Source organism: Salmo salar, chromosome ssa11 (assembly GCF_905237065.1).
Source record: "Salmo salar chromosome ssa11, Ssal_v3.1, whole genome shotgun sequence".
Classification (NCBI taxonomy): Eukaryota; Metazoa; Chordata; class Actinopteri; order Salmoniformes; family Salmonidae; genus Salmo; species Salmo salar.
In genome coordinates this window covers 93,591,396-93,818,362 of record NC_059452.1, presented here as the reverse complement: position 1 = coordinate 93,818,362, position 226,967 = coordinate 93,591,396, and the positions used below count along the sequence as shown (strand labels likewise).

Sequence of the window (226,967 nt, the reverse complement as noted above, 5' to 3'; positions counted from 1 at the left end):
ATGTTCACAAGTGTTATTATTAAAATACAGATATGTATGTCTGTTATCTCTCTGTATCATATTTTGAAGCAGGAAGACTTTAACCTTTCACCTTTTAATGTCTAAAGTATATTTCTGATATTGTTCAGTAGAATCCTCCAGATATACTACACCTGTCTGTCCGTATGTTAGTGGACATTACAAATTACCCAGGAACAGGAAAGGAGGTGAAGGTCCAAGGCTTTCTCTCTCCCCTCGCTGCACCATCATTTCTCATTTGAAGACGCTGGCGTACCTGGCTGTGCGGCTGTGCTGTTAAAAGCGCTGGCCCAATTATAGCATAACACCTAGCCTTACGGTTACCATGGCTGCACGATGCATCTGTCCCGCGGGACGCACCGTGGAGGAACGAGCGCCTTATCAACCATCACCCTGGTAATAACACTTCCCCTGAGCCTCAGCCGCCTGCGTCAGGCCTTAACGAGAACCCTGGGTGAAATTCGAGCCACAGCCTGATTTGGGATTAATCTGTTTCTGTGTCCTTGCATGTGTGTGTGTGTGTGTGTGTACATGTGTGTGTGTGTGTGTGTGTGTGTGTGTGTGTGTGTGTGTGTGTGTGTGTGTGTGTGCGGAACAAGTGTGGATGAGCTTGGATTCTCTCTCTCTCTTTCTCTCTCTCACTGTGTGTGTGTGTGTGTGTGTGTGTGTGTGTGTGTGTGTGTGTGTGTGTGTGTGTGTGTGTGTGTGTGTGTGTGTGTGTGTGTGTGTGTGTGTGTGTGTGTGTGTGTGTGTCCATGTTAATTTGGGCCCATTCTGCATTGTTTTCACATTTCTATATGTACCTAATTGTGATTTCCCATCGTGCAAACCTCCACTGTTATCTATGTTGAAAAAATATAACATCCACAAGCTCCTTATGTTTGGAATACAGTGTTTGTATCTGCTTAGGTTGTTGTTGCTTACCAATATTGACTATATACATTTATTTAAAAAAAGATTTGACATCAATACTGGAGTCTCTTGCCAACATATCATGAAATACTCATTGTGAACTAATATGTTATTGTCTTTCCTTTTATATTTTTTATTTGATTTGATTTTTAAGATTTTCTGTACAATACAAAACATCCATACACAAACTACAATATACAGACGCTCATCAACATCCACAACATCACCCCTGCCCAGACCCACCTGTTCACACCCCCATCTCCAGCATCACTCTCCGCCACATGGCTTCAAACTGCACCATTTTGTTTCTCTCTATCACCCACGCACTTTCAACATTCAGATAAAGAATTTGACCTTTCCATTGTGTTAACAATAGAGGATTGGTTGATTTCCAGTTTTTATGTGAAAGTATTTTCAAGATGATTGACGAGGAAAGTATTGTCCAACCCATCTGGTATCTCATTGCACTCTCATATGCCATGTCTTGAAATATGCACAGAGGGATTAAAAGTACATTTACATTGTAATACATTGTAATACAGCCAACACTCTAACTCCGCCCATAATTTTGGATTTTATAGCATTGTCTTTAGAAGAGGTCCTCAAATAACAACAACAAGATGAACTGTAGCTGTGACACAACTACAGACCTAAGTAATGTAGTGATTGTCTTTTGGATGACCGATGTATTCATCAGGTAGGCTGCCTTTTGTCTCATCTATCATCGATGATCTATGGGGGATGTCTATGTCTATATTTATGTCTATGCATTGTCTATGTCTATATCTATGTCTATGTCTATGTATTGTCTATGTCTATGGCTAGATCTATGTCTATGTCTATGTATTGTCTATGTTTATGGCTATATCTATGTCTGTCTGTGTATTGTCTATGTCTATGTCTATGTATTGTCTATGTCTATGTATTGTCTATGTCTATATCTATGTCTATGTCTGTGTATTGTCTATGTCTATGTCTATATCTATGTCTATATCTATGTCTATGTCTGTGTATTGTCTATGTCTATGTCTATATCTATGTCTATATCTATGTCTATGTCTGTGTATTGTCTATGTCTATGTCTTGTCTGTCTATGTCTATGCTTATGTATTGTCTATGTCTATATCTATGTCTATGGGGGGCGGCAGGTAGCCTAGTGGTTAGCATGCTGTACTTGTAATCAAAAGATTGCAGATCAAATCACTGAACTGACAAGGTAAAAATCTGTTGTTGTGCCCCTGAACAAGGCAGTTAACCCACTGTTCCTAGGCCGTCACTGAAAATCAGAATTTGTTCTTAACTGACTTGCCTAGTTAAAAGAAGGAAGAAAAAAAATGTCTATGTATTGTCTTCCGACAGGTGGCGTCGCTCCTACATGGCACTTGTCCCTCAGTGCAGGTGGAATCATTGTGTTATCTGACGTGAGACAGAACAAGTAGTGAAGATAGTGTTGTGTCTTTTCTACAATCAATTCCCAAACCCTGTGACTGATATTATTGTTTATATAGTATTGTTTGATTCCTGCCCTATGGATGTCATCTTGTTACATGAGTCAGGCTTGTCAATATGATTTTTGCTGTGGTCTAACTAACAGGTCACAGGAATAGCCTGAGTATGTCACTGAGGCATTATGCCTTAGTACCATCCTACCATCCTGCAGCAGTTTCAACACTGCTGGCCCTCACAACTCATACACATAAACACATAAACACAGTACCCCTGGGTAGTGGTAGTGGGGGAGGTGTGTATGACCACCACCAGAGATGAGGCATACCCTTCAGCTCCCAGACCCACACACAGTGTGAATAATTGGTCAAAGTCAGCTGCTGGAAGCTAGTCAGCATAACGGATACATTCTGAGCCTGTAGACGGACGCTGTTAGCACATGAAAATAAAAGGGACCAGTGCTACTGGTCAAAAGCATGAACCTCAAAGCCACAGCAGAAACAAAGATACAAGAGTGCTAAGGAAACGGTCGTCACTGTTAATCAATCAGCATGTGACTGAGTTCACACTGCCTGCATTACCTAACCTAAGCCAGATGGAGGTACTCCTCAAGCATCTCCAATACTGAGCAGTCACATTGAAATCAGCTTTTAGATTGATGCATAGTAGCTCTCCAACCAGACAGCTATATTCATAGTGGTCAGTCATTTCATTCCATCAAATGGTCATTGTAAATTCCTAAATGTGTCTTCATACCCATTCTAGAAACATACATCCTCCTCTTTCTTTTTAGTGCAAGATCCCAAACAGGGTCAGTAAAAAATTATGTTTTTTTATCAAATTGGATGATATTTGGATGAAACCAGTTCAAAGTAGGGTGACCCAAGTATGAAAAATGACATAAAGTTACTGGTCCCCTCCCTTGTGTCAAACACTTGGATTCAGGAGACAGGCATTACCAAGGATTTACTTCTTGCTTTCTGCAACGTCACATAAAGACGGCAATGTAATACATACATCAGGGGCGGCAGCGTAGCGTTGGACCAGTAACCGAAAGGTTGCAAGATCGAATCCCCGAGCTGACAAGGTACAAATCTGTCGTTCTGCCCCTGAACAAGGCAGTTAACCCACTGTTCCTAGGCTGTCATTGAAAATAAGAATTTGTTCTTAACTGACTTGCCTAGTTAAATAAAGGTAAAAAAATTGTAGTGTCTTATCAACTTAACTCATTTAAATACATCAAAGGTAGTGTCTTATCATCTTAACTCATTTAAATACATCAATGATAGTGTCTTGTCATCTTAACTCATTTAAATACATCAATGATAGTGTCTTATCATCTTAAATCATTTATATTCAATAAGGACATCTGCTCTTTCCATGACATAGACTGACCAGGTGAATCCAGGTGAAAGATATGATCCCTTATTGATGTCACTTGTTAAATCCACTTCAATCAGCGTAGATGAAGGGGAGACAGGTTAAAGAAAGATTTTTAAGCCTTGAGATAACTGAGACATAGTGATGTGTATTCATGGATGCCAAGGGAAGCCAGGCTTCCCCAAAGATTACAATTATGCAATAATTTATCTTTCGCCTCTCTCTGTGTTTTCAGAATTTTCTGTCAATTCGCAAGTGACTGAATCTCACCGGAGAAATCATCAGAGCGAGAGAAACAGCGCCCCTCTGTCTCATTATTTTTTTTTTATGAGCACGACCTTACTTCTATTACAGCATATTGGATGACTGTCATTCATATTCTATTCACCCTGTTCAATGTAACATCGATAGGTTTAGGCTACTACATGATACTAGAATTTTCCCTATACCCGTCATGAGGTTGCTACAACCTGGTATATGAACGAAAGTTTACAACGCACAGCTAGGTGCACAGGTCGAGAGAAATTAGAGTAATCAAGGTGACAGTGACACATTCAATTCCGCCTTGCACACTCTTGTCTGCATCTAGCTGATCTAGGTTGTAACCATTAGTCCAACAGTTGCAAACGAGAGTTTCTATTGGACAAATCCAGGTATGTTTATACCCGTTTTGTTCCATTTGCTTCTGTTTAAGAAACGTTTTTCAAGAATCTGCGAAAATAAATACTCTCCTGATCACACGCAAACACAGTTCACTTTCATAGCAGCCACATAAAAACAGCAAGTTCATTTTGCTCGTTGTATATGTAATTCCTTCTCGCAACGAACTCTGCGCTCTCCTCTCACCTTTTCTCTTCACTTGTGGACTTTCGGTGCACAAAACATCAGCTGTCTGTGACAAGGCAAAACAATATTTACAAGCCAAACCTTTATATCATACCCGGTAACCGCTTTACACAACCTACATCGTTGTCACCTTATTATAACGTCCTAGTCAACATAGCTACTAGAACTAACGTATTAGAAAACCTGCTACAATCATGCAGTACGGTGTACAGTCAGAGAGCAGTTCAGCAGTTACACTGGCAGGCTCGGGCAGTAATAAATTAATAAAACCAAAAGCTTACCTTGACTTGGAAGAGTTCCAGTGTTGGATAGCCATAGCCAGCTAGCTAACATAGCATCCCTCTCTGTTTGAGCCGGGTGTTTGAGTAGGCTAAACTAGCTAGCTGCATTTGCAATGGCGCCGGAAGAAATGGCAGCAGTTTTACGGGCGCACAACCAATTGTGCTATTATGTGGGGGTTTTTTGCGTTATTTGAAACTTATTTTGTACATAATGTTTCTGCAACCATATATTACGGCAAAATAGAGCTTCTGGATATCAGGACAGCGATCACTCACCTCGGATTAGACAAAGATTTTTTCTATAACAAAGACGACGCACAAGACATTCTCCAAACACCCCATAGGACCGACATCCCCGTTATTTGCAAGAGGGAGCGACGCAGGTACAGAGGACAAAGAGCCGGATGCCTGGTCAGGACCCGGCGAAGGAGACTGGGAAAGCTGCCGTTACCATCAATACTACTCGCCAACGTGCAATCATTGGACAATAAATTAGACGAGGTACGATCACGAATATCCTACCAATGGGACATCAAAAACTGTAATATCTTATGTTTCATGGAATCGTGGCTGAATGACGACATGGATATTCAGCAAGCGGGATATACGCTGCACCGGCAAGATAGAACAGCACACTCCGGTAAGACGAGGGGGGCGGTCTGTGCATATTTGTAAACAACAGCAGGTGCACGAAATCTAAGGACGTTTCTAGATTTTGCTCGCCTGAAGTAGAGTATATTGTGATAAATTGCAGGCCACACTACTTGCCTAGAGAGTTTTCAGCTATACTTTTCGTGGCTGTTTATTTACCACCACAGACAGATGCTGGCACTAAAACCACACTCAGTCAGCTGTATAAGGAAATAAGCAAACAGGAAACCACTCACCCAGAGCCGGCGCTCCTAGTGGCTGGAGACTTTAATGCAGGGAAACTTAAATCACTTCTACCAAATTTCTATCAACATGTTAAATGTGCAACCAGAAGGAAAAAAATTCTAGATCATCTGTACTCCACACACAGAGATGCGTACAAAGCTCTCCCTCGCCCTCCATTTGGTAAATCTGACCATTACTCTATCCTCCTGATTCCTGCTTACAAGCAAAAATTAAAGCAGGAAGCACCAGTGACTCGGCCTATAAAAAAGTGGTCAGACGAAGCAGATGCTAAACTACAGGACTGTTTTGCTATCACAGACTGGAACATGTTCCGGGATTCTTCCGATGGCATTGAGGAGTGCACCATATCAGTCACTGGCTTTATCAATAAGTGCATCAAGGACGTCGTCCCCACAGTGACTGTATGTACATACCCCAACAGGAAGCCATGGATTACAGGCAACATCCGCACTGAGCTAAAGGGTAGAGCTGCCGCTTTCAAGGTGCGGGACCCTAATCTGGAAGTTTACAAGAAATCCTGCTATGTCCTGCGATGAACCATCAAACAGGCAAAGCGTCAATACAGGGCTAAGATTGAATCATACTACACCGGCTCCGACACTCGTCAGATGTGGCAGGGCTTGCAAACTATTACAGACTACAAAGGGAAGCACAGCTGAGAGCTGCCCAGTGACACAAGCCTACCAGATGAGCTAAATCACTTCTATGCTCGCTTCGAGGCAAGCAACACTGAGGAATGCATGAGAGCATCAGCTATTCCGGACGACTGTGTGATCATGCTCTCCGTAGCCGACATGTGTAAGACCTTTAAACAGGTCAACATACACAAGGCTGCGGGCCAGACAGATTACCAGGACGTGTGCTCCGGGCATGTGCTGACCAACTGGCAGGTGTCTTCACTGACATTTTCAACATGTCCCTGATTGAGTCTGTGCCCAAGATGTCCCTGATTGAATCTGTGCCTGATTGAGTCTGTGCCCTGTGCCCAAGAACACAAAGGCAACCTGCCTAAATGACTACAGACCCGTAGCACTCACGTCCGTAGCCATGAAGTGCTTTGAAAGGTTGGTAATGGCTCACATCAACACCATTATCCAAGAAACCCTAGACCCAGTCCAATTTGCATTCCGCCCAACAGATCCACAGATGATGCAATCTCTATTGCACTCCACACTGCCCTTTCCCACCTGGACAAAAGGAACACCTATGTGAGAATGCTATTCATTGACTACAGCTCAGTGTTCAACACCATAGCCTGGTTCCTCTCTCGGTTTCTTCCTAGGTTTTGGCCTTTCTAGGGAGTTTTTCTTAGCCACCGTGCTTCTACACCTGCATTGCTTGCTGTTTGGGGTTTTAGGCTGGGTTTCTGTACAGCACGTTGTGATATCAGCTGATGTAAGAAGGGCTATATAAAAATAAATTTGATTTGATTTGATTTGATAGTACCCTCAAAGCACATCACTAAGCTAAGGATCCTGGGACTAAACACCTCCCTCTGCAACTGGATCCTGGACCTCCTGACAGGCCGCCCCCATTTGGTGAGGGTAGGTAGCAACACATCTGCCAAGCTGATCCTCAACACTGGAGCTCCACAGGGGTGCGTGCACAGTCCCCTCCTGTACTCCCTGTTCACCCACAACTACATGGCCAGGCACGACTCCAACACCGTCATTAAGTTTGCAGACGACACAATAGTGGTAGGCCTGATCACAGACAACGACGAGACAGCCTATAGGGAGGAGGTCAGAGACCTGGCCGTGTGGTGCCAGAATAACAACCTATCCCTCAACGTAGCCAAGACTAAGGAGATGATTGTGGACTACAGGAAAAGGAGGACCGAGCACGCCCCCATTCTCATCGACGGGACTGTAGTGGAGCAGGTTGAGAGCTTCAAGTTTGTTCAAGTGTCCACATCAACAACAAACTAGAATGGTCCAAACACACCAAGACAGTCATGAAGAGGGCACGACGAAGCCTATTCCCCCTCAGGAAACTAAAAAGATTTGGCATAGGTCCTGAGATCCTCAAAAGGTTCTACAGCTGCAACATCGAGAGTATCCTGACTGATTGCATCACTGCCTGGTATGGCAATTGCTCAGCCTCTGACCGCATGGCACTACAGAGGGTAGTGCGTATGGCCCAGTACATCACTGGGGCTAAGCTGCCTGCCATCCAGGACCTCTACACCAGGCGGTGTCAGAGGAAGGCCCTAAAAATTGTTAAAGACCCCAGCCACCCCAGTCATAGACTGTTCTCTCTACTACCGCATGGCAAGCTGTACCGGAGTGCCAAGTCTAGGACAAAAAGGCTTCTCAACAGTTTTTACCCCCAAGCCATAAGACTCCTGAACATGTAATCAATGGCTACCCGGACTATTTGCATTGTGTGCCCCCCTCCAAACCCTCTTTTTACGCTGCTGCTACTCTCTGTTTATCATATATGCATAGTCACTTTAACTATACATTCATGTACATACTACCTCAATTGGGCCACCAACCAGTGCTCCCGCACATTGGCTAACCGGGCTATATGCATTGTGTCCCGTCACCCACCACCCACCACCCGCCAACCCCTCTTTTACGCTATTGCTACTCTCTGTTCATCATATATGCATAGTCACTTTAACCATATCTACATGTACATACTACCTCAATCAGCCTGACCTACCGGTGTCTGTATGTAGCCTTGCTACTTTTATAGCCTCGCTACTGTATATAGCCTGTCTTTTTACTGTTGTTTTATTTCTTTACTTACCTATTGTTCACCTAACACCTTTTTTGCACTATTGGTTAAAGCCTGTAAGTAAGCATTTCACTGTAATGTCTACACCTGTTGTATTCGGCGCACATGACAAATAAACTTTGATTTGATTTGTTAGCTTAGTAATGAAAGTGAAAACAAATGAAATATAGCTATCTCTCTCTGTCTCTCTCTCTGTTGGACAGTTTCCGTTGGACAGTTTGTTCCAAACTGTCCAACTATTGTCTTTCTCTCTCTTTGAGTCAACTACTCACCACAGTTTATGCACTGCAGTGCTAGCTAACTGTTGTTTAGGCTTTCAGTACTAGATTCATTCTCTGACCCTTTTATTGGCTGGACAACATGTCAGTTCATGCTCTAAAAGCTCAGATAGGTTAGAGGACGTCCTCCGGAAGTTGTCATAATTACTGTGTAAGGGGGTGAGAACCATGAGCCTCCTAGGTTTTATATTGAAGTCAACGTACCCAGAGGACTGAAGCTAGCTCTCCTCCGGCTACACCATGGTGCTACCCTACAGAGTGCTGTTGAGGCTACTGTAGACCTACATTGCAAAACCATGTGTTTTCATCAATTATTTGGTGACATGAATAGTTGTATGTAAAAAGGAAAACTTTTTTTATATTTCACTATATACTTTTTTCAGAAATTTACTGAGGAGGATGGTCCTCCCCTGAGGAGCCTCCACTGATGTGTAGCCCATGTATCTGATGCTGTCTGGAACAAAAGAGTATAACTTATTGCCACTGTAGCATTTGATTGATTGATGCCATCAAGCATTTAGCCTCCTTTTAGCCTCCTCAATATTTGGACGGTAAAGAGACATTTTAGAAAATTCAAAACCTACTCTGTCTGCACAGCTTCCCAGGCAACCACCACAGCAGGAATGCTGTGATACAAAATCAGCTTTCTCAAGGCAAAGAAGGGGGGGTAAGCTGATATCACATTACTTTGTATTGTTTTTTTTCAAGCATTCGGACAGGTGAAATGTGTTACAAATTGTATGAATCAATGGCTCCTGCACAATGTAAAGCGGCCGGGTGCCTATATTAGGCTTATGGGACCCATTGTGTTCCTGCTATGGCATGCAGCTTATAAACGCTTCAGCCTTTATAAAGCCTTCATATACACTACATAAATGTGTTACAAATAATCTATAACCGTGTCATGCTTTATAAAGGGTTCATAAATGTAGCATAATTGTTTGACATAACCACCAATGTGAATTGTGACATAACCCAATATGTAAAATATAACATAAACCTGTGCCAAGGGTGGCATGAGCACTGCTTAATAAAGGCCTAATAAGTCATTACATTTAGGCTTTAAAAAGCATTTATAACCCTGTCATGCATCTTGGTAGAGCATTGCATCGCTAGGATGGACCTAGACTTGGAGCTCCTGTACCACTTGCCGCTTGCCAATATGTATTTTTTGCCTAACTAGTTTTTTTCCCAAATTACATTTTATTGGTTTAGTTTTTCCAGGTTTCGGATTTCCCAATTTCTTTCTGGTTTCCCCCATTTTTTCACACTTTTTAAATAGAAAAAGAGCAAACGTGGATTTTCTGTGTTCACAACAATGCTTAAACCGCACCAGGGAATGACTATTGAGGTCTGGGAAAAATCTAAGAAACATAGACTTTTTTGTTAAGTTGCCTTTTAATTCAGTGAGCATGCCCTGTGCTGTTGTTTGGTTAGCAGGTTTTCAGTAGAGCAGTAAGCACATGTGATGTGACTCGGCCGCAAATGGAATAGCTGGAGTAAAAGGCCAGCAATACCCCGTATTATTCAAAGCTCCATGAAATGACACCATATATACATTCTAGAGACCCTACTGAGTATCCCCTACAATACTTTTACTGCAGCACCCAGAATAGTTCTTGCTCTAAGCCAATATGTATTTCATATATAGTGATTCGCATTGGGAGCATTTATATTAAAACCAAAATGTAAAGCAAATGTCACTTAAATATGAACAAATATGTAACATTGTTAATGTTTAGACAATTATTTTTCATATCATTAACGGTTATTGACACTTTTGTACTATTATGTGGGGGACTTTTATGTAGAACATTTCCAAAATTCTGTGACCCGGAAGTACTTTTTTAGTGTTGCTGACGAGATGTTGATCATGTGATGAGTTCGCAAACCAAATGCCCCACTTTTGCTGCCACTGGACAGCGAAAACAAGTAAGTTAACCGTTATTTATTGTAATTTCAATTAGTTTGTAGTAGTTAAATGTTGAGTTAGATTACATACAGTAGCTACCGCAATTGTTATTAAAAATCATTTCGGTGACTTCACAGCAATTGCTAACAAGCCAACATTTAGCTAGCTAGCAGGCTCAGCTAAATACAAATCCCCCTAGATACAGCCTTGTCTCATAGTCACGTCATGAGATTTGTAAATTAAAGACTAATATAATAATACGAATTGAATGGAGTTTCCCATCTTCCCATTTAGAGTTTCTGGCACAGCACAGAAAGTCCCTTATCCAGATGGTGTGAGAAAACCATTTCCTAACAGACTTGCTAACTTTCTTTGTTGTTACTTTTAAGGTTGGAACCAACCTTACATCAGCAGATATCTCAAAGTGCTGTACAGAAACCCAGCCTAAAACCCCAAACAGCAAGCAATGCAGGTGTAGAAGCAAGGAAGAGAGGCAAGAACTATTTGTCTGCCAGCTCAGGGACAAGCTACACTATTCACAGCCCTGTGTAATGTTCAATGTAATTGCATTATTGGACTTTTTAAACTCCATGTATTTGTATTGTTTTAAAAATGCACAAATTAAAAAAAAAATGTATGGTTCAAACATATCTTTAATGTTTATTTGTTTTAGCTGGTAGCGATAATTCCCTAAGTGTTAATACATTTGTGTTCACATAATTACGCCATAATGTATGTGTTATGACTGACCAAAGGTGTCTGACTTCATAGTAAGTACAGCATCATATGATATAAGGCATTTATGTATGTGTTATGAATGACCAAAGGGGTCTGACTTTAAATTAAGTAATGCGTCATGCAATATAGTCTTTATGGCTGTGTTATGAATGACCAAAGGTGTCTCACTTCAAATACGAATTACAGGACACTACATAAAGTGTCAATAAATAGGTTATTAAAGTTCTGCTGATTTATGAAGGTTCTCTCATGATCCACAGGTTACTGTAGGGTGTGAGAGGTATTTAAATGGGTTGATGGACCTGCAAAGCTCGCATTTGTGTGTGCGTGTGTGAGAGTGTGTGTGTGTGTATGTGTGTCAAATCCAAGATGATTTGGAGTAGTCCAACCTGAGACTACCACACCAGGTATTCCTCTTCTGTTCCCATGCTGGAGACCAGGGCTTGATTACAACCTGTTACAATGGTGCCAACATTTTTGTGGCTGATCTGTCAGCAGGGGACTGGGTGAATGTGTCAAAGACCTGACTGGGTCCAGCACCACACTGTATGGTTCGTGTTTGTTTTGTGCGTGTTTGTGTACTGAGGAACATGTAACTTGGTTCCAGAAGAAAGACACTTCAATGTCTTTAGGTTGGGGGCTTTCGTCAAGGTAAGTGTTTCTTGGTGTAACATCATCACCAGGCGAACTACATTTTTTTAATTTCACCTTTATTTAACCAGGTAGGCCAGTTGAGAACAAGTTCTCATTTACAACTGCGACCTGGCCAAGATAAAGCAAAGCAGTGCGACAACAACAACAACAACACATAGTTACACAAGGGATAAACAAAAGTACAGTCAATAACAATAGAAAAATCTATATACAGTGTGTGCAAATGGAGTAAGGAGGTAAGGCAATAAATAGGCCATAGTACCGAAGTAATTACAATTTAGCAAATGAACACTGGAGTGATAGATGTTCAGATGATGATGTGCAAGTAGATATACTGGTGTGCAAAAGAGCAAAAAAAAGTAAATAAAAACAATATGGGGATGAGGTAGGTAGTTGGATGGGCTATTTAGAGATGGGCTGTGTACAGCTGCAGAGATCGGTGAGCTGCTCAGATAGCTGATGCTTAAAGTTAGTGAGGGAGATATAAGTCTCCAACTTCAGCGTTTTTTGCAAAACGTTCCAGTCAATTGGCAGCAGAGAACTGGAAGGAAAGGCAGCCAAAGGAGGTGTTAGCTTTGGGGATGACCAGTGAGATATACCTGCTGGAGCGCGTGTTACGGGTGGGTGTTGTTATGGTGACCAGTGAGCTGAGATAAGGTGGAGCTTTACCTAGCAAAGACTGTAGTTCGCCTGATACTCTCAAAGATCGGCTATGAAAAAGCCAACTGACACTTACTCTTGAGTTGCTGACATGTTGCACCCTCGACAACTACTATGATTATTATTATTTGACCATGCTGGTCATTTATGAACATTTTAACATCTTGACCATGTTCTGTTATATTATCCACCCGGCACAGCCAGAAGAGGACTGGCCACCCCTTAGCCTGGTTCCTCTCTAGGTTTCTTCCTAGGTTTTGGCCTTTCTAGGGAGTTTTTCCTAGGGAGTTTTTCCTAGACACCGTGCTTCTTTCACATGCATTGCTTGCTGTTTGGGGTTTTAGGCTGGGTTTCTGTACAGCACTTTGAGATATCAGCTGATGTACGAAGGGCTATATAAATACATTTGATTTGATTTTGATTTGACTTAAAGATGACCTGGAGCCAGTGGGTCTGGCAACGAATATGTAGCGAGGGCCAACCGACGAGAGCATACAGGTCGCAGTGGTGGGTAGTATATGGGGCTTTGGTGACAAAACGGATGGCACTTTGATAGACTTTATCCAGTTTGCTGAGTAGAGTGTTGGAGGCTATTTTGAAAATGACACTGACGAAGTCGAGGATCGGTAAGATAATCAGTTTTACGAGGGTATGTTTGGCAGCGTGAGTGAAAGAGGCTTTGTTGCGAAATAGGAAGCCGATTCTAGATTTAATTTTGGATTGGAGATGCTTAATATGAGTCTGGAACAAGAGTTTAGCCAGTCAGTCTAGCCAGACACCTAGGTATTTGTAGTTGTCCACATATTCTAAGTCAGAACCGTCCAGAGTAGTGATGTTAGTCGGGCAGGCGGGTGTGGGCAGCGGTCAGTTGAAGAGCATGCATTTAGTTTTACTAGCGTTTAAGAGCAGTTGGAGGCCACGGAAGGAGTGTTGTATGGCATTGAAGCTCGTTTGGAGGTTAGTTAACACAGTGTCTAAAGAAGGGCCAGATGTATACAGAATGGTGTCGTCTGCTTAGAGGTGGATCAAGGAATCACCCGCAGCAAGTGTGACATCATTGATATATACAGAGAAAAGGGTCAGCCCGAGAATTGAACCCTGTGGTACCCCCATAGAGACTGCCAGGGGTCCGGACAACAAGGGTCCGGACAACTGCTATCTCTGCAGTAGACTGCAACTCCACCACCTTTAGCAGTTCCATCTTGACGGAAAATGTTGTAGTTGGGGATGGAAATCTCTGAATTTTTGGTTGCCTCCCTAAGCCAGGATTCAGAGACGGCAAGGACATCAGGGTTGGCGGAGTGTGCTAAAGCAGTGAGTAAAACAAACTTAGGGAGGAGGCTTCTGATGTTAACATGCATGAAACCAAGGCTTTTACAGCTACAGAAGTCAACAAATGAGAGCGCCTGGGGTCATACAGGGCCGTGGTTAACCTCTACATCACCCGAGGAACAGAGGAGGAGTAGGATGAGGATACGGCTAAAGGCTATCAAAACTGGTCGTCTAGTGCGTTGGGGACAGAGAATAAAAGGAGCAGATTTCTGGGCGTGATAGAATAGATTCAGGGCATAATGTACAGACAGGGGTATGGTAGGGTGCGGGTACAGTGGAGGTAAACCCAGACATTGAGTGACGATGAGAGAGGTTGCATCTCTGGAGGCACTAGTTATGCTAGGTGAGGTCACCGCATGTGTGGGAGGTGGGACAAAAGAGGTATCTGAGGCATGTTGAGTGGGGCTAGGGGCTCCGCAGTAAAATAAAACAATGATAACTATCCTAAACAACAGTATACAAGGCATATTGACATTAGAGAGATAAGGGCATATTGACATTAGAGGCATATTGACATTAGAGAAATACTTATTTCCCTCATTAAAATGCAAATCATTTTATAACATTTTTGACATTGATTTTTTTGTTGTTATTCTGTCTCTCACTGTTCAAATAAACCTACTATTAAAATTATAGACTGATAATTTCTTTGTAAGTGGGAAAACGTACAAAATCAGCAGGGGATCAAATACTTTTTTCCCCCACTGTATATACAAAAAAAAGACGAGAAAGAAAAACATTTACACAGGACAATGACAAACACGTGTACACTGCTACGCCATCTTGGCGCACACACAGCACATATGAACCTGGGATATCAACCATTCAAAGTTGGCTTTAGTGGGAGTGACCATAGAATTCTATAGGAGGGACCTTACTGAGTAAAGTAATTGTCATTGTCACTGCTAAACCCTGCCCATTTCCAAAATGGAAATTCTTAAAATGTTATTTTAAACCTATCCCTAACTAATGAAGGACAAGTTTGATGCATTGGTCTGCCAAAACTTCCACGCATTTGGGCGAAAGTGTCTGGGAACGAGATTAGGTGCAATGTGACTAGCATGACATCACTTTAGAGCATATGCCATCCTTCAGCACAATATGTCACTCTTTATAAAGCACACATATATATATATATATATTTATATACTATATTTGACATAATGGTTATGTCACATTTGACATTGGTGATTATGTCACAGTTATGCCACATTTATGAACCCTTTTTAAAGCATGACATATGGTTATAGATACTTTATGACACATTTATGTAGTACTTATTACGGCATTATGAAGGCTTTATGAAGCCTTTATAAGCTGAATGTCATTTAAAGCGAGATCCTAATGATTTTTTATTTATTTTTATATCAAATGATGTCGCACCATTATTTCTCACCTTTATTCATCATGAGTGTTCATGTTGATCAATATTTTGGCTATGCTGGCCTATTGTAAATGATTCAATAAATGTCTGATCAATACATACAATTCTGAACATATTGTCATTTATAATGCTAATGCAGAGGCATCAATAAATTGTCCAGTACACTTTTTGTATGGGAAATATAACCTGTAAGAAGAGCCCTGTGGCTTCAGGCTATTCTGTGTGGGAGAGTGGGAAATGTGTGGAGACGGTGCCCAAGTATGCTACACGTAGCTTTGTGTGGAAAACATTTCATCACAGGTAAGACAGGTAGCCCTTTCCTACAGTTAAATTCCCAAATCACACTCTAGTGCCCTAATGGTTGGAATGTTATTCATATATTCCATAATTTCATAATTCATTAACATTACTTTTTTTTTAAAGCTGAAGATTCTGTGTTTCTATGTCTATTGTGATGCAACCTCAAAATGTCATACATTTAAACTCTATATCTGACATGGTACAGGTGTCTTCTTTTTTTAAGCCCATAACCATGTGTGTGAGACTAATACTTTTGTTTCCAAATAGATTTGTTTAAGACTACCAAGAAACACTATATGTGACCCTGATTTAGCCAACTGCAGTAAAAGGTTAACTTGTTTAGTACAGTCCATTTGAAACTTCACTCACTACTTGTAGCTACAGTATATAGTCCGTTTGTTTGTGTTGTTGGTCTTGCTAGCTTAATGTTCTGGTATGTAGCTAGCTAGCACTCACTCATTCGCTCAAGTGGCTACTAGCATTGTCATGAAAAGGGATATGAGGGAAGACCTACAATACTAGGTTTTTCTAAGTGGTGAGAACGCTAGGGAGCAGGCAATGTTGAAAAGTCATCTTTAGATTAAATCTAGTTTTGTAATTGCCTAAATCAAGTAGACAACAAGAAAATTAAAAATAAATAATAATAATAAATAAAAATAAATAAAAAAGACAAGAAAATTGTGTTTATAAAAGGTTACGTTTTCCCCACACACGGACAGGGTCGCAACGTTCATAAGGGATAATCAACAAAGGTGTATTCCACGACGTGCTAGTGGAGTGGAACTAACCTTCCACAAAGTTGCATTATTTTCCAGAGAACGCATAGAGCCCCAAGTTGATTATCCTTTTACACCATGGCTATAATTGCACACCTTTGCCGCTAGCAGTGTGTTCATTTGCAGATAGAAATGTGTTCAACATCCACTGCAAGTTTACTAGATAGCGACAGTAGTTGCCGTGGTAACCAAACAAACAGACTTGCAAGTTTAGCTAACCAAACAATGAGTCCTAGCTTGCTATTATGAAAATCGAATTCAACAAAGCCAATAATGTTTTCAATTCGACTTTTGCTTTCAAAAGCAGCTCAATTGAACATGTAAGAATGAACTATAGCCATTGAATTCTACCTTGCTGATATACAGTGCATTATAGGGAAATAATGCATGCTCTAGAATGCCCTTTAGCTAATCAGAAATGAGTATTGACCAATGCCATGGTATAATTAAGTAATAAGGTCCGAGGGGGTGTGGTATATGGCCAATATACCATGGCTAAGGGCTTTTCTTATCCACGACACCATGCGGAGTGCCTGGATACAGCCCTTAGCCGTGGTATATTGGCCATATACCACAAACCCCCGAGGTGCCTTATTACTATTATAAACTACTTACCAATGTAATTAGAGCAGTAAACATACATGTTTGTCATACCCGTGGTATACGATCTGATATACCACTGCTGTCAGCCAATCAGCATTCAGGGCTCAAACCACCCAGTTTATAATATCTAATACCGACTGGGACTATTTAGACTCAGGATGACGTGGCCCATTGTTTACCTTGTCATCAAAGACATGTGACACATTGTCTACTTTGTTACCTGGCAATGACCACAAGGGCGTTTCAAAGAGCTGTCAGTCAAGTTGAGCTCATGAATATAAGCTCCACACCTACTCAGCCTGTTCTTTCAGGCTTCCTGGTAATTAGAGATGAGAGAAAAGGTACAATGTATTCATTTCTGAGCATTTAAATAGCTTAAAAATATTATGGGTGATGTTTTGGTCATTCAAAGGCTTTATTTTGACATGGGAAATAAGATGACTGTGCGGGACGTTTAAGAAATAAAGGACTGCATCAGGTCCTACCATCCTTTCTGTACGAGGAAGGAGGCGACCGGAGTGGAGAGAGAAGGGAAGGGGTCTGCCTGTGCAGGGGCATTTGGATGGGGGAAGGGCATACCGGCCAAGAGGGTGAGCAGATCAGTGCAGCTCAGTGTCTGCGAGGCGGTGATAAGATTCCAGGATTCTCCCACTGTGACAGGCCTGCTTACCCACCATAACTCTGTAGAAACACACCGCACCGCCACCACCATCACCTGACCCTCAACTACAACTACACCACCTCACTATCATCACCAACCTCATTCAACTCTCACCACACCTAGTGGTTTTGGAAACCACAGGAGGTTGGTGGCACCTTAATTGGAGAGGACGGGCTCGTGGTAATGGCTGGAGCGATATCAGTGGAACGGTATCAAATACATCAAACATATGGTTTGATGTCATTCCATTCGCTCCGTTCCAGCCATTATTATTAGCCGTCCTCCCCACAGCAGCCTCCACTGTTGGATACTCTATTTGTTTTGGGAAGGGGACTAATATCTGACCATTGGTGGTTTATATTCCTACCCTGATTTAAACCTAGAAAAATTGTGTTTTTGCTCAGCAGCAAGCATCAAATAGAAGTATAATAATTAAACAGTGAGTCCACTCTAGCTCTGATCCTCCTACACATGGCAGGTTGGGCAGTGAGCTGTGCTATGCTGAATGGAGCAGTGCGGGCGGTGAGGAGCAGAGGAGGCGCGGAGGACGCCGCGGCGCACATTAATAATGCAGGGCCTCAGCTACCCCCCCAGCGCCATGGCGATGGCACCAGCCCAGCACTGTCACCAGGGGGGAGCTGGGAATACGCACTCTCCAACCCTCGCACAGCCAAGCTGCTCACCAGCTCTCTCAAACACACGCACACACACATACACCAGCCCACCACTCTGGGCCTCCGCCGTGGATACACACTAATTAAAAAAACTCACCATTATAATCATGGTAGAAACCTGTATCTACATCCACACTGCTAACTGTATGTAGCCAGGGTTTGGAACTATCTGACATTTTCATTATTTCAGAGGAATTGGAAATTCACCTTCATGCCGTTTGGACCTGAGAACTGTTCTGAAAAAGCCTCATAGTCCTACTAAGATAAAGAAAGAGAGGACAATGACATTCTCAGTGCAACCGAAGTCATATCTTACCTGTTATAGTCACTACCTCCAATTTAATAATAATATTTATAAATACAATTTTTTTAAAGATGGCGCCGGAGGGGATGGCTACTGTTTTATGGGCTCTTAACCAACTGTGCTATTTAAAAAAAAAAATTTGCAACTTATTTTGTACATAATGTTGCTGCTACCGTCTCTTATGAACAAAAATAGCTTCTGGATATCAGAACAGCCATTACTCACCTTGAATTGGACGAAGAATTACTCCAGACACCCGAACAGACCCTAATTCCTGTAATTCGCACGGGAAAGAGACGGAGGTTTCGCGGAAGGAGATCGGGGTGCCATGTGAGGATCAGACGACGAGTGAATAATTTGCCTTTGCCATCGGTGCTATAGGCCAACGTACAATAGATGGATAATAAAATGGACGAAATAAAAGCACGTATATCCTACCAACGGGACATTAAAAACTGTAATATCTTATGTTTCACCGAGGCATGGCTGAACGACGACATGAATAACATACAACTGGCAGGATAGAACAGCAGCCTCTGGTAAGACAGGGGGTGATGGGCAATGTATATTTGTAAACAACAGCTGGTGCACGATATCTAAGAAAGTCTTGAGGTTTTGCTCGCCTGAGGTAGAGTATCTCATGATAAGCTGTAGACCACACTATCTACCTAGAGAGTTTTCATCACAATTCTTCGTAGCTGTCTATTTACCACCAAAAACTGATGCTAGCACTAAGACTGCACTCAATGAGCTGTATACGGCCATAAGCAAACAGGAAAACGCTCATCCAGAGGCGGCGCTCCTACATTTACATTTTACATTTACGTCATTTAGCAGACGCTCTTATCCAGAGCGACTTACAAATTGGTGCATTCACCTTATGATATCCAGTGGAACAATGTAACGGCCGTCGTCAGAATTAGACCAAGGTGCAGCGGAGGATGTGTTCATCTTTGGTATTTAATGAAAAAGAGAACACTTTACAAAAATAAACAAAAACGACAGCAAAACAGTCCTTTCAGGAAAACACACTAACAGAAGACAATTACCCACAAAACCCAAAGGAAAAACATGCTCCTTATGTGTGACTCCCAATCAGCAACAACGAACTTCAGCTGTGCCTGATTGGGAGCCACACACGGCCCAAAACAAAGAAATACAAAAACATAGAAAAAGGAACATAGAACGCCCACCCAATGTAACACCCTGGCCTAACCAAAATAAAGAACAAAAACCCCTCTCTATGGCCAGGGCGTTACAAACAACCACTTCACAATAGTACATCTATATCTTTTTTTTTTGGGGGGGGGGGTTAGAAGGATTACTTTATCCTATCCCAGGTATTCCTTAAAGAGGTGGGGTTTCAGGTGTCTCCGGAAGGTGGTGATTGACTCCGCTGTCCTGGCGTCGTGAGGGAGCTTGTTCCACCATTGGGGTGCCAGAGCAGCGAACAGTTTTGACTGGCTTGAGCGGGAACTGTGCTTCCACAGAGGTAGGGAGGCGAGCAGGCCAGAGGTGGATGAATGCAGTGCCCTTGTTTGGGTGTAGGGACTGATCAGAGCCTGAAGGTACGGAGGTGCCGTTCCCCTCACAGCTCCGTAGGCAAGCACCATGGTCTTGTAGCAGATGCGAGCTTCAACTGGAAGCCAGTGGAGTGTGCGGAGGAGCGGGGTGACGTGAGAGAACTTGGGAAGGTTGAACACCAGACGGGCTGCGGCGTTCTGGATGAGTTGTAAGGGTTTAATGTCACAGGCAGGGAGCCCCGCCAGCAGCGAGTTGCAGTAATCCAGACGGGAGATGACAAGTGCCTGGATTAGGACATGCGCCGCTTCCTGTGTCAGGAAGGCAGGGTTGTACTCTGCGTATGTTGTAGAGCATGAACCTACAGGATCGGGTCACCGCCTTGATGTTAGCGGAGAACGACAGGGAGTTGTCCAGGGTCACGCCAAGGCTAACTGTATAGCTTAGCATTGAAGGCTAAGTTCTGTACTCAGAATATTGAACAATGTGCTTTTTCCGTAAAGTTATTTTGAAATCTGACAAAGTGGTTGCATAAAGGAGTAGATTATCTCTAATTCTTTAACCTCTCTGGGCTAGGCGGGACGAATTCGTCCCACCAACGCAACAGCCAGTTGAATCCCGTGGCGCGATTTTCAAATACCTTAGAAATGCTATTACTTCAATTTCTCAAACATATGACTATTTTACAGCATTTTAAAGACAAGACTCTCGTTAATCTAACCACACTGTCCGATTTCAAAAAAGGCTTTACAACGAAAGCAAAACATTAGATTATGTCAGCAGAGTACCCAGCCAGAAATAATCAGACACCCATTTTTCAAGCTAGCATATAATGTCACAAAAACCCAGAAGACAGCTAAATGCAGCACTAACCTTTGATGATCTTCATCAGATGACACACCTAGGACATTATGTTATACAATACATGCATGTTTTGTTCAATCAAGTTCATATTTCTATCAAAAACCAGCTTTTTACATTAGCATGTGATGTTCAGAACTAGCATACCCCCCCGCAAACTTCCGGGGAATTTACTAACAATTTACTAAATTACTCACGATAAACATTCACAAAAAACATAACAATTATTTTAAGAATTATTGATACAGAACTCCTTTGTGCAATCGAGGTGTCCGATTTTAAAATAGCTTTTCGGTGAAAGCACATTTTGCAATATTCTCAGTAGATAGCCCAGCCATCACGGCTAGCCATTTAGACACCCACCAAGTTTAGCCCTGACCAAAGTCAGATTTACTATTACAAAAGTTTGATTACCTTTGTTGTCTTCGTCAGAATGCACTCCCAGGACTTCTACTTCAATAACAAATGTTGGTTTGGTCCAAAATAATCCATCGTTATATCCAAATAGCGGCGTTTTGTTCGTGCGTTCCAGACACTATCCGAAATGGTAAATCAGGGTCACGAGCATGGCGCAATTCGTGACAAAAAAATTCTAAATATTCCATTACCGTACTTCGAAGCATGTCAACCGCTGTTTAAAATCCATTTTTATGCCATTTTTCTCGTAAAAAAGCGATAATATTCCGACCGGGAATCTCTGTTTAGGTAAACAGAGGAAAGAAAACAAAGCATTCGGTCAACACGGGCACGCGCCTGAGTCTCACAGTACTGTAACCAGCCACTACCCAAACGCGCTACTTTTTTTCAGCCAGAGCCTGCAATGCCACGATTCAGCTTTTTGCCGCCTTCTGAGAGCCCATGTGAGCCGTAGGAAGTGTCACGTAACAGCAGAGATCCTTTGTAATGGATAGAGATGGCAAAGAAGGCCAAGAAATGGTCAGACAGGGTACTTCCTGTACAGAATCTTCTAAGGTTTGACCTGCCATTTGAGTTCTGTTATACTCACAGACACCATTCAAACAGTTTTAGAAACTTTGGAGTGTTTTCTATCCAAAGCCAATAATTATATGCATATTCTAGTTACTGGGCAGGAGTAGTAACCAGATTAAATCGGGTACGTTTTTTATCCAGCCGTGTCAATACTGCCCCCTAGCCCTAACAGGTTAAATAATTGTTATACATTTTGTCAACGTTTATGAGTTCTTCTGTAAATTAAATGTGCCTATTCACCGGGGGTTATGGGGAGAAAACATTTTCTGAACGTCACGCGCCAATGTAAAAATTGGGTTTTTGGATATAAATATAAGCTTGATCGAACAAAAAAATGCATGTATTGTCTAACATGATGTCCTAGGAGTGTCATCTGATGAAGATTGTCAAAGGTTAGTGCTTAATTTTAGCTGTATATCTGGTTTTGTGATGGCTATCCGTGCTTGGAAAATGGCTTTTTTTTGTGGTGCTATGCTAAAATAATCGAATGTTTTGCTTTCACCGTAAAGCCTTTTTGAAATCGGATAATGTGATTGGATTAACGAGTAGAGTATCTTTAAAATGCCGTATAATACTTGAATTTTAATTTTGAGATTATTTTGTTTTGAATTTCGCGCCGTGCTATCTCACTGGTTGTTGTCCAACCAATCCCTTTAGCGGGATTGTATCCTCTAGAGGTTAAAGTCACCCAGAACTGTGAGGGGTGAGCCATCCTCAGGAAAGGAACTTAACAAGGCGTCAAGCTCATTGATGAACTCTCCAAGGGAACCTGGAGGGCGATAAATGATAAGGATGTTAAGCTTGAATGGGCTAGTGACTGTGACAGCATGGAATTCAAAGGAGGAGATAGACAGATGGGTCAGGGGAGAAAGAGAGAATGTCCACTTGGGAGAGATGAGGAATCCAGTGCCACCACCCCGCTGACCAGATGCTCTCGGGGTATGCGAGAACACGTGGTCAGACGAGGAGAGAGCAGTAGGAGTAGCAGTGTTTTCTGTGGTAATCCATGTTTCCGTCAGCGCCAAGAAGTCGAGGGACTGGAGGGTAGCATAGGCTGAGATGAACTCTGCCTTGTTGGCCGCAGACCGGCAGTTCCAGAGGCTGCCGGAGACCTGGAACTCCACGTGGGACGTGCGCACTGGGACCACCACGTTAGAGTGGCAGCGGCCACGCGGTGTGAAGCATTTGTGTGGCCTGTGCAGAGAGGAGAGAACAGGGATAGAGAGACACATAGTTGACAGGCTACAGGAGAGGCTACGCTAATACAAAGGCGATTGGAATGAAAGTTAACTAAACAACTGGGGAAGCGAGAGAGCAGGGCCTCCCTCACTAACCATTCACTGAAACACTCAAATATAACTTTTCCAACTTCCACTTTAGAAATTCTAATTGATGTAAACTACAGTGGTTCAATGTTTCCAGGAATAGGCTCAAATTTAGTTTATTCAGCTAGATAACTTGGTACAGTATTCTTCCGTGAAACCCACCCAGTGCACCGTATCCTATGACGCCGTAGCTAACTAGCATGCTAGCATCCAATAACACACGGTTAGCACCAATACTTGGTTACAACAAACTACCAATGGATCATTCGTGTCCGTGTCTAGTTCCTTTCATAACGCAGAAGTAATTAAACGTTGGCTAGCTAACACAAAGTCAGTCCTGCTAGCTACACAAGTGGACTACACATCTCCAAAGTTTAGAAAGTTAAGCTTACGTTGCAAAAATGTTATTGACAAAAAAATAATACAGTACTGCTAGCTGGTAGAGTTGGCTAGCTAGCAATGGCTGCGTTTACCTTTATCTTTGATACAAAGACAACTATGTAGCTAGCTAACATTACACTAATCAAAACGTTCCGTTGTAATGTATTTAGTTTCTACAGTACTGCTAGTAGGTAAGTTGGCTAGCTAGCAGTGGCTGTGGTGTTGTGGTGTTGACGCCGTTTGGAAAACGCCGTTTGGAAAACGCTGCGAACGAATACAGCTGGCTAGCTAACCTTGTTAGATTCTCAAAGCTACACCCTTATCCTTGATACAAAGACAACAAAGACAACTATGTAGCTAGCTAGCTAGCTAATCAAATCAAATCGTTTCCATTGTAATGTAATGAAATGTAATATTACCCGCGGAGCGAAGTACAGCACGACTACTCACTCCAGCATCCGGTATAACAGACTGGTGGCCGGGGACTTTAATGCAGGGAAACTTAAATCCGTCTTACCTCATTTCTACCAGCCTGTTAAATGTGCAACCAGAGGGAAAAAACTCTAGACCACCTTTACTCCACGCACAGAGACGCGTACAAAGCTCTCCCACGCCCTCCATTTGGCAAATCTGACCATAATTCTATCCTCCTGATTCCTGCTCATAAGTAAAAATGAAAGCAGGAAGCACCAGTGACTCGGGTCAATAAAAAAGTGGTTAGATGAAGCAGATGCTAAGCTACATCACTGTTTTGCTAGCACAGACTGAAATATGTTCCAGGATTCTTACGATGGCATTGAGGAGTACACCACATCAGTCACTGGCTTCATCAAGTCACTGGCTTCATTGATGACGTCGTCCCCACAGTGACTGTACGAACATACCCCAAAAAGAAGCCATGAATTACAGGCAACATCTGCACTGAGCTAAAGGGTAGAGCTACCGCTTTCAAGGAGCAGGACTCTAACCCGGAAGCTTATAAGAAATCCCGCTATGCCCTCCGATGAACCATCAAACTGGCAAAGCATCAATACAGGACTAAGTTTGAATCGTACTACTGGCTCCGACGCTCGTCAGATGTGGCAGGGATTGCAAACTGTTACAGACTCTAAAGGGAAGCACAGCTGAGAGCTGCCCAGAGACTCAAGCCTACCAGATGAGCTAAATTACTCGCTTTGAGCCAAGTAATACTGAAACATGCATGAGAGCATCAGCTGTTCTGGACGACTGTGTGATCATGCTCTCTGCAGCCGGTGTGAGTAAGACCTTTAAACAGGTCAACATTCACAAGGCCGCAGGGCTAGACGGATTACCAGGACGTGTACTCCGAGCGTGCTCTGACCAACTGGCAAGTGACTTCACTGACATTTTAAACCTCTCCCTGTCTGAGTCTGTAATACCAACATGTTTCAAGCAGACCACCATAGTCCCTGTGCCCATAAGGTAACCTACCTAAATGACTACCGACCCGTAGCACTCACATCTGTAGCCATGAAGTGCTTTGAAAGGCTGGTCATGGCTCACATCAACACCATTATTTTTTAACATTTTAGTCATTTAGCAGACGCTCTTATCCAGAGCGACTTACAGTAGTGAATGCATACATTTCATTTTTTTTCGTACAAACCCACAACCCTGGCGTTGCAAACACCATGCTCTACCAACTGAGCCACACGGGACTATCCCAGAAACCCTACACCCACTCCAATTTACATACCGCCCAAACAGATCCACAGATGATGCAATCTCTATTTCACTCCACACTGCCCTTTCACACTTGGACAAAAGGAACACCTATGTGAGAATACTATTCCCTGACTACAGTTCAGCATTCAACACCATAGTGCCCTCAAAGCTCATCACTAAGCTAAGGACCCTGGGACTAAACACCTCCCTCTGCAACTGGATCCTGGACTTCCTGACGGGCCACCCCCAGGTGGTAAGGGTAGGTAACAACACATCCGCCACGCTGATTCTCAACGCGGGGGCCCCTCAGGGGTGCGTGTTCAGTCCTCTCCTGTACTCCCTGTTCACTCATGACTGCACGGCCAGGTACGACTCCAACACCATCATTAAGTTTGCCAATGACACAACAATGACAGCCTATAGGGAGGAGGTCAGAGACCTGACCGTGTGGTGCAAGGACAACAACCTCTCCCTCAACGGGACCAAGACAAAGGAGATGATTGTTGGACTACAGGAAAAGGAGCACCCCATTCTCATCGACAGAGCTGTAGTGGAGCAGGTTGAGAGCTTCAAGTTCCTTGGCATCCACATCACCAACAAACTAACATAGTCCTTCCTAGCACACCAAGACAGACGTGAAGAGGGCACGACAAAACCTATTCCCCCTCGGGTGACTGAAAAGATTTGGCATGGGTCCTCAGATCCTCAAAAGGTTCTACAGCTGTACCATCGAGAGCATCCTGACGGGTTGCATCACTGCCTGGTATGGCAACTGCTCAGCCCTGACAGCAAGGCACTACAGAGGGTTGTGCATACGGCCCAGTACATCACTGGGGCCAAGCTTCCTGCCGTCCAGGACCTCTATACCAGGCGGTGTCAGAGGAAGGCCCTGAAAATTGTCAAAGACTCCAGCCTCCCAAGTCATAGTCTGTTCTCTCTGCTACCGCACGGCAAGCGCTACCGGAGCGCCAAGTCTAGGTCCAAGAGGCTTCTAAACAGATTCTACACCCAAGCCATAAGACTCCCAAACATGTAATCAAATGGCTATCCAGACTATTTGCATTAACCCCCCCCCCCCCCTTACGCTGCTGCTACTCTCTGTTATTATCACTTTAATAACTCTACCTACATGTACATATTACTTCAATTACTTCGACTAACCGGTGCCCCCACACATTGACTCTATACCGATACCCCCTGTATATAGTCTTGCTATTGTTATTTTACTGCTGCTCTTTAATTATTTACTTTTATTTCTTATTTTTTAGGTATTTTTCTTAAAACTGTATTGTTGGTTATGGGCTTGTAAGTAAGCATTTCACTTTAAGGTCTACACCTGTTGTATTTGGCACGTGAAAAATACAAATGTATTTTATTTTCATTTTGACCAGTTCTTTTAGAGGACAAGGTCTCATAAAGAGCTTGCGTTAGATAAATGTCACAGGACCATGTGTGTCACCAGAGTGGGGGCCTGAGTCCTGACATCCAAAAAGCTTCCCTTTACTCTTAAACAGCCCTCTCCTTTGTGGCTTTGAGGACAACACTGTAATTCAGCAATATTGAGGAAATATTCATTATTCATAGCTTTCTAATTGTGTTTTGTTTTTACATGGGGAGCAGGACATTTGAGGAGGGTGGAGGAAGTGACTCCATAGATTTGGAGGATATACAACACATTCCAGATAGATTCCTTTCCTATATTCTCCATTTTGATGTTGGTTTGGTTTCACTTTAACATTACAATGCCACAGGTATCTGCCAAAATAATGGAAATACTTGAGTAAATGAGGAATACAAAGTTTATTGAAAGCAGGTGATTCCACACAGGTATGGTTCCCGAGTTAATTAAGCAATTAACATCCCATCATGCTTAGGGTCATGTAAACAAATTCTGGGCAGGCCATTATTTTGTCTACCATGGCTATAGGATGACAATGCCCCCATCCACAGGGCACGAGTGTATCAGTCACCAGATCTCAACCCAATTGAACACTAATGGGAGATTCTGGAGCAGCACCTGAAACAGTGTTTTCCACCACCATCAACAAAAAAACAAATTATGGAATTTCTCGTGGAAGAATGGTGTTGCATCCCTCCAACAGAGTTCCAGACACTTGTAGACTCTACTATGCCAAGGTGCACTGAAGCTGTTCTGGCCCAACGCCCAATTAAGACACTTTATGTTGATGTATCCTTTATTTTGGCAGTTACCTGTACATCAATCTACCCATTGCAACAACTCCACACTATCTCTACATAGAACCTTCAAGTACAACACTCTTTCATGAGGAACACTAATTAGGGCCCCCTGGGAAACACTGGGAAACACTCACCAAAACTTTGGTTCCTACCCTGTCACTACCAGTGTTGTTTGTATTGGGTATCTATGCTAGAGCAACAGGAAACATCTGAATGAAACACACCATTTCCTCCTTCTGCTTTAATGATTTGTATTTCTCGCCCAATATTTTTTTTTTAAATTATAGCATCCAATGATATGAAAAGGGAACAAATTTGAAAGATTTACCGGACATTTTCATACTTCACCCGCTGTTTTAGGGGAAAAAAACATGCAAAGACAAGTAGACAAACATCAGAACTGTAAATTTTTACACAAATACATGCATTCGTTTTTATTCACAAAACCAGTCCAATTTTCTAAATGAATACAAACATCGCTGTTGTTTTTAAAAGATGTAGCTACCAGCAACATAATTTAAAAAAATTAACAAATAAAAAATACAAATAAATTCATGTTTCAGTGCGTTCAAATGGGTAGACTCAGAACAAGTGCCTCCTAGTGATGTCGCCCTCTGTCCTCCTCATGCCAGACACAGTCGCTAGGGCCATAGGAACGTAAGGCTGCCAGTTTCACTAAATAAAAAGCTTGGAAATACAGGCGAGGAAAACACGGTTGGTTGGTTGGTTGGTTGGTTGGTTGGTTGGGGAGATTCCAGTGAGTTCTCTGGAGGTTAGGATCATCCTGCTAAAGAGTCCCCTAGACTTCTGCCCCATAGGATGAGAGTTGCTTTTTCATTTGAATCAGAAATCTGGATTTTTACATTTTGAAACATTTCCTTTTTCTTTTAAAAGACAACCATTGATCCGTTTCAAACTATATTCTTGCAACAATATAAATCATAAAATAGACAAGGGTTTAGATAAGAACAATGGTGCTAAATTACAATAGTGCCTGCCATTAGCCACTAGTTTTAAAATATAGCCATAAATGTACATTCTCTACACAAGTACTGTATCTTTCCACATGTGAACAACATTAACACCAAACACAGACATGTGTTGATTGTCCACACTCAGTCAGTCATTTCTGTTTAGCAATGAACAGTTCCATGTCTGAGCGACAGAAAAGACCTGCTGGAAACAGGACAAAATGTACCAAAATGGGAACATAGAAAAGGGAATGAATGAAAGTTGCCATAGATTATTTTCTTTATATTTAATTTTTGGTTCAAGGAATAATTAGGTGCATCCATTACTCAGTTGATTATTTTGTATCATTCCTGTTTCGTAATTTTTTTTTATATCTTTTTATTTGTTGTAAGTTTTCTTGTCAGCCAGTGTCCATGCCCGATACAATCGAAGCGAGAGTTGGCATTGCACTTGATCGCAGAGCTTTGGGTTTGTGTAGGTAAGGGTTAGAGTGGAGGGTCAGAGTCTTACTGGAACCACCGAAATGCTGCTCCTGTAGGAAGCATCACCTTCTTAGAGAAAAAAAAAGACAAAGGGAGAGAAGAGAGAAGGAGCGGGTTAGTGGACGCAGCTTGGAGAAGATAACACATCCCTAGACCCATCCTAAACTGCTACATCTGCAGTTTCTCTCTCTCTCTCTCTCCCTCTCTCTCCCTCTCTCTCCCTCTCTCTCCCTGGACATTTTTTTCCGCCAGTCTAATTATTGAATAGATTCAGACAACAACATGCTCATCAAATCTCCACATCAAACACATTAACAGACACCATCACCCTCCCTCCCTGCCCACTCTCTCTCTCTCTCTCTCTCTCTCTCTCTCTCTCTCTCTCTCTCTCTCTCTCTCATGGAAATCACTGCATCCCACACAGACATATCCCCCGCCATCCCGTACCCTCCCCTCCTCCCTCACCTCGCTCTGGCCGTCAACAGCCATGGCCATGGCCCTGGCTCCACGCGAAACCTGATATGGCACATTTATTATTTAGTCACCACGCAGTCACGTCCATCTCCCATGACACCACAGCGCTCTCACTGGTGACACTGCTCTCTCTGTTCCTCCCTCACTCTTCTCTCAGAGTGGGATCTCTAGCTCTGATTGCATTGCACTAGGCAGGGCAGGCACCAAAGCAATGCAGCTGCAGGGGTTGAGTGGTCGCCTGCCAGTCATAAGATAGAGGACCGCTGGGGCTCAAGCTCGGCTCAGACCTCGGAGCTGCAGCACGGCTGGCGTTCTGAGAAGCACAACTCTACTGCAGCACAAAATCTCACATGTTAGCTAGCACTGCCTGGAGCCAGTCAGAGGCAGCTCGAAAAACACTCATACACCCACGCAAACACACTCACTTCCTCACACACACTTACACACACACCTACATACACGGAAATACATAAAATAGCACAAGAACAATATACTTATCACACTGATAAACCACAAAGCTGATGCTACAGCTAGCTTTGTGGTTTATTAGTCGATGTCAATGTAGTAACTTAAAATAAATCACAGACTACACAAAACAATTCAGAATACGGGGAAAATAGTATTGGAAAAATAAAAGGAGAGTCGCACACTCTAAGACCTCAGATACAATCATTTTATAACCTACATTTCGACACTCAAGCTGTCTTCATCAGGGTATAGAAAGAGAGAGGGCGAGGAGGAAGACAGAAAGAGAAAGGGGGAGGAGAGAAAGAGAGAGGCGAGAAAGAGAGAGGGGGAGGAGAGAAAGGAGGAGGACAGAAAGAGAGAAGGGGAGGACAAGGAGAGAAATAAAATAGTATTTAACATAATCAACTTTTCTCTTCTGTCATATCATTTTCACTTTGGAATATTCACAACACTAAAAAAGCAAGGAGGTCAAGCTGGTGCAAGGGCCATAAGCACCTCACTAATGACCTTTCACCTATGACACTCAGGCACCTAGACGCTAAGCTCAATACCCTTTTCATTGTGAACTCACCAATGACTTATTAAAGGAAAAACAATCTGAGCCAACACCTGTGACCTCCATTCTGCATAAACATGATTGTTTGTCATGTCTGGCTAAGGGGGAAGGGGCTCCCAAGGTCACGATCCTTTCCAGGCGTCCATTTCAATGTCCAGCATCTCAATCTCTGTTTATTGATTTTACTATGAACATGTTGCTGTTACGTTCCTCAATGGACACTGCATTTAGCCTACACTTCCCCAACCCAGGGGCCTGCTAGCCTTGCTCTAGCACGGTTAGCAGAACATTTCATACTCCGAAATGTGGCTCCAGTATCTAATTTGCTATCTTATTTGTTCTGACATAGTGTGACTCTGTTAGGGACAGCTGATCCAGGACCAGCCCATAGGGGAACATTCTCTTTAGAGCAGAGCATTAGGCTAAATACTCCCATCAATCACTTCCCATTGGACAGCCCCAGGTCCACTGGTAACAAGAACCCTTTCACCTGTGACTGTGATGTCAACTCGCCCCTCCCATCTCATAGGTTGGCTAAGAGAGTTAATAACTCCACTGCTGCTGTCTGTCTGTCTGTCTGTCTGTATGTCTGTGTCTGTATTTCTGTATGTCTGTCTGACTGTACTTGTCTGTCCTACTCCTACTAGTTTCTGTGTCGGCCTGGCAACATGCCTACTGATCAGTGTGTCTCTGTGTCAGTCTGCATGACAGTGTGTCTCTGTGTCAGTCTGCATGCCTGTGTGTGTCTGTGTCAGTCTGCATGCCTGTGTGTCTCTGTCAGTCTGCATGCCTGTGTGTCTCTGTGTCAGTCTGCATGCCTGTGTGACTCTGTGTCAGTCTGCATGCCTGTGTGTGTCTGTGTCAGTCTGCATGCCTGTGTGACTCTGTGTCAGTCTACATGTCTGTGTGTCTCTGTGTCAGTCTGCATGTCTGTGTGAGGGGGTAACAACACTCAGTGAAAGCTCTTTGGCTCAGTGTCTGCATGCCTCAAACTGGCCATGTCATGTCACCACACATTTAATACCTGTAGTGGGTCGGCTGGATCTGTCCTCTGACCATGATGCATCAACACAGACGGAACAGACAGACAGACGGAACAGACAGACGGACAGAACGGACAGAACAGACAGACAGACAGACGGACAGACGGACAGACGGACAGACGGACAGACGGACAGAACAGACGGACAGACGGACAGACGGACAGACGGACAGACAGACAGAAAGGACAGACAGACAGACAGACAGACAGACAGACAGACAGACAGACAGACAGACAGACAGACAGACAGACAGACAGACAGACAGAACAGGTTTTAACAAATAAACTAACACATATCCAGCAGACCAATCAGCAGACCAGAGTACAGAAACACACTAGCATTAAAAGAAACACATAACCAAACAAATATAAACTCATGTTGACATAAAACCAAAACTTCTCTCTCTCACCGACAAAGCAAACACCAACCGTGAGACTGAGACTAGTGGTGAAAACTCAGACATGCAGCAGAAAGGAAGTGTATCTCGTGGGCTTTATTTATTTCCATTCAAACGTAGCATTCCAAAAATAAATCCAGACATCTTGGGCCAGCGAGGTGTGAAGAGGCAAAAGCCCCGGCACGCTAAGGCCCCGGCACGCTAAGGCCCCGTCACGCTAAGGCCCCGGCACGCTAAGGCCCCGGCACGCTAAGGCCCCGGCACGCTAAGGCCCCGGCACGCTAAGGCCTCGTCACGCTAAGGCCCCGGCACGCTAAGGCCTCGGCACGCTAAGGCCCCGGCACGCTAAGGCCCCGTCACGCTAAGGCCCCGTCACGCTAAGGCCTCCGCATGCTAAGACCTCGCCAGGCTATTGCTTGGCACTTCAACACCTCGACACTCTTAACGCCTCGGCACACTAAGGCCTTGGCACGTTAAAGCCTCGGCACACTAAGGCCTCTGCACGCTAAGGCCTCGGCACGCTAACGCTTGGCACTAAACGGCTCGGCACGTTAAAGCCTCGGCACACTAAGGCCTCAGCACGCTAAGGCCTCAGCACGCTAAGGCCCCGGCAGGCTAACGTTTGGCACTCTAACTCCTCGGCACTCTTACGCCTCGGCACGCTAAGGCCTCGGCATGCTAAGGCCTTGGCACGCTAAGGCCCCGGCACGCTAAGGCCCCGGCACGCTAAGGCCTCGGCACGCTAAGGCCTCGGCACGCTAAGGCCTCGGCACGCTAAGGCCCCGGCAGTCTAAGGCCTTGGCACGCTAAGGCCCCGGCACGCTAAGGCCTCGGCACGCTAAGGCCCCGGCAGTCTAAGGCCTTGGCACGCTAAGGCCCCGGCACGCTAAGGCCTCGGCACGCTAACGTTTGGCACTCTAACGCCTCGACACTCTAACGCCTCGGCACTCTAAGGCCCCGGCACGCTAAGGCCTCGGCACGCTAACGTTTGGCACTCTAACGCCTCGACACTCTAACGCCTCGGCACTCTAAGGCCCCGGCACGCTAAGGCCCCGTCACGCTAAGGCCTCCGCATGCTAAGACCTCACCAGGCTATTGCTTGGCACTTCAACACCTCGGCACTCTTAACGCCTCGGCACACTAAGGCCTTGGCACGTTAAAGCCTCGGCACACTAAGGCCTCTGCACGCTAAGGCCTCGGCACGCTAACGCTTGGCACTAAACGGCTCGGCACGTTAAAGCCTCGGCACACTAAGGCCTCAGCACGCTAAGGCCTCAGCACGCTAAGGCCCCGGCAGGCTAACATTTGGCACTCTAACTCCTCGGCACTCTTACGCCTCGGCACGCTAAGGCCCCGGCAGGCTAACGTTTGGCACTCTAACGCCTCGACACTCTAAGGCCCCGGCACTCTAAGGCCCCGGCACGCTAAGGCCCCGGCACGCTAAGGCCTCGACACGCCACCTCCCCTTACTCTGTTTTTATGGCCATCTTTAGGCTGCCATGAGGTTTCCATGGAAACCATCATCAAAGCACAGAGCCGCCGGCCTCTCTCCCTATTCTCACATAAACACACCACATCGGACCGCATCAACTTCAAATAATGTACGCTAACAATATACACTAACAATAAAAAGACTAACAATTACAAATGTGTCATAAAGGAATCATAAATATGTTATCAAAAGGATTGATTAAAAACAACAATTTTTTTCCCTGATTTTGGGCGTCTGAAGAGGTTAAAACAAACCAAGCATCAAAATACTGAATCACATGACACATCTTTACAACACACACGCACACACTATAAGCACTATGGCTAAGTGATCTCCATCCATTAGCATCCCTGTTAGACAGTGGACTGCGTGCACGTGAGATGTGACTCTCTGGGGCTGTTTCTAGACCCCAGCTCAAGCTAACAGCAGATGACAGACTGTGGTATGCTGCTTACGAGCCGGATCGGATGACCATGGTCCTCCATTTTGTCCCAGGTGCTGCCCAGGTGCCCCTGAACATGTCCTAACCTCAGTGACCAGGAGGGTTGAGGGGGGATGGGCAATATGTTTAACCATTTCATAATGCCCCAGTTAACAGAACATAAAACAGAGTAACTTAGATAATGCTATCTGTACTGTTTACAGTGTGGTAATACTTGATAGGGAAATATGGATTCATAGTACAAGCAATGTTATTTTCTGTAGAGCCTGAAAGAACACCCTCCATCGGCAATATGAATGGCAGTCCTCTCAGACAAGCGCCAATAAATGATCAACGTGAACACATAAATCTGTAAGATCAATGTAGGATACATGGGCATATATCAGATGTGTTATTGTACACAATATGTCTTCTGTCATTATTCTCACCTTTGACCTGGTGTTATGACATCACTCTGACTGACTGACTGCAAGACTATTCTCTGACCTCTTGGCCTGTTGCTCAAGGCTGACCCTGACACAGAACAGTTCCAGCCAGGATTGGTCTGCTAGTGCAGATGAGGCACACCATTGACTCAATCTGAAGAAGTCAACAGTTCATTTGAAGATAAACTATTCCAAAACGTAAATGCTAAACAGATTATTATTACATCAAGTCCCGCGCTATGGCCATAATGTTGGTGTGTGACAAAACATAACAACGACAAACAATCTGATTCCATTAGCTGCGTACAATTCTAAAAACTATGTGACATCGATCAATTAGAAACTGAGATTAGTTTGTGTGATTCTTTCTTTTGGTTTGGGAGAACAAATGCAGACATTAACTTCATAGTAAAGGCTGCAGTCATTGTTGTTGATCTGATGCCGTGAACGACTGACTGGTGGTCACTGCTACCATGTGAACAACAGCAGCATACTGTCAATCAATAACATACAATAAGTCCTATTACCAACACACATTCACAAGCATCTGAGTACATCAGCGAACCCTTTCAGAGTAAGGTAGGAATGTTGACAGTGAAATCATAAGAGTTGACATTTAAAAATGGAATCCTGTCTTGATTACAAAAGTCACAACTAGCTAACATGCGGGTCAAGCCTTGATTAATCTGTTGTTGCACGTCTGCTTGGAGCGCAACTCTTTACGACCAGATTACACAAACTGATCACCCTCTGTCTCATGAACGTGAGTGTTGTAGCATTGCATAGTACATACAGCCATAGGGGATATTCCGGATGTATTCTACAGACTGTATTTTGGCCAAAATAGTCATTATCACAAGAAAGAATTTAAAATGTGTGATAATTAATTTGTGAACATGCGGACATTGTTAGAAAGCACACTTGTCATGATCTGGACAGCATTGTCTACTAGCATAGCTCATATAATATATGTCTGCATCCTTACAGGAAGAACAGGATGCTAAAAGACAGAAGACGGCAGAGCCTAATCATATCAACCTTGTATTTACATCTTAAAAAGCAACAATAAATGAATCTGACCATTTTTTATGTGACGGTCGCGTCCTCTGTATAATTAATGGAGATCAGTTGCTTTACTCATCTTATTAACGGTAATTCATCATTGCATAAAGTCATCATGACAATTGAGGGTCATATAAATCACCTGATAACATGCCATGGCAATATACCAAAATATTGTCATGGATGTTATGTCATTTTGTCATTGCGTGTTTATGACATCTTTATACAGTACTGGCTTTAATTGTCAAATTAAGTGGTTTAAAAACAGAATGTAATATGCCACATGAACTTTACAGAGGAAAAGAGTCCTGTGCTACTGAGGTGACCCAAAAGACAAGTTTGGAGGCCATTTAGCCAAACGGGCGTGCCACAGGAGAAAGGGAGAGGGAGAGAGGGGGGCGCCTGTACCACAATGACACCTGGTGCTGCAGATGACAGCCCCATGGCCAGATGGACCATGTCACACACATACACACACACATTCTGCCACAGCCATCAAATACCCACAAGCACACACAATTACACTATATATACAAATGTATGTGGACACCCCTTCAAATTAGTGGATTCGGCTATTTCAGCCACACCCGTTGCTGACCGGTGTATAAAATCGAGCACACAGCCATGCAATCTCTATAGACAAACATTAGCAGTAGAATGCCCATACTGAAGAGCTCAGATGCCACCTTTCCAACAAGTCAGTTCATCAGATTTCTGCCCTGCTAGAGCTGCCCCGGTCAACTGTAAGTGTTGTTATTGTGAAATGGAAACGTCTAGGAGCAACAACGGCTCAGCCGTGAAGTGGTAGGCCACACAAGCTCACAGAACGGGACCGCAAAGTGCTGAAGAGCGTAGTGCGTAAAAATCGCCTGTCCTCAGTTCCATTACTCACTAGGAGTTCCAAACTGCCTCTGGAAGTAACGTCAGCACAAGAACTGTTTCCATGGCCAAGCAGCCGCACAGAAGCCTAAGATCACCATGCGCAATGCCAAGCATCGGCTAGAGTGGTGTAAAGCTCACCGCTATTGGACTCTGGAGCAGTGGAAACCTATTCTCTGGAGTGATAAATCACGCTTCACCATCTGGCACTCAGACAGACAAATCTGGGTTTGGCGGATGCCAGGAGAACACTACCTGCCCCAATGCATAATGCCAACTGTAAAGTTTGGGGGAGGAGGAATAATGGTCTGAGGCAGTTTTTCATGGTTTGGGCTAGACCCCTTAGTTCCAGTGAAGCCTCCAGTATTTATGCTGCAGTAGTTTATGTGTCGGGGGGCTAGGGTCAGTCTGTTACATCTGGAGTATTTCTCTTGTCTTATCCGGTGTCCTGTGTGAATTTAAATATGCTCTCTCTAATTCTCTCTTTCTGTCTTTCTCTCGGAGGACCTGAGCCCTAGGACCATGCCTCAGGACTACCTGGCATGATGACTCCTTGCTGTCCCCAGTCCACCTGGCCGTGCTGCTGCTCCAGTTTCAACTGTTCTGCCTGCGGCTATGGAACCCTGACCTGTTCACCGGACGTGCTTGTTGCACCCTCGACAACTACTATGATTATTATTATTTGACCATGCTGGTCATTTATGAACATTTTAACATCTTGACCATGTTCTGTTATAATATCCACCCGGCACAGCCAGAAGAGGACTGGCCACCCCTCATAGCCTGGTTCCTCTCTAGGTTTCTTACTAGGTTTTGCCTTTCTAGGGAGTTTTTCCTAGGGAATTTTTCCTAGCCACCGTGCTTCTTTCACCTGCATTGCTTGCTGTTTGGGGTTTTAGGCTGGGTTTCTGTACAGCACTTTGAGATATCAGCTGATGTACAAAGGGCTATATAAATAGATTTGATTTGATTTGAAGGGAAATCTTAACGCTACAGAATACAATGACATTATAGACGATTCAGTGCTTTCAACTTCGTGGAAACAGTTTCAGCATGACAATGCCCCAGTGCACAAAGTGAGGTCCATACAGAAATGGTTTGTTGAGATCGGTGTGGAAGAACTTGATTGGCTTGCACAGAGCCCTCACCTCAACCCATCAAACATCTTTGGGATGAATTGGAACGCCAACTGCGAGTCAGGCCTAATCGCCCAACATCAGTGCCCGATCTCTATAATGCTCTTGTGGCTGAATAGAAGAAAGTCCCCGCAGCAATGTTCCAACATCTAGTGGAAACCTTCCCAGAAGAGTTGAGGCTGTTATAGCAGCAAAGGGGGGACAAACTGTATATTAATGCTCATGATTTTAGAAGGAGATGTTCGACGAGCAGGTGTCCACATACTTTTGGTCATGTAGTGTATGTTCTACCACACACATAATACCCATGAAAAACATATACACACAAACAGTATCACGCACTGCCACACTCAAACACACACTGTCAAACACACACCTACAAATACACAAACTCTCAAAATCCTAAATAGCCCATCGACATTCTCTGTCACATCTCTCTCTATTTCTATCTCCTCGTTCCTACTCGTGCATACCCACAAGGCAATACTCATTTTGCAACATATGCACACAATCTCACACACACACACATTTGTGTGAACTGCTAAACACGCAATGACCCCCAATTAAGAAAGTCTTTCCATCTGTTTTGTGAGGGGGTAAAATGAGAGCTGTGTATCATGGGTATGGACAAGGGGATGTTCATTCAGGGCGTGCGCTGCACTGCGGAGGACAGACTAAAGAGACCCCATGGTGCATTTCTACTCCTCCCCCTCCCCACCACCTGTCATTCCCTTGCCCAGCCAAAGCACTGCCCTACCAAAAAGCCCCTCCACACCCCTCTACTTAACCCTTCACTTTGGAGCTATATCCACACTGTGCAAAGAAATCAGAAAAGTGCCACACTCCATACATACACGTATAAAGTTTAATGGTTAATGTACATTCCAAACACTCTTTCCAACCCTATGCCCCATCCTGCCTGACCCCTCTGTATCCCTCTGTGACCCTATGTGTCCCTCTGTGATCTTCTGTCCTTCTTTGTCCCTCTGTGACACTCTGAATCCCTCTGTGACCCTATGTGTCCCTCTGTGAGCTTCTGTCCTTCTTTGTCCCTCTGTGACACTCTGAATCCCTCTGTGACCCTATGTGTCCCTCTGTGACCTTCTGTCCTTCTTTGTCCCTCTGTGACACTCTGAATCCCTCTGTGACCCTATGTGTCCCTCTGTGACCCTATGTGTACCTCTGTGACCCTACGTGTCCCTCTGTGACCCTATGTGTCCCTCTGTGACCCTCTGTGACCCTCTGTATCCCTCTGTGACCTTCTGTGTCCCTCTTTGTCCCTCTGTGACCCTCTCTCTATGACATCTCCAGCTCTGTCTCCTCACTGAACTCTTACCTCCAGAGTGGCAGATGGTTTCTTTTTCAGCTCATCACATTTGCGGAACTTGCAGATCTGGTGGCCCGTTTTGCGGTTCCGGCAGCTGCTGCACGTCTCGCAGTTAATTCGCCGACGGCAGGGCTGGCACATGCCGCAGCGTTTCCGCTTCTTTTTGCCGGAGTTGATGGCGGAGGCCAGCTCGCTCTGCGCCGGGTACTCAGCCAGGCCGGCCATGTGCAGAGCGCTGTCGGCCAGGAACACGCCGGCCGGTGTCATGATAAACAGTCCCGGATTGAACGGGAAGCCGCCTCCCACACCGTACGGGAAGTCTGCAATACCGCCAATGGAGTCCGCAGCAGACGCACCATCCAAGTCGTTTGCCCCTGAGATTGAATCGCTACCCCCCATCCCCATCCCCATGCCCCCCGGCAGCAGCATGTGCTCCATCCCAGCCCTCTTTAACAGCACCGCCGCCTGGGCAAAGTGCAGCAGGCCGTTCTGTCCTTCCAGGACCTGCTCCAGGGTCCGGTCCAGCTTGGCTGCCGCCAGCGCTGAGACAGTGGGCTGGGGCTGTGGGGGTGGCTGGGGCTTGGCCGGGTGGCTCTTGGCCTCTCCATTGTGGTGTGCGTGTCCATTAGTGTTGGTGGGGCAGGCGGCTGTGTACTGGGAGAGGGTGCGAGACCTCTTAAGGCTCTTACTCAGGGGCTCACTGATGATGCCACTGCGGTTCCTGCGCTCGATGACAGGGACATCCTCACTGCAGCTGCTTCGCTCTAGGGCCTCGGCTGTCCGGTCTCGGCTTCCCTCCGACCGTCCGCTAGACATGTTCCAGTACGTGCAGGGCTGGGGGGGCGGGCGGGAGGGGGAGCCGAGAGGTTCTCACAGTCTGTTCTGAGCCCAGGTGAGGTGGCGCCTCCCCACTGTGGACGAATCGGACAGGCAGGCCTTAGAGCCCTTGTGCTCTGTCTAAACTTCAGCCCTCATCCACATCCTTCCACTGTCAACCTACAAACTGGCACAGGGAGAGAGAAGGGTCCTTCAATAACAGGCTCAGTGTTGGACCTAGACAGCATCTTAGTAAACAACAGACTCCGTTACATAAGACAGCTACTCTGCCATTCCTTTATGTTACCTGTTTATTAGATTGAACACAGCTAAAAAGCCAATGAGGCAGCTCCGTTTGATAGTATGTATCCCAAACATCTCATAACCACTAATAGCCAGGAAAGATGAGTCCACTTACACAACTTAAAGTTCATCAAGCCCCCCAGCTACAATACACAATAAGACAAATAAGAATATTCAGAACATAGCAAAACATGAAAATACTAAATGACAGTGACAGGAGAGAAAAGGCACTTCTATGTATTCTACTCCCAATTTGACCGATGTACAATACTAAATCCCACCCTTTAGGGATAGGTTGAATGTAGCTATTGTATTTCCCAGAAGAAAACCAAGAGAAGCTGGCCTGTGGATGGTCACACTTTCCATCAAAGGGATTTGAAACAATCATTCCCACACGCTACACACAGACAAAATTAAAATCCATTTCACATGAATTAAGACTTCAGACCATGAACAATCCCCATTTTGACATCACTATCTCCTAATAACAGAAACTTAGTCTTAGTGGTGGTGAATCTGCTGGTAAGGGCCACACCTCTTGGTTTTAAAGGATATACGGAAATCAAATCAAATCATAATAATTAAGCAGATGTTATTGAGGGTGTAGTCGGAATGCTTGTGTTCCTAGCTCCAACAGTGCAATAGTACAGAACAATTCACAACAATACACACATATCTAAAAATATATGTTAAACATTTATTTAACTTATTAGGCGTTGACCTATTTTGCATAATATATTCACTTGTATATTCAGATATTTGAAGAAAAAACACAAAAACAGCCATACACAAAGATATATATATTTTTTAAACACACAGGTTGACCACTTACAACACAGTAAGTACATTGGTTATTATTCTTGATTACATCATCAACCCTCCAACCACAAAACATATAGAAGATTGTAATGTAGTATTTATATAACTCATCATCATTATGACTTGTGGATGCCCTACATTTCTGTCCGATTAGCTATATTCACATGTAATGGCATAGCCTATGATAATCAATAATGTTGTACTCAAAAAGAAAATATGCACAGATACACTACATGGCCAAAAGTATATGGACACCTGCTCGTCGAACATCTCATTCCAAAATCATGAGCTATAACAGCCTCCACTCTTCTAGGAAGCCAATTCATCCTAAAGGCATTTGATGGGGTTGAGGTCAGGGCTCTGTGCAGGCCAATCAAGTTCTTCCACACCGATCTCGACAAATCATTGAATCGTCTAGAATGTAATTCTATGGTGTAGCATTAAGATTTCCCTTCACTGGAGCTAAGGGACTTAGATCGAACCATGAAAAACAACCCCAGACCATTATTCCTTTACAATTGGCACTATGCATTCGGGCAGGTAGCATTCTCCTGGCATCTGCCAAATCCAGATATGTCCGTCGGACTGCCAGATGGTGAAGCGTGATTCATCCCTCCAAAGAACGTTTCCACTGCTCCAGAGTCAAATGTCAAGGTTTACAACACTCCAGCCAAAGCTTGGCATTTTGCATGGTGATCTTAAGCTTGTGTGCAGCTGCTCCGCCATCGAAACCCATTTCATGATGTTCCCGACGAAAAGTTATTGTGCTGAAGTTGTTTCCAGAGGCAGTTTGGAACTCACTGAGCTCTTCAGTATGGGCCATTCTACTGCCAATATTTGTCTATGGAGATGGCATGGCTATGTGCTCGATTTTATACACCTGTCAGGAACGGGTGTGGCTAAAATAACCGAATCTACAAATTTGAATGTAGTGCAGTGTCATAGAAGGTATGATTGGTTGATATTTCATCTCCTAAGTGAAAAGTGTGCCCCCTTTCTGATTTTCTCTGTTTTTGCATATATTTTTTTTGTGAATGTTATCAGATCTTCAACCAAAACCTAATATTAGATAAAGGGAACCTGAGTTTTCAAATAATAAAAAAATATACAGCTGAAGTCGAAGGTTTACATACACCTTAGCCAACTACATTTAAACTCAGTTTTTCACAAAAATTCCCTGTCTTATGTCAGTTAGGATCACCACTTTATTTTAAGAATGTGAAATGTCAGAATAATAGTAGAGAGAATAATTTATTTCAGCTTTTATTTATTTCATCACATTCCCAGTGGATCAGAAGTTTACATACACTCAATTAGTATTTGGTAACATTGCCTTTAAATTGTTTAACTTGGGTCAAATGTTTCGGGTAGCCTTCCACAAGCTTCCCACAATAAGTTGGGTGAATTTTGGCCCATTCCCCCTGACAGAGCTGGTGAAACTGAGTCAGGTTTGTAGGCATCCTTGCTCGCACATGATTATTCAGTTCTGCTCACAAATTTTCTAAAGGATTGAGGTCAGGGCTTTGTGATGGCCACTCCAGTACCTTGACTTTGTTGTCCTTAAGCCATTTTGCCACAACTTCGGAAGTATGCTTGAGGTCATTGTCCATTTGGAAGACTTTGCAACCAAGCTTAAACTTCCTGACTGATGTCTTGAGATGTTGCTTCAATGTATTTACATCATTTCCCTCCCTCATGATGCCATCTATTTTGTGAAGTGCACCAGTCGCTCCTGCAGCAAAGCACCCCCACAACATGATGCTGCCACCCCCGTGCTTCACGGTTGGGATGGTGTTCTTCGGCTTGCAAGCCTCCCCTTTTTCCTCCAAACATAACGATGGTCATTATGGTCTAACAGTTCTATTTTTGTTTCATCAGACCAGAGGATATTTCTCCAAAAACTACAATCTTTGTTCCCATGTGTAACAGTGTAGGTTCCGTCCCTCTCTTCGCCCCAACCCGGGCTCGAACCAGGGACCCTTGCACACATCAACAACTGACACCCCATGAAGCATCGTTACCCATCGCGCCACAAAAGCCACGGCCCTTGCAACGCAAGGGGAAACCCTACTTCAAGTCTCAGAGCGAGTGACGTCACTGATTGAAATGCTATTAGCGTGCACCACCGCTAACTAACTAGCCATTTCACATCGGTTACACTCACCCCCCCTTTGACCTCCTCCTTTTTCCGCAGCAACCAATGATCCGGGTCAACAGCATCAATGTAACAGTGTAGGTTCCGTCCCTCTCTTCGCCCCAACCCGGGCTCGAACCAGGGACCCTTGCACACATCAACAACTGACACCCACCGAAGCATCGTTACCCATCGCAAGGGGAAACCCTACTTCAAGTCTCAGAGCGAGTGACGTCACTGATTGAAATGCTATTAGCGCGCACCACCGCTAACTAACTAGCCATTTCACATCGGTTACACATGTGCAGTTGCAAACCGTAGTCTGGCTTTTTTATTGCAGTTTTGGATCAGTGGCTTCTTCCTTGCTGAGCGGCCTTTCAGGTTATGTCGATATAGGACTCATTTTACTGTGGATATAGATAATTTTGTACCTGTTTCCTCCAGCACCTTCACAAGGTCCTTTGCTGTTATTCTGGGATTGATTTGCACTTTTCGCACCAAAGTACGTTCATCTCTAGGAGACAGAACACGTCTCCTTCCTGAGCGGTATGACGGCTGCGTGGTCCCATGGTGTTTATACTTGCGTACTATTGTTTGTACAGATGAATGTGGTACCTTCAGGCGTTTGGAAATTGCTCCCAAGGATGAACCAGACTTGTGGCGGTCTACAACTTTTTTCTGAGGTCTTGGCTGATTTCTTTAGATTTTCCCATGATGTCAAGCAAAGAGGCACTGAGTTTGAAGCTAGGCCTTGAAATACATCCACAGGTACACCTCCAATTGACTCAAATGATGTCAATTAGCCTATCAGAAGCTTCTAAAGCCATGACATCATTTTCTGGAATTTTCCAAGCTGTTTAAAGGCACAGTCAACTTAGTGTATGTAAACTTCTGACCCATTGAAATTGTGATACAGTGAATTATAAGTGAAATAATTTGTCTGTAAACAATTGTTGGAAAAATTACTTGTGTCATGCACAAAGTAGATGTCCTAACTGACTTGCCTAAACTATAGTTTGTTAACAAGAAATTTGTGGAGTGGTTGAAAAACAAGTTTTAATGACTCCAACCTATGTGTATGTAAACTTCCCACTTCAAGTGTATTCTTATTTTATGTATTTAATTAACAAAGATATGCAACATGCAGTTCACCTGTGTGAAAAAGTAATTGCCCCCTTACACTCAATAACTGGTTGTGCCACATTTAGCTGCAATTACTCCAACCAAACGATCCTGCTTGTTTCAGGGGCATTGGGTGTTCCGTAACTTTATTTATGAAATAAATGAAATAAGTATGTAATTGTTGTATTATTTGTTCACTTAGGTTCCCTTTATCTCATATTAGGTTTTGGTTGAAGATCTCATAACATTCAGTATCAAAAATGTGACTCTTTTCAGGAATCTAGACATGTCGCGCGTCACTACTTCACAGGAGCGGAATTTGAACGTAACATTTATTTCTTTATCAAAATGTGTTTTTTGGCAAAAATGCCTTCTGGAACATGTGAACTTTCATGTGCCTTAATATCAAACTTGTATGCCATCTGTAAATACGAATAAAATTGTTAAATTACGAGCCTAGTTTGTTTAGCCATGGAAAAGGGCAGGAACCTCCCCGCTAGCCATGATTGGCTGAGATAATGGATGGGCTGGACATGCAGAGAGGTGAGTTCGATTGGTCTGCCATGTAGCACGCTTCTGTCTATAACATGAGCTGCTCAGTATGTGTATGTAATCCTTTCTAACATGGCTTTTTTGAAAGATATTACGAAGAACTGCAAAGTGTTGCTAATGCTCTCCACGTTCTGGAGGACCGAGTTTTGAAATCAGTGGAATGCCCGGTGGAAGCAAAATATGATAACTAAGGAGATGGAGAAAATTCTGGCATTTGATTGCAAATATGCGGAGGGAGTCGAAAAGAGATCACACTGAAGGCTGTTGTATAAAACACTGTTCTCCGGATTAAATCTTCAGGCTAAGGGCAACCATGGCATCCGTGAACAAGAGGAAGAAGCGTTCATCCATGTATACGGGTAAGAGAGTCTAGCTAGCTACATTTTCAGATATTATAGGTTTCTCATTTTGTCAGAAAGTGGTTTTTATTGCAAGTTAAAGTGTACTGTTAGCTAGCTAGCTAATGTTAGCTGGCTGGCTGGCTGGCTCGCTAGCTAACGTTACGTGTATGATCTGTGTCAAAATATTATTCGTTTCTCAGATCCATTTGTATTGCTAGTTATAGCCTAATGTTAGCTAGCTAACTAACACTGAACCTAGTTGGTTAGCTTTAGCTACCTGTATATTCATGAAGGGTGGTAACGTTATGAGTTGTGATTATGGTTCATTGTTAGCTAGCTTTCTAGCTACATGTATAAACAAAAGACCTACTGTATCCTGTGCATGTGACAAAAAAAACGTGGATTTTATTTGATATAGTGTGTATTTACCAGAGACGGTAATGTGAAGGGCAACATGACCTGCACCAAAGTCAAATTACGATATAACGTTAGGCCAATGAGACAGTGTCCAAGTTCCAAAATTCTCCGGTAGAATGCCCTGCTTTTATTTCGTCACACTCACAACCGTAACCTACTTTCTGTAATTAGCTCGCCATTAACTTGTATATAATGATCTTCTTGTGAGTTTATTTTCCTGTAATAATGAAAACAAATTAGCTAAAGTGAAGACATTGTCAGCTATATGATATGGTCATTACTTGAACTGGCTAGCCAGCTAACTTAACGTTAGCTAGCTAGCTAACAATCTAGAAACAAACCAAAACATTGTTTAGAAAGTTGCTTTTAGTTGCCTGGTTTGCTAGATTGACATATACTAAATTCCTTTTTAAACGGATGGGTTTGTTGGTGTTAAAATACACCAGTTCTGCTATTTTGGACCACCATGCTGCTGATGTCATGCAGCCTGTCGTTTTTGTGTCTATACTTTTAAATAACCACAATGACAACTTTGATGTCAGACCACAATAGAATGTTCAAGATATCACTGCGACAATTGTATACGACATGTCGATAGACGTAGTATAAACCAGCCTTTAGTCTTGAAATCTTTGGTTGTTTAGTATCCTACCGTACCCACTCTGTTTAGCACATGGCCTCAAATGTGATTCCTTAACCTGTTAGGGCTAGGGGGCAGTATTTGCACGGCTGGATAAAAAAAATGTACCCGATTTAATCTGGTTACTAATCCTACCCAGTAACTAGAATATGCATATACTTATTATATATGGATAGAAAACACTCTAAAGTTTCTAAAACTGTTTGAATGGTGTCTGTGAGTATAACAGAACTCATTTGGCAGGCAAAACCCTGAGACATTTTCTGACAGGAAGTGGATACCTGATGTGTTGTATTACCTTTAAACCTATGCCATTGAAAAACACAGGGGCTGAGGAATATTTTGGCACTTCCTATTGCTTCCACTAGATGTCACCAGCCTTTACAAAGTGTTTTGAGTCTTCTGGAGGGAGATCTGACCGAACAAGAGCCATGGAACGATGATGGCCCATTAGACACCTGGCGCGAGTTCATGTTGGGTACCCTCGTTCCAATACGTTATAAAAGAGTATGCATTCGTCCACCTTGAATATTATTCATGTTCTGGTTAAAAAAGGCCCTAATGATTTATGCTATACAACGTTTGACATGTTTGAACGAACGTAAAGATATATTTTTCCCCTCGTTCATGAAGTGAAGTCCGGCGGGTTTAGATCATGTGCTAACAAGACGGAGATTTTTGGACATAAATGATGAGCTTTTTTGAACAAAACTACATTCGTTATGGACCTGTGATACCTGGAAGTGACATCTGATGAAGAGAATCAAAGGTAATGCATTATTTACATAGTATTTTCGATTTTAGATCTCCCCAACATGACGACTAGTCTGTATCGCAACGCGTATTTTTCTGGGCGCAGTGCTCAGATTATTGCAAAGTGTGATTTCCCAGTAAGGTTATTTTTAAATCTGGCAAGTTGATTGCGTTCAAGAGATGTAAATCTATAATTCTTTAAATGACAATATAATATTTTACCAATGTTTTCTCATTTTAATTATTTAATTTGTGATGCTGATTTCACTGCCGGTTATTGGAGGGAAACGATTTCCTCAACATCAATGCCATAGTAAAACGCTGTTTTTGGATATAAATATGAACTTGATAGAACTAAAAATGCATGCATTGTCTAACATAATGTCCTAGGAGTGTCATCTGATGGAGATTGTAAAAGGTTAGTGCATCATTTTAGCTGGTTTTATGGTTTTGGTGACCCTGTCTTTGAATTGACAAAACATTACACACAACTCTTGTAAATGTACTGTCCTAACATACTCTAAATTTATGCTTTCGCCGTAAAACCTTTTTGAAATCGTAAAACGTGGTTAGATTAAGGAGATGTTTATCTTTCAAAGGGTGTAAAATAGTTGTATGTTTGAAAAATTTGAATTTTGACATTTATTTGGATTCAAATTTGCCGCTCTTGAAATGCACCTGCTGTTGATGGAGTGCACCACGGGGGGGACGCCTGCGTCCCACCTAGCCCATAGAGGTTAACCTGTTAGGGCTAGGGGGCAGTATTGACACGGCCGGATAAAAAACGTACCGGATTTAATCTGGTTACTACTCCTGCCCAGTAACTAGAATATGCATATAATTATTGGCTTTGGATAGAAAACACCCTAAAGTTTCTAAAACTGTTTGAATGGTGTCTGTGAGTATAACAGAACTCAAATGGCAGGCCAAAACCTGAGAAGATTCCATGCAGGAAGTGGCCTGTCTGACAAGTTGTGTTTCATCTTGGCTCTTTTTATTGAAGACTGAGGATCTTTGCTCTAACGTGACACTTCCTACGGCTCCCATAGGCTCTCAGAGCCCGGGAAAAAGCTGAACGATATCGAGGCAGCCTCTGCCTGAAACACATTATCGCTTTTGGCAAGTGGCCGATCAGAGTACTATGGGCTTAGGCGCGTGCCCGAGTCGACCGAATGCTTTATTTTCTTTCGTCTGTTTACCTAAACGCAGATTCCCGGTCGGAATATTATCGCTTTTTATGAGAAAAATGGCATAAAAATTGATTTTAAACAGCGGTTGACATGCTTCGAAGTACGGTAATGGAATATTTAGAATTTTTTGGTCACGAATTGCGCCATGCTCGTCACCCTTATTTACCCTTTCGGATAGTGTCTTGAACGCATACGAACAAAACGCCGCTGTTTGGATATAACTATGGATTATTTTGAACCAAACCAACATTTGTTATTGAAGTAGAAGTCCTGGGAGTGCATTCTGACGAAGACAGCAAAGGTAATAACATTTTTCTTATAGTAAATCTGACTTTGGTGAGTGCTAAATTTGCTGGGTGTCTAAATAGCTAGCCCTGTGATGCCGGGCTATCTACTGAGAATATTGCAAAATGTGCTTTCACCGAAAAGCTATTTTAAAATCGGACATATCGAGTGCATAGAGGAGTTCTGTATCGATAATTCTTAAAATAATTGTTATGCTTTTTGTGAACGTTTATCGTGAGTAATTTAGTAAATTCACCGGCAGTGTTCGGTGGGAATGCTAGTCACATGCTAATGTAAAAAGCTGGTTTTTGATATAAATATGAACTTGATTGAACAAAACATGCATGTATTGTATAACATAATGTCCTAGGGTTGTCATCTGATGAAAATCAAAGGTTAGTGCTGCATTTAGCTGTGGTTTGGGTTTATGTGACATTATATGCTAGCTTGAAAAATGGGTGTCTGATTATTTCTGGCTGGGTACTCTGCTGACATAATCTAATGTTTTGCTTTCGTTGTAAAGCCTTTTTGAAATCGGACAGTGTGGTTAGATTAACGAGAGTCTTGTCTTTAAAATGGTGTAAAATAGTCATATGTTTGAAAAATTGAAGTTTTTGCATTTTTTAGGTTTTTGAATAACGCGCCACGGGATTACACTGGCTGTTACGTAGGTGGGACGATTTGGTGCCACCTACCCTAGAGAGGTTAAAGAGATGGGTGGGGCTAAGGCTGAAGAGGGTGTGAACCATGCTGAATGGGTGTAGCCAAAAAAGAGCTCTCCAGTAGGTACACCAAAAAATTCAAGGGCCATTTTTTTCAAAAGTGGTGTTACAAGTTTATCAACTTTCAAAACAGAATTACTTTCCCAACTTCCTCAACTGTAGTGTATGATATACCATTTTCTAGCTCTAAGTTTCTATTTTTATCCAATGTGAAAAACACTTTCAAATGTTGCTACATAAGACCGAATCGAGCAGGTCGGTCACAAATATGCAAAAGTAGAGAAAATTAGAAAGGGGGCAAATACTTTTTCACAGCACTATATGTTTATGTCTCCTTCCTTGAAGATTTTTTGCCAGAAGTTCACTGTTCTAGACTCTGCCTATTATACATTTCCCTGACAGTGTGGTGCGTCTCAATTGGTAGAGCATGGAGCTTGCAACACACCGGTTGTGGGTTCATTTCCTATTGGGGACCAGTATAGAAAAAAAGTATGAAAAATGTATGCACTCACTACTGTAAGCCACTCTAGATAAGAGCATCTGCTAAATGACTAAAATGTAAATGTGACTAAACATAATTGATCACGTCTATAAATACAACTAGATATCAGCACTTACTGTAGTGTTGGTTGGCTCTTTTAAATGTTCCTTGACAGTCCCTCTGCGGAAATATGCTGTTATTCACTATGAGCCCATTTAATGTCCACAATCCAATTGAAAAATTACACACTTATTGGGTGGGTATTTTTTCCATTCATAAATTAAAATGGACTGAGATGAATTTGACTCCAATGCTTTATTCAGAGTGTGTACTGAATAAACTGAAACATCCCAATGGCCAGCCTCCTATGAAGACACTATCCTACTATTCCACTGACCTGTCCCCACTCACAAACAAGCACCTCCCTGAGAAAAGCTGAAGAAATGGCCGGGCCAGTCCTTATATGGGAAACAAAGGGAAGGGGTGGGAGAGAGCATTGGGGGGGGTGCAGCATGTGGAAATTGGAAGGCCAGAATTAGTGGGAGGTAAAGCTTCAAAGGCAGGAGCACAGCCCCCGCATTCTCACCAGCTCAGGGGTCCGTGGCGCCAACGGACCCCTGAGCCAGCCCCTCAGCCCCTCAGCTCCTCACTCTCCTGCTTCGAGTCTGAACAGGGCTCTGCTCTATCTCGCTCACACTGCTGCAGGGCCACCCGCCTGCTACACTGACATATACAGTATGTCTGTGTGTCTCTTTCTTCCTGGTGTCCTAGTCTCACTCCATCAAACTCAGAGTGTCTCTCTGTCTGACCCATATCCCTCACACTCTCTCCATCTCCATCAGACATGAACATGTCATTCATAGTCTATCTTTTCCCACCATCTCAGTCCCTCTTTCACAGTCTACCATTCCTCTTCCAATGTCAATGACTCTATAACAGCCTACATCCCTCCTCCATGTCATTCACAGTCTCTCCCTTCATGTTTTCACCCTCTCTTAATATCACTCTCACTCTGTTCCTCCTCCATGTCATTTACATGCTCCCTATGCATTTAAATGCCAGCGGTCTAACGCACTGCATCTCAGTGTTAGAGGCGTCACTACAGACCCTGGTTCGATCCCGGGCTGTATCCCAACCGGCTGTGATCGGGAGTCCCATAGGGCCCGGGAGTCCCAATTGGCCAAGCATTGTCCGGGTTAGGGGAGGGTTTAGCCGTCATTGTAAAATAAGAATTTGTTCTTAACTGACTTTCCTAGTTAAATAAAGGTTCAATAAAATGTTTAAAATAATATCTTCCAAGCCCCTAGACTGAACTTCACAGTCTCTCTTCTATGTCACTCAACAGTCCCCCCAGTTTCTGTAACCAATCACTGTATTCTCTCTGAATAGAATTATCCCAAATTCTGCTACTGCTAAGATGATGATGATAATGATGATGATAATGATGATGATTAGAAAAATAAAGAATGATTGCATAATGAGGAACAGGCTGGTTATATTACTGGGAAAAGGTTATGTGTATCCATTGTTATATGATAAAAAGAAATGCACCAATGTCTTACATATTAAAGAAATACAGTGTTGTTTGTGTAGACATTGTTGTTGTTTACATCTTCCTCAATGACGTCATTAGCATCATGCCAGTAGCAGCCTAAGGATCTATAAAGGCTATCTATACTTTCTGCAGTTATGACTTCTACCACAGCTCCTTTTGTATCACCCAACTAGTCTACTTCTCCTGGTAGCATCACAAATAGGACTGCCACTATCAAACATAATAACACTTTCCCACTATGCTTTCACCGAAGCACCTACTCTCCCCCCTTATATAGGTCTACTCTACATTGATTACGTCAGTGGGAGCTGCTGGAGACATGGCTCGTGCTTCCTCCCTGGAGCTCAGCGCGCGGCGGTAATTGGCCCCTCTCGGCTGAATAACCATCCCGAACAGTCTGACCATACAGACTCCCCAAGGCCAACGAGAAGGGGTACTGTATGGAATCTATAAGCATAATGGACATACCCACTAAAATAATTCAAACATCTTTGGAATATTCAAGTTAAAAAAAAGTCACACTCAAGTTATGATATAGGCCTATGACTAATTTAGATGTTTAGAACATATCATAATATTCTTCCAAATATTTTTGTATTCATAAATTATTAATTAGGCCTATAAAAAAATGCCTGACTGTAAATATATGCGAGTTTCAAAAGTAGGCTAGATAATACTGTCAATATGGCACTTTTCAAATACTGTATGTATTCATAAATAAATAGACCCAGTCATGTCTGTCATCAATCGTGAAACCAAAACATCTGACAACAAGCCAAAAAGTTTAATATTTTATGGGACGTTGCCAGATAGCTCGGCTATAGGCTACTTATTAGTTCAGGTAATGCAGAGCCAAATGCAACACTTCGCTCCAGACCGCGGTCACGCAGACACTCACACATATCTTCCTAGCCCCCTCTCTCAACCACCCCCTCCCTGCTCTGACTCACACACGAGCAGTCACGCACTCACGTCACACTCACTCACTCACAGACACACACACAGTCACATTTGTGCACGAGACCCATTGAAGTTTATAAGGAACAGAATTAAATATCCCACAACCTGCTGCGCCGTTCTGTTTCTTTTCCATTCCCGAGTTAAAATAGTCAAAATTGTATGCATGCCACTGTGTGTTAAATCGTGACTAATTTACAAGAACATGAAGCCCATACGAGCGCCACTGCCGGTGGCGGATTGCGGCAGTACCAGGGGGTCGCGATAAATCCCGGCTTGCAACTGCTATGTCACGGGGACATCGCGCGCAGGAGACTGGCTGGTCGTCGCATGCGGAACAATGAAGAACAAACATGTTCCTCTACAATAAAATCACTCTGAGAACAACTGGCATACTGTTCTTAGGATAAGTATAGGCTATGCACGAACTAAATCATAAACAAATTAAACAATATTGCTCTTTTTCATCCATTAGGCATTTTCACAAAAACATTTGTTGATGATTAAAGAGAACACTGCAGAAAACAAAGTTCAGTTTCGATTTATCTCCAGGTAAAGAGATGCCTCATCACCACCTGTCATTAAAAGCATAACATTCATAAACATAATCAAGATCCAATGCAAAGTGCCATAATTTCAATGGAAAACATTTAAGTGGAGCGTCAAGTTTCTTGGAGCGCACGTCATTAACAGATGATTCACACTTTCAATTTTCACCCCTAAAAATCTTTGAATGAAAGAACCGCTCTCCACAATATCTACAAACATTTTCTGCATTGACAACATTATCCGAGGAAAATTAGCAAATGAGAATGGCAGAGCAGAATGACCATTATGGACATTCTAACCCAAAAACAGCGTGTGCATCATTTCACATGCGTCTGAGAGCCGAGAATCCTAATTGTATCTAATATTAAAGCACAAAAATACCTTTTGTCTAGACTCAATGATCTGAAACCACGGTCTCTGCGGTGCCAGCGTATGGTCTGCACCAGCACGTTTGAGGGTATAGATAGAAGAACCATTCTCCCATTCCCCTAGTTAACTTGATCGTTAGGAAGATGACATCCCAACTTTCAGCAGACTTCGACAAAGTATGATCCCCCCTCCCTCCCTCTTATGTAGCCTATCTGCATATTTGCAAACACGGGCCCTTTTTTATTCGCACCTACCAAACCAGAACGAAGAGGAGGGGAGGGCTCCCACTGTCCAAGCGGACCGTCTCCAAGCCTACCGTAGAGATTGATGTAAAAAAAAAAAAAGAAAGACAACCTTACACTAAACCAACTGAATTAATATACTCCTAGCCTGTATAGAACAAGAGAGAAATAGAATAATACATTATTGTAAAACGTACTTTCTCGGAAGCTGAGCGTGCGGGCTCTCCAACCTTTCGATTCTCGCAATCCCACCTCTACATCCCCGCTCGCGGAGAAGAACATGCAAACACATTTCATAGATTTTTGGAGCTTCGCGGAAAAACCGAACTGGATTTTTCAGCGTAGAGACAGCTAGGCTAATAATATATCGCCAAAACCTTTTAAAATATAGAGATGTATTTCCCTCCTCGACGCTTTTAGGTTCTCGACTTTGAATATTCAAGGGTCGCGTGATGAAGAACATGTTTGTTATTAAAGCTTTACATGAGTATGCCTCTGAGATGCATTTTACTAGCTGTTGTGTAATCAGTGCATATGCACAATATGATTTTCTCTCTGTATGAGCGCAAGTTGATATTTCGTCATACCACTTTAAGACTAAACTTTCCTTCAACACATTCATGTTTACAGATAACTTTAACAGTGCAATCCAAAAATATGGAAACATACCCAAATGTGAATATTGAACATGTTGAAAGCTAATATTTTTCGTGGGCTACAGTAGGCCAATTATTTGATTTTCATTGATGAACATAGACTAAGCCTACATTGGTGTGACTAACATACACTACATTTACATTTTTACATTTATGTCATTTAGCAGACGCTCTTATCCAGAGCGACTTACAAATTGGTGCATTCACCTTATGATATCCAGTGGACAACCACTTTACAATAGTACATCTATATCTTTTTTTGGGGGGGGGGATTACTTTATCCTATCCCAGGTATTCCTTAAAGAGGTGGGGTTTCAGGTGTCTCCGGAAGGTGGTGATTGACTCCGCTGTCCTAGCGTCGTGAGGGAGCTTGTTCCACCATTGGGGTGCCAGAGCAGCGAACAGTTTTGACTGGGCTGAGCGGGAACTGTGCTTCCTCAGAGGTAGGGGGGCCAGCAGGCCAGAGGTGGATGAACGCAGTGCCCTTGTTTGGGTGTAGGGACTGATCAGAGCCTGAAGGTACGGAGGTGCCATTCCCCTCACAGCTCCGTAGGCAAGCACCATGGTCTTGTAGCAGATGCGAGCTTCAACTGGAAGCCAGTAGAGTGTGCGGAGGAGCGGGGTGACGTGAGAGAACTTGGGAAGGTTGAACACCAGACGGGCTGCAGCGTTCTGGATGAGTTGTAGGGGTTTAATGGCACAGGCAGGGAGCCCCGCCAACAGCGAGTTGCAGTAATCCAGACGGGAGATGACAAGTGCCTGGATTAGGACCTGCGCCGCTTCCTGTGTAAGGCAGGGTCGTACTACATGACCAAAAGTATGTGGACACTTGTTTGTTGAACATCTAAATTACTTCTATGCTCGCTTCGAGGCAAGTAACACTGAAACATGCATGAGAGCATCAGCTGTCACGGATGGGCCAGACGGATTACCAGGACGTGTACTCTGAGCATGCGCTGACCAACTGGCAAGTGTCTTCACTGACATTTTAAACCTCTCCCTGTCGGGGTCTGCAATACCAACATGTTTTAAGCAGACCACCATAATGCCTGTGCCCAAGAACACTAAGGTAACGTGCCTAAATGACTACTGACCCGTAGCACTCACGTCTGTAGCCAAGAAATGCTTTGAAAGGCTGGTCATGGGTCACATCAACACCATTTTCCCAAAAACCCTAGACCCGCTCCAATTTGCATACCGCCCCAACAGATCCACAGATGATACAATCTCTATTGCACTCAACACTGCCCTTTCCCACTTGGACAAAAGGAACACCTATGTGAGAATTCTATTAATTGACTACAGCTCAGCGTTCAACACCGTAGTGCCCTCAAAGCTCATCACTAAGCTACGGACCCTGGGACTCAACACCTCCCTCTGCAACTGGATCCTGAACTTCCTGACGGGCCGCCCCCAGGTGGTGAGGGTAGGTAACAACACATCCGCCACGCTGATCCTCACCACGGGGGCCCCTTAGGGGTGCGTGCTGAGTCCCCTCCTGTACTCCCTGTTCACTCATGACTGCACAGCCAGGCATGACTCCAACACCATCATTAAGTTAGCTGATTACGCAATAGTGATCACCAACAACGACGAGACAGCCTATAGGGAGGAGGTCAGAGACCTGGCCGTGTGGTGCCAGGACAACAACCTCTCCCTCAACGGGATCAAGACAAAGGAGATGATTGTGGACTACAGGAAAAGGAGGACCGGGCACTCCCCCATTCTCATCGAATGGGGCTGTAGTGGAGCAGGTTGAGAGCTTCAAGTTCCTTGGTGTCCACATCACCAACAAACTAACATGGTCCAAGCACAGTAAGATAGTTTTGAAGGGGGCACGACAACACCTATTCCCCCTCAGGAGACTGAAAAGATTTGGCATGGGTCCTCAGATCCTCAGCTGCACCATTGAGAGCATCCTGCCTGGTATGGCAACTGCTCTGCCTCTGACCACGAGGCACTACAGAGGGTAGTGCGTACAGCCCAGTACATCACTGGGGCCAAGCTTCCTGTTATCCAGGACCTCTATAACAGGCGGTGTCAGAGGAAAGCCCTAAAAATTGTCAAAGACTCCAGCCACCCAAGTCATTGACTGTTCTTTCTGCTACTGCATGGCAAGCGGTACCAGAGTGCCAAGTCTAGGTCCAAGAGGCTTCTAAACAGCTTCTACCCCCAAGCCATAAGACTCCTGAACATCTAATCAAATGGCTACCCAGACTATTTGCATTCCCTGCCCCCCACCCCCCTCTTTTACACTGCTGCTACTCTCTGTTATTATCACTTTAATAACTCTACCTACATGTACATATTACCTCAAGTACCTCGACTAACCAGTGCCCCCGCACATTGACTCTGTACCGGCATCCCCTGTAAATAGCCTCGCTATTGTTATTTTACTGTTGCTCTTTAATTATTTGTTACTTTTATTTTTTTTATTTTTTTTTGTATTTTTCTTAAAACTGCATTGTTGGTTAAGGGCTTGTAAGTAAGCATTTCACTGTAAGTTCTACATTTGTTGTATTTGCTTTATGTGACAAATAACATTTGATTTGATTTGATCTCATTCCAAAATCATGGACATTAATATGGAGTTGGTCCTTCCTTTGCTGCTATAACAGCCTCCACTCTTCTGGGAAGGCTTTCCACTAGATACTGGAACATTGCTGCGGGTACTTGCTTCCATTCAGCCACAAGACCATTAGTGCGGTTGGGCACTGATGTTGGGCGATTAGGCTTGGCTCACAGTCGGCATTCCATTTTGGCCTTCCTGAAACTGTTGCCACAAAGTTGGAAGCACAGAATCGTCCAGAATGACATTGTATGCTGTAGCGTTAAGATTTACATTCACTGCAACTAAGGGGCCTAGCCCGAACCATGAAAAACAGCCCAAGACCATTATTCTTTCTCCACCAAACTTTACAGTTGGCACTATGCATTGGGGCAGGTAGTGTTCTCCTGGCATCCGCCAAATCCAGATTTGTCCATTGGACTGCCAGATGGTAAAGCGTGATTCAGCACTTCAGAGAACGTGTTTCCTCTACTCTAGAGTCCAAAGGCGGGCAGCTTTACACCACTAGACATTTCCACTTCACAATAACAGCACTTTCACCAGGGGAGCTAAAGCAGGGCAAATAATTGATGAACTGACATGTTGGAAAGGTGGCATCCTATGACGGTGCCACGTTGAAATTCACTGAGCTCTTCAGTAAGGCCATTCTACTGCCAATGTTTGTCTATGGAGATTGCATGGCTGTGTGCTTGATTGTATACACCTGTCAGCAACAGTATGGCTGAAATAGCAGAATCCAATCATTTAAAGGGTTGTCCACATACTTTTGTATATATAGAGTAGCTGTAGCCTATTTATGCAAATGGTCAATTTTGGGGGGCTCCCAAGTTGCGCAGCGGTCTAAGGCACTGCATCTCAGTGCAAGAGACGTCACTACACACCCTCGTTCAATTCCAGGATGTATCACAACCGGCCGTGATTGGGAGTCCCATAGGGCGGTGCACAAATCTGCATCGTCTGGGTTGGGGTTTGGATGGGGTAGGAAGTCATTGTAAATAAGAATTTGTTCTTTATTTACTTGCCTAGTTAAATAAAGGTTAAATAAAATGAAATAAAAAATCCAGGCCTGGGCTGGGCTATCACCTAATTCAGAAATGTGTTCAATGGCACCAAAATATGGCAACATGCGCTATTGCAATTGCCCTTCAGGAGCAAGGAGTCTGATTTGCAAGAAAAAAAAACATAACTCATGGTCTTAATGGCAGAACATATTATAAATTATATTATAAATTGACATCTTGTCTTTCATTAATAACATGTTAATGTTCTAATTTATGACAATAACAAGTCAATTTTACATGTGACATGTCACTGATGGTTTCTACTGGTTTACATTACGCAGTGGTCAATGTAGCGTAATTAAGTGATGGGTTGTTTTTCACACTCGTTGCTGTGCGTGCGCGTAGGAGTGGCCACGCGGTGCTCAGTTGCAACTCGCTATGTTTTCGCCCATGACCGGTGCGCTCGGCTCCTCTTCTCGCTCAAACCAAGAGTCCACTCCACCTCTTTCGAATGTCCTGTCTGCTGGCAGGCGCCCAACCGAAGTGTGTGGAAATGACACCGCCAGGGCGGCAGAGATTTTCCTTCATTTCTCTCCTTCCCGATCGCAGACGGGCTGACATTGGCTAGAAAGTGGAGCAGCTCGTCAGGGACAATCAATGCGAATCGATCGAGCTGTGCGGTGGAGGCTCCGAGCTGGAAAATAACGCGGAAGCTCGAGAGAGGGAGAGAGAGGGGAGGGGTTGTTCTAACACTGGTACTCGCCAGCCAACCCTTCTTCCGTACACAAAACACCCGCTTACAAATATACACACACAGTGAATAGTAAACCTTTATCTGTCACCAAATGCAGCAAGGCTGCGTTTACTATGAAGTGTAAGCAGAGAAACTTCATGCGTAATGAGCAATGCATTTATGTGAATTGTGTTCACATCCTCAAAAAGAAATAACAAATAATGTAATTGGTCAATGCTAATTGTAATTAACATCCCCATGACATGACCTATTAAAATGACAAACTTTGTCATCAATGTTGAAGCATTGCATAATGTTTAAACATTGGAATTATTCGGACACCCAAGAGCCATCTGTTGACGCACCAAACATAGACTTAAGTAATGTGTTTGAAACCAAAGTGGAATTGTTACTCATGTTTAATGGCTAAATCACAAATGAAGAGCATGCGACAGGTAGGCCTTAGCATTGGGATGAGCACCTCATGTAGCCCTGTGAATCGCTTAGTTTTGGTTTCTCGTGACTACTTATCTCCCTGTTTGTTTAACTCAACGTGCCATTTGTTGTCACCCAGCCAAGCGCGTATTCTCTCCATATAGGTTGGTGTTTTGAGTGGGCTGTTGGTAGCAGTAGCACCTTTATAATTTATTTAAATACCATAGCAAAATGTGATAAAAAGTCATCTGCATTCCATTGCTTTTGTTTGTTTGGATGATTATCTCTTATAACGACTTTTATTTTTTTGGTTTTAAGATGATTATTACATTTTTTATCTCTAGGATTCTGTTTATTGAGTGGCCGTGCAGCCAAGGGTTCCGTTCTAGGTAATTGCACAATGGTCGCATCCATTCCCCCACGACGTGCATAAATTGGACACGCATTGCTTCGTAATCCCTGGTGTCTAGCATGGCTCTGGCAATATGCCTGGTCTCACCCTATCTCATATTAAGCAGATGCCAAACCCCTCGTCATCATTTGCGCCTTTGGAAATTACTTTAATAATGCCAACCACACCGACTCCAAGCTCTGAGGCATGTGCATAGTGGTGTGGACCTAATGTGGGACCATCAACTCGATTCTGGATGATTCTTTTCTGGAGCAGATGGTGGGGGGACGATGACACATAATTACAAATCATTTGTAGACTGAAAATTGACTGCAAGAAGCCCAAACAGATATGTTTGACTAAAACAAAATCATTTCGAACCTTGCTTACATTTGTATATGATCAAGGGTCTCTCTATTATGCGTGGGAATACCTGGGAACAGATTTCTTGAATTAAAATCATTTGGAGCTGATTTCCTGATGTTATTACAGTCATTTATGTTCAACAATGAAAATTCTACACAAAAGTATTAGACTTTTTTTGCTCAGAAAACTTGGGGGCCAAATAAAACCACACGGGCAGCCAGTTGGGGAAGCCTGATGTAGGGTGTGCATGTAAAATAACAGCGCGTTGGCGTTTGCACTGCAAGTGTTCCATATTTACCACGTTACCAAAAGGTGGTGTTGTGACACTATTTTAACTCAACTCTTGCAATTGGTCACATAGGCCTACTCATTTCAAATTGATTGAAAGCACGCAGACTACAGTCCTCGCTTGAATTTGGTATCCTGAAGAGCACGGGGCTTTTCCATGTACAATGCCCAGACTGACCACATTCCTGTCCGCTCTAGGCTTGTCTACATTCCTGCTCTTGACCCTCAGAAGTCAATCTTTCGCGCTCTCTCACACACACATTAGGCATCAAAGTTTTAAAAATGACATTTTTTCACGTGGTGGGTGGTGAGTCAGTCAGAGAGAGAGGGGGGACATAAAGTGAGTGAGTGAGTGAGAGAGAGTCCATGGGTAGGAGGGAGCAGCAAGCTGTGACAGGAGAAGTTCTGGTGGGCGCACTGAGCCCTGGGGCTGCAGCCACACTCAGCTCTTTGTTGTTTTCTCTCTGTGCGAAGCGAGGCAGAGTACTTTCCTGAGCCGGCCAGGGGATTAGTGTTACACGGCCTCCTCCAGCTGCACACATGACCAGCGCCACAGGAGAGCCCCTAAAAACAACCTAAAAGTGGAGTGAGTGTAGGGAGAAAGAGAGAGATGAACGTCCGGTTTCTCAGACACTGAGGAATGTTGCAAGCTATGCAAGCTCTCCAAACAGTGCAGTCCCCCTTTCCCACTCCCCCTCTGACCTGCCTAACCCCACATCACTACCTCACCTCTATTGTTTTCCCCATTTTACACCTGTCTTAGTCGAGGCTCATCCCAATCATCTGGCTGGCCCGTCTCTGTGGCTGCCCCTGATCCACACCTCCTCCTCCTGGCTCATCAGTCCCCTCAGCATTGCCAAATTCAAGGACACAGACATTGGAGAAGGGTATTGGGCCCTGGAGTGAAAAAAAAAACATTTTTGTAGGTGATATGGGTACATTTTTTCACCAGAAAGTATAGGATGTAAACATGCTGTGGAGTAGACTATACCTGAGCCTCATCGCTCCAAGCTGCTGGTGGTCAACACTGGTGGGATGTTAAACAAGGATTTGCTGTTCAGGCAGCAACCAATCACATGCTCATTCTCTGCACTTGGAAGGTAATAGGCCACAAACTACCCATAATATGTTCATATAGGTTATAGGTCATATCTATATAATGACTGTTTGTGGTATCTAATAACATTTAACTTAATTTATACTTCCACAAATCCTATAAATTCCATAGTGACTAGCTGATTGTGGCCCTCATGAATGGCACAAGCAGTTAGGTACATTATGAAAAATCAAACTAACATGTTTGCCAAACCCAATGATAGAGCCCCATCTAGTGGCACAAAAATATTGAAAAATCGAATTTAGGGTCATGGTGAGACAGGTGAACAGGTCCATGTATATTATGCTGATCGTGGCCCAGCTTTGTTGTTGTAGTCTTGCTAACAAGTCAGGACAGTTGTTTCTGAAATATGACATAATGCCAACTATCAGAGCAGCGTAGCACTAATATATACGACTGGAAATCATAGTCCCTGGTTCGAATTCAGGCTGCATCACATTTGGCAGTGATTGTGAGTCCCATAGGGTGGCTCACAGTTGGCCCAGCATTGTCCAGGCTAGGCCATCATTGTAAATAAGAATGTGTTGTTAATTAACTGACTTGCCTAGTTAAATAAAAGGTGTAAAAAAAATAGAGGATAGTGTAGTTGCAGGTTCTGTAACTTTGCTTCAAATAATGTAATAATGAATGAAATGAGTTGGCAGAAATAAGAGCAGCCAGGTGAAGTCCTAAGCCTCAATGTAGAGTTTGCTGTAAAAGGGACATAGCTGAGACAAAGTGATAGTATTATTATTCCAGTTGATTCATACCAAGTGTCCTTGTTGCTATCAAAACCTCAGCAATATATCTCTAACATAAATAGGACACATGCAAAACTAACAAATTGTACAAAATACTAATGTCTTCTCAAAATGACAAAGCTTTCATATAAATTCCAAAAGCACGCATATTTGCGCATCAATGCCAAATAAAAACAGTGATAACCCATAACTTTAATAATCATGTTTATTACAGTTTAATTAAGACACAAGCTCAATGAGCTCTCAGGTAATTAAATATACAGAAGTTTGTTTGTCTGGAACTCAAGTCCAGGGTTCTGATCCAGACAGGGAGTTGTTGGAGCTTCAATGTCAACGATGGCAGCTCAAATATACAAAGTGTGATTACAGAATGAGGTCACTGTTCTATTTTATGAAAATCCACCCCAATCAGACTGATTTCCTTCCATTTAGCCCACTTGAGGTAAGACTTTAAGTCCATCATATTTGTCTAGTGCTAAAGTCGCTTTTAGATTTAGATTTTAGAGCTTGTCATTCGGCGTTGCCTTCGAACAACATGCTTTATTACTAATGCCAAATCTTCGTCCTTTCAGGCTGGACTTGAAACCAGAGAAAGAATGTAAATAAAAATAGATGATCAAGCAAGATTAATACCATTTCAGTGTACTAGTACCACCCAATTTAGCTGCCAAACTTGGATCCAAACTAACTTTGGCCATTTTAAAAATCAGACCATCACCCAGAAGACAAAGACTTGCCACAATTGAGAGAACTAAAATAATTTGATGAAGGCGCAAAGGGCGATCTAAAAGGGTACTATCTTTTTCCTTTAGCAAAATCAACATCACAAGAGTATTTCATTTGACTAGGGTGAGGGAAAAGTTATTTTGGATGTAATATTCAGTAAATATATATAGATAGTCTCATTACTTTATTGTCCCACGTCATACAGTGTGGAGGGTTCCATGGGTAACTACGATCTTAAATGAGAGTGATTCACATTGTGGAGGGGCTATGAGGCAGGATCCTGTGCATCCTATTGCCAAACAGAGAAAGTCCCCTAGAGGTTTCCAGAACGATTGAAGGCTATTTCTTATTATAGCCAAATAGAAGACAAAAACATTTTCCAAGCCCCTTCTCTTCCCACCCCTCCCATCAGCTCACAGGACAGCTGGAAGCACAGAGGGAGAAAAACAACCAGAGAAACAGAGCACAGACATAAAATTCCTCAATCTTGGGAAAGCAAACCTTGGGTTCATAAAAATGATAAGGAATGCTTCCTGGAATCAAATAAGAGTGGTCCTACATGGGTCCTGGTGGACATCGTGGAGTATACAATTTGCTGTCTCAAATATGTACATCATGGCAGCTGGACAGGTTGAAGGGGGTGAGGCAGGGGGAAGGAGGTCAAGTGCGTAGGGAGAGGAAGGGTGTGGCTCAAAGAAATCACTCCAAAGGAAACCAACAATACTTTTTTCCTCTTTTCATTCAAAGCTCCCCAAGCCTTTGAATATAAAAGGCAGATTTTCCACTGTAATGCCTTGAGACTACATAGCATATTTCTGGGTCCATTCCCGGGCTATTCTGTTGTATCTGGAATGAAAGGAGGATAAATAAATTATTAAATAAATAAATCACTATCCTTGTAGTAGACAGGTTGTACAAAAAAAATGGAATGTTGAAACTGTAAGACCTACTTTTCCCTGTCTGTCTTGTAGATGCGTGCGATCTCAGGCACTAGTGGGTCGTCTGGGTTTGGGTCACAGAGAAGTGAGCAGATGGACAAGAGGACTGTAGGATGACCGACAACAACAGAGTCAACACAGTTCTGACAAATTACTGTGACAATCAATGTAAATCTCTGACCTGTTAATGAGCATAGTTTGGGACATACACTTTATATACAAAAGTATGTGGACACCCCTTCAAATTAATAGAATCGGCTCTTTCAGCCACACCTGTTGCTAACAGGTGTATAAAATTGAGAACAGACATGCCAATCTCCAAAGACAAATATTGGCACTAATTAAATTTGACAAACTGACTTGTTGGAAAGGTGGCATCCTATGACTCCGACACGTTGAAAGTCACAGCTCTTCCACTGCAGTTTGGAGTGTTGCAACCGAGGACAGGCGATTTTTACGCGCTTCAGCACTAGGCGGTCCTGTTCTGTGAGCTTGTGTGGCCTACCACTTTGCGGCTGAGCCGTTGTTGCTCTTAGAAGCTTCCATTTCACAATAACAGCACTTACAGTTGACAGAGGCAACTCTAGCAGGGCAAACATGTCCTTCATTACAACACTCACTACCTACAGGGTTTCAAACTGCTTCTGGAAGCAACGTCAGCACAAGAACTGTTCGTCGGGAGCTTCATGACATTGCCGAGCAGCTGCACACATGCCTAAGACCACCATGCACAATGCAAAGCGTTGGCTGGAGTGATGTAAAGCTCGCCACCATTGGACTCTGGAGCAGTGGAAACGCATTCTCTGGAGTGATGAATCATGCTTCATCTGGCAGTCTGACGGACGAATCTGGGTACCTGCATCAATCATAGTGCTTCCAACTTTGTGGCAACAGTTTGGGGAAGACCCTTTCCTGTTTCAGCATGACAATACCCCTGTGCACAAAGCGAGGTCCATACAGAAATGATTTGTCGAGATCAGTGTGAAAGAACTTGACTGGCCTGCAGAGCCCTGACCTCCATCAAACACCTTGGGGATGAATTGGAACGCCGATTGCGAGCCAGGCCTAATCGCTCAACATTGGTGACCGACCTCACTAACGCTCATGGCTGAATGGAAGCAAGTCCCCAGAAGCAACGTTCCAACATCTAGTGTAAAGCCTTCCCAGAAGGGTGGAGGCTGTTATAGCAGTAAAGGGGGGACCAACTCCATATTAATGCCCATGATTTTGGAATGAGATGTTCAACGAGCAGGTGTCCACATACTTTTGGTTATGTAGTGTACTTACCAGAATCTGCAGTTAAAAATTCAAAACCATACTGGTTTAAAACTAACCATAAGTGATCTAGACCCACATACAAAACATCAACCAAGAGCCCCATTCCGGGATTACCTTTGGAGATGGTGAGTGCTGGCGACCACTGCGACCTCAGGATGTCCAAGCAGATGCTGCCATTGCTGTTGATGTTTGGGTGATAGATTCTTGTGGTGAATGCAACCTTTAGAGGACACAAATGTATTGCATTTACAGCATCTCCTTTACAACACTGACGGGCCAGAAATGATTGTCGGTTACATCTCATGTACTGAAAACAAACCGTTGTGAATTATTATTTCCCATCAACGTAGGTCTAATTCACAGCTCCATTTAAAAAAATCTGTCAACACTTTTCTAACATATAGCTGAGTTCCAGGACACATCCCTTACCTTTGGTGGTTTGAAGGGATAGTCAGTGGGGAAGTGAATGGTCAAGAAGAACACACCACCCTGATACGGACTGTCATTCTGTAGAAAGCAAAATAGATGGTTACTATTACATGACCCAGAGCAAAAGCTGTGAACCACCAAACTACAGGACAGGAGGATATACTTACTGGTCCCATTATGGTAGCCTGCCAGTGAAACACTAGGTAAGAGAGGAGAAAACACTTAATACACTATAAGCACCTTTATAAAGTACATTGTTTGAATTAGATTTCCGTGCCATGATGCAGAAGACCACTGGTCATTCATCTTTATTGGCTTGTATCTACAGGCTACATTTCATTGCAACAGGTTTCTTTTGGAGTCAAATCCTGTATTCTATGATAAACAAAGATATAATCCATCAAGAATATTGAATGAAATGGGTGGAAAGTGATGTGCTTTGGATGGTGAACGTGAACTGCGTGTGGTTGAGGAGACTTACTGTCATCTCCAACAGGTCCTGCGGAGCACTGTGCTGGAGGGTCACGAGCCAAATCATTTAACTCCTAGGGACAAAGAAAAGAGCTTTCATTTCCTCAGAAAAGTATAATACTTTAACAATATGTATTGTTTCAATATGTATGGTTTCAGTAGTTCAGCCAAACTGCATACCATGTCTCTAATGCTGAATGTGGGCTGGAAGTAGTAGGCCTGAGCTTGTAGGCCTAGACTATCCCAATATTAGTTTATTATTTCATGAATGAATAAGATGAGGCATCTTTGGCCATTCCATAGCGACTACATTGAAGATAACTCATGGTCCAATGACTGTACCTGCTAGCAGCATGTTTCCCGTGTCTGAAGATACACCCATAAAAATCGGTTCTGATTGGAGAATCGCCGTTTGCGTCACCCGGCAGTGAAAAGAAAATGAAATCCCATTTAGATACCCTAAAATCAAAATCTAATATGGATCTCAATGTTTTGTTCTAGCTTCACACGCTAAGTAGTCGATTTGGTGGTGTATGGGGGGGTATCATCTAAACTAGATTTAAAAGTTTCTTGTTTACGATGCAAAAAGCCAATAATGGATGTCGCTTCAGACATGGGACAGATGCTGCTCAACCTGGACTCGTATTATTCCATACGTAAATCCGATACACTTCATTTAGTATGATATGTTACGTTTTGTATGGTATATATTAATTTGTGGATGTCCATCACCGATTTCAATAAGATATGTTACAAATTACAATTCATAAAATATGTTACGAATTTGCTAAACGTATGGTATGTTACGAATTCTAGCTAGCTGGCTAACTTTAGCTAGCTGGCTAACTTTAGCTAGGCTAGGGGTTAGGAGTTTGGTGGAAGGGTTAGCTAAAAGGGTTAGGGGAAGGTTTAGCTAACACGCTAAGTAGTTGCAAAGTAACAAAAAAAAGCAGTAAGCCGCAAAAAAAATTCTAAATAGCAAAAATGCTAAAGTTGTTCATGTTTAGATTTGAACTCGCAACCTTTGGGTTGCTAGATGTTCACGTTACACGCCCACCCATGCATCCGACTAACCACCCTACAACCATCTGTCTTATGTAACCATACCAAACAAAACTTACACTACATGACCAAAAGTATGTGAACACCTGCTTGTCGAACATCTCATTCCAAAATCATGGACATTAATATGCAGTTGGTCCCCCCTTGCTGCTATTACAGCCGCCACTCTTCTGGGAAGATTTACACTAGATGTTGGAACATTGCTGGGTGGACTTGCTTCCATTCAGCCACAAGAGGATAAGTGAGGTCGAGCACTGATGCTGGGAGATTAGGCCTGGATCGCAGTTGGAGTTTCAATTCATCCCAAAGGTATTTGATGGGGTTGAGGTCAGGGCTCTGTGCAGGCCAGTCAAGTTCTTCCACACCGATTTCATCAAACCATTTCTGTATGGACCTTGATTTGTGCACAGGGGCATTGTCATGCTGAAACAGGAAAGGGCCTTCCCCAAACTGTTGCAACAAAGTTGAATGCACAGAATCGTCTATAATGTCATTGTATGCTGTAGCATTAAGATTTCCCTTCACTGGAACTAAGGGGCCTAGCCCAAACCATGAAAAACAGCCCCAGACCATTATTCCTCCTCCACCAAACTTTACAGTTGGCATTATGCATTGGGGCAGGTAGCGTTCTCCTGGCATCCGCCAAACCCAGATTAGTCCGTCGGACTGCTAGATGGTGAAGCGTGATTCATCACTCCAGAGGACGTGTTTCTACTGCTCAAGAGTTCAATGGCGGCGAGCTTTACACCACTCTAGCCAACACTTGGCATTGCGCATGGTGATCTTATGCTTGTGTGCGGCTGCTCAGCCATGGAAACCCATTTCATGAAGCTCCCGACAAACAGTTATTGTGCTGACTCGGTAGCGAGTGTTGCAACCGAGGACAGACTATTTTTACGCTCTTCATGCACTCGGTGGTCCTGTTCTGTGAGCTTGTGTGGCCTATCACTTCGTGGCTGAGCCGTTGTTGCTCATAGACATTTCCACTTCACAATAACAGCACTTACAGTTTACCGGAGCAGCTCGACTTGTTGGAAAGGTGGCATCCTATGATGGTGCCACGTTAAAAGTCACTGAGCTCTTCAGTAAGGCCATTCTACTGCCAATGTTTGTCTATTGAGATTGCATGTCTGTGTGCTCAATTTTATACACCTGTCATCAATGGGTGTGGCTGAAATAGCCAAATCCACTCATTTGAAGGGGTGTCCACATACTATATATACAAAAGTATCATACCAATTTGAGTGTCTCTGATTTACTTTTACTATGTTACATCTAGTCTATGAGACCAGGCTGTGCTGTTAGCAGGTACAGTCATTGGACCATGACTTCTCGAATGTTGACGCTATGGAATGCCCTTAGACAAAGTCTTATTTATTAATTCAATAATTAATCAGAGGTCTAATAGTGGGCTACGGCCTACATCATCTGACAACAAATCTCTCAAGATTAAACTAATGTCACTCAAGGTCCACCAACAACAGTGGTCAGACCTGAGCGAAGCATCGTTTCTGCAGCAAGTCAGTGAATTATCCTAATTGAAACAGAGGAATTGTACTGGATTCAGAATGACATTGATGGATATTTATTATATTTTCAGTTCAAATAAATATACTTTAGCAATCCGTCAACATCAATCATTTTCATGGATCATTAATCAGCCAGTGTCAGATGAAAGCAGCAGAGCATAATTGACTTTTGATACTGAAGACAATGGTAGAACAAAGTTTGCGCTTGCCGATTTGTAACTAACTTAGCTAACATTATGCCAAACGTGATTTGTCTTGGACTAAAGTGAACGATGCCAGCTAATGTGCATCTGTTTACTACTACTACAGTAGGAAGTAGTACAGTAACGATACTAGCAAGGAACGCGGAATAACAGGCCTATGACGGACTGAGGACTTCCCCGAAACTAACGTCAGCTAACATTAAACTTGTCAAATTATGATTAAAACTAGTTAGCCAAACTAGCGAGCTAACGTTAGTTAGTATATTGCCTACCTAACGTTAGCTACATACAGTATCAGTAACTAGCTAGTTAGGTAGCTAACGTTACCGTTAATTGCTTTTAAAAAATCTAACTAGCGTGTTAATCTAGCTAACTGTTATCTAGCTACCAAGTTAACAAGTAGACAATAATTTATACTGAACTAGCTTGTTAGCAAGCTACCTTCACTAGTTATCGATGTTGTCATATGCCGCTAAACTGTGTGAGCTAACTTTACATGGGCTACTAGCCAGTTAGCTAGCATTCAAAAGCAAATTAATCCGTGATCACAAGTAGCCATCACCAGCCATATTTATTTTAGCTAATATATGGCTTTGGTAGCCACTGACCAGGCGGCAGACAACGAAAGTGGTATCAAATAGCTAAGCAATTTGGGCTAGCAAGCTTTCTTACTGTAGCCTGCCAGTAGCTCGAAAGCGTGCCGAAAAAGAGAAGGCCAAAAGCGGCTAACGATTAACGTTAGATAGCCTGCTAGCTAGGTAGGTAGAAGCAAGCTAACGTTACTTCCTTACCTTATGAATTCTTTTCAGGGCCATTGCTGTGCTTGTTATGCTGTCAATGTGACCTCGGTTTACTTATGTGAAATGACGATTTTACCGCTAGCTACGTTTTTAAATTGTTATCCTACAAAACACTGCAACGACTGAGTAGCGGAGTAGTCTAGCGAAACTGAAATACACTACGGCTCATCCTAGCAGCTGAGAGAACTGGGCACCGCATCACTTCTCGGAAGAGCTGTGATGCATTGCAAACGTCCGCCCACGCTACATCCGCTGGATGCCGTGAGACAGGTTAGAGCTATGCAACTGGCATCATTTCTGACTCACATGGGAATGAAGAAGGCATCCAAATTGAGGCAAATCATAAAAATTCGTAGTTTCAGAGCAACCTATACTGTGTGGCCACAGTTTAGACTCCACTGTGGTCTACCATAGCTGTAATGTAAAGCGTGTTCGTAAATTCCCTCTGGCTATCTATTCCGATTTCAGAGCGTTCTCGTCTGAGTGTTCCAGACCGCAAAATAACTGATGCATTTACGAACGCTCAACACCTGTTAAATATGACCCGTGTCAGTAAACGTCGGCAAAAAAAAAGCGTAATTACATTTTTGCCCGCAGCACAGTTACAGTCACGCTCTGGGTACCATGAAAACAGTCTAACCAGCTCTGCTAGGGCGAGAAAAATGGTCAGTGAGGTGTTCTCCCATTGGTGTCTAGCAAGCTAGCCACCATTAGCCAGTTAGCTTGGGCGCTTGACTGCCGTTGTGAGGTCAGAACGCTCGGACCAACCTTACTCCCTGGCCAGAGCGTCCAGTGTGCACTCTGAACGCCCCGAGAACGAAACGCCCAGAGCACACTCTGAGCATTCTCTGGCACTCCAGAGTGAATTTACGAACGCACCCATAGTCAATTGTAACGTGTGTATGCAATAGACAGATAGGTAAGACACGTGTAGACCTCATGATCGCATTTACATTTGAGTCATTTAGCAGACGCTCTTATCCAGAGCGACTTACAGTTCGTGCATTCATCTTAAGATAGCTAGTTGGGACAACCACATATCACAGGCATAGAAAGTACATTTTTCCTCAATAAAGTAGCTATCAGTAGAGTCAGAACTAGAATTGGTCAAGTCCTGGTTCAGAGTGGGGGGGGGGCGAGGTGAGGAGGCAGATTATTTAAGATACTGTTTGAAAAGGTAGGGTTTCAGTTGTTTTCGGGAAGATGGGCAGGGACTCTGCTATCCTAGCTTCATGGGGAAGCTGGTCCCACGCATCATAGGGTACCTGGCCGGCTAAAAAAGATTGATGGGAAATAGGAAAATAGTCTTGTGACACCACAACCCCCTGTGTCTTTGAGTTGGCAGAACAAGTTGTTTGTCTTTTGTAACTGAAATTATAGAAGTCACAGTGAATCTAATTAGCCTCAGGGAATGTGCAAACATTCAGCACCATGGACAGCGCTGCGATGTCCATAAACTGACTGGTCACTGGTTTCAGAACCACAGTGCTGAGCTCTGGCAGCTCATATAATGAGAAGATTCATTCAATGCACCTGTTGTGGGGCTGCAGTGGATAGCTTCCGTCTTACTGGCTCCTGACCCATTCTGCTATTTTGTGGGGTTTTTTAAGCTGATCTTAACTTTTTTTGTGCAGAATATTTCTGCCAGCATTTCCTGTGAGCGAAAACAGCTTCTGGATATCAGAACAGCGATCACTAACCTCGTGTCGTCAGCTGTGAATGGACTGGTCATTCCGGACCAGACCCTATTCCCCGGGACTCGAAAGAGGAAGAGACGGCGCAAGAGAGGCAAACAAGTGGGCTCCCTGACGAGACTTTGTCGGAGAGTAAATAAACCGCCTCTACCCTCTGTTCTACTGGCAAACGTACAATAATTAGAGAACAAAATGGACGAGGTCCGTTTGAGACTGTCTTATCAAAGGGAACTGAAGAACACTAATCCAGACACTTACAAGAAATGGGGCAAAGGTACACCTTCCAACAGGACAACGACCCTAAGCACACAGCCAAGACATCTCAGAAGTGGTTTCGGGAAGAGTCTCTAAATGTCCTTGAGTGGCCCAGCCAGAGCCAGGACTTGAACCCAGTCGGTCATCTCTGGATAGACCTGAAAATAGCTGTGCAGCGACACTCCCCATCCAACCTGACAGAGCTTGAGAGGATCTGCAGAGAAGAATGGGAGACATTCCCCAAATACAGGTGTGCCAAGCTTGTAGCGTCATATCCAAGAATACTCGAGGCTGTAATCACTGCCAAAGGTGCTTAAAGAAAGTACTGTGTAAAGGGTCTGAATAAGCCTGTAAATGTAATTTTTCCGTTTTTTATTTTTAATACATTTGCTAAAATTTTCCAAAACCTGTTTTTGCTTTGTCATTATGGGGGATTGTATGTAGATTGATGAGGGGGGAAAACGATTTAATCCATTTTAGAATAAGGCTGTAAGGTGACAAAATGTCGAGAAAGTCAAAGGGTCTGAATAGTTTCCGAATGCACTGTACATGTTTTAAACAGAACACCATAGTCCCTGTGCCCGCCCATGAACGCCAAGGTAACCTGTCTAAATGACTATCGCCCCGTAGCACTCACATCTGTAGCCAAGAAATGCTTTGAAAGGCTGGTCATGGCTGACACCAACAGCATCATCCCAGGCACCCTGGACCCACCCAAAGTCACATACTGCCCCAACAGAGCCACAGATGACGCAATCTCTATTGCACTCCACACAGCCCTCTCCCACCTGGACAAGAGGAACACCTATGTGAGAATGCTGTTTATTGGCTATAGCTCAGCGTTCAACACCGTAGTGCCCTCCAAGCTCATCACTAAGCTCAGGACCCTGGGACTGAACACCTCCCTCTGCAACTGGATCCTGGACTTCCTGATGGACCGCCCCCAGGTAGTTATGGTAGGCAACAACACATCCGTCACGCTGACCCAACACCCCTCAGGGGTGCTTGCTTGATCCCTTTCAGTATTCCCTGTTCACACACGACTGTGTGGCAGCGCACGACTCCAATCCCATCATTAAGCTTGCTGACAACACAACAGAGGTTGGCCTGATCACCGATGACAATGAGACAGCCTATAGGGAGGAGGTCATTGACCTGGCAGTGTGGTGCCTGGACAACAACCTCTCCCTCAACATCAGCAAGACAAAGGAGCTGATCGTGGACTACAGGAAACGGAGGGCCGAACACGCCCCCATCCACATCGACGGAGCTGTAGTGGAGCGGGTCGAGAGCTTCAAGTTCCTCTGTGTCCACGTAACTAAGGAATTATCATGGTCCACACACATCAACACAGTCATGAAGAGGGCACGACAATGCCTCTTCCTCCTCAGGAGGCTGAAAAGATTAGGTATGGGCCCTCAGATCCTCATAAAGTTATACAGTTGCACCATTGAGAGCATCTTGACTGGCTGCATCCCCGCTTGGTATGACAACTGCTTGGAATCCGCCCGCAAGGCGTTACAGAGGGTAGTGCGTACGGCCCAGTACATCACTGGGGCCGAGCTCCCTGCCATCCAGAACCTCTATACCATGCAGTGTCAGAGGAAGGCCCTAAAAATTGTCAAAGACTCCAGCCATCCAAGTCAGACTGTTCTCTCTGCTACCGCATGGCAAGCGGTACTGATGCACCAAGTTCGTAACCAACAGGACCCTGAACAGCTTCTATCCCCAAGCCATAAGACTCCTAAATAGTTAGTCCGGATAGCTATTAGTTAACTATTTAACTATCTGCATTGACCCTTTTAGCACTTACTATTTTTGACTCATCATATAGGCTGCTGCTACTGTATATTATCTATCATGTTGCCTAGTCACTTTATCCCTACCTATATGTACATATCTACCTCAATTACTTCGTACTGCTGCACATGGACTCTGTACTGGTACCCCGTGTATATAGCCAAGTTATCGTTACTCATTGTGTATTTATTCTCTTTTTTTCTCCCTGCATTGTTGGGAAGGGCCTTTGTTGTTTATGAAGCATGTGAAACATAACATTTGATGTGATTTGTCGCTGTAAGAAAGTCTTCTTCTGTTAGACTGACATTTGTGTGATTGTTCACATCCCCATTTCCCCTGATAGGCATACTGCTCCCAGATTCTTTGGTATCCAGCTACAAAGTTGTTGAGGCAGAACTGTTTGCCCCTGGCGCATGCATACACACACACACACACACACACACACACACACACACACACACACACACACACACACACACACACACACACACACACACACACACACACACACACACACACACAAGCCATTTTGACTTGTCATCTGATTATTTGAAAATATTGGAGAAATAACATCTCACACAAAAGCAATGACACAATGTTTAAGCTTCACTGATATGACCATAATTAATACAGTGCAGACCTATGCGTCTCAGGCCGCACCCCATCAGCAAGTGCATCGAATATAAAATCATGGCGCGCGCGTGTTGTTGGGAAACCCCGGCTCTGCCTCCACCTGATGGCAGCATCAGGCAGCCCCGTGAAACATTAGCGTGGGAGTTCCCTTCAATGCCAATGTCGGGGTGGTGCAGCGTGCAGTGAGGATCTCCTGAGCAGAGCCCCCATCCACCCTCTTTCGCTCTCTCTCTCTCTCTCTCTCTCTCTCTCTCTCACTCACTCTCACTACTGCCCCCTCCCAATTCGTTCCCTCCATCCTCCCCCACACGACTGCTTAGCACAGCGCAGCAGCCTCCTCAGCAGCATCCACCTTAACTGTGTAGCAGTAGTCATCCCCAGACCCCAGCGCAGGCAGTGATAAACTAAGGGACGCATCCAAGTGATGCCACTGCACCAACCGCATCTCGCAACCGCGAAAACACACCGAGAATAAAACAGTCACTTCTACAAGGAGGAATACAAACGCATTTGCCTCGAGACCGCAACTGCCCATGAAGATGTCTAACGTAGACACAGTCTTAAATGCCACCGATCGGGTAGTAAAAAGTGAGTGCATTTTCATTATTTTTTAATTTATTTTATATAGGTTACAAAGGTATATGATATCAATTATTTACTGTATAAGATCTCGTAGGCTACAGAGTTGGGTATTGCGTCCTGTGGATGTCCGATGTGTTAAATTATATAAAGAATGTTCTTTGCTCTAGACCTGTGATGTTGATAAACAGTGAAAGGCAGTGACTGTGTTTATGGCTATAGGCCTACTGTCTGTGTGGGGGATGGGATATTTAGTTAATAATCGTGTTCCGAGCAATATATTTTTCACTGTCCCAATGTGATTGAATTTAGTCACGGATAGGCAGAAGAGGAGACTAAATGAGGCAGAGTTGCCGATGAAGTCTTTGCGGTTAAGGCAGTGATGCAGCAGGATTTCGCTGGCACTGTGATAGAGGGCGCCTGGCGAATCCCTGGATCTGCTCATTTGGGGGAGGGGGTGGGTTGCAATCTATATTGGCATGTATGTAACAGTTTTCACTGTCAATGAGTAAAACATAGGCTGGCTATAGTGTTGCTTGGGTCTTGAGTTTGAAACCACGCACTCATTTCGATTAGGCCTATATTCATATTTGTTTGGCACGCGTGCCAATACCGTCTATCATTAATAGGCTATTAGTCGAGATTTCATAAAAATATAGCCTACCACCAGTACATGTTATTACAGTGTAACTATGTGTTATTACAATTAACTACAATACTTGTTACAGTGTAATTACATATTTAATTAGGCTAAGCTGTAATAAGGATCCCTTAAAATTGAAGTGTTACCAAAATATAATATAATGTAGGCCTGTAGTATTTTCTTTCAATAGGTCTAATGTCTCTACAATAACCTTTTCTTCCGTCAAAAGTGTTGTGGTCTGCAATGAAGTGAATGGAGGCTGTGCCACAAGTACATGAGTGTTGCCTGAGCTTCAGGAATACATAACTGTCTTTGCAGTCTCATTCATGTTAAATGGTGTTTCATTATAAATGTTACCGCTTTACAATATTGGAGTTCTTTATTTCTGATGCATTTTATTTACTATTCGAGGCCCAATTGCACACCAAACGCTATTGCAGTTGTCTGCAATCGCAGGCGAGGTTTAATTCAATGTAAACCCGAGTTCGACGCTGCACCTATCCAGGCTCGGACAGCAGCGCTGTGATATAAGATGCATTGTTAAAAAATATATACTTTAGCACCTGATTGAAAATAGGCCGACAGGTTTACCTATCGGTTTATCATAATGTGATCGGGTAGGAACCATATATTTGGTCCGTGTTTCATAGGGGACTGTAATTAATGCAGAACACGTCAAAATTATAAAAATATCACTGCCTGGTATACCTACCAAGCCCTTGACGACTGTCACATATACGCTTGATAGGCCTACAACACCGGAATAATGGCCAGTCTTGGATGTTGCCTCGGTTTGCGCTCCTCACGCAGGATTGGTAGTACTTCGACATGTTCCAGAACTAGCGGGTTCTTCAGAGCGTCTACAGTCGTATTTAGTATTTTATTTGGATCCACATTAGCTGCTTTCAATAGCCGCTACTCTTCCTTGGGTCCAAACAAGAACAAAATGACATCACAAAAAAAAAAAAACGGTCTACATCATTATTACAACAATACATCACACAAGACATTGTGCACTATACACATTTTGCCTGCTCCACCATTATGAATGTACACTGCTCCACCATTATGAATGTACAATATATAATGCCCAACTATGATGGGCAACATGATCTGATGATGATGGGACTATCCCCACCCACACCTCCAATAGGGCCAAAGCTACAAGACACATCAAATGTAGCCTATGATAATTTTTCACATACCGTAGCAGGCTCAGGCCTAGTTCTATACTGTTTAATTTTGCCTACAGGTACAGTATATGAAAATCAATGGCCCATAAGACTGGTACAGGATACATCTACTTATGGGGTGAATATGCATAGGCTGTCATCTACTTATGAGGTGAATATTCATAGGCTATGTCTTCTCATAATGTATTCCTGCATATTATCTCACGTATTGTTGCTAAGTAACCATTGACCTTAAATACATCAATCATAATTTATTTGTTATTTATAGTCATTCTGGGGCTTTGCCAATGGGGGAATTGAATAAACTCTTTAGAAGCATAGCATATTTAAGTCATAGTGAATTAGCAAATGAATGTGCTACAGGATAGTAAAAGCTCTATTCAATCCACATCGTGGAAGTTCAGCTTTACAGTGTGATTGTAATCTAAAGCCAATGTTCTCGCATTACCGAAGACTGTGTTTTACGGTAAACGCTGTGTTTATACCTCGATCAGAAATCACCTTTACATTTCCATCTCATAATCTGTAATGCTTCAGCGACACAGATTTAATAGAGCCCTGAGTTAGCAAGGATTGCAAATATGGATCCCTTATTTCTCAATTCCATTCTGATGGCATAGCTACATATTTACGAACAGGTGACAGTACAGAGACAGCTTTACATGTGTGGCTTTGTTGCATCCCAAAGAGGGAGTGTTTGCAGAGAGGAGGAGGAGGTTAACAGTGGAATGGGTTCACTCAAAGTTGACTCTAGTTGTTTGTAATACAGAACACAATTCTCTCAAAGGAACATTCCATCTTATGTGGGCCAGTCTCATCATAAGGGAAGAGGGATTCAATGGATGAACCACGACGACTGTGTGTTTAATTTGAAGGGATTTCTACATAGAGAATCTATTCATGGCCACAGCAAGATCAATGGGAGGAGGAGGCTGTGTCGTCTCTGGTGTGACTGGTAAATGCAGCAATCGCGTTGCACTAGAAATTGATTAATCAATTGCAGCAATTCCTTCATGCTGCTCACAAAAACATCTCATTTGAGGTGGCTGAAGATTGCTGCATTGTGGCACTACTTAGTACTTGCTCAGAGATCCCAGTACCTTATACAGCTGTGGCAAATATGTAAAGGGTGCCATCACAAACGTGTCCATCTAAACATATACCCTGGCAGCTGGAGGGCGGGGCGCCACTATGTGCCTACTGTACTTTGATCTGTATTGTTGTGTTCTACAGGGCTCATCTGAAAAAGACACCATCGTCTCAGCTTTGACTCCTTGTCAAGATAAAGGTTAAATAAATAGAAACATTTGGATATTTACACTGGTCATTCTTTTGGGTTTGAAGTGCATCACTATTGGCTTCTCTATACCAACATACTATAGATTCTTAAAATAATCCAGATCAAAGCTGTGAGAGGGATGCCACTGTGGCAGGTGCATGTGCTCCTATTTCTCATTGAGTTAGACTGTAACAGTGTGGATGCATGGTGGATGCATGGCACACGCAATGGGGACCTGCTGGAGCAGCAGTGGTGGCAGAGTGGCTCCTCCACACCACAATAGGATTCTGCTCAACTCCTAAACCTCTTTCATTCCTGCTGAGAAACTGCTCACAAATAGGGTTGGACCCCTCCCAGTTGATGTATAATTGACGAATTGTATTGTGTACAAAGATAGCTACATCAATAAATAACTGCATATCCAATCCCAGTGATGTTGCAAGCGGAAATTGCATCATCGGATCCAATTTAACACACTCCTTTACTGCAGCACAGCTCAGCACATAGCTACACACACTGCCCTGTAAATGACTCATCTGTTTGTAAGTGTTTGTTTTCCTGTTTGATGTTACTCAGCGCTTATTTTTGCAATGTCACACTTACTTGTATGTTCTCTTACAGAATGAGGTGGTAAGATGTTAACCTTTTCACGCTTTACAGATGTCATCACATAATTTTCCTCCCCAATTTTCCTCCCCAGCGATAGATTCTGTCATATGTCAACTTGCTACACTCTTAGGTTATAGATAGCACCTTTTTTTATAAGAGTGTACAATTCCAAGACAAGTATGGTCTCAGAATTGTAGTGTGTCTTGACCTCACTCTTCAGCACTGTGATATCTCCCACACAGGAAATGGAACGGAGGGGAAGAGGGTTCTTTGATAAAGCTATCCTAGGGGCTGTTCCTCTCTGGCACAAAGCTGGACCACTGTACCTACTCTGTGTTGGAAGGTGGGATCATGTGATTTGGAGTCTTGGTAGAGGAATGCTGATGTTAGTGATGTCTAGGAGTAGGGTTGTTGTGACATGCAGGCAAGGGACTGGTTATTGGAGGAGACAGTGTCAGCCACTTGGCCTGGTCCCATATTTGGGCCTCTCTGGGGAATGTGAACAGGCTCCAAGAGGCCTACTTTCTCTTAGAGTGATTCTAGGACATTATCCGTGTTAGGTCTGGTGGGGCTTGGTGAATCACTGTGGATCCTGTGGATCAAATGGCTTTTGTCTGACAGAGGGGAACCTCACAATACCAGATTTCTTTTCAGAACAAAACCGAGACAATCATGGAAAGGGCTGACCGATCAGTAAAGGCACTGGTGGATTTAGAGAGTCAGTCAGTCAGCACACGGCGAATCTCTTCCGAAATATGAATATGAAATATAGCTCTGTTTTTGTCTCCCAAAGATAATGCTGGAGAGAGATAATTCTGGAATGGTGACCATCCTTTGTACCTCCATATTTACAGTAAACATTCAGCCATTTCTGATCCATTTCTCGACACCCACAATTAGATTTCTGACATTCACTGTGAAATGCAGCCTCGTTGTGTGGTTGTGTTCTCACTGGTTGTGAAAGTAGTGGATAGGTCTCTATGTTGACTCTTTGTTTATCTTTTGCTGTAGAAGTGTTGATGACCAGGCAGTGGCTCGGGTGGTTGATGTCCTCTGATCTTTTTCGCCTTCCTATGGCACCGGGTGCTGTAGGTGTCCAGGAGGGTGGGAAGTTTGCATTGGGCAGACCGCACCACCCTCTGGAGAGCTTTGCGGTTGTGGGCGGTGCAGTTGCCGTACCAGGCTATGATACAGCCCGACAGGATGCTCTTGATTGTGCATCTGTAAAAGTTTGTGAGGGTTTTAGGTGTTAAGCCAAATTTCTTTAGCCTCCTGAGGTTGAAGAGGCGCCGTTGCACCTTCACCACTCTGTCTCATTGGCCAGAGAGCGTAGAGCCCACCTCCCTAAGATGTGTGTGAGTAGACGTTGTGGATCTTGATGGTGTGATAGCCTTCAGAGGAAGAGAGGGGGCGAGCTAGGCGCAAGGTATCTGCATGCATGATATGTACAGGCTTTATTTAGCAGTGTGGGTGAATTATTTAAGCATTGGTTTTTCAGCAGTGTTTTACTGCACACAGGCCACTTACATAATGAAACTTCCCTGAGGTCTAGTGATGAGAGGGTGTAGAGAAGGGAGACGGAGAGATGGAGAGGCAGAGGAACTGAAGGGAGGGATAGAGACAGAAGGGAAGAAAAGAGAAACGATTGGAAGAGCATGGATATAGGAAAGGAGGGAGAAGGAAAGAGGATATAGGAAAGGAGGGAGAAGGAAGGAGGATATAAGAAAGGAGGGAGAAGGAAGGAGGATATAGGAAAAGAGAGAGAAGGAAGGAGGATATACGAAAGGAGGGAGAAGGAAGGAGGATATAGGAAAGGAGGGAGAATGAAGGAGGATATAGGTTAGGAGGGAGAAGGAAGGAGGATATAGGAAAGGAGGGAGAAGGAAGGAGGTAAAGGAAATGGAGACAGAGAAAAGGAAAATAAGAGATGTATTGAAGAGAAAGCAACCCTCATACTACCCCCCACACACACACAGCCTCACCCTCTACCCTGAAGCGACTTTCCTCCCCTCATCCCACGCACAACCTCAGCCCCTACCCTCATACTACCTTCCCCCCACCCTATCACAGCCTAATCCCCTACCCTCATACTACCTTCATCCCCCCCACAGCCTAACTCCCTACCCTCATACTACCTTCCCCCCACACACACACAGCCTAATCCCCTACCCTCATACTACCTTCCCCCCACACACACACAGTCTAACCCTCTACCCTCATACTACCTTCCCCCCCCCACAGCCTAACCCCCTACCCTCATACTACCTTCCCCCCACACACACACACACAGCCTAACCCCCTACCCTCATACTACCTTCCCAACCCACACACACAGCCTTATCCCCTACCCTCATACTACCTTCCCCCACCCTACACACAGCCTTATCCCCTACCCTCATACTATTTACCCCCCACCCTACACACAGCCTTATCCCCTACCCTCATACTACCTTCCTCCCCCACAGCCTTATCCCCTACCCTTATATTACCTTCCCCCCCACCCTACACACAGTCTAAATCCCTACCCTTATATTACCTTCCCCCCCACCCTACACACAGTCTAAATCCCTACCCTTATACTACCTTCCCCCCCACCCTACACACAGCCTAAACCCCTACCCTCATACTACCTTCCCCCGAATAATGAGTTCTGTTCTGTAATTTTGTGAATATTCAAATGAATGCTCTATGCATAATTGAAGAGCCATGTGCATGTGACCTGTTATGGTTGTTGGCCATCATCAGTAATGTAGACTGGTCAACACACACTGCCTAGTGCCTGCCCTGTCCTGGCTTCTCTGTTCAGATCCCTGCTTCCTCATTGGCTCCTTCTCCTCCCAGTCTCTAGCATATTGGGGTTTCATGCATGGGCTGATCTGAAGGCTGCAAGCTGCCATTCTGCCAGGCAGACTGTGCAAGCAGGCAGGAAGGATGCACTCACTTTAGGGGCCCTGCGCATTTGGTGCTTTGCACAGGAAAGAAATGGGGTCCGTGTAGGTCCAATCGGTGAACACACACATTTAGCCATTTCAAACATGTGCATCTCAGCCTGTTGAGTGCTATGATAACAAACCCTTCAGTTAGCCCAACAGCTACACTATCCAAATGAAATGAAGGAACCAGTTCATCATGACAATACTAACAGACTGAACAAAATAGATGGGACATCAAAATTGGTATTGTCTGGATAGTTAAAGGTCAGAGTGATTCACAGTGCAGTACTCACAGTACTCTGGAGACGGAACCACAGCAAAACATCTTGTCACCCAAATGAATATGCAACATTGTTTGCCAAGTTATTTATAATATCTCCAATGTTTGTCTGTTCAGTAAAATAAATGCTGGCAGCACTGCATATGGCTTAGGGCATCTGTAGCCAAGTAGTGTGATTCAGCAACTTGGAATAGTAGACATATGGTATATTCCCTCAATTGTGTGCAGAGTGCATTGAGATTTTGAATTCTACTCCTAGTTATTATGCACATTACAAAGTTAGGATGACATAAACCACAAGAGCTGTAGTCCTGGACCAACATCCCTCCCTGCTACATTATTGGTTGGTAGTGAAGATGTTACAGGCTCAGACAGAGGGGGTCAGCAGGTGTGGTAGAGGCAGGACTGAGACAAGGTAGAGGTGCAGCTAGCTAACACTGGGCCAGAGACCTGTCAGACACACCGACAGAAAGACCTGAGAGACAGAAAGACAGACCTGACACACCTGACTGACAGACAGACAGACCTGACAGACAGAAAGACAGACAGACCAGACCAGACCAGACCAGACCAGACAGACAGACAGACAGACAGACAGACAGACAGACAGACAGACAGACAGACAGACAGACAGACAGACAGACAGACAGACAGACAGGTGCATCTAGAGGGGGCGTAGTGTTCTGTACATGTAAACATATTTGACTGGATGCCAGGGCTGGATGGAGAGTATTAATGTACTCCAGTGTCACTACTGCCATGTGTTCTATAAGTTATAGTTGAAACCTGGAAGTGTTCAACCTACAGTCCTCTCTCTCTCTGCTAGATATCTCTCTGTCAGTCTGCAGCATCCAGCCTGGTAATGTTTCATGACAGCTATAGAGAGGTAGAGAGAAAAGTAGCTAGTGGTGTATTCTGGTGTGTTGTAGTATGTGGAGGATTTAGGTACAAGGAACATCTTTCTGCTGTAGCAAAGGAAAATGCATATATTACCATGAATTACTGAAGGTTGTTTCTTAGAAGTCTATCTGGTGGTAACGTTAATTAGCGTAGGCTACACAATGATGATAAGACGTCGGAATAACAGAATGGGTCAAAAGCTATATTTGTTTTGTTGGTCTCCAGTGTTGTTGAAATCCTTTTTCAATTTATTGTAATGTCGCTTCCCTTTCTGCCAAGAGCAGCGACTCTCAACTGGTGGGTCGCAACCCAAATTTGGGTCGCAGGTGGTTTTGAATGAGTCACGAGTGTCTGAGTAAAATGTTTTATTATATACAGTACCAGTCAAAAGTTTGGACACCTAGTCATTCCAGGGTTTTTCTTTATTTTTACTATTTTCTACATTTGAGAATAATAGTGAAGACAAAACTATGAAATACCACATATGGAATCATGTAGTAACCAAAAAAGTGTTAAACAAATGACAGCTTTGCACTCTATTGGCATTCTCTCAACCAGCTTCACCTGGAATACTTTTCCAACAGTCTTGAAGGAGGTTCCACATATGCTGAGCACTTGTTGGCTGCTTTTCCTTCACTGCGGTCCAATTCATCCCAAACCATCTCTGTTGGGTTGAGGTCGGGTGATTGTAGAGGCCAGGTCATCTGATGCAACACTCCATCACTCTCCTTCTTGGTCAAATATGATTATTTATAAATTTTTATGAAAAATACTCCAGTCTGAACTTAAATGACTAAAACCAGGTAGGTGTGTAGAAATTATAATGAACCTATATTTTTTATAATTTAACCTCAGAACAAAAATAGTTAAATCATAGTATTTCCAATATAGAGTTATTAGCAGTGCTATTTACCGTATTTGGTTGATTTTGTGGTCTCAAACCAGTGAGCTTAACATTCTTTATCAAGAATATGGGCAAAATGGAATTACTACAATGAAAAAGGTGGGACTGTTCCCTTGTCATATAATTGGTATATTTACCATCAATGTAGTATTAAAAATAGTTTTCCAGATTGCATATAGGCAACAACAAAAATAGCAAAGCGAATATTGGATCGCAACTGAGACAACCTGGTTCAATTTGTGTCCCAATGCAAAACCAGTTGAGAACCAGTGGCCTAGAGCATTTTTGGGGGTAATGTGTGCTTCAGATAAGGAGAAAAATAAGGACTATATAGATCTGCATCTATGTGAGCCTCCCATGCAAATCACAGTATACAGCACTGGCTCTCCTCCAATAGTCAGCTGCTGTTGCCCGGCAACATGCACCACAGCTCAGCTCAGCCTGGGCTCCCAGTCGAAGTGAGCTGTCTCACATCTCACCTCTTTCTCTTTCTGTCCTCTGTCTCTCTCTCTGTCTGTCTGTCTGTCTGTCTGTCTGTCTGTCTGTCTGTCTGTGTGTCTCTCTCTCTTTCTGCTTCTGCCTTTCTCTCGTTCTCTCTCTAACTCTCAATGTACTAGTGTGTTTTCACCAGGCCTCGTGTTCTCTTCCTCATTACTGCCTTCCATGTGATTCAGAGGAGTTGGGTTAAATGCGGAAGACACATTTCAGTTGAATCCATTCAGTTGTACAACTGACTAGGTATCCCCTTTTCCCTTTCCTTTCCATTTCTCTCCATCTAAATCCTCCCTATTTCTCTCGGTTTCTTCAAAGGTGTCTTTATCTCTTGCTCTCCGTTCTACGCTCTCATCTCTCTCCCTCTTGCCCTCTGTTTCTCCCCGTCTCTAATTAACCTCCTGTATCTTTTAGAGTTGGAGAGTATCAGAAGGACAGTACGGTCTATTGAGTTAATACATACACTAAGTCAATGATGCACACTCACATACTCAAACACACGTCAACAATTATACAGGACATGTCGCTGATGAGGAGGAGGATGAGGAGGAGGAGGAGGATGACGAGTAGACCGACCGCGTTCTGTTTTGTGTGTTGTGTTATTATGATGAAGTATCTCTAGTCTCTTTATTTGGTCTCTACTATTACAGTTCTATCATTCTGGCTCTTTAGGTCCATTAGAATGTGACACGTTCTCTTGATCAAAGAGATCTGCCTCGTCCCGTTTCTGCTAACGATGAGAACACGATCTGCTTCATAACGTTGAGGGGGAACACTTTGGAGCCTCCAGATTCACTAGAATGTACAGCGTGTCCTGACACAGGCACATTTATTCGCTCCAAGTAGTTGCACAAACTTGTTGATATGCCTATATGTGGAAACACAATACAGTCAGGCATACACACCTACAGTCTATGTAAGCTCAGAAACAATCACATTAACATTTACTGTTCAGGCAAATACAGAAGCCCAAAACACATACAGTATTAAGGCACAAGGCGAGACCCAGATGCAGACACAGGAGGGAGATGGTTGGAGTCTTACAATGTTTAATAATCCAAAGGGGTAGGCAAGAGAATGGTCGTGGACAGGCAAAAAGGTCAAAACCAGATCAGAGTCCAGGAGGTACAGAGTGGCAGACGGGCTCGTGGTCAAGGCAGGCAAATGGTCAGGCAGGCGGGTAGAGAGTCCAGAAACAGGCAAGGGTCAAAACCAGAGGACTAGAAAAAGGAGAATAGCAAAAGGAGTACAGGAAAAACACGCTGGTTGACTTGACTAAACATACAAGACGAACTGACACAGACAGACAGAAAACACAGGGATAAATACACTGGGGAAAATAAGCGACACCTGGAGGGAGTGGAGACAATAACAGGAACAGGTGAAACAGATCAGGGCGTGACATACAGTGCCTTTAGAAAGTTTTCACACCTATTGACTTTTTCCACATTTTGTTGTGTTAAAGCCTGAATTTAAAATTGATTAAATCGCAATTTTTTGGTCACTGGCCTACACACAATACTCCATAATGTCAAAGTGGAATTATGTTTTTAGATTTTTTTTAACAAATTAATAAAAAATGAAAAGCTGGAATGTCTTGAGCCAATAAGTATTCAACCCCTTTGTTATGGCAAGCCTAATTAAGTTTAGGAGTAAAAATGTGCTTAACAAGTCACGTAATAAGTTGTATGGACTCTCTTTGTGCAATAATAGGGTTTAACATGATTTTTGAATGACCACCTCATCTCTGTACCCCACACATACAATTATCTGTAAGATCCCTCAGTCAAGCAGTGAATTTCAAACACAGATTCAACCACAAAGACCAGGGAGGTTTTCCAATGCCTCACAAATAAGGACACCTATTGGTAGATGGGTAAAAAAAAAAATAGGACATTGAATATCACTTTGAGCATGGTGAAGTTATTAATTACGCTTTGGATGGTGTGTCTATACACCCAGTCACTACCAAGATACAAGCGTCCTTCCTAATACACATGCCGGAGAGGAAGGAAACCGCTTTGGGATTCCAACATTAGGCCAAGGGGACCTTAAAACAGTTACAGAGTGTAATGGCTGTGATAGCAGAACTGAGGATGTGTGGTATTTACTCCATAATATTAACCTAATTGACAGAATGGAAAGAATTAAGAATAACATGCATCCTGTTTGCAACAAGGCACTAAAGTAAAACTGCAAAAGATGTGGCAAAGCAATTAGCTTTTTGTCCTGAATAAAAAAGTGTTCTGTTTGGGGAAAGTCCAATAAACCACATTACTGAGTACCACTCTCCATATTTTCAAGCCTAGTGGTGGCTGCATCATGTTATGGGTACGCTTGTAATCGTTAAGGACTGGGGAGTTTTTCAGGATACAAAATTAACATAATGGAGTTAAGCACAGGTAAAATCCTGGAGGAAAACCTGGTTCACCAGACACTGGGAGATTAATTTACCTTCCAGTCGAACAATAACCTAAAACACAAGGCCAAATATACACTGGAGTTGCTTACTAAGAATACAGTGAATGTTTCTGAGTGGCCGAGTTACAGTTTTGACTTAAATTTAATTTAAAATCTATGGCAAGACTTGAAAATGGTTGTCTAGCAATGATCAACAACCAACTTGACAGAGCTTGAAGAATTGTAAAAATAATAATGGTCAAATATTGTACAATCCAGGTGTGCAAAGTTCTTAGAGACTTACACAGAAATACTCACAGCTGTAATCACTGCCAAAGGTGATTCTAACATGCATTGACTCAGGAATGTGAATACTTATGTAAATGAGTTATTTTTGTATTTAATTTTCAATTCAAATTTCTAAAAACATGTTTTCACGTAGTCATTATGGGGTATTGTGTGTAGATGGGTGAGAAAAAAACATTTATTCATTTCAGGCTGTATCACAACAATGTGGAATAAGTCAAGGGGTATGAATAGTTTCTGAAGGCCCTGTAGGCACACACACGAACAAACCTACTTTCTCACACACACACACACACACACACACACACACACACACACACACACACACACACACACACACACACACACACACACACACACACTCTTGACTGGGATGTCTTTTCCCCAAAATTCCATGCCAGGCCAGGCTCATTATCCCAGCAGCAGCAACATGAGATTTCTCTTTTTCCCCCTCTAGTCAAACATCCATTATTTAGCAGCATTTTGATCACGTTGAGCCTCAAGTCACAGATCTCTCTCCTCTCTCTGTTCCATTCCATTCCCCAAGTGCTCAGCTCAGCAGCTCCCCTTAGCCACATGCACAGAGCAACACAAATCACTAGCCGAAAAACTTGGCCACATTGCTATATATACACTACAAGACCAAAAGTATGTGGACACCTGTTTGTCAAACATTTCATTCCAGAATCATGGGCATTAATATGGAGTAGGTCCTGTATTTGCTGCTGTAACAGCTTCCACTCTTCTAGGAAGGCTTTCCACTAGATGTTGGAACATTGCTGCGAGGACTTGCTTCCAAGTCATTAATGAGGTCGGGCACTGATGTTGGACAATTAGGCCTGACTCGCGGTCTGTTTTTCAATTCATCCCAAAGGTGTTTGATGGGGTTGAGGTCAGGGCTCTGTGCAGGCCATTCAAGTTCTTCCACACTGATCTCGACAGAATCGTCTAGAATGTCATTGCATGCTGTAGCGTTAAGATTTCCCTTCACTGGAACTAAGGGGCATAGCCCGAACCATGAAAAACAGTTCCAGACCATTATTCCTCTTTAACCAATCTTTAAAGTTGGCACTATGCATTCGGGCAGGTAGCGTTCTCCTGGCTTCCGCCAAACCGTGATTTGTCCATTAGACTGCCAGATGGTGAAGCGTGATTCATCACTCCACAGAATATTCCACTGCTCAAGAGTCCAATGGCGGCGAGCTTTACACCACTCCAGCCAATGCTTGGCATTGCGCATGCTGATCTTAGGCTTGTGTGCGGCTGCTCGGCCATGGAAACCCATTTCATGAAACTCCTGACGAACAGTTCTGGTGCTGACGTTGCTTCCAGAGGCAGTTTGGAACTCGGTAGTGAGAGTTGCAACCGAGGACAGACGATTTTTACTCGCTACGTGCTTCAGCACTCGGCGGTCCCATTCTGTGAGCTTGTGTGGGCTACCACTTTGCGGCTGAGCCGTTGTAGCTCCTAGATGTTTCCACTTCAAAATAACAGCACGTACAATTAACCGGGGCAGCTCTAGCAGGACAGAAATTTGACGAACTTACTTGTTGGAAAGGTGACATCCTATGACGGTGCCACGTTGAAAGTCGGTCCCTCTCCTTGTTTGGGCGGTGTTTGGCGGTCGACGTTACCGACCTTCTAGCCATCACTGATCCATTTTTCATTTTCCATTGGTTTTGTCTTGTCTTCCTTCACACCTGGTTCCAATCCCATCAATTACATGTTGTGTATTTAACACTCTGTTTCCCCTCATGTCCTTGTCGGAGATTGTTTATTGTAAGTGTATGTGTATGTCTATGTCTATACTGGTGTCCGTCGGGTTATGTTACCCATTGATTTCTTTTATTATGTTTTCCGGTGGGGTTTTTTTGTAAATAAACCGCGCCGTTGGAAACACAGTTATTTATTTTTGGCATGGGTCCCCAGATCCTCAAAAAGTTCTACAGCTGCACCATCGAGAGCATCCTGACAGGTTGCATCACCGCCTGGTATGGCAACTGCTCGGCATCTGACCGTGAGGCACTACAGAGGGTAGTGCGTGCAGTCCAGTACATCACTGTGGCCAAGCTTCCTGCCATCCAGGACATATATACTAGACGGTGTCAGAGGAAGGCCCAAAAAATTGTCAAAGACTCCAGTCACCCAAGTCATAAACTGTTCTCTCTGCTACCGAACATCAAGCGGTACCAGAGCACCAAGTCTAGGTCCAAAAGGCTCTTTAACCTGTTTAGGATAGGGGGCAGTATTTTCACTGCCGGATAAAAAACGTACCGATTTAATCTGGATATTACTCCTGCCCAGAAACTAGAATATGCATATAATTGTTTGATTTGGAGAGAAAACACCCTAAAGTTTCTAAAACTGTTTGAATGGTGTCTGTGAGTATAACAGAACTCATATGGCAGGCCAAAACCTGAGAAGATTGCATACAGGAAGTGACCTCTCTGACCATTTCTTGGCCTTCTAGGGCATCTTTATCGAAAACAGAGGATCTCTGCTGTAACGTGACATTTTCTAAGGCTCCCATAGGCTCTCAGAAGGCGCCAGAACGGGGAATGATGACTCTGCAGTCCCTGGCTGAAAAACAGTAGCGCATTTGGATAGTGGTCGATCTGAGAACAATGAAACGGGTGGGCGCGTGCACGTGAAGAGTCCATTTGACATTTTCAGTCTTTGAACGAAAACGACGTCTCCCGGTCAGAATATTATCGCTATTTTACGAGAAAAATCGCATAAAAATTGATTTTAAACAGTGTTTGACATGCTTTGAACTACGGTAATGGAATATTTTAAAAAATGTTGTCACGATACGGGCCGGCGCATCACCATTATTTCTGGCTGGGTACTCTCCTGACATAATCTAATGTTTTGCTTTCGTTGTAAAGCCTTTTTGAAATCGGACATTGTGGTTAGATAAAGGAGAGTCTTGTCTTTAAAATGGTGTAAAATAGTCATATGTTTGAAAAATTGAAGTTTTGGGATTTTTGAGGAATTTGTAATTCGCGCCACGCCCTATCATTGGATATTGGAGCGATGTTCCGCTAGCGGAACATCTAGATGTAAGAGGTTAACCTCCCTGGGCAAGGTGGGACGTTTGCGTCAACAGCCAGTGGAATCGTGTGGCGCAAAATACAAATACCTCATAAATGCTATAACTTCAATTTCTCAAACATATGACTATGCCATTTTCAAAGCATGCATATATGTCACAAAAACCAAAACCACAGCTAAATGCAGCACGAACCTTTGATGATCTTAATCAGATGACACTCCTAGGACATTATGTAATACAATACATGCATGTTTTGTTCAATCAAGTTCATATTTATATCAAAAACCAGCTTTTTACATTAGCATGTGATGTTCAGAACTAGCATACCCACCGCAAACTTCCGGTGAATTTACTTAATTACTCACGATTAACGTTCACAAAATACATAACAATTATTTTAAGAATTATAGATACAGAACTCCTTTATGCAATCGCTGTGTCAGATTTTAAAATAGCTTTTCGGCGAAAGCACATTTTGCAATATTCTGAGTAGATAGCCCGGCCATCACGGCTAGCTAATTTGACACCCACCAAGTTTGGCCCTCACCAAACTCAGATTTACTATTCGAAAAATTTGATTACCTTTGCTGTTCTTCGTCAGAATGCACTCCCAGGACTTCTACTTCAACAACAAATGTTGTTATGGTTCGAAAAAATCCATAGTTATATCCAAATAGCTCCGTTTTGTTCGTGCATTCAAGTCACTATCCGAAGGGTGACGTATCGTGACGTATCGTGACAAAAAAATTCAAAATATTCCATTACCGTACTTCGAAGCATGTCAAACGCTGTCAAACGCTGTTTAAAATACATTTTTATGCAATTTTTCTCGTAAAATAGCGATAATATTCCAACTGGGCGACGTTGTATTCGTTCAAAGAGAGAAAGAAAAAAATGGAGTCCTCTCGTGCACGCGCGCTCCAGTGTCAGTGTTCCCTGCCTGACCACTCACAAACACTCCTGCTGTTTTTCACCCAGAGACTGCAGAGCTCTCATTCCACTTTCTGGCGCCTTCTTAGAGCCAATGGAAGCCTTAGAAAATGTCACGTTACAGCTGTATTTTTGATAGAGATGCTCTAGAAGGACAACAAATTGTCAGACAGGGCACTTCCTGCATGGAATCTTCTCAGGTTTTGGCCTGCCATATGAGTTATGTTATACTCACAGACACCATTCAAACAGTTTTAGAAACTTTAGAGTGTTTTCTCCCTCCAAATCTACTAATTATATGCATATTCTCGTTTCTGGGTAAGAGTAGTAACCAGTTTAAATCGGGTACGTTTTTTATCCGGCCGTGAAAATACTGCCCCCTAGCCCCAACAGGTTAACAGCTTCTACACCCAAGCCATAAGACTGCTGAATAATTAATCAAATGGCCACCCGGACTATTTGCATTGACCCCCCCCCCCCTGTCTTTACACGGCTGCTACTCGCTGTTTATTATCTATGCATAGTCACTTTACCCCTACCTATATGTACAAATTACCTCAACTAACCTGTACCCCATACATTGACTCTGTACCGGTATCTCCTGTATATAGCCTCATTATTGTTATTTTATTGTCACTATATTTTCAAAGCAGATTCCCCAATACTGATGAAGGCCCTCAGCTCTATATAACTGGGAGTTCACAGGTATATTGTGCTGTAGGTCAGAAAGGACCTGCCTGATGTTTTCTGCTGTTTATTCTAACTGGTCTCTGAGACATACAGAGACCAGTTAGAATATATATATACACACACACACACACACAGGGGGTACCAGTACCGAGCTGAAGAGCATGGGTACGAGGTAATTGAGGTAGATACAGTGCCTTCGGAAAGGATTCAGACCCCTTGACTTTTGCCACATTTTGTTACGTTACAGCCTTATTCTAAAACTGATAAATTATTTTTATCCCTCATCAATCTACACACAATACCCCCTAATGATAAAGCAAAGAACTGTTTTTAGAAAAGAAAAAAAACGGAAATTAAACATTTACATAACTTTTCAGACCCTTTACTCAGTACTTTGTTGAAGCACCTTTGGCAGCGATTACAGCCTTGAGTCTTCTTGGGTATGACGCTACAATCTTGGCACACCTGTATTTGGGGAGTTTTTCCCATTCTTCTCTGCAGATCCTCTCTGTCAGGTTGGATGGGGATTGTCGCTGCACAGCTATTTTCAGGTCTCTCCAGAGATGTTAGATTGGGTTCAAGTCCGGGCTCTGGCTGGGTCACTCAAGAACATTCAGAGACTTGTCCCGAAGCCACTCCTACGATGTCTTGGCAGTGTGCTTAGGGTCGTTGCCCTGTTGGAAGGTGAACCTTCGCCCCAGTCTGAGGTCCTGAGAGCTCTGGAGCAGGTTTTCATCAAGGATCTCTCTGTACTTTGCTCCGTTCATATTTCCCTCACACCTGACTAGTCTCCCAGTCCCTGCCACTGAAAAACTTTCCCATAGCATGATGCTGCCACCACCATGCTTCACCATAGGGATGGTGCCAGGTTTCCTCCAGACGTGACGCTTGGCTTCATCAGACCAGAGAATCTTGTTTCTCATTTTTTGAGAGTCCTTTATGTGCCTTTGGGCACTCTACCATAAATGCCTAATTGGTGGAGTGCTGCAGATATGGTTTTCCTTCTGGAAGGTTCTCCTATCTCCGCAGAGGAACTCTGGAGCTCTATCAGAGTGACCATCGGGTTCTTGGTCACCTTCCTGACCAAGGCCCTTCTCCTCCAACTGCTCAGTTTGGCCAGGCGCCCATCTCTAGGAAGAGCCTTGGTGGATCCAAATGTCTTGCATTTAAGAATGATGAAGGCCACTGTGTTCTTGGGGTCCATCAATGCTGCAGAAATGTTTTGGTACCCTTACCCAAATCTGTGCCTCGACACAATCCTGTCTTGGAGCTCTACGGACAATTCCTTCGACCTCATGTCTTTGTTGTTGCTCTGTCATGCACTGTCAACTGTGGGACCTTACATAGACAGGTGTGTGCCTTTCCAAATCATGTCCAATCAATTGAATTTATCACAGGTGGACTCCAATCTGTCACACTGGTATAAAGGATTTGGAGACAGGCGCCTGGAATACAGAATAAGGGTTTTTAATACACCCAAAACAAACACGTATACAAAAACACTGGGCTTTACCTAAACAAAAGAGCGAGGGTAAACCTCACTGAACGACACAGGACGATACCTGTAATACACAATATATATAGCACGCAGCATATCAGCTGCAGCAACGCATAGGTACTCACACCACCAACGGACATGGGCACAATGACAGAGGGAACAGAGGGCACATATACAGTATAACATCCTAATCAGGGGAAATGGGAACCAGGTGTGTGTAATCAGACAAGACAGTTCGGAGTTGATGATAATGATTCCCGTTCAGTGAAGCCTAGAAAGCCGGTGACGTAGACCTCCGGAACTGGTGAACAGAATGAGCATCAGTACCGAGGGGATCTGTGACACAATCAAGTTGTAGAAACGTCTCAAGTATGATCAGTGGAAACAGAATGCACCTGAGCTCAATTTTGAGTCTCATAGCAAAGGGTCTGAATACCTATGTAAATAATGTATTTCTGTTTTGTTAAATTTGCAAACATTTCTAAAAAACTGTTTTCGCTTTGTCATTATGGGGTACTGTGTGAAGATTGCTGAGGATGTTTTTTTATTTAATCCATTTTATAATAAGGCTGTTATGTAACAAAATGTGGAAAAAGTGAAGGGGTCTGAATACTTTATGAATGCACTGTACTTAAGAGCACAATGGTGTCAGATTTATTTTAGTATCCAATCTGAATGAAACATAATTGTATATGATTGATTGGAATTCAAACCTGAGTTCATAGTTCATAGTAAGGCCTCAGGTCCAGCAATGAGAAAGGCTGCTGCATCAGCAAGCGTGGCTACTTTATGATTTTATATTATGCAGCACACAAAAGCCAACCAGTGTCTTCGACCACTGACACACACAGATCAGCTTCAGTGCAGAACATTACCTTTGTTGCTCCCAAAGCAATGAATTTGGGTTTGATGTGATGTTTTCAGAGGATCCCTGGTAGCTAGCCACTGCCTTATTTGTGGACTGAGATTTCATTAACAACCCAGTGAAGTGATTTCTTAAAATTCAAGTATCGTTTCCTGTGGTATTACAGTATTATTAGCTTTGCATCAGAAGACACTGCATCCCATGTTTGGATACAATACAATAATTTCCCTCATATTAGGGTTTAGAAATATATACATTAACTACTCATTTGGATAGTGGTGGTAAATTAAGGGCTTTTTACTCTCTGCTGATCAGACATTATTAAACTGCTCATACATATTTCAGAATATGGATTGTTGAGTCTCGCATAAAAAGAGTCAATTTTTATTCCACACGTCACATTGTCAATTTACAGCGATGAATAAATGATAATAGACTCTGGAAGCATCCATAATTAAAGTAGGCCACATTTTGTGAGGACTGACGGTAGACCTCACGCACTCTGTTTACAGTCATGCAATCTGAGAAAGAACTTTTCACCCTCTGCAATTTATAAGACACTTTTAGGTGTCTCTAAGGGCAGGGTTAGCTTTATGCATACAAACACCGTAATTGAAAAGCGGGTTGAGCAGTTTCATCTACAGTATTGGAGGATAGAGTCTATATAGGCCTTGTTGTGTCCTTATAGCGCCGCACAAACCTTCAGCACCGCAGACAGCAATACGATCTGAACAGACTTAAACAAGGGACTGGTAAACCGGTTCAGCACCATGGCTGTTGAACAGCGACACGCCGCAGCTCTTAACTAGCATTTGTATTTTTCCTCGCCACACTAGCTCTGCCCAGAATTTGGTTGCTAGCAAGCCGACAGCATGCTAAGTAGTGCTAGGTATCAACAGCCTATCCAGTAGGGGCTGGAAGCTGTAGTGAGCTTCGATTGGTCAATCGTGGCACAATCGCCTAGTATTTGTATAAAGTTCAGCTTTCCCCAACTTAAGTCCCGCCCTGTTCACACTCCGTCACCCATGCTCACATCACCCACTTCACTTCTCTTCCATTGAAAATGAATGGCTTTCCGTAGTTTCACTGTGTTCTCTGTCCCATTGAGTTGTGTTGTCTCTGTTCTCTCCACAGCCGTGCCCTTCCCCCTGAGTCATCGCCTCACATTGAAGGAGGTGTTTGACTGTGAAGGGAAGCCCAGGGTGGACCTGCTCAAAGCCCACCTCACCAAGGAGGGACGCGTGGAGGAGGCCGTGGCACAACGCATCGTCAACGAGGGTGCCGCCATCCTGCGCCAGGAGAAAACCATACTGGACATAGAAGCACCAGTCACAGGTTAGGAGGAGGGATCACCTTTAACTTACACTCTGGTGAAACACACTTTGACTGACATTCCCAGCATTCACGTAATGGTCCAACAGAGAAAAGGAAGGGTGGAAGTAGCATCAAAATGTGGAAGATACAACTGTCAGAATGGGTATGATTTATGCTGGTTATTTTGTCCAGTGGCGAGTGAGATAGAGTATTATGCCTTGGTAACTGTGAAAGTGGGTCAGTGTGCTTAAAGTGCTTCAAATTGAGGGACTCTTTTATGAGCAGGTTAGTCTGAGAGTCTGAGCTCTGGAGTAAACTCTGGGAGAATGTACTTTTGTTTGGTGTATAAATATATGTCTGTGTATGAAGGTGTATGACTGTAAGAAAATACTAGTAGGAAGACAAGAGAGACTGGGAGTGAATTCAATACCTGAGTTACAAAAATAAACTCCAAAGCACCTGACAGGAGTTAAAATGAAGATGAAGAGTACAGACATCAAAGCAGGACTGTATATGCAGCATCCCATAGCAGGTAGCTGTCACTTTCAGTATCATCTGCATTATGGTCATGTAACAATAATACATTTCTTAAGCACATCAGCACATCAAAAGCTCTGCATCTCTCTTTGTCTTTTCAAGAATCAGATGAATGTTGAATGTTGTTCTGCCTCTCAGACAGACATGGATGGACAGGCACTACAGTGTCGTGTCTTTGGGGTACCATTAAACTGAAGACATGTTTATCAATTAACTCCCTGTAATTATTATCACGCGATCAAACTGATTAATCGTTTAATTGTAATTAACTAGGAGATTGGGGCACCAAGGAAAATATTCGGATTACAAAGTTATAATTTTCCTAATATAACTTTCCTATATTATAACATTATATATTATATTCTATTATAGTATAGGCCGATTATCTTCTGGTTTAAATGGTGTATTTTACCTCGCGTCCAGTCTCATTCCAAACGTCGTAAATTGTTGTATCTGCACGAACCCAGTCTTTACTAAGAGTCATCCATACATCAATTGTCTTAAAATAATTTATTTACTAAACTAAGTAATTCACAGAAAGTATACAAACAGTAATTATCATCACAAATAATTGGTAGAGTAATGTGCCCTAGTGGTCTAAACAGGCATGGCTGGTCTGTTAGACAATGGGTCATAAAAGTTTCAGCTGAGGAGGCCACACAGAGTTCATTAATATGAACAATTGACATGCTAATTCTTTGCACATGAACGCTCACTCATTCGGGAACAATTGCAATCAATATATATTTACGCTCAGTGTGTCGTCGGGCTCCTTGTTGGAGCGTCGTTCTGTTGGAGAGTTTTGTCTGCGTTCTCTCTCTCTCTCTCTCTCTCTCTCTCTCTCTCTCTCTCGGTTAGAATGGATCTTTCAAAGCGACATTCATTAATGTCGTCATAGAATGGATGTTTCGTCGGTCTTCGCGTTCAATGATATAATTTCTAGCTGCAGACTATTAATTAATATCAAAGACTTGTTCTTATTCTGTCGATATCGATAGTCTAAAAGTTAACCACGTGGTATAGTTCACTTTCAGTAGAGGAATTGGATGGTAAAACCTATTGGCCAACTCGCAATGGAGTGGAGGCCTGGTCTGAAGAAAGTAAATCAGGGTGGGGTGGTTTTATAGTGAACATAGAACACGCTTGTCACATGACGCCTGGTCCTGTCTGTGTCCCTGGGGGCGTGCCGATGACTGATTTAATCTTTGAACATAACTACATTCTATCACATTAACATCAGTACACAGCATCTCAATGTATTACAAAATAGCTTTATCCTTATTAATACATTCTATACAACCATTTGGATGCAAGTCCCATCGCTGAGGCTATTATATAAACAGTTTTATGGTAATATGGCTATATTGTCTCTTCTGAGTATCACAAAATTGTACCAAGCGGACCAGTTCGTAGCTGGATTCTTCACCAGTCTTCCATACCTTCTCCAGAACACAAATGTCGCTTGGCTCCCCAATTCTGTGAGTTGGAAGAATTTCCTGTGTCTCTCTATGGGCCATGTGGCAAGAGATTCTTCTCTGGAATTTTACCACCCCTTCACACAGGGCCTGGGTGGGGGGAGGTAGGTTGGGGGATGGTGCAAGGGGAGGGGGTCAACTGTCCTCCCTGTACTCAAAGAGGCCAACGTCATGACAACAGTACGTGATGAGGAACACAGTACATTGAGGCTTGTTCAACCAATCAATGCAGCAGTTTATCCTATGAGCCGTAGTGTAAGATAGTCACCTCACCTGCATATGACCTCACCATCATGTTGGGATAACTCACCTCAATATATATGAGTACAGATGTATGATCTTAATTTGATCGCACTGTAATCCTGAAATGCAGGACATTTTATACTTTTAGTGTATTTTAGGTTTAAAAAGGCCGTGGGAATTATATTTGCTTGTTTGTTTACTCTAGCACCATTTGACTTTTTTACTATTGTGACAAGGTCACACAATACCCCTCTGGATTCCCCTAGTTCAGTCTGCCTGTACACTGACTCTACCAGGAGCACAGTGGCCACTTTTGTCCCTGGGCTGACAGCCATCTAGCCCACAGTGATAGTAGTGTTGAACAACCCCTCAGTCCTGACTCATCCACACCACAGAGCATGATCACATCCCAGCCACAGCTGCCTGCCTGCCTGCCTGCCTGCCTGCCTGCCTGCCTGCCTGCCTGCCTGCTGTAGCACCACCCAGGTGGTCCAAATGGACTGATATACCATTTCAAATATCTTATGCTCCTTTTGAATATTTTAAATGTGAGAAGCCATTTAGATGCAATTGCGAGAGAGGGAGAGAGTTTACGTGTGGGTGCATGCATGTTTGTTGTAGATAGACATATGGTATAGCTACACTGCTTTCTGATGGTACTGGGAAACAGTAGCATGAGTAATTATATTTGCCATAACGTCCAATCAGATAGGAGGTAGACCTATTTACTATGACAGCTACTAAGCATGCACATAGCTTCTTGCATATTTGATACAGTCTTGACATTAATAATACATGTTTTCAAGGTTTAATTCATCCTAGTTTTGACTAATCTGAGCAAGCCATTATGAACAAAGGGGTCAGACTAACTCACAACACGTGCACACAAACAACCCTCACACAAAGGCGCTTACTGTAAAAACACGCATGTACACACATAAACCTGAAAACACACAACAGCGCAGCAAAAGCACACTGACTCGCGCATCTCTTGATGCTGGATCACATACACATCCTCGTTGTTATCGGATTTAGTCGTTCCTCTGTCATTAAGCCCCGTAGTCATTGGATCCTAGATGCAGACAAACTTACATAATACTGCCTCCAGAAATGAAGACATTGAAGAATGGTGTTAGAGAATGACAGAGAAGGGAATGACATAGAGGGAAACAGAGAAATAGTGGGTATGGGGGAAATGTGGACGAGTGAAAAACAGAATGGTAGTAGAGAGAAAAAGATAGAGAGATCATGGTAGAGGGAATAACAGGGAGGGGGTGGTAGTGGTGGTTCAGTTCTGTGCACATCAGCCTTTTCTCCCCTCCCCCAAGTCTGAAAACCTTCCCATACTGAGGCCATGCAGGGACAGGATGGCTGGAATAAGGTATTAGAAATGGAGGAGAGAACGGCTGGAGTAAAATATTAAAGATGGAGGGCTGGAATAAGACAATAGAGATGGAGGGAGAGGATGGCTGGAGTAAAATATTAAAGATGGAGGGCTGGAGTAAGACAATAGAGATGGAGGGAGAGGACGGCTGGAGTAAAATATTAAAGATGGAGGGCTGGAGTAAGACAATAGAGATGGAGGGAGAGGATGGCTGGAGTAAAATATTAAAGATGGAGGGCTGGAGTAAGACAATAGAGATGGAGGGAGAGGATGGCTGGAGTAAAATATTAAAGATGGAGGGCTGGAGTAAGACAATAGAGATGGAGGGAGAGGATGGCTGGAGTCAAATATTAAAGATGGAGGGCTGGAGTAAGACAATAGAGATGGAGGGAGAGGATGGCTGGAGTAAAATATTAAAGATGGAGGGCTGGAGTAAGACAATAGAGATGGAGGGAGAGGATGGCTGGAGTAAAATATTAAAGATGGAGTACAGGAGGGCTTGAGTAAGACAGTACAGATGGAGGAGAGGGGGGAGAGGAGGACTGGAGTAAGGTATTAGAGATGGAGGGAGAGGAGGACTGGAGTAAGGTATTATAGATGGGGAGAGGAGGGAGAGGAGGTATGGAGTAAGGTATTAGAGATGGAGGGAGAGGAGGACTGGAGTAAGGTATTAGAGATGGAGGGAGAGGAGGACTGGAGTAAGGTATTAGAGATGGAGGACTGGAGTAAGGTATTAGAGATGGAGGGAGAGGAGGTCTGGAGTAAGGTATTAGAGATGGAGGGAGAGGAGGACTGGAGTAAGGTATTATAGATGGGGAGAGGAGGGAGAGGAGGTATGGAGTAAGGTATTAGAGATGGAGGGAGAGGAGGACTGGAGTAAGGTATTAGAGATGGAGGGAGAGGAGGACTGGAGTAAGGTATTAGAGATGGAGGGAGAGGAGGACTGGAGTAAGGTATTAGAGATGGAGGGAGAGGAGGACTGGAGTAAGGTATTAGAGATGGAGGACTGGAGTAAGGTATTAGAGATGGAGGGAGAGGAGGTCTGGAGTAAGGTATTAGAGATGGAGGGAGAGGAGGACTGGAGTAAGGTATTATAGATGGGGAGAGGAGGGAGAGGAGGTATGGAGTAAGGTATTAGAGATGGAGGGAGAGGAGGACTGGAGTAAGGTATTAGAGATGGAGGGAGAGGAGGACTGGAGTAAGGTATTAGAGATGGAGGGAGAGGAGGACTGGAGTAAGGTATTAGAGATGGAGGGAGAGGAGGTCTGGAGTAAGGTATTAGAGATGGAGGACTGGAGTAAGGTATTAGAGATGGAGGGAGAGGAGGTCTGGAGTAAGGTATTAGAGATGGAGGAAGAGGAGGGCTGGAGTAAGGTATTAGAGATGGAGGGAGAGGAGGGCTGGCGTAAGGTATTAGAGATGGAGGGAGAGGAGGGCTGGCGTAAGGTATTAGAGATGGAGGGAGAGGAGGACTGGAGTAAGGTATTAGAGATGGAGGCAGAGGAGGACTGGAGTAAGGTATTAGAGATGGAGGGAGAGGAGGGAGAGGGGGAGAGGAGGACTGGAGTAAGGTATTAGAGATGGAGGGAGAGGAGGACTGGAGTAAGGTATTATAGATGGGGGAGAGGAGGGAGAGGAGGTCTGGAGTAAGGTATTAGAGATGGAGGGAGAGGAGGACTGGGGTAAGGTATTAGAGATGGAGGGAGAGGAGGGAGAGGGGGGAGAGGAGGGCTGGAGTAAGGTATTAGAGATGGAGGGAGAGGAGGTCTGGAGTAAGGTATTAGAGATGGAGGACTGGAGTAAGGTATTAGAGATGGAGGGAGAGGAGGACTGGAGTAAGGTATTATAGATGGGGGAGAGGAGGACTGGAGTAAGGTATTAGAGATGGAGGGAGAGGCGGACTGGAGTAAGGTATTAGAGATGGAGGGAGAGGAGGACTGGAGTAAGGTATTAGAGATGGAGGGAGAGGAGGACTGGAGTAAGGTATTAGAGATGGAGGGAGAGGAGGACTGGAGTAAGGTATTAGAGATGGAGGGAGAGGAGGACTGGAGTAAGGTATTAGAGATGGAGGGAGAGGAGGGAGAGGAGGGAGAGGAGGACTGGAGTAAGGTATTAGAGATGGAGGGAGAGGAGGGAGAGGAGGACTGGAGTAAGGTATTAGAGATGGAGGGAGAGGAGGGAGAGGAGGGAGAGGAGGACTGGAGTAAGGTATTAGAGATGGAGGGAGAGGAGGGAGAGGAGGACTGGAGTAAGGTATTAGAGATGGAGGGAGAGGAGGGAGAGGAGGGAGAGGAGGACTGGAGTAAGGTATTAGAGATGGAGGGAGAGGAGGACTGGAGTAAGGTATTAGAGATGGAGGGAGAGGAGGACTGGAGTAAGGTATTAGAGATGGAGAGAGAGGAGGGAGAGGAGGACTGGAGTAAGGTATTAGAGATGGAGGGAGAGGAGGGAGAGGAGGACTGGAGTAAGGTATTAGAGATGGAGGGAGAGGAGGGAGAGGAGGACTGGAGTAAGGTATTAGAGATGGAGGGAGAGGAGGGAGAGGAGGACTGGAGTAAGGTATTAGAGATGGAGGGAGAGGAGGACTGGAGTAAGGTATTAGAGATGGAGAGAGAGGAGGGAGAGGAGGACTGGAGTAAGGTATTAGAGATGGAGGGAGAGGAGGGAGAGGAGGACTGGAGTAAGGTATTTTAGCACACAGGAACTCCCAGTTCACCATGTTACATCAGTATAACTAGTGTTCATCCAGCAACAATGAGACTGGGCTGTAACACGAGACTTTTGCTTTGTCGGATAACTGCCATTTGTATTTTTATCTTGTGTTTATACAGGTAATCCCATTGAGATTAGAAGTCTATTTGTACAGGGGGCAGGGGCTGTCCTGTGCTATGATTTACTTTAAAATAGGCACACTCTGTATCACTGACATTAGGGAACATAGGTTCTTAAAAATATTTGATTAATTTGGTATCATTACCCATTTTCATTTAATTCCTGCTCTGAAAGGCCTTAGTTGCCAGTTGTACAAAATATGAATTAACATAGCACACAGATGTTTCCTCCGCTTGGGACTGACTAATTGGTAGACTGGCTCCTCTCCCTTCGAATGACTAATTGACTGACCTTGACTGATTGGTGGACTGACTGATGAAATGCTTGACTGATTGGTGGGAGATGGTAAATGGAGAAAGAAAACCTTAGTTACAGTGCAGGAGTAGTCCTTCCCCCCTCCGGTAAACTAGCGCCACAAAAGGAGGCTAACATGCTTTATTTATTCAGCATGAAATATGGATGATGATGTGTGTATCAGTGCATGGACATCTGTCAGCATGGAGCTGCAACTGTGGAGCTCTATGTAGGACTATTGTGCTCTCGCTAGCACTGTGTGTAAACGTCTGTGCGTACTTGTGCATGAATGTGTGTCTGTGTGTGTTTATGCATTCATGTACTACTGTATGTGCTGTTCACATATGCTATTTGTGTGTATGTCTGTGTGTGTGTTTGATTCCTTTAGTCACACAAGCAGAGGCTCCCACATACTCACATTGCTCTGAGCTTTGAGTGGGCGAAGGCCACAGTGAGCTGATAGGAGGAGAGAGAGGGGAGGAGAGGAGAGGGAGGGAGGGGGGGCTAGAGGACAGGGGATGCAGGAGTGGAGCGGGAGGAGAGGAGAGGGGATGCAGGAGTGGAGTGGGAGGAGAGGAGAGGAGAGGAGAGGAGAGGAGAGGAGAGGAGAGGAGAGGAGAGGAGAGGAGAGGAGAGGAGAGGAGAGGAGAGGAGAGGAGAGGAGAGGAGAGTGGGAGAGAAATAGAGTGAAAGAGTAGAAAACGGAAAAGATGAAAAAATAAAATATGTTTGCACAGTAGTGCACAGTGTTGAGTTCGCAGAGTCCAGTTGTTATTGTCTTCAGTGGAGTGGAGCAGCCAGCCAGACCCAAGCTCCCAGGCTCCCTCCCCCAGGCCCAGGGTCCCTGAGCCACCCACACCTCCTAATGGGGGTAGAAAGAGAGAGGCATCTGGGGCATAAACCCAGGCAGCATCTCCATGCCAACACTGCGTGAGGGCGAGAGAAATGAAAACTACTTTATTTCATTATTTATTCTCATAAAAATCAGGTTGCCACAGCAACAAGAGTTTGCAACTTCTACAGCTCTCTCTCTCTCTCTCTCTCTCTCTCTCTCTCTCTCTCTCTCTCTCTCTCTCTCTCTCTCTCTCTCTCTCTCTCTCTCTCTCTCTCTCTCTCTCTCTCTCTCTCTCTCTCTCTCTCTCTCTCTCTCTCTCTCTCTCTGGGAGAATCAATGAGCCGAGAAGCAGTACAGATCTTCTACTGTCTAACTTACACAGGGAAAGCATGCATCACACAATCTCTTTTTTTCTCTGTACCACACACACAGACAGGCATCCAAGCACACACACACCCTTGTAGCCTTTATCTTCTATAAAATCCCCTCTGTTATGTACAGTATGTAGCAGTGCTAACAGACCCAGTGATAATGTGTTCATGTGTTCTCATGGTGTGGGAATTGATGTTTTCCAGTGTGTGGGGACATCCATGGGCAGTTTTTTGACCTTATGAAGCTGTTTGAGGTGGGTGGCTCGCCGGCAACGACCCGGTACCTCTTCCTGGGAGACTATGTGGACCGGGGATACTTCAGTATCGAGGTAAGAGACACCCACTGAACATCCTCCTCCCTTAATCCTCATAAACTATTAGTATCTTTGTCTGTACGTATACCATAGTTTAATTCAACACCTCAATTGAATCCAATGCACAGAGAGAGAGATATACCATATACACACGCCAGACCAGTGGAGGCTGGTGGGAGAAGCTATAGGAGGATGGGCTCATTGTAATGGCTGGAATGGAATTAATGGAACGGAGTCAAACGTGGTTTCTATATGTTTGATACCGTTCCATTAATTCCATTCCAGCCATTACAAGGAGCCCTGTCCTTCTATAGCTCCTCCCACTAGCCTCCTCTGCTCCAGACCTGGTTATGATGATTTCTGCCCAAGGTTACCAATCCCCAATATTATCTCTCTACCTGTTTGGTTGTGACTGGAGGGCTTTCCTATGAGGAGCCATCAGGAGCTCTCCTTTAAATTGAAGGCATTCTGCTGTTTCCACTGAGATCCCTCCCTGTGCCCCTCCTTGCACCGTGCTGCTTCCACGCTGTGCGTGACAAGGAGCTATAGTGCACTGAAGCTCTGGAAAAACCGTGAGGAGGAAGGACCAATCATCCAGTCACAATGCAATCGATGCTGACACGCTGCATTTGCATAAAGGAGGGCTTTTCCGTTGGCAAGAGGGGTTGATTATCCTTAAACAGACTGGCTCCACCAATTCTCATGATTATCATACTATCTTTATCAGCTGTCACCAAATCAATGACTGGGGGTCCCTCATCTGAGATCATCCATAATCATCTATGATTAAATGGAGGCCTATTAGAGTTCAAATAAAGGTCAATTTTAGACTTTCTGATTTGAGCTTAGGACAGTCATTGATTGTGATACAGTCTGATTTTATCATTCCCATGTCATGTTATATAATGTTGATTTTGTTATTGTCAAGCTGCAGCCTGGTGCAGGCCCCCGAACTGTGTATTTTATCATGGTGTGTATTTGTGTGTATATAAATTGAGCTAATAACCCTCTTTATCTACTCTCTTGACAGTGTGTTTTGTATCTTTGGTCGTTGAAAATCCTCTACCCAAAGACACTATTTTTACTGCGAGGAAACCACGAATGTAGACATTTGACAGAATACTTCACCTTCAAACAAGAATGTGAGTTCTGTCTCTACAGAGATGTTCTATTTCTTTCTGTTTACTTCTGACGGTGACTTGTCAATACTATGTCTCACCTGGAGCACTATTGATGAAAACATATCTCATGCCTTGTTCCTTGAGACAGTAGGTGAGGAGGACAGGTAGATATGGGAGAGGAGCAGGCAAGAGGTGAGGAGGTAGAGTTGTTGTCTGGGGAGGAATGGGACAGAAGGTAGAGTTGTTGTCTGGGGAGGAATGGGACAGAAGGTAGAGGTGTTGTCTGGGGAGGAATGGGACAGAAGGTAGAGGTGTTGTCTGGGGAGGAATGGGACAGAAGGTAGAGGTGTTGTCTGGGGAGGAATGGGACAGAAGGTAGAGGTGTTGTCTGGGGAGGAATGGGACAGAAGGTAGAGGTGTTGTCTGGGGAGGAATGGGACAGAAGGTAGAGGTGTTGTCTGGGGAGGGAATGGGACAGAAGGTAGAGGTGTTGTCTGGGGAGGAATGGGACAGAAGGTAGAGGTGTTGGCTGGGGAGGAATGGGACAGAAGGTAGAGGTGTTGTCTGGGGAGGAATGGGACAGAAGGTAGAGGTGTTGTCTGGGGAGGAATGGGCCAGAAGGTAGAGGTGTTGTCTGGGGAGGAATGGGACAGAAGGTAGAGGTGTTGTCTGGGGAGGAATGGGACAGAAGGTAGAGTTGTTGTCTGGGAAGGAATGGGACAGAAGGTAGAGGTGTTGGCTGGGGAGGAATGGGACAGAAGGTAGAGGTGTTGTCTGGGAAGGAATGGGACAGAAGGTAGAGGTGTTGGCTGGGGAGGAATGGGACAGAAGGTAGAGGTGTTGTCTGGGAAGGAATGGGACAGAAGGTAGAGGTGTTGTCTGGGGAGGAATGGGACAGAAGGTAGAGGTGTTGGCTGGGGAGGGAATGGGACAGAAGGTAGAGGTGTTGTCTGGGGAAGGAATGGGACAGAAGGTTGAGGTGTTATCTGGGGAGGAATGGGACAGAAGGTTGAGGTGTTGTCTGGGGAAGGAATGGGACAGAAGGTAGAGGTGTTGTCTGGGGAGGAATGGGACAGAAGGTAGAGGTGTTGTCTGGGGAGGAATGGGACAGAAGGTAGAGGTGTTGTCTGGGGAGGAATGGGACAGAAGGTAGAGTTGTTGTCTGGGGAGGAATGGGACAGAAGGTTGAGGTGTTGTCTGGGGAGGAATGGGACAGAAGGTAGAGGTGTTGTCTGGGGAGGAATGGGACAGAAGGTAGAGGTGTTGTCTGGGGAGGAATGGGACAGAAGGTAGAGGTGTTGGCTGGGGAGGAATGGGACAGAAGGTAGAGGTGTTGTCTGGGGAGGAATGGGACAGAAGGTAGAGGTGTTGTCTGGGGAGGAATGGGACAGAAGGTAGAGGTGTTGTCTGGGGAGGAATGGGACAGAAGGTAGAGGTGTTGTCTGGGGAGGAATGGGACAGAAGGTAGAGGTGTTGGCTGGGGAGGAATGGGACAGGAGGTAGAGGTGTTGTCTGGGGAGGAATGGGACAGAAGGTAGAGGTGTTGTCTGGGGAGGAATGGGACAGAAGGTAGAGGTGTTGGCTGGGGAGGGAATGGGACAGAAGGTAGAGGTGTTGTCTGGGGAGGGAATGGGACAGAAGGTAGAGGTGTTGGCTGGGGAGGGAATGGGACAGAAGGTAGAGGTGTTGGCTGGGGAGGGAATGGGACAGAAGGTAGAGTTGTTGTCTGGGGAGGAATGGGACAGAAGGTAGAGGTGTTGTCTGGGGAGGAATGGGACAGAAGGTAGAGGTGTTGTCTGGGGAGGAATGGGACAGAAGGTAGAGTTGTTGTCTGGGGAAGGAATGGGACAGAAGGTAGAGGTGTTGGCTGGGGAGGGAATGGGACAGAAGGTAGAGGTGTTGTCTGGGGAGGGAATGGGACAGAAGGTAGAGGTGTTGGCTGGGGAGGGAATGGGACAGAAGGTAGAGGTGTTGGCTGGGGAGGAATGGGACAGAAGGTAGAGGTGTTGGCTGGGGAGGGAATGGGACAGAAGGTAGAGGTGTTGTCTGGAGAGGAATGGGACAGAAGGTAGAGGTGTTGTCTGGAGAGGAATGGGACAGAAGGTAGAGGTGTTGTCTGGGGAGGAATGGGACAGAAGGTAGAGGTGTTGTCTGGGGAGGAATGGGACAGAAGGTAGAGTTGTTGTCTGGGGAGGGAATGGGACAGAAGGTAGAGGTGTTGTCTGGGGAGGAATGGGACAGAAGGTAGAGGTGTTGTCTGGGGAGGAATGGGACAGAAGGTAGAGGTGTTGGCTGGGGAGGAATGGGACAGGAGGTAGAGGTGTTGTCTGGGGAGGAATGGGACAGAAGGTAGAGGTGTTGTCTGGGGAGGAATGGGCCAGAAGGTAGAGGTGTTGGCTGGGGAGGGAATGGGACAGAAGGTAGAGGTGTTGTCTGGGGAGGGAATGGGACAGAAGGTAGAGGTGTTGGCTGGGGAGGGAATGGGACAGAAGGTAGAGGTGTTGGCTGGGGAGGGAATGGGACAGAAGGTAGAGTTGTTGTCTGGGGAGGAATGGGACAGAAGGTAGAGGTGTTGTCTGGGGAGGAATGGGACAGAAGGTAGAGGTATTGTCTGGGGAGGGAATGGGACAGAAGGTAGAGGTGTTGTCTGGGGAGGAATGGGACAGAAGGTAGAGGTGTTGTCTGGGGAGGAATGGGACAGAAGGTAGAGGTGTTGTCTGGGGAGGAATGGGACAGAAGGTAGAGGTGTTGTCTGGGGAGGAATGGGACAGAAGGTAGAGGTGTTGTCTGGGGAGGAATGGGACAGAAGGTAGAGGTGTTGTCTGGGGAGGAATGGGACAGAAGGTAGAGGTGTTGTCTGGGGAGGAATGGGACAGAAGGTAGAGGTGTTGGCTGGGGAGGGAATGGGACAGAAGGTAGAGGTGTTGTCTGGGGAGGGAATGGGACAGAAGGTAGAGGTGTTGGCTAGGGAGGGAATGGGACAGAAGGTAGAGGTGTTGGCTGGGGAGGAATGGGACAGAAGGTAGAGGTGTTGGCTGGGGAGGGAATGGGACAGAAGGTAGAGGTGTTGTCTGGAGAGGAATGGGACAGAAGGTAGAGGTGTTGTCTGGAGAGGAATGGGACAGAAGGTAGAGGTGTTGTCTGGGGAGGAATGGGACAGAAGGTAGAGGTGTTGTCTGGGGAGGAATGGGACAGAAGGTAGAGGTGTTGTCTGGGGAGGAATGGGACAGAAGGTTGAGGTGTTGGCTGGGGAGGAATGGGACAGAAGGTTGAGGTGTTGGCTGGGGAGGAATGGGACAGAAGGTAGAGGTGTTGTCTGGAGAGGAATGGGACAGAAGGTAGAGGTGTTGTCTGGGGAGGAATGGGACAGAAGGTAGAGTTGTTGTCTGGGGAGGGAATGGGACAGAAGGTAGAGGTGTTGTCTGGGGAGGAATGGGACAGAAGGTTGAGGTGTTGTCTGGGGAGGAATGGGACAGAAGGTAGAGGTGTTGTCTGGGGAGGAATGGGACAGAAGGTAGAGGTGTTGTCTGGGGAGGGAATGGGACAGAAGGTTGAGGTGTTGGCTGGGGAGGAATGGGACAGAAGGTAGAGGTGTTGTCTGGGGAGGAATGGGACAGAAGGTAGAGGTGTTGTCTGGGGAGGAATGGGACAGAAGGTAGAGGTGTTGTCTGGGGAGGAATGGGACAGAAGGTAGAGGTGTTGTCTGGGGAGGAATGGGACAGAAGGTTGAGGTGTTGTCTGGGGAGGAATGGGACAGAAGGTAGAGGTGTTGTCTGGGGAGGAATGGGACAGAAGGTAGAGGTGTTGTCTGGGGAGGAATGGGACAGAAGGTAGAGGTGTTGTCTGGGGAGGAATGGGACAGAAGGTAGAGGTGTTGTCTGGGGAGGAATGGGACAGAAGGTAGAGGTGTTGTCTGGGGAGGAATGGGACAGAAGGTAGAGGTGTTGTCTGGGGAGGAATGGGACAGAATTTAGAGGTGTTGTCTGGGGAGGAATGGGACAGAAGGTAGAGGTGTTGGCTGGGGAGGAATGGGACAGGAGGTAGAGGTGTTGTCTGGGGAGGAATGGGACAGAAGGTAGAGGTGTTGGCTGGGGAGGGAATGGGACAGAAGGTAGAGGTGTTGTCTGGGGAGGGAATGGGACAGAAGGTAGAGGTGTTGGCTGGGGAGGGAATGGGACAGAAGGTAGAGGTGTTGGCTGGGGAGGGAATGGGACAGAAGGTAGAGTTGTTGTCTGGGGAGGAATGGGACAGAAGGTAGAGGTGTTGTCTGGGGAGGAATGGGACAGAAGGTAGAGGTGTTGTCTGGGGAGGAATGGGACAGAAGGTAGAGTTGTTGTCTGGGGAAGGAATGGGACAGAAGGTAGAGGTGTTGTCTGGGGAGGAATGGGACAGAAGGTAGAGGTGTTGTCTGGGGAGGGAATGGGACAGAAGGTAGAGGTGTTGTCTGGGGAGGGAATGGGACAGAAGGTAGAGGTGTTGGCTGGGGAGTAATGGGACAGAAGGTAGAGTTGTTGTCTGGGGAAGGAATGGGACAGAAGGTAGAGGTGTTGGCTGGGGAGGGAATGGGACAGAAGGTAGAGGTGTTGTCTGGGGAGGGAATGGGACAGAAGGTAGAGGTGTTGGCTGGGGAGGGAATGGGACAGAAGGTAGAGGTGTTGGCTGGGGAGGAATGGGACAGAAGGTAGAGGTGTTGGCTGGGGAGGGAATGGGACAGAAGGTAGAGGTGTTGTCTGGAGAGGAATGGGACAGAAGGTAGAGGTGTTGTCTGGAGAGGAATGGGACAGAAGGTAGAGGTGTTGTCTGGGGAGGAATGGGACAGAAGGTAGAGGTGTTGTCTGGGGAGGAATGGGACAGAAGGTAGAGGGGTTGTCTGGGGAGGAATGGGACAGAAGGTTGAGGTGTTGGCTGGGGAGGAATGGGACAGAAGGTTGAGGTGTTGGCTGGGGAGGAATGGGACAGAAGGTAGAGGTGTTGTCTGGGGAGGAATGGGACAGAAGGTAGAGTTGTTGTCTGGAGAGGAATGGGACAGAAGGTAGAGGTGTTGTCTGGGGAGGAATGGGACAGAAGGTAGAGGTGTTGTCTGGGGAGGAATGGGACAGAAGGTAGAGGTGTTGTCTGGGGAGGAATGGGACAGAAGGTAGAGTTGTTGTCTGGGGAGGGAATGGGACAGAAGGTAGAGGTGTTGTCTGGGGAGGAATGGGACAGAAGGTTGAGGTGTTGTCTGGGGAGGAATGGGACAGAAGGTAGAGGTGTTGTCTGGGGAGGAATGGGACAGAAGGTAGAGGTGTTGTCTGGGGAGGAATGGGACAGAAGGTTGAGGTGTTGGCTGGGGAGGAATGGGACAGAAGGTAGAGGTGTTGTCTGGGGAGGAATGGGACAGAAGGTAGAGGTGTTGTCTGGGGAGGAATGGGACAGAAGGTAGAGGTGTTGTCTGGGGAGGAATGGGACAGAAGGTAGAGGTGTTCTCTAGGTCTCTATTCATACATCCATGAAGAAGTGCATGATGGGGGTCATCTTGTTTATCTCTGCTCAGTTTCATTCCACAGTACAGCATATCTTCTGTGTGTGTGAGTATAGAAAGAGGATGGTTGGATGATCTTGAGAATGAGATATTGTGTTGGTTCTTTCTTGGAGTATCCATTCCAGGCTGAAATCTCTCTTACGTTTGAATCATGCGTTAATGTCAATGGGCAGCTTCTATAACAATTGAAGCTATTAGCCCATCTCTCATATCAGGATTCCACCTTTACTGATGATGAGTCCCTGTGTGTATCATTCTACTGATCTAGTTGTCTCTCTGTCTGCCCCTCTCTGTGGTAATCAGGTAAAATCAAGTACTCGGAGCAGGTGTATGATTCATGTATGGACGCTTTTGACTGCCTTCCCCTGGCTGCCCTCATGAACCAGCAGTTCCTGTGTGTCCACGGAGGACTCTCACCGGAAATACACACCTTAGATGACATAAAGAAGGTACTGCACCACAGCAGTACCGAGCCATGCATAGGAATATCACATTGACTGTGTCTTTTGTCTTTGCATACTTGAGTACAGTATATGTGCATTTGGTTTGTGTGTGTGTGAGAGTGTGTGAGAGTGTGTGAGAGTGTGTGTGTGTTTATGAGTGTATGTGTGTGTTTATGAGTGTATGTGCCTGCCAACCTGCATGTGTGTGTGTGTGTGTGTGTGTGTGTGTGTGTGTGTGTGTGTGTGTGTGTGTGTGTGTGTGTGTGTGTGTGTGTGTGTGTGTGTGTGTGCATGTTTTTGTTTTTGAAAATGTGTGTATTTGCTTGTGTCTGAATTCAACATGTTTCTCTCTGCTGTAGATAGACCGGTTCAAGGAGCCTCCAGCGTTTGGGCCCATGTGTGACCTACTGTGGTCTGATCCTCTGGAGGACTTTGGCAACGAGAAGACCCAGGAGTTCTTCAGCCACAACACAGTCCGAGGCTGCTCCTACTTCTACAGGTCAGCTCTCTCTCCACCTCAACCCTTTCTCTCATTACTGTTCCTCGTGTTTTTTGAGCCATCAGGTACCACCGTCTGGATCTGTTGTCCAAACAATTACAGATGTAGGATCTTCATTTGATCACTATTTTGTTGTTGAGAATTTTCCTGCACAGCTGGAAGTGCACATTTGTTGTGTATTTTAGGTTTAAAAATTCTTCTAAAGTTTGCCATTTCCACTTTAAAATGTTAGACTTGATTTGCCCTAAGGAAAAATGTATCAACTCCTACAAAAAATGTACATTAATTGTAATCCACATAATAATTCACATTTCCTGTTGCTTCAGGATTATTCTCCTGCTATAGCAAACTAGCTCAAATGAAGATCTTACATCTGTACCTCCAAACCAAAAGGAATAAATCCTATCTCACACACACACACACACACACACACACACACACACACACACACACACACACACACACACACACACACACACACACACACACACACACACACACACACACACACACACACACACACACAATTGTACAGACACACAGATATACAGCACATAAATACACACCACCTATGTGCATCTGTGTTGCCTCTGCTCTGTATCCTGTAAACCATAGTGTGTGGCGTCATATGTCATGTCTGTGTGAGATGCAGCCGCTGCTCTGACCTACATTCTGGGTGCGGAGGGAATTTGGGCGGAAAGCCCTGGATCTATGTGCTTCATACAATAGGCTCTCCAGGAGCTCAGGGCACAGACTTTATTCTGTTGTTTGTTTAACTTTCCTGAGTAAACCTTCTCACACTTAAATCTTTAACACGCTGACGAAACTTTGATGGGGCTGTGGATGGCAGTGGCTGAGGGGAGGGGTAGAGGGGAGGGGTAGAGGGGTAGAGGGGTAGAGGAGAGGGGTAGAGGGGAGGGGTAGAGGGGTAGAGGGGAGGGGTAGAGGGGTAGAGGGGAGGGGTAGAGGGGAGGGGGTAGAGGGGTAGAGGGGGAGGGGGTAGAGGGGAGGGGTGGAGGGGAGGGGTAGAGGGGAGGGGTAGAGGGGGAGGGGTAGAGGGGTAGAGGGGAGGGGTAGAGGGGAGGGGTGGAGGGGAGGGGTAGGGGGGAGGGGTAGAGGGGAGGGGTGGAGGGGAGGGGTAGAGGGGAGGGGTAGAGGGGTAGAGGGGTTGGAGGCAGGAAGGGATGGGTCAGCTCAACCTCTGCCTATACACAGACTACAGACTACTGCGGGTATCCTACTGCAGGTATCCTACTGCAGGTATACTACTGCAGGTATACTACTGCGGGTAGACTAATGCCCCCCACGGCCGCTAGTGGGCCCCCAAAAAAGAAACTCAATCTGGGTCTGAAATTTGTTTGAGAGTTAGCAAGTAGAATACAGGCCTCCCGAGTGGTGCAGCGGTCTAAGGCATTACATTGCAGTGCTTGAGGTGTCACTACAGAAACAAGTTCGATCCCGGGCTGTGTTGCAGCCGGCCGCGACCGGGAGACCCATGAGGCGGCACACAATTGGGCCAGTGTTGTCTGGGTTAGGGGAGGGTTTGGACGGCAAGGATGTCCTTGTCCCATTGCGATCTAGCGACTCTTGTGGCGGGCCGGGCGCATGCACACTGACTTCAGACGCCAGTTGTACGGTGTTTCCTCTAACACATTGGTGCGGCTGGCTTCCGGGTTAAGCGAGCAGTGTGTCAAGAAGCAGTACGGCTTGGAAGGGTCGTGTTTCAGAGGACGAATGGCTCTCAACCTTCGCCTCTCCCGAGTCCGTAAGGGATTTGCAGCGATGGGACAAGATTGTAACTACCAATTGGATATCTCGAAATTGGGGAGAAAAAGGGGTCAAAAGTACACGCAAAAAAAAGTAGAATACACAATGTGCAGTTTCAAAATTTGGTAGTGCATCAGCAGTTTTGCAATTGAAGAGTTTCATTCCAAAACGCTATATCCATTTTCAGAAATGTTGGTAAATTAGTTTTTATTGTTTACAGAAATTATGGAAGAGAGTGTTGTGTTTTTTCACCATCTAATAAAGGCATAGGGCTGTTCAATGAGAGACCTGTATTTGTTTCAAATCTATCACTTGATGGTTTCATTTCAGAGAGACAAATACTCGTGTTTTTTTACAAAACTGTTCTATAGCCGGCTCACTCTCAGAGAAATAAGTAGCACTGCAAGCTTTTACACAGTTTTACACAGTCAAATGTAACAAATAACTATATTTGTTTATAAATAAATGTACAAATAATAGATTTGTGACACCAATATTAATAAAAAAAATAACAATAATAATTCAGTACAGTAATATGAGATCTGTATGTAAAACATTTACATTTGACATTTTAGTCATTTAGCAGAGGCTCTTATCCAGGGCGACTTACAGTTAGTGCATTCATCTTGAGATAGCTAGGTGAGACCACCACATATCACAGTCAAATATACAGGATACGGACATTCTATTCCAGCTAAACAATGGATATATCATGAATGGTAAATAATGTATTGTGTCATTTTGGAGTCAATTTATTGCAAATAAGAATAGAATATGTTTCTAAACACTTCTACATTTATGTGGATGCTACCATGATTACGGATAATCCTGAATAAATCCTGAATAATAATGAGTGAGAAAGTTACAGAGGGTCAAAGATCATACCCCCAAGACATGCTAACCTCTCACCATTACCTCTCACCATTACCAATAAAAGGGGAGGTTAGCATGTCTTGGGGATATGATCTTTGACCCTCTGTAACTTTCAATTCATAATTCATTCAGGACTATCCATAATCATGGTTGCATCCACATCAATATAGAAGTGTTTAGAAACATATTCTATTCTTATTTACAATAAAAGTGACTCCAAAATGACACAATGCACGATTTACCGTTCATTCCTATTGGGCACAAAATCATATAAAATACAACCAAAACGAACTGCAAAATGCATCCAACACGTTTGTAGAGTCACAAGCTTGATGCACTGTACTCACTGCATGCGAATATGGGACCAAATACTAGACTTTTGTCTACATTATTCATAAGAATCTTTAGGGGTGTCTAATTTTGACCCCTACCTTTTGAGTTTTTTAAAATCTCTTCTTAAACAGAATCTCTTTCTCTGAGCAGTTATATTAGTATAAAATAATAGAATTTCAAAATGTTTTGAGCATGCAGCGTACCTCAGTATTTAATGATTTATTTCATACAGTTATAATTGCTCATCTTTATTAATAAGGGTGTCAATAATTTTGGACCCCACTGTATCTAAACCTATCACCAAATTACCAACTGGGCAAGAAGGGCATGTGCCCAGGGACCCTGACCCCTAGGGCGCCCTCAATGATTTTGTTAGTCACTCTTACTCAGATATCATTTGAACATGGCATAAGTCATGGCAAAATATTTAGAACTGCAGGAAATTAACTTTAAAACTACAAAACTTCTCTCCACTTCATGGAAAAATGTGTTGAATTGCAGGAAATTAACTTTAACATTGTAACATTTTCTCTACATCCGATGGCAAAATGTGTAGAGTTGCAGGAAATGAACTCTAACACTGCAAAAAAAAAGTCCACTGCCAAGAGGGAGGGCACTAAAATGTTTTGCCTGCAAGGTGGTTGGGGGCCCCCCAAAAAATCTTGCTTAGGGCCCCCAAAAAGTTAGTGGTGGCCCTGGGATGGATGGAGCGTTTCGTACAATGCATGGCTGGGTTAGGTTAACACATCCTCATTAGATGCATTTACACACAGAAACAAGTGCACCTCTCAGGGTGTTGGTCAGTCAGTTTGTGAGGGGGAATGTGGTATTCCTGGTGATAGTAGGTGGTGTGGACGGATCCCAGCTGGCTTATGTCCAGGTTTAAACGGCTTTGTGTGTTTATGTGTGCTGTCTCATTCTGACTGACCACAGTAATACATTAAGGGAACTATCAGACAGCCACAAAACACTTTATGTAGTCTCACCCAGCATCCGTGTTGTTAGGTGGTGGACTGAGCTTGTTTTGAAATGATGAGGTGAAAAGGCTTATGGCCTGGTTTGTCAGTGAGGGGTTACAATATTTTCTTCAGGGAACGTCTCTGTAATGATTCTCATCAGTCACCCTGTAACCCTAAGGTTTCAGCACCTGAAAGTTTTACCAATACACAGGTTCAGAGAAATGCCCCAGGAGCCAAATCTGACACAGATATGAGAAGACCCCCTCCTCTGACCAACTGAGCCATGGATTAAAAAACTATGCACATTCGGGCCAATCAGTATGTGAGCTTGAGTCGTCAGCATGTGCATACCATTTTTTCATAACCTTTGTTATCCTGTTATTTTATGAATCTGATAATTTAACAGAAATGTGCATGTTTTAATTATGGCGATCATAGTCTCTCTTTTTTCTGTTCATCATCTCACAAAATAGACTATAGGATTATATGACCATATACACATTCAGACCTTCAGGAATTGGAATGGAATCAAGCTGAAGCTAAAACTGTATCTCTGTCTGAATCAGCAGGACGGAGTGACATACAGAGGGGTGATACATTAGACTGCTGGCGGGGGTTGTGAGGTTGAAGGAGAGTGATGTAGAGGAGATGAGAGGAGGAGTACACATGTGCATAGGAACCTCCTACTCCAAACCAGGCGGTTGAAATGCATCGTGGGTGTAAAACAAGAGTCCGGGCAGGGGCCGGTATCAGCTCAACACTGCCATCTATCCCACAATTCCCCTGGGGCTCTGCAATGAGCTGTTGCTATGACAACCCACTCCTCCAGCCCAAACTGGAGCAAGTGATAGGAAGAGAGATGGAAGGGAAGGAGTGATCTGTGTCGAGGGAAGAGAGAGAGGCGGAGGAACAATGCTGTCAAACCGGCCATCTTGTTAACAGTTGGCTTAAAGGATGGGGAAATGTAGCAACCCTCTCACATTACCTGTCAGGGTAGAACTGACAGCTAGTTAGCAGTCAAATAATAGCTGACATGGTATGTTGTGTTTTTGAGCCAGTGAGTGGTATTAGGTTGCTTTGGGGCAAACTGGGAGCTGTGGGATGGGCTGGGATGGGCTGGGATGGGCAGGGCTGGGCTGGGATGGGCAGGGCTGGGCAGGGCTGGGATGGGATGGGCTGGGATGGGCTGGGATGGGATGGGCTGGGCTGGGATGGGCAGGGCTGGGCTGGGATGGGCTGGGATGGGCAGGGCTGGGATGGGCTGGGATGGGCTGGGCTGGGATGGGCTGGGATGGCTGGGCTGGGATGGGCAGGGCTGGGATGGGCTGGGATGGGCAGGGCTGGGATGGGCTGGGATGGGATGGGCTGGGCTGGGATGGGCTGGGATAAGCAGGGCTGGGCTGGGATTGGCTGGGCTGGGCTGGGATGGGCTGGGATGGGCTGGGCTGGGATGGGCTGGGATAGGCAGGACTGGGCTGGGATGGGCTGGGCTGGGATGGGCTGGGATGGGCAGGGCTGGGCTGGGATGGGCTGGGATGGGCAGGGATGGGCTGGGATGGGATGGGATGGGATGGGATGGGCTGGGATGGCAGGGCTGGGATGGGCAGGGCTGGGATGGGCTGGGATGGGCAGGGCTGGGATGGGCTGGGCTGGGATGGGCTGGGCTGGGCTGGGATGGGCTGGGATAGGCAGGGCTGGGATGGGCTGGGCTGGGCTGGGATGGGCTGGGCTGGGATGGGCTGGGCTGGGATAGGCAGGGCTGGGATAGGCAGGGCTGGGATGGGCTGGGATGGGATGGGCTGGGATGGGCTGGGCTGCTCTGACTTACATCATACTGAGCAGTGCTCTGATAACACACTGACGCCTGCTGACGCTCTGAACTGTTTTGTTGTGTTGTAGGACAATGTCAGTGTTCTAGTCTGTGGCTGGACCAGGGGTATCATATTTTATTCTCTGTTTTGTGACTGTAATATAGTCATATAGTGTTTTTCCACTGTGTATTCAGGTATGCTATGTTACACAATACTTACAGTATGTATTCTGCATGTTGTTTAGTTACATAGGTCAGTGCTAGCTGTGTTGCTCTGTTATATGTGTCAAACAGTGTGAATTTAGATATGCCATCCCAAAACCTTCTCTCCTTTTTTTTCTGCCGTGCAGTTATCCAGCTGTGTGTGAGTTCCTACAGAACAATAACTTATTATCAGTCATCCGAGCACATGAAGCACAAGATGCCGGGTATGTACCAACGCCACATCTTTCTCTCTCTCTTTATATCTTTTTCTTTCTCTGTCTTACAAACACTTTTAGCTTTAATAGAGACGATTCATCCAGATGATTAACCTGAAAACCGTTCCCCTCTCTCTCTGTGCTGTCCTATAGCTACCGGATGTACCGGAAGAGCCAAACCACCGGCTTCCCCTCCCTCATCACCATCTTCTCAGCGCCAAACTACCTTGACGTTTATAACAACAAAGGTCAGTCTGTCTATTCCATGTATTTGTAGAGTTTTTATATACGTACAGTGGGGGAAAAAAGTATTTGATCCCCTGCTGATTTTGTATGTTTGCCCACTTACAAAGAAATGATCAGTCTATAATTTTAATGGTAGGTTTATTTGAACAGTGAGAGACAGAATAACAACAACAAAAAATCCAGAAAAACACATGTCAAAAAATGTTTAAAAATTATTTGCATTTTAATGAGGGAAATAAGTATTTGACCCCTCTGCAAAACATGACTTAGTACTTGGTGGCAAAACCCTTGTTGGCAATCACAGAGGTCAGACGTTTCTTGTAGTTGGCCACCAGGTTTGCACTCATCTCAGGAGGGATTTTGTCCCACTCCTCTTTGCAGATCTTCTCCAAGTCATTAAGGTTTCGAGGCTGACGTTTGGCAACTCAAACCTTCAGCTCCCTCCACAGATTTTCTATGGGATTAAGGTCTGGAGACTGGCTAGGCCACTCCAGGACCAAAATGTGCTTCTTCTTGAGCCACTCCTTTGTTGCCTTGGCAGTGTGTTTTGGGTCATTGTCATGCTGGAATACCCATCCACGACCCATTTTCAATGCCCTGGCTGAGGGAAGGATGTTCTCACCCAAGATTTGACCGTACATGGCCCCGTCCATCGTCCCTTTGATGCGGTGAAGTTGTTCTGTCCCCTTAGCAGAAAAACACCCCCAAAGCATAATGTTTCCACCTCCATGTTTGATGGTGGAGATGGTGTTCTTGGGGTTATAGGCAGCAGTTATAGGCAGTCCTCCTCCTCCAAACACGGCGAGTTGAGTTGATGCCAAAGAGCTCCATTTTGGTCTCATCTGACCACAACCCTTTCACCCATTTGTCCTCTGAATCATTCAGATGTTCACTGGCAAACTTCAGACGGGCATGTATATGTATTCTTGAGCAGGGGGACCTTGCGGGCGCTGCAGGATTTCAGTCCTTCACGGCGTAGTGTGTTACCAATTGTTTTCTTGGTGACTATGGTCCCAGCTGCCTTGAGATCATTGACAAGATCCTCCTGTGTAGTTCTGGGCTGATTCCTCACCGTTCTCATGATCATTGCAACCCCACGAGGTGAGATCTTGCATGGAGCCCCAGGCCGAGGGAGATTGACAGTTCTTTTGAGTTTCTTCCATTTGCGAATAATCGCACCAAATGTTGTCACCTTCTCACCAAGCTGCTTGGTGATGGTCTTGTAGCCCATTCCAGCCTTGTGTAGGTCTACAATCTTGTCCCTGACATCCTTGGAGAGCTCTTTGGTCTTGGCCATGGTGGAGAGTTTGGAATCTGATTGATTGATTGCTTCTGTGGACAGGTGTCTTTTTTACAGGTAACAAGCTGAGATTAGGAGCACTCCCTTTAAGAGTGTGCTCCTAATCTCAGCTCGTTACCTGTATAAAAGACACCTGGGAGCCAGAAATCTTTCTGATTGAGAGGGGGTCAAATACTTATTTCCCTCATTAAAATGCAAATCAATTTATAACATTTTTGACAAGCGTTTTTCTGGATATTTTTGTTGTTATTCTGTCTCTCACTGTTCAAATAAACCTACCATTAAAATTATAGACTGATCCGTTCTTTATCAGTGGGCAAATGTACAAAATCAGCAGGGGATCAAATACTTTTTTCCCCCACTGTACATATACATTTAAACTCAGTTTTTCAAAATTCCTGACATTTAATCCTAGTACAAATTCCCTGTCTTAGGTCAGTTAGGATCACCACTTTATTTTAAGAATGTGAAATGTCAGAATAATAGTAGAGAGAGTGATTTATTTCAGCTTTTATTTATTTCATCACATTCCCAGTGGGTCAGAAGTTTACATACTCTCAATTAGTATTTGGTAGCATTGCCTATAAATTGTTTAACTTGGGTCAAATTTTTCGGGTAGCCTTCCACAAGCTTCCCACAATAAGTTGGGTGAATTTTGGCCCATTCCTCCTGACAGAGCTGGTGTAACTGAGTCATGTTTGTAGGCCTCCTTGCTCGCACACGCTTCTTCAGTTTTTATTTATTTATTTTTTATTTTACTGTTATTTTACCAGGTAAGTTGACTAAGAACACATTCTCATTTACAGCAACGACCTGGGGAATAGTTTCAGGGGAGTGGAGGGGGATGAATGAGCCAATTGTAAGCTGGGGATGATTAGGTGGCCGTGATGGTATGAGGGCCAGATTGGGAATTTATCAGAATCAGTTCTGCCCACAAATTTTCTATTGGATTGAGGTCAGAGCTTTGGGATGGCCACTCCAATATTTTGACTTTGTTGTCCTTAAGCCATTTTGCCACAACTTTGGAAGTATGCTTGGGGTCATTGACCATTTGGAAGACCCATTTGCGACCAAGCTTTAACTTCCTGACTGATGTCTTGAGATGTTGCTTCAATATATCCACATAATTTTCGTGGTACCTTCAGGCATTTGGAAATTGCTCCCAAGGATGAACCAGACTTGTGGAGGTCTACAACTTTTTTCTGAGGTCTTGGCTGATTTCTTTTGATTTTCCCATGATGTCAAGCAAAGAGGCACTAAGTTTGAAGGTAGGCCTTGAAATACATCCACAGGTTCACCTCCAATTAACTAAAATGATGTCAATTAGCCTATCAGAAGCTTCTAAAGCCATGACATCATTTTCTGGAAATTTCCAAGCTGTTTAAAAGCACAGTCAACTTAGTGTATGTAAACTTCTGACCCACCGGAATTGTGATACAGTGGATTATAAGTGAAATAACTTTTCTGTAAACAATTGTTGGAAAAGTTTCTTGTGTCATGAACAAAGTAGATGTTGTAACCGACTTGCCAAAACTATAGTTTGTTAACAAGAAATTTGTGGAGTAGTTGAAAAAGGAGTTTTAATGACTCCAACCTAAGTGTATGTAAACTTCCGACTTCAACTGTACACAGTACCAGTCAAGAGTTTGGACACACCAACTCATTCTACATTGTAGAATAATAGTGAAGACATCAAAACTATGAAATAACACATATGGAATCATGTAGTAACCAAAAAAGTGTTAAACAAATCAAAATATATTTTATATTTGATAGTCTTCAAAGTAGCCACCCATTGCCTTGATAACAGCTTTGCACACTCTTGGCATTCTCTCAACCATCTTCACCTGGAATGCTTTTCCAACATGCTGAGCACTTGTCTGCTTTTCCTTCACTCTGCGGTCCAACTCATCCCAAACCATCTCAATTGTGTTGAGGTCAGGTGATTGTGGAGGCCAGGTAATCTGATGCAGCACTCCATCACTCTCCTTCTTGGTCAAAATAGCCCTTACACAGCCTGGAGATGTGTTGGGTCATTGTCCTGTTGAAAAACAGATGATAGTCCCACTAAGTGCAAACCAGATGGGATGGCATATCACTGCAGAATGCTGTGGTAACCATGCTGGTTAACCTCTATGGGCAAGGCGGGACGAATTCGTCCCACCTACGTAACAGCCACCTGAATTCAGTGGCGCGATTTTTGAATCGTTTGAAATACTATTACTTCAATTTCTCAAACATATGACTATTTTACAGCTATTTAAAGACAAGACTCTCCTTAATCTAACCACACTGTCCGATTTCAAAAAGGCTTTACAACGAAAGCAAAACATTAGATTATGTCAGGAGAGTGCCCAGCCAGAAATTATCAGACACCCATTTTTCAAGCTAGCATATAATGTCACAAAAACCCAAACCACAGCTAAATGCAGCACTAACCTTTTATGATCTTCATCAGATGACACACCTAGGACATTATGTTATACAATACATGCATGTCTGTTCAATCAAGTTCATATTTATATCAAAAAACAGCTTTTTACATTAGCATGTGACGTTCAGAAAAAGCATACCCCCCGCAAACTTCCGGGGAATTTATTAACAGTTTGCTAAATTACTCACGATAAACGTTCACAAAAAGCATAACAATTATTTTAAGAATTATAGATACATTACTCCTCTATGCACTCGATATGTCCGATTTTAAAATAGCTTTTCGGATGAAGCACATTTTGCAATATTCTAAGTACATAGCCCAGCCATCACGGCTAGCTATTTAGACACCCGGCAAGATTAGCCTTCACCAAAATCCTATTTCCTATAAGAAAAATGTTCTTACCTTTCCTGTTCTTCGTCAGAATGCACTCCCAGGACTTCTACTTCAATAACAAATCTAGATTTGGTCCCAAATAATCCATCGTTATATCCAAATATCCTCTGTTTTGTTCGTGCGTTCTAGACACTATACGAATGGTAAATAACGGTCGCGCGCATGGCGCATGGCGTGACAAAAAAATGTCTAAATATTCCATTACCGTACTTCGAAGCATGTCAACCGCTGTTTAAAACCAATTTTTATGCCATTTATCTCATAGAAAAGCGATAATATTCCGACCGGGAATCTGCAATAAGCTAAACAGCCGAATGAAATTTCTCCACGGGGGCGAATCGTGCACGCGCCTCATTCAATGGTCCTCTGATCGGCCACTTGGATAAGGCGATAATCTGTTTCAGCCAGAGGCTTCCTCGTCATCGTTCAGGTTTTTCCCGGGTTCTGAGAGCCTATTGGAGCCCTGGGAATTGTCACGTTACAGCTAAGATCCTTACTCTTCAATAAAGAGATGCAAGACGCACGACTCCTTGTCAGACAGGCCACTTCCTGCATGAAACCTTGTCAGGTTTTTGCCTGCCATAGGAGTTCTGTTATACTCACAGACACCATTCAAACAGTTTTATAAACTTTAGGGTGTTTTCTATCCAAACCTGAACAATAATATGCATATTCTAGCTTCTGAGTTGGTGTAGGAGGCAGTTAAAAATGGGCACATATTTTTTCCAAAATTCTCAATACTGCCCCCTAGCCCAAACAGGTTAAGTGTGCCTTGAATTCTAAATAAATCACTGAAAGTGTCACCAGCAAACTCTCCCAGATATTAATTTGTGGAAAAGTTAATTTGTTGAATTTCTTTCCTTCTTAATGCGTTTGAATCAAAATGAAAATTGAGCTCATTGGCCAGATGGAAGCCACTCCTCAGTAAAAGGCACATGACAGCCAAAAGGCACCTAAAGACTCTCAGACCATGAGAAACAAGATTCTCTGGTCTGATGAAACCAAGATTGAACTCTTTGGCCTGATTGCCAAGTGTCACGTCTGGAGGAAACCTGGCACCATCCCTACGTTGAAACATGGTGGTAGCAGCATCATGCTGTGGGGGTGTTTTTCAGCGGCAGGGATTGGGAGACTAGTCAGGATCAAGGCAAAGATGGACGGAGCAAAGTACAAAGAGATCCTTGATGAAAACCTGCTCCAGAGCGCTCAGGACTTCAGACTGGGGCGAAGGTTCACCTTCTAACAGGACAACGACCCTAAGCACACAGCCAAGACATCACAGGAGTGGCTTTGGGACAAGTCTCTTTATGTACTTGAGTGAGCCAGCCAGAGCCCGGACTTGAACATCTCTGGAGAGACCTGAAAATAGCTTTTCAGTAATGCTCCCCATCCAACCTGACAGAGCTTGAGAGGATCTGCAGAGAAGAATGGGAGTAACTCCCCAAATACAGGTGTGCCAAGTTTGTAGCATAATACATGAGAAGACTCAAGGCTGTAATCGCTGCCAAAGGTGCTTTAACAAAGTACTGTGTAAAAGGTTTGAAAACTTATGTAAGGTATTTGTTTTTTTATTTTAATAAATTAGCTAACATTTCTAAAACCAGTTTTTGCTTTGTCATTATGGGGTATTGTGTGTCGATTGATGAGGGAAAAAATCTATTTAATCAATTTTAGAAGAAGGCTGTAACGTAATTGTAATGATGTGCGCTGAGAGTCTGGAAGCAAATTCAGGGAGTGGGTGTTAATAAAATAAACCGAACATAATACAAACCAAGAACCTCGAACAACGCAGACATGAAACAATGACACCTGGGGAAGGAACCAAAGGGAGTGACATATATAGGGCAGGTAATCAAGGAAGTGATGGAGTCCAGGTGAGTCTGACGACGTGTAGGTGCGGGTAACGATGGTGACAGGTGTGCACCATTGTGAGCAGCCTGGTGACCTAGAGGCCAGAGAGGGAGCACACGTGACAGAAATAAAATGTGAAACAAGTCAAGGGGTCTGAATATTTCTCCATATTATTTGTGTATTTTATTTGATATATAAGGGTATGCATTTGTAGTGTTAATGTATGAGTCTATGTGAACCAGAATGTATGTTGGATCATATGTGTGTTGGTGGGTGCTGTTCATTGTGTGGCTTGATGGAGATGGATAGTGAGCCATGGTAAGAGTGTGGGAGGGACTGTCGTTATGGCTGGCTGTAGCTTTATATCTCCTGATGGATCAGTGTCAGCACTTCACTTCTGGGGCTCAAGAGGTGCACCTAATGGTTGATCATCTCATCTCCTTTCTCTGTCACTGTCCTGTTTCTCTCTGTCGCTTTCTGTGTATGTCTCTGTCCCTTTCTTTTCCTGTTTCTGTCTCTATCTCTTCCTCTGTTTCTGTCTCTGCCTGTTGCTATGTCTTTTTCTCTCTCTGTTTCTGTCTGTCTCTGCCTCTGTTTCTCTCTCGCTCTGTTTCTCTCTTTCTTTGTCTGTCACTATGCCTCTGTCTCTTCCTGTCTCTGTCTCTTCCTCTGTCTCTGTCTGTTTCTTTCACTGTGTCGATGTCTCTCTCACACACCCACACAAACACATACACATATCAAGGTGTGCACCCCCATAAGACGTTGCTCCAGCCTACTATCTTCAGGCAACTCTGAACAGCCAGTGTGTAATTAGACCTCTGCTCTTGCTGTGATTTGATAGATTATTAGATGTTCTTCATTGTTTTATACAGATGTCTTTTATTTTTTTACGAATTTGTTTGATTTCATGGATTGTGTTACCTCTTTGAGTAAAAAGGTTCCTTCCTGTTGCATCTGTTTGTCAAGAAACAAAACTCATATCATGCTTATCCTGTATATAGTGGAAGTAAAATAGGGAAGGACTGTCATAATAATCCAAGAGCTAGCTCCCATCAACCACTGCTGTTTCAAAGATGTGCTTTTTTTTCTCAAATTGTTTTCTTCAAAATGACCTTCTTTGGTCCTTTCAGTCACTGTGAATATGCCTGCAGAAGAAGCACATCATTAAGCTCTATTTTCTGTCCGCAACTGGAGGCATGGAACGTTGGTGTTAGAGGGAAGAAACAATGCCGTCTTGGGAATTGACAGGATTTCAAACGTATTGTCATGCATACGCTCACAGCAAAATAACGCATGCTGCGTCATTGATATAAGAGTGGGCTCAAAATTGAGAAATCCACGGCATTAATGATGTACAGCGTGATGAACATTCCATTCCTTTTAATAAGTGGCAGTTTTGTTTGTATGAAAATTCTTACATATTCCTTTTAAGATTGTGACCAAGAAAATTCCAATGTGAACAGTTCCTATTTGGGTAAACCAAAAATGTTTTTATATGTAGGTATCAGTATTTTGTCTCCCCCATACCCCAACTTCTTGTCTTGCCAAATTTTTAAGGAGTTTTGTTTACACACCTCCTTGACAGTAAAAACAGCCACAAAAACAGCCACATTTTAAACTCCTTCCGATATGACACTAAAACCACCTGTGATGTACAGCGTGATGAATGTATCACTCAGTGATGTACAGCGTGATGAATGTATCACTCAGTGATGTACAGCGTGATGAATGTATCACTCAGTGATGTACAGCGTGATGAATGCATCACTCAGTGATGTACAGCGTGATGAATGTATCACTCAGTGATGTACAGCGTGATGAATGTATCACTCAGTGATGTACAGCGTGATGAATGTATCACTCAGTGATGTACAGCGTGATGAATGTATCACTCAGTGATGTACAGCGTGATGAATGTATCACTCAGTGATGTACAGCGTGATGAATGTATCACTCAGTGATGTACAGCGTGATGAATGTATCACTCAGTGATGTACAGCGTGATGAATGTATCACTCAGTGATGTACAGCGTGATGAATGTATCACTCAGTGATGTACAGCGTGATGAATGTATCACTCAGTGATGTACAGCGTGATGAATGTATCACTCAGTGATGTACAGCGTGATGAATGTATCACTCAGTGATGTACAGCGTGATGAATGTATCACTCAGTGATGTACAGCGTGATGTGCTCAACACACTGATGGACGTTTCTTACTGTGTTCTTTCTGTAAACCTACTATGTTTTGTGTAGTATGTGTGTATCCTTGTAGATGCAGACATTTTTATGTTTACATGACCCTTGTGTTTTTTCCCCTCCACAGCTGCAGTACTGAAGTATGAGAATAACGTGATGAACATCCGGCAGTTCAACTGCTCCCCTCATCCCTACTGGCTGCCCAACTTCATGGACGTATTCACCTGGTCCCTGCCGTTTGTGGGGGAGAAAGGTACCACTACCATCCTTTCCCAATCCTTAGTAGACCATGTCTATGTGTAATGATGACTATATGCGCTGTTTTAATCATTTTAATCATTCATTTGAGCTGAGTGGTGAGAGTCATCTTCATTTGCTAGTCTAGACAAACATTCAGCAGGACACTTCCATGTTCTCTGACTGATGGGCTCAGAGATGACCGTGTTCTTCTAGATTTACCCTCTTGCTACATTTTATCGTAAACAAATATGTACAGCAGCGCCCTCATCTGATAGCTTTTGACCTCTCTCCAGTCACAGAGATGCTGGTGAACGTGTTGAGCATCTGCTCTGACGACGAGCTCATGAACGACGGAGACGACCTAGAGATCTTAGATGGTGAGTCACTGGTATACAGTACTGTTAAGAGCCCATTAGAACTGCAGCGTCTCACACTCTTCTCCCTGGCATACAGTAGGTCCCGATAAACAAGTAAAAGCACGTACTATTATGGTATTTGTAGATGATATGTCCTCTGGGTGTTTATTTGTTATGAGGGGCTCATTGAATTACCAGTAAAGAATATAAATGGATCATTTCAATGTGGCCCATAGACTCACTCCTGATATCTGAAAATGAGTGTTGTCTTTTTCTAGCCAACGCAGCTGCAGCTCGGAAGGAGGTGATCAGGAACAAGATCCGTGCCATTGGGAAAATGGCCACGATGTTCAAAGTGCTTCGGTAAAAACGTTCTCCACCTCGCCTCACATCAGCCTTCTACTGTAGCTGTTGCACATGAACACATCTCTAATACTGAGCATAGAGTTATTATAATAGAGTGGATATACAGTAGAAGCATACATGAGTGACCATTGTGGATGTCCTCTGACCTGTATGTGGTGCTGTTCCGTGTGTCCTGCAGGGAGGAGAGTGAGAACGTGTTGACGCTGAAGGGTCTGACGCCTACTGGCATGCTGCCCAGCGGTGTGCTCTCCGGGGGCAAACAGACCCTACAGAGTGGTGAGGATGAGGCCCAGGCCAGGGCTGTTCTATCCCTCCCTCCCTCCCCTCACTGTCTGTCCGTTCCTCTTTCTATCACTGTGACTCTTCTCTTTGTCACAGTCTCCGTCGCTCTCCCTCTCTCCGTGGGTCTTTGTCTTCGTATTCGTCCTCTGGTCCCTTTGTTTCTGACCCAGGTTTGGGCAGCCACCCTTGACTCTGGAGACCTGCAGATTCTGCCCCCTTTAGCTACAGCTGACACTAGAGAGAGAGAGGCAGTCATCTCACCATCTCACCTCACCAGTCATCTCACCTCACCAGTCATCTCACCTCACCAGTCATCTCGCCATCTCACCTCACCAGTCATCTCACCATCTCACCTCACCAGTCATCTCACCATCTCACCTCACCAGTCATCTCACCTCACCAGTCATCTCACCTCACCAGTCATTTCGCCAGCTCACCTCACCAGTCATCTCGCCATCTCACCTCACCAGTCATCTCACCTCACCAGTCATCTCACCTCACCAGCCATCTCGCCATCTCACCTCACCAGTCACCTCGTCATCTCACCTCACCAGTCACCTCGTCATCTCACCTCACCAGTCATCTCACCTCACCAGTCACCTCATCATCTCACCTCACCAGTCACCCCGTCATCTCACCTCACCAATCACCTCGTCATCTCACCTCACCAGTTATCTCACCTCACCAGTCACCTCGTCATCTCACCTCACCAGTCACCCCGTCATCTCATCTCACCAGTCAGCTCGTCATCTCACCTCACCAGTCACCTCGTCATCTCACCTCACCAGTTATCTCACCTCACCAGTCACCTCGTCATCTCATCTCACCAGTCACCCCGTCATCTCATCTCACCAGTCAGCTCGTCATCTCACCTCACCAGTCACCTCGTCATCTCACCTCACCAGTCATCTCGTCATGTCATCTCGTCATCTCACCTCACCAGTCGTCTCACCTCGTCATCTCACCTCACCAGTCATCTCTCCTCACCGTCTCACCTCACCAGTCGTCTCACCTCACCGTCTCACCTCGCCAGTCATCTCTCCTCACCGTCTCACCTCGCCAGTCGTCTCACCTCACCGTCTCACCTCGCCAGTCGTCTCACCTCACCGTCTCACCTCGCCAGTCGTCTCACCTCACCGTCTCACCTCGCCAGTCATCTCTCCTCACCGTCTCACCTCGCCAGTCGTCTCACCTCACCGTCTCACCTCGCCAGTCATCTCTCCTCACCGTCTCACCTCGCCAGTCGTCTCACCTCACCGTCTCACCTCGCCAGTCGTCTCACCTCACCGTCTCACCTCACCAGTCGTCTCACCTCACCGTCTCACCTCGCCAGTCGTCTCACCTCGCCAGTCGTCTCACCTCACCAGTCGTCTCACCTCACCGTCTCACCTCGCCAGTCGTCTCTCACCAGTCTTCTCACCATCTCACCTCGCCAGTCATCTCACCTCACCAGTCATCTCACCATCTCACCTCACCAGTCATCTCACCTCACCTGTGTTTACTCCCATTGAGTTGACCTTCGAAATTCTGGATGCCTCCCACGAGTTCAGTCAGGTCCTGTGGCCCTCCAGAGTCTCTCAAGCCCAGCCTTCCCCAGGCCTCTGGCCACTCAGTCTGGCTGTGTTGCTGCGGCACATGCGTCTCTCACTGCCTGGTCTCTTGCTGGTCTCTAGCTAGCTGCCTACCTACCGCCGGGGGCTGCATTCTGCATTCTGCATGGCTTTGTCAGAAGTAACTCGCTCCCCTCCTTTCCCCCCCCAGCCACCACCGAGGCCATTGAAGCAATCGACACAGAAACTGAGGACGGAGAAGGTAAAGCTGTGTCCCCCACCCCACTCCTCTCAGCAGGCTGGCCTGCAGGACATGCATTGGGTCAACTACCCATCAGTTACAATAGTAGTACATATTCAGCCTGCATTTAACAACTTATCAGGGGGACAGTTGGATTTAGAATGGGTAGCACGGAACTTTGCAGTATCTTGATTACAAGATATCTCAACTATATCAGTTATGATGTAAGGATCAAGAGATGTATTTTACATTAATTACATGGTGTGCTCAGGAAAAACAAAGCCTTTTCGAAGTTTGATCAAGTTTGATACCTTACACATAAATATAAACACATGGATTTGTTATTGTATGTAAGTAATTTAAGTCATGCAAAGTGAGGTGCTACCAAGAGCTGCATGATAGTTTCGGGTATCTTTTTATGCTCAGGCATGATTCCTTCTTTTATTTTTTGGATCTGGCTTATCTTCCGCCCCCATCTGGTTCAAAGATGCATCGCATGCAGGGAGAACAGGAGACAGGCGAGCGCTAAGGTGAAATACAGTATGCATCATGAAGTCAATTGAATGGTATCATGAGCATGATGTGTCATCTATGTGAACAATAGAGTCTCCAAAGATAGTGAATAAATGAAGATGTCCCACTCAGGCCATTTACCATTGAAAAATATTGTTAGAGATCCAGTCTGCTTAAGGAGTGGCTCTCCAATAGGCACCAATGTGTTAGCAGCTGGGTCTGGTCTGCTTAGTTTGTTGTCTGTATATGAACCAGAAAAAAGGAGCGTGTGAGATGTCTCGCTTCCTCTTCCATCTCTGGAGTCTCTGGACACCTGATGCTCTCACAATGACCTGACAATGTCATGATGCAGCATTTGACAGCTGCAGTTAAACATCTACCTGCATCGCGACAGGCTTAAGTGAACGAGCATGAACTAATACACGTGATACACATGATTACACATGATTATGTCATGCAACTGGTACTGTAATGTCATGTTGGCTTCATGATACATAATTATAACAACCGTAAACAAGGGTGCTATTCTAGCAAACAAGGGTGCTTTTCCACGAGGGGAAGTTTGTCTAAGTTATTAAAGGAGGGTGCCATTCTAGTAAATGAGGGTGCAATTCTAGTAAAGGAGGGTTCTATTGTTGTAAACAGGTGTACTATTCTAGTAAACATGGGTTCTATTGTTGTAAACAAGTATGCAATTCTAGTAAAGGAGGGTTCTATTGTTGTAAAAAAAGTGTACTATTCTAGTAAACAAGGGTTCTATTGTTGTAAACAAGTGTGGTATTCTAGTAAACAAGGGTTCTATTGTTGTAAACAAGGGTGCAATTCTAGTAAAGGAGGGTTCTATTGTTGTAAACAAGTGTGTTATTCTAGTAAAGGAGGGTTCGATTGTTGTAAACAAGTGTGTTATTCTAGTAAAGGAGGGTTCTATTGTTGTAAACAAGTGTGTTATTCTAGTAAAGGAGGGTTCTATTGTTGTAAACAAGTGTGCTATTCTAGTAAAGTAGGGTTCTATTGTTGTAAACAAGTGTGTTATTCTAGTAAAGGAGGGTTCTATTGTTGTAAACAAGTGTGTGATTCTAGTAAAGGAGGGTTCTATTGTTGTAAACAACTGTGCGATTCTAGAAAAGTAGGGTTCTATTGTTGTAAACAAGTGTGCTTTTCTAGTAAAGTAGGGTTCTATTGTTGTAAACAAGTGTGTTATTCTAGTAAAGTAGGGTTCTATTGTTGTAAACAAGTGTGCTATTCTAGTAAAAGAGGGTTCTATTGCTATAAACAAGTGTGTTATTCTAGTAAAGTAAGGTTCTATTGTTGTAAACAAGTGTGCTATTCTAGTAAAGGAGGGTTCTATTGTTGTAAACGTTGTAAATCGTGGTTGTTTGTCTGTGAGTTGCTGGCTGAGTGTCGTTGACTCATTCTCTCAGATATTTCTTTCAGAGGAGCCTGTGGATATCTTAAGGTTTCTGATATCACTCTGTCCACAATTAAATCTATTCAAATCGTCTTTATTTTACTCTCAGCTGTGTTCAGATGTCTTTCAATACTTGTGTCAAAATATCTTTGAATTCACAATGCTAGCTTTGACTGCTGTGTGACATGAGAACGTAGCAAAAATATAAACATTTTCAAAGGCTGCGTTTAGACAGGCAGCCCATTTCTATCCTCTGCCGAGTCCCCAACAACTGGATATTCCAATTTTCATGGGAAATGGAAAGAAAGCCTGCGACACAACTTCTGCTTTTGGACATTACCAAGGCGACACTCCATCTTAACTCCTCCTCCACATTTACTGGATTGGTTGAACAGTGCAGAAGAGAACCTCCCCCGCCAGTTTTTTTTCTTCTTAAGACCAGTATGTTTCTTTTACGCCTGCAACATTAGGTGATATTTTGATCAATCACATCAGATCTTTTCACAGCAGATTTTTTTTCAAAGCTGATCTGATTGGTCAAAAGACCAGAATTGGGTTGAATCAGAATTGGGTTGCCTGTCTAAATGAAGCCTTACATTCAGGCCAAAGTATGGTACTTCCCAATAATATTTGATGTAAAATGCATATAATGTAGGTTATGTTTAACCATTTTCCTATGAGAGTGCACAAAGAGGTATATCAAAGGATTTAAAATCAAGGTTTATAATTTATAAATTATGTCATGATACAGTGAAACTGATTCCCTGTATGTCCTCTCTCTCCTCCCACCTGTCCTCCCTGCAGCCATCCGTGGGTTCTCTCCCCAGCATAAGATTGCCAGCTTCGAGGAGGCCAAGGGCCTAGACCGTATCAATGAGCGCATGCCTCCCCGAAGAGTCGGGGTCAACCACGTGGGACAGTCCATGGGCAAGATGAACATGTCCGAGGCCAACGGCACGGAAGACAATGACAATGACAACAGCAACAGCCAGTGATGTTTCGCCCCGCGGCCCGCCCCAGAGTCCATGTGACTGCCGTGCTGTGTGCCAAGACATCGCCAAATCGTGATATCAGGCCTCAGAATATAGACATAACATAACACACCCACAGACAACACAACATCTGCATCTACCGCCTGCTGCTCTTTCATCCAATTAGAGAAACAAATCAAATGTTACATCTCGTTCAAATGGGTAAGGTGGTTTATTTTTTAGACGCCAGGTCCCCACAAAGGGAAACTGAGCACAGAAGGGAGTGGGGCCAGAGCTTAGGACAGGGAGGAGGAGAGGAGAGGCCAGCGGGGGCGGGATGTAGGGGAACCTGTTGGGATGAGGGCCAGGGGTGTGGTCCTGTGGGTGTGTTTGTTGTTCCCTCTCTCAATCCGATCACAGACCAAGTGGGCAGGGTTTGGAGTCCCACGCGTTCTCCCATGTCTGTTACAGTACGTCCTCATGGGGTCTGACACAAGACACTCTGGTACAGTACCCATGTCACACACACATTTTACTATTTTGAATCAGTTTCATTCAAGATCTCATCTCATACAGAAATGATCTCGCTAGTCAACATGTTTTGCTACTAGTATTAATGAATACAAATAAAAAAAATACTAAATCTTGTTTGTAAGAAAGGACATTTGAAAATGAAAAATATGTAGATTTTACTACTTGCAATGCGATCTTACCTGAAAACTTTTCTTTCTTGATTTATTTTGTGGTAAGATGCCATGAGCCTGCGGGGGAAGGGGTAGGGGTGGAACATGGGCTTGACTATGGCCTCTCCACCAACCAAAGCCACAGTCTGTCATGTCCCAGCTCGGGGTCTACCTTCTGTCACCCTCTACCTGATTGTTTCTCACCTGCCTGTAACTAAAGAGAGAATGCACATAGAACGTCAAATCTTCTGTTGCAGTAAAAAATGATCTAAAATATATATATATAATGAGTTATAAAGATGGACAATAACGAAGACAACGTTTTTTAACAGCATCCACGGTATGGAACGCATCGATGCATGCAATTAAGTTCCTTATTGATATGTGAAATTATAATTGTGATGTTTCAATATAGTAGACTTGAATTATTTATTTCATCAAATTTTATTTGTAAAGTTGCCCTTTGTTTTTATATAATAATTTTTTATTCTTGCGTCCTTTGATTATTTTGTTTTTCTTTTTTTTTTCATCAATATTTTTCGTTTTTTATATTACTCTTGGTTTATTTAATTTGATTGTTTTGCTGTACAGGCACATATGCTCTTTTTAAGGTGTGAAGCCTTTTTCTGTTCTGTTGGTGTACAGAAGTTGTTCAATTGTGTGAATGAACATATTACTCAGTGAAAAGCAACATTCAGGCTGCCAAAGCATGATCGCATGGTTTGTTCAAATGTAAACAAATTGGACACAATGAAAATCCTGTGTCTCACTTACTTTTAAAAGGAAAACAATATATTCTCATTATAATTCTTGATGATATTGGTATTATTCTCACAATTAAGCTTAAGGTTATTTTTTCCTTCCACTGTTTTCTGATCCTTGTTTGGTCTAGACGTGGTTTATTTTGAAGAAGGAATTTCATGGATTTTGTGACAGTTTTTTCTTGTAATTTTCTCCGGAACTAAGTTTTGCCATTTGACTTCATAAACAATACACACATTGTAAGCATGCCCTATGGGACAAATCACGTTTTTTACTCTTGAATAAAATATGCATGAACCAATAGTGTGGCTTCCAGTTTCTCATCAATAGATAGGAAATATATTCCCACATTGTGCAACGGGATGGGACTAGGATGCCTTTCCACAATTTAGGCCGCGCCCAATACAATATGCTCCGTGGGATAAAGTTACATAAACATTTACATCATTTAGCAGACGCTCTTATCCAGAGCGACTTACAGTAGTGAATGCATACATTTCATACAATTTCATACATTTTTTTTCGTGTGTGTGTGTGTGTGTGTGTGTGTGTGTGTGTGTGTGTGTAAAATGTGCAGCTTCACTGTTTTCAAGGGAACTGCTTTTTCACAGTCAACCTGAATCCCAAACAGTGGGCGAATGTGCTTTTCTCTACAGTTTCCATGAGGGCATTCCATCTGCTTCCTGCCATTCTTCCACAGGAAATTCTGGGAACAGCGTCAGACAGGCCATGGCAACCACTCCCACCTCACACTGAACCCACGGTAGAGGGCAAGTAACTACTAACCACCACTCTATGCAACACGACGGCAACATCTCGCTTCCAGGACCTTAACCATACTCTCTCATTAACACAGGCAAATACACACAGACACACACTCAGGCCACAAGTTGAGAGAGCTGCCATACACGGACACACTCAGAGAGACTCCATACTCTCTCTAGTACGTTCATGACAGTGGGTTCTCTTGCCCTGAGTGACCCCACACATTTTACACATTCAATAATACATACACACAGTGGGAATTTGCAAAGCTCCAGACAGAGGAAAAGCTGTGGATTTGGACATGGATCTGCTTCTGTATCCTGTCCCTCTGCTGAGTGTGTTTCTCCTCATTCCAGCAGGTAGGTTTAGATTAATAAAGGCAACACGGCCAGATTACGGGTACTAGTCTTACATAGATATTGCTTCAATAGTCTTTCAACTCTCTGTTTGACATCCAATTTGGTTAACGTATTACTTTGAGCAGTTTCCTCTCTTGATAGAAATTGTACTTGTACATTAAACGTATCACGCTAGAGAAACGGGAGATGACTAAATATAGTGCTTGTTAATGATATCAGATGTGTTTAATTAGCCAGAGGACAAAAGCTGTTTTGATACTGTGGTGTTCAGTGGAAGCTAGACCTTACTAGAGCTGTTTGTTACAGTTTCAGCCCAATCTGCCATCAATCAGACCAACCAGATAGAGGTTTCCATGGGTGAGTTTAGGCCTAGTTGGCTTTAACTCTCTGACTCTGGTTAAGAATGAATTCATTTGGTTGGATAAATTATTTTGACTGGGGAACTGCTTGATCACCAGAGCTGTTTAACCATCCTCAGAAACTGATATTGTAGTCAACATTCAAGAATCACCTGACCATGTAGGTCACTGTTATTTGATGAAGATATTTCAACCCACAGTGACCTCACCCACAACACTGTCATCCAACACTATTCATGTGGCTGGCAGCGTAACCACCCCAACTACAGCCCATCCAATGACTGATGTGACATCATCCCCAGCACTCTCACCGCCAGGTAACTCTGGTCTTCTATAGGGCTTATCTGCTGTGTTTTCTCACTGCTAATGTTTGAGTAGAACTGAGAGAAAGTATTGCGTTTATTTTGTTGTTTTTCTAGGGAACAACCCTCTTGTGACAACCCTCAGTGTCCTGCAATCAACAACCTCACCTGGTAATACAGAGAAAATGTAGCATTCTGTACTAAATCAAAATCAAATCCAATGTTATTGGTCACATACACATATTTAGCAGATGTTATTGCGGGTGTAGTGAAATCCTTGTGTTACTAGCGTCCAACAGAGGGCTACAATAAACCTAAGGCATTAAGAGTTTTGTTGATGTTGTTGTGGACGTGTTTCAGGAAATGACAGCAGTGACAATGAGGCACCCACATCCTCACTTCGACTATCGTGTCCTAATGTCAGAAGCTCTGCTCAGACTAAAATACCTAGTACGCACTCACAAGACACTGCTGCTGGACCAGGTAAACACTATTTCTCTGTCTGTCTTAGTCCTCTGTCTACTGATGACAAGTTGATGTGCCTTTTGTCTGAATGCTGTGCTTTACAGAGGTGAGGAATTCTGAGAAAGCCATGTGTCATTCACAGGGCACATTTTTTTTACTTTTTTTTTATTTAACCTTTATTTAACCAGGTAAGCTAGTTGAGAACAAGTTCTCATTTACAACTGTGACCTGGCCATGTCACTTGTGTGTTATGATCACAAGCTGCATTTACGGTCAACCTTACATGTGTGCCATATAACAATCTCCATGTCCTAATATCTTTGAAAATGAGCATTTCTCATGTGGTGTTTGCTGTAAGTTGACTTACATGCCTGTTTATGTGTTCAGTCTTAGGATCAACAGCTGCTGCAACAGCAACTACTTCGACCTCTGTGACTTCCCCTGAGGGACCCAAAGGGACACACACAGACATCCCTCCCACTCAGTCACCGGACAAGAGCCTCACCATGCTCGCCTTTGGTATGCTTAACGATACATGATGATGATGATGATGACGATGATTAAAACGTTGTTATGTAACAGTGCAATGTTAATATCCTATACTCAGGTGGAGTACAACTAACTCTGTCTGGGATGTTGCTCCCCTACAGGTGTCATGAGTTTAATCCTCATTCTCGTCATTATCATGGTGGTTTTAGTAACAGTGGTCAACCTAAAAGACAAGTGCAGCAACTCCAAGGAGGAAGGTAAATGTAAAGGATGATCATTCATGTGAGAAAATGGATACATGAGAGTAACAGTATCTATATGTATGCTATGTGTATCCATGTTAACACCTGTAAAGATCTCTCTTCTTAGACGCTAACTACCATTAGCGTTTATTCATGAAGGTATCTTCTGGCCGGGGGAGTTTTGTTAAGTGCCCTGACGCTTGTTCTGAACGTTAACACACTTTGGCTTGCGGTACGGTTTTGGAAACATAAGGAATGTATCTTTCATGTCAGTGAGAAATTATATTTAAAAAAAATGTAAATTACCACACACCTTTATAGGGTTAGGGTTAGTGTTCCCCCACAGCCATATTCCCATGTTACAGCGCTTGTTTAAGGAAGACAGACAACAGAGATAACCACATGTACTAATTAGCTATATAGCACGCTCCTAACATCTGTGTGGAAGCATAACTCGGAAGGAAGTGTAGTGGAACTGTAGTTTGTCAGCCGTATACATCTGTGCAAACCTGCTACAGTAAGTGTATATTTTTTATTTGAAAGATTTTTTCTCACTGATATGAAAGATACGTTCCATATGTTTAGAAAAAGTGTATCGCAAGCGATGATTATTGACGTTGCTAAACATTAAAACAGAGCTTCTGGATTACAGTTCACATGGTCGCACCGGTAAGCAGCGCTTATAGCTGAGAACCCTTGGGACAAGGCAGAATGCCTTGTTAATGCCTGGGGTTCTCCAGAGCTATGCCCATGCCAGCTTGAGAAGAGAGTAGTTATAGTAAATGAAGAGCATCATGTCAAACATGCCAGACAAAGAGAATCACCACAGTTTCTGTTCCACAGGTAAAAAGAGCAGTGATTCTGTGGTGTCTGAAAGGTATGCACACCAAAGTATACACATGCATAGTGTTGATAGGGTACGACAAAACTGAATGTGTCTCTGTTTATGTTTGTAATTCATCAATTTTTTTCCATAGCAATGTCACGTTTAGTGGAGAAAAAGAGAGCATCACTTTGATCTCCATGAAGACCATTAACACAGAAACTGGTAGGGAAAATGTCACAGTAGTGCTTCACTTTGAAATAGTCCCCAAACCAATATTGAGGGGCCTCTGTTTTTGTTCCTTATAATAGTTATAATTGCTGATGATTATTGGGGGGAAATGGGCTTGATATTCACGGTGATACAAGACATGTGGGAGTATGGTGTGAGCCTAAAACATCTCTCTCTTTTTCCCCAGACACAGACTCCCCCCAGGTCTCCTCCATTCACAGTACAACACTGGACTATGAGGAGCAGGAGCTAAACACAGACCTACTGAACAATAAGGTGGGCTCAGGAAATAACTCTTCACCAGCACTAACTGCAATGGATACAACCACTTCTTATAGAGAATGGATAAAAGCACATATCCAATGGATTGAAGTTAATATTGCATATTGTGTTCTTTTTTTCAGCTGGTGTGAAAATAAAGACCCTAGATGTTCCGTTCCAAAACACAGAAATCACCAAACTACTCAAACAAAATAGTACAGTGATTGTTCTATACATCTGAGATCAAGTTACCTGGAGTCCACACAGGACCTGAATTCATACCTGTGGGGATATTATACATTAAGCTAGAACTAGGCCTATCGTTGTGTCTCATGTTGCCATTCTAATACAAATATCACATGTATTTGTGTGATGATATCAAAACTGCCTTTATGGAGATAATGTTGTGTGTTCTGTTTCATATATTTTGTAATTTTATTTCACCTTTATTTAACCAGGTAGGCCAGTTGAGAGCAAGTTCTCATTTACTACTGCGACCTGGCCAAGATAAAGCAAAGCAGTGCGACAAAAACAACACAGAGTTACACATGGGATAAACAAACGTACAGTCAATAACACAATAGAAAAATCTGTATACAGTGTGTGCAAATTAAGTAAGGAGATAAGGCAATAAATAGGCCAATAGTGGTGAAGTATTTCAAATTTAGCAATTTACACTGGAGTGATATGTGCAGATGAGGATGTGCAAGTAGAAATACTGGTGTGCAAAAGAGCAGAAAAACAAAAACAAATATGGGAGGAGGTAGGTAGTTGGTTGGATGGGCTATTTACAGATGGGCTGTTTACAGCTGCAGCGATCAGTAAGCTGCTCTGATAGCTGACGCTTAAAGTTAGTGAGGGAGATATGTCTCCAACTTCAGTGATTTTTGCAATTCGTTCCAGTCATTGGCAGCAGAGAACTGGAAGGAAAGGCAGCCAAACGAGGTGTTGGCTTTGGGGATGACCAGTGAAATATACCTGCTGGAGTGCATGCTACGGGTGGGTGTTGCTATGGTGACCAGTGAGCTGAGATAAGGCGGAGCTTTACCTAGCAAAAACGTATAGATGACCTGGAGCCAGTGGGTTTGGCGACGAATTGGCGACGAATATGTAGCGAGGACCAGCCAATGAGAGCATACAGGTCACAGTGGTGGGTAGTATATGGGGCTTTGGTGACAAAACTGATGGCACTGTGATAGACTGCATCCAATTTGCTGAGTAGAGTGTTGAGGCTATTTTGTAAAGGACATCGGCGAAGTCAAGGATCGGTAGGATAGTCAGTTTTACGAGGGTATGTTTGGCAGCATGAGTGAAGGAGGCTTTGTTTCGAAACAGGAAGCCGATTCTAGATTTAACTTTGGATTGGAGATGCTTAATGTGAGTCTGGAAGGAGAGTTTACAGTCTAACCAGACACCTAGGTATTTATAGTTGTCCACATATTCGAAGTCAAAACCGTCCAGAGTAGTGATGCTAGTCAGGCGGGCGGGTGCGGGCAGCGATCAGTTGAAGAGCATGCATTTCGTTTTACTTGCGTTTAAGAGCAGTTGGAGGCCACGGAAGGAGTGTTGTATGGTGTTGAAGCTCGTTTAGAAGTTGTTAACACAGTGTCCAAAATAGGGCCAGATGTGTACAGAATGGTGTCGTCTGTGTAAAGGTGGATCAAAGAATCACCCACAGCAAGAGTGACATCATTGATAAATACAGAGAAAAGAGTTGGCTCGAGAATTGAACCCTGTGGCACCCCCATAGAGACTGCCAGAGGTCCGGACAACAGGCCCTCCAATTTGACACACTGAACTCTATCTGAGAAGTAGTTAGTGAACCAGGCGAAGCAGTCATTTGAGAAACCAAGGCTGTTGAATCTGCCGATAAGAATACGGTGATTGACAGAGTCGAAAGCATTGGCCAGATCGATGAAGACGGCTGCACAGTACTGTATTTTATCGATGGCGGTTATGATATCGTTTAGGACCTTGAGTGTGGCTGAGGTGCACCCGTGACCAGCTCGGAAACCAGACTGCATAGCGGAGAAGGTACGGTGGGAATCGAAATCGTCGGTGATCTATTTGTTCACTTGGCTTTCGAAGACTTTAGAAAGGCAGGGCAGGATTGATTTAGGTTGGTAACAGTTTGGGTCTAGAGTGTCTCCCCATTTGAAGAGGCTGCTTTCCAATCTTCAGGATCTCAGACGGTACGAAAGAGAGGTTGAACAGACTAGTAATAGGTGTTGCAGCAATTGCGGTGGATAATTTTCGGAAGAGAGGGTCCAGATTGTCTAGCCCAGCTGATTTGTAGGGATCCAGACTTTGCAGCTCTTTCAGAACATCATCTGTCTGGATTTGGGGCTTGGGCCAGTTGCTACAGGGGGTGCAGAGCTGTTGGCCGGGGTTGGGGTAGCCAGGTGGAAAGTATGGCCAGCCGTAGAGAAATGCTTATTGAAATTCTCGATTATCGTGGTGACATTGTTTCCTAGTCTCAGTGCAGTGGGCAGCTGGTAGGAGCTACTCTTATTTTCCATGGACTTAGTGCTGCAGGATGCACATTTCTGTTTGAAAAAGCTAGCCTTTGCTTTCCTCACCGTGTGTATTGGTTCCTGACTTCCCTGAAAAGTCGCATATCGCGGGAACTATTCGAAGCTAGTGCAGTATGCCACAGGGTGTTTTTGTGCTGGTCAAAGGCAGTCAAGTCTGGAGTGAACCAAGGGCTATATCTGTTGTTAGTTAAAAAAATTGGGAAGGGGCATGCTTATTTAAGATGGTGAGGAAAGCACTTTTAAAGAACAACAGGCATCCTCTACTGACGGGTGAGGTCAATATCCTTCCAGGATACCCAGGCCAGGTCAATTAGAAAGGCCTGCTCGCAGAAGTGTTTTAGGGAGCGTTTGACAGTGATGAGGGGTGGTCGTTTGACCGCGGACCCATAACGGTGGCAGGCAATGAGGCAGTGATCGCTGAGATCCTGGTTGAAAACAGCAGAGGTGTATTTAGAGGGCAAGTTGGTCAGGATGATATCTATGAGGGTGCCCATGTTTACGGATTTAGGGTTGTACCTGGTAGGTTCCTTGATAATTTGTGTGAGATTGAGGGCATCTAGCTTAGATTGTAGGACAGCTGGGGTGTTAAGCATATCCCAATTTAGGTCACCTAGCAGTACGAACTCTGACGATAGATGGGTGGCCTTCAATTCATATATGGTGTCCAGGACACAGCTGGGAGCTGAGGGGGGTCTATAACAAGCGGCAACAGCGAGGGACTTATTTCTGGAGAGATGGATCTTTAAAAGTAGAAGCTCGAACTGTTTGGGCATAGACCTGGATAGTATGACAGAACTCTGCAGGCTATCTCTACAGTAGATTGCAATTATGCCCCCTTTAGCAGTTCTGTCTTGACGGAAAATGTTGTAATTGGGGATGGACATTTCAGAATTTTTGGTGACCTTCCTAAGCCAGGATTCAGTCACGGCTAGGACATCAGGGTTGGTGAAGTGTGCTAAAGCAGTGAATAAAGCAAACTTAGGGAGGAGGCTTCTGGTGTTAACATGCATGAACCCAAGGCATTTGCGGTTGCAGAAGTCAGCAAATGAGAGCACCTCGGGACACACAGGGCCTGGGTTAACCTCTACATCACCAGAGGAACAGAGGAGGAGTAGGATGACGGTACGGCTAAAGGCTATAAGAACTGGTTGTCTAGTGCTTTGGGAACAGAGAATAAAAGGAGCAGATTTCTGGGCGTGGTAGGATAGATTCAGGGCATAGTGTACAGACAAGAGTATGGTAGGGTGTGAGTACAGTGGGGGTAAACCTAGGCATTGAGTGACAATGAGAGAGGTTGTATCTCTGGAGGCGCCAGTTAAGCTAGGTGCGGTCTCCACATGTGTGGGGATGGGACAAGGGGGCTATCTGAGTGATGTTGAGCGGGACTAGGAGCTCCGCAGTAAAATAAAACAAGGAGTGCTGCCCTAAACAACAGTATACAAGGCATATTAACATTAGAGAAAGGCATAAAGCAATCAGGGGTGGTAGGGTAGCCTAGTGGTTAGAGCGTCAAATAGTAACCGTAAGGTTGCAAGATCGAATCCCCGAGCTGACAAGGTAAAAGTCTGTTGTTGTTCCCCTGAACAAGGCAGTTAACCCACTGTTCCTAGGCTGTCATTGAAAATAAGAATTTGTTCTTAAATAAAGGTGTTTATTGGGAGAGCTAAGACAACAATGGTTAAAGAGCTAGGACAACAACAATGGGTAAATGGCAATGAATGGGCAGAGAGGGTCAGTTAGCTACACACAGGGCCTGAGGCTGGGGTTGACAGATAAACAAAATGAAGTACTGTGTTAATGAACTGTCCAGCAGGGATCAGCTGTGTAGCCAAGAGATCATAGGGTCCAATGAGCAGCAATAGATGAAACAGGGAGCAGTTTGGTAGTCGATTATAACACTAGGCGAGTGGGAGACAAGGTGTTCAGGAAGCTAGCGGGCCGGTGCCTAGCAGATGGATCATCACCAACATCCACAACCCAGAGGCTGGTTGAGATCACATTGGCTGAATTATATCAGCAGACCAGTTGTGATGGATTGGTGGAGGGTCCAGGCCTATACAATGAGGGAAAAAAGTATTTGATCCCCTGCTTATTTTGTACGTTTGCCCACTGACAAAGAAATGATCAGTCTATAATTTTAATGGTAGGTTTATTTGAACAGTGCGAGACAGAATAACAACAAAAAAACGCATGTCAAAAATGTTATAAATTGATATGCATTTTAATGAGGGAAATAAGTATTTGACGCCCTCTCAATCAGAAAGATTTCTGGCTCCCAGGTGTCTTTTATGCAGGTAATGAGCTGAGATTAGGAGCACACTCTTAAAGGGAGTGCTCCTAATCTCAGTTTGTTACCTGTATAAAAAACACCTGTCCACAGAAGCAATCAATCAATCAGATTCCAAACTCTCCACCATGGCCAAGACCAAAGAGCCCTCCAAGGATGTCAGGGACAAGATTGTAGACCTACACAAGGCTGGAATGGGCTACAAGACCATCGCCAAGCAGCTCGGTGAGAAGGTGACAACTGTTGGTGCAATTATTCGCAAATGGAAGAAACACAAAAGAACTGTCAATATCCCTCGGCCTGGGGCTCCATGCAAGATCTCACCTCGTGGAGTTGCAATGATCATGAGAACGGTGAGGAATCAGCCCAGAACTACACGGGAGGATCTTGTCAATGATCTTAAGGCAGCTGGGACCATAGTCACCAAGAAAACAATTGGTAACACACTACGCCGTGAAGGACTGAAATCCTGCAGCGCCCGCAAGGTCCCCCTGCTCAAGAAAGCACATATACATGCCCGTCTGAAGTTTGCCAATGAACATCTGAATGATTCAGAGGACAAATGGGTGAAAGTGTTGTGGTCAGATGAGACCAAAATGGAGCTCTTTGGCATCAACTCAACTCGCCGTGTTTGGAGGAGGAGGAATGCTGCCTATGACCCCAAGAACACCATCTCCACCGTCAAACATGGAGGTGGAAACATTATGCTTTGGGGGTGTTTTTCTGCTAAGGGGACAGGACAACTTCACCGCATCAAAGGGACGATGGACGGGGCCATGTACCGTCAAATCTTGGGTGAGAACCTCCTTCCCTCAGCCAGGGCATTGAAAATGGGTCGTGGATGGGTATTCCAGCATGACAATGACCCAAAACACACGGCCAAGGCAACAAAGGAGTGGCTCAAGAAGAAGCACATTAAGGTTCTGGAGTGGCCTAGCCAGTCTCCAGACCTTAATCCCATAGAAAATCTGTGGAGGGAGCTGAAGGTTCGAGTTGCCAAACATCAGCCTTGAAACCTTAATGACTTGGAGAAGATCTGCAAAGAGGAGTGGGACAAAATCCCTCCTGAGATGTGTGCAAACCTGGTGGCCAACTACAAGAAACGTCTGACCTCTGTGATTGCCAACAAGGGTTTTGCCACCAAGTACTAAGTCATGTTTTGCAGAGGGGTCAAATACTTATTTCCCTCATTAAAACGCAAATCAATTTATAACATTTTTGGCATGCGTTTTTCAGGATTTGTTTGTTGTTATTCTGTCTCTCACTGTTCAAATAAACCTACCATTAAAATTATAGACTGATCATTTACATTTTACATTTTAGTCATTTAGCAGACGCTCTTATCCAGAGCGACTTACAAATACATTTCTTTGTCAGTGGACAAATGTACAAAATCAGCAGGGGATCAAATACTTTTTTCCCTCACTGTATATATATACACTACCGTTCAAAAGTTTGGGGTCACTTAAAACGTCCTTGTTTTTGAAAGAAAAGCACATTTTTTTGTCCATTAAAATAACATCAAATTGATCAGAAATACAGTGCAGACATTGTTAATGTTGTAAATGACTGTTGTAGCTGTAAACAGCAGATTTTTTTATGGAATATCTACATAGGCGTACAGAGGCCGATTATCAGCAGCCATCACTCCTGTGTTCCAATGGCACGTTGTGTTAGCTAATCCAAGTTTATAATTTTAAAAGGCTAATTGATCATTAGAAAGCCCTTTTGCAATTATCTTAGCACAGCTGAAAACTGTTGTTCTAATTAAAGAAGCAATAAAACTGGTCTTCTTTAGACTAGTTGAGTATCTGGAGATTCAGCATTTTGTGGGTTTGTTTACAGGCTCAAAATGGCCAGAAACAGAACTTTCTTCTGAAACTCATCAGTCTATTCTTGTTCTGAGAAGTGAAGGCTATTTAATGTTTCCAGCTACAATAGTCATTTACAACATTAACAATGTCTATACTGTATTTATGATCAATTTGAATGGACAATCTTTTGGCATTTCTTTATAAAAAAAGGACATTTCTAAGTGACCCCAAAATTTTGAACGGTACTGTATATTTTTCTACTTTTGTAAATCATTTTTTTATTTGTGAATTACAGCTGCCAATAAAACAAAATATAGAATATACTGTTCACAAGACAACATTGTATAACTCTGTCTGAAATGTTTGTTATAATGCTACAACAATGCAGCGATCAGAAGCTGCAACAATGTCCAAAATAATCTACAAGTAACACTGCTGGACTACAGATGAGTCCATAGGTCAAGGGTGGAGGTTTTCCATTGGTCAACTTGGCTTTTAATTCTGCTTGTTTCCGCTTCCTGTTGGCAATGGAGGTTAATATCAAAGAAGCTCTGTGTTAATACGGGACTGGTTAATGTCGGTGTTACATTTCTTCCCGTATTGCATGGATTTTAACTAGTTCAAGTTTTTCTGTTGGTATTTGGACGAATTGACTAGACGCTTACACCTGTGTTCATGTCTGGCTTCTAATGTGGGAGTCGTCACCGCTATGATACCTGATAGCTACGGTGAAATCTCATAGCTAACCTATTGCTAGCTAGCTTGTTATCTGTAAACAAAGCTAGCTAGCTACCGTTAATTTCAGTTGACAGACAACGCCCACGTACACCTCAACACAAAATAGCTATTAGCTAAATTCTTAAGATTTTAGGCAGTCAACCTCCTTTGTGTAGCGAGTGTAGTTTTTTTGAGGTTGCAGGCCTCGGTGGGAATAAGCTAACTAGCTAGCCATCGAATAGCTGTCATAATGGATAAACAGGAATCTGATCGATTGATAGAGAAAGCAAAGCTGTGCTTGCGGTCAGGGCGGAGAGAAAAAGCCCTTCAACTGTTGTATGAAGCCCAGAAAATATTCCCCAGCACCCGGGCCAGAGGTAAATGTGCCGTAATGGCTGTCTTGTCAATGTTAGCCTTGCTTGCCAACTTGAATGTTAAAATAGAAAGTGCAACGTCTGTATCTTGTGAATTTGATAATGTATGCTCCCATCGAATCAGTGAACATGTTAAGCGTATGTTATAGCTACATGTCATCTGAATGATGTTTACAATATGGTCGGTTTATAACGCAGGTAATATCTTTCGATAACTTGTGTGCCTGTAAACTAAAAGTGGATTTACTAGCCTGTAAACCACAATCCAATGTATAACGTTACGTTAGTTAGTAATGTTTCTTTCATTAACTTATCCGTGTTATTGCTTAACCTGGTGGTGCAGCTGCAACCAGCCAAACTGGTTAGTTAGTATAATTTTTGGTTAACTGTCATAAGTAACTCGTCTGAATATAGGAAGTGACTAGGTTAGGGAATACATGTTTCAGGGACATAATGACTTTAATAATACAGCGGTTCCCAACCTTTTCCCCTAGAGCCCCCATTTTCACATTTGAAAAATGTCATGCAAATTTATATGAACCCTCAATTTAATTATACATATTCTTGTTTACATAAAGTTTGTCAACAGATTCACACATTGCATGAGATTACTTCCAAAGCAAAGTCCAATTTATTTTACACAACTTTTGAATTTTGTAGTTAGGCCCAAATGGAATCTGCTGGAATTTGTTTTACTTTCTACAGAGATTTCTGGATAAAGCTTTTTTTAAACTCTGTATGTTTACACATCATGCAGTTGAATGGGACACTTAATTGTATACAAATAAAGGTAATCTGTTACATGTAAAACATTATACCCACATTTAACTTTTTATTTCAGTACAATCAGTGTAAACAGATGTGAATACATATAATATATACATAGTGTCATGAATTTAATGCTGTTTCTGCTAGAGTGAGAGAAATGTTCTGTGGGAAGAGTCAGCTCTTTTCTGCCTGGAGGATGTATGCATTTCAAATTAAAAACAATGAAGGAATGTGGCGTATACAACTCAGACCGTAAACTTGAATTCAATAACATGTGTTTTTGTATGTAGGAACTAAGATTCAAGGATTTCATTGACAAAATAAGTCTTACACTGTAATATGTTGAACACTTATATCTGAACTTGAATCACTTGTTTGAAGAGTCAATCAGGCCGTCTGCTAAATAAACGAAACCTAGAGAGGTGTAGACAGAAATGTAACAGGGCCAACATCATTTCCTAAAGACTGTGCCTTCAGAAAGTATTCACAGCCCTTGAATTTTTCCACATTTTGTTGTGTTACAGCCTGAATAAGAAGAGAGCGAGATCCACTGCTCTCACCTCTCTGGCATCAGTTTTGTCTATTGACATGCACCTGTGCCACTCCTCTTCAGACACCTCACTCAATGCAGCGATGATGTGCACAATATCCTTCCTCTCTTTCCTGTACCCTTCCACTTCTGCTGTGTGGAATAGAGTTATAGATAGCTAGGCTTGGGTGCCTCTCCGTTACAGCCTGCAGCTTAATGGCACATTCTCTCATGGCAGCTTTGAAGTGCTCTGCACACCCATCTCTCTTGCTCTGGAAGTTCCTCCAGCTGAGTGGTGGTGTGGTGGTGCCACTCATCTGCTGCTGCCATACTCCGAAGTCCTGTAGCTTGTCGCTGATGTTGTGGGCTGATGGCTCTGTTTCTCTAATTTGTTAAGGACCACTAGCTCCAGACTGTGTTCAACGATGAACGGTCCTTCAGCGAGTATTATTGGTTCACCAGCAGCTCCTTCAGATCCTAGACACACTTGGCAGGTGTTTCAAAGGTGTCCAGTAACTCCGAGAGGACATCCATGTGCTCTGCCAGCCACTCCACAGCACTGACCCACGAGCACCACCTGGTCTGTACTGCGTAGATTGGCATCACAGGAGTGAAGTCCTATGCCAGCATGAATGCTCTGAGCTGCTTGGACACTGTTGTAATGTTAACTTTGTACAAAAACAAGGCCAGAAACTACGCTTTTGGTCCACCAGTCACTGTGGCAGGTAGATTTCAAAAATCTACCTGACACTCAGATATTCCTTTTACCAGCCAAAATATTTTTGGGGGCCAACAAAAAAAATAATAAAAAAAGGATGAGCATGCTTTTGTAATGGTTCTAAAATAATGTTACTAAGAAGGAATGATATATTTTGCTCCATTTTATTTCATTTTTTTGTGACCACATAGCATCTTGGGGGTGACAACATGGAAAGCCCATTAATTTTCATTGAAGGAAAGCGAAGTGGGAGGGGGACCTTTGGGTAATGCAAGCATGGGCGAGGGATGTGAACAGGGCGGGACCAAAATTGGGGGAGATGAACTTTAAGCAAATACTTTGTGACACGCGTCATCATTGACCAGTTTAGTTTCCAGCCCCTACTCCCTCCAGTTTAGTTTCCAGCCCCTACTGGATTGGCTGTTGATACCTAGCCAGCTTGCTAGCACCAACATGAGGGCGAAGCAAGCGTGTCTATCTGAATTTACGAGTTAAAAGTATCTCTGCTGTGAGATTGAGCGAGCCTGACTACGCGTGGTCTTCTCTTCCTTTTAACAGTTGAAACTCAAACATTTTAAAACAACCTAACTTGTGAACAAAACAATGTAAATATCCAAGAAACACAAGGACTAAGTCTCACTTCAGTAGACTTTCATTTCAAGTCAGTTAGATCAACTTTTATGCCTGTGCCAGCTCTTCTAAAAATGAATCTTTCACTCAGCAGTGTTGCTGCGCGAGGTGGGATAGGCTATAGGATTTGTAGTTATTTGACTTTATGCGATTCATTTACCAGCTGTGAAACAAAACAGCTGAAATACTTTGTAAACAGCTACTGCAGCATTCATTTAGTTATAAATGTGATCATACAGTGAGTATTCATACCCCTTGACTTATTCCAAATGTTTTTGTTACAGCCTGAATTAAAAATTGATAGATTTTTTTTCTCACCCACCTACACACAATACTTCATAATGACAGTAAAAACATGTTTTTAGAATTTTTGAAAATGAAATGCAGAAATATCTCATTTACATAAGTATTCACACTCCTGAGTCAATGCATGTTAGAATCAGCTTTGGCAGCAAGTACAGATGTGAGCATTTCTAGTTATGTCCCTATAAGAGCTTTGCACACCTGGATTGTACAATATTTGCACATTTATTTTTGTTTTAATCTCATTTACATTACATTTACGTCATTTAGCAGACGCTCTTATCCAGAGCGACTTACAAATTGGTGCATTCACCTTAAGATATCCAGTGGAACAACCACTTTACAATAGTACATCTATATCTTTTTTTTGGGGGGGGGGGTTAGACGGATTACTATATCCTATCCCAGGTATTCCTTAAAGAGGTGGGGTTTCAGGTGTCTACGGCAGGTGGTGATTGACTCCGCTGTCCTGGCGTCGTGAGGGAGCTTGTTCCACCATTGGGGTGCCAGAGCAGCGAACAGTTTTGACTGGGCTGAATCTCCAAGCTCTTGTGAAGTTGGTAGTTGATCTTTGCCAGACAGCCATTTTCAAGTCTTGCCAATGATTTTAAGCTGATTTAAGTCAACTGTAACTAGGCCACCCAGGAACATTCAATGTTGTCTTGGTAAGCAACTACAGTGTATATTTGGCCTGGTGAATTTGTCTTCCAGTGTCAATTGGAAAACAAACTGAACCAGGTTTTCCTCTAGGATTTTGCCTGTGCTTAGCTCTTTCGTTTATTTGAAAGTCCTTGCCGATGACAAGCATACCCATAACATGATGCAGCCACCACCATGCTTGAAAATATGAAGAGTGGTACTCAGTGACGTGTTGGATTTGCCCCAAACATAACACTTTGTTTTCAGGACATAACTTTATTTCTTTGCCACATTTTTTGCAGTTTTACTTTAGTACCTTATTGCAAACAGGATACATGTTTGGGAATATTTTTTATTTTGTACAGGCTTCCTTTTCACACTCTAGGTTAGTGTTGTGGAATAACTACAATGTTGTTGATTTATCCTCAATTTTCTCCTATCATAGCCATTAAACTCTCTAATTGATTTAAAGTCACCATTGGCCTCATGGTGAAATCCCTGAGTGGTTTCCTTCCTCTCCGGCAACTGAGTTAGGAAGGACGACTATCTTTGTAGTGACTGGGTGTATTGATATACCATCCAAAGTGTAATGAATAATTTCACCATGCTCAAAGGGATATTATGTCTGTATTTTTATTATTTTTTGAATACATTTTTTACCCATCTACCAATAGGTGCCCATCTTTGCAAGTCATTGGAAAACTTCCCTGGTCTTTGGTTGAATCTGTGTTTGAAATTCACTGCTCGACTGAGGGACCTTACAAATGATCTGTATGTATGGGGTACAGAGAGAGATGAGGTAGTCATTCAAAAATCATGTTAAACACTATTATTGCACACAGTGAGTGCATGCAATAAAAAAAACTGTATTGTAAACATTTCGAAAAACATAATCCTCTTATAGGGTTTTGTGTTACATCCTGAATTTAAAATGGATTCAATTGAGATTGTGTCACTGGCCTAAACACAACAAAATGTGGAAAAAGTCAAGGTGTAAATCACTTCTAAAGGCACTTGGTACTTGACTATTTTTATTCACAAATGCTACCACTGTGAATCCCTGACCACCCGGCTGGTGAAATAGACATCTTACCCGCCAATGCCAAAATCTACCCGCATTTGGCACGTTCATTTTAAGGCCTGTCCAAAAAGGTAAAGTCTGCCATTATGGATATCTCACCTACTGGCTGAAGTAGAATGTTTAGGGGGCACCTCCCACAGGTGTCGGTGGTCTCTTCCAAGATTACGTAGAGATCCTTGCCCTTCAGTATATCAAAGATTGCGTGGATGTAGTGCGGGTAAAGCTCAGGTAGGTATACTGGATGTAGTGCGGGTAAAGGTCAGATAGGTATTCAGTGCAAAGATGGGATGCTGCAGGAACACTCCCTCCTTGCTTTGAGTGTTTGTTTAGAAACGTGGAGAACTTTGGTGCCTCGATCAATGTTTTCAAAGTCCAGGACCAACTCCTTCCTCTCTGACGTAGAGTGTCTTAGCCAAACACTCTTCCAGAGTCTGAATTCTTGATTGACCAGTAGGATAACAATAAAAACATGGATAATATAAATGAAAAACCAAGATAACTTTAAATGATCTGGTTTTGGCCAAACTAACTTCTGTCCCACTCTCAGGCAGATACAGTGCATTTGGAAAGTATTCAGACCCCTTCACTTTTTCCACATTTTGTTACGTTACAGCTTTATTCTAAAATGTATTAAATGTTTTTTCCCTCAATCTACACACTACCCCATAATGACAAAGCGAAAACAGGTTTTTAGACATTATTGCAAATGTATGACAAATGAAAATCTATCATATTTACATACGTTTTCAGAACCTTTGCTATGAGACTCGAAATTGAGCTCAGGTGCATCCTGTTTCCATTGATCATTCTTAAGATGTTTCTACAACTTGATTGGAGTCCACCTGTGGTAAAGTCAATTGATTGGACCTGATTTGGAAAGGCACACACCTGCCTATACAAGGTCCCACAGTTGACAGTGCATGTCAGAGCAAAAACCAAGCCATGAGGTCGAAGGAATTGTCTGTAGAGCACCGAGACAGGATTGTGTCGAGGCACAGATCTGGGGAAGGGTACCAAAACATTTCTGCAGTATTGAAGGTCCCCAAGAACACAGTGGCCTCCATCATTCTTAAGTGGAAGAAGTTTGGAACTATCCAGACTCTTCCTAGAGCTGGCCGCCTGGCCAAACTGAGAAATTGGAGAAGGGCCTTGGTCAGGAAGGTGACCAAGAACCCGATGGTCACTGACAGGGCTCCAGAGTACCTATGTGGAGATGGGAGAACCTTCCAGAAGGACAAACATCTCTGCAGCACTCCACCAATCAGGCCTTTATGGTAGGGTGGCCAGATGGAAGTCACTCCTCAGTAAAATGCACATGACAGCCCTCTTGGAGTTTGCCAAAAGGCACCTAAAGGACTCTGACCATGAGAAACAAGATTCTCTGGTCTAATGAATCCAAAATGGAACTCCTTGGCCTGAATGCCAAGCGTCCCGTCTGGAGGAAATCTGGCACCATCGCTACGGTGAAGCACGGTGGTGCCAGCATCATGCTGTAGGGATGTTTTTCAGGGACCGGGAGAATCGAGGGCAAGATGAACGAAGCAAATTACAGAGATCCTTGATGACAACCTGCTCAGGACCTCAGACTGGGGCGAAGGGTCACCTTCCAAAAGGATAACGACCCTAAGCACACAGCCAAGACAACACAGGAGTGGTTCCGGAACAAGTCTCAATGTCCTTGAGTGGCCCAGCCAGAGCCCGGACTTGAACCCGATCGAACATCTCTGGAGAGACCTAAAAACAGCTGTGCAGCGACGTTCCCCATCCAACCTGACAGCTTGAGAGGATCTGCAGAGAAGAATGGGAGAAACTCCCCCAAATACTGGTGTACCAAGCTTGTAGCGTCACACCCAAGAAGACTCGAGTCTGTAATCGCTGCCAAAGGTGTTTAAACAAAGTACTGAGTAAAGGGTCTGAATACTTATGTAAATGTGATATTTCCATCTTTGTATTTTTTTATGCATTTGCTAACATTTCTAAAATAAAAAAATATACTTGTTTTTGCTTTGTCATGGAGTTTTGTGTGTAGATTGAGGGGAACATTTTTAGAATAAGGCTGTAATGTAACAATGTGGAAAAAGTCAAGGGGTCTGAATACTTTTCCAAAAGCACTATACATATCACACAAACACACACACACACAAACAGAGAGATCTCAACAAACCCGCACACAAAAGGACACCCCATCATTAATTTGCTTTTTTCCCATATTGTTCTGTTCATTATTTCCTCCTGAACCTATTTAGGTCAGTGATTAAAATACAGGCTAGGAAAGCTAGCAATATTCACCACTGTTGCCTTTGATCAATGTGCCACATCTGTACATTGCGCACTCTCCCTCTCACACACACGTGGGCAGAACCCAACACACACACACACACACACACACAGTTCACACACCACAGCTAGACAACTTTTACAAGATGTGAGTAGCACCCCCTCTCACACACGCGGGCAGAACCCGATAACCCCCCCACACACACCAGAGTTCACACACATCACAGCTAGACAACTTTTACCTCCGAAATAGTTTCCTAGCTTAGTGCAAGCTAGCTATCTAACGTAGCTAGCTAGCCTGCAAAGTTTACCTCAGTTTGCAACCGGTGAAGATAGCTTATGCAACATAATGAGTTGGCTACTCTGTTACCCTACTATCAAAATAAGTAAGTTAGGTTATTTACATAAATACTTGTTAGCTCGCCTTTCGAGTCTGGTGTTGATTGGATCTCAGGTGCTCCACCACCGTTTTGCTTTTTCATGTGGTTGATAGTTTTGGCACGCTTTACAAAAAAAGATTCCCTTGTCCTCATAAACATAATTTGTGAACTCTCTTAAGCCTTGTTCACATTGGCAGTTTTGAATTTATTAAAATCCATTTTTTTTGCATGTCTGATTTAGAATCGGTTTTCCTGAAGTCTCAACAGCCAAAAAGCACATGGAAGCAGATATTTCAAGTCACCTTTGTAGGTGGTTTGAAAGCAGATACAAATCTGCAAGTCCCGCCTCTCCCATCTCATTGGTTTTTAGGAGCATATACTCGCGTGTCATCTCCTCATTGTTTTTTGGAGCATATATCCACGTGGGTGATTTGAAAGATGAACTGAGGTCTACACTCCAGTTGGTAATGCACCTTAAGTTTGGTTGACAACCACCATATAAAGTGCAAAGAAGTAGAAGCCTGAAGTAGGAGAGATTACTATATATTTTATCTGTGGATTAATTCTCGGAGTATAGGACCTTGTGCATTTCAGGTAAAATAACAACCCAATGTTTATATCCCAGGACAAATTAACTAGCAACAGCAAGCTAGCTAGCTAGCTAAATTGCCAGAAATGTTTAATGCTTTTCTACCTGTCCCCAAATTAATATAGTTTGTGTTCGTTTTGATATTTCAACCTGCGCGTCCTGATCATGTCTGGTGTAGGAGGATACAAATCAACATTGGCGTGATGCGGTCTGGTCAGCATGTTAGTCACGTCTTTCACTGGCATTTTACTGCTTGTTTCTAGCCTAAAGTATTGTGGATTTATGTGTTGTCTTTAGATCGGTATAAACAATCGCAAATTGTTTTGTGTTTTTTTACTCTTTTAATCAAGGAAGATCCCGCGCCACACCAAAAGTTAATCTTAGCCAGCCTCAGTCTTGATGTCTCATCTATTGATATTTACCCGCTTGCCTGATCTCTCGGTCTTCCGTCAGTGCTAATTGATGCCATAGTGAGGAATGGGAGCTCTGCTGCTCCAGAGGAGCCCCACATACCCCCACCACGTGGCTTCCGATCAAATGAAGAGGACGGGGATGGAGAGGAGGCACGCAGAGGAGCCAGTGAGGAAAAGCAGACCTACACAGAGGATCAGCGTCAGGGTGTTTTCAGGTACCTGCCCCCTAGTATTAAATCATACTCGCACTGTCTTTACCTGAGTTTTTCTATATTTTATTTAGTGATAGGCCATCATTCATTTTGAGCACTCTGAGACCACAGCTACATTTTGTCAAGATGTCCACCCAGTAAAAGTGCACATTGTACACATTAATGTTGTGATGTCAGATTTCATAAGATTCTTTGTTTTGTTTGATCCATGCAGGATAAAGAAATGCAAGGATTTCTATGAGATCCTGGGCGTTCCTAAAGACGCTAGTGATGAAGATCTGAAGAAAGCATACAGAAAGCTGGCACTGAAGTTCCATCCTGATAAGAATTGTGCCCCGGGAGCCACAGATGCATTTAAAGGTAAAGGGATGCCTCTTACTGCTGTGTTTCCCTCTCCTGATCCAGGACTTATCGGTATCAGATCTTCCTCCTCCTCTGGTCACATTAGATGATCATGTGAGAATTTCTCATGTGCTCCTAAAATTATAAATAAATAGGGCCACTGTAAGAAGATGGCGCTGCAGTGGATAGCTGCAATCTTACGGGCTCCTGACCAATTCTGCTATTTTCTGGTGTTTTTTTTTGTACATAATGTCTCGCAATTTCCTATAAACCAAAAGCAGCTTCTGGACATCAGAACAGCGATCACTAACGTTAATTTGGATGATTGCGGTATCACAGATTACGAAGGGAAACCCAGCCCCGAGCTGCCCAGTGACGCAAGACTTCCAGATGAGCTAATTACCGTTTTATGCTAGCTTCAAGGCAAACAACACTGAACTATGCATGAGAGCACCAGCTGTTCCGGCGACTGTATGATCTCGCTTTTTGTAGCCGATGTGAGTAAGAACTTTAAACAGGTTAACATTCGCAAGGCCAGACAAAATACCAGGATACTTACTCGGAGCATGTGCTGACCACCTGGCAAGTGTCTTCACTGACATTTTACATCCTTTAAAAACCCCAAAACATTTGTCATTTAGGAGAACCTCTTATCCAGAGCGACTTACAGGAGCAATTAGGGTTAAGTGCCTCGCTCAAAAGCACATTGACAGATTTGTCACCGCTCGTAGATTCAAACCAGCAACCTTTCAGTTACTGGCTCATCACTCTTAATTGCTAGGCTACCTGCTGTCCTTTATTCAACCAATCCTTGACCCGGTCTGTAATACCAACTTGTTTCAAGCAGACAATCATAGTCCCTGTGCCCAAGAACGCCAAAGTTATTTAGGCAGGTTACCATCGCCCCATAGAACTCACATATATAGCCATGAAATGCTTTGAAAGGCATCTCATGGCTCACATCAACACCATCATCCCAGACACCCTGGACCCACTCCAATTCGCATAACGCCAAAACAGATCCACAAATGACTCAATCTCTATTGCACTCCATGCTACCCTTTCCCACTTGGACAAAAGGAACACCTACGTGAGAATGCTGTTCACTGACTACAGCTCAGCATTCAACACCATAGTGCCCTCCAAGCTCAACACCAAGCTCAGGACCTTGGGACGGAACACCTCCCTTTGCAACTGGATCCTGGACTTCCTGACGGGCCTACCGGCGGTGAGGGTAGGCAACAATACATCCGCCACGCTGACCATCAACAAGGGGCCCCTCGGGGGATGTGCTCAGTCCCCCTCTTCCTGTTCACCCATGACTGCGTAACCGTGCACGACTCCCAACACCAAGTTTGCTGACAACACAACGGTGGTAGGACTGATCACTGACGACAATGAGGCAGCCTATAGGGAAGAGGTCGGCGATCTAGCAGTGTGGTGCCAGGACAACAACCTCTCCCTCAACGTCAGCAAGACAAAGGCGCTGATCATGGACTACAGGAAACAGAGGGGCGAGCACACATCCATCGACATCGATGGGGCTATAGTGGAGCGGGTCGAGAGAGCTTCAAGTTTCTTTGTGTCCACATCACTTAGGAACTAACATGGTCCACACACACCTACACAGTTGTGAAGAGGCCACGACAGTACCTTTTCCCCTTCAGGAGGCTGTAGATATTTGGCGTGGGTCAGAGGAAGGCCCAAATAAATTGTCAAAGACACCAGCCACCCAAGCCATAGATTGTTCTATCTGCTACCGCACGGAAAGCGGTACCGATGCAACAAGTTTGGAAACATGACCCTGAACAGCTTCTACCCTCAAGCCATAAGAGTGCTAAACAAGACTGAATTAATAGCTAATCAAATGGCTACCCGGACTAAATGCATTGACCCTTTTTTGCACCTACTGTCTTGCACTGGACTCTACCCACACACACTTACACTGACACCCCAACACACACATACAGTTGAACTCAGAAGTTTACATGCACCTTCGCCAAATACATTTAAACTCAGTTTTTCACAATTCCGGACATTTAATCCTAGTAAAAATTCCCTGTTTTAGGTCAGTTAGGATCACCACTTTTCTTTAAGAATGTGAAATGTCAGAATAATAGTAGAGCGATTTTATTTCAGCTTTTATTTCTTTCATCACATTCCCAGTAGGTCAGAAGTTTACATACTCTCAATTAGTATTTGGTAGCATTGCCTTTAAATATTAAACTTTCATGAAATCACAAGTGCAATACATCAAAATAAAGCTTAACTTGTTGTTAATCCAGCCGCGGTGTCAGATTTCAAAAAGGCTTCACGGCGAAAGCAAACCATGCGATTATCTGAGGACAGCGCCCCATCATCCAAATGCATAACAAATCATTTTCAACCAGGGAGGTGTGACACGAAAGTCAGAAATAGCGATATAAAAAATGCCTTACCTTTGATCTTCTTCTGTTGGCACTCGAAAATGTCCCAGGTACATCACAAATGATCCTTTTGTTCGATAATGTCCGTCTTTATATCCATAAAAACTCAGTTTAGCTGGCGCTCTTCAGTCAAGAATCCACTGTTTCCCTCTGTCAAGATGCATACAAAATGAATCCCAAACGTTACTGCTAAACTTTTCCAAACAAGTCAAACAACGTTTATAATCAAACCTTAGGTATCCTATTACGCAAATAAACGATAAAATTTAAGACGAAGAATCGTTATTGTCTTTACCGGAGATAACAAAAAGAAAGCGCACTCGTCCATGCGCATTGAAACACTACAAGCCAAAATGGGAGCCACCTAGAAAAACTACAATTTCTGGGTAATTTTTCCAAAAACCAGCATGAAAATCTTTCTAAAGACTGTTGACATCTAGTGGAAGCCCTAGGAACTGCAATTTGGGAGGATTTGGGCTTATAATTATAGTACTAGCCATTGAAAATAGAGGTAAGCTGAATTTTTCTTTTTTGGGGGGATGGTTTGTCCTCGGTGTTTCACCTGCCATATCAGTTCTGTTATACTCACAGACATAATTTTAACAGTTTTAGAAACTTTAGTGTTTTCGATCCAAATCTACCAATTATATTCATATCCCACGCTCTTCATCCGGACGTGAAAATACTGCCCCCTAGCCCGAAGAGGTTTTAACTTGGGTCAAATGTTTCGAATAGTCTTCCACAAGCTTCCCACATTAAGTTGGGGGAATTTTGGCCCATTCCTCCTGACAGAGCTGGTGTAACTGAGTCGGGTTTGTAGGCCTCCTTGCTCGCACACTGTTTCAGTTCTGCCCACAAATTGTCTATAGGATTGAGGTCAGGGCTTTGTGATGACCACTCCAATACCTTGACTTTGTTGTCCTTAAGCCATTTTAACACAACTTTGGAGATGCTTGGGGTCATTGTCCATTTGGAAGACCCATTTGTGACCAAGCTTTAACTTCCTGACTGATGTCTTGAAATCTTGCTTCATCATATCCACATAATTTTCCTACCTCATGATGCCATCTATTTTGTGAAGTGCACCAGTCCCTCCTGCAGCAAAGCACCCCCACACCATGATGCTGCCACCCCTGTGCTTCACGGTTGGGATGGTGTTCTTCGGCTTGCAAGCATCCCCCTTTTTCCACCAATCATTACGATGGTCATGATGGCCAAAAAGTTATATTTTTGTTTCATCAGACCAGAGGACATTTCTCCAAAAGGTACGATCTTTGTCCCCATGTGCAGTTGCAAACCGTAGTCGGTCTTTTTTATGGCGGTTTCGGAGCAGTGGCTTCTTCCTTGCTGAGCACTGAGTTTGAAGGTAGGCCTTGAAATACATCCACAGGTACACCTCCAATTGACTCAAATGATGACAATTAGGCTATCAGAAGCTTCTAAAGCCGTGACATCATTTTCTGGAGTTTTCCAAGCTGTTTAAAGGCACAGTCAACTTGGTGTATGTAAACTTCTGACCCACTGGACTTGTGATACAGTGAATTATAAATTAAATAATAGGTCTGTTAACAATTGTTGGGAAAATGACTTGTGTCATGCACAAAGTAGATGTCGTAACCGACTTGCCAAAACGATAGTTTGTTTACAAGAAATTTGTGGAGTGGTTGAAAAAGGAGTTTTAATGACTCCAACCTAAGTGTATGTAAACCTCCGACTTCAACTGTACATGCGCACACAAGCATACTGACGCTACACACACTCGCACTTTTTGTACCTCTACACATCGAGTCGGTACTGGTACTCCCTGTATATAGCCATGTTATTTTTACTTGTTATTCACTGTATGTATTCCTTGTGTCACTATTTACATTTTGTATTACATTTATCTTTAACTCTTCATTGTTGGAAAAGGACCCGTAAGAAAGTCTTTCACTGTTAGTCGACACCTGCTGTTTACCAAGCATTCGACAAATAAAATTAGATTTGATTTGTATTTTTGTGGAACTGCCGGTGCAGATAATTAGACTAGCTCCTCCCTTCTCATGCTGTTGTGGCTCTGTACATCAGACGGCACCAAATCGTTGGCCTGATAAGTATTTTTTTCTTTACAGCCATAGGCAATGCGTATGCGGTGCTCAGCAACGCTGAGAAGCGTCATCAGTATGACCAATATGGAGAACAGGCTCCGTCTGAGAGCACCGCCCACGCTCGCCACGGACACTACCGCAACTTCAACAGGGACTTTGAGGCCGACATCTCCCCTGAGGAACTCTTCAACATCTTCTTTGGAGGAAGGTTTCCCACAGGTCAGTTTGTGTGTGTGTTTCTGAAAGAGAGAGTTGGTATGTGCGTTTATCTCTGTTACTTGAATTTTGGATTTGAGTGACTCATTGTCAGTTGTTGCTAAGTAGTTCAAAGCATGTAAATCATGTCTGTTCCGCTCCCTCAGGCAACATCCATGTGTACACCAACAGAGGAGCCACCTACTCTAACTTCTATCAGCCTCGTCGGCGACGTGCATATGAGAGGCGCGAGGAGGAGGTGGGGGAGAACCGCAGTCAGGTCAGTCGGTGCCCACATGAGAGATCTCAGAAAATCCCACCAGTTCAACTCATAGATGTTCTGTGGCTGTGTGATTAACCAACAGAGCTACAGCTGATTTCCTATGGGTGTACAGTTTAACCAACAGAGCTACAGCTGATGTGTTTATGGGTTTACAATTGATGCTGGACCTTGATTTGAAAGAACTCCACTCCCTGAGGTTGGGTGGGGGTTTTAGATTTGATCCTGTTTGTCATTGGATACCATCTCCCTCTGAGGTGCTGCAATAGGCAGTTAAATGGAGAACCTTATGCTGCTCCAAGAGGATCAGTTACAGTGGGGGTTGAAGGTTGACCAGTGAAACAGACCAGCTGTGAATAAGAGTAGAAGCTTTCACCATGCCTAGACCAGATTGTTGTTGTTGCAGTAAGCAAACGAGTCCTTGAAACGTTACTGTACATTGATTTAAATGTATTTCCAGTTATGTGATGGGTTTATGAACTTCTTCTGGTTCTGCCTTTCCTCAGCAGAACACCTTCACAGCCTTCCTGCAGCTTCTTCCTGTTCTGGTGCTGATCCTCATATCTGTTGTGACCCAACTGATGGCCACCAACCCTCCTTACGGTCTCTTTTACAAACCGTGAGTCCACTGCAACATCAACCAAGCTTCTTGATGATAAGTTTGTCTCTCAAATAGACTCCATATGAACCTATTTCACAGACTGTTAGCATGGTAACTGTCAAATGCTGGGTGCAGAGTGCATGAGGACCCTGAAGAGGGTGAGGTGTGATGTGTATTGGGTATCCTTTGTAAACATTTAGTGGGACTGACGGTATGTCAAGGTGGAGTCGCAATTCAACAGCTCAGACACGAGACGTATGTGGCAGGGTCTACAGGAAATCACGGACTACAAAAAGAACCAGTCACGTCACGGACACCGACGTCACGCTTCCAGACAAACTAAACACCTTAGCACGCTTGGATGATAATATAGTACCACCGTCGCTGCCCGCTAACAAGGCCTGCACCCCCCTCCCTCTTCTTCTCTGTGGCTGACGTGAGTAAAATATTTCAAAGTGTTAACCCTCACATAGCTGCTGGCCCAGAAGGCATCCCTAGCCGCGTCCTCAGAGCATGTGCAGGCTGATGTGTTTACCGACATATTCAATCGCTCCCTATCCCAGTCTGTTGTCACCACAGGCTTCAAGATGGCTACCATTGTTCCTGTACCCAACAAGGCAAAGATAACTGAACTAAATGACTATCGCCCCGTAGCACTCACTTCTGTCATCATGAAGTGCTTTGAGAGACTAGTTAAGGATCATATCACCTCCACCTTACCGGCCACCCTAGACCCACTTCAGTTTGCATACCGTCCCAACAGGTCCACAGACGATGCAATCGCCATCACACTGGAAGTCTCAAGCTATTGCTCGCTTCAGCTTATCATGAGATACTCGATCTACCTAGAGAGTTTTCATATGTATTTTTCATATTGGTTTACATTCAACCGCAGACTGAGGCTGGCACTAAGACAGCATTGAATGAGCTGTATTAAGCAAACAAGAAAACGCTCACCCAGAGGCGGTGCTCCTAGTAGCCGGGGACTTTAATGCAGGGAAACTTAAATCCGTTTTACCGAATTTCTATCAGCATGTTAAATGTGCAACCAGAGGGAAAAAAACTCTAGACCACCTTTACTCCACACACAGAAAGGCATACAAAGCTCTCCTTCGCCCTCCATTTGGCAAATCTGACCATAACTCCATCCTCCTGATTCCTGCTTATGAGCAAAAATTAAAGCAGGAAGTACCAGTGACTGGCTCAATTAAAAACTGGTCAGATGAAGCAGATGTTATGCTACAGGGCTGTTTTTCTAGCACAGCCTGGAATATGTTCTGGGATTCCTCCGATGGCAGTGAGGAGTACACCACATCAGTCATTGGCTCCATCAATAAGTGCATCGACGACGTCGTCCCCCACAGTGACCGTACGTACATACCAGAAGCCATGGATTACAGGCAACATCTGCACTGAGCTAAAGGCTAGAGCTGCTGCTTTCAAGGACGGGACTCTAACCCGGAAGCTTATATGAAATCCCGCTATGCCCTCCGACGAACCATCAAACAGGCAAAGCGTCAATACAGGACTAAGATTTAATCGTACTACACCGGCTCTGACACTCGTCGGATGTGGCAGGGCTTGCAAACTATTAGACAATGAAGGGAAGCACAGCCGAAAGCTGCCCAATGACACGAGTCTACCAGACGAGCTAAACTACTTCTATGCTCGCTTCGAGGCAAACAGCCCTAACGGATCCACAGATGATGCAATCTCTATTGCACTTCACACTGCCCTATCCTATTTGGACAAAATCAATACCTATGTAAGAATGCTTTTCATTGACTACAGCTCAGCATTCAACACCATAGTGCCCTCCAAGCTCATCATCAAGCTAGAGGCACTGGGTCTCTACCCCGCCCTGTGCAATTGGGTCCTGGACTTTCTGACGGGCTGCCCCCAGGTGGTGAAGGTAGGAAACAACATCTCCACTTCGCTGACCCTCAACACTGGGGCCCCACAAGGGTGCGTGCTCAGCCCCCTCCTGTACTCCCTGTTCACCCTTGACTGCGTGGCCATGCACGCCTCCAACTCAATCATCATGCAGATGACACAACAGTAGTGAGCTTCATTATCAACAACAACGAGACAGCCTACAGGGAGGAGGTGAGGGCACTCGGAGTATGGTGTCAAGAAAACAAACTCTCACTCAACGTCAACAAAACAAATGAGATGATCGTGGGCTTCAGGAAACATCAGAGGGAGCACCTTCCTATCCACATCGACGGGACAGCAGTGGAGAAGGTGGAAAGATTTAAGTTCCTCGGCATACACATCACAGACAAACTGAAATGGTCCACCCACACAGATAGTGTGGTGAAGGCTCAAATTTGGCTTATCACCCAAAACCCTGACAAACTTTTACAGATGCACAATCGAGAGCATCCTGTTGGGCTGTATTACAGCCCCGGGGGCAAGCTACCTGCCCTCCATGACACCTACAGCACCCAATGTCACAGAAAGGCCAAAAAGATCATCAAAGACAACAACCACCCGAGCCACGGCCTGTTCACACCGCTACCATCCAGAAGGCGAGGTCAGTACAGGTGCATCAAATCAGGGACCGAGAGACTGAAAAACAGCTTCTATCTCAAGGCCATCAGACTGCTAAACAGCCATCACTAACTCAGAGACGCTGCTGCCTACATTGAGACCCAATCGCTGGCCACTTTAATAAATGGATCACTAGTCACTTTATACAATGTACTCTAAATAATGCCACTTTAATAATGTTTACATATCTTACATTACTCATATCACGTGTGTGTGTGTGTACTGTATTTTATACCATCTATTGCACCTAGCCTATGCTGCTCGGCCATCGCTCCTCCATATACTTACATGTACATATTCTCATTTACCTCTTTAGATTTGTGTATTAGGTAGTTGTTGGGGAATTGTTAGATTACTTGTTAGGTATTACTGTACTGTTGGAGCTAGAAGCACAAAGCATTTCGCTACACTCGCATTAATATCTGCTAACCATATGTATGTGACAAATAACATTTGATTTGATGTTTATTTCAGGGCCATGGGCCTGGTGGTATCCCGGGAGACCCAGAACATGGGTGTTCCCTACTACGTGGACAAGGGCTTCCAGAAGGAGTACCGTGGGGAGTCCCTGGAAGAGCTGGAGAAGACCATAGAGAGTGACTACATCGAACACCTGCAGAGCAGCTGCTGGAAGGAGAAACAACAGAGTAAGTCCAGCTGCATTCAGGTTCTGGCAGCTTGGCTCTGTCCCCATTGACAGCCACCTGAGACGTGTGGCTCTCTCAGTCAACACATGGTTTATTCATGTTGTAGAGTATGAATGTATCCATATATGAGCTGATGTTTTTCTCATTCCTCAGAGTCGGATTTGGCGAATCTTGCACAACTGTACCGTGATGACAGACTGAAGGCGAAGGCTGAGTCTCTGAAGCTGGACAACTGTGACAAGCTGTACCGCTTTGTGGGCCGACAGAGAGGAGAATGAGGGGCTTAGACAGGAGAGGGAGGCATCTCTTTCCAGCTGGGAATTCTACACTTTAATAATTTAATATGGTTTATTTATTTTATTTATTGAATCGGGTCACTTTTTTGAAGAACATCTCTTCTCTGGATAGAGCACAGTGGTAGCCAAAGCCCTTTGATCTGAAACATTGTGCCTTCTCTCATCTCGGATGGAAGAAAGTGGAGGTGCATGTACTATGAGTTGCCCACCTTGGCTCTGTGGATAACAACATAAAGCCCAGTCTGGCTGGCTCTGGGATTGTTTTATTGATGTACAGGAGCCTTGTTACTGCTTCCTTACATTAAGGAATATAGGCTTGCTTACAACGTTTCTGTTCACACGTACACTTTGTTAGTCACCTGTTTGAAACATGTTAGCATTGCTGCTGGGTTACTCATTTATTTCCATGTTTTGTTTCTGTGGTGTGAGTTTAATGGAGTATATTGTGTAGGTCTTGGAAAGAGCAGTGAGTCACTTTTTAATTGGAAAGAACATTCTTAATTGTGAAGAAAGAATGCAAGGACCTGAAAACCACTAACTTGTAGAATAGGTTTCCAGAGACTGAGGCAAACGAGAGCTTCTATTTGAAAAGACAGATCTATATGGTCTTAAACTGTGAAGAAAATGTAGATTTGTCATGCCTGCTGGTTAAAGGCCAGAGCTATGTACTATATCTCTACTACATTAGATTCACTTAAAACAGAAATCTGCAGTTAGATTGTAAGTGAAATACATTGATACTTTCTTTAATTTTGCTGTGCTCTAAGACTTTGCCAAACGGCGTTGCCATAGTTGTACTTGTCCATTATTTGGTCCTTCTGGTTCATTCTGAAGCACTTCTTGATGACGTAATATTTGGAACCTGCTGTCCTAGTCTCTATTCCCCAATGCATGCAGCCCCATGTTCTGCCCTCTTTCTCTTTTATCCATGTCCTTGTTACACATCAGGTGCTCAGTCAATAGCTGCTGCAGCACACCTCTGGAAAGGACTATTAAGAGAAATCCACTCATCCTGCCCATTCATTTAATCAACTGTTACTTTACTAAGAGCTTTCAAACATTTCTCCAAATGAACATTTGTTCAGTAATCTTTTAATGCTTGACCTTCCTTTAGTCAGATCATAAATCCAGCAGACGAAGGGTTAACAGCCACACTAGTGGCAGACAGACAGGATGCGGTTGGGGCAGTAATGGATTACAGATTAGCCCTGATGCTAGCTAGAGACCCTCTTGGCTGAACTCTGGTGTCCAGTTGATTTGTGCTGTCAGAGCAGGTTTTCAAGCTGGTTTATTAAAAAGTTAAACAATCCCTTGGTGTCTATGGGTTGCTTTTGTCTAGTATGTCTACAGAGCATTGATCCAGATGGCTATACTCTCACCCTACTGGTGTTACACCCCAGCTCTGACAGCAGAGTTTCAGCCTGATTGCGCTGTCGACAATGCAAATTGTTCGATTGAGCTGACATATGCAGCGTTTACCGTGATTGCGGTCTCTGAACATTGTCGACAACACACAATCATATTAAATCCCAGCCTTAGTCCTTGTTGGATTTCTTTTGAAGCTAGAAACCTTAATTGAAACAATATCAAAGCAGTCGCCCCGCCTCTGTTTTGGGTGAAAAACTGAGGGATGTGCCTGGAGAAATGTGACCACTCTCATAGACAGAGCTATGCATCGACTAACCATCCATGAGACATTTGTTTCAACAGTGTTTTCATTTACATTGGAGAACAGCAGTCTTATATTTTGGGTTCTGATGGGGTACAACAGCTTAGTTTTAGGCATTGAAGTTATTTTTCAAGAATCAATAGATACCATTAATTTAAATCCAAAAATTGACATGTCAACTAAGGATTATAGCTTTTTTTATCACACACTACTTGCTTTGAGTTGGAGAACCACAATCTTGCGACAAATATTTATTGGGCCACCATATGTACACAAAGGACATGCCTGTACAATACTATACAGAGGACTTAAAACAATTGACATACACAATGCAAGGTCTATATGTTTTCTGTTGGCACATTCAGGAGTTGGGGTATAAGTGATTCTCGGTGCTGGGGTTGAGTTTAGAGCTGGGACGATAAACCGGAAATGATCGACACCGACCACTTATCGTGGACTTTTTGCTGATGTCTTTCATTATGATAAGAAGCCTATACTGGAGAAATGTGAAGTTTGAAATTAAATGAGTCTGCTAATATGGGTGATAGTTAAATGGGACAATTGATAGCTACAACATTCAAAGTACTAGTTATTAAGGTAATAAAGAACTGCTGCACATTAATGTTATAAACTTATTCTATTTATCATGATATGGATTTTTGTTTATCGCCCAGCTGTCGTTGCGTTTTCTCTAAACTGCAATTCAGGAATGGCTCTCTCAGCGAGACACGCCATGTCACGCCATGTCCAATTGAAGTGACGGGACATGAAACGACATTGACCCCAACTGTGGTGTCCTTCGTTAGCGTAATCAAGTGGGACATGACCATGGAGGACACCAATCAGACGTATTCCAGTCTTCAGCTGCTTCCCTGCAGCTTATTTCTTCATCTTCAGGTCGGCTTCTATGGCACAACGGCGCCCCCTGGTGCCCCCATCCTGTATAGACAGGCACAGAGAAGAGATGGGTTAACTCTGATCCAAAGCAACCAGAAGCTTGAAAAACTAGCCATCACCCTGGAAAACACAGTCGTTCAGCGGTAGCAGGTAGCCTAGTGGTTAGAGCGTTGGACTTGTAACTGAAAGGTTGCAAGATCAAATCCCCAAGCTGACAAGATAAAAAATCAGTCATTCTGCCCCTGATATACTGTTCCTAGGTCGACATTGAAATTAAGAATTTGTTCTTTATTAAACTAGGCAAGTCAGTTAAGGTAAAATAAAAAAACATTTAGATTCAATGCAAATTACAAACCAAAATGCTTGAGTCTATTAGCTTGTGTGCATGAAAGTGAACCAATTTGTGTTTTTGTGCTATATGTCTGCATGTGTGTGTAGGAGCGAGTGAGAGAGGGGGGAAGTGTAAGAAATAGAAAATACTACCCACTGGGCACAGACGTCTGTTCCACGTTGGTTCAACGTAACTTCATTGAAATGTTGAAAAAGTTGATTCAAGCAGTGTGCTTCTACACCTGCATTGCCTGCTGTTTGGGGTTTTAGGCTGGGTTTCTGTACAGCACTTTGATATATCAGCTGATGTGAGAAGGGATATATAAATACATTTGATTTGAATTTGATTTATGTGACCTAGGGCCAGAATGTGAATACCCCAGCTGTAGTCTGACAGGTCATACGCTGCAGAATGTGAATACCCCAGCTGTAGTCTGACAGGTCATAAGCTGCAGAATGTGAATACCCCAGCTGTAGTCTGACAGGTCATAAGCTGCAGAATGTGAATACCCCAGCTGTAGTCTGACAGGTCATAAACTGCAGAATGTGAATACCCCAGCTGTAGTCTTGCAGGTCATAAACTGCAGACCGGGTACTTACAAAGAGAGAGAGAAGGAAGGCAGGAGAGGCCATGGGGACACTGTCCTGTGAGAGGACAAAGGATACAGTCAGAAAGAGGGATCAAAGACACACCCACACAGAAAACAAGGAAAGAAGAGGAGCAGTGGAGCACACATCCCGACAACAGAGAAAAGAGAACTACATACGCCACCTTAAAAAGATACAGACCCATCCAAGAGAGGGTATAACATAAATGCACACCCCTACTCGTGGACACTATAAATACTGTATACGATATAACCCTGTGGGCAAACATACAGCAGCAGGTACAGAACCCATCTCACAGAAGTGGTTCAAGAACTGAGGCAACTTCTTTTCTTAAAACAGGTGGGAAACCAATCCTCACTTGGATTATGTAGAAATTGTTGGAGCCATTTTTTGTGATTAAACATCCCAGTGACAATATGTAACAATATGTACCATGTGACCAAATATGACATTTTGTAGCATAGCAAAATTCAAATACTATAATAAAAATTGGATCTGTCCCGCTAAATTGAAAATAGATTGTCTCCCTAAACTGTGACCTTCTTTCCTGCTATCTACCAGCCAGAGCTAGAGAAATTCCAGAGGAACACAAGGTTGGAGTATTGCCATGGCTGTCTTCACATACATTATATAACAAGCTGAGGTACACACACACACACACAAAATACACGTGCACACAAACCCACACACATACACAAAAAGCCAACAGACACAGAGGCTGTGAAAGGATGGACAAGAAAGTGTGTGCATGTTAGGTATGCATCAGATTGAGAGTTGTGAGAAATTGAACTGCGTGGACTCACAGTGACCTTTGTCTCACGTTGTTCCTAAACTCAGCAAAAAAATAATCGTCCTTTCACTGTCAACTGCGTTTATTTTCAGCAAACTTAACATGTGGAAATATTTGTATGAAAGTAACAAGATTCAACAATTGAGACATAAACTGAACAAGTTCCACATACATGTGACTAACAGAAATGGAATAATGTGTCCCTGATCAAAGGGGGGGTCAAAATCAAAAGTAACAGTCAGTGTCTGGTGTGGCCACCAGGCTGCATTAAGTACTGCAGTGCATCTCCTCCTCATGGACTGCACCAGATTTGCCAGTTCTTGCTGTGAGATGTTACCCCACTCTTCCACCAAGGCACCTGCAAGTTCCTGGACATTTCTGGGAGGAATGGGCCCTAGCCCTCACCCTCCGATCCAACATGTCCCAGACGTGCTCAATGGGATTGAGATCCGGGCTCTTCGCTGGCCATGGCAGAACACTGACATTCCTGTCTTGCAGGAAATCACACACAGAACGAGCAGTATGGCTGGTGGCATTGCCATGCTGGAGGGTCATGTCAGGATGAGCCTGCAGGAAGGGTACCACATGAGGGAGGAGGATGTCTTCCCTGTAACGCACAGCATTGAGATAGCCTGCAATGACAACGAGCTCAGTCCGATCATGCTGTGACACACCGCCCCAGACATGACGGACCCTCCACCTCCAAATCGATCCCACTCCAGAGTACAGGCCTCGGTGTAACGCTCATTCCTTCGATGATAAACGCGAATCAGACCATCACCCCTGGTGAGACAAAACCGCAACTCGTCAGTGAAGAGCACTTTTTGCCAGTCCTGTCTGGTCCAGCGACGGTGGGTTGGTGCCCATAGGCGACGTTGTTGCCGGTGATGTCTGGTGAGGACCTGCCTTACAACAGGCCTACAAGCCCTCAGTCCAGCCTCTCTCAGCCTATTGCGGACAGTCTGAGCACCAATGGAGGGATTGTGCATTCCAGATGTAACTCGGGCAGTTGTTGTTGCCATCCTGTACCTGTCCTGCAGGTGTGATGTTTGGATGTACCAATCCTGTGCAGGTGTTGTTACATGTGGTCTGCCACTGCGAGGCCAATCAGCTGTCCGTCCTGTCTCCCTGTAGCTCTGTCTTAGGCGTCTCACAGTACGGACATTGCAATTTATTGCCCTTGCAGAATGCCTAATGCACGTTCACTCAGATGAGCAGGGTCCCTGGACATCTTTCTTTTGATGTTTTTCAGAGTCAGTAGAAAGGCCTCTTTAGTGTCCTAAGTTTTCATAGCTGTGACCTTAATTGCCTACCGTCTGTAAGCTGTTAGTGTCTTAACGACTGTTCCACAGGTGCATGTTCATTACTTTTTTGGGAAACAGTGTTTAAACCCTTTACAATGAAGATCTGAAGTTATTTGGATTTTTACTAATTATCTTTCAAAGACAGAGTCCTGAAAAAGGGACGTTTCTTTTTTTGCTGAGTTTATATATGCACAGGTATGGGAGCAGTGCATGTGTTTCAACTATTTTGTGTCCTTGTCTGTGATGCAATTCAACAGTATTACCAGACATACATCTGAGGGAGTCAGGTTCCTATCTACTATCATGAGTTTAACACCATCCAAGCCCATGAAGCCAACCAACCGTATGGTCTCCATCCATGACAACTCATAGTGGAGAATAGTGAAGGATGTCAATGGGGAAATGGATAAAATGAACAGTGAAGCACAGATCATGTATTAAGAAAACACTTGTGTTTTGCTGCCTGCCAATGGTAAGAGACTTGTGCCCTTTCCTTTCCTCTGAGGTTAAACGGACCCCTAATCTGGCTCTCCTTGCATCCCCAAATCCTCACCTTCCTTTCCTCTCCTGGACTCTCCATTCTCCCCCACTCTCTCCTCTCCTCCCATTCTTATCTATAGACCCTCTACCCGTGCCGTCCCAATGAGCAGAACACCTTGTCCGAGGGGTCCTGCTTGCGGGTGCTCTCTCGGCCCCTCAGGCTCTTGGCGCTGACGCCAGACTCGGAGGTCTGCATGATGAGCTGTGTGGCCAGGAACTGCTGGATCTGTTCCAGGACGTCCCTCTGCATCTCCAGGGCCATGTGGAACACGTCGTGGTCACAGCTGTTGTACATCACCGCGTTCTGAAACATCAGCATGATGTCCCGCTGGAACTCTGCCGTGGTGCGGATCAGACCTGTCTCAATGTTCTTCTTAATGGTGGACAGGTCCATGGGCCTGGGGTGGAGGAGAGAGAGAGGAGTGGAGGAGAGAGAGAGGGGTGGAGGAGAGAGAGAGGGGTGGAGGAGAGAGAGAGGGGTGGAGGAGAGAGAGAGGGGTGAGGAGAGAGGAGCGTGGTCAGGTTATCCGACAGATAGATTGAATGGGAAGGCCAAGCCAGCAAAGAAAGCACCAGTTCCCTGTGTCAGTGGTCAGTGTTTACCTGTTTCCCCTGTGTCAGTGTTTACCTGTTCCCCCTGTGTCAGTGGTCAGTGTTTACCTGTTTCCCCTGTGTCAGTGTTTACCTGCTCCCCCTGTGTCAGTGGTCAGTGTTTACCTGTTCCCCCTGTGTCAGCGGTCAGTGTTTACCTGTTTGTTTCCCCTGTGTCAGTGGTCAGTGTTTACCTGTTTGTTTCCCCTGTGTCAGTGGTCAGTGTTTACCTGTTTGTTTCCCCTGTGTCAGTGGTCAGTGTTTACCTGTTTGTTTCCCCTGTGTCAGTGGTCAGTGTTTACCTGTTCCCTGTGTCAGTGCTCAGTGTTTACCGGTTCCCCCTGTGTCAGTGGTCAGTGTTTACCGGTTCCCCCTGTGTCAGTGGTCAGTGTTTACCGGTTCCCCCTGTGTCAGTGGTCAGTGTTTACCGGTTCCCCCTGTGTCAGTGGTCAGTGTTTACCGGTTCCCCCTGTGTCAGTGGTCAGTGTTTACCGGTTCCCCCTGTGTCAGTGGTCAGTGTTTACCGGTTCCCCCTGTGTCAGTGGTCAGTGTTTACCGGTTCCCTGTGTCAGTGGTCAGTGTTTACCTGTTTGTTTCCCCTGTGTCAGTGGTCAGTGTTTACCGGTTTCCCCTGTGTCAGTGGTCAGTGTTTACCTGTTTGTTTCCCCTGTGTCAGTGGTCAGTGTTTACCTGCCTGTTTCCCCTATGTCAGTGATCAGTGCTTACCTTGTCCCTATGTCAGTGGTCAGTGTTTACCTGTTCCCTATGTCAGTGGTCAGTGCTTACCTTGTCCCTATGTCAGTGGTCAGTGTTTACCTGTTCCCTATGTCAGTGTTTACCTGTTCCCCCTGTGTCAGTGGTCAGTGCTTACCTGTTCCCTATGTCAGTGGTCAGTGTTTACCTGTTCCCCCTGTGTCAGTGGTCAGTGTTTACCTGTTCCCTATGTCAGTGATCAGTGCTTACCTGTTCCCTATGTCAGTGATCAGTGCTTACCTTGTCCCTATGTCAGTGGTCAGTGTTTACCTGTTCCCCCTGTGTCAGTGGTCAGTGTTTACCTGTTCCCCCTGTGTCAGTGGTCAGTGTTTACCTGTTCCCTATGTCAGTGATCAGTGTTTACCTGTTCCCTATGTCAGTGGTCAGTGTTTACCTGTTCCCCCTGTGTCAGTGGTCAGTGTTTACCTGTTCCCTATGTCAGTGATCAGTGCTTACCTGTTCCCTATGTCAGTGATCAGTGCTTACCTTGTCCCTATGTCAGTGGTCAGTGTTTACCTGTTCCCTATGTCAGTGGTCAGTGCTTACCTTGTCCCTATGTCAGTGGTCAGTGTTTACCTGTTCCCTATGTCAGTGTTTACCTGTTCCCCCTGTGTCAGTGGTCAGTGCTTACCTGTTCCCTATGTCAGTGGTCAGTGTTTACCTGTTCCCCCTGTGTCAGTGGTCAGTGTTTACCTGTTCCCTATGTCAGTGATCAGTGCTTACCTGTTCCCTATGTCAGTGATCAGTGCTTACCTTGTCCCTATGTCAGTGGTCAGTGTTTACCTGTTCCCTATGTCAGTGGTCAGTGTTTACCTGTTCCCTATGTCAGTGGTCAGTGTTTACCTGTTCCCTATGTCAGTGGTCAGTGTTTACCTGTTCCCTATGTCAGTGGTCAGTGTTTACCTGTTCCCTATGTCAGTGGTCAGTGTTTACCTGTTCCCTATGTCAGTGATCAGTGTTTACCTGTTCCCTATGTCAGTGGTCAGTGTTTACCTGTTTCCCCTATGTCAGTGGTCAGTGTTTACCTGTTTCCCCTATGTCATTGGTCAGTGTTTACCTGTTCCCTATGTCAGTGTTTACCTGTTCCCTATGTCAGTGTTTACCTGTTCCCTATGTCAGTGCTTACCTGTTCCCTATGTCAGTGCTTACCTGTTCCTTATGTCAGTGCTTACCTGTGAACAATACTGTGGTACCCTGGGGCAATGTCATCAGTCACAGGCTGCAGGAATACATTAGCATACCTGCATCAGGAAAACAGCAAATATATCACTTTCAAAAGCTGAAATGAGAGGCCTGGAGCATGGTGCAGGTAGGATCCTGTTATAGCCCAGGGTTCCATGAGTGAGATTCTTACCTATGATTGGCAGCTGCACGCCATACCAGCATGATGGCTTTTTTCCAGATCTTCTGAGCCTGTCTGGCCTCCTGGTCCTCACTGCACATTGAACTGAATAGACAGAGAAAAAGAGAGAGGGAGTTTTGACCAGATATAGACATGCTTGGTGGGTGTGTGTGTGTGTGTGTGTGTGTGTGTGTAACTCACAACTGGGAGGAGGCAGGGCTGCTGGGGATAGAGTCTGCAGTGGTGTGGAGCTGCAGAGAGGAGGAGGCTGTGTGCAGACTGTAACCGTCCTCACTCTCACTGGCTGGGGGCTCCAGCTCGGTCTCCCCCTCTGCCTCCGACAGGTAGGCCTCTGCTCCGTCCCCCTCCTCATCCCCCCCTTCATCCCCCCCATCCCCATCCAGGCCCTCTTTAGTCTCTGAGGCACTCCCCTCCTCTCCGTCACTCACCCCCTCTTCCTCCTTCACGTCCTACACAGGTTCAGAGAGAGAGGGCGAGAGAGTGAGTTGGATGGATCTACAGTGGATTTCAGGTTCTAACACAAGGACAACAGGTATCAGCAGCACAAGCCTGTTCTCTCCTCAGTGAGAGGGAGGTGTACCTTGGAATGTCTTCTTGTCATGGGGCAATCCTCGGAGTCTGAGGGAGAAAGAGAAAGTGAAAAGAGAAAGAGATGATGACAACAGGTGGCAAACGTGTTTACTCAAGAGCTTGTGCCCAAGGCAGGTGTCTGAGCCTCTGTGTATGACTGTCAGTCTGATGTGCCAGGGCTATGAGTGACCTGCATGTGGGGTGTCAGCTCCTTGCTGCGTCCACTCTTCACTCTCACACCTGATGGTGGCGTGGGGAGAGAATGGGCTTCCCTCCCCATCGGCCCCGCCCATGGCCCCAGGCTGCAGACGAGCCCCAATAGCCTGGCTGTGCTCCAGCATCATAGACGAGCAGGAGGAGGAAGAGGAGGAGGGAGGAAGGCCGCTGATGCCCAGGGGGTGCGGGTACCCTGAGGGACAGTTGTCCTGGCTGTCACATGCAGAGGTCCCACGCCGTAACTGCAGGACCTCCCTCTTCACCTCCAGACTGCCAGCGAGGGAGGAGAGGTGTGAGGCCCCAGAAGGGTCAGACTCAGGGGACTTGAAGGGCCCTGGCTCCCAATGGCCAGACAGGGCATGGCCCGTCTCCTCACACAGGGACAGAGCAGCCTCCACTGCAGCCGCATCCAAAGCCTCAGTATTCTCATCACCCTGTAGGATGACAGGTCACAGCTTGTCACTTTAAGACACCGCAGGAGGCTGATATCACTATGGCTTTATAGGCAGAACAGTTGAGTATCAATCCATAGCTGTGTTCGAATACTCCTACTAACCGCACTAACCATACTATTTGTGACGGAAATGTTGTATATAGTATGCTTATTGGTCATAATATGGATATAGTTAGTATGCCAAAAGTTCCCGGATGTCGTTTTACATTCGCCAAAATACGAAGTATACAAGCAGTGGACACTATTTCACTATTAATGCAATTCTTCCCAAAATGGGCGTGGCTTCACAACGTTTTCAGATTTGAAGAAAATAAGTCCGATGAGAGCGGATACAAATTCATTGCTTTAACTAATTATGACAAATGTTAAGAAAATGTGGAGCAATGTAATAAAGTAATGACTTTTCAAATAAGTTACGCTACAAGTTATGTTGGCTGACAATTTGTTGGCTACGCTATCCTTATCCTTTACGCACCACATAGCATTACAGCAGTATATACCGGTATGTTGGCTACGCTATCCTTTACGCACCACATAGCATATCATTTAAGGTACCGGTATGTTAGTTAGCTAGCTACCTAAAGTTAGTTGGCTACTAATACATTGAACTTGCCAGTTTAATAACTATATGATATCTAACTAACATGTATTGACTTGATTATTCACATCATTCTTAGCTAAGTGGTATAGTCGTTGTGCGTTCTCAATGGACACAAATTCACTCTGGCTATCTACTCTGATTTCAGAACACTCTCGTATTAGTGTGCCAGAGTGCAGAATAACTGATGAATTTACGAACGCTCAACACCCATTGAATATGGCAGGTGTCAGTAAACGTCGGCAAAAAGCGTAATTACATTGTTTTCAGCAGCACAGTTACAGTCACCAACGGTCTGGATAACATGAAGACAGACTAACCAGCTCTGCTAGGGCGAGTAAAATGGTCAGAGTGAGGTGTTCTCTCATATGTGTCTGGAAGTGGCTAGCCAGTTAGCTTGTGAGCTTGACTGCCGGTGTTGTGATGGTCAGAACGAACGCTCGGATCAACCCTACTCCTCGGCCAGAGCGTCCAGTGTACACTCTGAACACTCCGAGAGGGAAACGCTGACAATGCTAGGAATTTACGAATGCCCAGAATGCACTCTGGTACTCCAGATTGAATTTACTAACACACCCGAAGTCGTAAAATGTCTAGCTAGTCATTTGTTATGCTAACAAGCTAGCAAAAGGTTGCATAGCAACAGCATCAACTTCCGGTAGACAGGCGTAGCGCTAGTATGCCCAACTGAAAGGATACCGTTTATTTACAGTATACTAAAATTAACTAATAGTATGTTGTATATACCCATTAAGTATGTAGTCGTGGCCAAAAGTTTTGAGAATGACACAAATAAATTAATTTTCACAAAGTTTGCTGCTTCAGTGTCTTTAGATATTTTGTCAGATGTTACTATGGAATACTGAAGTATAATTACAAGCATTTCATAAGTGTCAAAGGCTTGTATTGACAATTACATGAATTTGATGCAAAGAGACAATATTTGCAGTGTTAACCCTTCTTTTACAAGACCTCTGCAATCCGCCCTGGCATGCTGTCAATTAACTTCTGGGCCACATCCTGACTGATGGCAGCCATTCTTGCATAATCAATGCTTGGAGTATGTCAGAATTTGTGGGGTTTTGTTTGTCCACCCGCCTCTTGTGGATTGACCACAAGTTCTCAATGGGATTAAGGTCTGGGGAGTTTCCTGGCCATGGACCCAAAATATTGATGTTTTGTTCCCCGAGCCACTTAGTTATCACTTTTGCCTTATGGCAAGGTGCTCCATCATGCTGGAAAAGGCATTGTTCGTCACCAAACTGTTCCTGGATGGTTGGGAGAAGTTGCTCTCGGAGGATGTGTTGGTACCATTCTTTATTTTGGCTGTGTTCTTAGGCGAAATTGTGAGTGAGCCAACTCCCTTGGCTGAGAAGCAACCCCACACATGAATGGTCTCAGGATAATTGCAATTCATCTGATCACTCTTCATAACATTCTGGAGTATATGAAAATTGCCATCATACAAACTGAGCCAGCAGACTTTGTGAACATTTATATTTGTGTCATTCTCAAAACTTTTGGCCACGACTGTAGTATACAGTATGTTAGTATGGGTATTCGAACACATCTCATGTTTTTAGGTGTGTGAGGCGTAGAAGGAGCACCTTGTCCTCGATGATGGCGATGATGTCCCCCACTGTCTCCAGGTCCAATTCTTCTGCCATGTAAGACACCGTCACTAGGTCTTCTTCTGTCCCATCCCCTGGGCCAGGCTGGGAGGCCCCCACCTCATTCCCTCCTGTACACACACACACACACACACACACACACACACACACACACACACACACACACACACACACACACACACACACACAGGGATTACTAACAGCCTTATATGATTCAAATCCAATCTCTGCGTAAAGACAACAGACTGAGGACATAATCATGGGGATGTGCTTCATGTTGGAGGAGATGAGATGGACTGACAAGTCATGTACAGGAGTCTGACGTTCAGGTGACAGACTGATCACACACTTATGGCCACAATCTGATGACAGACACAGAGGAGATGCTTGGGAAGAAGTGTTGACGGAAAAATGAAGAGGATGGATGGGCAGTGATTGTACAGTATAGAAGCAGAGAGAGGGAGGCAGGAAGGGAAAGGGAGAGACCTGTGTGTAGTGAGGCAGGGGAGTCCATAGTGGGGGGTGAAGCAGCAGTGAGAAGGACACTGGAGGAGTCTGTGCTGCTGGCCAAGGAGTCCAGCGGAGTTGAGAACTGAGGCCCAGCCTCCAGCAGACGAGAAAGTGTAGGGGCACCTAACGCACACGGACACACACACACACGCGGACACACACACACAGAGCGTGCAGAGAGAGCAGGCAGAGCCTTGATCTAATCAAAATGCAACGCTAAGCAATACTACATTTGAACTATTAGATGGGGAAAACGTTTGTTGAACTAATTTAGGCGGTAAAAATGCTGTGATTAGTTCAAATTGCGAGCCCTCTTTTTGTAACGTGGTGATCAGACAGTTTTAAGAGGAAATAGTGTGGTAATTGGTCAAATTTAATATGTGGGGAATTGTTGATATTGCAAAAAAAAGTTGTGATCGCAGAATTGCAAAGTCCTGGAGGGACTGACAAGTATGAGTGTGTGTACCTGTTGCTAGACTGCCAGGTAGAACAGAGCCTGTGAGCTGTAGGTCATGTGCTATTGTCATATTACCAGGCAGGTCGCCATCTCCAACCTATAAGACAAACACAGCACTCTGTAGCTGCAAGAGGATTCATCTGACGGTGTGTCTGAGATGTTTAAATGGCTATGGGTAGTTACATTTTAAAATCTTATGAAAGTGAACAATCTCTATGGAATACTATTTCCTCTCAGACATACCAGTCTGGGGCTTGTGGGCAGGAGACTCCCTTTCTTCAGTAGCTCAGAGAGGAGAGGGGATGGTGGCGGCGTGGCTTTCTGGCCCAAGAGCTTCTTTTGTGGGGATTCATCCAGAACAGTGCCCAGGCCTGACTCTGCACCACCCAGCCCACAGGCCTCAGTCAGGGGCATGAACCCTGCTACTCCTGGTGCCTAGAGAGAGGAGGGGAGAAAATGAAGTTGGGAAAAGGGAACAGGGGGAGAATAACATGCAAGGGAGAGGCAGGCAGGCCGAGGAAAAGGCATTCTGTGTAGCACGTTCCACCACATCTAATTGATATCAAATCAAGAATGTTTCTACTGAACTCCAATCATCTCTCTACCTGCCCCTGCCCCTGCCCCGTTCCCCTGTAGCTGACAGGGACTCACAGTCACTGAGGTGCTGGGGTCCTCGGGTGTGCTCTGGGGTGTGTCCCCTTGGCAGAACTCGAGGCTTGGCGAGCCGCACCCCAGGGGAGAGCGCACGGTCACACTGGGCACTCGTTTAGGGGTGTTCTTCACCGCCTGTCTGGCTGGAAGGGGGGTGGGGCGGCGGGGTGAGACTGTTCTTAGTTTGACCAATCACACTACAATTGATCTACTATTCACTTTGACCACCTTTGTGGCTGTGTACACATCTATCTCAGCCTTCGGTATACTTTCTGATAGAGCTCCTCATCCAAACCCCTTGGCATGATGTTTTTTAATTTCAACATCCCCTGTGGGTTTATTGAATCATTGAAGAAACATAACTACATCTTCAGCAACCTGTATACTATCTGGTATATTGTGTTTTACAATGTTTGGAGTGAGACATATACAAAGGGGTGCCCACGGAGCAATAGCAGAAAATACGGTTATATTTACTGAGTAGATTAAGAAAAGCTACAGGCAAAAGCAGCTGGTGGTGTGCATGAAGTGGGTTATCTTTTACCTAGATAGGCTGTGTCTGTGACCTTCCTTTTCACGTCTGCCTCGTCCTGTTCCTGTTTCTTCTTCCTGACAGGCACAGAAAGTAAAGTTTCTCAGAAAAATACAAATATACATGTAAATCACAGGTGGCTGGTGGCATCTTAATTGAGGAGGACGGGCTCATAGTAATGGCTGGAACGGAATACATGGAATGGTATCGAACACCTTGTTTCCATGTGGTTGATACCATTCGATTCACTCCATTCCAGCCATTATTATGAGCCGTCCTTCCCTCAGCAGCCTCCTGTGATGTAAATAGATGAAGAAATAGTAACAAAGGCTGACAGATAAAAGGGTCATACTGCACAATCTCTCCCCATAGATCCTCTAGCTTGGAGTCCAGGTGCCCGGCTTGGATCAGCTCTGCCTCGGTCTTCAGCTTCCTGTGAATGCAGCAGGTCAACAACTGACATCAGAGTTGGGTCAATCAAGTAGCAGAAAATATCTACTGAAGGCCATTATAGTCTCTTGAATAGATTGTCCCTCTATCAGAGATTGCACACAGGGAAAGTGGGATACCTAGTCCGTTGTCCAAATGAATGTATTCTACTGACATGTGTCTTCCGCTGCCTTAATCGAGATCCACGTCTTTGGTGCCCGGGGAACAGTGGATTAACTGCCTTTCTCAGGGGCAAAACGACAGATTTTTACCTTGTCAGCTCGGGGATTCGATCCAGCCCAACGCTCTAACCACTAGGCTACCTACCTGCCACAATCTGTGTACCTGTGCTTCTCCTGTGTGTCTTTGATCAGTCTCTTCAGTTCATCAATCCTCTCTGCCGTGAGCCTGCGGACTATGACATCCTCCACCGTCTCCACCACCTCACCTTTCTCACCACGTTTCCGTCTGGGGAGAGATACCATGCCATTAACATAAGCCATCCAGACAAGAGCATGTTATCCATAAACCAATGCCTCCCCCTTCACACTAACATACTGCCCATGTTCTCCAACCCCCCCCTCTGATCATAGGAAATGCAACAACTGAACAATCACAGATCCAGCCACACACAGAAAAAGACAGAAAATAACAGTGCTCACTTTGGGGTCTCTGTGGTCTCCAGGAGCTCTGAGTACTGGGAGGCACAGTGCTAGAAGAAAAGGAGAGAGATAGGAAGAGAGAAGATAAGCCAGTTATTTCCTTTATTTCAACAGGCTGCATATATGTACTCAGTTTATTGACAGGCCAGGGCAGTGGAAGAGAACACTGATGGAAAACAAACAGTGCTAGGGAAAGTAGAGTTAATGCAAAGGACCCATGCCACCTCTCTCACTCAATCAACCCCTGTCCATAAGGTTACTGCATCATCATGGGCAGCAAATGCAAATCTCTTTCAGATGCGATCATCAGGTTCCTGTTTGTTCATGGTGTTCATTTATTGGAGCATATCCTACCTTTTGTGAGAACCAATCAGGGGGTCGTCCTGGCTCTGCAAATGGTTTGATGGCTCGACTGACAGACACCCTGTGGGTATTGATAGATATCCTATTATTGCATCATCACAATTCCTATTCAACTGACCAATTCTATTCCAAAATCTTTTCTCACATTATCAATTGTGTGACAGATGGACTACTGCTTGTTTCCATTACTGGAAGTCTTTACTCAGTGAAAGTTGGTGGCTGGCTAAGATTCGACTGGTCTGTCCAAAAACATAGGAACAGTAACATGATGTAGGCCTAAACGTGTGCTGCTTTACCAGTTCTGGTCCCCGCTCTTCATGACAGAGGTAGCCAAGCACAGCTTCTCCCTCACCGACCATGGCTCCGTTGGCCCCATGGAGAGCAACTTGTGTTCTGCAGATAAGGAGTGGAGGGGAAGTACGGGTATGGACAGAGTCAGTACAGGACATGTAATATCCAAAAATACAATTTCTGGTAATCACATCCTATTTTACAGGTCAGGATGTCCCAAGATTCTGCTAAACAAATCCCATTGCTGTCAACTAGGTACAACTATTATGAAATAAACTCCCAGATAAATAGCTGAGGCCGTTAGGCCACACTGAAAACCAAGCAAAGCCATGTATGGAGGAGGGGTGAAAATAAATGTTGCGCTTCCTAAAGCTAGCTACCATCTTGAGGGCTGTTACAAAATGCCCTACGAATGTTTCAAAAGTCATGAAGCACTCATCTCAACACCTTTCTAATCAGACATATGGAAGGATGAACTTCCGCACAAGCACCTACTAGCAATATTTTGCTAGTGACTTAGAATAGCTAGCTAGCGAGCTTCTGCTAATTGGTCAGCTAACGTTGTCTAGCGAGAAGGGAAAAGTGAGCCATTCATTCAAAGCTCATGCCAGCATGGGTAGGCTATTAAGAATTCACCGATTAGCAATGCCGTGTAACGTTACATCATCCACAAGACTATAGTGCAAACGACTCATGAACATCTGGTTGCCATGCATTAAAAATCATATAATTTGACAACAGGCTCATTTACTCACTTCCAACCCCGCTCGCCATCTTCTTGTTATATAGCAGATACTGTACTCACTCCACCCACCCACTCGGTCTACAGTAAACCAAGTTAGATCATTCAGATTAAAAAAAGAGAAAAGGGGAAATATTTATTTTGCGTAGACTCACTGTGGCTGCCGCTGTGTAGAACTATAATGATATGTACATTATCTGCGCTATTTCATGTTTTCTTTGCATTATATGTACAGCACCGCAGAGCGACGAATCAAATAACTACAGGGTTAAATAGTCCGGTGGTCCGGCACTGACATATCGGGGGATTAGCTCAAATGGTAGAGCGCTCGCTTAGCATGCGAGAGGTAGCGGGATCGATGCCCGCATCCTCCAACAACTGTTTTGTAAATTTACAAAATAAAAAATCTTGTATTGATGTCACACCTTTTGGATTTTGATTTATTTTAATTGCTGTCTGTATGTTGAAAAACAGTTTGCTGAGAAATGTGATTGTTTTTCCTGAGTGTGCTTTATTTTTCTGTATTCTCTTTGTATTATTATATTCTGGTGTATTTCCCGTGTTATTTGTAGTGTAATTGTAAAATGCAGGGCTCCCTTGCAAAAGAGACCTGGTCTCAATGGAACGCCCTGTTACAAAAACATGAAAAAAAAAAAAGTATTCTACCAAGAGGTCGGGAGTCAGGACATTTATGGCTGTGTGCTTATTCTTTGCCTACAGGGATGCTGCCTGCCTGGTTCAAGTTTTCTGTTCAAACCTGAATCGCTACTCTTGTGGCAGAAATGGGATAATCCCATCCCTGTACGCACAGTTTGCTTGCTCTGTAATCACAGTCACTGGTTTGTCAGCAGTTCCCCCCATAGATGTATAGGGCTAGTTTCCCGGACCCAGAACAGACTAAACCACAGATAACAGATTAGTTCTATAATTTTTGAGTAAACCAAATGTAAACCTCGCCCTGGACTGGAACGGGATGATTTTTAATCCAGGGCTATTTTCCTATATAACAGTATTAGAACATTTGTAGATATAAAATAACACACACATAACTAGCTAAAACATTCAAATGATCAAATAAACACTTTCTAAATTCGCATTCCTCTAGTAATTTTTGTCTGTAGTTACGAGCTTCCTATTGGTCAAGGTCTGTGTGTGGCGTCTGTGTAATCTTTATCCTGTGATTGGTTGTGCACGTGAAGCGCGATGTTTGAATTGGTTGATTCAGTGGACGCCTTTGAGTGAGGTGTCTATGCACAAAACAAGGGGCATTGTCAGGTAGCATTTCATGGCTAGATAGAGCAAGTTGTTTCTGTTTAAAATAGTCGTTTTTGGGGGGGTGGTTGCATTTACGAAGATAACTCACCGCGACTGACGAGGTAATTTGATTTACTGTAGAATTAGAGCATTCACTTGATGAAACTAACGTTACCTGAAGCGAAATACCTTTACTAGATAAATGGCGAACGTTAGCCAGCTAAGTTGTCTTGTTTTTGCTAACGTTAATCAGCGCTTGCTAGGTAACGTTAGTGCATTTGAGATTATTATTGTACAATGAAAAGCGCGTTACAAATGTATTTTTATTTTGTAAATTAAATGCAACACATCTTAATTAAGAAACTATTTGCTAGATAACTGTTAGTTACCGAGGCAGTTTAGTTAGACAAAGCAGTTAGTCTGTTTGCGTGTACCTGCCAATCACCAAGCCAGCCAATGGATTGCTTTATGTTGGTTCAAAAGTTTGGGCCACGTTTTCAACACTGCAGCAGCAGCCCTGTAGCTAATGTATTCAGATGTCTAAAAATATCAGTAATGGCATAATTTCATTTGGGATTGAGGCATGGAAGTGGCTGAATCTAGCACGCGAGGTGGGACTTTGGACTTTAAACCACTTTTAGATCTGAAAACAAACTGGGCTAGTTAACCCTCTAGAATAAACACCAGTCTTTTGCAGACCAGCAAACTTGACTTGGCCCCGAGTCATCCAAGGTTCCCTTCTAATCAGATTGCCTTGTAACAAGTTACATAGTCCCGTGAAGCTCAGTTGGTAGAGCATAACGCGCCGGGTTGTGGGTTAGATTCCCATGGGGGACTAGTACGAAAAAATGCTTAAAATGTATGCAATCATTACTGTAAGTTTTTAAATGAGTAAAATGTAAAATACACATGAAAGATGTCAAAAAGAAAGGAGGATCAAGGCACTCTTCATATAATGAATTAAAATGCCTTTATTTGTATGGCATGTTCAACATGCCAGACCAGTTGAACATTTCCATTCAAAATGCCTTACAAATAAAGGCATTTTAATTCATTATATGAAGAGTGCCTTGGTCCTCCTTTCTTTTTGATGACCAATTTACCCCTTTACCAAAGAGCATCTTCTGTCTACCAAAACCTACTACTGTGTACCTTAGCAGCGCTTCCCTTCCTCCCTTTTCTACATATGAAAGTTATTTTAGTAAACCTGGAAAACGTGTTGATGTAGATTTCACTCACTCTTGACAGCTCTGTGATCCCAGAATCTCAATTCAGTCACCCAACAGGTTATGGCGTTGTCTATGGCATCTCCGTGTGGAGTCCTGTCTGACGAGGAGGAGGGGGGCATGGCTGTGTTTGAATCCACGGCAGCTGACATCGGTGGCTTGGTAGGACAACGACTGAACGAAGTGACTCTGCCTGAGATCTCCATCATCTCCCCTGGACTAGAACCTCGGCCATCCATCAGAGAGGTGAGGCCTTAGCTCTGACTGAACTCATAACACTCTGCACTCAAGACATATTTAAGGTTCCTTTATTACAGGCCTACCAGTACTTGTTTATCAGTGAATGTAATGTTAATAGGTAGCACAACACTACATTGTGGTCACGGCTTATTTAGAGACACCTTTCATCACGGACTATTCTGCAACACTTGATACAACTCTTTTTGAAGACAGTGAAGTTGGACAGTGGTTCAGTTTTCCCAGACTGTCATTTTCTTTGCAACGGGCATTAGGGTAGACTCTAGACAGTTATTTATTGGTTGCAGTGATTTGTCACAAGGCAATGAGACGGGCCATCTTTTCACAAGTGCTTTATTACTCACAAACATGAATGCTTTATTCTCTGGTCAGACGTTACACAAGCTGTTGGCTTAGGGACTACTCCCTCTAACTGACCTATCAATCCTGTATGACATTTTTTGCTTGTCATTTGTACATTCATAAACATTTTGCGCCAAAAACACAGATTTCCATTGGAACTTTCTAAGTGTGTAGCTGATTTACACAGGGGGGGGGTCAGTGATAGGCCTATAGTATGAAAATGTTCAACAATGCTGTTCATCACAGAACAGTACTATCACCACTTTCTTTCCTCCAATATTCAGAAAGCATTGGCAAAGCCAGGGGTGATCAGACAAGGCAGCGGTGGTGAGGGGAACACTGACAAAGTGAAGGTGTTTCTGCGTATCCGCCCCCTGACTGAGGGAGAGAAGGAAAGAGGAGAGGATCAGGTACGATCTGCACTCTAAATTCCATCCCATCCTATTATCGTCCCATCCTATTCTCCATGTCAACTTTGAAGTACTTGTGAGACAGGTGTTATTTCCCCTCTTCTCATTTCAGGGCTCTGTGTGTGTGCAAAACGAAGAGAGCCTGATGCTCAAAGCCCCCAAAGACTCCCAGAACATGAAGAGTGCAGAGAGGGGAGTCGCCCAGAGCATGCACAAGTTCAGCTTCTCACAGGTACAGTTTCACCTTCACACAAGACCTGAGAGATAAGACTATACTATGACACATACTACATTAATCACAGATGTCGTTTCATGTGTACCTCTAGATCTTTGGTCCAGAGACCAAACAGCAGGACTTCTTCGAGAGCACCATGAAGGAGATGGTGAGAGACGTGCTTCGTGGAGAGAGTCGGCTCCTCTACACATATGGTGTCACCAACTCTGGCAAGACCTACACCATTCAGGGTGAGATAGGATTGGTTGATGTAACCACAGAAAGCTAGACATTTCCACTCTTGGTTTAGCTGTTTGCTAAGTATACAGTGGCGATGGGTACCACAAAGTACTGACGTGACCTTTCCCCTGTAGGAGTGGGTCGTGAGGCGGGCCTCCTGCCCCGGGCCCTGGTGTCTTTGTTCAGGAAGTTGCAGGGCCGTCTCTACGGGGCCATGGACCTCAAGCCTGTCCTCTACCAGGAGGTACGCCAGCTGGACGCCGGTGAGGTCCGGGCTGAGGAGATCCGCAGAGACTCTCTGCTCAAAGATGTGAGGGAAACAGAAGCACAAATCACTCTGGAATCATTTGTCAACTAAGTCACATGATGCCACGTTCACCTCTCCCTGTGTCTTCTCTATCACAGGAGGATGGCATGACTTCTCGGATGCGAGGCGGCACTAGTACCTGGGACAGCGGCATCGGTGGACACTCCATAACCAGCCACATCGCCACCCAGCTAGAGGGTGAGGGCATTCAGAGTGTAACATGACTCTGCTCTCTGACGCCTGGTGGGCCCTGAAGCCAAGTCTAGATTTAGACCTATACAGCATTTACACCGCTTTACAAAGCTGCTTTTTTATATAGGCATTGGTAGTATGTAGAGTATAATCCTGGAGGTTGTGTGGTCACTGCTTAACACGCCCTTGTCTCCCAGCAGACTCTGACAGTGTGTGTCTGGAGCCAGACAGCCTGTCTCACAGTGGAGGGGAGGAGCTGGAGGAGGGGGTTCAGTTCTCTGTGTGGGTGTCCTTCTACGAGATCTACAATGAGTTCCTGTACGACCTGCTTGAGGCTCCGCCCTGCCTCCAGCCTAAGAAGAGGGCCATCCTGCGGCTGAGTGATGACAAGCAGGGGAACCCTTACGTCAAGGGTAACACACATTCACTATGAACATGCTTGTAGATAATATCTAATATGTAGATAGTATTAATGTTTTTCATTGTAGTTTATTCACATTACTGACCTTTGTTTTTGTGTTGTGCAGATCTCACCTGGGTGCAGGTCCGCAGTGCAGTGGAGGCTTGGAGAGTGCTCAGGGCTGGCCGGAGGAACCAGAGCTTTGCCAGCACTCACCTCAACCACAACTCCAGCCGCAGCCACAGCATCTTCTCCACCCGGATCCTGCACGTCCACCCAGAGGCTAACCAGGGCCAGGCCACACGTGTCAGCGAGTACGTCCCATCCAGGCTTCTCATTCTCCAACCTACTGTCTTATCCTAAGTGTTCTGTCTGATCTGACATTGGTGGTGGTAGTAGTAGTGATTCTGTCCCACTAGGTTGTCTGTGACTTAGTATAATAGTGATTCTGTCCCACTAGGCTGTCTGTCTGTGACCTGGCTGGCTCAGAGCGTTGTAAGGACCAGCACAACGAGGAGAGGATGAAGGAGGCCAACAATATCAACACCTCCCTCCACACCCTGGGCCGCTGTATCACTGCTCTGAGGCACAACCAGAACAACAAGTAGGCCACACACATCTAAACAAGAGGAATTCATCAAATGTAAATTAAATGCATCCCAGCATTGTACTGTCCAGATGACACGTTCTCCTGTCCCTACAGGTCGCGACCCCCTCAAGTGGTGCCGTTCAGAGACAGTAAACTGACCCGGGTCCTCCAGGGCTTCTTCTGCGGCCGCGGGCGCTCCAGCATGGTGGTCAACATCAACCCCTGTGCCTCTACCTACGACGAGACCCTGCAGGCCCTCAAGTTCTCTGCCATCGCCACACAGGTACAAACAGCTCTCGCCTTGCAGTTAATAATACAGCCTTGGTTTCAGAGAAATATTCAGTGGGTGTGGTTGTGACCTCTGTCGTTGGTCTCCTCTCTCAGCTGGTCCATGGGCCATCCACCAAGACCCGGGTGGCCTACATCCTGTCCCTGCTGCGGGAGCCCCAGCCTCACTCCAATGACAGCACTCTGATTGAGGAAGACGAGGACAGTGATGAAGATGGGGACATCACCATGTTTGATTCAGATGTATGTCCTCCGTCCCACTGAATGAAATGTCAACTTGTGTGTGTTGGACCTCAGTGACTGACTGGGTCTGTGCTGTGTTCAGGCTCTGCTGCGGGCCATCGAGGTACTAAAGAGGGAGGTGCAGAGGCAGCGGGAAGAGAAGGAGGTGCTGGAGGCCACCGTCAGAGAGCAGGTGTTCTCTGAGATGATGGAGGTCATCTCTGGTATGGAGAAGGACTTCAGCCAGACCCTGGAGACAGAGAAGGCTCTGATGGAGGAGAGGTTTGAGGACAAGATCAACAACCTGCAGAAAAGCCTCAAGAGATATTACAACCAGGAAATAGAGGTGAGGGATAGGACAGTCTGTAGATGAAGTTATCAGGTCTTTCAGTGGGTTTAGAATAGAGTTTTCTATGCTACAGATGGTTGATTCCTTTCCACCTTCCCTCCCATCCTAGGAGCGTGATGAACAGATTGAGGCACTGACTGCAGCCCTGGAGAAAAAGGGAGGTGTGTCCCTAGCAGAGCCAGCCCCGCTCCCCCTCTTCCCACCCCTAGCCCCGGGGGGAGAGGCTGAGGGTCCCACGCCCCGTCGCTCCCAGCGCCTGGCCTCCACAACCACAGGAGAGCTGAGCAGAGTGAGGGCTGAGCTGGACCAGTGTCGTGCTGAGCTGCTGGAGAAAACACAAGGTAAGAGGAGAGGGAGGACCAGGACAATTGGGAACGAGGGAAGTCTAGATGATTGATTGGCAAATGGCATGGGTCTTTATAACTAACTCTCTTCCAGAACTGAGGCGCGTCCAGGGGCAGCTCACACCACCAGAGCACTCCGACGCCCTGACCAACGCTGCCGACCGCAAGCTGGGGGAGGGCCAGAGGGTCGGTACTCCAGCCAGGGGCGTAGTCTCCTCTCACATTACCTCCGTACCTTTTTGTATTAAACACTAACTATTGCTGGGATTTTAACATGTTTGTGCCTCTGCTGCAGAACCTGCGTCAGTTGCGTCTGGACCTGCAGAGGCTGGGTCTGAACCTGCAGTCTGGAGAGAGGGCATGCTGCCGCAACACTGGAGGGGAGAGGCTGCGCCATGCGCTCACCGCTGCAGACCACACACTGGCCAAACAGGTACACACCTATAGAATTCAATAGGACTTCATTCCTTGGCAGGGGAACACTTTGTTCTTAGTGATCCTAGGCAGGGGAGGGGAACACTTTGTTCTTAGTGATCCTAGGCTGGGGAGGGGAACACTTTGTTCTTAGTGATCCTAGGCAGGGGAGGGGAACACTTTGTTCTTAGTGATCCTAGGCAGGGGAGGGGAACACTTTGTTCTTAGTGATCCTAGGCAGGGGAGGGGAACACTTTGTTCTTAGTGATCCTAGGCAGGGGAGGGGAACACTTTGTTCTTAGTGATCCTAGGCAGGGGAGGGCTGCTACTAGTTGGTGTTTTACATGCTTTTTCAAAGGGGCAGAATTCAACTGGAAATCTGTGGGAGGTAGACTTCGTAGCCCCCCCAGTGTAAAGAAGAGAACCCTGTCCACCCCTCACCCTGTCCACTCCCTCAGGACCAGACCCTGGTAGAGCTACAGAACGGCCTGCTGCTGGTCAAGGCTGACCTGAGGAGGAAGGCGGAGACCCTGGCCCAGATGGGTCAGATGCCCCCCTGTGGCTCGGCCTCTGCTACTCCCGGCTCCTGTCAGAAGAGGGGTTGTGGGGCAGCAGGCAACGCTGAGAACCAGCCCCCAGAGAAACGACACTTCTTCCGCTCCCTTTTCCCACAACACACCCCGTCACGAAGCAGACAACAGGGACGCCCCCGTGAACCTCAAACCACACCCTACTCACGGATCCTTCGCTCCCGCCAACAGTCCCCTCCCCCAAGTCCCGGCCCCTCTGGCAGGTACAGGGTTACCAAGTGCTGACTTGAGAACTAAAAGTCAGGATGCTGATTTTATCCTCTACCGTTATGCAAACAATTGTTAATCTGTACTATTTTGCAATTGTTTTTAAATGCCTTTTTATTTCAAGTGTTACTACAGTATCTGCACTGCTAAGCTATCTTCCTTATGAATACAAAAGTTGTTTTTGTAGTGGACTCTGGAATACCTGAGTATTAAACACAATGCTACAACTTTTCAGTTTCTGATCTGAGAATAAATGTTTGTCAAAATGCAGGGTAACATTTGAGATTCTGGTTGAATGTGGACTGATGCACATATTACCTCATGCTAAAGTGCTTTAAGAGTTGTTACAATTAGACATTTAGTTTAAATGTTTCTAATGTAAAGGTTTTGCTTTCAATGTTTGTCCAGTCTTTCAATATACTTTGGTGCAACAGTGAAATTTATAATAAATTCTTGTAAAGAAAAATGTTAACTGCATGCTAATGTTACTTTCCATTGATTTAATAACACTCCCAACTGTCAATGGTTCAGAGAATTCTTTCATATTCAAAAGTAGGGTGGCAACTGCTGCACCGACATGTAAACATACACAGAAAATATTTACATTATGTATAAGGGTAGACATTCAGTCTCCTTCTATGGCATTAAGTACTAATTCACCATAACTGTATATGGAACCAACAGGATATAAGGCAGAGATGAGATTGTCCCATTAGTCAAAGTGATGCAGAGCTTTCAGCTAGCCAGTGGGGTGGTGTGTCAGGGGGAGAAGGAGGACAGATCGAGGGGAGACACCCTCCTAACTGGGGTGTTGTTGGAGGACAGCGGTCCAAACAGGTCTGTGGATGAGGCCTCCATATGGTCTCTGACCTGGGAGATCTGTCTGAGTAGAGCCTTGCCTTCCTCACGTGCCTGTAGAGGGACACCAAAGCAATCAGCCAGCACCATAAATAAATCTGGTCTGCAACTCCAACAGGACTGACACTTTAGCTGTACCGGACAAGCAGTAGTGTATGTAGATATTTCGATATGGGACACTTTTTCCCACGAACAACAGTTCAACTGGAGGCATTGCTTACGTCATTGTAGTCACAGCAACGTTGTGCACACAGTGAAGCCTCGTCATAAAGTTTGTTCTTGAAGTAGTACTGGCCAAGGTAACGCAGGGCCGTGCTCACCTCTGCATGCTCCAGCTGCTCCTGTAAGCACAAACGTTTCACTAACTCCAGGTGCATATTCATAATGGAAACCGTTTACAGTTAAAACGGAAGCAAACTGAGCAAAACGAGTTTCCATTGAACAAAGTTAGGTAGGTCTCTTTGCTTCCGTTTGAATAAACGTTATGCAACAGAATCGGCATAATGAATATGCCCCCAGCTGTGCCAACACAGGGACTGGTTCTAGACTGACTCAATGGTACAAACATTCCTTAAAACATACCTATGGAATAACCCACATAACAATTTGGCTCAATACTCCAGCATTTTGGATTTGCGATAAAATGTTTTATATGAAGTGACAGTACACAATGTTACCTTTTATTTGAGGGTGTTTTACTGTTTAGAAATTAAAGTAATTTGTATCTAGTCGCCCTATTTGAAGGCATAAATATTTTGACAAATTCACCTATTGTGAATAAAATTGTTAGAAGTTTAGATTTGGTACCATATTCCTAGCACGCAATGACTACAAACTTGTTGGATGCATTTGCACTTTGTTGTTTTTGATTGTTGTGCCCAATAGAAATGAATGGTAAATAATGTGTCATTTTGGAGTAACTTTTATTCTAAATAAGAATAAAATGTTTCTCAACACTTCAAATAAAATATTATTTGTCACAATGTGGATGCTACCATGATTACGGATAATCATGATGAGTGAGAAAGTTACTGACCAGGTTTCCATCCAACCTTTTTTATGAGCGTGAACTAGGTCTGATAAGTAAAAGAAAGTGTCATGGCAGGCCTGATGGAAACAGCAAAATGTCGGGAAAACTTTCCAAATGTCGACACAATTAAAAACACTAGACAAGGAGGGATCTTTTTGTGTCTGTCACGCAATATGGAGTGTGATCCTCCCACTACAACCCTGGAAAACATTTATTTGATTCCAGATGAAATCATTTAGAAACTTCACAGGGTGGTGAAAGTGCACAGTGAGGAGCTTGATGCTCCTTTCCAATATACAGAGGCTCTTATTCTGGTGACATGATGATCAATGCTTGACTGCTGTTTGACAAATAATCTCACTCTTTTTCCTCCATAAAAATCTCATGTTGGTAGCCTACCCTACTTTGCAAGCTGTTGGCTAGAGCGCAACATGCCAAGACCAGAGTGGGCTATATAACGCAACATTTTTGTGTGACAAAACCATCAGAGTTGTAAATGCGATGGAAACCCATTTAACTTTTTTTATTTGGTACATTGAAATTTAACCACAAAACAACATTTTATGTGCACTACGTCATTGCGCACAAACCTGGCTACAGATGCAAAGATAATGCCCCCCTCTCACCATAACAGTGGCCATTTTTCTTGGGGGTATGATATGTCTAACTTTCTCACCCATCATTATTCACAATTCATTCATGATTATCTGCAATCCTGGTAGTATCCACATTAAAATGTAGAAGTGTTCAGAAACATTCTATTCTTATTTACATTAAAAGTTACTCCGAAATGACAAAACATTTTTACCATTAATTTCTATTGGGCACAACATAATCCAAAACAAAGTGCAAATGCATCCAACAAGCTTGTAGAGCCACTAGTTCAATGTAATGTAGCCATTGCATTCTAGGAATGTGACCAAATACCATACTCAAAAACACTAAGTGAATTTGTCCAAATATTTATGACAACTTCAAATGGGTGACTAAATACATAAAGTGCTTTAATTTCTAAACTGTAAAACAGATACAGTGCATTCGGAAAGTACTCAGACCCCTTGACTTTTTCCACTTTGTTACATTACAGCCTTATTCTAAAATTGATTAAATATTTTTTTCCCCTCATCAATCTACACACAATACCCTCATAATAACAATGCAAAAAAATTGAAATATCACATTTACATACAGTACCAGTCAAAAGTTTGGACACACCTACTCATTCAAGGGTTTTTCTTTATTTTTACTATTTTCTACATTGAAGACATCAAAATGAAAAAAATTACACATATGGAATCATGTAGTAACCCAAAAAGTGTTTGGTAAAAGACCAAGTCCATGTTACGGCAAGAACATCTCAAATAAGCAAAGAAAAATGACAGTCCATCATTACTTTAAGACATGAAGGTCAGTCAATCCAGAACATTTCAAGAACTTTTAAAGTTTCTTCAAGTGCAGTCGCAAAAACCATCAACGCTATAATGAAACTGTCTCTCATGAGGACCGCCACAGGAAAGGAAGACCCAGAGTTACCTCTGCTGCAGAGGATACGTTCATTAGAGTTACCAGTTTCAGAAATTGCAGCCCAAATAAATGCTTCACAGAGTTCAAGTAACAGACACATCTCAACATCAACTGTTCAGAGGAGACTGTGTGAATCAGGCCTTCATGGTCAAATTGCTGCAAAGAAACCACTACTAAAAGACACCAATAAAAAGAAGAGACTTGCTTGGGCCAAGAAACACGTGCAATGGACATTAGACAGGTGAACATCTGTCCTTTGGTCTGATGAGTCCAAATTTGCGATTTTTGGTTCCAACTGCCGTGTCTTTGTGAAACGCAGAGTAGGTGAACGGATGATCTCCGCATGTGTGGTTCCCACCGTGAAGCATGGAGGAGGTGTGATGGTGCTTTGCTGGTGACACTATCAGTGATTTATTTACAATTCAAGGCACACTTAACCAGCATGGTTACCACAGCATTCAGCAGCAATACACCATCCCATCTGGTTTGCACTTAGTGGGACTATAATTAGTTTTTCAACAGGACAATGACCCAAAACACACCTCCAGGTTGTGTAAGGACTATTTGACCAATAAGAAGAGTGATGTAGTGCTGCATCAGTTGACTTGGCCTCCACAATCACCTGACCTCAACCCAATTGAGATGATTTGGGAAGTGGGGGACCGCAGAGTGACGTAAAAGCAGCCAACAAGTGCTCCGCATATGTGGGAACTCATTCAAGACTATTGGAAAAGCATTCCTCATGAAGCTGGTTGAGAGAATGCCAAGAGTGTGCAAAGCTGTCATCAAGGCTACTTTTAAGAATATAAAATATATTTTGATTTGTTTAACACTTTTTGGGTTACTACATGATTCCATCTGTGTTATTTCTTAGTTTTGATGTTTTCACTATTATTCAACAATGTAGAAAATAGTAAAAATAAAGAAAAACCTTTGAATGAGTAGGTGTGTCCAAACTTGACTGGTACTGTGTGTGTGTGTAATATAAACACACACACACACACACACACACACACACACACACACACACACACACACACACACACACACACACACACCATTGGGTTGCTCACCCCACAGGAGAAGATGTCTTGGATGTAGATGATGTAACACTGGGCCGCATCGTCAGACTCATTAAGCTGCTCGTGAAGTCTGTCAACATACATATGTATTAGGGAATATAAAAAGTCTCAACACAGCATTAAGTGGACCCACACATATACATGCTTTGATGTCCATACTTCGCCAGTTTCAGTAGAGCCATTCTCTCCACGTCCCCCACAGAGTACGCCCTCCAGTAACACTGCACAAAAAGGAAGAATAAAACTTAATGACAGATCACAGCAGTGGTTCATATATTACATTCAAATCTACAGGAAAATGAAAAATAATGGTAGAGAGAATGCTGCTGTTGCTAACCTTCTTTGCCTCGACGTGCTGTGAAAGTTTCTCGTAGCTCTCTCCCAAAGCAACCAGCATACGAGAGTCATTGGGCCTGAGGGCCACAGTGACACGTCATTCACACTACAGTATGTAAGGATTTGGTAAGACTTTACTACACGATACCAAGCACCCACTGACAACAGAACCCTCTACCTTGGTTTTTACTCAAACACACACCTGAGCTGGTGGGCCTTTCGATAGTAGTAAAGACAATAGAATGGCATCTTGAGGATCTCATAGGTCTGTCCCAGGCCATACCAGGCACGGTAGTCTCGTTTGTTCACTTCAATAGCGTGCCTGACCAACAAAGAAAACATACACAGAAATAGAAAAGCATGGAGCACAACTCTCTCAGACCCATAGGATCAGTAATGCCAGTGTGGTGTGCACCAGTTATTTCTTTATATTACCCTTAAAACCACTACTATTTTGAATGTTGTTGCTATAAATTGTCCTGTTTGAAATAGCCCTAGCAAACTTCACATTTCTCAAGTAAAAATTACTCATTACTATCAATATCAGTAAAATGTCCTCGATAAATGACTGGTTGGGTCAGTATCCATAACTTTTGGTTTATTGTCCCAGCTCTAAGCCATGCCATAGTGGACAGTCAGTCTGACCTGTAGGCCTGGATGGCAGCAGAGGTGTTCTTCATCTCCATGTACTCGTGGCCCATCAGAGTCCAGGCTCCCAGGCAGCGAGGGTTCAGCTTCAGAGCCCTCTGGAAGTACAGCGCTGCCTTTTCATGCTGCGACCGCAGGCTGTAGTAGTTACCTACACACAGACAGAATACACTCGTTAGAAACATAACATATCACTTGTAGGTAGAGTTGGTTGTACTTCTTAAGTCCTGAAAGGTCTGTCTGTGATTACTGAACATAGTAAAGAGTTCTGGTAAGGGTGTTTATGTCCGGCTTTGACTTGAGAAGAGGTGTGGTTTTCTGTCCTGCTTTTTTTTCTTCTCAGTCCTGTTTAGCTGTGTAGTGGCAGAATCCTTACCGATGACACAGCAGGTTTCTACCCTGTACTTGTCTATCTCCACCAGGTTGTGGGCCAGGTAGCTGAGCTCTGGCTTCATGCTCTGTGGAAACACAACAGACAGTCAGACATGTTCATAAAGACAGAGCCCGACAGATGGAGACAGTCAATTAAGTGGGGTCTCACACGGACGTATAGCAGGTTGGAGAACGTGTCCATGTTCTCAATGCGAAAGGGATCCTGCTCCCGCAACTCATTGAACAGAGCCAGAGCCTGGTCAATATCTATGACAAAGAAAAGGATAGGTGTGAAACTGAATAGAGGAAAGAAAATACCTAGCAGAATGTTTCTTCATATTACTTTATTGACTTGACAGACCTCGGATGTTGTGGTAGGCCACAGCAATCTGTGAGATGATATACGTGCTCTTGGAGAAGCCGGACTCAATCAGACTCTGGTATTTCTGCAGGGCCTCTTTGATCATCTGCAGCTCTGTGTACATGTGGGCCATGAAGAAGTCTCTGATCCAGCAGTCTGGCAGAGACAGGGACTTCAGCTGACGAGAGGAGCCACAAGTATATCATTGTAATATTCTATATAAGTTCATTGACATGTAATGTAGTCCAGTAGATCTGGGAACTACTGTAGTGGGTACAGAGGAGAAATTATCTGTGTGTGTGTGTGTGTGTGTGTGTGTGTGTGTGTGTGTGTATTACCATGTCAATGTTGGTGATGAGGTTACAGAGCTCCAGCCACGCTCCCCAGTGTAGAGGTAAGGCATGGGTCGCCTCCACAAACACTTCTACCGCCTCCTTCAGTAGATCCAGCTTACGCAGAACCACCCCATACCTGCACAAATGCACAGGTTTGTGAGGTTAAAGACTCACTGTACACGTATATGGGGGAGGTCGTAAGAGACCTGGTCGTGTGGTGCCAGGACAACAACCTCTCCCTCATCGTGATCAAGACAAAGGAGAGGATTGTGGACTACAGGAAAAAGAGGACCGAGCACGCACCCATTCTCATCGACGGGGCTGCAGTGGACCAGGTTGAGAGTTTCAAATTCCTTGGTGTCCATATCACCAACAAACTATCATGGTCCAAACACACGAAGACAGTTGTGAAGAGGGCACGACAAAGCCTATTCCCCCTCAGGAGACTGAAAAGGTTTTGCATGGGTCCTCAGATCCTGACTGGTTGCATCACTGCCTGGTATGGAAACTGCTCGGCCTCTGACCGCAAGGCACTACAGAGGGTAGTGAGTACGGTCCAGTACGTCACTGGGGCCAAGCTTCCTGCCATCCAGGACCTCTATACCAGGCGTTATCAGAGGAAGGCCCTAAAAATTGTCAAAGACTCAAGCCACCCTAGTCATAGACTGTTCTCTCTGCTAGCACACGGCAAGCGGTACCGGAGCCATAAGACTCCTGAACAGCTAATCAAATGGCTACCCAGACCCCTCTTTTACTCTGCTGCTACTCTCTGTTTATAAATCTATGCATAGTCACTTTAACTCTACCTACATGTCCATATTACCTCAACTAACCGGTGCCCCGCACATTGACTCTGTACCGGTATCCCCTGTATATAGCCTCCACATTGACTCTGTACCGGTATCCCCTGTATATAGCCTCCACATTAACTCTGTACCGGTATCCCCTGTATATAGCCTCACTACTGTTATTTTACTGCTGCCCTTTAATTATTAGTTACTTTAATTTTCTATTTTTTACTTAACACTTATTTCAATTTTTAAAGCATTGTTGGTAAGGGCTTGTAAGTAAGCATTTCACTGCTTAATACAGGTTGTTGTAGTCAGCACATATGACACATAACATCTGATTTGAGTGTGTGTGATAGTGCGAGGTGCTTACAGGTACAGAGTGAATCCTTCCAGCTCTCCAGCACTGTGTTTCTTACTCAGCTCCACCCTCAGCTCCCGCAGAGCCTCGTTACGCACCTGACCTTTCTCCAGAGGCCCTGCAGCCAATCACAGCAGGCAAAAACAACAAATCAAGACATTGAACTCTGTCTTGAGACACAATTTTGATTTAGGTGGCATTGATGCTTTTATTTGGTGGCATAGAAAGCTTAGCTCCTCACCCAAGCTGTCCACAGTCTCATCATCTTTCTTCTTTTCTCCAGACTGGAAACCAAGGAAACAGATGAGTGTCAGAATTTGACAACATTGAGGAGTTCCAAGTGTTCTGGACAAATGTATTGTCTCTATTCCCATTTTGACAACTAGATTTCTAGAGGTGATGTTGCTGTGAATTGAAACACCTTCTCACCAGATAGCGAGAGTACATGTACAGGAAGTATGCTTTCTGGCTGCGGCAGCCGCGAAGGAAGTAGGCAGCTCGGTCATACTCTTTCAGGTCAAAGTAGGACTTGGCCAGGCCAAGAACATCCAGGTCCTGAGCATCCTCCTACAACCAGGATGACAGAGGTAACAGATTGTACATATCACTCAAATGGCCTCCAATTCAAAAACACAAGCAACTTGTTCTTGCATTAACAAGGGAAATATTATCTTTAGCCACAAACCTCAGTAAAAGTTGCCGATGGAGGTAATTCATTCTTGGGAAGGGGGTCCAAGGCAAATGCCAACTCTGAAGCCCTAAAATAATTTCACACAACCATCGGTGATATCACTGACGTAGTTAACTCAATGTTTTATCAACTTCAATATGAACCTGTATTAAGAAAATAAGAGCCTGAACCGGTCTGAAAAGAAATAGGCTAGATTTGACAAGACTTGCAAGTTAATCGTTGGATAGCTAGTTAGCATTAGCAAGCTAGCTAACAACTGTGAGTTCACCAACTGAAGCTATTCTTCACTGAAATAAATACAATGATCATAACATCAAGAATAGAGCTTCTTACCATTTCACGCTATGTACAAGTCCTCTTTCTTTACAAAGCGATATCACAGTGATCAGCTGTTTTTTAATTTGAACTAAATCGCCAAACTCACTACACAAGGCCGCCATTTTTCATACCTTGATTTTACGTCATAAAAACACAAGTCGCGATTGGACAGTATTAGGGCTAATCGATTTATAGCAATAGCTTTTCAGCTGTTTACCTGAAATTCTTCTTTGCAATGTAACAAAGTTTTAGAAATGAGTTGAAGTCTTCTAAGAATAGGCTACCTAAATATTTGTAAGTGAGATGGAAATCAACTACAATGCCGTTCAGAATGTATCCAGAGGGTGGCAGCCTGTACCACAGAACACGATGCATTTTGCTACAGTACTGTCAAGACAGCTAATTAGGTTTCCAGTATGTCGAATAAAAAAATGTATGACAGGCCTGATGGAAACAGCACATTTGTCGGTAAACTTTCCAAATGTTGACAAAACAAACGATTTTATGAGCAAATATTGATAATATCAAAGTACATTTTGAGTCACGGGATGACATGTATGGTCCTCCCACTACGATTTGGGAAAGCATGCCCTTTATTAGGCTACAGATTAAATACATTATGATGAACTTCACAGGGTGGTGAAAGTGCAGTGATGAGCTTGATGCACCTTTCCAATAAATATCGAGGGTCTTATGATGATCGATGCTTGGCTGCCATTTGACAAATAAAACGAATCTTTGTCCATAATAATCTCAACGTGTTGGCTATACATGCACTGTATCTGCAAAGTGTTGTCTAGAGCCCACATGTCAATACCAGAATAGAAACATTCGCTATATAACGCAAAATGTTTTATGACAAAACCACCAATAGAGCTGAAAATGCGATGGAAAACGTATATGTTTTATTCGCTACATTTGAATTTAACCGCAAAAGTAAGTTTTATGTGGACTATGTCATCCAGCACATACTTTTATAGGCATCAGGTCAATTTAATGGAAACACATCTCTGGTGGGAAAATGCGCATATTTTATTTATGCATATTTTAGAATATTTGCATGAAAATTTGTCACCAATTGGATGGAAATCTAGCTACTGACAAACAGCAAGCAATTGAGGTTCCACTCACAAAATCCCAGTTTACCCTCTATACTAACCCTTATGTCCCAGCCATGTTGAGATGGCAGGTTGTGAAGGGCCAATTCTTATGTAAAATTCACAGTGGCAAACATCTGACAGGCACAACATGTACCTTAACGGTCCTCAAATCAAGGGGATATCAATGTGCCAGTACATGTGCCTTGGCACATTGATTGGACCTTGCATTGAAGACAGAGAGCTTAAATGGCAAGGTACACATACTCCTGTTGTGCCTGTTCATGCTGTGCCTTCAGAATTGTACATATGAATTGTCCCTTCACAACTTGCCATCTCAACGTTGCTGACTAAACGAGATCATAATGCATTTCGGCTCAAACATGACGCAAAACATCCTTGCCGTTGTCACTTTCTGAACAGACTGTTGCTATGATAACAGCTTGTATGAGTGTGTTTTGCACACTGTGTCTCATGCTGCTAATCTGTCGTTTGCTATGTGGAGCACAGATCCTGGGGTTGGGGCATGTGGCAGCGGCATGGTTCTACCTGGGAGCCTCCTCTGGGAGAGCTGGGGAAGACAGACAACAGCTGGGACCATACCACCCTACCCTTGTACAGAAAGAAAGAAAGAAAGAAAGAAAGAAAGAAAGAAAGAAAGAAAGAAAGAAAGAAAGAAAGAAAGAAAGAAAGAAAGAAAGAAAGAAAGAAAGAAAGAAAGAAAGAAAGAAAGAAAGAAAGAAAGAAAGAAAGAAAGAAAGAAAGAAAGAAAGAAAGAAAGAAAGAAAGAAAGAAAGAAAAAGAAAGAAAGAAAGAAAAAAGTGACTGGCATGTTTGATAGACCTACTAATTATGAAATAGGTTGTGCTGCATGTGCATGCAACCCTTTTTATTGGCTATCTCTATAGACACATTTTTATTGGCTATTGGCTATCTCTATAGACACATTTTTATTGGCTATTGGCTATCTCTATAGACACATTTCTATTGGCTATCTTTTTGTGGAAATTTTTATTGGCTATTGGCTATCTCTCTATAGACACATTTTTCTTGCCAATTGGCTAGCTCTCTACAGACCAGTGGTGACCCGTCATTCAGGGCAGGTGGGGCTTTTTGAAAAATATATGTATATGTATTTTTATGGGGGGCTTGCCTGTTTTGCATGTTATTTTGGCTTTAATACGTGTCATATATCAGTTTGAAAACAATGAAAAAAAAAAAAATATATATATAATTGAGTTAATAAAGCCGCATACAAACAGGCAGCTCCAAAATACAGGTGTTTCAGCCTAACTCAGTGCTTTCTGTGTTGGTGGGGCAGGCCAGCAGAAAATAGGAGCATTGCACCGTGATTGGCTCAGCATTGCACCGTGATTGGCTCAGTGTTCTGTCACTCATAGGGACACTACGTCACCCGCCTTTAGTAAGAGAAGACATCAACAATGTGAGGCCTTTGGGTGCTGCCATAGAGTTACATTAGAAGTGCTCCGCCAAAAAAGCTCAAGGTCATTGGCCACAGAAATGACGTCAAATCACGTTATATGTACTGTAGCTTTGATTAGACTGATCATGTCAACTTACTTTCACAATCTTAGCTAGCAGTCATCATCATGAATTAAGTCTACTGGCAAATCATTTTTAATCGGGGCGGCAGGTAGCCTAGTGGTTACAGCGTTGGAGTAGTAACTGAAAGGTTGCAAGATCGAATCCCCGAGCTGACAAGATAAAAATCTGTCATTCTGCCCCTGAACAAGGCAGTTAACCCACTGTTCCTAGGCCGTCATTGAAAATAAGAATTTGTTCTTAACTGACTTGCCTAGTTAAATAAAGATAAAATAAAAAAATCCTTGTCATATGAAGATAAATAATGAAGAGAAAATATAGATAAAACATATCGATGCTCATTGGACATAAACATTACACAACAATTTGGAGATCGCAAATTCAACAATGTAAGGAATCGGTGACAGTGGCTAATTGCAGCTGGGAAGTCGGGAATAAACAGCGCAAACTGGGAAAATACATTTTGAACGGTCATTCAACTCGGAATTGTAAGTCCGGCATCTTTCTCTTTGATGACAAAATTTGCCCACGAAGCTGCACCACTTTCCTGTTCAAGCACATCACAACAAAGTGAGTCCAAAAATGTCTTATGCTGCTTCATAAATTATGTAGGATGCCAGAGAGATATGTATACTGTAACTAAGAAGGTAATACTAAGTGTATGTTGTGTAGTAAGCTGTTAGTAGCCCATGTGCCTCACCCTAATAATTTGGTCTATTTTCACCAACGCGGTATTGTAAACACATCGTTCGTGGCCGGTGTGTGTTTGTTTGCAAACTTTTTTTGTACAGCTTTGACAGTGCTACTGATAGCAGTACACTGTAAGAACAGCCCATGTTCTGAATTCTGTTGCTGTACATTTCAAAAGTGCTGAACAAATAGTTATATTGACTACATCCATCGTTGCATTACTGTCTTAATTGAAATTACGGATTGCCTCTTATCCGCTTGTCGTCCCCTTATGCCATAGTTTGTACATCTCAATTGTCAATAGAATCCACATTTGTTTAAGCAAGTCAGCTATATTAGCTATGTTTTTTTAAATGCAGTAAATGAAGCTGAATGAACTGTTTCGCTGCCAGACAAGGCTCCGCTGATCGCCAGGTGCAGCAGTGGTAAGGTGTTGGGACTGCTGTTGGGACTCTGCTGTTGGGACAGCTTTATGTAGAACAGTTTGTGGGCACCTTTTGTCACCGTTATAGTGCAATTAATGTATTGTTTAGTGTTGTGTTGTGGCTTTGCTGGCATGTGTCCCATTTTTTTTTTTTTGCCCCACCAAGATTTACATGCTAAAATTGCCACTGCTATAGACACATTTTTATTGGCTATTGGCTATCTCTCTATAGACACATTTTTATTGGCTACTGGCTATCTCTCGATAGACACATTTGCACTGGCCATTGGCTATCTCTCTATAGACATATAAAAAAAAGCAGAGAGCAGAGCACACCCTTTTTCTCCGTTTTTTTTGTTTTTTCTCAGTACACATCCCCTCAGTTGCTTCTCTCTCTCTCTCTCCTCCAGTTCAAAAGCCATTGTAATAGACTGACAAGGTAATCAAGTATTGCCAGAGAGTTTACAAGTGCAACCACATGGCTCACTGAGCAGGTTGAAAGAGGCACAATAAGACAGGTTATATGCCCCATCCCTCTCTTCCTTCCTTCCTATCCTCCTCCACCTCCTCCTCCTCCTCCCTTCCGCTTCCTTCTTCCCTTCCTCCTCTCTCTTTCTCTCTCTATTTATGCTTCTATCACACACACACACACACACACACACACACACACACACACACACACACACACACACACACACACACACACACACACACACACACACACACACACACACACACACACACTTGTGCCCTGCAGGTAGAGCAGTGAACTGCGTGAAGGAGTTGCTGAAACAGATTGCTGCGTAATTAAAAGGGACAGTGTGCCTCTGATGTGCTCCACAGAGCCCTGCACCATGGGTCCTAAAGCTGTGTACACAGAGGTAACCTCCACCTTTCTCACAGTATCTCTCAGTGGTAGTCGCCTTTATTACACCTCCCAATTCTCTTTCATTTCACATCCAATTTCTCTTCCCATCCTCGTCTAATGCAACTCTGTATCCTCAGCTCTGTATCCTCAGCTCTGTATCCTCAGCTCTGTATCCTCAGCTCTTCTCTTCTGGCAGTGTGGGGGGAGAGGGCACAAAGTATACCGTATATTCTATGCCACCACGTCTCTGAGCATTGTCAATGTGTTTGTGTATGAGTGTGTGAGATCCTACTGTATCAGCACAGTCCGTCTCAGCCAGACCTGAGAGGCCGGGTGCAGGACCCAGTAATGAGGCTGTGATGATGACGTCACGTTGGACTGAGGATAGCAGCCAAAAGCTTGGCCTCATTAGGGCAGCCACCACCTGAGCCCCTGGCTGCACCACAGAGACAGAGACCGAGTGACTGACTGACTGACTGACTGACTGACTGAACTATTGTTTCCAAACACAACACTTGTCTCTGTTGTATTGTGTGGTTGTAGCCGTTTTATTTTGAAGAGTATACATGCAAATGTGAATAATGACACACACACACCTTGGTGAGAGGTAGTTGACACATCCTTTATGACAAGGTGCTGTATGATGTATTCCAGAGAGGTGTCAGGCTGGGGATAATGACTGAGACAGATGTTTAATGTCTAGGCATGGAGGCAGCCAGAGAGGGCGGCATGGAGGGAAGGGGGCCGTATTTAGGGCATGTGATTAATGTGTCCCCTGGGACAAGTGGGGGGTTGGTTGGATGGGGTGTAGTTTCAGGAGAAGTGTGTTTGAGTTTTAACCGAGAAAAACATCCAATGGTAAACCTATAATGAAAAATATGATGGGGGTTAGGTATCAATGGAGTATCACTGATATAATACATTAACTTTTTCAGTAAATGCATCTCACATATGGAATAGCTCAGTCAACACCCTGTTTTATCCCAAGGTTATTATTTCCTGTAATGTGATACAATCCCTTGTTTTGGTCCCTTGTTGAGGACTGTGGGTTTTGATAGGCTGCTCACAGATGGCAATGTAGCTTAGAGGTTGTCTGGTGGTGAAAATAAGGAATCAAGGAATAAATCCTGGTTATACATTACATTAAATCAGTCAGCTCATCACAATTTTTATGTGAAAGAACCAACCTTTCCCCTCAGATTTAATTAAACCAAGTCTGATAATTTCATATTGTATGTAACTCACTGGGTCTTGTGTGGATGAGAGTGTGAGTCTAGCAGCATGACAGTCCACTTTAACTTAATTCCCAAACAGATGTAACCAATCAGGTGTACTGAGGAGCCGAGAGAGAGAGAGAGAGAGAGAGAGAGAGAGAGATTCTGTCCCCTGCCCAGCCTCTCTTTAGCTCTATCCCCTCCTCCATAATCTCTATGTCAACATGAACGAGAGGTAAACAGACACAGAGATATATATAGACTGACTATATATATTTACATTTACGTCATTTAGCAGACACTCTTATCCAGAGCGACTTACAAATTGGTGCATTCACCTTATGATATCCAGTGGAACAACCACTTTACAATAGTACATCTATATCTTTTTTTTTGGGGGGGGGGGGGTAGAAGGATTACTTTATCCTTTCCCAGGTATTCCTTAAAGAGGTGGGGTTTCAGGTGTCTCCGGAAGGTGGTGATTGACTCCGCTGTCCTGGCGTCGTGAGGGAGCTTGTTCCACCATTGGGGTGCCAGAGCAGCGAACAGTTTTGACTGGGCTGAGCGGGAACTGTGCTTCCGCAGAGGTAGCACAGTGTATATATATATATATATATATATATATAGAGAGAGAGAGAGAGATACGATGATAGAGAGAGAGAGAGAGATTACTGTTTATTTAACTTTTGTATATTATCTACTTCACTTGCTTTGGCAATGTTAACATATGTTTCCCATGCCAATAAAGCCCCTTGAATTGAATTGAATTGAATTGAGAGAGATACAGGATGTTACCCTCTACAACATAACCTTCACTCCAAATCAAAAGTCAAAACCTACAACCTGATTTTGGACGGAATTACGGAATCACCTGGAAGGTTTACAACTACCAAATATTATTATTCCAAAGCTATACAGCAAATGCTCTGGAAAACAACAGAAACCTGAAAACACCATCCAACCTGGAACTGAGTGAGTAATGTTTAGTCTGAAGCTATATTTTATTTCCAAAAGCCAAGAAGAAAATACATTACATTACTTTATAAGAACTGAATGCTAAATTAAGGCTGCCAAGCTTGATACAACTTCAATTAGCACTGACGTGTCAAGTGAGAGGTGTCAAAGCCCTTTAGCCCAACAATGGCAGGAGAGTCGCACAGTCTACGCCAACCAAATGGAGAGGCCTTAGAAGCTGCCTCCCGCTGTTCAGAGGTAATTAAAATACAGTACCCTCTGTATGAAAAGAATGATAAGGCAAGAAAAGATCACTTTTTGCTGACTATTATAAAAATGGAAACATCAGTAACCTCATCTTCCACACAGACGATCCCCTGGCATGGCACAGTGCTATATTAACCAGACCATCCCCTGGCATGGCACAGTGCTATATTAACCAGACCATCCCCTGGCATGGCACAGTGCTATATTAACCAGACCATCCCCTGGCATGGCACAGTGCTATATTAACCAGACCATCCCCTGGCATGGCACAGTGCTATATTAACCAGACCATCCCCTGGCATGGCACAGTGCTATATTAACCAGACCATCCCCTGGCATGGCACAGTGCTATATTAACCAGACCATCCCCTGGCATGGCACAGTGCTATATTAACCAGACCATCCCCGGCATGGCACAGTGCTATATTAACCAGACCATCCCCTGGCATGGCACAGTGCTATATTAACCAGACCATCCCCTGGCATGGCACAGTGCTATATTAACCAGACCATCCCCTGGCACAGTGCTATATTAACCAGACCATCCCCTGGCACAGTGCTATATTAACCAGACCATCCCCTGGCATGGCACAGTGCTATATTAACCAGACCATCCCCTGGCACAGTGCTATATTAACCAGACCATCCCCTGGCATGACACAGTGCTATCTTAAACCAGACCATCCCCTGGCATGGCACAGTGCTATATTAACCAGACCATCCCCTGGCATGGCACAATGCTATATTAACCAGACGATCCCCTGGCATGGCACAGTGCTATATTAACCAGACCATCCCCTGGCATGGCACAGTGCTATATTAACCACACCATCCCCTGGCATGGCACAGTGCTATATTAACCAAACCATCACCTGGCATGGCACAGTGCTATATTAACCAGACCATCCCCTGGCAAGACACAGTGCTATATTAACCAGACCATCCCCTGGCATGGCACAGTGCTATATTAACCAGACCATCCCCTGGCATGGCACAGTGCTATATTAACCAGACCATCCCCGGCATGGCACAGTGCTATATTAACCAGACCATCCCCTGGCATGGCACAGTGCTATATTAACCAGACCATCCCCTGGCATGGCACAGTGCTATATTAACCAGACCATCCCCCAGACCCTGACCACGTCTACATCACAGCAGAACAGTCCCCAGACCCTGACCACGACTACATCACAGCAGAACAGTCCACCCCAGACCCTGACCACGTCTACATCACAGCAGAACAGTCCTCACCAGACCCTGACCACGTCTACACCACAGCAGAACAGTCCATCCCAGACCCTGACCACGTCTACATAACAGCAGAACAGTCCCCAGACCCTGACCACGTCTACATCACAGCAGAACAGTCCATCCCAGACCCTGACCACGTCTACATCACAGCAGAACAGTCCCCAGACCCTGACCACGTCTACATCACAGCAGAACAGTCCTCACCAGACCCTGACCACGTCTACATCACAGCAGAACAGTCCCCAGACCCTGACCACGTCTACATCACAGCAGAACAGTCCCCAGACCCTGACCACGTCTACATCACAGCAGAACAGTCCCCAGACACTGACCACGTCTACATCACAGCAGAACAGTCCTCAGACCCTGACCATGTCTACATCACAGCAGAACAGTCCCCAGACCCTGACCACGTCTACATCACAGCAGAACAGTCCCCAGACCCTGACCACGTCTACATCACAGCAGAACAGTCCCCAGACCCTGACCACGTCTACATCACAGCAGAACAGTCCTCACCAGACCCTGACCACGTCTACATCACAGCAGAACAGTCCCCAGACCCTGACCACGTCTACATCACAGCAGAACAGTCCACCCCAGACCCTGACCACGTCTACACCACAGCAGAACAGTCCCCAGACCCTGACCACGTCTACATCACAGCAGAACAGTCCCCAGACCCTGACCACGTCTACATCACAGCAGAACAGTCCCCAGACCCTGACCACGTCTACATCACAGCAGAACAGTCCTCACCAGACCCTGACCACGTCTACATCACAGCAGAACAGTCCCCAGACCCTGACCACGTCTACACCACAGCAGAACAGTCCCCAGACCCTGACCATGTCTACATCACAGCAGAACAGTCCTCAGACCCTGACCACGTCTACATCACAGCAGAACAGTCCTCACCAGACCCTGACCACGTCTACATCACAGCAGAACAGTCCCCAGACCCTGACCACGTCTACACCACAGCAGAACAGTCCTCACCAGACCCTGACCACATCTACATCACAGCAGAACAGTCCTCAGACCCTGACCACGTCTACATCACAGCAGAACAGTCCACCCCAGACCCTGACCATGTCTACACCACAGCAGAACAGTCCCCAGACCCTGACCACGTCTACATCACAGCAGAACAGTCCCCAGACCCTGACCACGTCTACATCACAGCAGAACAGTCCCCAGACCCTGACCACGTCTACATCACAGCAGAACAGTCCCCAGACCCTGACCACGTCTACATCACAGCAGAACAGTCCTCAGACCCTGACCACGTCTACATCACAGCAGAACAGTCCCCAGACCCTGACCACGTCTACACCACAGCAGAACAGTCCTCAGACCCTGACCACGTCTACATCACAGCAGAACAGTCTTCAGACCCTGACCACGTCTACATCACAGCAGAACAGTCCTCAGACCCTGACCACGTCTACATCACAGCAGAACAGTCCACCCCAGACCCTGACCACGTCTACACCACAGCAGAACAGTCCCCAGACCCTGACCACGTCTACATCACAGCAGAACAGTCCCCAGACCCTGACCATGTCTACATCACAGCAGAACAGTCCCCAGACCCTGACCACGTCTACATCACAGCAGAACAGTCCTCACCAGACCCTGACCACATCTACATCACAGCAGAACAGTCCTCAGACCCTGACCACGTCTACATCACAGCAGAACAGTCCACCCCAGACCCTGACCACGTCTACACCACAGCAGAACAGTCCCCAGACCCTGACCACGTCTACATCACAGCAGAACAGTCCCCAGACCCTGACCACGTCTACATCACAGCAGAACAGTCCCCAGACCCTGACCACGTCTACATCACAGCAGAACAGTCCTCACCAGACCCTGACCACGTCTACATCACAGCAGAACAGTCCCCAGACCCTTACCACGTCTACACCACAGCAGAACAGTCCCCAGACCCTGACCATGTCTACATCACAGCAGAACAGTCCCCAGACCCTGACCACGTCTACACCACAGCAGAACAGTCCTCACCAGACCCTGACCACATCTACATCACAGCAGAACAGTCCTCAGACCCTGACCACGTCTACATCACAGCAGAACAGTCCACCCCAGACCCTGACCACGTCTACACCACAGCAGAACAGTCCCCAGACCCTGACCACGTCTACACCACAGCAGAACAGTCCCCAGACCCTGACCACGTCTACATCACAGCAGAACAGTCCCCAGACCCTGACCACGTCTACATCACAGCAGAACAGTCCCCAGACCCTGACCACGTCTACATCACAGCAGAACAGTCCCCAGACCCTGACCACGTCTACATCACAGCAGAACAGTCCTCACCAGACCCTGACCACGTCTACATCACAGCAGAACAGTCCCCAGACCCTGACCACGTCTACATCACAGCAGAACAGTCCCCAGACCCTGACCACGTCTACATCACAGCAGAACAGTCCTCACCAGACCCTGACCACGTCTACATCACAGCAGAACAGTCCCCAGACCCTTACCACGTCTACATCACAGCAGAACAGTCCCCAGACCCTGACCACGTCTACACCACAGCAGAACAGTCCCCAGACCCTGACCACGTCTACATCACAGCAGAACAGTCCCCAGACCCTGACCACGTCTACATCACAGCAGAACAGTCCTCACCAGACCCTGACCACGTCTACATCACAGCAGAACAGTCCCCAGACCCTGACCACGTCTACACCACAGCAGAACAGTCCCCAGACCCTGACCATGTCTACATCACAGCAGAACAGTCCTCACCAGACCCTGACCACGTCTACATCACAGCAGAACAGTCCTCACCAGACCCTGACCACGTCTACACCACAGCAGAACAGTCCTCAGACCCTGACCACGTCTACATCACAGCAGAACAGTCCACCCCAGACCCTGACCACGTCTACATCACAGCAGAACAGTCCATCCCAGACCCTGACCACGTCTACATCACAGCAGAACAGTCCATCCCAGACCCTGACCACGTCTACTCCACAGCAGAACAGTCCACCCCAGACCCTGACCACGTCTACATCACAGCAGAACAGTCCCCAGACACAGACCATGTCTACATCACAGCAGAACAGTCCAACCCAGACCCTGACCACGTCTACATCACAGCAGAACAGTCCTCAGACCCTGACCATGTCTACATAACAGCAAAACAGTCCCCAGACCCTGACCACATCTACATCACAGCAGAACAGTCCTCAGACCCTGACCACGTCTACATCACAGCAGAACAGTCCCCAGACCCTGACCACGTCTACACCACAGCAGAACAGTCCCCAGATCCTGACCACGTCTACATCACAGCAGAACAGTCCCCAGACCCTGACCACGTCTACACCACAGCAGAACAGTCCCCAGACCCTGACCACGTCTACACCACAGCAGAACAGTCCCCAGATCCTGACCACGTCTACACCACAGCAGAACAGTCCCCAGACCCTGACCACATCTACATCACAGCAGAACAGTCCCCCAGACCCTGACCACGTCTACACCACAGCAGAACAGTCCCCAGACCCTGACCACGTCTACATCACAGCAGAACAGTCCCCAGACCCTGACCACGTCTACATCACAGCAGAACAGTCCACCCCAGACCCTGACCACGTCTACATCACAGCAGAACAGTCCTCACCAGACCCTGACCACGTCTACATCACAGCAGAACAGTCCACCCCAGACCCTGACCACGTCTACATCACAGCAGAACAGTCCCCAGACCCTGACCACGTCTACATCACAGCAGAACAGTCCCCCAGACCCTGACCATGTCTACATCACAGCAGAACAGTCCCCAGATCCTGACCACGTCTACATCACAGCAGAACAGTCCCCAGATCCTGACCACGTCTACATCACAGCAGAACAGTCCACCCCAGACCCTGACCACGTCTACATCACAGCAGAACAGTCCCCAGACCCTGACCACGTCTACATCACAGCAGAACAGTCCCCAGACCCTGACCATGTCTACATCACAGCAGAACAGTCCCCAGATCCTGACCACGTCTACATCACAGCAGAACAGTCCCCAGACCCTGACCACGTCTACATCACAGCAGAACAGTCCCCAGATTCTGACCACGTCTACATCACAGCAGAACAGTCCCCAGACCCTGACCATGTCTACATCACAGCAGAACAGTCCTCAGACCCTGACCATGTCTACATCACAGCAGAACAGTCCTCAGACCCTGACCACGTCTACACCACAGCAGAACAGTCCCCAGACCCTGACCACGTCTACATCACAGCAGAACAGTCCTCACCAGACCCTGACCACGACTACATCACAGCAGAACAGTCCCCAGACCCTGACCATGTCTACACCACAGCAGAACAGTCCTCACCAGACCCTGACCACGTCTACATCACAGCAGAACAGTCCTCACCAGACCCTGACCACGTCTACATCACAGCAGAACAGTCCTCACCAGACCCTGACCACATCTACATCACAGCAGAACAGTCCTCAGACCCTGACCACGTCTACATCACAGCAGAACAGTCCACCCCATATTCTGACCACGTCTACATCACAGCAGAACAGTCCCCAGACCCTGACCACGTCTACATCACAGCAGAACAGTCCCCAGACCCTGACCACGACTACACCACAGCAGAACAGTCCCCAGACCCTGACCATGTCTACACCACAGCAGAACAGTCCCCAGACCCTGACCACGTCTACATCACAGCAGAACAGTCCCCAGACCCTGACCACGTCTACATCACAGCAGAACAGTCCCCAGACCCTGACCACGTCTACATCACAGCAGAACAGTCCACCCCAGACCCTGACCACGTCTACACCACAGCAGAACAGTCCACCCCAGACCCTGACCACGTCTACATCACAGCAGAACAGTCCCCAGACCCTGACCACGTCTACATCACAGCAGAACAGTCCTCAGACCCTGACCACGTCTACATCACAGCAGAACAGTCCCCAGACCCTGACCACGTCTACATCACAGCAGAACAGTCCTCAGACCCTGACCACGTCTACACCACAGCAGAACAGTCCTCAGACCCTGACCACGTCTACATCACAGCAGAACAGTCCCCAGACCCTGACCACGTCTACACCACAGCAGAACAGTCCACCCCAGACCCTGACCACGACTACATCACAGCAGAACAGTCCCCAGACCCTGACCACATCTACATCACAGCAGAACAGTCCCCAGACCCTGACCACATCTACATCACAGCAGAACAGTCACCAGACCCTGACCACGACTACATCACAGCAGAACAGTCCCCAGACCCTGACCACATCTACATCACAGCAGAACAGTCCTCACCAGACCCTGACCACGACTACTCCACAGCAGAACAGTCCCCAGACCCTGACCACGTCTACTCCACAGCAGAACAGTCCCCAGACCCTGACCACGTCTACATCACAGCAGAACAGTCCCCAGACCCTGACCACATCTACATCACAGCAGAACAGTCCTCACCAGACCCTGACCACATCTACATCACAGCAGAACAGTCCCCAGACCCTTACCACGTCTACATCACAGCAGAACAGTCCATCCCAGACCCTTACCACGTCTACTCCACAGCAGAACAGTCCTCACCAGACCCTGACCACGTCTACATCACAGCAGAACAGTCCACCCCAGACCCTGACCACGTCTACATCACAGCAGAACAGTCCTCAGACCCTGACCACATCTACATCACAGCAGAACAGTCCACCCCAGACCCTGACCACATCTACATCACAGCAGAACAGTCCCCAGACCCTGACCACGTCTACTCCACAGCAGAACAGTCCCCAGACCCTGACCATGTCTACATCACAGCAGAACAGTCCCCAGACCCTGACCACATCTACACCACAGCAGAACAGTCCATCCCAGACCCTGACCACGTCTACTCCACAGCAGAACAGTCCTCACCAGACCCTGACCACGTCTACATCACAGCAGAACAGTCCACCCCAGACCCTGACCACGACTACATCACAGCAGAACAGTCCCCAGACCCTTACCACGTCTACATCACAGCAGAACAGTCCACCCCAGATTCTGACCACGTCTACATCACATCATAACAGTCCCCAGACCCTGACCACGTCTACTTCACAGCAGAACAGTCCTCACCAGACCCTTACCACGTCTACATCACAGCAGAACAGTCCCCAGACCCTGACCACGTCTACTTCACAGCAGAACGTCCACACCAGATTCTGACCACGTCTACATCACAGCAGAACAGTCCCCAGACCCTGACCACGTCTACATCACAGCAGAACAGTCCCCAGACTCTCAGAGTGTTCACAGTCAGCCCACTGACACCCCTATCAGATCACAGCAAAACCACAGTCTACTTGAACAGAACAATACTCAATTGTGAGGCATCAAACCCAAAGGAACTGAGTAATATTAAGAAATGCTATAAATGGAATGAATGTAGTGTAGAAACCTACCAAAAAACAATTAGGCAATAACAAATTCAATCCCTTTTAGACAACTTCCTGGACAAAACGTTCCATTGTAATAGTGAAGGTGTAAACTTAGCAGTAGAAAATCCTAACAGTATATTTGACCTCTCAGTTTCCCTATCAAATCTATAAATGTCAAACAGAAAACCAAAGAAAATGAACAACAATGACAATGGTTTGATGAAGAATGCAAAAACCTAAGAAAGAAATTGAGAAACCTGTCCAACCAAAAACATAGAGACCCAGAAAACCTGAGTTTACGCCATTCACTATGGTGAATCACTAAAACAATACAGAAATACACTACGGAAAAAGAAGGAACAGCACGTCAGAAATCAGCTCAATGTAATTGAAGAATCCATAGACTCTAAATTGGAAAACACTAAACAAACAACAACATGAAGAATTATCTATCCAAAATGGAGACGAATGGGTAAAAAACTTCTCCAATCTTTTGGGCTCTATAACAAAGAACAAACAGCAAAAACATATACATGATCAAATACAAATCTTAGAATCAACTATTGAAGACTACCTGAACCCACTGGATTCTCCAATTTCCTTGAATGAACTACAGGACAAAATAAAAACTCTCCAATCCAAAAAGGCCTGTGGTGTTGATGGTATCCTCAATGAAATGATAAAATATACAGACAACAAATTCCAATTGGCTATACTAAAACTCTTTAACATCATCCTTAGCTCTGGCATTTTCCCCAATATTTGGAACCAAGGACTGGTCACCCCAATCCACAAAATTGGAGACAAACTTGACCCCAATAACTACCGTGGGATTGGCGTCAACAGCAACCTTGGGGAAAATCCTCTGCATTATCATTAACAGCAGATTCGTACATTTCCTCAGTGAAAATGATGTACTGAGCAAAGGTCAAATTGGCTTTTAACCAAATTACCGTATGACAGACCACGTATTCACCCTGCACACCCTAATTGACAAACAAAGAAACCAAAACAAAGGCAAAGTCTTCTCATGCTATGTTGATTTAAAAAATAAGCCTTCAACTCAATTTGACATGAGGGTCTGCTATACAAATTGATGGAAAGTGGTGTTGGGGGAAAAACATCCGACATTATAAAATCCATGTACACAAACAACAAGTGTGTGGTTAAAATAGGCAAAAAACACACACATTTATTCCCACAGGGCCGTGTGGTGAGACAGGGATGCAGCTTAAGCCCCACTCTCTTCAACATATATATCAACCAGGGGCGGAAATCCCGGGGGGACGGGGGGACACGACCCCCCCATCCTGGAAAAAATATGATTTGTCCCCCCCAATATATCACTGAAACATAACTATGTAATTTAAATAATATTAATAATACGCAATGAAAGCAATTGTGCTGATTATAGACACTTAATTGTGCGTTTTTAAGTTTCAAAAGATTGCGACCCTCCCACCCTTTGCCTCACAATGGTTTGATCCACTGCCAGTTCCTTAGCCTGCAAGGTAACAGAGAGGTCGTATCTACTGTCTGAAAGGCACTCAATGCACATAACTGACGTGAGGTTAATCCAGTCAATCGTGCACACACACTAGCTGAATATGCAGAGCTAGTGCGCAAATATGAACTATTAAGCTAGCTAGTACCTATTCCATTTATGTGGTGTCGTCAAAGATGGAATCTTTGCTATCGTCAATTTATTCCAAGATCAGCATGCAGATGATGTAAGTTAGTGCTTCAAAGTCCCTGTGATAAGGTTAGCGATAAACTGAAATCCAAACTGAACAGAACTACACTCTCTTCTACCATTGTCTTAAATATATTTAATGGTCTCGTTGCAAAAGCTAAATTGTCGCAAGGGAACTTTTATTTATTTATTTTATTTCACCTTTATTTAACCCGGGTAGCAAAGATTATAGCATACACCACTGAAACTGAATTGGTGCTCGCTAGCTTTGCAAATTCAGCTATTGTTGGAAGCCAGCCAATATGAAACAAACTATTAAAATTACAAAAGGTTGCAGCATATGTTGTGTAAATGGTGAACTCATACAGCTGTCAACTCTTGTCATTTTAATCCGTTTCACATTTGCTAGCTACGTTTTAGATCGAAGCCCAAATAGAATGATTGAAGATGATAGAAGCCCATCTCCTACTGTAAATAACCTACACACTGTGTGTGTAGCCAGCCAGCCAGCCAGGTAGAAAAATGGCAGAAAAATAAAAGACGGACATCAGAGTATTTTTCAATACACCAAAACGCATAGTAAGAACCCTAGTAGCCTAATATCTCAAAGACTAGTTGATAAAATGTTCATAAGAAAGAAATGAAATTCTAATGGAAATGTTTCACAATGATGTCATTAGGCAGAGCAGGCAACAGATGGCACACAGACAGCAGAGTTGGGGACAGATATGCAGGGACAGACTGGCAGAGACAGGGAGTCTCAGGTAAGTTTGTTGAGTCTATGTTTGGCAACATTATGAAAGGTTCTCAATTTTTTTGACTTGTAAAATAGGAACATAATTGGAAAATGCCATGGATACCCCCACTCTCAACTTAAACGGGTGACTGAACTAAGATTTGTTAAAGGCAATGGTATTGCTGTTGTGAGTAGTTGTGTAGTTTTGGGTACCGGTAGTTAGGAGTACGGCAAACACCTTATTTCTTTGGTTCCTCAATATACATTTACCATATTACAATGTAGGCTATGTGTTACAGCACTACTTTTGGTGTCCCCCTCAGGAATTGCTCTTGAGAAAATTTCATGTAATTGTCCCCTCCAAAGTTGATGTCAGATTTTCGCCCCTGATATCAACGAATTGGTGAGGGCACTAGAACAGTCTGCAGCACCCGGCCTCACCCTACTAGAATCTGAAGTCAAATGTCTACTGTTTGCTGATGATCTGGTGCTTTTGTCACCAACCAAGGAGGGCCTACAGTCGTTAAAGCCGTTAAATTCACCTAGATCTTCTGCACAGATTCGGCCAGACCTGGGCCCTGACAGTAAATCTCAGTAAGACCAAAATAATGGTGTTCCAAAAAAGGTCCAGTCGCCAGGACCACAAATACAAATTCCATCTAGACACCGTTGCCCTAGAGCACACAAAAAACTATACATACCTTGGCCTAGACATTAGCGCCACAGGTAACTTCCACAAAGCAGTGAACAATCTGAGAGACAAGGCAAGAAGGGAATTCTATGCCATCAAAATGAACATAAAATTCAACATACCAATTAGGATCTGGCTAAAAATACTTGAATCAGTTATAGAACCCATTGCCCTTTATGGTTGTGAGGTCTGGGGTCCGCTCACCAACCAAGAATTCACAAAATGGGACAAACACCAAATTGAGACTCTGCATGCGGAATTAGACACTGCATGCAGAAACACCAAATAATGCATGCAGAGCAGAATTAGGCTGATACCCGCTAATTATCAAAATCCAGAAAAGAACCGTTAAATTCTACAACCACCTAAAAGGAAGCGATTCCTAAACCTTCCATAACAAAGCCATCAACTACAGAGAGATGAACCTGGAGAAGAGTCCCCTAAGCAAGCTGATGATGGGGCTCTGTTCACAAATACAAAAAGAGCCCCAGGACAGCAACACAATTAGACCCAACCAAATCATGAGAAAACAAAAAGATAATTACTTGAGCAAACTAGAACGCTATTTGTCCCTAAACAGAGAGTGCACAGTGGCAGAATACATGACCACTGTGACTGACCCAAAATTAAGGAAAGCTTTGATTATGTACAGACTCAGTGAGCATAGCCTTGCTATTGAGAAAGGCAGCCGAAGGCAGACCTGCACACTGCTCACAAAATGAGGTGGAAACTGAGCTGCACTTCCTAACCTCCTGCCAAATGTATGACCATATTACAGACACAAATTTCCCTCAGATTTCACAGATCCACAAAGAATTAAAGAACAAACCCAAATTTGATAAACTCCCATAACTACTGGGTGAAATACCACAGTGTACCATCACAGCAGCAAGATGTGGGACCTGTTGCCACAAGAAAAGAGCAACCAGTGAAGAACAAACACCATTACAAATACAACCCATTTTTATGTACATTTATTTTCCCTTTTGTACTTTAACCATTTGCACATTGTTACAACACGGTATATATACAGTTGAAGTCAGAAGTTTACATACACCTTAGCCAAATAAATTTAAACTCCGTTTTTCAAAATTCCTGACATTTAATCCTAGCAAATGATTTCCTGTCTAAGGTCAGTTAGGATCAGCACTTTATTTTAAGAATGTGAAATGTCAGAATAATAGTAGAGAGAATGATTTAATTCAGCTTTTATTTCTTTCATCACATTCCAGTGGGTCAGAAGTTTACATACACTCAATTAGTATTTGGTAGCATTGCCTTGAAAGTGTTTAACTTGGGTCAAACTTTTCGGGTAGCCTTCCACAAGCTTCCCACAATAAGTTGGGTGAATTTTGGCCCATTCCTCCTGACAGAGCTGGTGTAACTGAGTCAGGTTTGTAGGCCTTCTTGCTCGCACACGTTTTTTCAGTTCTGCCCACAAATTGTCTATAGGATTGAGGTCAGGACTTTGTGATGGCCACTCCAATACCTTGACTTTGTTGTCCTTAAGCCATTTTTCCACAACTTTGGAAATATGCTTGGGTTCATTGTCCATTTGGAAGACCCATTTGCGACCAAGCTTTAACTTCCTGACTGATGTCTTGAGATGTTGCTTCAATATATCCACATCATTTTCCTGCCTCATGATGCCATCTATTTTGTGAAGTGCACCAGTCCCTCCTGCAGCAAAGCACCCCCACAACATGATGCTGCCACCCCCGTGCTTCACGGTTGGAATGGTGTTCTTCGGCTTGCAAGCTTCACCCTTTTTCCTCCGAACATAACGATGGACATTATGGCCAAATAGTTATATTTTTGTTTCATCAGACCAGAGGACATTTCTCCAAAAGGTACGATCTTTGTCCCCATGTGCAGTTGCAAACCGTAGTCTGGCTTTTTTATGGCGATTTTGGAGCAGTGGCTTCTTCCTTGCTGAGCGGCCTTTCAGGTTATGTCAATATAGGACTCGTTTTACTGTGGATATAGATACTTTTGTACCTGATTCCTCCAGCATCTTCACAAGGGCCTTTGCTGTTGTTCTGGGATTGATTTGCACTTTTCGCACCAAAGTACGTTCATCTCTAGGAGACAGAACGCGTCTCCTTCCTGAGCGGTATGACGGCTGCGTGGTCCCATGGTGTTTATACTTGCGTACTATTTTTTGTACAGATGAACATGGTACCTTCAGGCATTTGGAAAATGCTCCCAAGGATGAACCAGACTTGTGGAGGTCTACAATTTTTTCCCTGAGGTCTTGGCTGATTTCTTTGGATTTTCCCATGATGTCAAGCAAAGAGGCACTGAATTTGAAGGTAGGCCTTGAAATACATCCACAGCTACACCTCCAATAGGCTAATTGACATCATTTGAGTCAATCAGAAGCTTCTAAAGCCATGACATCATTTTCTGGAATTTTCCAAGCTGTTTAAAGGCACAGTAAACTTCTGACCCACATGAATTGTGATACAGTGAATTGTAAGTGAAATAATCTGTCTGTAAACAATTGGTGGAAAAATGACTTGTGTCATGCACAAAGTAGATGTCCTAACCTACTTGCCAAAACTATAGTTTGTTAACAAGAATTTGTGGAGTGGTTGAAAAACTAGTTTTAATGACTCCAACCGAAGTGTATGTAAAGTTCCGACTTCAACTGTACATAATATGACATTTGTAATGTCTTTATTCTTTTGGACCTTCTGTGAGTGTAATATTTACTGTTCATTTTTATTGTTTATTTCACTTTTATATATTATCTACCTCACTTGCTTTGGCAATGTTAACATACGTTTCACATGCCAATAAAGCCCCTTGAATTGGGGGGAGAGAGAGAAGAGAAAAAGAGAGAGCAGAGCAGGGTGAGGAGAAGGGTGGGAGAGTAGTCATCATTCTTGAACTTCTGTCCCCTGCCCAGATTCTTGGAAGGTAATTTTGGATGTTCAACTAAAACAGCTTTGAGATGGCACATAATGGAATTTTCACATTACCGAATCACAACGATTGTTGAATAATCTAGGACACTGAAGGCTGTGTAAACATTCTTAATGTACACTAATAGTTTTCCGGAGCAAATGATGTCTTGGGATTTCTACTCATTTAATGAACCCTGACCTGACATTACTCAAATCCAGCAGAGACGCTTATTCAATGCTTAGCAGAGAAAGTTACATTACCCTATCCTAATAAGGATGGAATTCATCACTTTCACAAGTGTTAAGCCAGGGCTCTCTCACAACAATACATTTTGCAAGCAGAGTGAATTCAATTAGTATTTGAGTACAAAAATATTAAAGATTATTCCCATGTTAACCTTGTATCAAGTAACTGCTCCTCTTTTAGAAATATAATTTCCCCTCAATGTTATGCTCCAATCAAGTGAATCAACTGCTATTTCACATCTTATAAGAGCATGAGCTAATGTTGACATTTCAGAGTTGTTTGTACCGTAGGAAATCAAATTTACAATGTGGGAAATAAAGAGGTGAAAAGCTTTCAGAAGATGGCTGTGAATAGTATCTTCTGACTTAGCCTGCTTTGGGGTTTTGTTTTGCAAGTGAACAAAGTCTTGCTGTTTTTCTGTTGAAGCAAAAAGGAAAGGAAGACGTTTACTCTAGCCTCATACAACATCATTGCCACAGATACATTTACTGTATATGACAGGGGCACAATGGGAGCTGATTGCAAAAACATCAAGAATGTTCCTGAGTGATGAAAACAAGTCATATAACTACAGACATTGAAGAAGACAATGGTACTGGCAATTGTTGTCAATGGGACAGAGAGGCAAGAAGAGCTCAGTTGAGATGAGAGCAGAGATTACAAGTCAAGAGAAATGCAATAAAGATGAAAACAATAGCTTTACAATTTAACAGTTGAGTATAGCACAATAATTAATACAAATCTAAAGCTCTTTAGTTGTGGGTTTGATATTGAAAAACAATGTGTTTGTGCCTGGTAACAGTACAAGGCTGCTGAAGGCTCTATTCAAACAGAGCTGATGAAAGTAAAGGAGAGGGAAAGGTGGGTAAGTGATAGCATTCTGAGAGACCTTCTGACGTGACAAATAAATAGGGTGGAATATGTTAAAATGCTGCAGTGTGTGGCTCTGGTTTGCAGCCCAAGCTACTGGAAAGAGTCCGTCCTTGATTAAATAAATAAATATAAGGATCCATTTTTCATCCTTACATATCATTTAGCATGACCACAGGCATGTATTATTTTCTCTCTGTGGCCCCCTCCCTTGTCTCCTCCTTCTCCTGTCTTTTCCTAGGATCCCTCCCTTCTCTCTCAGTGGAGTGAATTAGTAAAAAGAGTACGCTAATAAAAGTGTCCAGGGGAAGCTGGCTGATTAAATTAGTGTAGATAGGACCGTCCGTCCCCTGGCTAATCTGGAACGCTATCTGCCGGCCAGTGCATTAGGACCATTAACTGTAGCGCACTGGTGTGTGTGTGCTGGGCTGCTACTTGCCTGCCTCCCTGTCCCATCTCCAAATCTGCCCCCCCCCAGGACCAGCTGATATGATCCATTAATTACTGTCAGTCAGCCTCATATCCCCCTAATTGCTGTAGATAGGAGCTTGCTGCTGCTGGTAAAAAATAAACCTGTAGCCCCCTCCATTTATTTTAGCACGACGATATAGGGACCATAATTGGAATGCTAGAAACAGAGCCCAGCAACAGTCTCTCTGCTTGCTTGCACCTGTACTGCAACAACATGACTGCATTAAATTGAACGAGACCTGGGAACGGAACCAGAATGCATACATCTAGACTATCAGGTTAAATTCAAGTGTTGAGATGATAAATTGTGACTTGAGATGACAAATCGTGACTTGAGATGACAAATCTTATAATTGGAGGGAACAGCTTAGGCCTGTTGTAGTTAAGGCAGGTTGTGTACATGTGGATGTGTGTGTTTAGGTGAAGGGGAATGGGCTCTGGTGACTGGTGGCCCTGGAGATCGGGGCAATGGGCTGGAGTGGGAGAGAAAGCTAGTGTTGATTCATCCCTGCTCTGAAATGTTGCAGAAATCAGTGCTACATGATATCTAGAAATGTGAAGTCGAGCAGAGGTCAGAAGGATAGGGTTTTGATTGAACGAAAATACTTCCAAGCACATGATCAATCTCCCCATCCTCTACCCTGACCTCTAACTATTCCATAGCGATCTGAAAAGCCCAGCTAACCTCCCTATGCTTGCAGGTCAGCGTACAGTATGTCTGCAGTGTGCTGACGTTGAACAGAGCAGAGCAGGGGAGCATTGTGTATATCTGAGCCCTGGCAACACAACACTGACTCATTGAGGTACCAACCCGCATGACATCATCCAATCCCCACTCTCTTGCCTCTGGATCTCACCTAAACTCACAAACACACACACACTCCCGTTGTCTGACATGTCTCCTTACATCATCACAGAAGCACACACGCACGCACACACTCTCCCTAACAAATCTGACACGAAGCCATTGTAATCTTAGTAGAAGATGGCTCCGACATATATGGCAGCTCTGCTTCTAGCTCCTTAGCAACTTTGCAGTATTTAGTTTTTTTGTGTGTGTTATTTTACAAGCATTTCGCTATACCAGCAATAACATCTGCTAAATATGTGTATGTGACCAGTAAAATTGGATTTGATTTGATCTTGCTCACCCCCTCACCGTGCGTACTGATCTTGTCCGCCTTGCCCTCTCTGTGTTATTTATTCCCTGTATCAGTGTTTTATTTATTCACAGCAGCCATGTAAGTGATCAGGGAGTCTGTGGCGGCGTGCAGTGACAACCAGAGCCGGTGATATCCAGCCTATTAACTTGTTGACACTTTGGGGTCAGGCTGACGCTGGGCTAATGTCGAGTGTGACAGAGTGGAACCTCTTCATTATCCCACTGTATTGTTCTCATTGCTGAGGGCTTGCTCACTGCCTCTCCTTTCTCTCTCCTCTCTTTCTATCTCTCCTTCTGTCTCTCTAACTCTTTTTCTCTCTCTCCATTCATCCCTGCCCCTCTCATCTTGCCCATCTTGCCTCTTCATCTCTCTGACTGGGTAAAAGTGAGTGTCTGCCAGGTACTCTTTTTTTTAACTCACTTTTTCCACTTTCCCTCTTTTCCATCCAACCCATCTTTTTTACTCTCTCCATCCCTCCCTGATTCTCTCCATCATTTCAGTCCCTTATTTCCTCATCTTTCGCTCGCCTACTTTCCCTCGTTTTGCTTATTCTCATTTTGCTTTTCCCGTCTCTGCCCTGGGATGGTCCCGTCAGTCTGCTCTCTACCCTGGGATGGACCCGTCAGTATAATCTCTACCCTGGGACGGTCCCGTCAGTCTGCTCTCTGCCCTGGGATGGTCCCGTCAGTCTGCTCTCTGCCCGGGGACGGTCCCGTCAGTCTGCTCTCTGCCCGGGGACGGTCCCGTCAGTCTGCTCTCTGCCCTGGGACGGTCCCGTCAGTCTGCTCTCTGCCCTGGGACGGTCCCGTCAGTCTGCTCTCTGCCCTGGGACGGTCCCGTCAGTCTGACAGGACCGTCCCCGGGCAGAGAACAGTCTGCTCTCTGCCCGGGGACGGTCCCGTCAGTCTGCTCTCTGCCCGGGGACGGTCCCGTCAGTCTGCTCTCTGCCCTGGGACGGTCCCGTCAGTCTGCTCTCTGCCCTGGGACGGTCCCGTCAGTCTGCTCTCTGCCCTGGGACGGTCCCGTCAGTCTGCTCTCTGCCCTGGGACGGTCCCGTCAGTCTGCTCTCTGCCCTGGGACGGTCCCGTCAGTCTGCTCTCTGCCCTGGGACGGTCCCGTCAGTCTGCTCTCTGCCCGGGGACGGTCCCGTCAGTCTGCTCTCTGCCCTGGGACGGTCCCGTCAGTCTGCTCTCTGCCCTGGGACGGTCCCGTCAGTCTGCTCTCTGCCCGGGGACGGTCCCGTCAGTCTGCTCTCTGCCCTGGGACGGTCCCGTCAGTCTGCTCTCTGCCCTGGGACGGTCCCGTCAGTCTGCTCTCTGCCCTGGGACGGTCCCGTCAGTCTGCTCTCTGCCCTGGGACGGTCCCGTCAGTCTGCTCTCTGCCCTGGGACGGTCCCGTCAGTCTGATCTCTGCCCTGGGACGGTCCCGTCAGTCTGCTCTCTGCCCTGGGACGGTCCCGTCAGTCTGCTCTCTGCCCTGGGACGGTCCCGTCAGTCTGCTCTCTGCCCTGGGACGGTCCCGTCAGTCTGCTCTCTGCCCTGGGACGGTCCCGTCAGTCTGCTCTCTGCCCGGGGACGGTCCCGTCAGTCTGTTCTCTGCCCTGGGACGGTCCCGTCAGTCTGCTCTCTGCCCTGGGACGGTCCCGTCAGTCTGCTCTCTGCCCTGGGACGGTCCCGTCAGTCTGCTCTCTGCCCTGGGACGGTCCCGTCAGTCTGCTCTCTGCCCTGGGACGGTCCCGTCAGTCTGCTCTCTGCGCTGCTCCCCCTCTATTATTTGTACATATTTTTCCCGTCTCTCCTCCTGACCTAACACTCTCTCTATTTGTCTGCAATTTTCTCTTTCTTTCTTTCTTTTTTCTCTCTTTCTCTTCCCCTCTCGGTGCAACACAAAACACTCACTTGGAGGTCTGATAACAAACTCACCCCAGCCTGCTCTCCAAACCCCCTGTCCCAAAGCCTTCTCCAGAATTCCAAACCCTAATGCTTTTTTGTGACTGGCTGTATGTCTGTGTGCATTGGCCAGCTGCTGTAGAACCTACGGAGAGAGTAAACAATAGCAGAATCAGTATGCATTACAAGCACAATGAGTAATTCTGAACTGCCAAGATAAATCTTTCACTCTCTCGCCACTTCCTCTCCTGCTCTGTCTCTCTTGTCACTTGTTCTCTCTTCCTATATGTCCTGAATGATGCAGGCATAAAATGTCCACTTTTTTCATTTTCAACTTTTTTTGTAAAACTGTATGTCAATGTTTTGTGCAGTTTTCATTGTGTGTGTGAGAGAGAGAATTTGTTAGGTTGCTGCAACACAACAAATATCCAGTAGGGCAGATGATTCTACAATGTTTCTTTTAGGGTGCAAAAAACCTTCACCTTCATTGCAAGAACGTTTCCAGAACACATTTTGTCTGTTCCTTAAAGGTTCCCAGAATGTTTCATTAGGTTGTGGGAACATTGTGGGGATATGACAAGAGATAGTGTAGGTTCCCAAAACACTAAAACTGTCCAGTTCTGCTGACATTCTGTCATAATCGTGTATGTAGGTGGCAGGGAAGTCAGGCGCAGGAGAAACCAACTTGGTTAAACTGGAGTATTTAATAACAAAAAACAAACTCCAAAACCAAAGTACAAAAATAACATGGGTAAAAATAACCCGTCGCACACCGATACAAAATACACACGTACATAACATCACAAACAATCACCGACAAGGACATGAGGGGAAACAGAGGGTTAAATACACAACATGTAATTAATGGGATTGGAAACAGGTGTGTAGGAAGACAAGACAAAACCAATGGAAAATGAAAAACTGATCAATGATGGCTAGAAGACCAGTGACGTCGATCGCCGAGCACCACCCGAGCAAGGAGCGGCATCCACTTCGGCAGAAGTCGGGACACATTCAGATAATATTTGTATCAGAGTGCAAAAAACATTCCTTTGATGTTGCAAGGATGTTGATAGAACAGCCTTTCTGAGTTCTTTAAAGGTTCCCAATTGGATACATTACTAGAGATAAGTTCCCAAAACACAAAATATGCTCAAATATACATTTGACCTCGTCTTGGAGGTCCTCAGAACATTTCAAGAACATTTAGTTTGACATAATATTACCACAACAGGTTCAGCATTCAAATCTGTAGCTCCTTAAAGCAGATTAGATTACATCCCCATTATGTTTCTCTTCAGATTTAATGGCAATTCACATTTGAGAATTGTATTGCAAGCCCACTACAAGGTTATATAGACACACAGCATTTTAATTTCATTAAAATGCAACCATATTTTTACACTTCAGGTGTTGACATTCTGCACATCATTTAAACAACAATTAATCATACAAATGCAACCATATTTTTACACTTCAAATGGTGACAATCTGCACATCATTTAACTCATAGGAAATTAGAACAGCATTTCATCATACAAACACATTTTTTTACACTTTATATGTTGACAATGATCACGTGGGATTTGAAACTATGATGTATGGTTTCCAAGCCAGGTTTTTCATCATCTGCGCCACCAGGGAAGCTCACTTACATCTTATTTTTTCAGTTTATAGCCATGGCAGTATGGTCAATCAGGAAGTCCATGGTTCCTTTTTAACCTTCTTAGAGATAACTAACCCTGGTATTGTCGTGGAAAGTTTTACACAGAGACACTCAAAGTCAATCTTAACTGAATCATTCTTTATTATCGGCACACTGGAGAGGTTCCAACTCAGTGCACCAAGTACACATGTCGATCAGGAGCTCCGTCGTGGCAGTCCCGTTAGTTCTCTTATATACAGACAAGTTCTATTTGCATGATTTAACTTATTCATCATTCATAATTAACTCATCATTAACATTTTCTTCATTCATATGACCGACCAATACTGGGTCATGCATGTGACAGACCAATACCTCATGAGGCTTCTTCTCTCTAAGCTGAGACCTTGAAACTGAGATATCGTTCTCAAAACAAGGGTCTGGGCATACTGCCAAATTGCTGATACTGATAGTGAGGATTCGTTCAATCAGTCACATGCATGAACACAGAAATTGGTTATTAGAAAAGCACACTTAGAAATGTCCATCACATTATGTAGGGTGGCAGGTAGCCTAGAGGTTAGAGTGTTGGGCCAGTAACTGAAAGGTTGCTGGTTTACATCCCAGAGCCGACAAGGTGAAAAATCTGTCGATGTGCCCCTGAGCAACGCTCTTAACCCTAATTGCTCCAGGGTCACTGTTGATAATGCCAGGCCCTGGCTGTGACCCTACTCTCTGAGGTTCTCAGGGAGAGTGGGATATGCAAAAACATGATTTCCAAATCACACAAGTGTATTAATACACACTTGTACATGTGTGAAATAGGACAAATATAAGCACCCACCTATTTATTATTACACCCCTGACTTAGAGTCTCCCTTCCCTGTACAAAGTCTCCTTATCTAGTTGGCCAGGGCACCAGTCCAGTGAGAGTACCTGCAGTACTCCCCCCCCCCCCCCCCAGCAGTGGTCCAGTGTGAGGATGGGTGTGTGTGAGCTGTGCTCTCTGCTCGTTTGGGGCAGGGACAGGGCCGATGGGTTATTCATTAGCGTAATGAATTAGGTGTCAGAGTCGTTCAGCTCCGCCGTCATCCAGAATGATTTCTCTCATTCTGCCTCCACCCTGCCACACGCAGCCCTTATTGATTATGATGAGGTCATCATCTCTCCAATTATTAAAATATTGATCTCTGGAAAATGGTCGAAGAGGAGTGTGACTGGAGATGGAAGAAGTTCTGGAAGGGGAAGCGGAGCCAGGCCTACTGAGGGGGAGTTGGATAGATGGTATGGGAGGAAAGCACACAATCAAAGGAGGGTAGGGTAATAATGAGTCAGTGTGTGGGGCAGGCCTGTGGTGATGTGACCAGGGAACAGAAGTGTAGATCTGAGTAACTATGGATTGCAGTACTCAGTTTCCTTCCAGTTTGCCGGTAAATGCATCATGTCGATGTGCCCTTGAACAAGGCACTTAACCTGAAGTAGAGATGGCACCGACAGAGAGGGTCGCCTCGCTTCTAGTCCTTAGGAAACTTTGCAGTATTTTGTTTTTTGTTTTTTGTTTTTATTTCTCACATTGTTAGCCCAGAAAATCTTAAGTGTTATTACACACAGCCGGGAAGAACTATTGAATATCCGAGCGACATCAACTTACCAGCACTACGACCAGGAATACAACTTTTCTGAAGAGGATCCTTTGTCTGAACCACCCAAGGCATTTGAACTGATTCCAGAGGCTGACCCAAAACAACGTCGCCGCAGAAGAGGGAGATGGAGCAGCCTTCTGGTCAGACATCGGAGTCGCACACACCACCCACCGCTTCCGAGTATATTACTCGCTAATGTCCAGTCTCTAGGTTACAAGGTAGACGAAATTAGGGCAAGGGTTGCTTTCCAGGGAGACATCAGGGATTGTAACATACTCTGTTTCACGGAAACATGGCTCTTGGGATATGCTGAGTCGTTACAGCCACTTCTTTGTGCGTCATGCCAACAGAAATAAACATCTCTCCGGGAAGAAGAAGGACGGAGGTGTGTTCCATGATTAATGACTCATGGTGTAATTGTAACAACATACAGGAACTCAAGTCATTTTGTTCACCTGACCTATAATTCCTCACAATGAAATATTATCTCCCAAGAGAATTCTCGTTGGTTATTGTCACAGCCGTGTATAAGCCCCCTCAAGCCGATACCACGACGGACCTCAAGGAACTTCACTGCTCTATGCAAACTGGAAATCATATATCCTGAGGCTACATTTATTGTAGCTGGGGATTTCAACAAAGCAAATTTGAGAACCATGCTACCTAAATTCTATCAGGTTATTGATTGTAGCACTCGCGCTGGCAAAACACTGGACCACTGCTACTCTAACTTCCACAATGCATACAAGGCCTTCCCCCGCCCTCATTTCGACAAATCTGACCACAATTCAATTTTGCTCCTCCCTTCCTATAGGCAGAAACAGGATGAACCCATGACAAGGACTATTCAACACTGGTCTGAACAATCGGAATCCACGCTTCAAGATTGTTTTGATCACGCGGATGGGAAAAGTTCCAGGTAGCTTCAGAGAATAATATTGATTTATACGCTGATTCGGTGAGTGAGTTTGTAAGTGCATAGGAGATGTTGTACCCACTGTGACTATTAAAACTTACCCTAACCAGAAACCTTGGATAGATGGCTGTTTTCGCGCAAAACTGAAAGTGCGAACCACTGCATTTAACCATGGAAGTTGACTGGGAATATGGGCGAATACAAACATTGTAGTTATTCCCTCCGCAAGGTAATCAAACAAGCAACATGTCAGTATAGGGACAAAGTGGAGTTGTAATTCAACGGCTCAGACACGAGATGTATGTGGCAGGGTCTACAGAATGACTATTGCCCCCGTAGCACTCACTTCTGTAATCATGAAGTGCTTTGAGAGACTAGTCAAGGATCATATCACCTCCACCTTACCTATCACCCTAGACCACTTCAATTTGCATACCGCCACAATAGGTCCACAGACGATGCAATCGCCATCACACTGCACACTGCCCTATCCCATCTGGACAAGAGGAATACCTATGTAAGAATGCTGCTCATTGATTACAGCTCAGCATTCAACACCATAGTACCCTCCAAGCTCATCATTAAGCTTGAGGCCCTGGGTCTCAACCCCGCCCTGTGCAATTGGGTCATGGACTTCCTGACGGGCCATCCCCAGGTGGTGAAGGTAGGAAACAACACCTCCAGTTCGCTGATCCTTAACACTGGTGCCCCACAAGTGTGCGTGCTCAGCCCCCTCCTGTTCTCCCTGTTCACACATGACTGTGTGGCCATGCACGCCTCCAACTCAATCATCAAGTTTGCAGACGACATAACAGTAGTAGACTTGATCCTCAACAACAACGAGGCAGCCTATAGGGAGGAGGTGAGGGCACTCGGAGTGTGGTGTCAAGAAAACAAACTCTCACTCAACATCAACAAAACAAAGGAGATGATCGTGGACTTCAGGAAACAGCAGATGGAGCACCCCCCTATCCACATCGACGGGACAGCAGTGGAGAAGGTGGAAAGTCCCTTGGCTTACACATCACGGATAAACTGAAATGGTACACACACACACAGACAGTGTGGTGAAGAAGGCGCAACAGCGCCTCTTCAACCTCAGGAGGCTGAAGACATTTGGCTTGTCACCTAAAACCCTCACAAACTTTTACAGATGCACAATTGAGAGCATCCTGCTGGGCTGTATCACCGCCTGGTACGGAAACTGCACCGCCCATAACTGCAGGACTCTCCAGAGGGTGGTGCGGTCTGCACAACGCATCACCGGGGACAAAATACCTGCCCTCCAGGACACATAAAGCACCCAATGTCACAGGAAGGCTAAAAAGATAATCAAGGACAACAACCACCTGGGCCACTGCCTGTTTACCCCGCTACCATCCAGAAGGTGAGGTCAGTACAGGTGCATCAAAGCTGGGACCAAGAGACTGAAAAAAAGCTTCTATCTCAAGGCCATCAGACTGTTAAACAGCCATCACTAACACAGAGAGGCTGCTGCCCACATACAGACTTGAAATAATTGACCACTTTAATAAATGGATCACTAGTCACTTTAATAATGTTTACATATCTTGCATTACTCATCCCATATGTATATACTGTATTTTATACCATCCATTGCATCTTGCCTATGCCACTCGGTCATGGCTCATCCATATGTTTATATTTTCTTTTTTACCCCAATTTCACGGTATCCAATTGATTGTTACAGTCTTGTCCCATCACTGCAACTCCCATACAGACTCAGGAGAGGTGAAGGTTGAGAGCCGTGCGTCCTCCAAAACACAACCCAGCCAAGCCACACTGCCCGCTTAAACCGGAAGCCAGCCACACCAATGTGTCA

The 226,967-nt window shown here is 44.4% G+C and overlaps 8 protein-coding genes, 1 long non-coding RNA gene and 1 other non-coding gene across 28 annotated transcripts; 6 read left to right on the top strand and 4 right to left on the bottom strand.

Moving 5' to 3' along the window:
* Window positions 1–10,657: 10,657 nt before the first annotated feature.
* LOC123725259 (uncharacterized) lies at window positions 10,658–11,358 on the top strand. Its single transcript, XR_006757763.1, has 2 exons — window positions 10,658–10,732; window positions 11,102–11,358. It is a non-coding gene; the product is annotated as an uncharacterized lncRNA (long non-coding RNA).
* Window positions 11,359–27,987: 16,629 nt separating this feature from the next.
* On the bottom strand, window positions 27,988–53,612 carry cxxc5a (CXXC finger protein 5a). Of its 7 annotated transcripts, none has more exons than XM_045690097.1 (4): window positions 53,361–53,484; window positions 52,934–53,233; window positions 38,926–39,919; window positions 27,988–29,284 (listed from the first exon to the last, which is right to left on the bottom strand). In XM_045690097.1, the coding sequence occupies exons 3-4, from the start codon at window positions 39,730–39,732 to the stop codon at window positions 29,240–29,242; spliced, it is 852 nt and encodes a 283-aa protein (XP_045546053.1). In that variant the 5' UTR covers window positions 39,733–39,919; window positions 52,934–53,233; window positions 53,361–53,484; the 3' UTR covers window positions 27,988–29,239. The 7 variants fall into 7 exon arrangements, with proteins under 7 accessions (XP_045546053.1, XP_013984857.1, XP_013984854.1 ...); XM_014129382.2 differs by having other exon boundaries at window positions 53,176–53,233; XM_014129379.2 differs by lacking the exon at window positions 52,934–53,233 and having other exon boundaries at window positions 53,361–53,612.
* An 8,034-nt stretch (window positions 53,613–61,646) lies between these two features.
* LOC106563627 (ubiquitin-conjugating enzyme E2 D2) lies at window positions 61,647–69,151 on the bottom strand. Its single transcript, XM_014129377.2, has 7 exons — window positions 68,887–69,151; window positions 65,312–65,375; window positions 64,998–65,029; window positions 64,831–64,908; window positions 64,516–64,621; window positions 63,136–63,229; window positions 61,647–63,031 (listed from the first exon to the last, which is right to left on the bottom strand). The coding sequence occupies exons 1-7, from the start codon at window positions 68,908–68,910 to the stop codon at window positions 62,986–62,988; spliced, it is 444 nt and encodes a 147-aa protein (XP_013984852.1). The 5' UTR covers window positions 68,911–69,151; the 3' UTR covers window positions 61,647–62,985.
* Window positions 69,152–73,552: 4,401 nt separating this feature from the next.
* ppp3ca (protein phosphatase 3, catalytic subunit, alpha isozyme) lies at window positions 73,553–132,277 on the top strand. 2 transcript variants are annotated; one of them, XM_014129375.2, is made up of 14 exons: window positions 73,553–73,865; window positions 93,968–94,168; window positions 102,323–102,447; window positions 103,463–103,574; window positions 109,378–109,523; window positions 109,877–110,016; window positions 116,109–116,186; window positions 116,331–116,425; window positions 124,732–124,857; window positions 125,138–125,221; window positions 125,479–125,563; window positions 125,745–125,842; window positions 127,610–127,660; window positions 130,365–132,277. In XM_014129375.2, exons 1-14 carry the CDS (start codon window positions 73,811–73,813, stop codon window positions 130,553–130,555), a joined length of 1,587 nt encoding a protein of 528 aa, XP_013984850.1. In that variant the 5' UTR covers window positions 73,553–73,810; the 3' UTR covers window positions 130,556–132,277. The 2 variants fall into 2 exon arrangements, with proteins under 2 accessions (XP_013984850.1, XP_013984851.1); XM_014129376.2 differs by lacking the exon at window positions 127,610–127,660.
* A 450-nt stretch (window positions 132,278–132,727) lies between these two features.
* Window positions 132,728–136,659, top strand: ecscr (endothelial cell surface expressed chemotaxis and apoptosis regulator). Of its 2 annotated transcripts, XM_014129374.2 has the most exons (11): window positions 132,732–133,100; window positions 133,407–133,457; window positions 133,660–133,776; window positions 133,879–133,932; window positions 134,122–134,244; window positions 134,614–134,745; window positions 134,877–134,972; window positions 135,801–135,834; window positions 135,935–136,005; window positions 136,199–136,287; window positions 136,416–136,659. In XM_014129374.2, exons 1-11 carry the CDS (start codon window positions 133,043–133,045, stop codon window positions 136,422–136,424), a joined length of 834 nt encoding a protein of 277 aa, XP_013984849.2. In that variant the 5' UTR covers window positions 132,732–133,042; the 3' UTR covers window positions 136,425–136,659. The 2 variants fall into 2 exon arrangements, with proteins under 2 accessions (XP_045546052.1, XP_013984849.2); XM_045690096.1 differs by lacking the exon at window positions 133,407–133,457 and having other exon boundaries at window positions 132,728–133,100.
* A 6,745-nt stretch (window positions 136,660–143,404) lies between these two features.
* On the top strand, window positions 143,405–163,273 carry djc18 (DnaJ homolog subfamily C member 18). 2 transcript variants are annotated; one of them, XM_014129240.2, is made up of 8 exons: window positions 143,405–144,001; window positions 152,366–152,540; window positions 152,752–152,897; window positions 157,417–157,611; window positions 157,755–157,867; window positions 158,377–158,486; window positions 161,496–161,668; window positions 161,822–163,273. In XM_014129240.2, exons 1-8 carry the CDS (start codon window positions 143,875–143,877, stop codon window positions 161,944–161,946), a joined length of 1,164 nt encoding a protein of 387 aa, XP_013984715.1. In that variant the 5' UTR covers window positions 143,405–143,874; the 3' UTR covers window positions 161,947–163,273.
* Window positions 163,274–163,871: 598 nt separating this feature from the next.
* Window positions 163,872–179,210, bottom strand: LOC106563623 (bromodomain-containing protein 8). 4 transcript variants are annotated; one of them, XM_014129371.2, is made up of 20 exons: window positions 178,930–179,210; window positions 178,180–178,276; window positions 177,875–177,944; window positions 177,521–177,570; window positions 177,204–177,326; window positions 176,782–176,862; window positions 176,442–176,506; window positions 175,898–176,040; window positions 175,490–175,681; window positions 175,256–175,343; window positions 174,766–174,912; window positions 174,256–174,389; window positions 171,571–172,030; window positions 171,391–171,428; window positions 170,991–171,259; window positions 170,802–170,894; window positions 170,620–170,688; window positions 168,219–168,501; window positions 165,461–165,505; window positions 163,872–164,572 (listed from the first exon to the last, which is right to left on the bottom strand). In XM_014129371.2, the coding sequence occupies exons 1-20, from the start codon at window positions 178,946–178,948 to the stop codon at window positions 164,513–164,515; spliced, it is 2,526 nt and encodes an 841-aa protein (XP_013984846.1). In that variant the 5' UTR covers window positions 178,949–179,210; the 3' UTR covers window positions 163,872–164,512. The 4 variants fall into 4 exon arrangements, with proteins under 4 accessions (XP_013984846.1, XP_013984847.1, XP_013984844.1 ...); XM_014129372.2 differs by lacking the exon at window positions 165,461–165,505; XM_014129369.2 differs by lacking the exon at window positions 163,872–164,572 and having other exon boundaries at window positions 164,798–165,505.
* Window positions 179,211–179,217: 7 nt separating this feature from the next.
* Window positions 179,218–179,290, top strand: trnaa-agc (transfer RNA alanine (anticodon AGC)). Its single transcript has one exon. It is a non-coding gene; the product is annotated as a tRNA-Ala (tRNA).
* Window positions 179,291–180,130: 840 nt separating this feature from the next.
* LOC106563621 (kinesin-like protein KIF20A) lies at window positions 180,131–187,239 on the top strand. Of its 3 annotated transcripts, none has more exons than XM_045690092.1 (17): window positions 180,131–180,292; window positions 181,446–181,642; window positions 182,281–182,406; window positions 182,519–182,638; window positions 182,733–182,871; window positions 182,995–183,170; window positions 183,266–183,365; window positions 183,560–183,772; window positions 183,887–184,073; window positions 184,220–184,363; window positions 184,463–184,631; window positions 184,733–184,879; window positions 184,962–185,204; window positions 185,317–185,548; window positions 185,646–185,737; window positions 185,847–185,984; window positions 186,424–187,239. In XM_045690092.1, the coding sequence occupies exons 2-17, from the start codon at window positions 181,460–181,462 to the stop codon at window positions 186,778–186,780; spliced, it is 2,766 nt and encodes a 921-aa protein (XP_045546048.1). In that variant the 5' UTR covers window positions 180,131–180,292; window positions 181,446–181,459; the 3' UTR covers window positions 186,781–187,239. The 3 variants fall into 3 exon arrangements, with proteins under 3 accessions (XP_045546048.1, XP_045546050.1, XP_045546049.1); XM_045690094.1 differs by lacking the exon at window positions 186,424–187,239 and adding an exon at window positions 186,324–186,395; XM_045690093.1 differs by having other exon boundaries at window positions 180,133–180,292; window positions 181,457–181,642.
* On the bottom strand, window positions 186,859–195,874 carry LOC100380698 (cell division cycle protein 23 homolog). Of its 5 annotated transcripts, none has more exons than XM_014129362.2 (16): window positions 195,684–195,874; window positions 195,143–195,215; window positions 194,887–195,024; window positions 194,699–194,741; window positions 194,470–194,575; window positions 193,312–193,444; window positions 192,974–193,151; window positions 192,782–192,879; window positions 192,617–192,698; window positions 192,238–192,391; window positions 191,795–191,914; window positions 191,594–191,669; window positions 191,416–191,477; window positions 191,233–191,326; window positions 187,842–187,961; window positions 186,859–187,674 (listed from the first exon to the last, which is right to left on the bottom strand). In XM_014129362.2, the coding sequence occupies exons 1-16, from the start codon at window positions 195,839–195,841 to the stop codon at window positions 187,522–187,524; spliced, it is 1,788 nt and encodes a 595-aa protein (XP_013984837.1). In that variant the 5' UTR covers window positions 195,842–195,874; the 3' UTR covers window positions 186,859–187,521. The 5 variants fall into 5 exon arrangements, with proteins under 5 accessions (XP_013984837.1, XP_013984839.1, XP_013984838.1 ...); XM_014129364.2 differs by having other exon boundaries at window positions 191,248–191,326; XM_014129363.2 differs by having other exon boundaries at window positions 192,788–192,879.
* Between the last annotated feature and the right edge of the window lie 31,093 nt (window positions 195,875–226,967).

Excerpts from the sequence above, each read along its gene's own strand:
- cxxc5a (XM_014129379.2), bottom strand. The coding sequence starts at position 39,732 with ATGTCTAGCGGACGGTCGGAGGGAAGCCGAGACCGGACAGCCGAGGCC. Across the intron at positions 29,285-38,925 it reads AACCATCTGCCACTCTGGAG|AAGGTGATGCTTCCTACAGG; the intron begins GTAAGAGTTCAG and ends TTTTTCTCTAAG.
- ppp3ca (XM_014129375.2), top strand. The coding sequence starts at position 73,811 with ATGAAGATGTCTAACGTAGACACAGTCTTAAATGCCACCGATCGGGTA. Across the intron at positions 73,866-93,967 it reads CACCGATCGGGTAGTAAAAA|CCGTGCCCTTCCCCCTGAGT; the intron begins GTGAGTGCATTT and ends TTCTCTCCACAG. Across the intron at positions 116,426-124,731 it reads TGACGTTTATAACAACAAAG|CTGCAGTACTGAAGTATGAG; the intron begins GTCAGTCTGTCT and ends TCCCCTCCACAG.
- LOC100380698 (XM_014129362.2), bottom strand. The coding sequence starts at position 195,841 with ATGCATCGTGTTCTGTGGTACAGGCTGCCACCCTCTGGATACATTCTG. Across the intron at positions 191,670-191,794 it reads CGAAAGGCCCACCAGCTCAG|GCCCAATGACTCTCGTATGC; the intron begins GTGTGTGTTTGA and ends TGTGGCCCTCAG. Across the intron at positions 191,478-191,593 it reads AGCACGTCGAGGCAAAGAAG|TGTTACTGGAGGGCGTACTC; the intron begins GTTAGCAACAGC and ends CTTTTTGTGCAG.
- LOC106563621 (XM_045690092.1), top strand. The coding sequence starts at position 181,460 with ATGGCGTTGTCTATGGCATCTCCGTGTGGAGTCCTGTCTGACGAGGAG. Across the intron at positions 183,366-183,559 it reads CATCGCCACCCAGCTAGAGG|ACTCTGACAGTGTGTGTCTG; the intron begins GTGAGGGCATTC and ends GTCTCCCAGCAG. Across the intron at positions 185,549-185,645 it reads GCTGCTGGAGAAAACACAAG|AACTGAGGCGCGTCCAGGGG; the intron begins GTAAGAGGAGAG and ends ACTCTCTTCCAG.
- djc18 (XM_014129240.2), top strand. The coding sequence starts at position 143,875 with ATGGATAAACAGGAATCTGATCGATTGATAGAGAAAGCAAAGCTGTGC. Across the intron at positions 158,487-161,495 it reads TACGGTCTCTTTTACAAACC|GGCCATGGGCCTGGTGGTAT; the intron begins GTGAGTCCACTG and ends TGTTTATTTCAG. Across the intron at positions 161,669-161,821 it reads CTGGAAGGAGAAACAACAGA|AGTCGGATTTGGCGAATCTT; the intron begins GTAAGTCCAGCT and ends CTCATTCCTCAG.
- LOC106563623 (XM_014129369.2), bottom strand. Across the intron at positions 177,945-178,179 it reads AAGAGCGGGGACCAGAACTG|GGTGTCTGTCAGTCGAGCCA; the intron begins GTAAAGCAGCAC and ends CAATACCCACAG. Across the intron at positions 168,502-170,619 it reads TACCACAGTATTGTTCACAG|GCCCATGGACCTGTCCACCA; the intron begins GTAAGCACTGAC and ends CCTCCACCCCAG.
- LOC106563627 (XM_014129377.2), bottom strand. The coding sequence starts at position 68,910 with ATGGCCCTGAAAAGAATTCATAAG. Across the intron at positions 65,030-65,311 it reads AGGACCTGTTGGAGATGACA|TGTTTCACTGGCAGGCTACC; the intron begins GTAAGTCTCCTC and ends TCTCTTACCTAG. Across the intron at positions 64,909-64,997 it reads AGGCTACCATAATGGGACCA|AATGACAGTCCGTATCAGGG; the intron begins GTAAGTATATCC and ends TGCTTTCTACAG.
- ecscr (XM_014129374.2), top strand. The coding sequence starts at position 133,043 with ATGGATCTGCTTCTGTATCCTGTCCCTCTGCTGAGTGTGTTTCTCCTC. Across the intron at positions 133,101-133,406 it reads GTTTCTCCTCATTCCAGCAG|TTTCAGCCCAATCTGCCATC; the intron begins GTAGGTTTAGAT and ends TGTTTGTTACAG. Across the intron at positions 134,746-134,876 it reads CCTCACCATGCTCGCCTTTG|GTGTCATGAGTTTAATCCTC; the intron begins GTATGCTTAACG and ends GCTCCCCTACAG.